The following is a 284,373-nucleotide window of genomic DNA, read 5'->3' as shown; positions in this document are numbered from 1 at the left end:
TAGATGGGTGGGACTCAGTAGACTGTAGGAAAGAGGGAATGGAGTGTTGAGAGAGAATGGCACAGAGCCAGAAATACCCAACAAGCAGTGCTTTTCAGTGTCAGATCAGCAGCATCAGTTTCACCAGAGGGATTGCTTGAAATGCAGATTATGGGACTCTACTCTAGAGCTTCGATATTGGAAATTGAGGTTGGAGCCCAGCAATCTATTTTCACAAGCCTTGCAGGTGATTGTGATGCCTGCTAGAGTTAGAACCACTGCCCTTTGCAGTACTCAAAGAGACTTCATGTGGAGGTTCGCACCATCACTGCCTCTACCCAGCAGGCACTCCTGATTATGTTACTCTTGACAGCTGGGGAAACTGACCACTGTGGGAAGACAGCTACTCTGCTTTTTCTCCTGATGTTTTCTCCACCATTGGTTGACTGACAGCTATGCTGTTATTATAAGAGTTAGTGCCAGGCTGGGTACATGGCTGACACCTGTAATCCCAGCACTTTGGGAGGCCGAGGTGGGGGATCATGAGGTCAGAGGTTGTGAGACTAGCCTAGCCAATATAGTGAAACCCCGTCTCTACTAAAAATACAAAAAAATTAGCTGGGCATGGTGGCAGGCACCTGTAATCCCAGCTACCTGGAAGCTGAGGCAGGAGAATCGCTTGAACCCAGGAGGCAAAGGTTGCAGTGAGCCAAGATTGCGCCACTGCACTCCAGCCTGGGCGACAGAGCAAGACTCAGTCTCAAAAAAGTTGGTGTTGGCCGGGCGCGGTGGCTCACGCCTGTAATCCCAGGACTTTGGGAGACTGAGGCGGGCGGATCACGAGGTCAGGAGATCGAGACCATCCTGGCTAACAGGTTGAAACCCCGTCTCAACTAAAAATACAAAAAGAAATTAGCTGGGTGTAGTGACTGGCACCTGTAGTCCCAGCTACTTGGGAGTCCGCCTCCTGGGTTCACACCACTTTCCTGCCTCAGGCGTGATCTGCCCACTTCGGCCTCCCAAAGTACTGGGATTACAGGCGTGAGCCACCACCAACGGCCAATTCTGTCTTTTAAATATATTTTCTTCCTTTCACAATTGCCATACTCACTAATGAAGCAGGGACTTCAAAAAAAATATGCGGGAACTTCTGTGGTCCCTACCTCTTAGGGCTTGATCGCTTTTACTCCATTAGCAATAAGGCCAAGTGAATAGAGCATATTATTGGACCCTCCATAAAAATTGCTCCAAAATAGAACACCTTGGGCCAAGCGCGGTGGCTCACACCTGTAATTCCAGCACTTTGGGAGGCAGAGGTGGGTGGATTCCGAAGTCGGGAGATCGAGACCATCCTGGCTAATATGTTGAAACCCCGTCTCTACTAAAAATACAAAAAAAAAAAAATTGGCCGGATGTGGTGGCGGGCACCTGTAGTCCCAGCTACTCCGGAGGCTGAGGCAGGCAGGAGAATGGCGTGAACCCTGGAGGCGGAGCTTGCAGTGAGCGGAGATCGCGCCACTGCACTCCAGCCTGGGCGACAGAGCGAGACTCCGTCTCAGAAAAGAAATAAATTAATTAAATAAAATAAATCTGAATTTGGTCTTTAGCACATTTTAATGATATTGAGCCATAACATAGTGTCATCTACCACAGTGGTAAGGCATGTTTGTGATAACAGAACCGGGCCTGTTACTTGGCATTATTCCCCTGGGGCTAAAGTTGCTTCTGAGCTCCCTCCAAAATACTAAGAGGTGGCTGAGATTTGAAATTTTCTTAGTCTCTAAAAATTATCCCCCACTTGCTTTAATCTTCAGTCCTATTGCCCATGCTCCCCCAGAGCAGTGAACAATGATGGGTTTTAGCAGCTAGTCCGTTGAGAGGCCTCATAAATGCGATAGGTGGCTGGATAAAGTTCCGATCTGCTTATGCTGTGATGATAGGGAAAAAAACTTTCCACTCCTTGCTCTGGGAAGCTAGAAGATAACTTGCATGGTAGTTTAATGAGTAGGGGTTGCACTAATCCTTTAATCCCTGCATTGGTTTCAGAGGAGGAGTGGTTTGGTGTTTACCCAGTTACAGGATGACAGGTAAGTACCTCCTACCCTGAACTTGGGCACTTGTGAAATCTCTTACCTGTATAGTGAAGTGCCTCTGACAGTCCTGCTCCCATCATAGTTTAAGGATCTCGTAATCTAGTGCTCTGGAATCAGGTACCCCTTTAAAATTGGGACTCTGTTGAGTAATTTTGACATTGTACTTTCAAGTTTTCAGAATTGCACCCAGTACAAAATAAGAGTTTGTATGTTAAGTGAGAATGCTAAGGAATAATCACTCACTGTATACTAACGAGGTTAAGGAATAGTGTTTATATAGGTAACCGAAGGGAAAAGAAAATGTTGGAACTTCCACTATGTGTCAGCTACCTTACATATACAATTTTTACTTAGTCAAAAAAATCTGGATTCCATCATGATCTTGGTACCTTATTTAACATAAACCCTTGTTTCCCCTGTGAAATAAGGATAATGGGGCTGGGCGTGGTAGCTCACGCCTGTAATCCCAGCACTCTGAGAGGCCGAGGCAAGCGGATCACAAGGTCATGAGATCGAGACCATCCTGGCTAACACAGTGAAACCCTGTTGCTACTAAAAATACAAAAAATTAGCTGAGCGTGGTGGCAGACACCTGTAGTCCCAGCTACTCAGGAGTCTGAGACAGGAGAACGGCTTGAACCCAGGAGGTGGAGGTTGCATTGAGCCGAGATCATGCCACTGCACTCCAGCCTGGGTGACAGAGCGAGACTCCGTCTGAAAAAAAAAAAAATAATAATAATAAGGATAATGGTATCTATAGTTTTTGTTTTGTTTTTATTTATTTTTTATTTTTTTATTTTTTTTTGAGACGGAGTTCCGCTCTTATTGCCCAGGCTGGAGTGCAATGGTGTGATCTCAGCTCACAGCAACCTCCGCCTCCTGGGTTCAAGTGATTCTCCTGCCTCAGCCTCCTGAGTAGCTGGGATTAACAGGCATGTGCCACCATGCCCGGCTAATTGTGTATTTTTGGTAGAGATGGGGTTTCTCGATGTTGATTAGGCTGGTCTTGAACTCCCAACCTCAAGTGATCCACCTGCCCTGACCTCCCAAAGTGCTGAGATTACAGTCATGAGCCACCTCACCAGGCCAGTATCTATAGGTTTTTTAATAAGCATGAAATAATGGAATGCATATCAAGTACTTAGCACAAGTCTGGCACACAGAACACAATGGATGTGAGCAATTAATCATAGTCCCCTAGTTGTGCCAGCCAGACACCTGATTTTTTTTTTTTTCTTTTTTTTTTTAGACAGCATTTCACTCCCGTCACCCAGGCTGGAGTGTAATGGCTTGATCTTGGCTCACTGCAACCTCTGCCTGCCAGGCTCAAGTGATTCTCCTGCCTCAGCCTCCCAGGTAGCTGGGACTACAGTCGTACACCACTGGACCTGGCTAATTTTTGTATTTTTTGTAGAGATGGGGTTTCACCATGTTGCCCAGGCTGGTCTCAAACTCCTAGGTTCTAGTGATCTGCCTGCCTCGGCCTCCCAAAGTGCTGTGATTACAGGCGTGAGCCACGCCCAGCCTAGATACCTGATCCTTGATTCTTCCTCCCCATTCAGCCATGACTAGCATGTGTTTAATCCCTTCTGGCTGTCTCTATGATTAAATGCCACGACCCTACTCCCAGCTACCATCATGACTCTTCTGTATTACTACAACAGCTATTTGACTATCGGCTTACCTTAGTGTTGTCTGGCTTCAATCTATTCACACTTTGGCCAGTGATTGTTCTAAAATGCAACCCTGATCTTTTCACTTTCCTGCTTAAACTGGCCATTGGTTCCCATTGCTTTCAAAACAAAATCTAAACCACTTTAAACCACTTAGCATGGCATTTAAGACTCTTCATGATTGAACCCTGCTTTTCTCTCTACCCATTTTTCCCCTCAAATGCACATCTGGATCACAGCACATGCTGTTTTCTCTCCTCCCTAGTCCACCGGCTCTCAGTTGGAATTTTTTTTTCTCTTTTTGAGACAGGATCTTACTCTGTTGGTTAGGTTGGAGTGCAGTACTATGATCATGGCTCACTGCAGCCTTGACCTCCTGGGCTCATGTGATTCTCCCACCTCAGCCTCCCCAAGTAGCTGGGACTATAGGCGCATGCCAACACACACAGCTAATTTTCATATTTTTTGTAGAGATGAGGTTTTGCTATTTTACCCAAGCTGGTCTTGAACTCCTGGGCTTAAGTGATCCACCCACCTCCGTCTCCCAAAGTGTTGAGATTACAGATGTGAGCCACCACACTTGACCCTGGAATGTTTTCTAACATGCCTTCCTTGATCCCTTTACCAACTTTGTATTATCTTTTTAATGTCTTAAGTTTAATGTCTTTATAAGTTTACTTCTATAATAACACAGCTTCTTTCTTTTTTCTTTTTTTTTTGAGATGGAGTCTTGCTCTGTTGCTGAGGCTGGAGATCTCAGCCCACTGCAGCCTCTGCCTCCCAGGTTCCAGCAGTTATTCTGCCTCAGCCTCCCAGGTAGCTGGGATTACAGGCATGTGCCACCAGGCCCGGCTAATTTTTCTATTTTTAGTAGAGACAGGGTTTTACCATGTTGACCAGACTGGTCTCAAACTCCTAACCTCACAGTGCTGGGATTACAGGCATGAGCCACCATGCCTGGCCTTTTTTACCACTGTATTCCCAGTGCCTTGTATAATGCCCAACATTTAAATGCTCAGTAAATATCTATTGAAGGAATCTATGACAACAGATACGATCTACTGAGTCTTAATATGTGCCAGGCCCTGTCCTAAATATGTTTTGTTTTATTGTGATAAAATATACATACACGAAATTTCCATTTTAATAATTTTAAGTATGCAATTCAGTATCATTAAGTAAATATTGTATAATTATCACCACTGTTTCCAAAACTTTTCATCACCCAAAACAGGAACTCTATACCCATTAGGCGTTAACTCCCCACTCACCTCTCTCCAGCCCCTGATGGCCTCTATTCTACTTTCTGTCTCTATTTGGCTATTCTGGTTACTTCATGAAAGTGGAATCATACAATATTTGCCCTTTTTGTCTAGCTTATTTCACTTAGCATATGATGTTCAAGGTTCATCTGTGTTGTAGCATGTATCAGTACTTCATTTGTTTTTATGGCTGAATAATATTCCATTGTATGTATATGCCATATTTTGTTTATCTACTCATCTGTTGATGGACACTTGGGTTGTGTCCATCATTTGGCTATTGTGAATAATGCTACTATTAACACAGGGGTACAGATATCTCTTTGAGACCTTGTTTGCATTTCTTTGGGGTATATACCCAGAAGTAGAATGGCTGGGTCATCTGAAAATTCTATTTTTAATTTTTTGAGGAACTACTATACTGTTTTACATAGCAGCTGTGCCATTTTATATTACTACCAATAGGGCACAAGGGTTCCAACTTGTTTCCTTCCTTCCTTCCTCCCTCTGGATCTTTCCTCCTTCCTTTTTTGTCACCCAGGCTGGAGTGCGGTGGCATGATCACAGTTCACTGCCACCTTGATCTCTCAGGCTCAAGCTATACACCCGCCTCGGCCTCCCAAAGTGCTGGGATTATAAGCATGAGCCACTGCACCTGACCTCTTTTATTTTATTTTATTTTATTTTTATTTTTATAGTAGCCATCCTACTGGATGTGAAGTGGTATTTCCTTGTGGTTTTACTTTGCATTTCCCTAATAACTCAGGCTGTGGAGCATCTTTCCATGTGCTTATTTGCCATTTTTTGTCTTCTTTGAATATACATATATTCAAGTGTTTTGCCTGTTTTTGAATTAGGCTGTTTTGACCAGGCACGATGGCTTACCCCTGTAATCCCAGCAGTTTTGGAGGCTGAGGCCGGCAGATCACTTGAGGCCAGGAGTTCGAGACCAGCCTGGCCAACATGGCAAAACTCTGTCTCTACTAAATATACAGAAATTAGCCAGGCCTGGTGGCATGTGCCTGTAATTTCAGCTACTCGGGAGGCTGAGGCAGGAGAATTGCTTGAACCTGGGAGGCAGAGGTTACAGTGAGCCAAGATTGTGCTACTGCACTCCAGCCTGGGTGACTGAGCAGACTCTGTCTCAAAAAAAAAAAAAAAAAAAATTAGGCTGTTTCATTGTTGAGTTGTAAGTGTTCTTAATATATTCTGGATATTAATCTCTTGCAAATATTCTCTCACATTCTGTGGGCTGCCTTTTCATTCTGTTGATAGTGTCATTTAATGCACAAAACTTTAAATTTTGATGAAGTCCAATTCATCTGTTTTTCCTTTGTTTGACTGCATGTTTGGCATCACATCCAAGAAATTATCACCAAATCCAATGTCATAAAGATACTCTCTTGTTCTCCTGTATTTTCCTCTAAGAGTTTAACAGTTATTGCTCTTTAGTTTTAGGTGTTTTTTGAGACAAGAGTCTCACCCTAGGCCGGGCGCAGTGGCTCACATCTGTAATCCCAGCAGTTTGGGAGGCCAAGGCAGGCGGATCCCTTGAGGCCAGATGTTGCAGACCAGCCTGACCAACATGGCGAAACCCGTCTCTACTAAAAATACACAAATTAGCCGGGCATGATGGCAGGTGCCTGTAATTCCAGCTACTCGGGAGGCTGAGGCATGAGAATTGCTTGAAACTGGGAGGCAGAGGTTGCAGTGAGCCAAGATCGCACCAGTGTATTCCAGCCTGGGGCATACAGCGATACTGTGTCTCCAAAAAAAAAAAAAAAAAAAAAGAATCTCACTCTGTGGCCCAGACTGGAGTGCAGTGGGACGATCTTGAGTCACTGCAACCTCTGCCTCCCAGGTTCAAGAGATTCTAGTGCCTCAGCCTTCTGAGTAGCTGGGATTACAGGCATGCACCACCATGCCCAACTAATTTTTGTATTTTTAGTAGAGATGGGATTTCACCATGTTGGGCAGGCCGGTCTAGAGCTCCTGGCCCCAAGTGATCTATCTGCCTCAGCCTCCCAAAGTGCTGGGTTACAGATGCGAGCCACTGCACCCACCCCTACATTTATTTATTTATTTATTTGAGATAAAATCTCCCTCTGTCATCCAGGCTGGAGTGCAGTCGCATGGGATTATTGATGTGAGCCACTGCACCTAGCCCTACTTTTATGTATGCATTTATTTATTTGAGACAGGGTCTCCCTCTGTCATCCAGGCTGGAGTGCAGTTGCGTGATCCCAGCTCACTGCAACCTCTGCCTCCTGAGTTCAAGTGATTCTCCTGCCTCAGCTTCCCAAGTTGTTGGGACTACATGAGTGTGCCACCACACCTGGTGAATTTTTCTGTTTTCAGTAGAGACGGGAATTGATTCATCATGTTGACCAGGCTGGTCTTAAACTCCTGACCTGACCTCAAGTCATCTTCCAGCCTCAGTCTCCCAAAATGCTGAAATTATAGGGGTGAGCCACTGTGCCTAACCCCTAGTTTTTGTATATTTCTTTTTTTTTTTTTTTTTTTTTTTGAGACGGAGTCTTGCTCTGTCGCCCAGGCTGGAGTACAGTGGCATGATCTCGGCTCACTGCAAGCTCCACCTCCCGGGTTCACACCATTCTCCTGCCTCAGCCTCCTGAGTAGCTGGGACTACAGGCACCCACCACCGCGCCTGGCTAATTTTTTGTATTTTTAGTACAGACAGGGTTTCACCATGTTAGCCAGGATGGTCTCGATCTCCTGACCTTGTGATCCGCCCGCCTCGGCCTCCCAAAGTGCTAGAATCACAGGCGTGAGCCACTGCGCCCGGCTGTATATTTCTTATATTCAGGTCTTAGATCCATTTTGAATTCATTTTTGTATATGGTATGAGGTAGGGGGTCCAACTTAACTCTTATGTATATGGATATCTGCTTTTCCCAGCATCATTTGTTAAACAGACTGTCCTTTTCCCATTGAATAGTCTTGGCACCTTTGTCAAAAATCAGCTGACCATGGCCAGTCGCAGGGGCTCATGCCTGTAATCCCAGCACTTTGGGAGGCTGAGGCGGGCAGATCACGATGTCAGGAGTTCAAGACCAGCCTGGCCAATATGGTGAAACCCCTAATAAAAATGCAAAAAAAAAAAAAAAAAAAATTAGCCGGGCGTGGTGCCATGTGCCTGTAGTTCCAGCTGAGGCAGGAGAATTGGCTGAACCCAGGAGGCAGAGGTTGCAGTGAGCCAAGATTGTGCCACTGCACTCCAGCCTGGGCAACAGAGGGAGACTCCGTTTGGAAAAAAAAAAAAAAAAAAAAGGGCCGGGCACAGTGGCTCATGCCTGTAATCCCAGCACTTTGGGAGGCTGAGGCAGGTGGATCACCTGAGGTCGAGAGTTCCAGACCAGCCTGACCAACATGGTGAAACCCCATCTCTACTAAAAATACAAAATGAGGCCAGGCGCGGTGGCTCACGCGTGTAATCCCAGCGCTTTGGGAGGCCGAGGCGGGCAGATCACGAGGTCAGGAGATCGAGACCATCCTGGCTAACACGGTGAAACCCCATCTCTACTAAAACTACAAGAAATTAGCCCAGTGTGGTGGCGCGCGCCTGTAGTTCCAGCTACTCGGGAGGCTGAGGCAGGAGAATCGCTTGAACCCAGGAGGTGGAGATTACAGGGAATTGAGATTGTGCCATTGCAATCCAGCCTGGGCGACAGAGCAAGACTCCGTCTCAAAAAGAAGAAGAAGAAGAAGAAGAAGAAGAAGAAGAAGAAGAAGAAAATACAAAACGAGCCTGGCTTGATGGCGCTTGCCTGTAATCTCAGCTACTCCAGAGGCTGAGGCAGGAGAATTGCTTGAACCTGGGAGGCGGAGGTTGCGGTGAGCCAAGATTGCGCCATTGTACTCCAGCCTGGCCAACAAGAGCGAAACGCCATTTCAAGAAAAGAAAAAAAAAAAAAAAAAATCAGCTGACCACATATGTGAGTGTTTATTCTGGGCTCTCTATTCTTTTTTTTTTTTTGAGACGGAGTCTCGCTCTGTCGCCAGACTGGAATGCAGTGGTGCAATCTTGGCTCGCTGCAACCTCCACCTCCTGCGTTCAAGCGATTCTTCTGCCTCAGCCTCCCCAGGAGCTGGGACTACAGGCACCTGCCACCACGCCCGGCTAATTTTTGTATTTTTAGGAGAGACGGGGTTTCACCATGTTGGCCAGCATGGTCTCGATCTCTTGGCCTTGTGATCCACCCGCCTCGGCCTCCCGAAATGCTGGGATTACAGGCTTGAGCCACTCCGCCCAGCCCCCCATTCTCTTTGGTTGGTTTATGTGCCTGTTCTTATGCCAGTACCACACTAACTGTGTCTTACACATTACATTTAATCCTCACGATACCTTTTTGAAGTAGAGATTCTTATTCTATAATTGAGGAAACAATCTCAGAAAAAATTACGTGAAGGAAACACAGCTAGTAACTGGAAGGCTACAGTTTAAATGTATCCAATTCTAAAAATTGGAAATAAAATCAGTTTTGTTTTGTTGAAACGGAGTCTCCCTCTGTTGCCCAGGCTGCAGTGCAGTGTTGTGATCTTGGCTCACTGCAACCTCCACCTCCAGAGTTCAAGCAACTCTCTTGCCTAGGCCTCCTGAGTAGCTGGGATTACAGGTGCCCACTGCCACTCCCAGCTAATTTTTGCATTTTTTTAGGAGAGATAGATTTTCACCATATTGGGCAGACTGGTCTCACCTCAAGTGATCCACCTGCCTCGACCTCCCAAAGTGTTGGGATTACAGGCGTAAGCCACCACACCTGGCCTAAAATCAGTTTCTAGAAACACATTTCTCCATAGGGAATTGAACTCAGACTGTTAGAAGCACTAAAACAAAATAAATTTACAACAACCCTGCAACGTTGAAACTCATTAACCCATTCAACAAACTTTTTTGAGTGAATATTTTGTGAGACATTGGTGTTAGAAGCTGTAAGTGGAGAAACTGATTTGTGAATAAGTTGAGCAGCAAGTTGAAGCTCCCCCAACTGGTTCCTTCAGAGCCAGGCTTTATCCTTTTAGGTCATGCTGCCCCATCAGGGATGGTGGGGCTTGGTATGTACATTGTATCTTTAGATACAAAAATCTCCTACTATCTGGGGAATTTGAATAACCTCCCTGAAGAGCAACTGCATCTTCTAGTGAGCCTACCACCAAGAAGACATTTTGGAATTTTAGTTTGGATAGTTTATAATATAAAAATAATGGAATTTTTTCCATTTCTCACATAAAGAAATTGTGTCATAATACTGGACATCCTTTTTCCAAACTATCTTTGCCCACACACGTTGTTATGATTTAAAGGGTCAGTAGGGGCCAGGCGTGCTGGTTCAAGCCTGAAATCCCAGCACTTTGGGAGGCCGAGGTGGGCGGATCACGAGGTCAAAAAATCGAGACCATCCTGGCCAACATGGTGAAACCTCGTCTCTACTAAAAATACAAAAGCTAGCTGGGCGTGGTGGTGCGCGCCTGTAGTCCCACCTACTTGGGAGGCGGAAGTTTCAGTGAGCCGGGATAGCGCCAGTGCACTCCAGCCTGACGACAGAGTGAGGCTCCGTCTCAAAAAATAAAAAAATAAAAATAAAAAAAGGAAGGGTCAGTAGGTTAGAGCCTCATTTTGGAGAAAAGGAAATATATAGACCTATTGATAGAATGGAGAAAGCAATACTGGTAGGTCTCACTTGTCATTTATTGAGCCCAAAGTGCTGGGATTACAGGCGTGAGCCACGGCGCCCGGCCTGACACCACTGTTAAATTAGGGAGAAAGGTTAAGGATGGGTGGCTAATTCTAGTGATCACGACTGTGAAAGGGTTTACTTTCCACCAGAAAGACTGTGTTTGAACACAAACGCAGAAGCCTCGCTCTTCATTCTATCCGAAGTTTACCTTTGCGCACTTATTCTCCATATGAAGAAAACTGCAAGTAGCCCAATTTCCGCTTCAGGAAGTTAAAAACATTAACTTGGCAGAAATCTAGTTAATAGGTTTAGCCCGGGAAATAGAAAGCAAGAAACTTGCTCAGGGAAACTTTTCGGTTCTACGACGCATGCGTTCAGCCTCCAAGAAAGTGGCAAATACGGCTGCGCGAATTGCCGGCCCAGCCCTCCTTGGTCACGTGTTGGGAGACAGCGGCGTGGCGGCGGCCGTGGCGGTAGCGACGGCAGGCCGTAGGGCGGTCAGAAGGTTTCCGGTTCCGGTGTAACGTTCGGGCTCCGTCTCAGGGGCTGAAGTTTGTGAGGTGAGTAGTGGCCCCGGGCCCAGAGAGGGTAACTCCAGTCCGCGCGACTGTGGCCGGGGGCTTAGTCCAAGGGGAGGATCGAAGCGGGAGGGTTCAGCGGGAAGGAGTGTGAAAGGAGTACCTGGTTTGGTGGAAGAAGAGATTGGAATGAGATTGTTGAGAGGAAAAGGGCGGGGGCGGGAAGCAGACCGGGTGGGGAGACCAGCTCTGAGGTGAGGAGTTTGGGTAGAACAAGGTAGAGTAAGAGACTGGTTGGAGTGACGGAGAGTAAAAACAGAAGATTTGGGGCTGCAGAGGGAAACTCAGGTTCTAGCAAACAAGAGCACGGAGTAAGGAATTCCTTCAGAAGACTGGATTTGGATTCTGCTGCCTGCTCATTGAGAGATCATTGTACCTCGCTCTCCTTCCGCACCCCCATTCCCCCTGCACCTCACAGTTATTGTTGAGCATTTGATTAGTGACAAAGCTAATTACCGTTTGAAACTTTTCTGTCCATGGCTGTTTAGTTTGCACATCATCTTATGGAAGTAACAGTGGCACCTCATTTATTGCTTTGGGCTTTCAAATTGCTTATACTTTGTAGCCTATCATTCAATTCTAGTGGAATATGAGACCCGTTAAGGTGAGGACTCTTGTTAGTTTTGCTCACTGTTTTGTGTATCCACTGCACTTAGTACTTTGCTTGACACTTGGTAGTTAATAAATATTTATTGAATGAATTAAGATGTAAATATGGCAGTCCTCATTTTGTAAGATGAGTAAACTGTGGCTCCAAATAATTAGTTAACTTGCCTAAGGGCCTGTAAATGGTGGAACTCAGTGTCCTAACTGTTCTGTGTGAACTCTTGTTTTCACTTTCTAAGTCGTCTGGATATGCTGCTTTTGTGCAATACGTGTGTAATATGTAGAAATTGGTAGGCTGTATGTCTACTCATTATGGGGTAATAGAGTCACCATAGAATTACTCACGTAACTTGTCACTGAGGCAGAAAATCTTTCAGTCTTAGTTTCATCACTTCAGTCTGCTAGCTTCCTTTGGATATACCAAAAGTGAGTCTACTATTTGGCAGCAAGTCTTTTTTTTTTTTTTTTTTTTGGAGACGGAGTTTGGCTCTGTCGCCCAGGCTGGAGTACAGTGGCGTGATCTTGGCTCACTGCAAGCTCCACCTCCCAGGTTCACTCCATTCTCCTGCCTCAGCCTCCCGAGTAGCTGGAACTACAGGCGCCTACCACCACGCCTGGCTAATTTTTTGTATTTTTAGTAGAGACATGGTTTCACCGTGTTAGCCAGGATGGTCTCGATCTCCTGACCTTGTGATCCGCCCACCTCGGCCTCCCGAAGTGCTGGGATTACAGGCGTGAGCCACCATGCCTGGCCAGCAGCAAGTCTTGTAGACTCTAGTATAGAAGCTAAACCTACCAAGAATGTAGAAGTTAATCAGACTGGATTTTTTTGGAGAAAAGATGTCTTAAAACATCTTGAAAAACTGATTCCCAGATCTCTGATAAGTGGCACTGCTGGGAATAGCTGAGCTTAGAAATTGAGGTCAGTGCAATTTATTGACTCTCATTTAGGCACTTTTTTTTCCCCCGAGGCGGAGTCTTGCTCTGTCGCCCAGGCTGGAGTGCAGTGGCGCGATCTTGGCTCACTGCAACCTCCGCCTTCCAGGTTCAAGGGATTCTCCTGTCTCAGCCTCCGGAGTAACTGGGATTACAGGTGCAGGTCACCACGCCCAGCTAATACTTGTGTTTTTAATAGAGATGGGGTTTCACCATGTTGGCCAGGCTGGTCTCGAACTCCTGACGTCAGGTAATCCACCCGCCTCAGCCTCCCAAAGTGCTGGGATTACAGGCGTGAGCCACTGCACCTGGCTTTCTTTTTTTTTTTTTTGGCGATACAGTTTAACTCTGTCGCCCAGGCTGGAATGCAGTGGCGTGATTTTGGCTCACCGCAACCTCCGCCTCCTAGGTTCAAGCGATTTTTCTGCCTCTGCCTCATGAGTAGCTGGGATTACAGGTGCCCACCACCTCGCCCGTCTAATTTTTGTATTTTTAGTAGAGACGGGTGCAGTGGGTCATGCCTGTAATCCCAGCACTTTGGGAGGCCAAGGTGCGCAGATCACTTTAGGTAAGGAGTTACCTGGCTGATACGGTGAAACCGTGTCTTTACTAAAACTGCAAAATTGGCCAGGCGTGGTGGTGCATGCCTGTAGTCCCAGCTACTTGGGAGGCTGAGGCAGGAGAATTGCTTGAACTCAGGAGATGGAGGTTGCAGTGAACCAAGGTTACGCCACTGCACTCCAGCCTTGGCGACAGAGTGAGACTCTGTCTCAAAAGAAAAATGAGCGTATTCTTTTCTGAGCTGAAGGATCATCAAGTCAGCTGATGGAGACCCTGTAGATTGAACATGATAATTATCTGTATGCAGAATTCCCACTGGGATGAATATGACCACAGAAAAATGTGAGAGAACATTCTTAAGGATCATGAAATTTAATTTAATATCCAGGATGACTGACCTGGATAAACCTGTTTTACTTGCATATCTTAAAAGAAGGGAATCCTACATAAGTCAGGGTTGGATTAGGGAATGCCTGCCTGGAAGTAGGAAGAATGGAGAAGCTGGCCTCTGGATGGGCTTTTTTAGTTTTGTTCTAGTGTTGCTAGGTTTGCAAGTCCTTGTTGATATGACAGGATCAAGAAAGAAGCTAGAATTAATCTCTCAGACGTAGCTTATTCACAGAGTTTATTTATTCCACAGATTTCATTGATCAACTTAAGAGTTAAAAATCAAATGGGATCTCTTTCTGCTTTGAGATAAGGTTCTTGGGGAAAATACTTGCCTTCAAATGAGTTGGAAGAACTTGTCTAGGGATTGAGAATAGGGGTGGGGAATGCATTCCTGATGCACTAACCATTTCCCTGGATCACTTTAGTCTTCTTTTTTTTTTTTTTTTTTTTGAGCCAGAGTCTCACTGTCACCCATGCTGGAGTGCAGTGGTGTGATTTTGGCTCATTGCAAGCTCCACCTCCCTGGTTATTCCCCTGCCTAAGCCTCCGGAGTAGCTGGGATTACAGGCTCATGCTACCACGCCCAGCTAATTTTTTTGTATTTTTAGTAGAGACAGGATTTCACTCTGTTGGCCAGACTGGTCTCTGACTCCTGACCTCAAGCAGTCCACCCACCTTGGCCTCTCAAAGTGCTGGGATTACAGGCATGAGCCACTGCACCCAACCCACTTTAGTTTTTTCTTATTCTCTAACTTGTCTCTTTTTGTTTTTAGGTGTAGTATTGAGTCCAGTTTGAGCTATTGTTCTCTTTTTCCTGCAAAATGGCACTGTCTAAGAGGGAGCTGGATGAGCTGAAACCATGGATAGAGAAGACAGTGAAGAGGGTCCTGGGTTTCTCAGAGCCTACAGTGGTCACAGCAGCATTGAACTGTGTGGGGAAGGGCATGGACAAGAAGAAGGCAGCCGGTATGTACCTTTCTGCAGCTTTTGTCTTAACATATAGGGTGACCCCAAACACTGAACTTCCCTAAAATTCTCTCTGTTGGGAACATCTAAAAAAAGGGCAGGCCATATTTTGTTTTCATCTGTATTATAATGAAAATAGGCTAAATCATAATTTGCTTTTTCTCTTATTGTTTATTTTTTATGTTATTTATGATAGATTTTAAATCTTTGGCTACCATACCGAGTCACCTAAGTTAGATTTACTTAGGAAGTATGCTTAAGTCAGATAGGCATATTCACATTCAGATTGACATCTCAACATATAAAAGTCTTTATGAAATACATAAAAAAGCTTGAAGGAGGTAGATTTTGTTAATGGTAGTCTCCTGCAACTTGCTATTTGGGAAAGGTTAGGGTGGTTATTCATCTTAAACTTGATGTTCAACGTAAACAGGTTGCTCTGACTGTACGACTTCCCACTCCAAAAAATTATAACTATTTTCACCTCATAGGGCAAGGTCATTCAATGTAAGAGAGATGGGAATCGTAGAAAAAAACTTAAAATTTGTTTCACTCCTGGGAATAAAATTCCAGTGTTGGTACCTGTTATAGGCCTAGTATTAGACTATGTAGTCTTACCTTTCCAATCCTACCACTGCCTTTCTTCCTGTCAGATCATCTGAAACCTTTTCTTGATGATTCTACTCTCCGATTTGTGGACAAACTCTTTGAGGCTGTGGAGGAAGGCCGAAGCTCTAGGCATTCCAAGTCTAGCAGTGACAGGAGCAGAAAACGAGAGCTAAAGGTAGGTTACAATTTACTGTCTAATGAGCTCAGGACTGTTTTGAATGGTAACAGAGTTGCTGAGCTTACCAGTTCACACGTTGATATCCTCTATTTAGAGCAGCAAATGTTCAAGAGAGGTACTTAGACATTAAAGTAGGAGAGGTGAATTTGTGTCATCACCATCTGAACTACCTAAGTTCATGGGTTTAGATATCCAAATAAATAATTGGTAGCTTTGTCTTTTTTTAAATAACAGGAGTTTTGGTTCTCATGTTTCTCCATATTTCCTTTTTTTCCTTCTTACCTATAAACTGATTGCTCTAAGATTTTATGTTTGATTTATTTGAGGCCTAATAAGTTGTTTTAGAATGTGACTCCACTGGTACCTGAGCTGTAGACCTCCTTGTTGCCTCTTTGTAGAGGTTTCTCTGCAATGCACTTGTAGATAGGATACCAAAAAAGTAACTATTATTTATTATATTCTTGAGAGCTTACCATTTGCTTTATGGCATATTGCTGGTCCTCTGGTGCCAGAAGTGAAACACTTGGAGGAGTTGTCAGTACCCCCTTAACTACTACACTTTTTATTCTGTAGTTGCTGACTGATCCTGGCCTTTTTCAGTATTAGCAGTATCAAGTAGTCTGTCTTTCTACTCATTTCCCAGTATCTCTCTTTAGAAAAAAAAAATTCTGCGACTCCTATCAAACCTTCCGAAGTTCTTTTGATACCTTGGCTATCCCATTGCTTTTCCTGAGGGAAAAGAGTGAATATAATGTCTGCTTGGTTCCCTGGCCAGGCTATGGAACTAAAAAAAAAACAGAGAGATTTGTGCCCTTTGTGTTTAGAGCATTGTAGGGTGATCAGAGAAGGAGAGATAGTGCTGGCCTTAAAACAGTTTGTAATTTGCCAGGCACTATGGCATGTGCCTGTAATCCCAGCTACTTGGGAAGCTGAGGCAAGAGGATCTCTTGAGCCGAGGAGTTGCAATTTAGAAGAGGCAGGAGTATCACAAAATATATATTTACGTATTATAAAATCTAAGTAGCAGTTTCATGTAAATTTTAGGGTTGGCTATAGAATTTCAGACTTATGTTGAATTTTGTTATATTTAAGGGGGAATGATTGAGCCACAGTATACACAGATCTGTACAGTGAAGATTATGTCACGATAGGGCATACTGCTTTGCTTTTTTTTTTTTTTTTTTTTTTTTTTGAGGCTGAGTCTCACTCTGTTGCCCAGGCTGGAGTGCAGTAGCACAATCTCGGCTCACTGCAACCTCCACCTTCCAGGTTCAAGTGATTCTCCTGCCTCAGCCTCCTGAGTAGCTGGGATTACAGGCACATGCCACCATGCCCGGTTAATTTTTGTATTTTTAGTAGAGACGGGGTTTCACCATGTTGATCAGGTTGACCTCGAACTCCTGACCTCATGATCCGCCCGCCTCGGCCTCCCAAAGTGCTACAATTACAGACATGAGCCTCTGCATCTGACCAGTAGGGCATACTTCTGTATGAGTGCTGAGGGCATGCTGTGAATGAAGTGACTACATTGGGTGGGATTAATAAAAATGGCTTCTTGAAGGAGGTGTCTAGATAGCTTTGGGATACGGGTCCCATTTTTGGTCCATTCAAGTCCCCACCCCACACAATATATTATGGGAGAGTCCTTTTTCTTGAACTGTAGGAGTTCCAGGAAGCGCTCGCCCCTGGCCGAGGATATGTCCTTGCAAAACACGAGCCCTCCTAGTGAAGAGGGGATGTCACCCAAAGCCTACCACCGGTGTGTACATTTGCTTTTTCCCATTGTCCCTTCCAGTTGGCCACTCTCGGTCCTGTTAAATTCACCTTGCAAATTAGTCATCATATTTGAGTTTCCATTGTTTGATGAAAACAAAGTGTTAATGGGGATTACTGAAGAAGAAAGAGAAAGCCCGTGTCCTGGAAGAGCTTAGACTTAGTTGGGAAAATTATACTAACATTGAAATACTTAACACTTGGCAAACAGAATATCAACAGTGTAATTTAACCTAATATGAACCAAGCTCTTACATGATAAGAGAATGTGAAACAAAAAGTTTAATCAGAGTGGGATAAGGTTGTAATGAGGAAAACTTCTTGGAGGAGGTGAGTTTTAGGCAGGATTTGGAACAGGGGTTGTGGAAAAGTTGAGAGAAATCATAAATGTGGGCAGTAGCATTTGCAAAGACCTTAAGATGGGAACATTTATAAGAACATAGGAATGAAATTTGTTTGACTGGATTAGGAGAATGTTGAAGTTGGGTGAGATGGTCCACTTGATGGAGAGTCTAGTAGACCCTGCTTCTGGCAGGTGGCTATTTGCAAGGTTATATCATATTCCCCTGGGAATAGCCAGAAACTGCTGGTAGGGGCTAGGATAATTCTTCTCTTCTCCCCACGGGGAAGGATACAGCTTTTCTTTCATCTTGGGTTCCCTCAGGAGGTGTTTGGTGATGACTCTGAGATCTCTAAAGAATCATCAGGAGTAAAGAAGCGACGAATACCCCGTTTTGAGGAGGTGGAAGAAGAGCCAGAGGTGATCCCTGGGCCTCCATCAGAGAGCCCTGGCATGCTGACTAAGCTCCAGGTTAGTAATTAGGGACTGGAAGCAAAGTGGTTTTGTGAGTTGAAGAAGCAAAAGGTGCATGGGTCTGTATTTATTGTGATTTTTTTTTTTTTTTTTTCGAGATGGAGTTTTGCTGTTATCACCCGGGCTGGAGTGCAGTGGTGCGATCTCAGCTCACTGCAACCTCTGCCTCCCGGGTTTAAGCGATTGTCCTGTCTCAGCTTCCCAAGTAGCTGGGATTACAGGTACCCGCCACCAAGCCCGGCTAATTTTTGTATTTTTAGTAGAGACGGGGTTTCACCATCTTGGCCAGGCTGGTCTTGAACTCATGATCTCAGGTGATGCGCTCGCCTCGGCCTCTCAAAGTGCTAGGTTTACAGGAGTGAGCCACCGTGCCTGACTTCTTTTTTGTATTTCTTTTAGTAGAGACGGGGTTTCACCATGTTGGGTAGGCTGGTTTCGAACTTCTGACCTTAGGTCATCTGCCCACCTCGGCCTCCCAGGTGCTGGGATTACAGGCGGGAGCCAGCGTGCCTCACCTTATTGTGATCTTGATTTAAATTAGTGTTTAGCATTTGGGGAAGTTTTTTGTTTTTTTTTTTTAAGATGGAGTTTCACTCTGTTGCCCATGCTGGAGTGTAGTGGTGTGATCTCAGCTCACGGCAACCTCCACCTCCCAGGTTTAAGTGATTCTCCTGCCTCAGCCTCCGGAGTAGCTGGGACTACGTGCACACACCACTACGCCTGGCTCATTTTTGTATTTTTAGTAGAAGCAGTGTTTTGCCATGTTGGCCAGGCTGGTCTGGAACTCCTGGCCTCAAGTGATCTGCCACCTTAGCCACCCAAACGGCTGGGATTACAGGTGTGAGCCACTGCACCAGGCCAGCATTTGGGAAAATTTTATTTCTTGCTTTATGTTTTAGCATTCTTTTATTTGACCAGGAGTATTCCAGGTAAGGGTATTGAAATTGCCATTTACTGTGGCCAGCAAGGTGTGTTATGTACATTATTTGCCTAATTACCTACGTCACTGAGTCATTGAGAAAATTAAATGAAATGATCAGAACTCATCTTGATGACAGAGGAGAATTTCCAAACATAATGCAAAGAAGATATAATCCACTAATAAATAATTTTAAGTTGACTTTGTATTTTTTTTTAACAGGAAGTATTTGTGTTTTTTCAATTGGTAGTGTTAAATAATTTTGATACCACATGAACAATAAGTGTTTACCATTTAATATTTGAGGGGGGTAATAGAACATACACAGAAATATAGATGGGTGGATTTGCATATATGTGATATTTACAGAAGGAAAGAAATGGGTGATTTTTTTTTTTTTTGGAGATGTCTCTCTCTGTCACTCAGGCTGGAGCACGCTGGTGCGATCTCGGTTCACTGCAGCCTCCGCCTCCCAGGTTCAAGTGATTCTCCTATCTCAGCCCCCCAAGTAGCTGGGACTATAGGCATGTGCCACCATGCATGGCTAATTTTGTATTTTTAGTAGAGATGGGGTTTCACCATATTAACCAGACTGGTCTGGAACTCCTGACCTCAAGTGATCTGCCTCCCAAAGTGCTGGGATTACAGGCGTGAGCCACCATGTCTAGCCTGTTTTTGTTTTTCAGGCAAGGTCTCACTCTGTCCTCTAGCCTGGAGTTCAGTGGCGAGATCTTGGCTTACTGCAACCTCTGCCTCCCGGGCTTGAGTGATCCTCCCACCTTGGCTTCCCAAGTAGCTGGGACTACAGGCCACCATGCCTGGCTGATTTTTGTATTTTTTGTAAAGATGGAGTTTTGCCACGTTGCCCAGGCTGGTCTTGAACTCCTGGGCTGAAACGATCCTCCTGCCTCAGCCTCCCAAAGTGCTGGACTTACAGGAGTGAACTACCACGCCCAGCTGATTCTTTTCTTTTCTTTTCTTTTTGAGATGGAGTCTCGCTCTGTCACTTAGGCTGGAGTATGGTGGCGTGATCTCAACTCACTGCAACCTCTGCCTCCTGGGTTCACACCATTCTCCTGCCTCAGTCTTCTGAGTAGCTGGGACTACAGGCACGTACCACCACGCCCAACTAATTTTTTGTATTTTTAGTAGAGACAGGGTTTCACCATGTTAGGATGGTCTTGATCTCCTGACCTTGTGATCCCCCCGCCTCGGCCTCCCAAAGTGCTGGGATTACAGGCATGAGCCACTGTGCCTGGCCCGATGATGTTTTTTATGGAGAATAGGGATGGATGTATTCACAATATATCCTTTTGCAATTTTTCTTTTTTTTTTGAGACAGAGTCTTGCTCTGTCACCCAGGCTGGAGTGCAATGGCGTGATCTCAGCTTACTGCAACCTCCGCCTTTGGGGTTCAAGCTATTCTTCTGCCTCAGCCACCCAGGTAGCTGGGATTACAGGCGCACACCACCACGCCTGGCTAATTTTTTTGTATTTTTAGTAGAGACGGGGTTTCACCATGTTGGTCAGGCTGGTCTTGAACTCCTGACCTCGCGATCCGCCTGCCTTGGCCTCCCACAGTGCTGGTATTACAGACGTGAGCCACCGACCCAGCCTGTAATTTTTCATTTTATTATTTTATTTTATTTTATTTTATTTTTTGAGATGGAGTCTCGCTCTTGCACTGTTGCCCAGGCTGGAGTGCAGTGGTGCAATCTCAGCTCACTGCAGCCTCCGCCTCTTGGATTCAAGCAGTTCTCCTGTCTCAGCCTCCTGAGTAGCTGGGATTACAGGTGTGCATCACCATGCCCAGCTAATTTTGTATTTTTAGTAGAGACTAAATTTAGTTTCACCATGTTGGGCAGGCTGGTCTCAAACAACTGACCTCGTGATCTACCTACCTCGACCTCCCAAAGTGCTAGGATTACAGGCGTGAGCCACTGCGCCCAGCACTGTAATTTTTTATTTTCTTATTTATTTATTTAGAGATGGAGTCTCCCTCTCTTGCCCAGGCGGGAGTGCAGTGGCATGATCTTGGCTAACAATAACCTCCGCCTTCTGGGTTCAAGCAATTCTCCTGCCTCAGCCTCCTGAGTAGCTGGCATTACAGGCGCCCACCACCACACCTGGCTAATTTTTGTATTTTTACTAGAGATGGTGTTTCACCATATTAGCCAGGCTGGTCTTCAGCTCCTGACCTCAAGTGATTCACCCACTTCAGCCTCTCAAAGTGCTACAGGCGTGAGCCACCATGCCTGACCCTTCTGTAATTTTTGAATTTTGAATATCACCTATTCAAGAAAAAATGTTAAAGACAAATTTTTAAAAATATCTGGAAGCTCTTTTTGCAAAATGCAAGAGGAGTTGTTTGACTATACCCTCAAAGCTTATCATTCTGAACTTCTTTAGGACAGAAGGGGTTTATAGAGACTAGGGAGCAGGTCTTTGCACCATCGTCTCTTGTTTCTCAAACTAGTAGTTCAAGTACTAATATCATGATTTTTTTAAAAAAATTAAGTATAGGCTGGGAGCAGTGGCTCACGCCTTTCATCCCAATACTTTGGGAGGCCAAGGCAGGCGGATAAGGAGATTGAGACCATCCTGGCTAACAGAGTGAAACCCTGTCTCTACTAAAAATACAAAATCCATCCTGGCTAACAGGGTGAAACCCCATCTCTACTAAAAATACAAAAAATTAGCCGAGTGTAGTGGTGGGTGCCTGTAGTCCCATCTACTTGGGAGGCTGAGGCAGGAGAATGGCGTGAACCCGGGAGGCAGAGCTTGCAGTGAGCCAAGATTGCGCCACTGCACTCCAGCCTGGGCCACAGAGTGAGACTCCGTCTCAAAAATTTAAAAAAAAAAAATTAAGCATAATATTTTGTGTAGGTTCTGTTAGGTTTGCATGCATTATTTAAGTGGTTACAATAGACCTATAAGGTAGGTACTGTTTTTTTCCTCCCTTTTAGACGCTTAGGAGGTTTAGAGACTAAGTTCCTTATCCAAGATAACAAAGGCATTAAGTGTCAGAGTTAAGATTCAAACTCGGGCCGGGCGCGGTGGCTCAAGCCTGTAATCCCAGCACTTTGGGAGGCCGAGGTGGGTGGATCACGAGGTCAGGAGATCGAGACCATCCTGGCTAACATGGTGAAACCCTGTCTCTACTAAAAATACAAAAAACTAGCCGGGCGTGGTGGCGGGTGCCTGTAGTCCCAGCTACTTGGAGGCTGAGGCAGGAGAATGGCGTAAACCTGGGAGGCGGAGCTTGCAGTAAGCCGAGATCGCACCACTGCACTCCAGCCTGGGCGACACAGCGAGACTCCGTCTCAAAAAAAAAAAAAAAGATTCAAACTCAGGTTTCTCTGACTCCAGAGTCTCAGTCATCACATTGTATTGCTACCTAATATGCCAATCTTGCCTTAGGAACTTGGGTTGAAAAATTCCAGTGCACACTTTAATCTTGACTAAATTTTTTGCACTATGGTAGACAGTATGTGGTATATTCAAAAATTTTAAGTGTCTAGACCTGAGAGCCTTGTGAGTTTAAAAACCTGAATGGGAGTAGTAAAGAGGAGAAATTAACAGTTTTTCAATTTTTTTCCTGGAGAGCAGATTAAACAGATGATGGAGGCAGCAACACGACAAATCGAGGAGAGGAAAAAACAGTTGAGCTTCATTAGCCCCCCTACACCTCAGGTATTGTGTCTAGATTACTCTGAAGACAATAGTCTTTGGCACAGAATTTCTTGCCATCCACTCAAAATGAGAGACCAGAAGAGGTGACTGCATGTTTACTTCATAATCATCTACTACAGTCTACCATGATGTGTATGTGTGTATCTGTGTGTATGCATACGTGTATTTGTCTGCCTGTCTTAATGCCTCTGATTTCTTTTACTCTATCTCACAGCCAAAGACTCCTTCTTCTTCCCAACCAGAGCGACTTCCAATTGGCAACACTATTCAGCCCTCCCAGGCTGCCACTTTCATGAATGATGCCATTGAGAAGGCAAGGAAAGCAGCTGAACTACAAGCTCGAATCCAAGCCCAGCTGGCACTGAAGCCAGGACTCATCGGCAATGCCAACATGGTGGGCCTGGCTAATCTCCATGCCATGGGCATTGCTCCCCCGTGAGTGTCTATTTCATGGAATACCTTTTCATTTCTGAAGTTTGAGAAGCAATAAATACCTTTGAATGTTACTGATCTGGCTGGGCGCAGTGCCTCAGGCCTATAATCCTAGCACTTCGGGAGGCCGAGGTAGGTGGATCACCTGAGGTCAGGAGTCAGGAGTTTGAGACTAGCCTGACCAATATGATGAAACCCCGTCTCCACTAAAAATACAAAAATTAGCTGGATGTGGTGGTGCATGTCTGTTATCCCAGCTACTCGGGAGGCTGAGGCAGGAGAATCACTTGAATCCAGGAGGCAGAGTTTGCAGTGAGCTGAGATCGTGCCACTGCACTCCAGCCTGGGTGACAGAGGGAGACTCTGGCTCAAAAACAACAACAACAAAAAAAATTACTGATCCTCTTTTTCCACAGAACCTAGATCATTTCTCACAGTTCCATATTTCTTATGTGTGATTGATTAACCAGTTGAATTTTTTCTCTTGGCTTCCCTGTTGTTGCAGGGTTTATTATCTTCTTATGATTGATATAACTGAGATTAAGGTTATTCATCTGATATTGGAGCTCTGAATAGAGCCAGGTTTCCTTCCTGGTTTCAAACTCAGATTTATCCATTAAAGCACATTATGTGAGATCAGATCTGAGGTTCCTCTGCAACTGGTCAAAGATGTTACACTTTTTTTTTTTTTTTAGCATCTACAGTTGGTCTGGCATCCCATGACTGACGTAAGAATTCAGGGATAAAGAAAGATAGGATTGTAAATTCATATAATTTATAAACTCATTTCTTTCGGTGGTCTTGTATGCTGAAATATCTACTTTGATATTTTTAATCAAGATGTTATTGGCAGGTCGTGGTGACTCACACTTGTAATCCCAGCACTTTGGGAGGCCGAGACTGGCAGATTGCTTGAGCTCAGGAGTTCAAGACCAGCCTAGGCAACATGGCAAAACCCCATCTCTCTAAAAAATACAACAATTAGCCAGGCATGGTAGAGCATGCCTGTAATTCTAGCTACTTAGGAGACTGAGGTGGGAGAATTTCTTTGAGCCTGGGAGGTTGAGGTTGCAATGAGCTGTGATTATGGCACTGTACTTTAGCCTGGGCAACAGAGTGAGACCATGTCTCAAAAGAAAGATGGTATTACTCACTGATGAGATTGTTCCCTAGAATTATTTTATCATCTTTTTTTTCTTTTTGAGACGGAGTCTCGCTCTGTCGCCCAGGCTGGAGTGCAGTGGCCTGATCTCAGCTCACTGCAAGCTCCGCCTCCTGGGTTCACACCATTCTCCTGCCTCAGCCTCCCGAGTAGCTGGGACTACAGGCGCCCGCCACCTCGCCCGGCTAGTTTTTTGTAGTTTTAGTAGAGATGGGGTTTCACTGTGTTCACCAGGATGGTCTCGATCTCCTGACCTCGTGATCCACCCGTCTCGGCCTCCCAAAGTGCTGGGATTACAGGCTTGAGCCACTGCACCCGGCCCGTCTTTTTTTTTTTTTTGAGAGGGAGTCTCACTCTGTTGCCCAGGCTGGAGTGCAGTGGCGTGATCTCGGCTCCCTGCAACCTCCACTTCTTGGGTTCAAGGAATTCTGCCTTAGCCTCCAAAGTAGCTGGGACTACAGGTGCCCATCTAAATTTTGTATTTTTTGTAGAGATGGGGTTGCACTATGTTGCCAAGGCTGGTCTCGAACTCCTGGGCTCAAGCGATCCACCTGCCTCAGCCTCCCAAAGTGCTGGGATTACAGTGTGAGCCACCACGCCCGTCCATCCAATAACTCTTATGGAGAAGGCACTGCACCCTCAACTTCTGGGCTCAAGTGACCCTTCTCAACCTCCTGAGTAGCTGGGACCAAAAGTATATGCCACCACACCCAGCTAATTTTAAATTTTTTGTTGAGATGGGATCGCCTTGTGTTGCCCAGATTGGTCTCTAACTCCTGGGCTCAAGTGATCCCTCTGCCTTGGCCTCCCAAAATGCTGTGGTTCTAGTCTTGAGCCACCACACCTGGCTTTATTTTGTTTGTTTTTTTGTTTGCCTTAATGTTCCATACAGGATTTATTTCTTTGCGGGCTATTTTTCAGGAAGGTGGAGTTAAAAGACCAAACGAAACCTACACCACTGATCCTGGATGAGCAAGGGCGCACTGTAGATGCAACAGGCAAGGAGATTGAGCTGACACACCGCATGCCTACTCTGAAAGCCAATATTCGTGCTGTGAAGAGGGAACAATTCAAGCAGCAACTAAAAGAAAAGCCATCAGAAGACATGGAATCCAATACCTTTTTTGACCCCCGAGTCTCCATTGCCCCTTCCCAGCGCCAGAGACGCACTTTTAAATTCCACGACAAGGGCAAATTTGAGAAGATTGCTCAGCGATTACGGACAAAGGTATCTGGCTTATAGTATAACACAGAATTTAGAAAAAGTTAAGAAGCTGAAAGGAAAACATTGTAAAATCTCTATGTTCTAGGAAATTAGATAAATAGGTCATTTAAAGCAGCAGTCCTCAACCTTTTTGGCATCAAGGACTCATTTCATGGAAGACAATTTTTCCCCTGGAGTAAGGATGGTTTTGTGATGGTTTAAGAACATTACCTTTATTGTGTACTTTATCATTATTATTATTTTTGAGATGGAGTTTTGCTCTTGTTGCCCAGGCTGGAGTGCAATGGTATGATCTCGGCTTACTGCAACCTCCACCTCTCAGGTTCAAGTGATTCTCCTCGAGTAGCTGGAATTACAGGCATGCACAACCACGCCTGACTAATTGTGTATTTTTGGTAGAGATGGGATTTCTCCATGTTAGTCAGGCTGGTCTTGAACTCCTGACGTCAGGTGATCTGCCCACCTTGTCCTCCCAAAGTGCTGGGATTACAGGCGTGAGCCACCACACCCGCCTTTTTTTGGCAGGGGAGCGGGGACAGAGTCTTGCACTGTTACCTGGGCTGGAGTGCAGTGGTGCAATCTCAGCTCACTGCAGCCTCCACTTCCTGGGTTCAAGCCATTCTCCTGCTTCAGCCTCCTGAGTAGCTGGGACTACAGGCGTGCGCCACCATGCCTGACTAATTTTTTGTATTTTTAGTAGAGACAGGGTTTCACTGTGTTGGCCCGGCTGGTCTTAAACTCCTGACCTTGTAGTCTGCCTGCCTTGACCTCCCAAAGTGCTGGGATTACAGGCGTGAGCCACTGTGCTGACTTCTATTATTATTTTATTTTAATATATGATGAAATAATTATATAACTCACCATAGTCTAAAATCATTGGGAGCCTTGAGTTTGTTTTCCTGCCGAGACGGTCCCATCTGGGTGTGATAGGAGACAGTGACAGATCATCAGGCATTAGATTCTCATAAGGAATGTGCAACACAGCCCCCTGGCATGTGCAGTTCACAATAGGGTTCACTCTCCTATGAGAATCTAATGCCACCGCGGATCTGACAGGAGGTGGAGCTCAGACCATAATGCAGGTAATAGGGAGCAATTGTAAGTACAGATGAAACTTTGTTGGTTTGCCTCCTGCTCACCTCCTGCTGTACAGCCCAGTTCCTAAAAGGCCACAGACTGGTGGGTTGGGGACCCCTGATTTAAAGCAATGAATAATTTGAAAATATGCAGGACGAGGTGGCTCAAGCCTATAATCCCAGCGCTTTGGGAGGCCGAGGTGGGTGTATCACAAGGTCAGGTGTTTGAGACCAGCCTGCCCGACATGGTGAAACCCCATCTCTACTAAAAATACAAAAATTAGCCGAGCGTGGTGGCGGGCACCTGTAATCCTAACTACTTAGGAGGCTGAGGCAGGAGAATCACTTGCAATTGGAAGGTGGAGGTTGCAGTGAGCCGAGATCGCGCTACTACACTCCTGCCTGAGCGAAAGAGCGAAACTCCGTCTCAAAAAAAAAGTTTTAAACAGATTTTACTTCCTAATTAGTTTCTACATAAGTGGAAATACTCAATTGAGTTTGAAAATTCTCCACATACAACTAAGTGGAGGGAAACAATTTGAAACACTCTGACTGACTGAGGAAGACTTGCCTGGAGTTAAAATTTCCTGCAGAAAGTACACCTGGAGAGTTGAATTGATTGTATATTGAATGACCTTTGCCTTCTTTTTATCCTCTCAGTGAGGTTTTCATAAAATTCTATTTCTGTGTATTTACTGCAGGCATATACTGTGGAGTGAAGGGAGAGGGTGAAGGTGAGGATCTATGTAAATGAACTAAATAAAGGATAAAATAAAGCAGAACAACTCCTTTCTAAACTTTCAGAATGAATTTGTTGCTTTAGGTGTAAAGAGTTCAAAGGGGAAATGTTTTAAAATTTGGGATTATTGGCCAGGCGTCATGACTCATGCCTATAATCCCAGCACTTTGGGAGGCCGAGGTGGGCGGATCACGAGGTCAGGAAATTGAGACCATCCTGGCTAACACGGTGAAACTCCTACTCTACTAAAAATACAAAATAATTAGCCAGGCCTGATGGCAGATGCCTGTAGTCCCAGCTACTCGGGAGGCTGAGGCAGGAGAATGGCGTGAACCTGGGAGGTGGAGCTTACAGTGAGCCAAGATGGCGCCACTGCACTCCAGCCTGTGTGACAGAGCGAGACTCCGTCTCAAAAAAAAAAAAAAAAAATTGGGAATCTGGCCCCGCACAGTGGCTCATGCCTGTAATCCCAGCACTTTGGGAGGCCGAGGCAGGCAGATCACCTGAGGTCGGGAGTTTGAGACCAGGCTGACCAACATGGAGAAACCCCATCTCTACTAAAAATACAAAATTAGCTGGAGTTGGGGGCGCATGCCTGTAATCCCAGCTACTCCAGAGGCTTAGGCAGGAGAATGGCTTGAACCTGGGAGGCAGAGGTTGCTGTTAGCCAAGACCATGCCATTGTACTCCAGCCTGGGCAACAGAACGAAACTCCATCTCAAAGAAAAAAAAAAAAATTGAGATTCTACAAATTCTGTTTTCTATGATTCCAATTTATCTTTCTGTCTTGGATTATCTTGTTTTTAGGCTCAACTGGAGAAGCTACAGGCAGAGATTTCACAAGCAGCTCGAAAAACAGGCATCCATACTTCGACTAGGCTTGCCCTCATAGCTCCTAAGAAGGAGCTAAAGGAAGGAGATATTCCTGAAATTGAGTGGTGGGACTCTTACATAATTCCCAATGGCTTTGATCTGTGAGTTTGTTTTAGTACCTTTTTAAAAAAACAGTTTTTAATCAGCCGAGTTTAAGATTCAAGTTAATACCTTTTAGTAAAGCTAGTGGGAAGGATGGTACTCATTCATTAATTAAAATTTTAAAATCCAAGAAAGATAAGTAACTGTACACAAGCTCCTGTGTTTTTTGTTTTGTTTTGTTTTGTTTTGTTTTGAGAGGGAGTCTCACTCTGTCACCTAGGCTAGAGTGCAGTGGCACGATCTCAGCTCACTGCAACCTCCACCTCCCGGGTTCAAGAGATTCTCCTTGAATTCTCCTTGAACCTCAGCCTCCCGAGTAGCTGGGACTACAGGTGTGCACCACCACGCCTGTCTGCTTTTTGTATTTTTGGTAGAGAGAGGGTTTTGCCATGTTGGCCAGGCGGGTCTCGAACTCCTGACCTCAGGTGATCTGCCCGCCTTAGCCTCCCAAAGTGTTGGGATTACAGGCATGAGCCACTGCACCAGGCCAAGCTCCTGCATTTGTGATGTATCATATAGGTTGTTTTTAGCTTTTGGGGTTAATGTAGGATAACTAGGGACACAAATAATCTACAAAAGCAAAGTCTGTAATTAATTTTGCTGTGTTACACATTGTTGCCTGTTTTTAGCATTATTTTCCTTAATTACATTCTTTTGCTACATATTATAGGTGTTTACATTTCCTAAAGATCTCATTGTGATAGAGCAAGGATTATTAGTTGGTAGGTGAGATAATTGTAAATATATCTTATAAGGCTGGGCTTGGTGGCTGACACCTGTTATTTCCAGCACTTTTGGAGGCTGAGGGCTGAAGGATTGCTTGAGCCCAGGAGTTAAAGACCAGCTTGGGCAATATGGTGAGACCTCATTTCTATAAAAATTAAAAAAGAAAAAAAAAGTAGCTGGGCATGGTGGGTTGGCTACCCAGGAGGCTGATGTGAGAGAATCACTCAAGCCCAGGAGTGTCTGTGCTGCAGTTAGCTATGACCATGACCCCTGCACTCTAGCCTGGACAACAGAGTGAAACTCTGTCTCAAAAAAAAAAAAAAAAAAAAAAAAAAAAAGGATATAAGACACATTTGAGGAGCTTTAAATATATCTGCTCCATCATTCTTTTTTTTTTTTTCTTCTGTCTGAGACAGAGTTTCGCTCTTGTTGCCCAGGCTGGAGTGCAATGGCGCGATCTGGGCTCATTGCAACCTCCGCCTGACAGGTTCAAGTGATTCTCCTGCCTCAGCCTCCCAAGTAGCTGAGATTACAGGCATGCGCCACCACGCCTGGCTAATTTTTTGTGTTTTTAGTGGAGACGGGTTTCTCCATGTTGGTCAGACTGGTCTTGAACTCCCGACCTCAGGTGATCCACCTGCCTCAGCCTCCCAAAAGTGCTGGGATTACAGGCATGAGTCACTACGCCCACTGTTTTTTGTTTTGTTTTGTTTTTTGTTTTTTAAAGACAGAGTCTCACTCTGTTGTCTGAGCTGGGAGTGCAGTGACATGATCTCGGCTCACTGCAACCTCTGTCTCCTGGGTTGAAGCGATTCTCCTAGCTCAGCCTCCTGAGTATCCAGTACTACAGGCAAATACCACCACACCTGGTCAGTTTTTATATTTTTAGTAGAGAAGGGTTTCACTGTTTGGCAAGCTGGTCTCAGACTCCTGACCTTAGGTGATCCACCTGCCTCGGTGTCCCAAAGTGCTGGGATTATAGGCATAAGCCACTGCGCCTGGCCCTGTTCCATCATTCTGATACATGGCTTTAGTAGATTTTATCTTAGCCTTTCCTTGCCCATTCTTTGTCAGCCACTGTTCCAGGGACTTATTGTCACTAATGAGAGAACATAGCATCTATCAGCTGTGGCATGGTAGAAAAAAGGTTGGGAATGACTGCTGTGGAGAGTGTGTTCAACCATAGAGGGACTCAGTTCTCTCATCATAAAAATTATATGTAATTTAATTATATATTTTAGGTACGTAAATGCTATTTTAGGTATATCAAGCGCAAGAACCCATTATGGAGAATGGATTTTTTCATTGTATTTCTGAGACTCCTCTCTTAGAATCATCTCTACCCACATATCGCGTTTTCTTTCCTTCCTACAATTTTAGTACAGAGGAAAATCCCAAGAGAGAAGATTATTTTGGAATCACAAATCTTGTTGAACATCCAGCCCAGCTCAATCCTCCAGGTAATGTATAGATTCCTGAATCAAGTCTCTAGAGCAGCATTATCCACTGGAAATTTATACAGCGATGAACATGTTCTGTATCTGTGCTGTTCAGTACAGTAGCCACTATCCATGTGTAATTCTTTTTTTTTAGTTCAGTTTTTTTCCTAACAATAGTTTGTAGTTTGACCAGTGAACATACATTTTAAGTGCATATTCCTGTGCTTAGAATTTCATGAGACAGCCAAGCATGGTGGCTCATGCCTCTAATCCAAACACTTTGGGAGGCCACGGCAGGAGGATCGCTTGAGGCCAAGAATTCAAGACCAGTCTGGGCAACACAGTGAGACCCATCTCAAGGAAAAATAATTTGGCTGGATATGGTGGCTCATGCCTATAATCACTGTACTTTGGGAGGCTGAAGTAGGCAGATTACTTGAGCTCAGGAGTTCCAGATCTGGGCAGCATAGCAAAACCCCATCTCTACAAAAAATAAAATCAGCCGGACATGGTGGCGTGCATCTATAGTCCCAGCCTCTTGGGAGGCTGAGGTGTGGAGGATGGCTTGAGCCTGGGAGGTAGAAGTTGCAGTGAGCTGAGATGGCGCTGCTGCACTCCAGCCTGGGTGATACTGCCAGACCTTGTCTCTTAAAAAAAAAAGAACCCCAAAAATTTCATGAAGCTTTACATTTACAGTTCCCTGGTTGTTCCTAGGAAGCAGCCCTCAGCTTGCTCCTTTTATAGAACCACATGTTGTCATGGCATCCATAGCTAAATGCAAATGCAAGAGCTAAACTCTTGGTTTGGTGTGTTATTAGATGCGATATGCTCCACTACCCACTGTGAGGGATGCTAACTCCAAAGGACTTTTTGTTAGTTTCCCAAAGTTGAAACTGGGAAACAAAGTCGCTTTTTTTTTTTTTGAGATGGAGTTTCACTTTTGTCACCTAGGCTGGAGTGCAATAGCGCGATCTTCATTCACTCATTCACTACAACTTTCACTCCCCGGCCAGGTTTAAGCGATTCTCCTGCCTCAGCCTCCCAAGTAGCTGGGATTATAGGTCCCCACCACCACACCTGGCTAGTTTTTGTACTTTTAGTAGAGACAGGGTTTTGTCATGTTGATCATGCTGGTCTTGAACTCCTGACCTCAAGTGATCCTCCTACCTCAGCCTCCTAAAGTGCTGGGTTTACAGGTGTGAGCCACCGCACCTGGCCCTAATTTTGTTTTCTGCATTTGCCAGGGATCATTGAATGAGGGAGTTTAACAGCTTAAAGGAAAACAACTAAGAACACTACTTAAGAAAGAGGCTGGGTGCAGTGGCTCACGCCTGTAATCCCAGCACTTTGGGAGGCTGAGGCAGGTGGATTATGAGGTCAGGAGTTCGAGACCAGCCTGGCCAATATGGTGAAACCCTGTCTCTACTAAAAATATAAAAATTATTGGGGAGGGGGTGGTGCGTGCCTGAAGTCTCAGCTGCTCGGGAGGCTGAGGCAGGAGAATCGCCTGAATCCGGGAGGCAGAGGTTTCAGTGAGCCGAGATCGTGCCACTGCACTCAAGCCTGGGTGACAGAGCGAGAAATGACCGGGCGCGGTGGCTCACGCCTGTAATCCCAGCACTTTGGGAGGCCAAGGCAGGCGGATCATGAGGTCAGGAAATTGAGACCTCTGGCTAACAAGGTGAAACCCGGTCTCTACTAAAAATACAAAAATTAACCAGGCCTGGTGGTGGGTGTCTGTAGTCCCAGCTACTCGGGAGGCTGAGGCAGGAGAATGGTGTGAACCTGGGAGGCAGAGCGTGCAGTGATCCGAGATTGTGCCGCTGTACCCCAGTCTGGGCAACAGAGCGAGACTCCAGGCCGGGCGCGGTGGCTCAAGCCTGTAATCCCAGCACTTTGGGAGGCCGAGACGGGTGGATCACGAGGTCAGGAGATCGAGACCATCCTGGCTAACACGGTGAAACCCCGTCTCTACTAAAAAAATACAAAAAACTAGCCGGGCGAGGTGGCAGGCGCCTGTAGTCCCAGCTACTCAGGAGGCTGAGACAGGAGAATGGCCCGAACCCAGGAGGCGGAGCTTGCAGTGAGCTGAGATCCGGCCACTGCACTCCAGCCTGGGCGACAGAGCGAGACTCTGTCTCAAAGAAAAAAAAAAAAAAAAAAACAGAGCGAGACTCCATCTCAAAAAAAAAAAAAAAAAAAAAAAAGATAAGAATGTTTTTTAAAAATATACTGCTGGGCACCAGGCCTGAACTGATTTTAATCTTACTGATCCCTTAACAAGTTTTTTCCGTTTTCTATTTAAAGTTTATATATATATATACACACACACACAGACACACACACATATTTTTTTTTTTAGATGGAGTCTCACTCTATCGCCAGGCTAGAGTGCAGTGGCACAATCTCAGCTCACTACAACCTCCGCCTCCTGGATTCAAGTGATTCTGCTGCCTCAGCCTCCCGAGTAGCTGGGACTACAGGCGTGTGCCACCATGCCCAGCTAATATTTGTACTTTTAGTGGAGTCGATCTCTTGACCTTGTGATCTGCCTGTCCCTGCCTCCCAAAGTGCTGGTATTACAGGCATGAGCCACTGCACCTGGCCTCAATATATTTTTTACATAAAATGTTTATAATAGAGTTGAGTCTCACTTGGTTGTCCAGGCTGGTCTGGAACTCTTGGGCTCAAGCAATCCTCCCACCTTGGCCTACCAAAGTGCTTTAGGCATAAGCCACTGCGTCCAGCCTAAAGTTTCTTTTAATGATATTGATATTTACCTAGGTCTCTTTAATATTCTTATTGCTGTCCAGGCATGGTGGCTCATGCCTGGCCAACATGGTGAAACCCCGTCTCTACTAAAAATACAAACATTAGCCAGGCATGGTGACATGTGCCTGTAATCCTAGCTACTCGGGAGGCTGAGGCAGGAGAATTACTTGAGGCTGCAGTGAGCTGAGATCGGGCCATTGCACTCCAGCCTGGGTGACAGAGTGGGGGGGAAAATATATATATATATATATATAATTTTCTTATTGCGGCCGGGCGCGGTGGCTCAAGCCTGTAATCCCAGCACTTTGGGAGGCCGAGGTGGGCGGATCACGAGGTCAGGAGATCGAGACCATCCTGGCTAACACGGTGAAACCCCGTCTCTACTAAAAATACAAAAAGAAATTAGCCGGGCGTGGTGGCAGGCGCCTGTAGTCCCAGCTACTCCGGAGGCTGAGGCAGGAGAATGGCGTGAACCCGGGAGGCGGAGCTTGCAGTGAGCCGAGATCACGCCACTGCACTCCAGTCTGGGCGACAGAGCGAGACTCCGTCTCAAAAAAAAAAAAAAAAAAAAAAAAAAAAAAAAAAAAAATTTTCTTATTGCTTTGGTATACTAATCTCTGCCCTGACAGTTGACAATGACACACCAGTTACTCTGGGAGTATATCTTACCAAGAAGGAACAGAAAAAACTTCGGAGACAAACAAGGAGGGAAGCACAGAAGGAACTACAAGAAAAAGTCAGGCTGGGCCTGATGCCTCCTCCAGAACCCAAAGGTACATCTCTTAGTGGCCTCTGCTGTTAAAAAGAGTGGCAAGTTTATGTCTTTAATTCTGGAGGAACTTTAACATCTCTCTATGTCTGAGTGATTTCTGTTTCTAAGAATCATTCTTGGGGTCTTTTTTCTCCAAGTGTTCTACCATCTTTTCATATTAAGATAGGTCAACACATTCATTATAGAGGCCATTTAAGGCTTATTTTTAAGCATACTGATCATACAACACTCTGGTTTTCCTGGAAGAATACAGGTCTTGAAATTCATGGAGATAGTAGTTGCAGTATTTGGGTAGACTTTTTATGTACATAATTCTTAATGTTTTAATTTTTACAATGAAAGTGCAGGATAAAGAAATTGCCCCTGTAGTTACATTCTCGTTCAGCAATATTTTGACTGAGGACTGTTATTTATAAACTCTTTCACTAGATGCTGTGATAAGTACCAATCTTCAACTTAATTGTGTGAACTTCTGCAAATGCTGAAGTGATTGGGTTAGATTTTCAAGGTAGTAGTTATTGGAGAAAGTGAGTTTAGAAGCAGAGATTTGAAATAGGTAAATAATATGAATTGGTGTAGAAGAGATAGCAAGTTACTCCAGCTGGAGAAGTGACTTCAAAGATTGACTGCTGTCCTCTCTTCACTGCAGTGAGAATTTCTAATCTGATGCGAGTATTAGGAACAGAAGCTGTTCAAGACCCCACGAAGGTAGAAGCCCATGTCAGAGCTCAGATGGCAAAAAGACAGAAGTAAGTGCCATGGGATTGGGTGGAAACCCCGGGCAAGGACCCTTCCCAAACTCTTCTGGGGGATCCATATTTGGAGGGAGGGGAGAGTTCTCCGTTGCTCTCTCTTTCCCTCAGCCCTGCCTCTGATCTTCAATGCCTTTCTCACTTGTGGATGTCCTTCCTGTCACGACAGAGCGCATGAAGAGGCCAACGCTGCCCGAAAACTCACAGCAGAACAGAGAAAGGTCAAGAAAATTAAAAAGCTTAAAGAAGACATTTCACAGGGGGTACACATATCTGTATATAGGTAGGTGTCCATACTGGGCCGACCTTCCCCTTAGAATTACTAAAACATTTTCCAAGTGCTTGAGGCAGAATCATTGTGGCCTAAAAGCATACCTGACACCAGTTCCTACTCTCTTTTAATGACCCTAGTGTGGATCAAGAGCTAGTAAATCTTGTAAAATAGCGAGGGTTAATGACTTATGTTTATGGTTATCCAAGTCTTCCCTCTGAAGTCTTCTTTTTTTACCAGACTATTAGTTCTGAAAAAATGAACAAATCAATATACTTGTTCAGGCCAAGATATGAACTAAAGATTGTATGTCCTTTGAGGACTATAAAATATCATCCTATTTCTTTTTTTTTTTCATCTTTTTTTTTAAATGGTCTGAGTTTGCTTCCAACATCCATGGAAGCATTACAAATTTTCTTTCCTCGGTAGTCATATCCTTACCCTGATGTATTGCTGTGTTTCATCCTCACTCCAAAATGCGTTTTATATGTTGTAAATATTTTTCTTCCTTTGTGTTGATTTAATGTTTTTATTTTTTTATGTTGAGTACATGTTTATATTCTATTTTTAAAATGTGCTTATTTCTATTAACTAGTTCTTTATTATAAAAGTACATTATTACAAAAGTAGTGAATGTTTATTAAGATTTAAAAAATTGTCTAACAATACAGAAGAACACTTACTCAGAATGTCTCCTTTCTATTCTGTGATCCCTTAGAACCACTCTCTTTAGGTAATTGCTATTAACAGTTTTTCACATCTCCTAGAAAATTTTCATGCCTATATAGTGATCCTATATAGATTTCATTTGTTTATTTATTTATTTATTTATTTGAGACGGAGTTTCAGTCTTGTTGCCCAGGCTGGAGTGCAGTGGCACAATCTCGGCACACTGCAGCCTCTGCCTCCCAGGTTCAAGCGATTCTCCTGCCTCAGCCTCCTGAGTAGCTAGGATTACAGGCATGCACCCCCATGCCTGGCTAATTTTTGTGTTTTTAGTAGAGATGGGATTTCACCATGTTGGCCAGGCTGGTCTCGAACTCCCGACCTCGTGATCTGCCCACTTTGGCCTCCCAAAGTGCTGGGATTACAGGTGTGAGCCACTGCGCCAAGCCGAGTAATCCTATATTATGAGGGTCTAAGGGTCTAGAGGACAAAAAGTCTGTAGGTCTTTACATTGTCAAGAACAATGAGATTATAAGCATTTTTGGATAATAGTAAATACCTCTCCCTGATTCTTAGAGTAAACTTTGGTTACCTGCTATTGTGTAATGTAAAGTGCTAGACTTTGAAAAAATATGAGAGTGTGGAAATATTTCTAGACTCATCAACTCTACCTTTTAAGCATTCATCTATTTGTTTACTCCAGAGGCCTTTGTTTATAGAGAGGAAACCATTTGGGATTCATCTCTACTTGCCACTCCATTCAGGCAGCTGCTGATGCTAAAATGGAAGACATAACTAAACTTTCCCTTCTCCAGAGTTCGAAATTTGAGCAACCCAGCCAAGAAGTTCAAGATTGAAGCCAATGCTGGGCAACTGTACCTGACAGGGGTGGTGGTACTGCACAAGGATGTCAACGTGGTAGTAGTGGAAGGGGGTGAGTCTGAAAAACTTGAGGGAGACTGTCCTCAGACAACCCTGGGCTTAGAGTGATTAGCATTGTGGGGAGAAAGTAGAAAAAGATAGTATTTTAGTGTCATACCTGATATAATATGCTAGGTCATTGCTTCTGTGTTTATTGGAATAGAAGGCCCTAAGATGTGGTCCTGGGATTGCTTCAACTACTACATTAATGTCTGAGCTCAGAGGTTCTTTCTAACCCATCATCTTCCACAGTTCTGGCAAAATTCTTCTTCTCTGTTTCCAGGCCCCAAGGCCCAGAAGAAATTTAAGCGTCTTATGCTGCATCGGATAAAGTGGGATGAACAGACATCTAACACGAAGGGAGATGGTGAATGGGGGTTAGAGGGGATTAAGTGGGAGAGCTGTGGGAGGTGGGGATGGTGCATCTGTCCATTCATTTTATTCCCTCCCTGTGACACTCTTGCTAACACTAGATAGTGTTCAGGAATTTTAGAAAGACCCATTTAGACTTTGAGCCTCCTAGACATTCATATAATATTTACTATATAATTATATGCATGAATGGTAAAGCTTTTTTTTTTTTTTTTGCCTATCATTTAAGGCTTTTCTACCCACTGGTTTCTGTGTCTGTCCTGGATCTGAGTACTGGTTATATGAATTTATTCAGTATTTGAAAATTCAGCAAGCAGCTAGGCATGGTGGCTCCTGCCTGTAATCCTAGCACTTTGGGAGACTGAGGCGGGCAGATTGCCTGAGGCCAGGAGTTCGAGACCAGCCTGGGCAAACAACGTGGTGAAACCCCATCTCTACAAAAAGTACAAAAATTTGCTGGGTGTGGTGGCACACACCTGTATTCCCAGCTACTCAGGAAGCTGAGGTGGGAGGATCACTTGAGCTTGGGGAGGTCAAGGCTGTAGTAAGCTGTGATTGTGCCACTGCAATCCAGCCTGGGTGACAGAATGAGACCCTGTCTCAAAAAGAAAAAGCAAATCCAGTAAGCTATACATTCATGTGTACAGTGTCTATATTATATTATTATTTGATTTTTTTTTTTTAAGGATTGAAGGCAAAAATATTTTCAGGTCAAAAAAGCTCTGCTTTGATCAAACTACTTTTTCTTTTGCCTGTTTTTTTTATATATATATATACATACACATATATGTATACATGTACATGCTCACACATATGCTCCTCAACTTATAATGGGGTTAGTTCCAATAAACCTAAGATAAGTTGAAAATATCGTTAAGTCAAAGATGCATTTAAGGCCAGGCGCAGTGGCTCACACATATAATCCCAGCACTTTCGGAGGCCCAGGAAAGCAGATCATTTGAGGTCTGGAGTTCATAACCAGCCTGGCCAACATGGTGAAACCCCATCTCTACTAAAAACACAAAAATTCGGGGCATGGTGGTGGGCCTCTGTAATCCCAGCTACTCGGGAGGCTGAGGCAGGAGAATCGCTTGAACCTGGGAGGCGGAGGTTGCAGTAAGCTGTGATTGTACCACTGCACTCCAGCTTGGGTGACAGAGCGAGACTCCATCTCAAAAAAAAAAAAAAAAAAAAATGCATTTAATACATCTGACCTTTAGGACATCATAACTTAGCCTAGCCTTCCTTAAACTTTCTCAGAATACTTAGATTAGCCTACAGCTGGGCAAAATCATCTTATACAAAGCCTATTTTTTATCTCACGTAAGAGTATTTTACTGCATATTGCTAGCCCAGGAAAATCTCAAAATTTAAAATTTGAAGTACATTTTCTACTAAATATTTATCACTTTCACACTGTACTCAAGGCAAAAAATTCTAAGTCAAGGACTGTCTGTATCTGACATGCTTCTGGCCATCATACTTCCATTAGTGTTCATTCTCATCTTTGAAGACCTGGATTAGCATTTAAAATCTGCAGAGAGGCTGGGCGTGGTGGTTCATGCCTGTAATCCCAGCACTTTGGGAGGCTGAGGCGGGTGGATCACCTGAGATCAGGAGTTTGAGACCAGCCTGACATGGTGAAACCTCATCTCTACTAAAAAATACAAAAATGAGCTGGGCATGGCAGTGTGTGCCTGTAACCCCAGCTACTCGGGAGGCCTAGGCAGGAGAAGCATTTGGAACGGGGGAAGCAGAGGTTGCAGTGAGCCAAGATTGTACCACTGCACTCCAGCCTGAGTGAGAGAGTGAGACTCTGTCTCAAAAAAATAAAAATATGAATAAAATCTGCAGAGAGTTCATCTTAAGAGACCCAAGAATAAAAAATAAAATCTACAGAGAGCCTTTTCTTAACTTTACCTAACTAGCCTTCCTGACTTTTTGTCCTTGAAGTATTTAAAGTACATTTTTGTAATATAATTGGTGTATATTTTATTTTGTTTTACACGTGCATTTTTTTTTTTTTTTTTGAGATGGAGTTTTTGCTCTGTTGCCCAGGCTGGAGTGCAGTGGCACCATCTTGGCTCACAGCAACCTCCACCTCCCAGGTTCAAGTGATTCTCCTGCCTCGGCCTCCTGAGAAGCTGGGATTACAGGCACCCGCCACCACGCCTGGCTAATTTTTGTGTTTTTAGTAGAGATGAGGTTTCACCATGTTGGCTAGGCTGGTCTGAAACTCTTGACTTCAAGTGATCCACTCACCTCAGCCTCCCAAAGTGCTAGGATTACAGGCGTGAGCCACCACACTGGCCGATAATTTTGATTTGGTATATCTGCCTTCCTCCATTGGGCGAAAGTTTTTTGAGAGTAATAAATGATGTTGACATCTGAAGCCTGCTTCCCAGAGTACCTAGGACAAGTTTTTATTCTTGACTGCTTGTCTTTTATTTCCTTATTCCCAGTACCTGTTACAGCTCTTGATTCATAACAAGTGCTAAGTAAATGCTAATTGTATTAATTAATATTCCTTTTTACTTGGAGCTTCAAGTCTAATTTGGGGAAAATAAAGAGCAACAGAAAATAAAACATTTGGTCCAACACATAAAAAGGGTGACAATATTTAAGAGTTTGGTTAGACTTGAATATTGTTTCTTTAGAACCTGAATCTCAAGTCTAAGTCTATAACAAGATTTCTCTTCCAGATGATGAGGAATCTGATGAGGAAGCTGTGAAGAAAACCAACAAATGTGTACTAGTCTGGGAGGTAGGTGATCCTTTGTAAAACATTGTAAAACTTTAGCCAACTCCTGATTATTTATACTATTTAAGTAGAGCAATGGAATGTAAGATCTAATCAGTGAATAATCCCTTAAATAATTTATGTTTCTTTTTGGAATCCATTTTTAAATGGTTGGCAATAAATTCTTCCTGATCATCTGTTTAGTTAAATTGATGAGTATTTAGTATATGCTATCTGGGGAAGTGTGTGGACAGTGCTGCTGGTAGCAGGAATACAAATTCTCTACCAAAAATTGTTTATTTCACAGTCATGAATATGAGACTTGGAAAGAGGGGAATGAATTGCTGTGGGATTTACCTTTGGATATAGTGAAGGAAGTATGATACTTAAGAATATAAAGTTAGGAGGCTGGGCAGTGCTGCTTATTAGCTGTGTAATCTGGGCAAGACACTTAATGTCAAATTCTGTTGCCTTAGCTATAAAATGTGGATACTGTTTGCTATCTATATTGTCAATTTTTTGAGAATGAAATTAGATAATTGTGTGATAGTACTTCATAAAATGTGACTAAATCACTCTTCAAGTGGAATATTTTTTATGGTTATCTAGTTCTTTAATCCTTGAAGGCTTCTTAGAGAACCAGTATTAAAACCAGTATTAATGTTTTCATGTTTGTTTTTAGGTATAGTACATGTATATCTTTTTTGGGGGTGGGTGGAGGGTACGGAGTTTTGCTCTTGTTGCTCTGTCGCCCAGGGTGGAGTGCAATAGTGTGATCTTGGCTTACCGCAACCTTTACCTCCCGGGTTCAAGCAATTCTTCTGCCTCAGCCTCCCAAGTAGCTCGGATTACAGGCATATGCCGCCATGCCCAACTAAGTTTTGTATTTTTAGTAGAGACGGGGTTTCTTCATGTTGCTCAGGCTGGTCTCAAACTCCCGACCTCAGGTGATACACCTGCCTTGGCCTCCCAGAGTGCTGGGATTACAGGCATGAGCCACTGTGCCCAGCACCCGCATTTTTTTTTTTTTTTTTTGAGACAGAGTTTTGCCCTTGTTGCCCAGACTGAAGTGCAATGGTGCAATCTCAGCTCACCGCAACCACTGCCTCTTGGGTTCAAGCGATTCTCCTGCCTCAACCTCCCGAGTAGCTGGGATTACAGGCATGAGCCACCATGCCTGGCTAATTTTGTATTTTTAGTAGAGATGGGGTTTCATCATGTTGGTCAAGCTGGTCTTGAACTCCTGACCTCAGGTGATCCGACCACCTTGGCCTCCCAAAGTGCTGGGATTACAGGCATGAGTCACCACGCCTGGCTATATATCTTCTATTTTGAAAATGTACTTATTTCTAGTATATGTGCTGCTGAAGCAAGCACTAAAATGTGCTTGTTTCTGTTAATGAATTCTTTATTATAAAAGCAGTATGTTATTACAAAAGTAGTAAATGTTTATTAAGATGAAAAAAAAAATTCTAGGCCTGGCGTGGTGGCTCAAGCCTGTAATCCTAGCACTTTGGGAGGCCGAGACGGGCAGATCACGAGGTCAGGAGATCGAGACCATCCTGACTGACACGGTGAAACCCCCGTCTCTACTAAAAAAAAAAAAAAAATACAAAAAACTAGCCGGGCGAGGTGGCGGACACCTGTAGTCCCAACTACTCGGGAGGCTGAGGCAGGAGAATGGCATAAACCCGGGAGGCGGAGCTTGCAGTGAGCTGAGATGCGGCCAACTGCACTCCAGCCTGGGTGACAGAGCCAGACTCCGTCTCAAAAAAAAAAAAAAAAAATTCTAATTATACAGAAGAGTACTTACTGAGACCCAGCACAGTGGCTTACGCCTATAATCCCAGCACTTTGAGAGGATGAAGTGGTTGGATCACTTGAGCTCAGGAGTTCAAGACCAGCCTGGGCAACATGGGGAAACCTCGTCTCTACAAAAAATACAAAAATTAGCCAGGCCTGGTGGTGTCTGCTTGTAGTCCCAGCTACTTGAGAAGCTGAGGTGGGAGGATTGCTTCAGCTTGGGAGTTTGAAGCTGCAGTGAGCTGTGATTGTGCCACTGGACTCCAGCCTGGGCACCAGAGTGAGACCCTGTCTTAACAAAAAAAGAAAAAGTCTCAGGCCGGGCATGGTGGTTCACGCCTGTAATCCAGCACTTTGGGAGGCCAAGGCGGGCGGATCACGAGGTCAGGAATTTGAGACCAACCTGGCCAACATGGTGAAACCCCGTCTCTACTAAAAATACAAAAATTAGCTGGCCGTGGTGGCCGGTGCCTGTAATTGCAGCTACTTGGGAGGCTGAGGCAGGAGAATCGCTTGAATCCGGGAGGCGGAGGTTACAGTGAGCCGAGGTCACACCATTGCACTCCAGCCTGGGCGACAGTGCGAGACTGTTTCTCAAAAACAAAAGGTCTCTTCCTATTCTCTCTGATCTCTTCAGACCAGTCTTTATAGGTAATTGCTATTAATAGTTTTTCTTCTGAAGGAGCAATAAAAAAAAAAAAATTAAAAAAAAGGTTTTCATGTATCCTTCTGCCTTATCCCAGATTCTTCAATTTATGCATACAAATTAGATGATAATAACCATAGTATTTGTTTCTCTGTTTAATAAGTTCCCACCTGCATATTATCTTTTTTTTAAATCAATTTTTTTTTTTTTTGAGACGGAGTCTCGCTGTGTCTCCCAGGCTGGAGTGCAGTGGTGTGATCTCGGCTCACTGCAAGCTCCGCCTCCCGGGTTCATGCCATTCTCCCGCCTCAGCCTCCGAGTAGCTGGGACTACAGGCACCCGCCACAACGCCCGGCTAGTTTTTTGTATTTTTAGTAGAGACGGGGTTTCACCATGTTAGCCAGGATGGTCTCGATCTCCTGACCTCGTGATCCACCCGCCTCGGCCTCCCAAGTGCTGGGATTACAGGCTTGAGCCACTGTGCCCGGCCAATTTTTTTTTTTTTTTTTAGAGACAGGGTCTTGCTCTGTTGCCCAGGCTGGCGTGCAGCGGTGCAGTCATAGCTCACTGCAGCCTTGAACTCCTAGGGACAAGCAATTCTCCAGTCTCAGCTTCTCAAGTATCTGAGACCTCAGGTCCACACCACTGTGCCTGGCTAATTTTTAGAAATGCAGTCTCACTATGTTGCCTAGGCTTGTCTCGAACTCTTAGCCTTGACTGATCCTCCCATCTCAGCCTCCCAGAGTGCTGGGATTATAGGCATGAGCTACTGCGCCCATATCTTCACATATCTCAGCCCCCTCATCTCTTTTCAATTTTCTTCTATTTATCTCCGAAGAGTACTTACTGAAAAAGTCGCGGCTTCTTAGAGAACCAGTATTAATGTTGTAGGAATTTAGTTTTCAGGAATTGTCTTTCATATTCAGAAATAAGCCAAGTTCTGCTCCAGCCTCCTTATTGGAGTCTACTCCCTGAAAGCCTCTTGAGGTAGTGCTTTATGACTGCCATTGCTGCTGGTGCCTTTGGCAAGAATGCCGTTCTACCCAGTACTGTCTTTTTTTGTTGTAATTCTCTGCTGGTACCTGCTCTTCTTCTGTTCCCCACCCGGAGTTGTTCTTTGTTGCTGGGCCCCAAAGCCTTCTGCTTGTATAAATAGTTTTTTGGGCCTTTTTGAAGGCCCAAATTTAGTCCTGAAGGCCTGGTGGGAGATAAGTTTATCTCATTCCACCTTCCATAGTTCTTCCTGACTTGCTGTTCCACCCAGGCACCAGAGCAAAGAATTCCTCATCCTCATTTCAAAAATCTAAAAACCTTATACATATGAATTCATAAAAACTCATACAAATATCCAAGGAAATGGAGGTCACAGTTTTTTTTTTTTAACCATAAAATCACGTTCAGCTGGGCACATGTCTCACAAATGTTACTAGGTCTTTTTTTTTTTTTTTTTTTTTGAGACGGAGTCTCGCTCTGTCGCCCAGGCTGGAGTGCAGTGGCCGGATCTCAGCTCACTGCAAGCTCCGCCTCCCGGGTTCACGCCATTCTCTTGCCTCAGCCCCCCGAGTAGCTGGGACTACAGGCGCCCGCCACCTCGCCCGGCTAGTTTTTTTTGTATTTTTTAGTAGAGACGGAGTTTCACCGGGTTAGCCAGGATGGTCTCGATCTCCTGACCTCATGATCCACCCGTGTCGGCCTCCCAAAGTGCTGGGATTACAGGCTTGAGCCACCACGCCCGGCCTACTAGGTCTTATAAAAGAATATTATATCTGATTTAAATAAGAAATTGAAGTGTTTTTATTACATATCTCTTTCCTAGGGTACAGCCAAAGACCGGAGCTTTGGAGAGATGAAGTTTAAACAGTGTCCTACAGAGAACATGGCTCGTGAGCATTTCAAAAAGCATGGGGCTGAACACTACTGGGACCTTGCGCTGAGTGAATCTGTGTTAGAGTCCACTGATTGAGACTACTGCAAGCCCTTGCCTCTCCCCCCCTTGCCTTTGTCTCTTCAGTCCTCTCACTTATTCTATTTCCCAACCCACTCCCACTTGTTGTGTGATCTCAGAACTGTGCCAAGCAGACACTGGGACAAAGGGAGAATATCTTGCTCCCCTCCCGAGTCAGCCTGGTGTTGCCCTTTATTCCCCTTATGTGCATATGATTAAAGAGTTATTTTTAAACTTGGTGTGATATTTTTCACACATTCCTAAGTACTAGAGTTTGGGTCTCCAGGTGATCTTTTTTCCAGACTTTTAGCAATTGCTGTAGAAAAAAAATTTTTTGTCATTGACATTTATTTATATATATAAATGGATGAATGGATGGATGGATAGATGGATGTGTATTTTTGAAGTCTAGTGGAAATGTCTGATCTCATCCTGGAGCTAGAATGAGAAATACTGTTTTCCTGGAGCAGAATGAAGCAGGGAGATGTGTAAAGTGGTAAGGGAGAGAGGAGGGACAAATGAGTATCCATCCCTTAACTGAGAGAATCACCAGGTCAGACAGATTACCTCAGGACTTGGCTAAGTAGTCTTTCCAGGAAATCAGTTCCTCTAAGGGGTGCATATGTGGGAATGTGTGTTGTGGGTAAAAAGGACACAGGGAGAGTCCAAGGAGGATGCTATGGGTCAGTTTGTAAAGTGGAATAGGATTTAAGAATTTAGCCCATTTTGTCTCTTTTACTAGTTTAAAAATTCACTTCTAGTAGAAATTGTGTAATTTTTTTTTTCTATCTATGAATCCGACTACCTGTGGTTGGTTTTATTTCAGCATTTAATGTTTCTGGTTTGATTTTAGGAGTATATGAGTCAGCATAAGTTATCTATTGAAGTCCAAAATTTTTACCATACCTATCCTTCTGTTTCATATTGCCTGTGTTGGGAATGGATTAAACAAGTCAATAGAGCTCCCATACCTTCTTGCTAGGTGGAGCATGCTATGAATTGGTATTTGAGAATGGATGTCTGACAAGAAGTTAAAACATTCTGTGTTATAAAATTCCCTTTAAAAAAAAAATCTGTATTTCAGGTACTGGTCAGAGTTCCAGCTTTAAGGTAGTATTAGGGAGCACTACGGTCAAGGAGGTGGGAAGAGATAGGGGACCACACAGGTTTGCACTACTTTGAGGAAGAACTAGTGCAACTTCTCTCCTTCTTAATTTTAATTTTAATTTTTTTTTTTTTTTTTTTTTTTTTAGACCGAGTCTTGCTCTGTCACCTAGGCTGGAGTGCAGTGGCGCAATCCCGGCTCACGGCAACCTCCACCTCCCAGGTTCCAGCAATTCTTCTGCCTCAGCCTCCTGAGTAGCTGGGACTACAGACACATGCCACCATACCTGGCTAATTTTTGTATTTTTTAGTAGAGACCAGGTTTCACCATATTGGCCAGGCTGGTCTCGAACTCCTGACCTCGTGATCCGCCCACCTCGGCCTCCCAGAGTGCTGGGATTACAGGCGTGAGCCACCACGTCTGGCCTGATTTTAAGTTTTTTAAGTTCCAGCTCAAAGGATTCTCCTTTTTTAGAGAGAAACAAGCTGAGCTTGGTGGCTCACGCCTGTAATCCCAGTACTCTGGGAGGTCGAGGTGGGCAGATCATCTGAGGTCAGGAATTTGAGACCAGCCTGCCCAAGATGGCGAAACTCCATCTCTACTAAAAATACAAACAATTAGTGGGGTGTGTTGGTGGATGCTTGTAATCCCAGCTACCCAGGAGGCTGAGGCAGGAGAATCGCTTGAACCCGAGAGGCGGAGGTTGCAGTGAATCAAGATTTCATCACTGGCCGGGCGCGGTGGCTCAAGCCTGTAATCCCAGCACTTTGGGAGGCCGAGGCGGGCGGATCACAAGGTCAGGAGATCGAGACCACAGTGAAACCCCGTCTCTACTAAAAATACAAAAAATTAGCCGGGCGCGGTGGCGGGCGCCTGTAGTCCCAGCTACTCAGGAGGCTGAGGCAGGAGAATGGCGTGAACCCAGGAGGCGGAGCTTGCAGTGAGCCGAGATCGCGCCACTGCACTCCAGCCTGGGCAATAGCGTGAGACTCCGTCTCAAAAAAAAAAAAAAAAAAAAGATTTCATCACTGCACTCCAACCTGGGCGACGAGAGCAAACCTCTTTCTCAAAAAAAAAAAAAAAAAAAAGGCCAAACAAAGATATAAGCACTGTTGGGCGCAGTGGCTCACGCCTATAATCCCAGCAGTTTGGGAGGCCGAGGTGGGTGGATCACCTGATATCGGGAGTTTGAGACCAGCTTGACCAACATGGATGAACCCCGTCTGTACTAAAAATACAAAACTAGCCGAGTGTGGTGGTGCATGCTTGTAATCCCAGCTACTCAGGAGGCTGAGGCAGGAGAATTGCTTGAACCCGGGAGGCGGAGGTTGCTGTGAGCTGCGATCGCGCCACTGCTCTCCAGCCTGGGCAACACGAGCAAAACTCTGTCTCAAAAAAAAAAAGAGATAAGCAAACTAACCCAGATGAGTGAGGTTCATCATCTGAAGGATGGTGCAGGTAGAAATCTTTGAAATAACTCTAGCTTGCCAGAACACAGCAATGAAGATTTTGAGTGCTTACTAGTAATTATATCTGTGAAATTTGGGAGCTAGAGAGTTGAACTAGCTATTTTAGTATTTCTTGATTTAAGCAAATGCAGGGGAAAAATTCATTGTCATAAAAATAAGTGTTCTGTTAAAGGATTTGTTACAAGTATGTGTGTAGCCGGGCGCGGTGGCTCAAGCCTGTAATCCCAGCACTTTGGGAGGCCAAGACGGGCGGATCACAAGGTCAGGAGATCAAGACCATCCTGGCTAACACGGTGAAACCCCGTCTCTACTAAAAAATACAAAAACTAGCCGGGCGAGGTGGCGGACGCCTGTAGTCCCAGCTACTCGGGAGGCTGAGGCAGGAGAATGGCGTGAACCCGGGAGGCGGAGCTTGCAGTGAGCTGAGATCCGGCCACTGCACTCCAGTCTGGGCGACACAGGGAGACTCTGTCTCAACAAAAAAAAACAAAAAAAAACAAAAAAAAACAAGTATGTGTGTAAATTATACACTACTTCAAAAATGAATTGGTTGCATAAGATCTAAAAGAAATATTTATATTACAATATGCTATAGTTTATTGTAATGTACCCATAATGAGACTCAAAACTTGTCTTGAGTATATCACTTGTCTCTCTGTGCCTCCAGGTTTTAATTGTTAAATTTTCTCAAGCATTACCTCCTTATTTCTCCTTACAAACTTAGGAGAAATATGCATTTTAGAGGTGAAGAATCTGAGGCTTAGAGTAAATAATTTGCCCAAGTTTATGACTTAGTAAGTTGTAGAACTTAATTTGAACCCAGATTTGTTTGACTACAGACCAAACTCAGCCACTAAGTATATATTGCCTCATTTGTACAATAAAGGGGTAGGGACAGATATGTTCTTTGAAATGAGTGTTATTCTCAGGATAGTTCTTACCTGAGGATGCTGTTATCACTTGAAATACTTTGTGAATTTTGGTAATTTCATCTATTTCCAGTCCTTTTTGAATACCTTTAGTTAATGGCAGTTATTAGTTTTGGAAAGAGTTTTTTCTTTATTTTTATTGGAAGAGTTTTAGAAACCCTTTGGCTGGAATTAATAAATGATTATAGTAAGGTTGCAGGATATAAGGTTACAATAGAAAAATCAGTTGCTCTCCTGTATACCAGTAAAGAACAAGTAGAATTTGAAATTAAAAGCAATTCCATTTATATTAGCACCAAAAGGAAGTGGAATACTTCAGGATAAATCCAAATATGTGTAAGATCTATATGAAGAAAACTACAAAACTCGAATGAAAAAAAAAAACTAAACTAAATAAATGCAATGGTATTTCACATTCAAGGTAGGAAGATAGTATTGTAAAGATATCAATTCTGGTTGGGTGTGGTGACTCATGCCTGTAATCTCAGCACCTTAGGAGACCGAAGCTGGAAGATCATTGAGACCAGCGTGGACAACATAGGAAGACCCCATGTCTGCAACCTTTTTTTTTTTTTTGAGACAAGGTCTCCCTTTGTTGCCCAGGTTTGGAGTGCAGTGGCATGATCTCGACTCACTGCTGCCTTGACATCCCTAGCTCAAGCAATCCTCCCACCTCATAGCCTCCCAAGTAGCTGAGTCTACAGGCACATGCCACCACACCTGGCTAGTTTTTTAATTTTTTTGTAGAGATGAGGTATTGCTTTGTTGCCCAGGCTGGTCTCCAACTTCAGAGCTCAAGTCATCTTCTTGCCTTGGCCTCCCAAAGTGCTGGGATTACAGATGAGTCACTGTACCTGGTCTACAAAAAATTTAAAGATAAAATTAGCCGGGCATGCTGGCATGTGCCTGTGGTTCCAGCTACCTGGGAGGCTGGGAGGATCACTTAGACCTGGGAAGTACCATTGCACTCCAGCCTGGGTGACAGAGTGAGACCCTGTCTCAAGGAAAAAAAAAAAAATCCAATAGAGAGTTGAAGGACTGACATTACCCAACTTTGAGAATTACTGTAAAGCTACAGTAATGAAGGTGGTATTTTTGTTGTTGTTGTTTTGAGACGCAGCCTTGCTCTATTGCCCAGGCTGGAGTGCAGTGGCACAATCTCAGCTCACTGCACCCTCCGTCTCCTGGGCTCAAGCAGTTCTCCTACCTCAGCATCCCAAGTAGCTGGGATTACAGGTGCCTGCCACCATGCCCAGCTAAATTTTGCATATTTTTAGTAGAGGCAGGGTTTCACCACGTTGGCCATGCTGGTCTTGAACTCCTGACCTCAGGTGATCCACCCACCTCGGCCTCCCAAAGTACTGGGATTACAGCGTAAGCCACCCTGGCTGGCTGTTTTTTTGTTTGTTTTTTTTGGGGGGGTTTTTTTGTTTTTTGTTTTTTGTTTGAGACGGCGTTTCGTTCTTGTTGCCCAGGCTGGAGTGCAATGGTGCAATCTCAGCTCGCTGCAAACTCTGCCTCATGGGTTGAAGTGATTCTCCTGCCTCAGCCTCCCAAGTAGCTGAGATTACAGGTATGTGCCAGCACGCCCAGCTAATTTTGTATTTTTAGTAGAGATGAGGTTTCACCATGTTGGTCATGCTGGTCTTGAACTCCCGACCTCAGGTGATCCCCTGGCCTCTGCCTCCAAAGTGCTGGGATTACAGGCATGAGCCACCATGCCCAGCTGGTAGTATAGTATTGGTGAAAGAATAGATCAGTGGAACAGAATAGAGAGCCCAGAGATAGACTCACATAAATACAGTCAACTGCTCTTTGACAAAGGAGCAAAAGCAATAGAATAGAGGAGAGAGAGAATCTTTTTTAAAAAATGGTGTCGGAACAACTGGACATTCACATGCAAAAAAGTGAATCTAGACACAGAAATTAACTCCAAGTAGGTAACAGACCTAAATGTAAAATGCAAAGCTGTAAAGCACCTAGTAGATAACAGAAAATTTACCTGACCTCGGGGTTGGCCTTGACTTTTTTTGTTTTTTTGAGACAGAGTCTCACTCTGTCACGCAGGCTGGAGTGCAGTGGCTTGGCCTCTGCTCACTGCAACCTCCACCTCCCAGGTTCAAGTGATTCTCCTGCCTCAGCCTCTCGAGTAGCTGGGACTACAGGCGTGTGCACCACACCCGGCTAATTAGTGTATTTTTAGTAGGGATGGGGTTTCAGTATGTTGTCCAGGCTGATCTCGAACTCCTGACCTGATCTGCCCACCTCGGCCTCCCAAAGTGCTGGGATTATAGGCGTGAGCCACCGTGCCCAGCCAGCTTTAACTTTTTAGAAACAACACCAAAGGCATGATCTATAAAAGAAAAAATTGTAAACTGGACTTAATTAAAATGAAAAATTCTGCTGTGCAAAAGACACTGTCAAGAAAATGAAAAGAAGGGCTGGGTGTGGTGGCTCACATGTGTAATCCCAGCACTTTGGGAGGCTAAGGCAGGTGGATCACTTGAAGTCAGGAGTTCAAGACCAGCCTGGCCCACATGGTGAAACCCCGTCTCTACCAAAAATACAAAAAATTAACTGGGCATCATAGTGGGCGCTTGTAATCCCAGCTACTCAGGAGACTGAGGCAGGAGAATTGCTCAAACCTGAGAGGCGGAGGTTGCAGTGAGCCGAGATCACAGTACTGCACTTCAGCCTGGGTGATGGAGCGAGACTCAATCACAAAAAAAAAAGAAGCCACATACTGGAAGAAAATATTTGCAAAAGATCTATCTGATAAAGGACTTATCCAAAATATACAAAGAATTCCTAAAACTCAACACTAAGAAAATGAACAACTCAGTTAAAAAGTGGTGCTGGTACTGTGGCTCATGCCTGTAATCCCAGCACTTTAGGAGGCCAAGGTGGGCAGATCATGTGAGGTCGGGAGTTCCAGACCAGCCTGGCCAACATGGCGAAACCCTATCCCCACTAAAAATACAAAAATTAGCCGGGCATGGTGGCATATGTCTTTAATCCCAGCTCCATGAGATGCTGTGGCAGGAGAATTGTTGGAACCCAGGAGGTAGAGTTTGCAGTGACCTGAGATCCTGCCACTGCACTCCAGCCTGGTCAACAGACAGACTCTGTTTAAAAAAAAAAAAAAAAAGCTGGGTGCGGTGGCTCATGCCTGTAATCCCAGCACTTTGGGAGACCAAGGCAGGCGGATCACGAGGTCAGGAGATTGAGATCATCCTGGGTAATGGTGAAACCCCGTCTCTACTAAAAATACAAAAAATTAGCTGGGCGTGGTGGCGGGCACCTGTAGTCCCAGCTACTCGGGAGGCTGAGGCAGGAGAATGGCGTGAACCCGGGAGGCAGAGCTTGCAATGAGACGAGATCACGCCACTGCACTCCAGCCTGGGCGACAGCGTGAGACTCCGTTTCAAAATAAAAAAATAGTGGCCGAAGACCTTAATGGACACATCATCAAAAAAAGATACAGAGATGGGAAATAAACATATGAAAAGATGCTCTACATCAGGCCGGGCGCAGTGGCTCACACCTGTAATCCCAGCACTTTGGGAAGCCAAGGCGAGCACATTACTTGAGGTCGGGCATTCAAGACCAGCCTGACCAACATGGAGAAACCCTGTCTCTACTAAAAGTACAAAATTAGCCAAGCATGGTGGCGCATGCCTGTAATCCCAGCTACTTGGGAGGCTGAGGCAGAAGAATCGCTTGAACCTGGGAGGCGGAGGCTGCAGTGAGCCGAGATCGTGCCACTGCACTCTAGCCTGGGCAACAACAGCAAAACTCCATCTCAAAAATTAAAAAAGGTCAGGCACGGTAGCTCATGCCTGTAATTCCCGCTCTTGGGGAGGCGGAGGCGGGTGGATCACTTGAGGTCGGGAGTTCGAGATGAGCCTGACCAACATAGAGAAACCCCATCTCTGCTAAAAATACATAATTAGCTGGGCGTGGTGGCACATGCCTGTAATCCCAGCTACTCAGGAGGCTGAGACAGGAGATTCGCTTGAACCCAGGAGGCAGAGGTTGCGGTCAGCCAAGATCACTCCATTGCACTCCAGCCTGGGCAACAAGAGGAAAACTCCATCTCAAACACATTAAAAAAAAATGCTCCACATCATATGTCATTAGGGAAATGGAAATTAGAACAACAAATACTGCTACGCACCTATTAGAGTGGCCAAAATCCAAAAGACTAACAACATTAAATACTGGTGAGGATGTGGAACTGATGGAAATACAAAATGGTAAATCCACATTGGTAAACAGGTTGATGATTTTTTTTTTTTTTTTTTTTTTGAGTAGCTGGGATTACAGGCAAGTGCCAACATACCCAGCTAATACAGTATTTTTAGTAAAGATGGGGTTTCTCTATGTTCGTCAAGTTGGCCTTGAACTCACAACCTCAGGTGATAAGCCCATCTCGATTTCCCAAAGTGCTGGGATTATAGGCATGAGCCACTGTGCCCGGCCGATTTTTTTCTTCCTTTTTTTTTTTTTGTTTGAGAGGAAGTTTCACTCTTGCTGCCCAGGCTGTAGTACAATTGCCTGATCTTGGCTCATTGCAACATCTGCCTCCCAGGTCCAAGTGATTCTCCCGCCTCAGCCTCCCAAGTAGCTGGGATTACAGGTGCCTGCCACCATGCCCAGCTAATTTTGTTTTGTTTTATTTTATTTTATTTATGTATGTATGTATATATTTATTTTGAGACACAGAGTCTCAGTTTGTCACCCAGGGTGGAGTGCAGTGGCGTGACCTTGGCTCACTACAACTTCTGCTGCCCAGGTTCAAGCAATTCTCCTGCCTCAGCCTCCCGAGTAGCTGGGATTACAGGCACCTGCCACAGCGCCCAGCTAATTTTTTGTAATTTTAGTAGAGAGGGAGTTTTACCATATTGGTCAGTCTGGTCTTGAACTCCTGACTTTGTGATCCACCCCGCTTGGCCTCCCAAAGTGCTGGGATTACAGGCATGAGCCACCGCTCCTGTCCCTGTATTTTTAGTAGAGATGTGGTTTCTCCATGTTGGTCAGGCTGGCCAGTTTCTAACTCCTGACCTCAGGTGATCCACCAGCCTCGGCCTCCCAAAGTGCTGGTATTACAGGCATGAGCCACCGCGCCCAGCCTCAGGTTGATGATTTCTTACAAAAGTAAACATATTCTTACCATATGAGCTAACAATTGTGCTCCTTCGTATTTACCCAAGGAGTTGAAAATATATTCACCCCAAAAGCTGTACAGAGATGTTTATAACAGCTTTATTCATAATTGCCAAAATGTGGAAGCAAGATGTCCTTCAGGTGAATGGATAAATAAAACTGGCACATCTGGACAGTGAAATATTATTCAGCACTAAAAAGAAATGAGCTATCAAGCCATGAAAAAGCATGGAGGAAACTGAAATGCATTTTTTTTTTTTTTTGAAGTGAAGTCTTGCTCTGTTGCCCAGGCTGGGATCTCGGCTTACTGCAACCTCCGCCTCCCGGGTTCAAGCGATTCTTCTGCATCAGCCTCTTGAGTAGCTGGGAGTACAGGCGTGCGCCACCATGCCCGGCTAATTTTTGTATTTTTAGTAGCGACGAGGGTTTCACTATGTTGGCCAGGCTGGTCTCGAACTCCCGACCTCATGATCTGCCTGCCTCGGCCTCCCAAAGTGCTGGGATTACAGGCATGAGCCACCGCGCCCAGCCTGAAATGCATATTATTGAGTGAAAAAAGCCAGTCTGAAAAGGCTACATACTGAATGATTTCAACTATATGACATTCTGGAAAAGGCAAAACTATGAAGACAGTAAAAAGATTAGTAGTCGCCAGGGGATTAAGGGGGAGGGAAGGATGAATAGGTGGAACATAGAGGTTTTTAGAGCAGTTTCATTGCTCTGTATGATACTATAATGGTGGATACATGCCATTATACATTTTTCCAGACTCAGAAGGTATAACACCAAGAGCGAACCCTAATGTAAACTATGGGCTTTGGGTGATAATGTGTCAGTGTAGGTTTGTCAGTTGTAGCAGATGTATCGTTCTGGTGCGTGACATTGATAATGGGGGAGGGTATTCATGTGTAGGGGCAGGAGGTATACGGATTTCTCTGTGCTTTCCACACAATTGCTGTGAATCTAAAACTCCTCTAAAAAATAGTCTATAAAAAAGTGGGTCTTTGGCTAGAGTTACAGAAAAAGGGAAAAAAAATGTGGGGTCAGGACCAGGCATGGTGGCTCACGCTTTTAATCCCAGCACTTCGGGATGCTGAAACCAGGAGGACTGCTTGAGGCCAGGACTGAGACCTGCCTGGGCACCATAGGGAGACTCCCCCTCTCAAAAAAATTTTTTGTTTTGTTTTGTTTTAGCTAGGTGTGGTGGTGTAGGCCTGTAGTCCCAGCTACTTGAGCTGCTGAGGCAGGAGGATCACTTGAGTCTGGAGGATTGAGGCTGCTGTGTGCTATGATAGTGCCACTGCACTCTAGCCTGGGCAGGGACAGAGCGAGGCTGTGTTTTAGGGCCTTTGCACTTGCTATTCCTAATGCCAGCATGTTCCGCTCCCCGTCTCGCATATCTGCTTGGTTGCTTTTTTCTCAATGTTCAGATAGAGTTATTTCCTTCGAGAAGACTTCCTGGTTCACCATACCACCATTCTCATACTGGCGCGTGCGTGCCGTGCGCGCACACACACACACCCCTTTTTGCCTTACCCTGCTTCACCTTTTTACAGAATTTAATACTGTCTGAAATGTACTTGTTTGTGGTGTCCTGCCACTAAATCCTGGAGGGAAGGGATTTTTGTCCGTTTTGCTCCCCATCATCTAAAACAGTACTTGGCACAAGAGGTTCAGCAACTCGTCTAATTAATGAACAGTGGACATGAACTTGACAAAGCAGGTTCCCTGTCTCAAGAGGCGTGGTCACAGTGGGGAGACGTTGAAGGAATTATAATAAAATTGTATATTTTTAGTGAGAACACAGGAGCCTTTAAATTAGCTCAGAGGATTTACATAGGTACATGCGATAAAATGGTTCCTATAAGGTTCATATAATAGTTACGTAAAGACTCTTGCAAACTATAATGTATTATGCAATTTTAAGATTGTGTCATAGCTGGCGAAAATGAGGTCACATCTTCCCATTCTGTTTTCGCTTCGAAAAATTTTATGAGGAAAATTTCCTTTCACTTCTTCATTTATTTCCTTTTCCTCTAACCTAAATGGTCAAGCGGCTGTGAATGTTATCTTCCAAGGGAAGCGAGAAATACGGTTTGGTCTCGGAGTCTGCGTAGTGAATGGCTCACTGGAGCTGGCGCATGCGCATCTTTTGTGGTGCTGCAAGATGGCTGCCAGCCATTTTGTCGCGCGTTGCTTCCCCGAGGAGTTGGGGGCGATGGCTGCAGCCGCCAAAGACTAACAGTGGGCTCAGTGGTGGGAATTTTCTGTCTCTCTTGTGTGAGCTGAACACACCCAAGAGAGCGACCAAAGCAGCAAAAAGCGGGGCGGAGCGGTGGAACCCCCCCACCCCCCGTCTAACCTTAGACCAGCTTCCTCACCCATCCCTCTTAGTTTTTCCTTCCATCCAGCTACACGCTCATCTTCTGCGCAGGCGCACAAATAATCGTAGCGCCTCCTGGGTCCTGGGGGCTTCAGAGCTCCTGCGCGCGCTTCTGGTTCTGCACTCCTGATTGGTCAGATTGCCGCGCCATCACACCTCCCTCTGCTTTCAAGGTTGAGAAGGAAGCAGGGATGGGGGGGTGGGGCTAAGCGGCGCGTGCGCGATACTGTTGCTGCCCCTGTGCTGCTATTGCGTTGCAAAAAAAAATCCTGACTAGGTAGCCTTGGACCTTTTCTGTGCTAGCCAGTCTAAAGGAGAGAAAGATTTCTGCAACTGAAGGGGCAGTCGGGTAGTATTAAATTTAAGATATTAACCCCTGACCTGGCTCACAGGAGTGTGGGGATAGGGGCGGGGAAGGGCCTTAGCACTGAGAGCCGAAAAGTATAAAACCATTAGTTTCGGCGTCAGGCGGTTTGAAAGGTTCTGCAGGTCCTGTTTTCTGCGTAATTTTTCCGTGATTACTGACTGGTTTAAACACGACCCCTTGAACAATATTGATAAAAACCTCTGAGACCCGCAGCCCCTCCTTGCAGCGTGTAGGAGCTGCCAGCGTGCCCAGCAGCTGGTGTTCCCGTCCGTACCTCCAGAAGAGCCCAGCGCGTGCACCATCCCCACCCCCTAGCCTCCCTCCCCACCTACGGCTTTCACGCACTCGCAGTGATTGTTTTGCCCGCTCCCGCCGCCGCCGCCGCCGCCGCCGCCGCCGCCAGAGGAGCAGCAGCGCTTGTGCAAACCGGGAAGATGGCGGCCGGCGGCGGCGGAGGCAGCAGTAAGGCCTCCTCCTCGTCGGCCTCTTCGGCAGGGGCTCTGGAGTCCTCGTTGGATCGAAAATTCCAGTCGGTAACCAACACCATGGAATCCATTCAAGGCTTGTCGTCTTGGTGTATAGAGAACAAAAAACACCACAGTACTATCGTCTACCACTGGATGAAGTGGCTCCGGAGATGTGAGTGTTGGGGGTGACTAGGGAAGGGAAGACTGGGGAAATGGAAGGAAGTGTGGCCCGAAACGCCTGGGGTTTTCCCACGGAGCCTCAGCGTTTGGTTGGGATTGTTCACATTAAAGGTTTGACCCTAGTGTTCCCAAACCCAGACTCCATTCCTAGCCAGGATTGTCTTGAATTGCAGGAGACTCATTTCTTGGGTTTTTTAGCTATTGAATTGTTGTGACCTTGGGCCGTTGGGCCCAGATCCATAGAGATTTACGTATATATATTTTTAATATTTCAGAACCTTGTAAGGTGTATTGATTTTTCCGAACCTTCGCGGAAATTGTAGCGTCTGTTTATTTCTTACAGGCCTTGACGTGTTAGTGATTTCTGGCTTTCCTGATGGTAGGCAAGCTGTGGTTTTAAGCAGTAGTAAATCCAGTGATGTTTAATACGGAGTGCCTTGTCTGGATGAATGTATCTAAAACTTGTGATGTGTAGTAAGGAGAGCCTTACCTGGATGAATGTTAAGAAGCAGCATGAGCTCTGCATAGATCTGAGGCACCACCGGGTTTTACCTGTACCTGTGTTTGCTGCAATATAATACAGGTTTCTTGTATACTGACCAGAAACAACTGCGATACTGTAGTCATAGTCAGTATCATCATTAATACCTTAAAATATAAATCGTGTCCAGTTATTATTATTTTTTTTTTTGAGACGGAGTTTTGCTCTTGTCGCCCAGTCTGGAGTGCAGTGGCGCGATCTCGGCTCACTGCAACCTCCGCCTCCCGGGTTCAAGCGATTCTCCTGTCTCGGCCTCGCGAGTAGCCGGGATTACAGGCGCCCGCCACCATGTCCGGCTAATTTTTTGTATTTTTAGTAGAGACAGGGTTTCATGTTGGCTAGGCTGTTCTCGAACTCCCGACCTCAGGTGATCCACCTGCCTCGGCCTCCCAAAGTGCGGGGATTACAGGCGTGAGCTCCCCCGTGCCCGGCCCCGTTACTTTTTAATTACCTGAAATACCTTTTTATACAATTGAGTTGATCTCATGGGTAATCACAAAAGGAAATGTGCTTTTTGAATATGTAGTACCTTTTTCTTCAGTTATGCCTTTTTTGTCTTTATCCTGGAGATTTTTCCATTTTGCTGCTTTACTACAGAAATGAGCTCTGTTAAAGCATGGATTGTTTGCAGAAGGTTTCAAATCTTACAGGAGGAAGTGTGGAGAAGTCACTGTTTCCTGCTGAGAAGAGAGGGTTAACTCTTACTCCATATATATCTATTAGAATTTTTCTTTGCTTCCTGCCTGCGGCATTTCACCAGTGAGACCCATCATCCAGTTATTCTGCCTTATTTCACTTTTGCCATTGCTCCTGTAGTGTTTTGATTTGTTTACCTTTTAGAGAACAGATAGATAAAGTTTGCAAAATTATAGGCCCCATGCTTCAAACTATTTGTGTTTAAAGTTTTGAGAGGGATGTTTTGTGGTTCTTTGAATAATAATGCAGAGAAATTAGTAGATACAAGACAGAATTACCTGTGTTTACCAATAACAGATCAAATAGTTTTCTTGCCCAGAGATAAAATTATAACGTGCAAAAACATCAAATATGCTAACAGTCATCATCGAAGACTCACATGTTAAGTATCTGCTATGTGCCCAGCCATCTCATTGTACCTTAAAATCGTCTGAGAAGTAGATTTTTTAATCACTGATTTACAAACGAGGAAACTAAGACTCAGAAATTAAGTTGCTTAAGGTTACTCAGTAAAATGGTGGGGTTAGGGTTTGACTTCAGCATTAACTTTGTAAAATAATGTTTAATGTACTTGGTACACCAGTGATATATTGCAAGCAGTTCTAATGTGAGTGAGAGAACCTATTCTCCACCCTATTTTAAAACATTTTTACTAAACTATACAAGCATTTTACATTTCCTCACCTTGGGCTCTGGGGCTTTAACTGTATGGTTACATCATTTGCAAGAATAAGTTGGTCCCCGTCCTGTCTCTGCTGTGTGGGATCACCAGTGACAATTACAGTTTTTTTTCTAGTCAGCAATAATGAGATATAATGAAGCCAGAATTTTTTACCTCAGCTGTTGTTGCTATTGTGCCTGAGCTTATTTCCTTTGTTGATATCTTAAGAGTGAAAAAATGAATGCTCCAGGAGGGCAGTGTGTCAGTTGAAGTGCATTGTGTGTAGTTTATATAGTTAAGTGCTTTTGGCTAAAACAACATCATACATTGATGTTGTTTTTCTAGCGGAATGGAATTTAACTTTCTAAAATGATTAAGGGTAATTTTAGTCATTTTGTATTTACATTTAATGAACTTCATTGATCTCACTGTAAATAAAGTGTTTTGAGAGAAATATTCAGCAGAATGGTGTGGGGCGCAATGAAAACAGTTTATGCATGGGCCTTGTTTTCATTTAAGTTATTTCTTTACAGTTATACTTAGTTTAGTTTGAGTTTGGTTTCTAAGTCAGCTTTAGGAAAAATTGTGAAGTAGGTATCTTTGTCATTCCCAGCCTTTCTGTTCATTTTCCTGATGCCACTTTGCTTATCTTTTTTCTTCTGACATCCATTATTTAGTAACATATTTATATTTAGACCTCAGTATAAATTTAAGTAACTGTTAGATTCCAGAGATATTTTTATTTTATCCTTTATTTCATAATGTGTAATTAGACTTTTGTTCATATAAAAGGAAATAATTTAGAGAAATAGGCTACCTGAGGATATGTTCCAGATATATTTTTATTTTATCCTTTTTTTTTTTTTGAGACGGAGTCTCGCTCTGTCGCCCAGGCTGTAGTGCAGTGGCGCGATCTCAGCTCACTGCGACCTCCGCTTCCCAGGTTCAAGCAATTCTCCTGCCTCAGCCTCCTGTGTAGCTGGGACTACAGGTGCCGGCCACCACACACGGCTAATTTTTGTATTTTTTTTTAGTAGAGATGGGGTTTCACCATGTTGGTCAGGCTGGTTTCAATCTCCCAACCTCCGGTGATCCACCCGGCTTAGCCTCCCAAAATGCTGGGATTACAGGCATGAGCCACTGCGTCCTTCTTTTCTTTTCTTTCCTTTTTTTTTTGAGATGGACTCTGACTCTTGTCGCCCAGGCTGGAATGCACGATGTCGGCTCTCTGCAACCTCCGCCTCCCGGGTTCCTGTGATTCTCCTGCCTCAGCCCCCTGAGTAGCTGGGATTACTGGCGCACATCACTAAGCCCCGCTAATTTTTGTATTTTTAGTAAAGACGAGGTTTCACCATGTTGGTCAGGCTGGTCTCGAACTCCTGACCTCTTGATCCGCCCACCTCAGCGTCCCAAAGTGCTGGGATTACAGGCGTGAGCCACTGTGCCTGGCCTATCCTTTATTTCATAATGTGTAATGAGACTTTTGTTTGTATTAAAGGAAATAATTTAGAGAAATAGGCTACCTGAGTATATGTTTCATAGATGATGAGTTCTTTTAATTTGCTTGACAATAGCGTTCATTACCATCTTTTTTTCTTTTTCTTTTTTTTGAGACGGAATTTTTGTGCTCTTGTCGCCCAGACTGGAGTGCAATGGCACTATCTCAGCTCATTGCAACCTCCACCTCCAGGGTTCAAGCAGTTCTCCTGCCGCAGCCTCCCGAGCAGCTGGGATTACAGGCACACGCCACCACGCCCAGCTAATTTTTGTATTTTTAGTAGAGACGTGGTTTCACCATGTTGGCCAGGGTGGTCTCGAACTCCCGACCTCAGACCATCATTTTCTCAAGTGATCTTTCTGTAGCATAAACAAATGTCATTCCTCTGCTTTAAAACCCTGCAGTGATATCTCATTGCAACAACGTGAACATCTGAATTTCTTTTACGTTGATCTATAAGTCCTATACAATCGGCTCTGCCTACCTTGGGCTTCTTCACATCCTGCCTCATTCTCATTGTTTAGATCAAAGCTCAAATATTACCTCCTCAGAAAGACCTTCTTTGATCACCTTCTTTTTTTTTTTTTTTTTTGAGATGGAGTCTTAATAGATTTTTAAAGTTACGTGTATCTGTTTAATTTAATTTAATTTAATTTAATTTTTTTGAGACAGAGTCTCACTTTGTCTTCCAGTCTGGAGTGCAGTGGCATGATCTCAGCTCACTGCAACCTCTTCCTCCCAGGTTCGAGTGATTCTCTTGCCTCAGCCTCCTGAGTAGCTGGGATTGCAGGCATGCACCACTAAGCCCAGCTAATTTTTTTTTTTTTTTTTGAGACAGAGTTTCACTCTTGTCACCTAGGCTAGAGTGTAGTGGCATGATCTCGGCTCCCTGCAGCCTTCGCCTCCCGGGTTCAAGTGATTCTCCTGCTTCAGTCTCCCAAGTAGCTGGAATTACAGGTGTGTGCCACCATGCCCGGCTAATTTTTGTATTTTTAGTAGAGGCGGGGTTTCACCATGTTGACCAGGCTGGTCTTGAACCCCGGACCTCAGGTAATCCACCTGCCTCAGCCTCCCAAAGTGCAGGGATTACAGGTGTGAGCCACCGTACCCAGTGCCTGGCTAATTTTTGTACTTTTTGTGGAGACAGGGTTTCACCATGTTGGCCAGGGTGGTCGTGGACTCCTGATCTCAGGTGATCTACCCGCCTCAGCTTCCCAAATTGCTGGAATTACAGGCGTGAGCCACTGCGCCCGGCCTCACCTTATTTCAAGTAGTGCCTTCAATTGCTGTCGTATCATATTATTTTCAGTATATATTACCTTGTTTGTTACGTTTATTGTCTGGCTTCCCTCCACCAGATGACAGGGCTGTCTTGTTTGCTGCTCTGTCCCCAAACAACTAGAATAGTGCTGGCATACAGTTAGCAATCAGTAAATATTTGCCAACATAATGTTGTGAAATAGCTAATCAAGAACTTAAGGAGCAGAATTGCTTTAATTTCTGTTTATCAGAAGGAAGCATTTATAATTTAGTGAAAGAAATTACAGGTACAGTAGTTGGAGACATGGATTTGATGTGCAGTTTACCCAGATTATAATTTCTATACTTCTTTCTTTCTTTCTTTTCTGTGGGGAGGTGGGGGAGGGACAGAGTCTGGCTCTGTTGCCCAGGCTGGAGTACAGTGGCATGATCTCCACTCACTGCAACCTCCACCTCCTGGGCTCAAGCGATCCTGCCACCTCAGCCTCCTGAGTAGCTGGAACTGCAGGTGCATGCCACCACACCTGGCTAATTTTTATGTTTGGGTTTTTTTTTTTTTTTTTTTTTGATACAGAGTCTCGCTCTGTCGCCCAGGCTGGAGTACAGTGGCGGGATCTCGGCTCACTGCAACCTCCATCTCCTGGGCTCAAGTGATTTTCATGCCTCAGCTTCCTGAGTAGCTGGGATTACAGGCACATGCCACCATGCCCAGCTAATTTTTGTATTTTTTAGTAGGGACGGGGTTTCGCCATGTTGGCCAGACTGGTCTCAAACTCCTGACTTCAAGTGATCCGCCCACCTCAGCCTCCCAAAGTGCTGGGATTACAGGCGTGAGCCACCACGCCCGGCCAAATTTTTATGTGTTTTGTAGAGACGAGGTATTGCCATGTTGCCCAGGCTAAACTCTTGGGCTCAAGCTGTCTGCCTGCCTTGGCCTCCCAAAGTGGTAGGATTACAGGCATAAACCACCAGGCCCAGCCCTTCTTTCCCATTTTTAATGTAAAATGTGAATCAATATGGAAAAGTATAAAAGAGTTAGGCCTGTGTTAACATGTTAACTCCAGTCACTTAATACTGGATGACACTTTGCAAAGTACTTAAACTGTGAGCCTCTGTTTTTCATAGTAGTTCTGTACCTGTAGATGAAAATTCTACAATCTACAAGTAGAGATAATTCTGTCTACTTGTAGAGGAATCGTATGATCTCTCAGGGTTTTTGGCTAGATTTAAGAAGATAATGCATGTATTTCATCATTGGGCCCTAGCACATAGAAAACATTCAAATTGTTTATTATTTATGATGATGATAGTTATGCAGATAAAGTTTTAAGATCCAGAGTATTAAAAATAATTGCATCAGAATTTTGTTTTGGGCACCTTGGCACAGTGCTGGAAATTACATTCCCAGTTTGTAAGAGACGAATTGGACCAGCCTCTCTAGTAAATTAGCGTATTCTTTGAAGAACTAGTAGGACAAAATGGAAAATACTGTGTTCATGACATCCATTTAGTCTTTTTTTTTTTTTTTTTGAGACATATTCTTGTTCTGTTGCCCAGGCTGGAATGCGGTGGCACAATCTCGACTCACTGCAACCTCCACCTCCTGGGTTCAAGTGATTCTCCTGTCTCAGCCTCCCAAGTAATTGGGATTATAGGTGCACACACCACACCCAGCTAATTTTTTGTATTTTTTGTAGAGAGGGGGTTTTGCCATGTTTGCCAGTCTGCTCTCAACCTCCTAAGCTCAAGCAGCCCACCCTCCTTGGCTTCCCAAAGTGCTAGGATTACAGGCATGAGCCACCACACTCTTCTTAGCTGTTTTTCATAGAAACTTTAAATATGTATAAAAACAGAAGGGTAATGACACACCACCTTTCTATGATCTCCCCACTTCAGTAGTTACCACGTAACAGTCTTTTTTCACCTATCTCCTTAACTTTACCTCCTCTCCCTTAGTACTTTGAAGTAAATCTCAATGCAAGCTGGTATGTTTTTTACAAATGAAACATATAAACGTGGACTAGAAAAAAATATCTTCATACAGGATTTTTTTTTTGCAGCGGATTTACAAAGCACAGTTATCTATGCCAATGGTTTCTCAGTTTGGATCCTTAGATCCTTAGATGGACCATGAAGCTGGTAATAATTTTATAGCTTAACTTTTGTTAAGTGCTTACTATATGCCAGGCACTGTTCTAAGCATTTTACACATATTAATTCATTCAGTTCTCACAACTCTTGTAAGTAGGTATTATGATCACCATTTTGCAGATTAGAAAACAGAGACCCCAAGAGGTTAAGTAACTTGCCCATGGTTACAGAGCTAATAGATGGTGGAGATGGAGACAGAATTCAAACCCAGGCATTCTTAATCTGCGGTGTACACTCTTACCCACCATCCTACACAGCCTTTCCTATTCATAAAATATTTTCTTTTTGTTTTTGTTTTTTTTTTTTTTTTTTTTGAGATGGGGTCTGGCTCTGTCGCCCAGGCTGGAGTGCAGTGGCCGGATCTCAGCTCACTGCAAGCTCCGCCTCCCGGGTTTACGCCATTCTCCTGCCTCAGCCTCCCGAGTAGCTGGGACTACAGGCGCCCGCCACCTCGCCCGGCTAGTTTTTTTGTATTTTTTAGTAGAAACGGGGTTTCACCGTGTTCGCCAGGATGGTCTCGATCTCCTGACCTCGTGATCCACCTGTCTCGGCCTCCCAAAGTGCTGGGATTACAGGCTTGAGCCACCGCGCCCGGCCCATAAAATATTTTCTACAGTGCAAGAAAATTTTGATAGCTTCCTTATTTATTCAAGATTTAGACTGTATAGATTAATTAGAATGTCAAGATTTTAAATTCTTGTGTTTTTTGTTTTTTTCCCCTCTGTGGCAAAACTATCTTTTAGTGATTTGAAGTTCTGATAGGCATTTATTTATGTTTTTGATTAAAAAAGGGAAAACAAATGGAACGTAATTATTAAGCTATCGTCTAGGTAAAAACCTTTCTAAATATGAGGTTCATTTAGATTGATGACATATAGAGTGTAACAGTATTGCCATAGGCATATAGCTTTTTGCCCACATATGATACATAAACAAATTAGTAATACAGGTGGGTAGATACAGACCCTAACTTTGAGTTATAAGATGAAATTTTTTTTTTTTTGAGACGGAGTCTCGCTCTGTCGCCCAGGCTGGAGTGCAGTGGCCGGATCTCAGCTCACTGCAAGCTCCGCTTCCCAGGTTTATGCCATTCTCCTGCCTCAGCCTCCCGAGTAGCTGGGACTACAGGCGCCCGCCACCTCGCCCGGCTAGTTTTTTGTATTTTTTAGTAGAGATGGGGTTTCACCGTGCTAGCCAGGATGGTCTCGATCTCCTGACCTCGTGATCCGCCCGTCTCGGCCTCCCAAAGTGCTGGGATTACAGGCGTGAGCCACCGCGCCCGGCCGATGAAATTTGTTTATAAATCCCTACCTTGCATTCAGTTTTTTCAGTATTTATCGAACACCTACTGTGCCAGGCATTGTTTAGGCACAGGGGATACAGCGGGAGAACAAAATGAACAAAAATTTTTGCCTTCACAGAGCTTAAAATTTAGCCAGGCGTGGTGGCGCACACCTGTGGTCCCAGCTACTGAGGAGGCTGAGGCAGGAGAATTGCTTGAACCCGGGAGGTGGAGGTTGCATTGATCTCCAGCCTGGGCAACAGAGTGAGACTGTGTCTCAAAAAAGAAGCACACACAAACACACACACAAAGACAGCGTATACTCTAGTAAGGGGAGACAGACAACAAACAAATAAGTAAAATATTAAACATAATAGAAGGTGATAAATGCTCTAGAGAAATAGAAAGCAGGGAAGCGGGAAACAGAAGAGTTTGCAGTTTTACATTAAATGGTAAGGGAAGGCCTCACTGAGAAGGTGACATTTGAGTAGGGAGGTATGATATTAAGCAATATAGACATGAGGATATGAGGTGGGAATGTGCAAGACTAAGTGAACAGAAAAAACAAAAGTCCTGAGGTTAGAGTGTACCTGGTGAGTTTCGGGAGCAGCAAGAAAGCTTCTGTGGCTGGAAAGGAGTAGTTAAAATGAAGATTAGTGGATGAGTTCAAAGAGATTATGGTGGATGGTGTTGGGGAGGGGAGAAATGGGATTCACCAAGGGTTTTATAGGCATTGTATTTGGCCGGGCGCGGTGGCTCAAGCCTGTAATCCCAGCACTTTGGGAGGCCGAGGCGGGTGGATCACGAGGTCAGGAGATCGAGACCATCCTGGCTAACATGGTGAAACCCCGTCTCTACTAAAAATACAAAAAACTAGCCGGGCGTGGTGGCGGGCGCCTGTAGTCTCAGCTACTTGGGAGGCTGAGGCGGGAGAATGGCGTGAACCCGGGAGGCGGAGCTTGCAGTGAGCCGAGATCACGCCATTGCACTCCAGCCTGGGAGACACAGCGAGACTCCGTCTCAAAAAAAAAAAAAAAAAAAAAAAAAAGATTTCAGTTTTTATTCAGAGTGAGATGGCAAGCCATTTAAGCAGAAGGAGATGAACTCTTTTTTTTTTTTTTTTTTTGATTGAGACGGAGTTTTGCTCCTGTTGTTCAGGCTGGAGTGCAATGGCACCGTCTCGGCTCACTGCAACCTCTGCTTCCCAGGTTCAAGCGGTTCTCCTGTCTCAGCCTTCCGAGTAGCTGGGATTACAGGTGCATGCCACCATGCCCAGCTAATTTTTGTATTTTTAGTAGAGACAGGGTTTCATCATATTGGTCACACTGGTCTTGAACTCCTGACCTCGGGTGATCCGCCCGCCTCAGCCTCCCAGGCTGTTGTAATCCAGTGTAAAATATTGATGGCTTGGACCAGGTTTTGGCCAGTGGAAGTGATAAGTAATTTAATTCTAGATCTATTTTGAAAGTAGGTCCAACCAGATTTCTAGATGGATTAAATGTGGGGTGAGAGAGGAGAATAATCAAGAATGACTTTTTTTTTTTGCCTGAGCAACTAGAAAGATAAGAGTTACATTTATTGATATGGGGAAGGCTGTGAGTGGAGCAGATTTTGGGAAGGAGATGAGAAATTTAGTTTTGGATGTGTTAGGTTTGGGATGTCTATTTTAAGAAATCTTTTTAAAGATATAATTCACAAAAAAATACTCATTTAAAGTGTACAATTCAATTGTTTTAGTATATTCATAGAGTTGTTCAGCAGTCACCATAGAGTGTCTAGTATATGGATTGTTTTTAGAGCCAGGAAGCTGGAAGAGATCAACTAGAGAGAGAGTGTAGATAGGGAAGTAAGTCTAGTAAGATAGAGTGGCAAGTACAGATAGAGAAGAGGTCCAGAGAGAGGGCTATGGTATTGTGAAATCTATATTTGGTCTCTATCCCGTTTCCTGGCATACTACTTCAAAAATCCTTGGGTCTTCAAAGTGATAAGTGTCATTTTGTATGCTAATGAGTTGACTGATGGTTAGCATCCCCTGGGTAGCCTAAGGATAGGGGCTGGTCACTGGAAAGAATAAGGCAGGACTAGAGGTTGTGACTTTCTGCCCTACCCTCTAACCTCTGGGGAACGGAGAAGGGCTGAAGGCGTAAACTGAACACCAGTGGCCAATGATCAATTATGCCTTCATAACGAAACTTCCATAAAAATCCAAGAGGACCGGTTTCAGGAAGCTTCTGGACAACCGAACATATGGAGGTTCCTGGAGGTTGGCATGCCCAGAGAGAACGTGGAAGCTCTGCACTCTGAGCCCTACTTTGCCCCCTCCATCTCTTCATCTGGTGTTCATTGGTGTCCTTTGTTATGTCCTTTATAATCAACCCGTAAACGTGTTTCCCTGAGTTCTGTGAGCTGCTCAAGCAAATTAATGGAATCCAAGAAGGGGGTTGTGTGAACCCCGATTTATGGTGGTTGGGTCAGAGCAAATGTTAAAACAACCTGAGATTCGTGCTTGGCATGGGAAGTGAGGCTCAGTCTTGTGAGACTGAGCACTCAGTCTGTGGGATCTGATGCTCTCTTCCAGTGTCAGAATTGAATTGGAGGGTACCTAGCTGGTGTTCATTGCAGAATTGCTTGCTTGGTGTGTATGGGGAAATCCCTCATACATTTGGTCAAAGAAGTCTTTGTTGATTGTCGAATAAGAATATAGGAAAAGCACTTTAAGTTTGTTTATTACTCTATTCTCAGAAGGCCGTTGGGGCATTCTAGTATTTTAGATGACTCTTTCTACTTAGTCTAGTGTGTTATTGACTTAGGTTCTTTTTGAGGTTCAAGGTAAACTTTGTTTCAGCCCCCCAAAGAAATAATAAATCTATTTTGGTCTCTTGCATATTTTTACTCTTGGTTTAGGCTTAATGGCATTTCTGGATTCATTGAGCAGGAGCTCTGTTATAATTGCATTATTATCCATCCTCTCCCTCCCCTTTAGATGCCTAAGTCACCTTTTTTTTTTTCATTCCATTGCTCTAGGTTCATAGAGTTATAGGTGGTATTTTTCCAGGTTTCTGGCAATGTTTCAAAACATAGAACTGTCTTAATTATAAGTTATAATTACTGTAATGGTATATATTAAGGCTTTTTGTCTGTATTGTGAGACTTTCCAAGCCGTTGTTGTCTTCTTCGTTTCAGCTGCTTTGTCTCTCACAGCAGAAGGGTGATTTCATCCATGGCCTTAGGTGGGTTTGAAGAAATATGTGAAACATAATTTTGCTATACCAAATTCCATAGTAAGCTAAAGGGTAAATTTTGCAGCAAATAAACATTCCCATAACTCAAAGTGTGAAACACTACTGACAAAACTTCACATGGTTCTGTGGCATGGAGATATCTTGAAAATTACAATGGCAATGGAAAAACGCTAATATTAAAATTTGCCCCCACAGGCCATTCCAGAATTACTTTCATGTTAGTTTTGTCTGTAGAGGAGGGATGAGTGTATGTATGTGCGTAATTTTTTAGGGAGTAGAGGCTTACTGATTTTATTCTTTTTTGTTGTTGTTATCAGCTTCCTTGGGTTGAATGATTTTACTCTTAATGATTTGGCTTCCTGCCTTTCATAAACTAATAAATAATAGTTGCATCAAAATTCTTTCTTCCGCCTAGGCCTTTGTCAGTTATGGTCTCTGTTTTCCTCCCACTTTTTCCAAGTGTTTACTGTTTTATAGCAGTACTTTTAAAAGTCAAAAGGGGAGATTTTGGTCAGCTGTTTTAAAATTTCAACTGAGAATTAAGGATATATGAGGTTTAATTTGTTGAAGGAACTCAGAGACCCTAATAAAAATTACCCAAGAACGGAACAATTTACAAACCAGCTTGACTGACTTTCTCATCTATTTGTCAAGGAAACAAAAAGTAGTTGTGTTTTGTAGTGATTTCAAATTCCACTGCCCCCACAGATATTAATTATAGAACACTGGAGGAATGTACGTCTTAGGGAGAAAGTAGTAGAACTTAGTTATTCCTTTTGAGAAAAGGCAACAATTCCATCTGCGCTTTGAAATATTAAAGCTTTTCTGGCTAAGATAAAGATAGTTTTTAAAAATGCTTCATTCTTATTCTCTTATTTTTAGAGAAATATTGAAATAGAGGCCCTTTGAAGAAAGAAATGAAATGTTTGGTTTGCTGGGTTTAAATTTTACTAGTGTTTGAGGCCTTGATCTCTCCCTCATCTCTCTTTCTTCACTTCTTTGTCTTATAATTAATTTCACTTACTTGCACTTTCTAGTTCTTTGGAATCCATTAGCAGAGAGATAGGGTGATTCTTTATTACCCTTTAGTAAAAGTTGCACTGTGAAAGGAAAAAAGGATCTTTTAATGTTTGGAATTATAACTTAACATTTTTTGTTTTAAAAAACCTAGAATGGATCCTGAGCTGTTTTTGGTTTCCTTTACTATTATCATAGTTTTAGAGCGTAGCATGATACAGTCTTTTAAAATGATGATCTTTGTGTCTAGGAGGCAGTGTTACTTGAAAGATTAAAATTCTCTTACAATATGTTATGCCTAAAGATACAGAAGGAGAAAATGAACTTAGAAATATTGAGTGCTGGCTGGGCGCAGTGGCTCATGCCTGTAATCCCAGCACTTTGGAAGGCCAAGGTGGGCGGATCACCTGACGTCAGGAGTTTGAGACCAGCCTGGCCAACATGGTGAAACCCTGTCTGTACTAAAAATACAAAAATTAGCTGAGCGTGGTGGCATGTGCCTGTAGTCCCAGCTGCTCAGGAGGCTGAGGCAGGAGAATCGCTTGAACCCAGGAGGCAGTGGTTGAAGTGAGCCGAGATTGCGCCACTACACTCCATCCTGGCAACAGAGCGAGACTCTGTCTCAAAAAAAAAAAAAAGAGAAGGAAAAAAAAAAGGAAATATTGAGTGCTTCCTCTGTGTAAACCCCTGTACTGGGTGGTGAAAGAGATGGAATTATAAGGAACTTAACATTTAGTAACTAAGATAGGAATTGAACAAATATAAGTGGTTCTGGGAAGTATGATAATATGAGTTTTATATGCTTTAACAGTTTAGAATAGGTATCACTTTGGTTGTATTGCCGGATCCTTATTGTTTACTGAGGATCCTCACTAGCTGTCAAACATGTATTACCTATAATCTTGATGTCAGCTCTGCAAAACAGGAATTTGTAAGTTTATTAAAAATATGAATTTATAAAAGATAAATGTATAACAGATGAATTTATAAATTTATTAAAAATCTATAAATTGAGTCTCAGATAAGTAAATTGATTATTTTGGGGAAACTGTCAGAACATTTATAGCGTAGGAAAAGGAAACCATGCCTGGTTTCAGGGTGGTTAAGCATAATTTTAGTTTCCTTTTTGTTTTATATAAGCAGAAGGTGAAGGTAAGTGGGAGAAAGAAAAGAAATACAGTGGATTCAAAGCCCAAGTTACTTACAAGAATGTTGTTATTACTTAATAATGTTCTTAAATTTCCAGTCATTAATGTAGTTAATTTTACAAACATAACACTAATAGTTTAGTAAGAAAATAACATTTACTGAGTTCTTATGTGATTGCATTTAATATGACAATTCATTAGTTAATATATCATTACTGAGTAAATCTATTAGTGATGTATATGTAAATTACACTGGTGACAGGTAAAATAATAAACCCTATAAATGATAATAAATTAAGTACTTGAGGGCTCAGTGAGGTTAAAATAACTTGTTCAAGGTACACAACTAATGAACAATATATTGAGCCAGGTTGCAAACTTAGCCAGTCTTGACTCCAAGGCTTCCACTTTACCGTTATGGTAGACAGCTTCCTGCTTCTTTAAAAGTGTATTGGTATTTTATAGTGTTCCATGGACAGTGTGGTATGTACAGGATAAAAGTTCCCAAACAGCCTTGCACCTGTCCATTCTCATATAGAAGCAAGTAGGAGAACCCACTTCTCTCCTTTTAAGCCAGACCATTAAACAGATTTGCAAAAATGTAAAGCAATTTACTCCCACTAAATTTTTGTTTTACAAAATACAGTTATTTTTAATTAAGAAATAATTTATTGGCTAGACAGGGTAGCTCCCTGAGCGCCTGTAATCCCAGCAACTTGAGAGGCCAAGGTGGGTGGATCACTTGAGGTCAGGAGTTCGAGACCAGCCTGGCCAACATGGAGAAACCCCGTCTGTATTAAAACTACAAAAATTAGCCAGGCATAGTGGTGCACGCCTGTAATCCCAACTACTTGGGAGGCTGAGGCAGGAGAATCACTTGGACCCAGAGGTGGAAGTTGCAGTGAGCCAAGATGGTGCCACTGCACATCAGCCTGGGCATCAGAGCGAGACTTCATTTAAAAAAAAAAAGAAAGCGGCCAGCGAGTTGGCTCATGCCTGTAATCCCAGTACTTTGGGAGGCCCAAGCTGGCGGATCAGAAGGTGAGGAGTTCGAGACCAGCCTAGCCAATATGGTGAAACCCTGTCTCTACTAAAAAGTGCAAAAATTAGACCATCATGGTGGCGTGCGCCTGTAATCCCAGCTGCTTGGGAGACTGAGGCAGGAGAATTGCTTGAACTTGGAAGGCAGAGGTTGCAGTGAGCCGAGATCACGCCATTGCACTCCAGCCTGGTTGACAGAGCAAGACTCCATCTCAAAAAAAAAAAAAAAGAAAAAAAATAATTTATTAATTGTAATGGATTTATTGTTTTTTATGAGTTAATGGAAGTTTTTAAATTCTTAGGTTTAGTTTCTTTCTATTTATTTTATTTTTATTTATTTATTTTTTTGAGATGGAATTTTGCTTTTGTTACCCAGGCTGGAGTGCAATGGCGCAGTCTCGGCTCACTACAACTTCCGCCTCCTAGGTTCAAGCGATTCACCTGCCTCAGCCTCCTGAGTAGCTGGGATTACAGGCACATGCCACCATGCCCGGCTAATTTTGTATTTTTACTAGAGATGGAGTTTTTCCCTGTTGGTCAGGCTGGTTTCGAACTCCCGACCTCAGGTGATCTGCCCACCTCGGCCTCCCAAAGTGCTGGGATTACAGGTGTGAGCCACTGTGCCCGGCCCCTATTTTGTTTTATTTTTATTTTTTTGGGACGGAGTCTTGTGTGCAATAGCGTGATCTCGGCTCACTGCAACCTCCGCCTCCTGGGTTCAAGCGATTCTCCTGCCTCAGACTCCTGGGTAGCTGGGATTACAGGCGCTCTCTACCACATCCGGCTAATTTTTTTGTATTTTTAGTAGAGACAAGGTTTCACCATATTGACCAGGATGGTCTCTATCTCTTGACCTTGTGATCTGCCCGTCTTGGCCTCCCAAAGTGCTGGGATTACAGGCGTGAACCACCACACCTGGCCTTTATTTTCTTCATAGTTTTTCTCATTATAAGATACTGCCTTGTTTATTCATTTATTTGCTTATTTGTTGAGACACATGGCCCCCCTCACCCCCAAAAAGAATGTAAACCGCTAACAACAGATCATTTGTTTTGTTCACCACTGCATCCTCAGCACCTAGAAGAAGGCATGGAACGTAGAAAGTGCTGTAATTGGCAGGGTGTGCTGGCTTATGCCTGTAATCCCAGCACTGTGGTAGGCCAAGGTGGGAAGATTGCTTGAGCCCAGGAGTTGGAGACCAGCCTGGGCAACATAGTGAGACCCCCATCCGTACAAAAAAAAAAGGTAGACGTGGCGGCGCATACCTGGCTACTCAGTCCTGGCTACTCAGGAGCCTGAGGTGGGAGAATTGCTTGAGCCTCAGAGGTTGAGGCTACACTGAATTGTGATTGTGCCTCTGCACTCCAGCCTGGACAGCAGCAAGACCCTGGCTCCAAAAACATAAAAGTGCTTAATCAATGAATCTTTCTTAAGTGTGACCCCAGACCACACGTTGAGAACTGCTGCAATAGGACACAATTTTTTGTTAGATTTATGTATATAGGGAGACATACTGTATTGTACTGTTGTATGGTGGTTAGTTGGTAAAGAACATGGACTTTGATCTCAAATAGACATTATGGTTGCTACTCACCTCTTAAAACTTTTAAATAGAGATAATAATTGTATAGTTCACCTTATATGATTGTTGGTGGAATTAAATAAGATGCTTCATATGAAGTGTTTTGCAAACTACCTGACGTTTAGAAAATTCAGCAAATGATAAGTTATTTAAAATGCAATTATGATATACAGTTATTATAGCATGTTTTATGCAGGCCTGTCTGCATAAGCTTTAAATTCTTCCAATTAATCCCGCATACTCTATGTGAAATGTTAAGGTTAATAATCTAATAATCTAAGGCTAATAATCTAAAGGTTAATAATCTAATAATCATGGATTTTTTAAGCCCTTTCTTATTAATACTGGCGAATAGCAAAAGAACATATAATTTGGAAACTGTTTCCTATTTTGATTATTTCAAGGACCTATTCATATAGCAACATCTTGTAGTTCCAGAAATTCATTGGTAACTTAAGAATGTTTCATGTTTTTATAGCATGTTTGTTTGTTTGTTTCTTTTGAGACAGAGTCTGGCTCTGTCGCCCAGGCTGGAGTGCAGTGGCGATCTCGGCTCTGCCTCCCGGATTCAAGTGATCCTCTTGAATAGCTGGGATTACAGGCGCCCATCACCATGCCCGGCTAATTTTTGTATTTTTAGTAGAATCGGGGTTTCACCATGTTGGCCATGTTGGTCTTGAACTCCTGACCTCAGGCAGTCTGCCCACCTCAGGCGATTTGCCCGCCTCAGTCACCCAAAGTGCTGGGATTACAGGTGTGAGCCACTGCACCTGGCCTATAGCTATTGTGCTGTAATATAAAATGCATCTTATTGGGTGCGGTGGTACTTGCCTGTAGTCCCAGCTACTTGGGAGACTGAAATGGGAAGATCACTTAAGGCCAGGAGTTTGAGGCCACAGTGCACCCTGATCATGCCTGTTGATAGCCACTGAACTCCAGCCTGGTCAACATAGCAAGACATCTTTCTAGTTTTTAAAAATAAATGAATAAGAGATGAGACAAGGTTTCACCACGTTGCCAAGGCTGGTCTCGAACTGCTGGGCTCAAGCAGTCTGCCCACGTCAGCCTCCAAAAATGCCAAGATTATAGGAGTGAGGTACACTGTGCCCGGCTGGGATTTTTAATTTTTTATTTTTTGAAACAGAGTCTCACTGTGTTACCCAGTCTGGAGTGCAGTGGTGTGATCATGGATAACTGCAGCCTTGACCTCCCAGACTCAGGTGATCTTTCCCATCTCAGCCTCCTGAGTTGCTAGGACTATAGGCCACCATGGCCAGCTGACTATTAAAACTTTCTTAGAGATGATGTCTTGCTATGTTGCCCAGGCTGGTCTTGAACTCTTGGACTCAAGCTATCGTCTTGCCTTGACCTCCCAAAGTGCTAGGATTATAGGTGTGAGCCATGAGACCTGGCCTCAAAGAAGATATATATATATATATATTTTTTTTTTTTTTTTTTTTTGAGATGAGTCTTGCCGTCGCCTAGGCTGGAATGCAGTGGCGCAATCTTGGCTCACTGCAACCTCCACCTCTCGGCTTCAAGTGATTCTCCTGCCTCAGCCTGCCGAGTAGCTGGGATTACAGATGCGCACCACCACGCCCAGCTAATTTTTGTATTTTTAGTACAGACGGGGTTTTGCCGTGTTGGCCAGGCTGGTCTTGAACTCCTGACCTCAGGTTATCCACCTGCCTCGGCCTCCCAACTTGCTGGGATTACAAGCGTGAGCCACCGTGCCCGGCCAAAGAAGGTATTTTAAAAGGACATCAATATTCTTGGTGTCACTGGATTTTTAAAAATAAATAATAGAAACAAGGGGTATAAAAAAATCTACATTAGATCAACAAAGACCAAATATTATCATATTTTCGTGTTTTTTTTTTTTTAAGAGATAGGATCTTGCTGTGTTGCTCAGGCGGGCCTCAAACTCCTGGGCTCAAGCTATCCTCCCACCTTAGCCTTCTGATAAATATTTTAAATTTAAGACATTTCCAGAAGAAAATTTTATATTAAAATACACATTTTTGGACGATCAATTTCACTTTAAAAAGACTTAAAAAGCCTGATAATAGAAAAGTGAAGAGCTTTTGAAATTCATTCATAGGACATCCCCACACATGCATACTATTTTTAGTATCAACTAGGATAAGAATTCACTTCTGTCCTCTTAAGCTTCTCAGATTGCCATATGTAGCACATATGCATCAACTGACAAATGTGATGAGATACGGAGAAAATATACCATACTATAGTAGTGAACAGAAATAACAGTACAAATTTGTACTTTGTACAACGGAATTTCCCAAAAACTGGTGATAGTTTAGGGTTTCACTGTCAAAGTTTAGGAACTACCAAATTAAAGTTAAACCTGCTTTCATGCTACTGGACTTTAGTACCCTTAATAAAAAGACCCATGAGTTTCTGGAGGGGGTGGGTAGGATATTCAGCATTTTCCAAACTTATTTGACCATGGAATCCCTTTCTTTTTTAGCCGTCTCATGTGATTAATGTTTCCTGGAACATGCTTAGGGAAAACTTTGGTAATGTAAGTGTTTCTAGGAAAATCCTAGTTGCAGAGCAGAGAGTACCAATTTATATTTGTGTACAGTGAGAAAGGCTTCATGGAAGAAACGGTTTTTCTTTTTTTTTTTGTTTTTTGTTTTTTGAGACGGAGTCTCGCTCTGTCGCCCAGGCTGGAGTGCAGTGGCGCGATCTCGGCTCACTGCAAGCTCCGCCTCCTGGGTTTACGCCATTCTCCTGCCTCAGCCTCCTGAGTAGCTGGGACTACAGGCGCCGGCCACCGCGCCCGGCTAATTTTTTGTATTTTTAGTAGAGATGGGGTTTCACCGTGGTCTCGATCTCCTGACCTTGTGATCCGCCCGCCTCGGCCTCCCAAAGTGCTGGGATTACAGGCGTGAGCCACCGCCCCGGCCGAAACGGTTTTTCAAAAACTGTGTGGAACAGGTGAAAGAAGACATCCGACATGTAAGTAAAAGTGTGAAAGAATCAGAGAGGAGTCATAACCAGAAGGCACACATGCATAGCTAAGTGAGAATGGAAAAGACGAAGAGAAGGAATAAAAGGCATGATTGTTGTTGTTGTTGTTGTTGTTATTATTATTATTATCATCATTATTATTTGAGACGGAGTTTCGCTCTTGTTGCCTAGGCTGGGGTGCAATGGCACGATCGCTGCTCACTGCAACCTTCGTCTCCTGGGTTCAAGCAGTTCTCCTGCCTCAGCCTCCAAGTAGTTGGGATTACAGGCGCCTGCCACCACGCCCAGCTAATTTTTTTTTTTTTTTTTTTTTTTTTTTAATTTTTAGTAGAGACCGGGTTTCACCCTCTTGGCCAGGCTGGTCTTGAACTCCTGACCTCAGGTGACCCACCTGCCTTGGCCTCCCAAAGTGTTGGGATTACAGGCGTGAGCCACTGCACCCAGCCAAAAGGCATGATTTTTAAGACATAAGAGTTGTGGTAGGGGAATATATTTAAAAGAAGGTAACTAGCTGAGTGTGGTGGTGGCGTGTGAAGTCCCAGCTAGTTGGGAGACTAAGGCAGAAAGATCATTCAGCCCAGGAGTTAAAGGCTATAAGGCATGGTGATTCTGGCTGTGGATAGCCACTGCACTCCAGCCTGGGCAACATAGCAAGACCCCATCTCTTAAAACAAGTAATTACATGTACGCATAAAAGCTACACTAAATAGTGATTGTAACACTGAACTAAGATTACTTTTTGTAGTACTAGTATTAATATAACATTTGGGTTTTATTCAAAGCTTTTGAAATTCATAAAACTGAAATCAAATCAGTGAAGTGGCTGGATATGCGGTGGCTCATGCCTGTAATCCCAGCACTTTGGGAGGTTGAGTTGGGAGGATTGCATGAGCCTGGGAGTTTGAGATCAGCTGGGGCAACATAGTAAGAGTCCATATCTAACCCCCACCCCTGCCCCCACCAAAAAAAAATTAGTTGGGCATGGTGGTGTGTGCCTGCAGTCCCAAGTACTTGGGAGGCTGAGACAGAATTACTTGAACCCAGGAGGTCAAGGCTGCAGTGAGCCATGATTGTGCCACTGCACTCTAGCCTGGGCAGCAAAGCAAGATCCTGCCTTTAAATAAATAAATAGGTAATATATTTAATATTTTAAGAATTATTCTAGAATATCAAATAAAAATATAAATTTACTAAACTGTAAATATTAAGTATGGGTTATCATAATACAAATCATTAGCTCCTACTGGCTTTGCCATGTCCTTTGACTTTGGTCTTTTTGTTAGAGGTACCCTCAGTGTTGTCATGTGTGATGTAGCTTGTTAGGTTGGACTTCAGTTTCGTCTTGCCATGCTTAACTACCTCGAGTAGTGCTTTCAGAACTGTCTCTGTTTAGTGGTTCAGAATTGCTGAACTTTTAATTTTTCTCTTGGCCAACTTGGCTAAGATGCCCTAATAGAAGTCTGAATTCTTTCTTTCCCCAAAGAGAAGTCCTTTATTATGGAGGGTTTTTTTCCCCCTTGGGTGCATATTCTCAAACTTTTAAGTAGGTGGCAACAAGCGTAGAGGGGATTGAGTTAGGGGAGTTTCCTGAGTTGAGTAATAAATTGTAGATAAGTAGGGTATAGTTTGTATTGAAAAGTGAGAGGGGTGTGCTGTATGATTAGATAGAGAGAAGACATTAAGATAAGAAAGATAAATAAAGCCGATTTTGTATTATGCCAACAAAAATACTATATTTTGGTTCTTATTTATTTTTATTTATTTATTTATTTTACTTTTTTTGAGATGGTAGGGGGATCTCACTATGTTGCCCAGGCTGGTCTCGAACTCCTGGGTTCTAGTGATCCTCCCACCTTGGCCTCCCAACATGTTGGGATTACAGGCATGAACCACTGCACCCGGCCTGTATTTTGGTATTTGAAATAGCACAGTTGGCCAGGCGTCGTAGCTCACGCCTGTAATGCCAGCATTTTGGGAGGCCGAGGCAGGTGGATCGCTTGAGCCCAGGAGTTTGAAACTAGTCTGGGCAACATGGCAAAACCCCATCTCTACCAAAAATACAAAAAAAATTAGCTGGGCTTGGTGGTGCTGCATTTATCAATACCATAAGTTTATGTCACTTTTTACAAAATGAACCGTCTAAAATGGTGGGCACCTGCGGCTGGACACCTCAATCTGTGATACATATCAAGTAGTCCAACTTGTTTTGGTAATGTCATGACTTTTTGTTGCTCCTTTGGAGCACTTCTGACATCACTAGTGGCACTTCGTGTGGGTCCCATGTTGTTTACTTAAGGTTTACAATATTGCACTAAACCTGAAAAATATGAGAACCACAAGAGATCACTTTTTACTGACATACGCAATTTTCTGGAGAGATGAACTGCTTACATAGAGATAATTAGCATCACAGGGTGTTTTAAGTGGATATCACAATGCTTGAGCTCACTGCAGTAGCAACAGGAGATGGCTACAAAATTATTACAGTACAGTATGTACAGTAGTGAATTTTATGCAGTTATGATTTAATACTGAATTTTCATGATTGTTTACATTACTCTCAACTGTGGATGGCTGCACATATGTCTTTAAGTGTGTGCATAAGTTTTGATAAATTTTAACTTTTTAAAATAGGTTTGTTTATATTTAATGGTAGTAAATGAGAAAATAGCGTGTACATAGTTTTTATGCGTTCATGACATACCTAATTTTCTCAACTTTTTAAATAGTTTTAGACTACATGGTTCATCTGTGAGTTTTTTCAAATTGTTGTAAATCTCCTAAAATTTTGAAAATGTGTTTATTGAAAAATCCACGTATAAGTGGGACCCGTGCAGTTCAAACCTGTGTTGTTAAAGGGTCATCTGTCTAAGCATATGTTTACTAGTTAATGGATAAGCACTTCAGAGTACAGTGAGTTAAGTGAGAAGACAATAGGGCCAATGAAAGAACCTTGGGAACACCAGAGTTTCAAGAGTTAGTGCAAAAACAGGTGTCTTAGGGAGAGGAGAGAGGATCAGAACAAAATGGTTTCTCAGAAACTAAGGGAAGAGAAAGTTTGCCAGAGGGAAGGAGCTTGATTGTACTGGGTTGAATCTGTACAGGTGAAACTGTACTGCTTCTAGTCATGTGACAGGCTAGATATTTTGCAGGATCCTTCCACCAGAAATACAGCTAAATCTTGCAGAAGTTGCAACAGACTTTTTTTTTTTTTTTTTTTTTTTTTTTTTTTTCCCATTTCACTCTTGTCGCCTAGGCTGGAGTGCAATGGCATGATCTCGGCTTGCTGCAACCTCTGCCTCCTGGGTTCAAGTGGTTCTCTTGCCTCAGCCTCCCCAGTAGCTGGGATTGCAGGCAGGTGCCATGACACCCAGCTAATTTTTGCATTTTTAGTAGAGACAGGGTTTCGCCATGTTGGCCAGGATGGTCTTGAACTCCTGACCTCAGGTGATCTGCTGCCTCAGCCTCCCAAAGTGCTGGGGTTACAGACGTGAGCCACTGTGCCTGGCCATTTTTAAATTTTTTTCTTTTTGAGACAGGGTCTCTCACTCTGTCATCCAGGCTGGAGTGCAGTGGTGTGATCTCAGCTCACTGTAACCTCTGCCTCCTAGGCTTAAGCCATCCTACCACCTCAGCCTCCTAAGTAGCTGGGACTACGGGGGTGCACCAGCACACCCGGCTAATTTTTGTATTTTTTTGTAGAGACGGGGTCTCACTATGTTGCCTAGGCTGGTCTTAAACTCCTGAGCTCAAGCAGACCACCCACCTTGGCCTCATATACTGCTGGGATTATAGACATGAGCCACTGCACCTGGCCCAGACATAATTTTTAAGTAAAATTTTAGCTTCGCAGTAGTTTTGGATTTACAGAAAAGTTGTGAAGATAGTACAGAAAGCTCTTATGTGTGTGTGTGTGTGTGTGTGTGTGTGTGTGTGTGTGTATGTGTATATACGTGTGTGCATATATATGCGCATATACATACATGTATATATACATATATATGAATATATACATATAATATATGTGTATAATATATGCGTGTATATTCATATATACATATATACATATAATAGATATATACATGTATACATATATACACATATATACACACATATACACATATATACACATATACACACACACATATATATATACATACACACCCTGCATCCTGTTGCCCTTGTCATTAACATCTTACATTGGTGTGGTATGTTTATTAAAACCAGTGAATCAATATTAATATGTAATTTTTTTTTTTGAGATGAAGTCTCGCTCTGTCGTCCAGGCTGGAGTGCAGTGGTGCGATCTTGCAACCTCCGCCTCCTGGGTTCAAGCGATTCTTCTGCCTCAGCCTCTCGAGTAGCTGGGACTACAAGCACACACCACCACACCTGGCTAATTTTTGTATTTCTAGTAGAGACGGGGTTTCACCATATTGGCCAGGCTGGTCTTGAACCCCTGACCTCGTGATCTGCCTGCCTCAGCCCCTCAAAGTGCTGGGATTACAGGCGTGAACCACTGCACTCGGCCTAATATGTAATTATTAAGAGTCCCTATTTTATGAATTGCCTTAGTTTTTATCTACTGTCATTTTCTCCATAACTCCACATTTTATTGTTATATCTCTTTAGTCTCCTCTAGATTTTGACAGTTTTGTTTTGTTTTTCCCTCCAGACAGAGTCTTGCTCTGTTGCCCAGGCTGGTGTGCAAAACTGTCAAAATCACAGCTCACTGCAGCCTCGACCTCTCGGGTTTCAGCAATCCTCCCCCCTCAGACTCCCGAGTAGCTGGGGCTATAGGTGTGCGCCACTACGCCTGGCTAAATTTTTGTAATTTCTATAGCGATGGGGTTTCACCATGTTGCCCAGGCTTGTCTTGAACTCCTGAGCTCAAGCGATCTGCCTGCCTCGGCCTTGCAATGTGCTGGGATTACAGGTGTGAGCCACTGTGCCCACAGTTTTCTTTTAAGCTTCTCTAGATTTGGTCAGATATTTTGTAGAATCTCCCTCAGTATGGGTTTGTCTGTTTTTGTTGTTGTTGTTGTTGTTTGTTTTAATGATTAGCTGGAGTTATTGGTTCTTTGGAGGAAGAACACAGAGGTAAAGTTCCATTTTCATCACATGATATCAAGAGTGTCCATCTATCAACATGGCTTACTGCTAATGATACTAACCTTGGTCACCTGGCTGAGACAGTTTTTTTTTCAGATTTCTTCTTTTTTGAAGCCTCTTACCACATTGTACTCTTTGGGAAGAAGTCACTGCACAGCCCACAATTAAGGGGAGTTAATGCTGTCTACCTCCTTGAGGAGGCAGCATCTATGTAAAATTTTCAGAATTCTGTGTAGACATTTATAAGCACACATTTTAATGCATTACTGGGTATACTAAAAAAGCAAGGGAGGTTTCCAAGGGTCTATTCCCTCACAAAAGTAAAGAGTCAGCTGAAACAGGAGCAGTCAATAAGTTTGTGAGCAAACAGGACTGGCAAAGTTTTCCTGAAGGCAAACGCTCACATCAGCACTGATGGGATACTAAGCCTTGGACCCCCAGGAAAGTTGAAAAGCCCCTTGAGAAAGATGCTGAATTGAACCTAGGTCAGTATTGCCCCTAACTCTCTGCCAGAGTAAACGCAAATACATTTTTAGAAAAAGCTGTCTCTGATTAGGCTTTCAGAATTCCCATAGATAAAATTCAACAAAATATAAACTTACAATAAAAGAATTGCCAAACACAAGGAAATAAACTACTGTGGGTGAGATTTAATAGAAACAAACCTCGAAGACTTAAACTATTGAAATAATAAGAGATGAAATATAAAATAACTGACCGGGCACGGTGGCTCATGCCTGTAATCCCAGAACTTTGGGAGGCCGAGAGGGGCAGATCACCTGAGATCAGGAGTTGGAGACCAGTCTGGCCAACATGGTAAAACACCATCTCTACTAAAAATATTAAAAAATTATCCATGCGTGGTGGCACATGCCTGTAGTCTCCCAGCTACTCGGGAGGCTGAGGCAGGAGAATCACTTGAACCTGGGGGGCAGAAGTTGCAGTGAGCTGAGATCACGGCATTGCACTCCACCCTGGGTGACAAAAGTGAGATTCCCTCTCAAAAAAAAAGAACCATGTATAAAATATTTAAATTAATAAAAGAATGTAAAATGTTAGAAACAAAAAGTATAACTGTTGAAACTGAACACTTAGTGGATAATTTGAACAACAGATGAGGCCATTGGCAAAGGGAGAATTCAGGAACTGAAAGATCTGAAGTAATTTCCCAGAATGTAATGTCAAGAAATAAGTTATAAAAGGAAGAGCATAATGAGTCTGACATGTGTGATTGAAGTCTTATAAGGTGAGAATTAAGAACAGGCAATATTTTAAAGGAATAATGGTGGAGAAAATGGAATAATTGATGAAAGATACGAATATATAAATACAGGGACCATAATGCATATGAAGGAAGGGGGTTAAATAAAAAGAAATCTACTTGTACATACTTTATAGATAACTGAAGAATATCAAAGTCAAAGGGAAGCTCTTAAAAACAGTAGGAGAGGATGGGTATTCTATCAGTATACAGTATTCTTACGATATGAAAATATCACTGCACAGATCATGAAATGCAAATTGATAATTATAGATTATTAATTACTTACAAAGGAATGACAAGTTGATAACTGTGGAAGCAAGAGGACATTGGAGTAAAATATTCAAAGTGCAGAGAGAAAACAGCCATCATATTAGAATTGTCTACCTAGCAAAACTAATTTTTAAGAACAAGAGCAAAATGAAGACATTTCCATAAAGATAAAAGCTAGAAACCAACAGATCTTCACCTAATGACCTTTATTTTATTTAATTCATTTATTTATTTTTGTAGAGATAAGGGTCTCACTGTGTTGCCCAGGCTTATCTCCAACTCCTGGGCTCTAGTGATCCTCCTGCTTTGATCTCACAAAGTGCTGGGATTATAGGTGTGAGCCACCACACCTGGCCCATTAATAACCTCTGAAAGGGCATATACTTCAGAGAAAGGAAAGTAATCCCAGAAGAAAATCTAAGAGATAAAAATGCAATGCTAAGCAAGTAAATTGGTAACCATAAGAGTAAATCTGAATGAACATTTCCTGTATGAGATATTTAATTAGTATAGTTTAAAAAGCCAGGACAGGTCGGCCTCAGTGGCTGACGCCTGTAATCCCAAAACTCTGGGAGGCTGAGGCAGGCGGATCACCTAAGGTCAGGAGTTTGAGACCAGCCTGGCCAACATGGCGAAACACTGTCTCTACTAAAAATACAAAAATTAGCCAGGCCTGGTGGTGGGCACCTGTAATCCCAGCTACTCAGGAGGCTGAGGCAGGAGAATCGCTTGAACCTGGGAGGCAGAGGTTGCAGTGAGCCGAGATCATGCCACTGCACTCCACCCTGGGCAACAGTGAGACTGCATCTCAAAAAATAAAAATAAAAAAAGGACAAAACTATTTCTGTTCAATATTGTAGTTCAAGAAGAGAGTGGGCCGGGCATGGTGGCATGCTCTTAAGAAATGTTTGTGTGTTGCTCAAGGCCCATCTCTACTAAAAATAGAAAAAAAATTAGCCAGGCATGGTGGCGTGCACCTGTAATCCCAGCTACTCGGGAAGCTGAGGCAAGAGAATCGCTTGAACCAGGAGGCAGAGGTTGCAGTGAGCCAGGATTGTGCCACTACAGCCTGGGCAACAGAGCAAGACTCCATCTCAAAAAAAAAAAAAAAGAGTGATTTATGACTGGGTGCGGTGGCTCACGCCTGTAATGCTAGCACTTGGAAGGCCAAGGTGGGTGGATCACCTGAGGTCAGGAGTTCCAGCCAGTCTGGCTAACATGGTGAAACCCCATCTCTACTAAAAATACAGAAATTAGCTGGGCGTGGTGGCACATGCCTGTAATCCCAGTTATCTGGTAGGCTGAGGCAGAAGAATTTCTGGAACCCAGGAGGCGGAGGCTGCAGTGAGCCGAGATCGCGCCACTGCACTCCAGCCTAGGTGACAGAGTGAGACTCCAAAAAAATCGGGTAAAAATAGAATATATAACTTTCAGCCACTAGAAGGGGGAGAACAATTTAAAAAATAAATTTTTCTGCCGTGGCTCATTCCTGTAGTCTCAGCGCTTTGGAGGGCTGAGACCAGAGTATCGTGTGAAGCCAGGAATTCAAGACTAGCCCGGGCAACATACATAGCAAGACTTAGTCTCTACTAAAGATAAAAAATAACTGGGCCTGGTGACAAGTACCCGTAGTCCCAGTTACTGGAAATGCTGAGGAGAGAGGATTGCTTGATCCCAGGAGTTGCAGATTTCTGTGAGCTATGATTTTGCCACGCACTCCAGCCTGGGCAGTAGAGCAAGACCCTGTCTAAAAAAAAAAAACAAAAAAAGAAAAGAAAATGTCCCCAAAAGGCAAAGAGTATGAAGGGAATAAAGAAGTGTGAAGCATAGAAAAAGCAGGGCAAATAAAAGCACAGCATAAAATGATAAAAACAAATTCAAATATATCAATCACAGTTAAACATAAAAGAATAATCTTAGCAGTTAAAAGGGATGATCAGTTTAGATTTTTTTAAATGTAGCTATGTAGAGAGACATATCTAAAATAGAAAAGTTAAAAGGCAGTTACTAACCAAAAACAATAAAAAAACATACCACTGTAGTAGCTGCGTGAATAAAGACGTTAACACCCAAACCAAAACATTATTAAAGAGGGCTGGGTGTGGTGGCTCACACATGTAATCCCAGCGCTTTGGGAGGGTTAGGCGGGCAAATCGCTTGAGCCCAGAAGTTCAAGACCAATCTGGGCAACATGGCGAAATCTCATCTACAAAAACATTAGCTGGGCATGGTGCACACCTGCAGTCCCAGCTACTTAGGAGGCTGAGGTGGATGGATCGATTGAGCCCAGGAGGTTGAGGCTGCAGTGAGGTGTGATCCTGCTGCTGCACTCCAGCCTGGGCAATACAGAGAGACCCTGTCTCAAAAAAACAAAACAAAAAAATGAAAAAACATTGGGTAAAAGACTGTTGAGGAGCAGTATATAGTATTTCCACAGTGTGAGTGTATCACCCCATAGATTATGAATTACAAATTGATAATTATAGATTATTACTTTATTATAGAGGGAAAATATGCATTTATAATGCAGAGAATTTGGCATCAGTAGTAGTGGGATGGCGTGAAAATTATATGTCTCTTGATGGAACATAGTGGGTGGTATACAATGCCAGCAAAGTTGTATTCTTGCCAAAAATGTTTAACCTGAATCTACTTTTGAGAAAATGAATGAATCCTGAAATGTGGGATGTTCTGCAGGACATCTGGCTTGGATCATTGAAGTCATGAAGAATAGGGAGAGGTGAAGGGACTCTCCTACATTGAGAGATATTAAAGAGATAATGAAAATCAAAGCTAAGAACTTTGGTTCTTGGAGTGATAAAAACAAAGGTAAAATAATAGTATTTTTTAAAAACCCAACTATAAACAGTCTGGCGATTGTTGGGAAAATTTGATGATGAGCTTTATGTTGGCTGGTGTTGCTGAATTAATGTTTTGTTTTGTTTTGTTTCGTTTCATTTCGTTTCGTTTCTTTTCTTTTGTGACGGAATTTCACTCTTAAAAGTTGCCCAGGCTGGAGTGCAATGGCGTGGTCTCGGCTCACTGAAACCTCCGCCTCCCGGGTTCAAACGATTCTCCTGACTCAGCCTCCTTAGTAGCTGGCATTACAGGCATGCACCACCACGCCTGGCTAATTTTGTATTTTTGGTAGGGACAGGGTTTCTTCGTGTTAGGCTGGTCTTGAACTCCCTACCTCAGGTGATTCGCCCGCCTCAGCCTCCCAAAGTGCTAGGTTTACAGGCGTAAGCTACCGCACCCGGCCTGAATTAAGTTTTTTAAAGATATAATGGTACTATGATTGTATGAGAGAATGTTCCTTCTGACATATTTAGGGATAAATTATATTTCTCTCTACAATCTTCTTTAAGATGGTTGGGCAAAAGAGAACTAAGTGTTGTGTATATATAGAGAGAGCGAGCTGATATATATATAGAGAGGGAGGTGGCAAGATATTAACAGTTGCTAAATATAAGTAAAATGTAAGAATGTTTAGTGAACTTTAAACTTTTTTGTGGAGTTTTTTTTTTTTTGAGACAAAGTCTTGCTCTGTCGCCCAGGCTGGAGTGCAGTGGCATGATTTCGGCTCACTGCAACCTAAGCCTCCTGGGTTCAAGCAATTCTCCTACCTCAGCCTCCCAAGTAGCTGGGATTACAGGCACCTGCCACCACGCCTGGCTAATTTTTGTATTTTTAGTAGAGATGAGGTTTCACTGTGTTGGCCAGGCTGGTCTCGAACTCCTGACTTCTGGTGATCCACCTGCCTCAGCCTCCCAAAGTGCTGGGATTGCAAGCATGAGCCACTGCGCCTGGCCTTTTGTGGAGTTTTAAAATAAGTGAATGAGGCCAGGCATGGTGACTCATGCCTGTAATCCCATGCTTTGGGGGGCAAGGTGGGCAGATCACTTGAGCTCAGGAGTTTGAGACCAACCTGGGCAACATTGTGAAAGCCCATCTCTACAAAAAATACAAAAATTAGCAGGGCGTGGTGGTGTGCACCTGTAGTCCCAGCTGCTTGGGAGGTTTAAGTGGGAGGATTGCTTGAGCCTGGGAGGCAGAGGTTGCAGTGAGCCAAGATCACACCACTGCACTCCAGCCTGACTTGACAGAGTGAGACCCTGCCTCTGAATGAATGATTGGCTGAATGAATGAATGAATGAATGAATGGATTAAAAAAAAGAAGAGAAATTAAGGTGAGGAAACACCAAGCACAGAGTTCTATTGAACTTTCAAGAAACAAATTCTAATTATATAACAGACTGTTTCAGAGAACACTAGTTTGTTCCACGAGACCAGAATAACCTGGATACCGCGCGGTGGCTTATGCCTGTAATCCCAGCACTTTGAGAGGCCGAGGCAGGCGGATCACGAGGTCAGGAGTTCGAGACCAGCTTGACCAATACGGTGAAACCCTGTCTGTACTAAAAAATACAAAAATTAAGGCCAGGTGCGGTGGCTCAAGCCTGTAATCCCAGCACTTTGGGAGGCCGAGAAGGGCGGATCACAAGGTCAGGAGATCGAGACCATCCTGGCTAACATGGTGAAACCCCATATCTACTAAAAAATACAAAAAACTAGCTGGGCGAGGTGGCGGGCGCCTGTAGTCCCAACTACACGGGAGGCTGAGGCAGGAGAATGGCGTAAACCTGGGAGGCGGAGCTTGCAGTGAGCTGAGATCCGGCCACTGCACTCCAGCCCGGGCGACAGAGCAAGGCTCCGTCTCAAAAAAAAACCAAAAAACAAAAATTAGCCAGGCGTGATGGTATTTCCAGCTACTCGGGAGGCTGAGGCAGGAGAATCGCTTGAACCTGGGAGGTGGAGGTTGCGGTGAGCCAAGATCATGCCACTGACTCCAGCCTGGGTGACAGAGCGAGACTATCTAAAAATAAATAAATAAAATAATCTGGATACCAAATCTGGAGAAGAAGAGTAAGGGCAAAGAAGATTACAGGCCAATATTATTTATAAATGTAGATACAAAAATCCTGAATACAGTATTAGCAAACTGAATCCAGTATCGTATAGAGATATTTTATTTATCCCAAGAAAGCAAGGGTAGCTTTACTTGAGACCGTCTATAAATTTCATTTGCTGTATTTACAGAAAAATACATTGATAAAATTCATTGTCCATGTAAACAGATAAAAGGGAACTTCAGAACCTGATAAAAAAGCCTTGAATACAAAGAGTAGGGGCCGGGCATGGTGGCAGGCACCTGTAATCCCAGCTACTCAGGAAGCTGAGGCAGGAGAATCACTTGAACCCCGGAGGCGGAGGTTGCAGTGAGCCGAGATCATGCCACTGCACTCCAGCCTGGGCGACAGAGGGAGACTTTCTCAAAAATAAATAAATAAAATGAAATAAAATAAAAAACAAAGTTAGATACTATAATGGGAAGACTATCATAAAGTTGTTCTTCTAAATTGCTCTCTAGATTCAATGCACTTCCAGTCAAAATCCTAATAGAATATATTAAGGAATTTGACAAGGTGTTCTGCATTTTATGTGGAAGTGTAAAGGCTTGAGAATATCAAAGATACAAAGTGGAGGGATTTGGCCTAGCCAGATAACAGAACATAATAAAACAGGGAGTATGAGGCTGGGTGTGGTGGCTCAAGCCTGTAATCCCAGCACTTTGGGAGACCGAGGTGGGTAGATCACCTGAGGTCAGGAGTTTAAGACCAGCCTGGCCAACTTGGTGAAACCTCGTCTCTACTAAAAAATACAAAAAATTACCCGGGCGTGGTGGTGGGCACCTTAATCCCAGCGACTTGGGAAGTTGAGGCAGAAAAATTGCTTGAACACAGGAAGTGGAGGTTGCAGTGAGCTGAGATGGCTCCATTGCACTCCAGCCTGGGCAACAGAGAGAGACTCTGTCTCAGAGAAACAAACAAACAAACAAAAAACAGAGTATGGAATTTGTAGAGGGATAGCCAAATTGACCAGTGGAACAGAATGTAGAGCCCACAAACAGACCTATGTATTTAAACTGACATTTCTGAAAGGGGTAGCAATGTAGATCACTGGGGAAAAGGAGAAAACTATTCATTAGACAGGGACAGTTCCATTGTAATATAGGGGAAAAAAAGGAAAATGAACTGTATCATGCTGTATACAAAATGTCCTTTTTTAAAATTTTATTTTAAATTTTTGTTGTTGTTGTTGTTTGTTTTTTGAGACAGGGTCTCTTCTGTCGCCCAGGCTGGATGGAGTGCAGTGATGCAATTTTGGCTCACTGCAACCTTTGCCTCCTGGGCGCAAGCCATCCACCCACCTCAGCCTCCCAAGTAGCTGGGACTACAGAAACACACCACCATGCCCAGCTAATTTTTGTATTTTTTGTAGAGACCAGATATCGCCATGTTGCCCAGGCTGGTCTCAAACTCCAGAGCTCAAGCGATCTGCCACCTCAGCCTCCCAAAGTGTTGGGATTACAGGCGTGAGCCACTGTGCCTGGCCACAAAAATTACTTCAGCATAGGATAAAGGCAAATACAAAAGGCTAACTAAACAAAGGTTTTATCAGAAAATAAAGATATGACCATAGTATAGGGAAATAATTCTTTTTTTGAATGTTTTTATTTCCATAGGTTATTGGGGAACAGGTGGTATTTGGTTATATGAGTAAGTTCTTTAGTGGTGATTTGTGAGATTTTGGTGCACCCATCCCCTGAGCAGCATACACTGAACTCAATTTGTGATCTTTTATCCCTCACCCCCTTCCCACTCTTTCCCCTTGAGTCCCCAAAGTCCGTTGTGTCTTCCTTACGCCTTTGCAATCTCATAGCGTAGCTCCCACATATGACTGAGAACATATGATGTTTGTTTTTCCATTCCTGAATTACTTCACTTAGAAAGTAGCCTCCAATCTCATCCAGGTCGCTGCTAATGCAATTAATTCATTCCTTTTCATGGCTCAGTAGTATTCCATTGTGTACATATATATATATATATACACACACACACACACACCACAGTTTGTTTATTTACTCATTGATTGATGGGCATTTGGGTTGACTCCACATTTTTGCAATTGCAAATTCTGCTGCTATAGACATGCATATGCAAATATCTTGGTGGGTTTTTTTTGTTGTTGTTGTTTTTGAGACAGAGTCTTGCTGTATGGCCTAGGCTGGAGTGCAGTGGTACCATCTTGGCTCACTGCAACCACCGCCTCCGTGTTCAAGCAGTTCTCCTGCCTCAGCCTCCCAGGTAGCTGGGATTACTGGCACATGCCACCATGCCCGGCTAATTTTTGTATTTTTAGTAGAGACAGAGTTTCACCATGTTGGCCAGGCTGGTGTCAAACTCCTGACCTCGTGATCTGCCTGCCTCAGCCTCCCAAAGTGCTGGGATTACAGGCATGAGCCACCGCGTCTGGCCGCAAGTGTCTTTTTCATATAATGACTTATTTTCGTCTGGGTAAATACCCAGTAGTGGGATTGCTGGATCACATGGTAGTTCTACTTCTAGTTCCTTAAGGAATCTCCACACTGTTTTCCTAGTGGTTGTACTAATTTACATTCCCACCAGCAGTGTAGAAGTGTTCCCTTTTAACTGCATCCATGCCAACATCTGTTAATTTTTGATTTATTGATTATGGCCATTCTTGCAAGAGTCAGATGGTATCGCATTGTGGTTTTGATTTGCATTTCCCTGATCATTAGGGATGTTGAGCTTTTTTTCATACATTTGTTTGACAATTTATACTTTTTTTTTTTTTTTTTTTTTGAGACGGAGTCTCGCTCTGTTGCCCATGCTGGGGTGCAGTGGCTGGATCTCAGCTCACTGCAAGCTCCGCCTCCCGGGTTTACACCATTCTCCTGCCTCAGCCTCTTGAGTAGCTGGGACTACAGGCGCCCGCCACCTCGCCTGGCTAGCTTTTTGTGTTTTTTAGTAGAGACAGGGTTTCACCGTGTTAGCCAGGATGGTCTCGATCTCCTGACCTTGTAATCCGCCCGTCTCGGCCTCCGAAAGTGCTGGGATTACAGGCTTGAGCCACCGCGCCCGGCCGACATTTGTATACATTTTGAAAATTGTGTATTCATGTCCTTAACTCACTTTTTGATGGGTTCGTCTGTGTTTTTTTGTTTTGCTAGTTTGTTTGAGTTTATTTTAGATTCTGGATATTGATCCGTTGTTAGATGTATAGATCGTGAAAATTTTCTCCCACTCTGTGGATTGTCTCTTTGCTCTTGCTGACTGTTCCTTTTGCTCTGCAAAAGCTCTTTAGTTTAATTAAGTTTCAGCTTTATATCTTTGTTTTTATTACATTTGCCTTTGGGTTCTTGGTCATGAAATAGTTGCCTAAGCCAATGTTTAGAAACGTTTTTCCAATGTTATTCTCTAAAATTTTATAGTTTGAGGTCTTAGATTTATGTCCTTTATCCTTAATTTATTTTGTATAAGGTGAGAGATGAGGATCCAGTTTCATTCTTCTACATGTGGTTTGCCAATTATCCCAGCATCATTTGTTGAATACGGTGTCCTTTCCCCACTTTATCTTTTTGTTTGCTTTGTCAAAGATCAATTGGTACCACCATTATCCTTCACAGAATTAGAAAAGACAACCCTAAAATTCATATGGAACCAAAAAGAACCCACATTTTCAATGCAAGACTAAGCAAAAATAACAAATCTGAAGGTATCACATTACCTGATTTCAAACTATACTCTAAGGTCATAGTCACTAAAGCAGCATGGTACTGGCATAAAAATAGGCACATAGACCAATAGAACAGAATAGTATAGGGAAAGAATTCTTAAACGAGACACACTATGCTAGCCGTAGTAAAAATCATGTTTACCACAATAAATATATAAATTCAGCATTATTTAAATTAAAATTTTCTTTCTTTTTTTATTTTTATTTTTGAGACAGAGTCTCACTCTGTCGCCCAGGCTGGAGTGCAGTGGCACGATCTCGGCTCACTTCAACCTCCACCTCCCAGGTTCAAGCAATTCTCCTGCCTCAGTCTCCCGAGTAGCTGGGATCACAGGCACCCGCCACCACCTTCGGTTAATTTTTGTATTTTTAGTAGAGATGGGGTTTCACCATGTTGGTTAGGCTGATCTCGAACTCCTGACCTCAAGCGATTCGCCTGCCTCGGCCTCCCAAAGTGCTGGAATTACAGGCATGAGCCACTGCACCTGGCTGAAACAACAAGTCTTACTGATTCTGTTGGTGTTTTGCTTTTTTTGGGTGGTGGGGAAGTCAGGTTTATTGTGTTATGATTTACATGCACCGAAGTTTACCCTTTAAATGTACCATTCTATAAATTTTGATGAATTTATAATTGTGTATCCACCACAGTTATGATAAAGAGCTTATATAAGTTCTGTTACTCCCCAAATTCTTCCCCATTTTTACTGAACTGCTTTCCTCTTTGACTCACTATTTGACCTTATAGTTTTGACTCTTCCAGAATGTCATATAAATGGAGTGGTGTAACTTTTTGAGTCTGACTTCTGTCATTTGGCATGATGCAATTGTAGTAAAATATACATAGCAAATTTTTTTTTTTTTTTTTTTTTTTTTTTTTAATGAGACGGAGTCTCGCTCTGTCGCTCAGGCTGGAGTGCACTGGCGCGATCTCGGCTTACTGCAAGCTCCATCTCCTTGGGTTCACGCCATTCTCCTGCCTCAGCCTCCCGAGTAGCTGGGACTACAGGCTCCCGCCACTGCGCCCGGCTAATTTTTTCTGTTTTTTAGTAGAGACGGGGTTTCACCATGTTAGCCAGGGTGGTCTCGATCTCCTGACCTTGTGATTCACCCTCCTTGGCCTCTCAGAGTGCTGGGATTACAAGAGTCAGCCAACGCACCTGGCCAATTTTCTTTTTGTTGTTATTGGTGTTCCATTTTAAGGATGTTTTACAGTTGTTGAAGGACATTTGGGTTGTTTTGTTCTTGGTAATTATGAATAAAGTCACCATAAGCATTTCTTATTTATTTATTTATTTATTTATTTATTTATTTATTTATTGAGACAGAGTCTCGCTCTGTCACCCAGGCTGGGTGCCATCTCCGCTCACTGCAACTTCTGCCTCCCGGGTTCAAGCGATTCTCCTGCCTCAGCCTCCAGAGTAGCTGGGATTACAGGCATCTGCCACCAAGCCCAGCTAATTTTTTTCTGTTTTTAGTAGAGATGGGCCTTGAGCAACACACAAGCATTTCTTAATAGCATCTTTATTTATTTATTTATTTTGAGACAGAGTTTCACTGCGTTGCCCAGGCTGGAGTGCAGTGGCATGATCTTGACTCACTGCAACCTCTGTCTCCCAGGTTCAAGCCATTTTCCTGCCTTAGCACCCCGCCTCCTGACCCCCGCCCCGCAGTAGCTGAAATTACAGGCACCTGCCACTATGCCTGGCTAATTTTTGTGTTTTTATATTTATTTTATTTTATTTTATTTTTTCCTCCCTTTCCCTTTCCCTTTTCTGACAGTCTCACTTTGTTGCCTAGGCTGTAGTACAGTGGTGTGATCTCCGTTCACTGCAATCTCCGCCTCCTGGGTTTAAGCCATTCTCCTCCCTCAGCCTCCGGAGTAGCTGGGATTACAGATGTGCACCACTATGCCTAGCTAATTTTTGCATTTTTGTAGTGACTGGGTTTCACCATGTTGGCCAGGCTGGTCTCGAACTCCTGACCTCAAGGGATCCACCCTCCTCAGCCTCCCAAAGTGCCGGGATTACAGGCGTGAGCTATTGCACCTGTCTAATTTTTGTATTTTTAGTAGAAACAGGGTTTTGTCATGTTGGCCAGGCTGATCTCAAACTCCTGACCTCAAGGAATTGACCTGCCTCAGCCTCCCAAAGTGCTGTGGTTACAGGCATGAGATACCACACCCGGCCTTAACAGCATTTTAAAAAAACAGTAATTTCTTAATTTTGATGAAGTCCAGTTTATTTTTAAAATTTTAATGGATTATATTTTCGTTATATATAAGAAATCCTCTCCTAATTCAGTCATAAAGAATTTCTCCTGTATTTTCTTCCAGAAGTTTTATTTATTTTAATTAGTTTATTTTTTGAGAAAGGGTCCCAGTTGGTTACCCAGGCTGGAATGCAGTGGTGCCATATAACTCACTGCAGCCTCAACCACCTACGCTCTAGGGATCCTCCCACCCCATCCTTTGCAGTAGCTGGAATCACAGATGCAAGCCTCCTCAGGCCTGGCTAATCTTTTAATTTTTTTATAGAGAAAGGTCGTCCTATGTTGCCCAGGCTGCTCTCAAACTCTTGGGCTCAAGCAATCCTCCCACCTTGGCTTCCCAAAGTGCTGGGATTACAGGCATGAGCCACTATGTCTGGCATAGAAGTTTTATAGTTAGGTTTTACCTTAGGTCTATAATGCATTTTGAATTAATTTTTGCAAATAGCATGAGGTATGGATCAATTTTTTAAAATGGGTATCCAATTGTTCGAGCACCATTTATCGAGAGGCCAGTCCTTTCATCATTAAATTGTCTATGCACCTTACACCTTTGTAAAAAATCGATTGCTGGCTGGGCATGGTGACTTACGCCTGTAATCCCAGCACTTTGGGAGGCCGAGGTGGGTGGATCACCTGAGGTCAGGAGTTCGAGACCAGCCTGGCCAACATGGTGAGACCTCGTCTCTACTGAAAATACAAAAATTAGCTGGACTTGATGGCGGGCGTCTGTAATCCCAGCTACTTGGGAGGCTGAGACAGGAGAATTGCTTGAACCTGGGAGGCGGAGGTTGCAGTGAGCTGAGATCGCGCCACTGCACTCCAGCCTGGGTGATAGAGTAAGACTCCGTCTTAAAAAAAAAAAAAAAAATTGATTGCCCGCATATATATATATGCTGCCTTGATTATTGTAGTTTATATGGAAATCAGGTAGTGTACGTCTTCTAACACAGTTTTCAAAACTATGTTGTCTATTCTAGGTCTTTTGTTTTTTCTTATAAAGTTTAGAATCAGCTTGTTGATTTCTACAAATAATCCTGCTGGGATTTTGATTAGGACTAAATTGAATGTGTACATTAATTTGGGGGCCGAATTGTTAAATATATTTAGTTGTCCATAAATACGGTATATCTCTCCATTTATTTAGGTCATCTTTGATTTCTTTTATCAGTGTTTTACACGTTTTTCAGCATAGCGATCTTGCATATATTTTGCTAAATGATAATCTAAGTCTTTCATGCTTATAAATGGTACTGCTTTTTTTAAAGAAAAATTTAATTTCCCTGTTTGTTGCTATGTAAGAATATAATTGACTTTGGTATCCTGTGAATATAATTGACTTTGGTATCCTGCAACCTTACTAAACTTATTATTAGTTCAAGTACCTATTTTGTAGGGTCTCTGATTTTTCTGTATGGATAAATCATGTCTACATAGAGACGGTTTAGTTTCTTCCTTTCTAATCTATATACCTTTTCTTTCTTTCCCTTGCCTTATTGCATTGGCTGAAACTTCTAGGATGATGGTAGCAGCAGTCCCCAACTGGAAGAGACCGGGATGGGGTTGGTTTTGGGATGAAACTGTTCTACCTCAGATCATCAGGCATTGTTCTCATAAGGTGTGCACAGCCTACATCCCTGGCATGCGCAGTTAACAGTAGAGTTTGTGCTCCTGTGAGAATCTAATGATGCCACTGATCTGACAGAATTTGGGGCTCGGGGGTAATGCTTGCTCACCCACCACTCACCTCCTACCATGTGGCCCAGTTCCTAACAGGCCGCTGGGGTTGGGAAACCCTGTGTAGAGAAAGGGTGAGGGTGAACATTCTTCTTTTTCCCCTGTTCTTGGGGGGATAGCTTTTGGTTTTCCACCATTATATATGATGTTATCTGTAAGTTTTTAATAAATGTCCTTTGAGGAAGTTCCCTTATATTTCTAGTTTTCGGAAACTTTTTTTTTTTTAATTATTATTATACTTTAAGGTCTAGGGTACATGTGCATAACTTGCAGGTTTATTACATATGGATACTTGTGCCATGTTGGTGTGCTGCACCCATCAACTCGTCAGCACCCTTCAACCAGTCATTTACATCAGGTATAACTCCCAATGCAATCCCTTCCCCTTCCCCCCTCCCCATAATAGGTCCCGGTGTGTGATGTTCCCCTTCCCGAGTCCAAGAGTTTTTGGAGACTTTTTATCATAAATGAATGTTAAATTTTATTGATCCTTTCATAGTACTTTAAAAAAAAAAAATTAAAGAGGGCCGGGCGCGGTGACTCATGCCTGTAATCCCAGCATTTTGGGAGGCCGAGGCGGGTGGATCACGAGGTCAGGAGATCGAGACCATCCTGGCTAACACAGTGAAACCCCGTCTCTACTAAAACTACAAAAAATTAGCTGGTTGTGGTGGTGGGCACCTGTAGTCCCAGCTCCTTGGGAGGCTGAGGCAGGAGAGTGGCGTGAACCCGGGAGGCAGAGCTTGCAGTGAGCCGAGATCATGCATTCCAGCCTGGGCGACAGAGCGAGACATTGTCTCATAAAAATAAAAAAAAAGAGAGACACCGTCTTGGCTGGGCATGGTGACTCACACCTGTAAGCCCAGCACTTTGGGAGGCTCAGGTGGGTGGATCACCTGAGGTCAGGAGTTTGAGAACAGCCTGGCCAGCATGGTGAAACCCCTTCTCTACTAAACATACAAAAATTAGCTGGGCATGGTGGTGCAAGCCTGTAGTTCCAGCTACTCGGGACGCTGAGGCAGGAGAATTGCTTGAACCTGTGAGATGGAGGTTGCAGCGAGCTGAGATCGTGCCACTGCACTCCAGCCTGGGTGACAGAACAAGACTCCAACTCAAAAAAGAAAGGCAGAGTCTTACTTTGTTGCCCAGCTTGGATCGTAGCTCACTGCAGCCTCGATCTCCTGCACTCAAGCAATCCACCCACCTGGGCCTCCCAACATGTGAGGATTACCCCTTTCATAGTACTTTTGATGGGTTTTTTTGTTTGTTTGTTTTTTTGAGACGGGGTGTCACTCTGTCACCCAGGCTGGAGTGCAGTGGCGTGATCTCAGCTCACCGCAAGCTCCGCCTCCCGGATTCACACCATTCTTCTGCCTCAGCCTCCCAGGTAGCTGGGACTACAGGCACCCGCCACCATGCCTGGCTAATTTTTTGTGTTTTTAGTAGAGACGGGGTTTCACTGTGTTAGCCAGGATGGTCTCTATCTCCTGACCTCGTGATCCGCCCGCCTCAGCCTCCCGAAGTGCTGGGATTACAGGCGTGAGCCACCGCGTACAGCGGGGTTTTATTATTACTATTTTTTTATTTTTTGAGACAGAGTCTCACTGTCACCCAGGCTGGAGTGCAGTGGCGCGATCTCGGCTCACTGCAATCTCTGCCTCCCAAGTTCAAGCAGTTCTCTGCCTCAGCCTCCCAAGTGGCTGGGGTTACAGACTCCCACCACCACGCCCAGCTAATTTTTTGTATTTTTAGTAGAGATGGGGTTTCACCATCTTGGCCAGGCTGGTCTTGAACTCCTGACCTTGTGATCCACCAGTCTTGGCCTCCGAAAGTGCTGGGATTACAGGCATGAGCCACTGTGCCCGGCCTTGATGGGGTTTTAAATGGAAATAATGGCAGTTGTAAAGTCAAACATTTGCATACCTATCTTCAATTCAGCAGTTCTACTCTTGCACATGTGCCCCAGAATACAGATATAAAAAGATTCATATCAGCTTTATTTATCATATAAAAATGTAGAGAACACGCCAAGTGTGGTGGCTCACGCCTGTAATCCAAGCATTTTGTAATGTCAAGACGGGAGGATCGCTTGAGCCCAGGAGTTTTGAGATCAGCCTGGGTAGCATAGTGAGATCTTGTCTCTACAAAAGAATGAAAACAGCCACACGTGGTGGCACATGCCTGTGGTCCCAGCTACTCAGGTGACTGAGATGGAAGGATCACTTAAGCCCAAGAGGTTGAGGCTGCAGTGAACTGTGATTGCACCACTACACTCTAGCCTAGGCAACAATGTGACAAATCAAGATCCCCGTCTCAGAAAAGAAAATGTGGAAACAACCTGAATGTCCATCAGCAGCTCAATGGATAAAACTGGTATATTCACAGTGAAACCTTTTACTGCAGTGAAATAAATGTAGATATATGTTATAAAATGAAAAGCTCCGCTTCACCTTCTTTCTCTACGTACCCAGTTCCATTTTGAGTAATATCTTCTATATTCTTACAGCGTGATTTAATGCTTGCATACATATATATTATCAGTTTTTTTTAAACTTTGGTAAAGTACACATAACATAAAATTGACCATTTTAACCAATTTTTAGTGTAGGTACAGTGGCATGAAGAACATTAACATTGTTATGCAGCCATCAGCACCGTCTCTCTTCAGAACTCCATCTCACTTTCCAGACTGAAAGCGTATACCCATTAAACAATAACTCTCCATTCCCCAGCCCCTAGCAACCACCATTCTAATTTTTTTTCTCTGAATTTTACTACTCCTAGGTACGTCATGGTATTGGAATCATATAGTATCTGTTCATTTGTGACTGGGTTATTTCCATAACATAATGACTTTGCAAGGTTCATCCATATTATGGCATATGTCAGAATTTTCTCCTTCTTATGGGTAGATAATATTCCATTGTATATGACCACATTCTTTTACCATATATATATATATATATATTTTTTTTTTTTTCTTTTTTTTTTTGAGACAGAGTCTTGCTCTGGCCCAGGCTGCAGTGCAGTGTCATGATCCCATGTCACTGCAACCTCTGCCTCCCAGGTTCAAGCAATTCTCGTGCCTTAGCCTTCTGAGTAGCTGGCACCACTGGTGTGCTAATTTTTGTTTTTTTTTTAGTAGAGATGGGATTTCACCCTGTTGCCCAAGCTGGCCTGAAACTCTTGAACTCAGGCATTCCACCCACCTCGGCCTCCCAAAGTGCTGGGATTACAGGCATGAGCCACTGCTGCACCTGGCCTCTTTTACCCAATGTTTTCTTAAAAGAAAGCTTCCTGTAGGTCTAGAGATTTTTAAAATTATAGACAAATAAATGTTCACTTTACACTAATAAATTGAAAGCCTGGAGGAAATGGAGAAAATGTCTATAAAAATACTAACCCTATTGACTCCAGAAGTAGAAAACCTGAAAAAAAACCTAAGACCCAGCTGATTTAGCAGCCACACTTGTGTGATTATGTGTTTGTGTTTGCTTTTTTTTTTTATTTTTTTTATTTTTTATTTTTGAGACGGAATCTGGCTCTGTCACCCAGGCTGGAGTGCAGTGGCGCGATCTCGGCTCACTGCAAGCTCCGCCTCCCGGGTTTACGCCGTTCTCCTGCCTCAGCCTCCCGAGTAGCTGGGACTACAGGTGCCCGCCACCTCGCCTGGCTAGTTTTTTGTATTTTTTAGTAGAGACGGGGTTTCACCGTGTTAGCCAGGATGGTCTCGATCTCCTGACCTCGTGATCCGCCCGTCTTGGCCTCCCAAAGTGCTGGGATTACAGGCTTGAGCCACCGCGCCCGGCCTGTGTTTGCTTTTATTAACGCATGTTTTGTGGTTAAATATTAGTTTGAAATAATTTTTTAGGTTCAAAATTTTGAACAAGGCTGTTTTGTTTTTGTTTTTGTTTTTTGAGATGGGGTCTCACTCTGTCATCCAAGTTGGAGTGCAGTGGTGCAGTCTTGGCTCACTGCAACCTCTGCCTCCTAGGCTCAAGTGATCCTCCCACCTCAGCATCCCGAGTAGCTGGGACCACAGGTGCTTCCCACCACATCCAGCTGATTTTTTGTATTTTTGGTAGACAGGGTTTCACCATGTTGCCCAGGCTGGTCTCAAACTTCTGAGCTCAGGCATTCCTCCTGCCTTGGCTTCCCAAAGTGCTAGGATTACAGGTGTGAGCCACCACACCCGGCCTAAGGAGTCTGTTTCTTATAGCTAAAGTGGATGTCTTTGCTAGGCTGTATCAGATCTCATCCAAATAAAATAAAATTTTTTTGAAGTGGGATCTGCCTATGTTGCCCATGCTAGTCTCAAACTTCAAACTTTGAACTCTGAACTCCTAGGCTCAAGCAGTACTCTTTCCCCAGCCTCTTGAGTTGCTGAGATTACAGGTGTGTGCCACTGTGCCCAGCCTCATCACATATTTTTTAAAAATCTGTATAACTTACATTCAAGAGATCCTATCCAGAATTCAGTCTGGTTTTAGACCTCATTTTAATGTTTACTGCACCTTTAGTGCATGTCTCTCCATTATTACATATTGTCCTTTCAGTGCTTATTAGTCAGTCCCTTGAATTCAGACTACCATATCTTACCTATTCTTACCTATTATAGCATGTGCTTTGCATGAAGCAGGTAGTTTATGAAAATTTGTTGAATCTGTACCAACATTTCACGGACTTTGCCAAGTATTGCTGAGGTTGTCTGCAGGACAGAGAAAAGAAATTGATGCTTGGAGTTTTTCCTTTGGAGGATTTGGTATTGTTTGTTACAGATTGTTGTGATTCGCAGGTCCTGGGTGAAAATGAGAACAACTGACAAGGGAAGAATGTGGATTCTTGTAAAAAACAAAACCAATGCCTGGAACAAATGCAGAACTAATTATGATGAGAGACATCTGAAAGTAAAAGACCATCTGAAAACAGGGAAATAGTGATTATCTCCTAGCTTAGGTCTTTAGCCCTTAGTTCACAACTTAACATTAACATCGTCTTAGCCTCTTATTTGCTTATCGGCCTGCTTTCTTACCTGTGATTAGAAGGATTATGATTTATAGGCTGGGCATGGTGGCTCACCCCTGTAATCCCAGCATTTTGGGAGGCTGAGGCGGGCGGATCACCTGAGGTCAGAAGTTGAGACCAGCCTGGCCAACATGGTGAAACCCTGTCTCATTAAAAATACAAAAATTAGCTGAGTGTGTGGCAGGCACCTGTAATCCCAGCTACTCGGGAGGCTGAGATAGGAGAATCGCTTGAACCCAGGAGGCAGAGTTTGCAGTGAGCTGAGATCGTGCCACTGCATTCTAGCCTGGGCAACAGAGGGAGATGCCATCTCACAGAAAAATAAAGGATTACGATTTATACAGTCCAGTTCTATCTATATAACTACCATCCCCTACAGAGACAATGGGAAGCTTATTTACTATAAACTCCAGGACTGCATAAAATAACCACTAAAGTCCAAAGAACAAGTATAGCTTTTGGTAAAATGTGAAGGTTTTTTTGTTGTTTTGGTTTTTTTTTGACACGGAGTCTCGCTCTGTCACTAGGCTGGAGTGCAGTGGTGCTATCTCTGCTCACTGCAACCTCCGCCTCCCTGGTTCAAGCGATTCTCCTGCCTCAGCCTCCCAAGTAGCTGGGACTAACAGGTGCGTGCTGCCACGCCCAGCTAATTTTTGTATTTTTAGTAGAGATGGAGTTTCACCATGTTGGCCAGGATGGTCTAAATCTCTTGACCTCATGATCTGCCTGCCTTGGCCTCCCAAAGTGCTGGGATTATAGGCGTGACGTGAAATTTTAAGTGTCTTACTAAAATTACTATACTGCAAAATATTTTATCACATAAACTCTTTGCTGCGGTGTGCTATTTTTAGCTGCTTTTTGCATTTTTGTGATCTGGAGAGTATGGTCCATATAATCTCAAGAAAATATTCCAGCAAAGTTAAAACACAAGGCTAATTATCAATTATAAAAAGCAGACTAAGTAAATGAAATATTTAAGCATGCATTAACTTTGGTAGCTCACAGTAAGAGGCAAAGAACCACCTCTGGATTAGGAGACATGAGCCAATCAATTTAAGAAAATGAAAACTATGGGTGCTGATATAGGATTGTTTATATTGCTAATTAAGGACATTAAAATTGCTAACATCATGTCAGAAAGACATTTTACTAGAAATATAAGAAGATAATAAGTAACAGTCTTTTAATTTGGATATATTTTGCTTTAGAATAAACAAACTATGTCCTCATTTTTCTAATTTGTCTGCAAACCAGTGGAAATCTCATCACAGTCTAAAGCTAGAATTTGGGAACTGTTGTACCAGGCCATGCTGTTTCTTGGAAACTTTTCTTTGCATATTAGATAAATGGAGAAAAGAGTTAAGGCACAGTATCTGACTGAAAACTCATTAGCTGACATTGTATTATAAAGGTTTTATGGAAAAATCTCCCAAGTTTTTTTGGTTTTTGGTGTTTTCTTTTTTTGACAGGGTCTCTGTCATCCAGGGTGGAGTGCAGTGGTGTAATCATGGCTCACTGTAGCCTCAACCTCCTGGGCTCAAGTGATCCTCCCACCTCAGCCTCCTGAGTATCTGGGACTACAGGTGCATGCTAGTGGGCTCAGCTACAGTCTCCCTGTCGCCCAGGCTGGAGTGCAGTGTTGTGATCTCAGTTCGCTGCAACCTCCGCCTCCCAGGTTCAAGTGATTCTCCTGCCTCAGCCTCCCAAGTACTTGAGATTACAGGTGCCTGCCACCATGCCCGGCTAATTTTTTTTTTTTTTTTTTGGTAATATTAGTAGAGACAGGGTTTCACTGTGTTGGCCAGGCTGGTCTCGAACTCCTGACCTCATGATCTGCCCTCCTCAGCCTCCCAAAGTGCTGGGATTACAGGCGTGAGCCACTGCACCCAGCCTTTTTTTTTTTTTTTTTTTTTTTTTTAAATTGAGATGGAGTCTCACTCTGTCACCCAGGCCGGAGTGCAGTAGCACCATCTTGGCTCACTGCAACCTCCACTGCCTGGATTCAAGAGATTCTTGTGCCTCAGCCTCCCAAGTAGTTGGGACTACAGGCGCGCACCCCCACGCCTGGCTAATTTTTTTGTATTTTTAGTAGAGCCGGGGTTTCATCATGTTGGCCAGGCTAGTCTTGAATTCCTAATCTCAGGTGATATGCCTGCCTCGACCTCCCAAAGTTCAGGGATTACAGGCATGAGCCATCGCGCCCAGCCAGCTCAGCTACTTTTTAAATTTTTGTAGAGAAAGGGTCTCCTGTATTGCCTAGCCTGGTCTGCAACTCTGCGGCTCAAGTGATCCTCTCACCTTAGCCTCCCAAAGTGCTGGGATTACAGGTGTGAGCCACTGAACCCAGCTTCTTCCAAGTTTTTTTGCAAATGTGTAATTTTACAACTCCTGGTCTCAGATATGCTCTGTTATTGGTGATGGTAATGTTGGCATTAAAATGTTAAACAATATCCTGGTTAATACATTGTTTTCTCAATATACTATTTGATTTAGTAGACTTCTAGATAATCGTCTATAACAATGTTTAACAAATACTCTGAATAGTAAATTAAGTAACTGGTGGATTGATACCTTATGAATGTTAACAGACTACTTTGAGATTTTTATTTTAGATACGGCTCTTTCAGTGTATATTGAAGTTATTTTACTCAGGACTTGGGTTCTAAAGTCAGTACATAAAATGAAATTAGGCTTGAAAATACTGGAAATTTTTAGTAATGACAAAATTTTTGATTTTTTTTGTAAACAGCCTTGTACAGAAATATATATATGCATGATTTGTGCTATATTTGGTAGCATATAATTCCGTAGGGTGAATCATATTAAGAGATTGAATCAGCTGAATGTTTTGATGCTTGGAACATGAAGCGGATTTAGGGAGAGTCAAACTTCCTGGTTTTTCTCTCATCATCTTTATGAAGATAATATTTCTTCTGGTTCTTCATCAGTGAGTATTTCTGTGTGGCCTCAAATGTCTTTCTGACTCTTACAGTTTAACTTTCCTAGGTTAACCATGCCTAAAATATTAAGTGGAAAATTGCAGAAATAAACAGTTCATAAGTTTTAAATTGTGCACCATTCTGAGTAGTATAATGAAATCTCATGCCATCTTGCCCAGGACAGGAATCCTCTCTTTGTCCTTTGTATCCATGCTGTTGATGCTTCCCACCCATTAGTGCCCCTGTTACATTGACTGCCAAGGTATTGCAGTGTTTGTGTTCAAGTAACCCTTAGTTTACTTAATAATGGTCCCAAAGCACAAGAATAGTGATGCTTTTAATTTGGATGTGCCAAAGAAAAGCCATTAAGTGCTTCCTTTACGTGAAAAAGGTTAAAATTCTTAATAAGAAAATAAATCATATGCTGAAGTTGCTAAGATCTGTGATAAGAATGAATCTCCTATCTGTGAAATGATGAAGAAGGAAAAAGAAATTTGTGCTAGTTTTGCTGTTGCACCTCATACTGCAAAAGTTATGGCCACAGTGCTTGATTAACTGCTTGGTTAAGATGAAAAGAGCATTAAGTTTTTGGTGGAACATATGAACAGAAATGTGTTTCAGTTGACAGCAGTCAGTTTCTGTACTGTCTGGTTTCAGGAATCCACTAGGGGTCTTAGAACATATGCCCCGAGGTTAAGGAGGGACTACTGTAATTGCCTTTACCCCTGAACATTTGTTGAAGGTTCTTGTTAATTGTTTTCTCTCTCACGCTCTGGCTTAGTACTTACATGTAAATTTTTTTTTTTTTTTTTTTTTTTTTTTTTGAGACAGAGTCTCTCTCTGTTGCCCAGGCTGGAGTACAGTGGCACAATCTCAGCTCACTGCAACCTCTGCCTCCCAGGTTCAGGTGATTCTCCTGCCTCAGCCTCTCGAGTAGCTGAGATTACAGGCGATTGCCACCACACCTGGCTAATTTTTACTATAGATGGGGTTTCACCATGTTAGTCAGGCTTTTCTTGAACTCCTGACTTCAAATGATCCTCCCGCCTAGGCCTCCAAAAGTGCTAGGATTATAGGAATGTGCCACCATGCCCGGCCAAGTACTTACAAGTAAATTCTTTTTTTTTTTTTTTTTTTGAGACGGAGTTTCGTTTTTGTTGCCCAGACTGGAGTGCAATGGCGTGATCTTGGCTCGTTGCAACCTCCTGGGTTCAAGTGATTCTCCTGGCTCACCCCCTGAGTAGCTGGGATTACAAGCATGCGCCACCACGCCTGGCTAATTTTGTATTTTTAGTAAGAGACAGAGTTTCTCCATGTTGGTCAGGCTGGTCTCAAACTCCTGACCTCAGGTAATCCACCCACCTCAGCCTCCCAAAGTGTTGGGATTACAGGCATGAGCCACCATGCCCAGCCTGTAAATTCATGTAAGTGCGAATATGATATGACCTATAGTAATGTACATTTCTTATTAGCTCTGATTTCTGTATTAGTATATTCTTTGTACTTCATTCTGTAAAGCATATGGTATTCACATAATACTTTTGGTTATAGGGTATGGCACATACAGTGCTAGGGTTCTCATTGTTTCTCAGTCCCAACAAGAACATCTTATCAGAGGAGTTTAAGGTACATTTTAAGGTCATTCATTAATATCTCCCCAGATAAACTTAATTGTAAATCTGAACCCCCAAGCAAGAAATTAAGGTACTCCTTTAAAAAATATATTATTTAGTAAACATAGCATCTCTGACTTCTATACATATAGCACCATTTGTTCAGTATTTTCAGTTCTTAAAAAAGAAATAAAATTATGACATTTAGATCCAAAAGGGGCCTTAGAAACTTTTTGAGTACATTCATTTTACATAGACTTAGGCTAGTTGCATCTTAGCTCAGCCTAACATATGTGAGCACCTGTCCTGATGTGATGCCCTTTCACTCTCAAAATGTAACAGTTTGAATGATAATGTGATCATCCTCACATAGTGGTGGAGGAGTATGGCACTCAGATTCTCTACATAGTTCAGTGTTCTTTCTGCTACCTTGATACTTTTACAGATAATTTTTTCTTGTTAACCCTCAACAAAGCAACTAAGTGATTTTAAGGAAGTTGGAGGATTTATCTTTTTAAAGAGAAGATGTAGATTATTTGAAAAAAGGTGTTGTTTTCTTCTATTTAAGTATTCAAGTGACACTGCCATTATTTGTACTGAGTGTCCTTACAGTTAAATATTTATTTAATCATAGGATATTGAAGCCAGAGGGTATGTTATGGATGATCTAATCTAAATTAGTTATTTTATATGGTTTGTGTGTGTGTGTGTGTGTGTGTGTGTGTGTGGAGACAGGGCCTTGCCCTGTCGTTCAGCCTGGAGTGTAGTGGCACAACTATGGCTCACTGCAGCCTTGACCCCCCTGGGCTCAACCCAGCCTTACATCTTGTCCTCCCAAAGTGTTGGGATTATGGGAGTGAGCCACCACACCTGGCCTATGCTTTTATTTTTTATATAAAGGTATTATAATTGTAGCATAGAAAGTTTAGAAGATAACATTTATTTAAAAATATTCATATAATTTTTTTTTTCGGAGACAGTCTCACTCTTCGCCCAAGCTGGAGTGCAATGGCGCAATCTCAGTTCACTGCAACACCTGCCTCCCAGGTTCAAGCAATTATCCTGCCTCAGCCTCCCAAGTATCTGGGATTACAGGCACCCACCACCACGGCCAGCTAATTTTGGTATTTTTGTATTTTTAGTTTAACCATGTTGGTCATGCTGGGCTCAAACTTCTGACCTCAGGTGATCTACCCACCTCGGCCTCCCAAAGTGCTGGGATTATAGGCAAGGGCCACCGTGCCCGGCCCGCATATACATTTAGATAGTGTATTTACATAGTTTACATAATGGTATATGTACATTCTTCTTTCCTGTGTTTTTACTAACTCTCATGCAAGCATCTTCATGTTATTTACAGACATGTACTTATCCATATAATATGGATGTACCTTTACATATACATTTGAATAGTGTATTACATAATTTACATAATGGTATATGTACATTTTTCTTTCCTGTGTTTTCACTCTCATGCAAGCATCTTCATGTTATTTATAGACCTATACTTATTATCCACATAATATGGATGCACCTTTACTTAGCTATTCCCCTGTTACTATTCTTTAGGTTGCTTCTAGTTTTTTCTACAACTATAAATAACATTTTTTTCCATGTGGCTTTTTCTTCTTTTTGTTTTTCCTTTCTGCAGCCTGTTTTACAAATGAAGACAGACCTAAGCTAATGAAAATGAATGTTTTTCAAGGGTTACAACTCAGATCTGGACTCTCGTGCTGATGCCCTTTCCATTATACTATAATGGTTGTTTTCTATAATTGAAAGACTACATTGATTGAAAACACTATGTATCAGCTATCTTAGCCCATTGTTGGAACAAGGCAAGGTAGACATAAAATATAAATTCAAGTTAAAAATTATCTAACCCGTCTCCTACCAAGTTAACGGTTTTATTTTGTAGGTACTTAGACTCAAATCAGTAACCTTCCAGTTTCCTGTTGTTAATTCTTTTCCCCTTCTGCATAATAATTAAAAGAAGGCTGAATGCTTAGCTTGTAGATAGTTGAGGAATTGATGTTGTGAGAACACTGACTATATCTAGATTAACTTCTGCAACAGCCCCTAGAATACTTCATTGTACCTAGTCCCTACCTATGCTGTGCATTTACAGAGAAGCCTTATGGATTGTTAGCCAAACTGAATAGAGAACTACTCTTTTTTCCCCTTTTCTTTTTTTCCTTCTCTTTTTTTTTCTAATTTATTTATTCAAGAAATAGTTACTGAACACCGACTAAGTGTTAAGCACTATTCTAAGTGCTGAGAGTTCAGCAGTAAATAAAACTGACAAAAATCCTTGCTCTTATGAGGCTTATATTCTCGTGGAGGAGATAGGCAAAAAATAAATTGTATAGTATATTGGAAAATTATGTGTTATTTGGGAGAATAAAGCAAAGAAGGGTTGTAGGAGTGTTGTTGGCTTGATGTTGCTTTTTTTTTTTTTTTTTGAGTCGGAGTCTTGCTCTTTCGCCCAGGCTGAAGTGCAGTGGCACAGTCTTGGCTCACTGTAACCTCCGCCTCTGGGTTCAAGCAATTCTCCTGCCTCAGCCTCCTCAGTAGCTGGGATTACAGATGCATGCCACCACACCCGGCTAATTTTTGTATTTTTAATAGAGATGGGGTTTCACCATGTTGGTCAAGCTGGTCTTGAACTCCTGACCTCAGGTGATCCACCCATCTTGGCCCCCCAAAGTGCTGGGATTACAGGCGTGAGCTACCACACCTGGCCTGATGTTGCAGTTTTAAGTGAAGTAGTCAGGAACATACTCACTGAAGGCTAAGCATTCAACCTTCTTTTAATTATTATGCAGAAGGAGAAAGGAACATTTGAGCAAGATTTAAAGGCAGTGGTTGAATGAGCCATGAGAAATACGGGGGAAGAAAGTTCCAGAACAGTGAGCTTAACAGACCGTGAGGCAAAGACTCAGCCAGGTGTGTTGGAGGCCTTGTAAAGACAGCAAGGTGGCCACTGTGGCTACAGTGGAATCAGTGGTGATGAAGAAATTAGGTCAGGAAGATAAGACAGTGCCAGATTGTTTAGGATTTATAGGCCATTTTAAGGACTTTGAACTTTACTCGTATTAAAGAGGGGACCATTATGGGAGTAATTTAAGAAATGGAATAATACAATCAGTTTATATTTTTAAAGGATCACTCTCTCTTCTGAGTTGAGATTAGACTGAAGCCAGGCAAAGGTAGAAGCAGGGAGACTAGGTAGGAGGCTGCTGCAATAATTCAAGCAAAAGATGATAGTGACTTAGACCACAGGCAGTGGTGGAGGTACTAAGTAGTGGTTGGATTCTGTGTATTTTTTTAAAACTTGTTATTTTTGAATAATTTCAAATGTTAAAAAGTTACAAGAGTATTACAAAAACCTTCTGTGTACTTTTCACTCAGATTCCCCAGTTATTAACATTTTAACATATTTGCTTTATCTCACTTACTGCTTTCTCTACAGGCACTCACACTTTTTATTTCTGAACTGTTTGAGCATATGTTACAGACATGCTGCCCTATGTGGTACTTTGGTGTTCATTTCCTAAAAACAAAGATAGTCTCCTTATACAGTTGCATTAGTCAGCTTGGCTGCCATAACAAAATACCACAGACTGGGTGGCTTAAACAAAGAAATTGATTTTCTCACACTTCTAGAGGTTGCAGAGTTCAAGATCAAGGTCCAGTTTGGTCTCTGGTGAGGGCTCAGGGCTCCTTCCTGGCTTTGGTCTGTCACACAGACCAGAGTACAGTGGGGCGATTGTGGCTCACTGCACCTTCAGCCTCCCAGGCTCAAGTGATCCTCCCACCTCAGCCTCTGAGTAACCAGACTACAGTTGTGCAGTTATGCCTGGCTAACTTAAAAAGTTTTTTTGGAGAGATAGCATCTTACTGTGTTGCCCAGGCTGGTACCAACCTCATAGAGTTGTGGTGAGGATGTAAGTTAATATCTGTATCCTCTTTAAAATAGTCCCTGGCATATATAAAGTATTAAATAAATTAAAAATTATAGGCTGGGTACGGTGGCTAACCCCTGTAATCCTGGCAGTTTGGGAGGCCCAAGGCAGGTGGATCACCTGAGGTCAGGAGTTGTAGACTAGCCTGACTAACATGATGAAACCCCATCTCTACTAAAAATATAAAAATTAGCCAGATGTGGTGATGCGCACCTGTAATCCCAGCTACTCAGGAGGCTGAGGCAGGAGAATTGCTTGAACCTGGGAGGCGGAGGTTGCAGTGAGCCGAGATCGCGCCACTGTACTCCAGCCTGGGCGACTACCTCAACCACTTTTTTAAGACTCTGTCTTAAAAAAAAAAAAGGAAACCAAACAAAAGAAAAGGCAGTAGGCTGGGCATGGTGGCTCATGCCTGTAATCCTAGCACTTTGGGAGGCTAAGGTGGGTGGCTCACTTGAGGTTAGGAGTTCGAGACCTGCCTGGCCAACATGGTGAAACCCTGTCTACTAAAAATACAAAAATTAGCCAGGCATGGTGGCCGGCACCTGTAATCCCAGCTACTTGGGAGGCTGAGGCACAAGAATCGCTTGAACCTGGGAGGCAGAGGTTGCAGTGAGCTGAAATTGTACCACCGTACTCTAGCCTGGGTGACAGAGTGAGACTCAGTCTCCAAAAAAAAGAATAAGGCAGTGAACAAGAGAAATTCAGTCTTCTGGGTGCTTATAATCCAGTGGGGATACAGACAAGTACACTACAGGGTGATAAATGCCATAGTAGGTAAAGTGTAGGGTACTTAAAGACCACAGACTTTAAGCATCTTCCCAGACTACCTCAACCACTTTTTTTCATTCCTCCAGAATTTCCAAAGTACTCTGACTAGAGTGGAGAGTTTACATTGAGGAAAAGTAGTAATAAAATAGTTTGGGGTGGTTTGCAGGAAGAAGGAGAGATTTAACATGGGGGTGGTCAGAAACTGACATGAGTTAAATTTAAAATTTTGGACGTTTTCCTATGGATGAGTAGAAAACCACGGAAAACTGTTTAGGATGAGTTATAGAAAAGGAAAATTCTGACTAAAAAGAGAAAACACAAGGTAGCAGGGTTTTTGGCAATTGTGAGTAATTCATTAAAGATGGAACTTTGAATTTGAGGGGGAAGAAATGAGACTGGAAGAGAAGGCAGGATGCAGATCATAAAGGAAGCTGAAGTGTTTCCGCTTTTTCCATTGAGCAGTGTGAAATCATTGACAGATTTGATATGAGAAATAATTAGATAATTTTGCATATTTGAAAATGAATTTGACTCCCACTTCCCTACCTTGCTCCCCTGTTAAAATAGAAACGGGGATTAATTTATATCCTGCTCCTGAATGCATATAAAATTTATACAAAAATATCTTCTATAAAAATGATTTGTAATCCGTAGACTTAATACCTGGAGATGTCTTGAGATATAAAATCGCATCCTTTGGGCTGTGGGTTTTTTGTTTTCTCCAAACAAATCTGATCTTTTCTAAAAAAAAAAAAAAAAGGAAGAGAAAAAAAAGAAAAGAAATAAATTTGGCAACAATATAGGGAGGAAATTTAAGGGGAGCAAGTCTAGGGGCAGATGCCTAGGAGGCTGTTGCAGGAGTGGCCAGGTCAACGGTAATGAAACCTGGAAAACAGCAATAGTAGGAAGGGAAAGACAAGAGGGGATAAAGTTGAGAAATATTATTGGAGACAAAATTGGCTAGAGTTTGGAGATTTATTAATGGGTGTAGGGGGGTAAGGAGGAGGAGGAGTCAGAAAGAATTGCTAAAATTCTGACTAAAGAGTAGTAACAGACAGAAAAAGAGGAAGGTGATTAATAGAATAATAAGGCCGGGTACAGTGGCTCATGCCTGTAATCCCAACACTTTTGGAGGCTGAGGCAGGCGGATCACCCGAGGTCGCGAGTTTGAGACTAGGCTGGCCAACATGAAGAAACCCCGTCTCTACTAAAAATACAAAAAAAATTAGCTGGGTGTGACGGCGCATGTCTGTAATCCCAGCTACTCGGGAGGCTGGGGCAGGAGAATCGCCTGAACCTGGGAGGCAGAGGTTGTGGTGAGCCAAGATCGCGCCATTGCACTCTAGCCTAGGCAACAAGAGTGAAACTCCATCTCAATAAATAAATAAATTACAATAAAATAAAATATTAAAATCAGCCGGGTGCAGTGGCTCATGTTTGTAATCTCAGCACTTTGGGAGGCTGAGGCTGGTGGATTCCTTGAGGCCAGGAGTTCAAGACCAGCCTGACCAACATGGAGAAACCCCGTCTCTACTAAAACTACAAAATTAGCCAGGCATGGTGGCGCATGCCTGTAATCCCAGCTACTTGGGAGGCTGAGGCAGGAGAATCGCTTGAACCCAGGAGGCAGAGGTTGCAGTGAGCCGAGATCGTGCCATTGCACTCCAGCCTGGTCAACAAGAGCGAAACTCCATCTCAAAAAGAAAAAAAAAAAAAAACATTAGCCAGACATGGTGGCATGTGCCTGTAGTCCCAGCTACTTGGGAGGCTGAGGTGGGAGGATCACTTGAACCCAGGAGGCAGAGGTTTCAGTGAGCCAAGATTGTGACTGCATTCCAGCCTGGGTGACAGAAAAAAAAAATTAAAATCAAGCTCAGGGTGCCTCGGAGACTTTGAAGTGGATGTGTACATTGACTGGTAAAGGGAAATCCAGGCTTGATATCTACAAACATGGGAGTCATTGATACATTGGTTGAAGTAGTTAAAGCAACTAGAAAGAGGTGATTATGCTGATAGCATTCCATTTGCTGTGCATTAAGCCCTATCTTAATTGTTTTACATATATTGTTTTATTTAGTTCTTCTAACAATCCTGTGAGGTTGTCATTTTACAAAGGAAAGCAACATAGAGAAGAGTTAAGTAATGTAAAAGACTCCAAAGCTAACAAGTGACAGAGCCAGAAATGGAAAAGATTGACTTAAAGCCTGAAATCTTAAAACACTATGCTATGAGTAGAGAAGAGTGCTCAGGAGAGAATCCTGGAGAACATCAACATTTAAATAAGGATGATCACAGCCAGACTGGCTACCTGTACATGATTCTAGAGGAGGACCCGGAGAGGTAGGATGAAAACCAGGAGAGTGGTTAAGACAGAAGCCAAAGGAGAAAGTACTGTGACAGATTATTCTGTGTGCCAAAGCTACAAAGAAATAACATTAAAAAAAAAAAAAAAAACTCCATTGGGTTTAGTAAATTTAATTTATTAGTAACCTTGAAAATTGGCGTTTGAGTGAACTATTGGCAACATAAATGAGATAACATAATTTATAAAAAGCTCTTAGCATGGTAGATTGCATATTTTTTAAGTGCAATAAAAGAGTGGCTCCTATAATTATGGAGTTAATGGGAGTTAAAAATGTAGACAGTGAGCATACAAAACTCTTTCAGACTCTTCACACTAAAAGGTCTTTTTTTTTTTTTTTTTTTTTTTTTTGAAACGGAGTCTCGCTCTGTCGCCCAGGCTGGAGTGCAGTGGCCGGATCTCAGCTCACTGCAAGCTCCGCCTCCCGGGTTCACGCCATTCTCCTGCCTCAGCCTCCGGAGTAGCTGGGACTACAGGCGCCCGCCACCTCGCCCGGCTAGTTTTTTGTATTTTTAGTAGAGACGGGGTTTCACCATGTTAGCCAGGATGGTCTCGATCTCCTGACCTTGTGATCCGCCCGTCTCGGCCTCCCGAAGTGCTGGGATTACAGGCTTGAGCCACCGCGCCCGGCCTAAAAGGTCTTAACTAACATTAGGCAAGGAAGGAAAGGCTAGGGGTAACCTAAGGTGGTCGCAAGAAAACTTTAAGATAGGAGAGACGTGTATATACCTATGTTGAGAGACAGCCTGAAGGAATACAATGTAAATATATAAATATAAATAAGAGGTCGGGTGCGGTGGCTCATGCCTGTAATTCCAGCACTTTGGGAGGCCAAGGTGGGTGGATTACCTGAGGTCAGGATTTCAAGACCAGCCTGCCAACATAGTGAAACTCCATCTCTACTAAAAATACAAAAAAATTAGCTGGGCATGGTGGCAGGCGCCTGTAATCCCACTTACTTCAGGAGGCTAAGGCAGGAGAATAGCTTGAACCCACGAGGTGGAGGTTGCAGTGAGCCAAGATTGTGCCATTGCACTCTAGCCTGGGCGACAAGAGTGAAACTCTGTCTCAAAAATAATAATAATAATAATTAATAAATATAAATAAGAATCAAACTAAAATACAAGAAGCAAGGATAAGCCAGGCGCAGTAGTTCATGCCTGTAATCCCAGCAATTTGGGAGGCTGAGGTGGGCAGATTGCTTGAGCTCAGGAGTACAGGACCGGCCTGGGCAACATGACAAACCCTTGTCTCTACTAAAAATACAAAAGAAATTAGCCAGGCATGGTGGCATGCCTTAAGTCCCAGCTTCTCGAGTGACTTGAGGTGGGAGAATCACCTGAGCCCGGGGAGGCTGCAGTGAACTGTGATCGCACCACTGCACCCCAGCCTAGGTGGCAGGAGTGAGACCCTGTCTCCAAATAAACAAAAAACACAAAAAAAGAAACAAGCATAGTTAATGTAGTATAATGTGCTCAAGGTGTGAATAGAGTCTAGGAAACAGTACGTAGTGGAAGGATTACTCTTTAATAGGAGTAATGCTTTTTACTAGGTAAATTGATCTAGGTAAGTTTAAATGTGGATACATTTTTTTTTTGACAAGATAATTTCCAACTAATGACTTTTGCCTTCTCTGTGAAACACCATATAAGCTTATCTCCTGAGAGTGAGAAGTGATGTGGTAAAGATTCGGGCCTGACAAGTGGTTAAAATTCGAAATACTTCTTTGAGAGGGGATGCTGACTAAGCACATGTGGAGGGTCCAGGTGAAGAAGGAGACTTTTAATTTGTATGATTTAAATTTTTTTTTGTTCGATTTTTCTTCAGCAGAATCCAGCAGCAGAAATAAAGGTGCAGTAAATGCAGTTAGATTGATCCAAATTTGGATTTGATTAAGTACATGAGATAGAAGGCTAAATTAGAGAGGAGAAGGACAAGAGTATGAGGGTTTTAATAAAATATTGGTTTAAATAATGGACAAAGACTCTGGAATTGGTGAAGAATTGAGTACTAAGAAGAGAATGTAGAATTAGAGAAAATAAAAAGCTGAGATCTTGATGAAATTAAAGAACAAGTATAATAGGAGTGGGAGATTGTGATCAGAGGAGGAGATTTTTAAATGTGCAAAGGAGTGGTTCTTGAAGGTCACTGAATATGAGGTCAAGGAACCGAGAGACAAGAAAACATGGTAGATCATCCATTTAGACATTGAAATTACCCAGCATAATAATGAAACTTAAGGTGACTTTGCTCAGGGTTCCAGATAGTACATTGATTGGGCCTTGTGAGCCGTTGACAAACTTAACCAACTGGGCCCGGTCGCTCACACCTGTAATCCCAGCACTTTGGGAAGGCCAAAGCGGGCAGATCACCTGAAGTCAGGAGTTTGAGATCAGCCTGGCCAACATGGTAAAACCCCATCTCTACTAAAAATACAAAAAAATTAGCTGGGCATGGTGGCACACACCTGTAGTCCTAGGCACTTGGGAGGATGAGACAGGAGAATTGCTTGAGCCCAGGAGGCAGAGGTTGCAGTGAGCTGAGATTGCACCACTTCACTCCAGCCTGGACGACAGAGTGAGACTCCATCTCAAAAAAAAAAAAAAAAAGAAAGAAAGAAAAAGAAAAGCTTAACCTAGATGCGTACATAGGATCGTATTATTTTGCAGGACATTCGTCTAGTGATGAAGGCAGCAGCAGAGCCTCCCTCCAGTAGATGGGAAGACTAAGATGTATCTGAGTAGTATCTGGATTGGTTGATGGGGAGGAGGGTCTATCTATAATAAATGTTAAGCAATTTGCTTAAGGTCACAAGAATTTGATTACAAAGCCCATGCTCTTTCTACTAACCTTGGTATTTCCGCAACAAGTTGAGCATGTTCAGCTCATTTTTTTTTTTTTTTTTTTTGTCTTCCCAGATGTTTGAGACTATAATTTTGTTTTATTTTAGCTTCTCCAGAGTTACTGGGTCTTTTTTTTAGTGCCAAACATCTACAAAGTGAGGGAGAAATCTCCTTGAGGAGTACCTTGAACAGAATCTTAACCTGAAGTAGTCAGGGTTTTTAGTATGTTTGGTAAACTGATCCCTTAGTTCATTTGCTAGTTTATCCATCCATCCTTCCTCCCTTCCATCCATTAGTTCATTTGTCAGTTTATCCATCCATCCTTCCTCCCTTCCATCCATGCAATTACATTTATCTTTTTATATCCATGTAAGAAAAAAAATACCAGTTATAGTTTGAGAACACTGTATTTGGAATAAGTTGAAATAACTGTAAATTGACTCATTTGGTTTTATTTATTGTCTTTTGTCATCTCTAGCTGCATATCCCCACCGTTTGAATCTCTTTTACCTTGCCAATGATGTCATACAGAACTGTAAAAGGAAAAATGCAATCATATTCCGTGAATCATTTGCTGATGTACTTCCTGAAGCAGCTGCTCTAGTGAAGTAAGTAAATCTTTGTTGCTCTATGGGATCTAAACTTAGACAATTTAGAATTTTAGTTTCTTTACCCATTAAGAACTGTAATAGTTGAACATGCTTGAAGATTGAAGGATAATTTGCCTAAATGGTTGATTATTACTTTCTTGTTAACACACGTCTTTCTTTCTCTTTCTCTTTCTTTCTCTTTCTTTCTCTTTCTCTCTCCTCTCCTCTCCTCTCCTCTTTTTCTCTTTTCTCTTTTCTCTTTTCTCTTTTGTTTTTGAAACAGTCTTGCTTTGTCACCCAGGCTGGAGTGCAGTGGTGCAATCTCAGCTCACTGCAGCCTCCGCCTCCTGGGTTCAAGCAATTCTCCTGCCTCAGCCTCCCAAGTAGCTGGGACTACAGGTGCGTGCTACCATGCCCAGCTAATTTTTTGTATTTTTAGTAGAGATGGGGTTTCACCATGTTAGCCAGGATGGTCTTAATCTCCTGACCTCGTGATCCACCCGCTTCGGCCTCCCAAAGTGCTGGGATTACAGGCATGAGCCACCGTGCCCAGCCATATTTTTCTTTTAAAAACTCTTTCTTCTGTTTTCAAAAGCTGGTCTCCTGTTTATCCTTACTTGACCATGTATGTCTCCTGGTGATAATCTGTGAATGTGCTTCCTTCTAACTACTGTGTCTGTTTTGTTTAACACATTTCATGTCTTCTGAGTCTTACTGAAATTTTTTTCCCTCCATGAAATCTGTAAAGAGAAATGGAAATTATTTCCCAACGTCATACTCGCAACTCAATATTGATTTAACTTCATTTTTAGCGGTAGTTGGATCCAGCACTTCCCACAGTGTATTCCTATGAAATGATCAGAGGAAGAAGGGTTCTGTGCTCAAATAAGTTTAGAAAATGATCCATACTACTTTTCCTTTCCTGAAGATTCAAAGTTCACATTACCATATCAATAATTTGATTTCTTTTTGGGGCTTTACAATGCTAATTTCAAAACAGCATTTCCTGGCTGAGCACGGTGGCTCACGCCTGTAATCCCAGCACTTTGGGAGGCCAAGATGGGCAGATCACAAGGTCAGAAGATCAAGACCATCCTGGCTAACACGGTGAAACCCCGTCTCTACTAAAAAATACAAAAAAATTAGCCGGGCATGGTGGTGGGCACCTGTAGTCCCAGCTACTTGGGAGACTGAGGCAGGAGAATGGCATGAACCTGAGAGGCAGAGCTTGCAGTGAGCCCAGATTGTGCCACTGCACTCCAGCCTGGGCGACAGAGTGAGACTCCATCTCAAAAACAAAACAAAACAAAAACACAGCATTTCCTAAACTCTGACCATGGGCCCTTCTTTTTGAATGCCTATTGAACATCCCCACATTCGGGGAGAAGTCTGGTGTATATACAGTACAAGCTTATATCTCATCTTATTTTTGCCCTGTATTAATAGTGTGTTCTTTGTGTTGCATCCGTATTTGTAAATTGTTTTCTACAAGAGACACACATAGTTACAGGATAAACAATATATGTAACAATATATAAACAATTATATGGAACAACCATAATAGCTAAATGCTTCCTCAGATTATGTATTTATTATCATTGACCCATTTGTTAGTATTAACCCGGTTAGAACTGAGTGATCTTGTGAAACTATGGAATATATTGAAAATAAGAAATAAAACAAAAGAACTGACTGATCCCTCTTCTTTCCTTAGGATTGTTAACTTGAAATGTCTACCTTGCTGTTAGAAAAGATTAAAATATGGTACTACTTGAATGTACTAAGTAAACAAGTACATAAAATAATAACATCTACCATTTGTTGGATATTTATAATTGACTAAATATTATACAGAGTGCTTTATCATTTAATTTTGAGAACAACTATACCGTGGGCACTATTGTTACACTAATTTTTTCTTTTTTTGAGATGGAGTTTCCCTCTTGTTGTCCAGGCTGGAATGCTATGGCACAATCTCGGCTTACTGCAACCTCCGCCTCCTAGGTTCAAGCAGTTAGGCAATTCTCCTGCCTCAGCCTCCCGAGTAGCTGGGATTACAGGCATGCGCCACCATGCCCAACTAATTTTGTATTTTTAGTAGAGATGGGGTTTCTCCATGTTGCTCAGACTGGTCTCGAACTCCTGACCTCAGATGATTTGCCTGCCTCAGCCTTCCAAAGTGCTGGGATTACAGGAGTGAGCCACCGCATCTGGTCTTGTTACTCTAATTTTAAAGAAGAAGAAACTGTGACTTCGAGATGTTAGGTAAATTGCCTAATCTCTAAGAGCTACCTGGAGGCAGAGAGCCAGATTCCCACTTCAGGCTATCTAAATCCAAAGCCCATGTTCTTTGCCACTTAACCACTAATCCATGCTGCCTCTTTATATATAAAACCCAGTATAATTGTGAATAAGAACAACAATACACTAGAGTTTCTGCTATAAATATCACTGTAATATCTGTAACTTAGCCTAGTGTTTCCTAGACTTGAATTTCATGACCTATTTCATGGATTAATATATAGTCGTCAACCTTTTTTTTTTTTTTTTTTTACCATGTAAAGATATGTTTAAAAACAACTACATTGTGTGTTACTACCATTATTTCATGGAAAAAAGTGAGAAGGACATAATCTCAGAATAAAGTACGGTTCTTAAATTAAAACCTTAAGCCCCCAAGAATGTTTTAACTCAATGAAACATGTCTTCAGAAACCTGTAGTAAATATCATATGTAATGATGAAACAAAGCATTCCAAGACAGAAGTCCTCCATTATCATTACTGTTGATCATTATGCTGGAGGTTCCATTTATTTAGAAATGAGTAAATGAATAAATAGGTCAAGTGCAGTGACTCATGCCTATAACCCCAGCACTTTGGGAGGTCGAGGCAGGCAGATCACTTGAGGTCAGGAGTTCAAGACCAGCCTGGCTAACACAGTGAAACCCCATCTGTAGTAAAAGTACAAAAAGTAGCTGGGTGTGGTGGTGCATACCTGTAATCCTAGCTACTCGGGAGGCTGAGGCACAAGAATTGCTTGAACCTGGGAGGCGGAGGTTGCAGTGAGTTGAGATCGTGCCTCTGCCCTCTAGCTTGGGCGACAGAGCAAGACCCCATCTCAAGAAAAAGAGAAAAGGAGTGAATGAATAAAAATGCATTTAGAAGAGACAGAATTGTCATTACTTGCAGGTAATATAATTATCTACATCAGGTGGGCTGGGCAACCCTTTTCTATAAAGGGTCGATAGTTAAGTAGTTTAGGCTTTTTGAGCCATAGTATCTCTGTCACAGCTCCTTAACAATGCCATTCTAGCATGAAAGCACCAAACAATACAGAAACAAATGGGTATGGCTATGTTCCAATAAGAATAGGCAGCAGGCCAGATTTGGTCTGAGGTCCATCATTTGCCAACCCTTAGCCTACACAGAAAGTCATGATGATCAACTAATAACTCAGCTAAATAGCCAGATTCAAGTTGAACATACAAAATCAGTAGCTTTCCTATGTATGCCAGCAGCAACTTATTTTAAACTGTAATTAGGAAGAAAGATTTATTTTGCAAGACAAAAAATAAAAGAAAAACCCCACCCAAGAATAAATACAAGAAGTATGTAAGGCTTTTATAAAGAAAATTTTAAAAATTTAAAGGATATTAAAGAAGATCTGGACAAATGAAGATATATATATATATGTATGTGTGTATATATATGTATATATACATATATATGGGGTTTTTTGAAGGAAAAGATTTGGTATTGTTAAAAATACATTTCTTTCCTAATATGTAATTTATACTCTGTAATCCCAATCAAAATCTCAATAGGATTTCCTGTGGAAGGATAAATATCCAAGGTAATTTTTTTTAAAGAATAGTAAGGTTAAAATTCCCTACCAGTTATAAAATATATCTTAAAACAATAAACAGGAATGGAAGATTGTATTAGTGAAACAGAATACACTCTTGCTTATAAATAAGTTAATTATAAATTATATGGTAAATCAGAGGATATTAAAATAAGAACTTAATGCCAGGTATGATGGTTCTCATACCTGTAATCCTTGCACTTTTAGGAGGCTGAGGTGGGAGGATCACTTGAGGCCAGGAGTTTGAGACCAGCCTGGGCAACATAGCGAGACCCTGTCTCTACAAAAAAATTAAAAATTAGCCAGGTATGTTGGCATGTGCCTGTAGTCCTAGCTACCAGGAGGCCAAGGCAAGAGGATCTCTTGAGTCCAGGAGTTCAAGACTGAAGTGAATTATAGTCATACCATGGCACTCCACACTCTGGCCTGGGTGACAGAGCAAGACGCTCTCTCTGAAATAAACAAATAAAGGACTTAAGTATTCCTTAAACAGCCCCATCCTGACCACCACTTCCCCTTTTAAAACTCACGCCTGTAATCCCAGCACTTTGGGAGGCCAGGGAGGGTAGATCACAAGGTCAGGAGATCGAGACCATCATTCCTGGCTAACACGGTGAAACCCTGTCTCTACTAAAAATACAAAAAAAAAAAAAAAATTAACCGGGCGTGGTGGCGGGTACCTGTAGTCCTAGCTAGCTGGGAGGCTGAGGCAGGAGAATGGCATGAACTCGGGAAGCGGAGCTTGCAGTGAGCCGAGATCACGCCACTACACTCCAGCCTGGGTGACAGAGCGAGACTCTGTCTCAAAAAATAATAATAATGAATAAATAAAATAAAATAAAATAAAGCTCTTATTCACAATTCTACTATAAACTGATTTCTGAATTTTTTTGTCTTAACTTAAGGCTGTTTTGAGTCCTTTAATTCAAGGAGGGCAAATGTCTAGAAGTTCCTGGCAGGTAATACAGATGAGTAAAGTAGGTTGAGTATGAGAAAAAATCCACTTAAGAGGGACAGCAGTTACTCAGTCCTTGGCTAATGGCCATGAAGAAATGTGAGCCCAACATTAACATACGCTGCCAAACTTTTCTCACTTTTAAACTAGGACAGAAATTTGGATTTTTATATGTGTGACATTGTCAGATTTAAAAAATAATATTGCTGACAAAACACATTTGGTGATCATATTGCACCATGGGCAACTTAATTAGGGACATTAATTTTATTCCTTGAGTCCCTTTAAGGTGTTTATTGATTTCACTTGATTAAAAGTTGGTATGGGGTGGACTCACGGCCACATGTTAAAAGAGATGCCCAAAGAAGGGAAAGTAGGACTTTCAGATAAGTTGGGAAACTATTTTCTCTAGTACTTATCTAATTATTTCAGTTCTTTTTATTAAATTTCAGTTTATCTTTTCTATCACTGGTTGGAAATTCCATGGGCTGGAAACCTGGAGATTGTATTTTAGATATACTAGTTATTATTGTAAGAAAATATGTATGTGAGAGGGAGGGGTAAAAATGAAAGTTAAACCAACCTGATATTTGCCATTTGTGTCCTAGAGGTCCTAGCTAAAGGACAGAAATGCCAGTTTATCTGAATATACATCACCGTGAGACCAGAATAGTTGAAACTTTAATTTGAAGCACAGGGAAAGTGTTTATGAATGTCAGAGTTGATTTACACTTGGGAAACTGTGGACTACTCTGCAACCAGCAATGACTTCAATAAGTTATATATAGATTATGGAAGAATCCCTTTAAGAACTGAGGGTTTGCTTGTATTGTGTCAGGATGGTGTAAGAGTAGGTATATCTTTGATGTGGGTGGAGCTTTCCAAAATCCTGTCCCTATCCCAGGTGTTCGTAAAAGGCAATTATTTGTGCTTATACATTTTCATCTTTAATTGAACTGAAAAATGAATTTATGCTACTTGTTGTATAAGAGCTTAATGTGATTTTATTGACTCTCAAGGGTGTATAGAGAATTATATGCATGATCTTTTTTGGGAAAAGGTGTCATGACAGATTTTGAGGAAATAATGAGCTTGGTACCGGTTAAATACCCGTAATCTGAAAATTTGAAATCCAAAATGCTCCAAAATCTGGAGCTTTTTGAGCACCAACATGACGCTCACAGAAAATGCTCATTGGAGCATTTTGGATTTCAAATTAGAGATGCTCAACCAGTAAGGATAATGCAAATATTCCAAAATCTGAAAACAAACTCTTTTTTTTTCTTTTCTTTTCTTTTTTCTTTCTTTCTTTCTTTTTTTTTTTTTTTTTTTTTGAGACAGAGTCTCGCTCTTGTTGCCCAGGCTGGAGTGCAGTAGCGCAATCTCTGCTCACGGCAACCTCCGCCTCCCAGGTTCAAGCAATTCTCCTGCCTCAGCCTCCCAAGTAGTTGCCACAGCACCCAGCCAGTTGAGAATTTCTACTTAAATGTTATATGTCCATATTCAGTTCAGAATGCCTGAAACAGTAACACGCCTTACTTTGTGTAAAGTCCTACTCCTACAGTTTCAATTTATGTGAAAATATGTTCAATATAAATTGAAAATTGCTATATAAATGGTAACTAACTTGCAGATAAGCAGATTGGATTTTATTATTTCTTCTTTTTTTTTCTTTGAGATAGAGTCTTACTCTGTCACCCAGGCTGGAGTGTAGTGGCACGATATCGGCTCACTGCAACCTCCGCTTCCCGGGTTCAAGCGATTCTCCTGCTTCAGCCTTGAGTGGCTGGGATTACAGGCACGCGCCACCACGCCCAGCTAATTTTCGTATTTTTAGTAAAGACAGAGTTTCTCCATATTGGTTAGGCTGGTCTCGAACTCCTGACCTCATGATCCGCCTGCCTTGGCCTCCCAAAGTGCTAGGATTACAGGCATAAGCTACCGCACCTGGCCCAGATTTTATTATTTCTTTCTACAAAATGAGAAAAACTGAAGTCCAGAGCAGTTAAGATACCGCCCAGAGGAAAATGACAATTTAGTGTAAGTCCTGGGACTAGAACCCAGATTTTTCTGACTCTTAGCCCTTTATTGTTTCTGTTCTGCCAAATAGCTCTCCTAAATCTAACTTACAGTTTTTCATTTTATAACAGCCCCTTAGTAATCTTAAGTTTTTCTTTCTTATTTCTTAGTCAGTTACCAGGGACTGATTCTTCTGTTAAAGTTTCTTCCTCCTTTTCTCTCTGCCTTTTGATTTTCTGTTATTGTCACTGTCACTCTGTTTGATATATTAATATTATATCCTGCTAACTAGTTTCCCAGTTTGTCACCTTTTTCATTCACTTCAAACTACATACACATAGATGTCCAGAGATACAATGGTTTAAGACCACAGTCTCTGGAACCCAGTGTGCCTAGATTTGAATTCTGGCTCTGCCATTTGGTAACTCTATAACTTTACGTAAATTAAAAAAAAATTAGTTTCTCATCAGTATAATGAATCCAATAATAGTACCTACTTCATAAAGCGTGGAAACTAAATGAGTTAATAATATATATAAAGGGCTTAGAACAGTGACTGACGTTTAATAAACAACAAATGTTAGCTGTTGCTATGATGAGGAAGATGACTGTGCCTACTACTGCTATTATTATAATTAACAAATTAGTATTAGCAAGGCATACTCTGAAATCCTTTAAAATATATTTTTACATTGCTTTATGATTTAAGAAATTTCTGGCCGGGTGTGGTAGCTCACACCTGTAATCCCAGCACTTTGGGAGGCCGAGGCAAGTGGATCACCTGAGGTCAGAAGTTTGAAATCAGCCTGACCAACATGGAGAAACCCTGTCTCTACTAAAAATACAAAATTAGCCAGGCATGGTAGCGTGTGCCTATAATTCCAGCTACTCAGGAGGCTGAGGCAGGAGAATTGCTTGAACCTGGGAAGCAGAAGTTGCAGTGAGCCAAGATCACACCATTGCACTCCAGCCTGGGCAAAAGAACAACACTCCATCTCAAAAAAAAAAAAAAGAAATTTCCTTCCATCTTTATTATTTTCTTTGATTCTCAAATCAAATATATGATATAATTAGGGGCAAAGATTATTATCCTCATTTTACAGGTGAGGATACTGATGATAAAATAAGTCATATAAAACGACTTGAAGATAGGAAACTGAACATTAAAAAATAAGAGAGGGCTGGGTGCAGTGGCTCACGCCTATAATCCCAGCACTTTGGGAGGCCAAGGCAGCAGTATCACCTGAGCCCAGGAGTTCCAGACCACCCTGGGCAACATAGGGAGACCTCATCTCTACTAAATTAACTGGGTGTGGTGGCATGTGCTTGTGGTCCAAGCTACTTGGAAGGCTGAAGCAGGAGGATCACTTGAGCCTGAGAGGTGGAGGCTACAGTGAGCTGTGATGGTGTCACTGTACTCTGCCCTGAGCAACAGAATAAGACCCTGTGTCAAACAAACAAACAAAAAGGGATGCCACTTAAAGACTTCTACAGTCAAATCTCAGTCTTCCCATCCTTACCACCAACTCTCCTAAATCCCAGTAATGAGCCATTGCTCTAGCCAGACGCTCATACTGTATATCTTAATATAAGGGCTTATGAGTTTTTCTTCATGGAGTAGCTCTTCCTCCTTGGGAAGCAGCAGAGCTTAGAGGTTAAAAATGCAAGGTTTGGAGTCAAACTTGCAAGGTTGCATGGGTTTCAATCCTGGATCTCTTACTTGGTAGAGGAATTTATTTAACTTTCTCATCCTTTAGTTTTCCCATCTATAAAATGAGAATAATAGTACAGTTTGTCTCTTAGGGATGCTGTGAGGATTAAATAGGCTAATATATGTAAAGCATTATAAAGGAACATGAAAGTACTCTAAAAATCAGTGAACTAAGTATTCATCTCAAGAAGTTTTAAAAGAAGAGCAAAATAGCCCAAGAAAGGAAGGATATAATAAAATAAGAACAGAAACTAATGAAAAAAAAAAAAAACAAATACACAGTGAGGTACTTTCACTGTCAAATTCACAGAAAAATAGAATAGTGTTTGTCGGGGACTGGGATAGGGGGCAGGGAATGGGGAGTTATTGTTCAATGGGTATAGAATTTCAGTTTTGCAAGATGAAAAGACTTCTGGAGATATGGATGGTAGTGATGGTTGCACAGTATGAATGTACTTAATGCCATTGAATTGTACACTTGAAAATGGTTAACATAGGCTGGGTACTATGGCTCACACCTGTAATCCCAGCACTTTGGGAGGACAAGGCGAGCAGATGATGAGGTCAGGAGTTCGAGACCAGCCTGGCCAACATAGTGAAACCCCATCTCTACTAAAAATACAAAAATTAGCCAGGCATGGTGGCATGCGCCTGTAGTTCTAGCTACTTGGGAGGCTGAGGCAGGAGAATCACTTGAACCTGGGAACTGGAGGTTGCAGTGACCCGAGGTTATGCCACTGCACTCTAGCCTGGGTGATACAGTGAAACTGTGTCTCAGTAAATAAATAAATAAATAAATAAATAAATAAATAAATAAATAAATAAAAAGTTTGCCAAAAAAAAGAAAGGGCGGGCACTGTGATTCACGCCTGTAATCCCAGCACTTTGGGAGTCCGAGGCGGGTGGATCGCTTGGGGTCTGGATATTGAGACCATCCTGGCCAACATGGTGAAACCCCATCTCTACTAAAAATGCAAAAATTAGCTGGGCGTGGTAGCGCACGCCTGTAGTCCTAGCTACTCGGGAGGCTAAGGCAGGAGAATCACTTGAACCCGGGAGGCAGAGGTTGCAGTGAGCTGAGATCACCCTACTGCACTCCAGCCTGGGCGACAGAGTGAGACTCTGTCTCAAAAAAAAGAAAAGAAAAGAAAATCGTTAAGATATCTGGGTGTGATGTGGTGGCTCACACTTGTAATCCCAAACTCCCAATGTGGGAAGCCAGGGTGGGTGGATTGCTTGAACCCAGGAGTTTGACACCAACTTAAGCAACATGGTAAGACCCCATCCCTACAATAAATACAAAAATTAGCTGGATATGGGGGCGTGTGCCTATGTTTCCAGCTACTCAGGAGGCTGAGGCAGGAGGATCTCGAGGTCAAGGCTGCACTCTAGTCTGGGTAACATAGTGAGACTCTGTCTCAAATATGAGCTCTTTAATAACGGATTCTAGGGTATAACACTTTCTGTATAGAAAAAATAAAGTTAAATGATTTCCTACACTCTACACAGAAATATATTACAAGTGAATTACTTTGGTGTGTAAAACAAACTTTAAAATTATTTGAAGAAAATATAAATATTTTTATGATTATAGGGGATAAAGGCGCTTAAGACACAAAAAACAGTAGTAAAAATATTTGAGTTTGATTACATAGAAATTAAACTTCTGCATTACAAAGATAACATAAAATTAAAGTGATACATTAGGGAAGATATTTGTCATAGACTAAGTTATATGAATTAAGTTAGGAGATACGGAGTGGCAAATTTGAATTTTTAGAATGAAAATCTATCCTCATACCCTGTTTTTCAGCTTCAAGATTTTTTGACTAAGTGTTGACTGTCTCTCTCTTGAAGTGATCCTTCCTCCCTCCCTTTCCCTGTCTCGAGCTGTTCTCCTGCCTCAGCCTCCCAAGTAGCTGGCACTATAGGTGTATGCTCCCTGGCCTGAGTCAACCCATTACTTAGTCTTTTATTCAGACATTTAGCAGATGTTACTAAGGACCTGTAAGATAGCACATTATTCTGATGACTTCCCAGTAATGAGGTATTGGTAAAGGAAAGAGACTCCTCTGAGTGAGATACAAGATTATGGTGTTTAGTTTTACGTAACTGTGACATCTGGACACCTCCTCTTGTACTTTATCAACTTTATCCTTTGAAATAATTTGCTAGTACCTTCCTGTTATAAGAGTAAGGGGGGTGTCACTAGCAAAGAAAGCATCTGTTGAACATCCTAGCAATTCTGTAAGGTCGCTGTTGAACATCCTAGCAATTCTACAAAGTCAGCCAAAAATTTTTTTTAACTTAAAAATCAAAGAACAAAAGGTTATGTAACTAAGCATGTTACATGGTTTGTGGTGATTATAAATTCTGTGAAAATTGACATTGTGGTCAGTAGTGGCTTTTTTTTTTTAACTGGAGTTTTGCTCTTGTGGCCCAGGCTGGAGTGCAATGGTGCGATCTCTGCTCACCACAACCTTTGCCTCCCGGGTTCAAGCAATTCTCCTGCCTCAATCTCCTGAGTAGCCGGGATTATAGGCATGCGCCACAACACCCGGCTAATTTTGTATTTTTAGTAGAGACGGGGTTTCTCCAAGTTGGTCAGGCTGGTCTCGAACTCCCAACCTCAGGTAATCCACCTGCCTCAGCCTCCTGAAGTGTTGGGATTACAGGCGTGAGCCACCACGCCCAGCCAGTAGTGGCTTTTTAACCTCCCAGGCTGGAGTACGGTGGCACGATCATGGCTCACTGCAGCCTTGACCTCCGGGTTTCAAGTAGTCCTCCTACCTCAGCTCCCCAGAAAGCTGAGACTACAGGTGCATGCAACCATACCTGGCTAATTTTTGTATTTTTTGTAAAGGCAGGATTTCACCATGTTGCCCATGCTGGTCTCGAACTCCTGTCCTCCCACCTCGACCTCCCAAAGTGTAAGACCTGTCTCAAAAAGGAAAAAAAAAAGAAAACGATAATATCCTGTTGTCATTCATTCAGCTACTATTTAGTAACAGCAAAGAAACAACAATGAATAAGTTGTAATCATTGTTTTGAAGAAGTTCTGTAGTCGAGTTGAAGAAACAGACGTTTATATATAATTATGACTTGACTTCTGGCAGAAGAGTCAACCATCTATTCCAAGGAGTCATTTTGTTACAAAATACCTATGTCCTTGACAAAACTTAAGCAGAACCAAAAACAGTGGATGTATTAGAATGGCAAAGCCAACATTAACCAACATGCTGATAACATTAATATTTTGTGATCTTGGCACTTAAACTAGGCTCTGGAGAAGGGCAAATGTGCTCTTGGGTAATTAGCTCCCCCTGGCTTCTGAGATATATTTTCTCTATATGAACATATTTTCTATTTAGGCCACAAGGAATCCCATAGGTTAAGATCAGACAAACGTGCTCACAGTGAAAGATCTCTGAACACACAGAAAAACAAACCACCACAATTGAGAATCTGTCGATTTAGTTCCTCTGAAAATGAGTTTCAGAGATTGGAATTATCAGACAGAATGTATAAAGCAATGTATATGAAATGTTAGAGAAGGATTAAATGGAATAACAAAATGAACAACAGGTAAGATATTGGACAGATTGAAAAAAATAATCTATAGGAACTCTTGAAAGAAAAGAGAATACGGAAGAATGTAGTTCTGAAGAAATCAGAATGCAACAGGAGAAATAAGGAGTGGAGAAAATGAAGAATGAAGGCCAGGTGTGGTGGCTCACACCTGTAATCCCAGCACTTTGTGAGACCAAGGTGGGAGAATCACTTGAGCCCAGGAGTTTGAGACCAGCCTGGGCAACATAGTGGGACCTCATTTCCACAAAAAAATACAAATTAGGCAGGTGTGGTGGTGTGTACTTATAGTCCCAGCTACTCAGGAGGCTGAGGTGGGTGGATCACTTGAGCCTGGGAGATTCTGTACAAAAGGAGAGAACTTTTGAGTGATTTAGAAGATAACACTGTTTGGCCGAGCATGGTGGCTCATGCCTGTCATCCCAACACTTTGGGAGGCTGGGGCAGGCAGATCACCTGATGTCGGGAGTTCGAGACTAGCCTGACCAACATGGAGAAACCCCGTCTGTACTAAAAATGCAAAATTAGCGGACCTGGTGGTGCATGCCTGTAATCCAGCCAGTTGGGAGGCTGAGGTGGGAGAGTCACTTGAACCGGGAGGTGGAGGTTGCGGTGAGCCAAGATCATGCCATTGTACTCCAGGCTGGGCAACAAGAGCGAAACTCCGTCTCAAAAAAAAAAGATAACACTGGCTGAGAACACCTTAAAAGTGATAAAAAATATGAATCTAAGATATAGGAAGCAATAACATACACTAAATAGCATAAATAAAAATTTTATACCTAGTTATTGTAATGAAATTATAAAACAAGCAGTTTTAAAAACATCCAAAGTTTACATCTACTGGGGTAATTATAATTCAAAACAAACAAAAAACTAGAAAATGACAGGGCTGAGAGAGGATGTGGAAAAATTGGAACCCATTTACATTTCTCGCAGTAATGTATAATGGTGCAGTTGCTGTGGAAAACAGTTTGGTGGTTCCTCAAAAATTAAACATAGAATTACCACATGATCCAGCAGTTCTACCTCTAGATATATACCCCAAAAGAAATGGAAACGGAGACTTAAAACAGATAGTTATATAGGCATGTTCATAGCAGCATTATTGACAGTAGCCAAAAGGAAGAACAACCCACATGTTCGTCAGTGGATGAATGGATAAACAAAGTGTGATGTATACAAACATGGAATATTATTCAGTCTTAAAAAGGAAAGAAATTTTTTTTTTTTTGAGACGGGGTTTTGTTCTTGTTGCCCTGGCTGGAGTTCAATGGCGCAATCTTGGCTCACTACAACCTCCGCTTCCCAGGTTCAAGCAATTCTCCGGCCTCAGCCTTCTGAGTAGCTGGGATTACAGGCGCACGCCACCATACCCGGCTAATTTTTGTATTTTTAGTAGAGATAGGGTTTCACCATGTTGGTCAGGCTAGTCTTGAACTCCTGACCTTAGGTGATCCGCCCACCTCAGCCTCTCAAAGTGCTGGGATTACAGGCGTGAGCCACTGCACCCGGCCAAAAAGGAAGGAAATTCTAATACATGCTGCAACATGGGTGAACTTTGATGACATTATGCTAAGTGAAACATGTCTGTCACAAAAGGACAAGTATTATATGATACCACTTACATCAGTCACCTTCAGTAGTTAAATTCAGAGACGAAGTAGAATCGTGGTTGCTGGGGAAAGGGGAGAATTGGAAGTTATTGTTTAGTGGATATAGTATATCAATTTGGGAAAATAAAGTTTTGGAGTTTGGTTGCACAACAATGTGAATGTACTTGACTGTTGAACCGTACACTAAAAAATTGGTTAAGATGGTAAATTTTGGCCGGGCGCGGTGGCTCAAGCCTGTAATCCCAGCACTTTGGGAGGCCGAGACGGGTGGATCACGAGGTCAGGAGATCGAGACCATCCTGGCTAACACGGTGAAACCCCGTCTCTACTAAGAAATACAAAAAAAAACTAGCCGGGCGAGGTGGCGGGCGCCTGTAGTCCCAGCTACCTGGGAGGCTGAGGCCGGAGAATGGCGTGAACCCGGGAGGCGGAGCTTGCAGTGAGCTGAGATCCGGCCTGCACTCCAGCCTGGGCTACAGAGTGAGACTCCGTCTCAAAAAAAAAAAAAAAAAAAAAGATGGTAAATTTTACGTGTATTTTACCACAATTTTTTTTAAAAAAAGGAATGACATTACACTTTCTTCTGGGTGATGGAACAAGACCCTAAATCTTAAAAAAAAAAAGAAAATTCTGATAAATGCTACGAAATGGTTGAAACCATGAAAACATGCTGAAATAAGCCAGACACAAAAGGACAAATAAGCCAGACACAGAAGGACAAATATTTATCAAAATACCTAGAATTGGCAGATCCATAGAGAGAGAAGATTAAAGGTTATCAGGAGCTGGGAAAAAGAGGCCAGGGGGAGTTACTGGTACAGAGTACTGTGGTCTGAATGTTTATGTCCCCCTAAAATTCATATGTTGAAACCTAGTCCTTAACGTGGTGGTATTAAGAGGTGGAGCCTTTGGGAGGTGATGAGGTCTGAGGGAGGTAGTGACAAATTTTGGAAATAGTAGTGAAAATTGCACAACATTGCGAATGTAGTTACTGCCACTGAATTGTACATTTAATGGCTGAAATGGCACACTTTATGTTACATATATTTAATCACAATAAAAAAATGATTTAAAAAACAGCAGCCAAAAAAAGATCAGTATAAAAGGACTACAATTAAAGAGTAATAATTGGAGCTGGGCACGGTGGCTCACACGTGTAATCTTGACACTTTGGGAGGCCGAGGTGGGAGGACTGCCTGAGCCAAGGAGTCTGCGACCAGCCTGGGCAACATGGTGAGATTCTGTCTCTAAAAAAACACAAAATTTAGCCAGGTGTGGTAGCATGTGCTTGTAGTCCCAGCTACTCAGGAGGCTGAGGTGGGAGGATCACCTAAGCCTGAGCAATCCAGGCTGCAGTGAGCCGAGATTGCACCACTGTACCCCAGCCTGGGGGACCAGAGTGAGACCCTGTCTCAAGGTGAGGTGGTTGGGGGAGAAGTATAATTGGAATGATTGTAACCCAAAGAAATGATAAATGTTTGAGGTGATGGGTACCCTATTATATACTCCAATGTGATTATTACACATTATATCAACATATCTCATGTACCCCAAAAAGATACACATCTATGTACCCATAAAAAAATTTTTTTTAAAAAAAAGACCACAATTAAACTGATGACAGACTTCTCAGCGGCAATGGAAGCCAGAGGCAGTTGTGAAAAAATATTTTTATAGCATTGATAGAAAGTAGCTGTCAGTGTAGATTAGCATACAAAGCAAAACTACTTTCAAGAAGTAGGAAAACATAAAAACAGAGAAACAAAAACAGATAATTCACCATCAACAAACAGACCCTCTCTTTTTCTGTATATATATAATATAATATATATACACTATATATATACACACACACACACATAATTTTTTTTTTTTTCTCTGAGACGGAGTCTTGCTCCGTCTGGAGTGCAGTGGTATGATCTCGGTTCACTGCAAGCTCCTCCTCCTGGGTTCACGCTGTTCTCCTGCCCCAGCCTCCCAAGTAGCTGGGACTACAGGCGTCCGCCACAATGCCCAGCTAATTTTTTGTATTTTTAGTAGAGACGGGGTTTCAGCATGTTAGCCAGGATGGTCTCGATCTCCTGACTTCGCGATCTGCCCGCCTCGGCCTCCCAAAGTGCTGGGATTACCGTAATTTTTTTTTTAACCAAGAAGAATCACTGAACCATCACCAAACTTCTAAATGAGTTTTACACTGGGAGGTTAGCAATATATATAATATTATATGTATAATATATGTAATATAATATACATAATATGACACACACACACACAGAGGCATATAATTTTTTTTTAACCAATCAAGAAGCAGCACTGAACCATCAACAGACTTAATAAGTGAGTTTACTCTGGGAAGTTAGCAGTAAGGATGGTGAGTCACGCTAGCAATAAAATATATGAAATATCTGGCCAGGCACGGTGGCTCATGCCTATAATCCCAGCACTTTGGGAGGCTGAGGGAAGCAGATCACTTGAGGCCAGGAGTTCGAGACCAGCCTGGCCAACATGGCAAAACCTGTCTCTACCAAAAAATACAAAAATTAGCTGGGCATGATGGCGCATGCCTTATAATCCCAGCTACTGGGGAGGCTGAGGCAGGAAAATTGCTTGAGCCTGGGAGGTGAAGGTTGCAATGAGTTGAGATTGTGCAACTGCCTCCAGCCTGGGCAACAGAGCGATACTGTCTATATATATATGTAAACAGTTTTTAAGAACAGTTAAAGCTGTTCTTAGATATTTAAGAACAGCCTTGGCCGGGCGCGGTGGCTCAAGCCTGTAATCCCAGCACTTTGGGAGGCCGAGACGGGCGGATCACAAGGTCAGGAGATCGAGACCATCCTGGCTAACACGGTGAAACCCCGTCTCTACTAAAAATACAAAAAACTAGCCGGGCGAGGTGGCGGGCGCCTGTAGTCCCAGCTACTTGGGAGGCTGAGGCAGGAGAATGGCGTAAACCCGGGAGGCGGAGCTTGCAGTGAGCTGAGATCCGGCCACTGCACTCCAGCCTGGGCGACAGAGCGAGACTCTGTCTCAAAAAAAAAAAAAAAAAAAAGAACAGCCTTAACAGAAAATATGAGAAACCCTTATGAATAAAGTTTGGAAATGTTAAATATACATTTATAAATACTAATGGAGTATTGTGTAGTCATTAAAAGTAATGTTTAGGGCTGGGCACCGTGGCTCACGCCTGTAATCCCAACACTTTGGGAGGCTGAGGCGGGTGGATTATTTGAGGTCAGGAGTTCAAGACCAGCCTGGCCAACACGGTGAAACCATGACCTGTCTGTACCAAAAATATAAAAATTAGCCAGGTGGTAGTGGCGCACATCTGTAATCCTAGCTACTTGGGAGGCTGTGGCAGAAGAATCGCTTGAGCCTGGGAGGTGGAGGTTGCAGTGAGTCGAGATCATGCCACTGCACTCCAGTCTGGGTGACAGAGTGAGACCCTATCTCCAAAAAATAAGAAAGAAAGGAATGTTTATAAAGAGTTGATTGGAAGATGGGGAAATGTTTGTTAAGTGAAAATAATAGAATAGAATTTTTTGAGTGTGAAGAGAGTTAGGGCATACTTTGTTTTATTGTGCATTTCAGGTAATGTGGTTGTTTTTAGAAATTGAAGGTTTGTAGCAACCCTGTGCCTATTGGTGCTGTTTTTCCAACAACATATGCTCATTTATGTCTCTGTGTCACATTTTGGTAATATTTGCAACATTTCACATTTTTATGGTATCTGTTACGATGATCTGTGATCAGTGATGTTACTATTATAATTGTTTTTATGTATTCCTAACTTCGTCCATGTAAGACAGTGAACTTAATTGGTAAGTGTTGTGTGTTTTCTGATTGCACTAACCCACCATTCCCCATCTCTTTCTGTCTCCTGGGACCTCCTTATTCCCTGAGACACCACAATATTGAAATTAGAACAATTATTAGCCCTACAGTGGCCTCTCAGTGTTCAAGTGAAAGGAAGAGTCACACATCTTTCACTTTAAATAAAAAGCTAGAAAAGATTAAGCTAAGTGAGTAAGGCGTGTTGAAAGCCAAGACAGGCTGAAAGCTAGGCCTCTTGCACCAGTTAACCAGGTTGTGAATGCAAAGTTCTTGTAGGAAATTAAAAATGCTATTGTAGTGAACATATGAATGATAAGAAAGCAAAAGAGCTTTATTGCTGATATGGAGAAGGTTAGTGGCCTGGATAGAAGATCAAGCCAGATAGAACATAAAGCCAAAGCCTAATACAGAGCAAGGCCCTAACTCTTTTCAATTCGATGAAGGTTGAGAGAATGAGATTTAAGAAAAGAAGTCATCTCTATAACACAAAAGTGTAAGATGAAGCAGCAAGTGCTGATGTAGAAGCAGCAGCAAGTTGTCCAGAACTTCAGCTCGGATCACTCATGAAGGTGACTCCATTAAACAGCAGATTTTCGAGGTAGATGAAACAGCCTTCTGTTGGAAGATGCCATGTAGGACTTTCATAGCTAGAAAGAAGTCAGTCCTTGCTTCAAAGCACAGGCTGACTCTCTTGTTAGGAGCTAATTCAGCTGGCTGGAAACTTTAAGTTGAAGCCAGTGTTCATGTACAATTCTGAAAATCCTAGGGCTGTTAAAAATTATGCTAAATCTACTCTGTCTGTGCTCTGTAGATGGAACAACAAAGCCTGGATGACAGCACATCTGTTTACAACATGGTTTGCTGAATATTTTAAGCCCAATGTTGAGACCTGCTCTTGTTCAGGGGAAAAAAAAAAAAACACACGCGGATTCTTTACAAAATATTATTATTCATTGACAATGCACCTGGTCACCCAAGAGCTCTGATGTATGAGGAGATTAATGTTATTTTCTTGCTTGCTAACACAACATTTATTCTGCCCATGGATAAACGAGTGATTTGACCTTTCAATTCTTGTTATTTAAGAAATACGGGGCTAGGCATGGTGGCTCATGCCTGTAATCCCAGCACTTTGGGAGGCCAGGACTAGTGGATCACTTAGGTCAAGAGTTCGAGACCAGCCTGGCCAACATGGTGAAATCCCGTCTCTACTAAAAATATAAAATCAGGCATGGTAGCACACACCTGTAATCCCAGCCACTCAGGAAGCTGAGGCAGGACAATTGCTTGAACCCAGGAGGCAGAGGTTGCAGTGAGCCGAGATGATACCATTGCACTCTAGCGTGGGCAACAAGAGCAAAACTCTGTCTCAAATAAAAAGAAAAAATACAGGCTGGGCATGGTGGCGCACATCTGTAATCCCAGCACTTTGGGAGTCCGAGATGGGAAGATCTCTAGAGCTCAGGAGTTCGAGATCAGCCTGGGCAACATTGCAAGACCTAGTCTCTATTATTAAAAAAAGAAAGAAAGACATTATAAGGCTATGTCTTATAATGTTGCCACTAATAGTGATTCCTTTTATGGATCTGGGCAAAGGGAATTGAAAACCTTCTGGAAAGGATTCACCATTCTAGATGGCATGAAGAACATTTGTGATTCATGGGGAGAGATCAAAATATCAGTATTAGGCCTAGGCATGGTGGTTTACGCCTGTAATCCCAACACTTTGGAGGCCGAGGTGGGCAGATCATGAGGTCAAGAGATCGAGACCATCCTGGCCAGCATGGTGAAACCTCGTCTCTACTAAAAATACAAATATTAGCCAGGTGTGGTGGTGCACGCCTGCAGTTCCAGCTACTCAGGAGGCTGAGGCAGGAGAATCCCTTGAACCCGGGGGCAGAGGTTGCAGTGAGCCGAAATCGCACCACTGCCCTCCAGCCTGGCCACAGAACGACACTCGCTCTGTCTCCAAAAAATATATATATGTATATTATATATACATTTATAATGTACCTACATTATATATACATTTTATATATATAAAATATATAAATAATATATATTTATAAAAACGTAAAACAGGAGTTTGGAAGAAGTTGATCCCATCACTCATGGATGTCTTTGAGGGGGTTCAAAACTTCAGTGGAGGAAGTAACTAAAGGTGTGGTGGAAATAGCAAGAGAACTAGAATTGGAAATAGAACCCAAAGATGGGACTGAATTGCTATAATCTCATGAATAAAGCTTGAACAAATGAAGAGTTGCTTCTTATGGATGAGCAAAGAAAGTGGTTTTGCTGGGCACAGTAGCTCACGCCTGTAATCCTAGCACTTTGGGAGGCAGAGGCAGGTGGATTGCCTGAGCTCAGGAATTCAAGACCAGCCTGGGCAACATGGTGAAACCTCATCGCTACTAAATATACAAAAAATTAGCTGGGTATGGTGGTGGGTGCCTGTAGTCCCAGCTTCTCAGGAGGCTGAGGCAGGAGAATTGCTTGAACCCAGGAGGCAGAGGTTGCAGTGAGCTGAATTCGTGCCACTACACTCCAGCCTGGGCAGCAGAGTGAGACTCTGTCTCAAAGAAAAAAAAAAAGAGTTTCTTGAGATGGAATCTACTGATGAACATGCTGTGGACATTGTTCAAATGACAACAAAGGATTTTAGAATATTGCATTAATGGAGCAGCAGCAGAATTTGAGAGGACTGACTCCAGTTTTGAAAGAAACTTATGGGCAAAATGCTATCAAGCTATATTGCATGCTACAAAAAAAATCTTTGTGAAAGGAAGAGTCAATTTATGTAGCAAACCTCATTATCTTAAGAAATTGCCAGAGCCACCTCAGCCTTCAGCAGTCACTACCATGATCAGTCAGCAGCCATCAACATCAAGGCAAGACCCTCCACCAGCAAAAAGAATATGATTTGCTGGAGATTCAGATGATTGTTAAGGTTTTTTGAGCTACAAAGTATTTTTTTAACTAACATGTATATTATTTTTAACACATAATGCTATTACACACTTAATTGACGTATAGTGTAAATGTAACTTTTTAAAAATTTATTTGTTTGTTTTTTAGAGACAGAGTCTTACTCTGTCACCCAAGCTGGAGTGCAGTGGCTTGATCAGGGCTCACTGCAGACTCGAACCGCTGGTCTCAAGCAATCCTCCCACCTCAGCCCTCCAAGTGGCCAGGACTACAGGTGTACCCCACTACGTCTGGCTAGTTTTTGTATTTTTTTCCTGAGACAGGGTTTTGCCATGTTGCCCAGACTGGTCTCAAACTCCTGGACTCAAGTAATCTGCCAGCTTCAGCCTTCCAATGTGCTGGAACTGCAGGCATGAGCCACTGTGCCCAGCCTAAACCTTACAATTTTCTAGAGGTTTATTAACCAGAAAGAACAGACTCTACTGTCATTTCTTATATTTTTTTTTTTGCTGAGATTCTTTCTCTCATTATAAAAAAAAAAAACCAGAAAAGTCGAGCCGCGCATCGTGGCTCACATCTGTAACCCCAGCACTTTGGGAGGCCGAGGCGGGCAGATCATGAGGTCGGGAGTTCGAGACCAGCCTAGCCAATACGGTGAAACCCCGTCTCAACTAAAAAAAAAAAAATACAAAATTTAGCCGGGCATGGTGTCACGGGCCTGTAGTCCCAGCTACTTGGGAAGCTGAGGCGGAAGAATCACTTGAACTCGGGAGGCGGAGGTTGCAGTGAGCGGAGATTGCACCACTGCACTCCGGTCTGGGTGACAGAGCAAGACTCATCTCAAGAAAAAAAAAAAAGTCATGTGTTGCTTAACATCAATATATTCTGAGGCCAGGTGCGGTGGCTCACGCCTATAATTCCAGCACTTCGGGAGGCCAAGGTGGGCAGATCACTTGAGGTCGGGAGTTCAAGACCAGCCTGGCCAACATGGTGAAACCCTGTCCCTACGGAAAAAAAAAAAAAAAAATTAGCTGGGCATGGTGGCAGGCACCTGTAATCCCAGCTACCCGGGAGGCGGAGGCAGGACAATCTCTTGAACCCAGGAGGCAGAAGTTGCAGTGAGCTGAGATCACACCATTGCACTCCAGCTTCAGTGACAGAGCAAGACTCAATCTCTAAAACAAAAAAAGAATATGTTCTGAGAAATGCGTCATTAGGGAATTTTATCCTGTGAACATCATGGAGTGTACTTACATAAACGTAGATGGTATAGCCTACTAAAAACCGAAGCTATATTGTGTAGCCTGTTGCTCTTCGGCTGTAAACCTGCACTGCATGTCACTGTATTGAATACTATAGGCAACTGTAACACAATGGTAAGTACTTACATATCTAAACTTTTTTTTTTTTTTAAACGGAGTCTCGCTCTCTCTCCAGGCTGGAGTGCAGTGGCGCAGTCTCAGCTCACTGCAACCTTCGACTCCCTGGTTCAAGCAATTCTCCTGCCTCAGCATCCCGAGTAGCTGGGATTACAGACATGCACCACCATGCCCAGCTAATTTTTGTATTTTTAGTAGAGACGGCGTTTCACCATGTTGGCCAGGATGGTCTTGATCTCCTGACCTCTTGATCCGCCGGACTCGGCCTCCCAAAGTGCTGGGATTAACAGGCGTGAGCCACCGTGCCCGGTCATATCTAAACATTATAGAACACAGAAAATTGTGAAAAGTATAAAGAAAAATTCACTCACTTTCACCAAATGGAGATTTACAAAATAACAATTTCCTTTTTTTTTTTTTTTAAGATAACAATTTCAGTATTACTATCTTCCAGTCTTTTTCTTCTATAAATGTTAGCATTGTATTTGAAACCAGTCACACGCATAGTCAGGCATACCTTGGAGATATTGAGGTTTCACTTCCAATCCACCACAATAAAGCAAATATTGCAGTAAAGCATGTTACATGCAGGTGGATCACTTGAGCCCAGGAGGTTGAGGCTGCTGTGAGCCAAGATCACGCCACCATAGTTCAGCCTGGACAACTGAGTGAGACCCTGTCTCAAAAAAAAAAAGAAAATTATAAGGTTTAATACAATTTTCTCTGTTTCTTACATAAGCCATTCTTAGGCAAGAAAAAAAATTCTTTGTGAATACATGATGATATGGATTCATAGACTCTCATCCTTGAAAGAGGCCTTAAATTTGACATAGCTTTTTTTTTTTTTTTTTTTGAATCATATACTTCAATCTCCACATGGTTTGGTGGATTCACTTAGGGAGAGGTTAAATTCCTGTTTTGTCTTTTGACAGATCTATTAAATTATTAGAATGGTTTCTGTTCTTTGGCAGATCTGTTAGAATAAAATTTCTTTTCCCTATGGCTTCATACTTTTGTCCTTGTTTTGCTTCCTGAGATCACACCAGTTTGATTCCTCTTCCTGACAACGGTTATGCCCTTCCTGCATTGTTTTTTTTATATTTCTTCTACATTTCACAAAGCATAATTAAAATCTTAAATTATTAATTTTATTGGTAATTATTTATCATTCACTTCTACTTTAACTTTTTTTTTTTTTTTTTTTGAGACAGGGTCTTGCTTTGTGGCCCAGGCTGGGTTGCAGTGTTATGATCACCGGTCACTACAGCCTGGATCTCCTGGGCTCAAGCGATTCTCTTGCCTCAGGCTCCCATGTAGGAGATACTACAAATGTGTGCCACCACATGTGGCTAATTTTTTCATTTTTAGTAGAGATGAGGTCTCTCTCTGTATACCAGGCTGGTCTTAAGCTTCCAAGCTCAAGTGGTTTTCCCAGCTCGGCCTTTCAAAGTTGGCCAGACTGGTCTCGAACTCCTGACCTTAGGCAGTCCATCCACCTCGGCCTCCCAAAGTGCTGGGGTGGCAGGCGTGAGCCACTGTGCCCGGCCAACATTTTTTTAAAGTTAGATAGCCAACTTGAACCAGAAGCTCATCTGTGATCCAGCCAGAATAAACCAATACCCTTTACTTCCCTAATTCTTATTGTGTATTCTCATAGTATTATGTAATAGTCTTTTAGAAAACATGTTACAGTATGTGATTGATTCAAGATTTTTTTTCTAAACCTTTAAAAAATGAAAAAATACAGCATTGCTAAACCTTGTCTTCTTATTCAGTACTACTATAATTGTGTTTTAGACCAGGTTTTTCAATCTCTTTTAGAATTCCCGTTGTGTCCACACATTCCCAGCCCTCTCAAGTTCATATCCATCAAAAAGCTCTCAGTATGTCATCTGTAGTTTCATCTATGTCATTTATAAAAGTGTTGAATGGTAATTTAAGATTCTTAAAATCCTTAAAGTTTAAGATTTCTTTAGTCCTGGATATTATAGAAAAAAGTTTTGAAATAAACATCAGAAGAAATTTGGAAAATAATTTTATTGATAACTTTATTTTCAGATTTCTAGTTTGGAATAGAAGTCAAGGTTTTTATAGTCTGTATTACTTTTTCTTTGTTTTCAGGGATCCATCTGTCTCTAAGTCTGTAGAACGAATCTTTAAAATCTGGGAAGATAGAAATGTATACCCAGAAGAGATGATTGTGGCATTGAGAGAAGCTTTGAGTAAGTGTCTTTTTTCTCTCCTAAAAGAAAATTTTGAGTCAGTCTTTACAATTACATAATTTTATAGATATGGTCATGTTGTATAATAGTGAAAAATTAAGTTTTGAATCTAGCCCTATTTGTTTAAAATTAAATACTTTTGAGAAACCTAGATCTGTTTGAATTAAAATGTAAATAGAATTGGTTTTAGGGATGGGGTTGGATTTTGTTTTTTAGTGATAACAAAAGTCAAGCATATTAAGTGGTGATAGCCATCTGGTTATTTTCCTGCATTTGCATTGAGTGTTTCAAATGGTTCATTGTTTGTGTTAATAAATACTGCCCTGTGCCCTTACTGTTGGAGAATTTTTCACAGGGTGTCAATTCTCACTAAGCTGTTTGGTAGTAAGCATATATCGGCAGTCTTTAGACTGTCTTTTGATTTAGATTTACAGTAAGTTGTGTACTGTTTTGTTAAAAGGAATTTAATTCTTATGTATTTTATGCTTGTAATTAAGTTATTGAGTAGAAGTTGGTGATAATCTGCTACCATGACCGTCATTTGACTAGAAATTTGCTTTAAAAATGGCATCTTCTAAGAAGCTGTTAAATTCTTCATTTTAATTTGTTAATTGGTATTTTTAAGCCTCCTTCCCTATTTTTTTCAGAATTGGTAATTTCACTGATGATAAAAATCATGTTTATTTGACAGCTTCTTAGATCGGGTAGGAATTTCTATTTTTTCATAAAAATGAAAGAAAAGGAAAGAAAGAAACAACACACAGTCTCGGATTGCCTTTTTTCATGCTGCAACTTTGGCACTGAAGTGGACAGACAGAACAGCTTCCCATAATGCCAGATTGCAAAAACTGAAATGTTTTCCAGGTACCACTTTCAAAACTCAGAAGCAGCTGAAAGAAAATCTGAACAAACAACCGAATAAGCAGTGGAAGAAATCACAAAGTAAGGAACAAAATCTCAACTAATATAAAATTACCTCCTCTTTTTGGAGCAGAAGAAAATGTAGACCATTTGACATCGTACCTGGCATAAACCATGGGCAAGCCTGTTTTCCAGGCCTGGGAGGCTCCCAGTGACCTATGATAAACAAGCCATCATGGAGTTACTTCTTAAAAAAAAAAAGCAAACAAAAACTACACTTTAAAACAAAGGAAATGCAGAAAAGGGTTTAATTGAGTGAAGATTCAAGAGTAGTTGGGGGATTGAAAGAAGAAAAAAATACTTGATAGTGTCCAGGCTAATTTTCAGGTTCAAGGATATATGATGTTAGAGGCAGCTGGCATTAAACAACAGATCTGAAGAGGAGACTAGGCATTAAGAAGCATTTCTGTGGGAACCATGAAATCTCCAGATTTGGGGGATATACTCTACCAAATTAGACGTGGGCCTCAGATCCTGGCCAGAAGCTCATTCTGTAATGGGAGCTCCTGTTATATTTATCATATTTACCCAGCATGAGATCAAGGGAATGGAATACTGCATGTGATAGGCTGCTGTGGGCAAACTGAGGAATATTGAGAGAGACTTGAAGGTATGGAGGGAACAAAGTAAAAGAGAGTGAGAATTGGGAGGTAAAACAAGACACTTGGGATGGTTTTGCTCCAGCGAGCATATGATATCCATCATGATTAAGGGAGTCCTCAGACATCCTTTTGGTCATAAGTTGCATGCTTAGGAACAACAAGAGTCGTCATTTCAGCCAAAGTTCAACCACAGTGTTAATATACCTAGAAGTTTCCTTGCCTATTTTTGCTATGAATTGAGTCAGCAGAAAAAGAAATTCAAAGGATAAATATATAGGAATAGAGTTATTTGTCACTAATTTTCTTCAGCCAGTGCTCAGGATTAATTGGATGTCCTGTTCCTGAACACTCTTAATTTGAGGTATTTAGATCCTCTTGCACCCACACTAGGAAAAAAAGGTACTTGATGTATCTCGGTGTCTCCAAATCAATAATTCTAGGACTTTATGACTTCAAGGGTCTGTTGGAGGTAAGTAGATTAGGTCTGTCTAAATAGCATATTTTTACATTGACCATGTTTAGGAGTGTTCAAATTTCCTAGTCCATTATTTATTTTAGGAATTATGACTTAAATGTGCATGTTGCCATATGTTCAGAGTATATCCTTAACTATAGAGCTAAAATTTTTCCTATTAGTCAACTTTTTGTGTCTGTACTCTTAATGACCTTTTGTTTAATTCCAACAGCATCTACAAATCCAAAAGCTGCTCTCAAGTCTAAGATAGTTGCGGAATTTCGAGTAAGTTACAGAATTTGTTTAATACAGCAAAGTATTATTCACCCCTTTTGTATTATAGTTTCCTGTATAGTCCAATAAGATTTATTTGTATTCAGTTACACCTGTCATGTTTTAAACATGCGGGAACTGTTCTAAAGGAACCCAGATTGGGATTAGATTGCTTGGCATTTTATCTGTTCCCCTAATGGTAGAAATAACCTTCTTCCAGTATATCTATTATCAGCTGAGTTCTGTATTCAATTTATGCCAGCAAGAGAGTTTATTTTCCTGTGAAACTCTTTCTAAATTAGAATTTGCTTACAGAAGGCTATGTTTATGTAATTAAAATTTAAAGAGGCTTTGTAAGTGGACCTTTGTCTGTTTTAGTCTTAATTCTGTATCCATAAATTAGCTTTGTATAATTAAGGAAAAGGATCTTTTAAAGTCTATAACTAAACATGATTTTGACATGAGAATTGATCATTAATATCTGTGACTGTGAGAAAAAGTGAAAAGTTTTTTCCTCCCAGGGTTTTGTTAAACTTTAGGGTTTTGTTTTTGTTTTTGTTTTGTTTTGTTTTGTTTTATAAAACAGGGAGAGATAGAATGAGAATAATTGAATGATCTTGTAAATGAAATATGACTCTGGTCTGTGTTTAGTCTCAGGCCCTAATTGAAGAGCTGTTGCTATACAAGCGCTCAGAAGATCAGATAGAACTGAAGGAAAAGCAGTTGTCAACTATGAGGGTGGATGTGTGCAGCACAGAAACTCTCAAATGCTTAAAAGGTAATGCTTACATCCTTTTAGAATAAGTCAGATTTTCTTTCCATATCTGTCATTTTTCCGGTAATCATACTGGTTTACCTCATAAGGAGAGCCTTGGGTAGAAAATAGTTGTGGCACCTCTGGTTTCCCAGGTAGTTGTTTCATGCATATAAATTTCGTAAGTAAATTCTATCTTTCTCATTTCTAGTACTTTCTTGGTGTATTGGGTTATATATATAGACAGTTGTATTTCACATGTGTGGTTACTTGGTATGGGTATGCTCTTCAATGAAGTTACTCTAATGCCTCATAAAATCTAGTTAGACTATCTCTTTTCCTTGCATTGTAAATTGTAAATCATACTAATAATTTATTATAATGTAAGCCTCATGAAGGCAGAAATTATATTGATTTGTTCATTGCTATACGCTGGCACCTAGAGCTATACTTGGCACATAATAGATATTTGATGAATATTTTTGAAATAATAAGTAAATGACTACTGGCTATTAATTTTGGCACCAATTTTATTCCTGTACCATACTTTAAATTTAACAGACCAGGCACAGTGCCTATAATCTGAACTCTTTGGGAAGCCAGGGCAGGAGGATTGCTTGAGACCAGGAGTTTGAGACTAGCCTGGGCAACATAATGAGACCCTGCCTCTACAAAAAAATTTAAAAATTAATGTACTTGGTGGCACACACCTGTAGTCCTAGCTGCCCGGGAGGCTGAGGCAAGCAGATTGTTTGACCCCAGGAGGTCGAGGCTATAGTGAACTGTGATCATGCCACTGCACTCCGGCCTGGGTGACAGAAGAGACCGTCTCTAAAAAAAACATTTTTTTAAACAAATAATTAATTTAACGTATATTATCTAATTCAATCATCATAACAGAAAACATCCTAAAAATCTCTATTTTATCACATGAGAAATCTGAGGTCTTGTAAGGAGATTAGTAGCTTGCCCAAGTTACACAGCTGGTAAGAGGCAAAGCCAAAATTTATACTCACATCCAAAGCCGTATTCTGCCAGTCACTGGGAAAGAAGTAGATGTACTGAATTATCACGAATCTTTTTCAGATAGGAAAGAATAACTTTTATTGTGTGCATACAGAGGTCACTTTATTTTTACTTTTCTGAACGTTACTTTGCTTGTTTAAGAGATAACATCTTACTGCCTTCTGTAATGCAAAAGTTATGGTATAAGTGAATAGAATTGAGCTTCATTCTGTTATTCCTAAGTAAGTAGCAGTGTAGAATCCAATTTGTGAAGAAAATAAGTAATCACCAAACTCTTTTAGTTGAACTTTCTTTTCTTTACCTTAGTTACAAGTGCCTTCACTCTGGCAGGTTCACATGAGTCTGTTTTGTAAAGAATTTTAATAATCTGTTTTGTGGTTTTGTAATTTGGAGAAGCTTCTTTAAGATAAAATTGTTAGGCCGGGTGCAGTGGCTCATGCCTGTAATCCCAGCAACTTTGGGAGGCCAAGGCAGGCAGATCACGAGGTCAGGAGATCGAGACCATTCTGGCTTACACAGTGAAACCCCGTCTCCACTAAAAATACAAAAAATTAGCCGGGCATGGTGGCGGGCGCCTGTAGTCCCAGCTACAGGCTGAGGCAGGAGAATGGCGTGAACCTGGGAGGCAGAGCTTGCAGTGAGCCGAGACCGCGCCACTGCACTCTAGCCTAGGTGACAGAGCAAGACTCCATCTCAAAAAAAAAAAAAAAGGGCCGGACGCGGTGGCTCAAGCCTGTAATCCCAGCACTTTGGGAGGCCGAGACGGGCGGATCACGAGGTCAGGAGATCGAGACCATCCTGGCTAACACAATGAAACCCCGTCTCCACTAAAAATACAAAAAAAAAAATTAGCCGGGCGTGGTGGCGGCGCCTGTAGTCCCAGCTACTCGGGAGGCTGAGGCAGGAGAATGGCGGGAACCTGGGAGGCGGAGCTTGCAGTGAGCCGAGATCGCGCCACTGCACTCCAGCCTGGGCGACAGAGCCAGACTCCGCCTCAAAAAAAAAAAAAAAAAAAAAAGACAAAACTATGAAACTAAGAGTATTGCACAGTAAGGCAGCAAGAGTATGTTCACAAAGAGAGGTTTTCTTCAAAAGTCAAAAGACTACATTTTTTTTTTTTTTTTACCCTGAAATGAATACTTCCCATGTCATTTTAGATAAAACAGGTGGGAAGAAGTTCTCCAAAGAATTTGAAGAGGCAAGCTCCAAGCTGGAAGAATTTGTGAATGGATTAGATAAGCAGGTGAAAAATGGACCCTCATTAACAGAAGCACTGGAAAATGCTGGAATTTTCTATGAAGCACAATACAAAGAAGTAAAAGTGGTGGCCAATGTAAGTAATAATTAAAGCTGTCTTATGCTGAATGCTTGTTACTATGTTTCAGAGATTATTAACATGCATTATCTAACTGTTAGGATAAGCATTTTTTATCTCATCGTAGATGAAGAAATTACTTTTGGGATAGATGTTGTAATCCCAGCACTTTGGGAGGCTGAGGCAGGAGGATTGCTTGAGCCCAGGACTTTGAGACCAGCCTGGGCAACATAGTGAAACCCTGTGTCTAGCAAAAAAGTACAGAAATTATCTCGGTGTGATCTCAGGCTGCAGTGAGCTGTGATCATGTCACTGTACCCCAGCCTGGCCAACAAGAGTGAGACCCATCTCAAAAAAAAAAAAAAAAAAGAAGAAGAAGAAATTACAAGGATTAGTAACGTTGTATAAGGTAATATAGCTAGTGAGTGGTGGTGGTAGAATAAGACACCTGGGTCTTTTTTTTTTATTTTTTTGAAACAGAGTTTCGCTCTTGTTGCGCAGGCTGGAGTGCAGTGGTATGATCTCAGCCCACCTCAACCTCTGCTTCCCAGGTTCAAGCAGTTCTCCTGCCTTAGCCCTGCTGAGTAGCTGGGATTACAGGCATGCACCACCGTGCCCGGCTAATTTTGTATTCTTAGTAGAGATGGGGTTTCTCCATGTTGGTCAGGCTGGCTTCAAACTCCCGACCTCAAGTGATCCTCCTGCCTCAGTCCCACAAAGTGCTGGGATTATAGGCATGAGCCACCGCGCCTGGCCCAATTTTTGTATTTTTAGTAGAGGTGGGGTTTCTGCATATTGGTCAGACTGGTCTTGAACTCCTGCCCACTTCGGCCTCCCAAAGTGCTAGGATTACAGGTGTGAGCCACCGTGCCTGGCCTTACTTTTTTTCTTAATCAGAAAACTGGACGGAAACATCCTGTTACCAAATTTCATGTAAATTGACTGAATTAAGGAACTTTTTTTTTTTGAGATGGAGTTTCGCTTTTATTGCCTAGGCCGCAGTGCAATGGTGCGATCTCAGCTCCAACCTCTGCCTCCCGGGTTCAAGTGATTCTCCTGCCTCAGCCTTCCGAATAGCTGGGATTACAGGCATGTGCCACCACGCCTAGTTAATTTCATATTTTTAGTAGAGACAGGGTCTCCTGCTTTAGCCCTGCTGAGCCCAGCCTCCCAAATAGCTGGGATTACAGGCATGCACCACCATGCCCGGCTAATTTTGTATTTTTAGTAGAGATGGGGTTTCTCCATGTTGCTCAGGCTGGTCTCAAACTCCTGACCTCAGGTGATCCGCCCGCCTCAGCTTCCCAAAGTGCTGGGATTACAGGCGTGAGCCACCGCGCCCAGCCAGGGAACTTCTTTTTATTCCCCCAAGAAAGGGAGAGAGAGAATAAGTGGGCATGTGTCTAATGACCTCTGAAAGAAACTGTTTCATAATGAATTTTCTTTTTCAGTTTTAATCACTGTGTATGGTCATGAAAGTATATGGTACTGTAGGTCCCACCAATCCTACTTCCTAGAAGCGATCCCTTTTAACGCATTTTGCTATTTTTTTTTCTGGCATTTGCTTCCATACATATAAATGATTTGCCTATATTGTTCTTTCTTGATTTATCCTATTTTAGAAATAGCTGTTAACTTCCTGATACGACAGATGTGGATTTAGCTTATACTCACCCACCTTTCTCCTTCTCCCAATTTTGTTGTATGACTGTTTTAAATCTGTTATCTATAAATTAAAGGACTGTATTTACTACTTTTTGACCATTAACCCTAGACTCCCTACTTCGTAAAATTTGCTTAGTAGCATCCCTATTTGCTCCCATTAGTTTTCATCTATCTACCCTTCAATTTTCCATCTTCAAGCAACTATATTTACTTTTTTTTTGGAGATGGAGTCTCGCTCTGTCACCCAGGCTGGAGTGCAGTGGCACTCTCTTGGCCTCACTGCAACCTCCACCTCCTGGGTTCAAGTGATTCTCCTGCCTCAGCCTCCCGAGTAGCTGGAATTACAGGCGCATGCCATCATGCCTGACTAATTTTTGGTTTTTTAGTAGAGACAGGGTTTCACCGTGTTTGACAGGCTCGTCTCGAACTCCTGGCCTGAAATGATCCACCTGCCTCGGCCTCTCAAAGGGACAGGACCATAGGCATCAGCCACCGTGCCCAGCCAACTATATTTACTTCTGTATTGTCAAAGTTGGTAATATTTACATTCTATTCTGTAATCATACTTAATTCTTCTTTGCTACTCTAAAGATTCGAAAACAATTTTTTTAAAAGCTTACATTATAACCCTGTAAACATTGTTCATTGCAAGGTTTTGTGGTAACTATAGTCATACTAGAAGTTTTGGTTTTTTCCTAGAATTTTGTTTTCTCTTTGTTTGCCCTTGCATAGCCTTTTTAAATTCTCTGTCACACCAACTATTCTGAATTCCCTTTTCCCCTGGGACCTCCCTACCTGAATTTTCATTCCCTGTCCCCAGTTTAGGTTATTCTCTAAGTCTCAGGCTGAAATAGCTCTTAACTGTTGTCCTGAGTTGAGTCCTCTGTTTTCCAGATTCCATGTCTATTTTTCTTAGTTTCTCTCATTGTACTGGAGCATTCTCAACTAATTTCCCAAAAAATGTGTTTGTGAGAGAGAAATTTTGTCTGTCCTTATGTTTAGAAACGTCTTAGGCTGGGCACAGTGGCTCATGCTTGTAATTCCAACACTTTGGGAGGCTGAGGTAGGAAGATCACTTGAGGCCAGGAGTTCAAGATTAGTCTGGGCAACATAGTGAGACCCTTCTGTACATTAAAAGAAGAGAGAAAAGGAAAAATAAATTAAAATGTCTTAGATCATTTATTTTCTACCCCCACGCAACCCTGAATTGACTAATGGATAAGCAGGTTGATTTTCAGCTTTTAGGACAGGTATACATTTAATACAGTAAATTTCCTTCTAAGTTGCATCTCATAGATTTTATATTTAAGTATATCTTTTGCAAACAGCATATAATTGGATCTTGTTTTAGTTTTATTTATTTATTTTTTTATCTAGTCTGAAAATCTTTGACTTTGCGGTGTTTAGTCTGCTTATTGATATGCTTGGGTTTAAGTCTACCATCTTTCTATTTGTCCTGTGTGTCCTTTTCTTTGTTACTCCTTTTCTGCTTTTTTTTATTAATCAAATAATTTTTAGATTCTGTTTTATCTCCAGTTTTTGCTTGCATGTACTCTCTCTTCCTCTCTTCCTTTCTCCTTCCCTTTTCCTCCCTCCTTTCCTCTCCCTCCCTCCTTCTTTCTCCCTCCTTCCATCTCCCAGATTTCACCTTTTTATAAGGATACCAGTCAGATTAGATTAGGGCCCATCCTGATAACCTCACTTAACTTGATTACCTCTGTAGAAATCCTGTCTTCAAATAATTCTGGGGTTCTAGGGGTGAAGACTTCAACATATGAGTCAGGGAGTGCAGAGAGAGATAATTCACCCATAACATGGCTTCATGTTTTTTATAAATTTTCAAAAATTCTCAGCTGTTGATCTCAATTATTGTTTCTGTTTCATCTCCCTCCTCTCCTCTTGGAACTCAGATTAGTATGTATATTAGATCTCATTGTTGTGTTCCAAATGCCTTTTTTTTAGTCCTTTCTGAATTTTCCATCTTTTATTTCTCTCTCTGCTTCCTTCTAGCTATTCTACTAACTAGTCTTGTAATTCATTAATATTTTATTCTGTTAGGCTGGGCACAGTGGCTCACGCCTGTAATCCCACCACTTTGGGAGGCCTAGGCGGGCAGATCACGAGGTCAGGAGATTGAGACCATCCTGGCTAACACGGTGAAACCCTGTCTCTACTAAAAAATACAAAAAAATTAGCCGGGCATGGTGGCGGGGTCCTGTGGTCCCAGCTACTCGGGAGGCTGAGGCAGGAGAATGGCGTGAACCCAGGAGGCGGAGCTTGCAGTGAGCCAAGATTGCACCACTGCACTCCAGCCTGGGAGACAGAGTGAGAGTCCGTCTCAAAAAAAAAAAAAAAAAAAAAAAAAAAAAAAAAAATATATATATATATATATATATAGTTTCTGTTGAATCTTATCTATGGTTAAACCCATCTATTCTTAGTTGGTTTACTTTTTGGTTCTAGAATTGCCACTTCAATTTAGAGACGAGTCTCACTGTGTCACCCAGGCTAGAGTGCAGTGGCGCGATCTCAGCTCACTGCAACCCCCGCCTCCTGGGTTCAAGCGATTCTCCTGCCTCAGCCTCCCGAGTAGGTGGAACTACAGGCGCCCACCACCACGACGGCCAATTTTTGTATTTTTAGTAGAGACGGGATTTCGCCGTATTGGCCAGACTGATCTCAAACTCCTGACCTCAGGTAATCCACCTGCCTCAGCCTCTTAAAGTGCTGGGATTACAGGCATGAGCCACTGTGCCCCTCCAGTTGTAGTTATATAATCAGGAAATTAATTGATACTTTGACACACTTATAATCTAATCCTCAGAATCTATTCAGATTGGCCAGTTTTTATAGGAAAAATGCTATCCAGAATCACAAGTTGCATTTGGTTGTCATCTCTTTATTTTCCTTTGATCTGAAACAGTTTCTTAGCTTTCTCCTTGATTTTCATGACCTAAATGTGTTTGAAGATTACAAGTCAAATATTTTGTATAATGTTTCCCAGTTTGAGTTTATTTGATATTTCTTTGTGATCAGATTGAGATTATGCATCTTTAGAAGGAATATCACTAAAGTGATTCTGTGTTCTTCATGTTTCGTCTCGTCAGATGGCATACAAGTTTGGTTTATCTCACTACCGGGAATGTTCCCCTTGATATTCTGATTAATGTGGCATCTTCCAGGTTTGTCCATTATAAAGTTTTCCCTTGGTAATTGTTATGAGTTAAATTATGCATCCCAAAAAGATGTGTTGAAGCCCTAACCTCCAGTACATGTGCATGTGACCTTATTTGGAGATAGGGTCTTTGCTGATATAATCAAGTTAAAATGAGTTCACTGGGGTTGGCCTTAATCATCCAATATAACTGGTGTCTATATAAGAAGAGGGAAACTGGCTGGGTACAGTGGCTCACACCTGTAATCCCAGCACTTTGGGAGTCCGAGGCAGACAGATCCCTTGAGGTCAGGAGTTCAAGATGAACCTGGTCAATATGGTAAAACCCTGTCTATACTAAAAATAGTAAAAATTAGCCAGGCATGGTGGTGGGCACCTGTAATCCCAGCTACTTGGGAGTCTGAGGCAGGAGAATCACCTGAACCCAGGATCACACCATTGCACTCCAACCTGGGCAAGACAGCAAGACTCTGTCTCCAAAAAAAAAAAAAAGAGAGAAACTGGAAAACTGGAGAGAAGCATAGGGAGAACATCATGTGACAACATAGGCAGATATTGGAGCGATGCAGCTACAAGCCAAGAACATCAAGGATTGATGGGCACCACCAGAAACCAGGAAATGGCAGGGAAGAATTCTGCCCAGTGTCAGAGCGCGCAGCCTGCTGACATCTTAATTTTGAACCACTAGCCTTCAGAGACAATAAATTTCTATTGTTTTAAGCCACTCATTTTGTAGTACTTAATTAACCACTGCCCTAAGAAACTAATATACCAATTAATGAGTGTTTGTGAGGAAGTATTTTGAAACTATGTAAATATCTTGTTCCTTACCAGACTTTCGATGTATTCATTTATTTATATGAATGGACTTGAATCCTATTTACTCACTGTTTTAATTCATTACTACTAATATTTACGTTGATGCTCAGATTGACAAAGATTTGGTCAATGTGAGCTCCTTTCTGTGTTCTTTTGACATACCCTTTTTTTTTTTTTTTTTTTGAGACGGAGTCTCGCTCTGCTGCCCAGGCTGGAGTGCAGTGGCCGGATCTCAGCTCACTGCAGGCTCCGCCTCCCGGGTTCACGCCATTCTCCTGCCTCAGCCTCCCGAGTAGTTGGGACTACAGGCGCCCGCCACCGCGCCCGGCTAGTTTTTTGTATTTTTTAGTAGAAACGGGGTTTCACCGTGTTAGCCAGTATGGTCTCGATCTCCTGACCTCGTGATCCGCCCGTCTCGGCCTCCCAAAGTGCTGGGATTACAGGCTTGAGCCACCGCGCCCGGCCTTTTTTTTTTTTTTTTTTTTTTTTTTTTTTTTTTTTGGTAAGACGAACTTTCGCTCTTGTTCCTCAGTCTAGGCTCACTGCAACCTCTGCCTCCCAGGTTTAAGCAATTCTCCTACTTTCAGCCTCCCAAGTAGCTGGGATTACAGGCATTCGCCACCATGCCTGGCTAATTTTGTATTTTTAACAGTGATGGGGTTTCACCATGTTGGCCAGGCTGGTCTTGAACTCCTGACCTCAGGTGATCCACCTGCCTCTACCTCCCAAAGTGCTGAGATTACAGGCATGAGCCACTGTCCCCGCTTTTTTACACTTCTAATTGCTTTTCTAACAGTGTAAAGCCTCGCTCCCTGTCTTCAATATATTTACTTTGTTTTTCTTTTTCTTCGAGATGGAGCCTCATGCTGTCACCCTGGCTGGAGTGCGGTGGCACAATCTTGGCTCACTGCAACCTCCGCCTCCCAGGTTCAAGCGATTCTCCTGCCTCAGCCTCCTGAGTAGCTGGGACTACAGGCGCATGCCACCATGCCCAGCTAATTTTTGTATTTTTAGTAGAGTCGAGGTTTCACCATATTGGTCAGGCTGGTCTTGAACTCCTGACCTCATGATCTGCCTGCCTTGGCCTCCAAAGTGCTGGGATTACAGGCGTGAGCCACCGCACCTGGCCTCAATATTTTTACTTAATCAGTTGTGGCCAGTCTCCCAGCACTTCCATCTCTCTCTAGCCACCTTTATGGATTTTCTTTTTATCCTGCTTATACTCCAACATCCTTTGCAATTCCTCCCTCCCACGCAGACATTTTTCTCATTTTTGGGTCCATTCTCTCTAAGCCACTGAGTTTTTTCCCTCAGCTCCAGCTAATGGGTTTAGGACTGAATTGTTCACAAAGGAAGGGAAAGAAATTTTTCACTATTTTCATGAGCATATTAATCATAGCTGTTTGGGTTTTGTCATATAGTTGCAATATTGGCTTCACCTGTTATGGGTATGTTCGTGGTGTTTGGTGTTTTTGTTTTGTTTTGTTTAGTGCCCAGAGATAGTTGCTAATGTAGTGTCTGCATTTTCTTTTTAGCTATTTAGACCTATCTCTTAGCATGTCTGCTAATTTTTTATTGAATGCTGAACATTAAAAGATTATGGAGTCTCTGGATGATTTTTCTCCCTCCAGAGACAGTTCACCCTTCTTTTCCTAGGCAGATGTTGGGGCTGATCATATTAATTAAATCTGAAACCTAACTGACTTGAGGCTGAATTGCAGTTTGAGCAAGCCCTGCTTCTGGAATGTAGATTTTTCCCACAGAGAGCTGGAATGACCACTAAGCCCCCTTCTCCATGGCATGATTTAAACTCTCTAGTCCTTGTTTCCTCATCACCATGAGACCACTGCTTTTTCGAAGGTTTTCTGCTTGGCTTCTTCCCTCTCAAGCAGCTCAGAATTCAGCAAATATCTTGAAGGAAAAATTGTTGAGCCAGTTCTCTCTTTCATTGTTCATCAGAATCTTGGCCTTTCAGGTCTCTAATTTTTGCCTGTTAAGATCAGCAAGACTGTTAAAAACTCTGCTTTTTTCTCTTTGTTTAATAGTGGCCCTCTCTTGTCCTTTTTGCCTTAATTCTCAGCTTCTTGCCTAGCTCCCCAGAATCAGCAGAACTCTAAGAGAAAATAATGTCAGCATAGGTCTCCATGCTTTCCCTCTGATAGTATTTGCCACTTAGTTTTTGGTAGCCTTAGCACTCTCCAGTACATTCAAACAAGTGTGTCTGTGTATCTGGCTTTTCTACTTGTTCTTCATGAGAGCATTAGTCTACTATAAGCTACTCAGTTATATCAAAACCAAAAAGCTAGATTCTAATGTGTTCGTATCTTTTTAAAAATAATGCTTCTTGGCTGGGCACAGTGGCTCACAGATGTAATCCCAGCACTTTGGGAGGCTGGGGCAGGCAGATCACCTGAGGTTAGGAGTTCGAGATCAACCTAGCCAACATGGTGAAATCTTGTCTTTACAAAAAATACAAAAATTAGCCAGGAGTCGTGGTGTGTGCCTGTAGTCCCAGCTACTTGGAGGACTGAGGTAGGAGGATCACTTGAACCGGGGAGGCGGAGGTTGCAGTGAGCTATGATCGTGCCATTACACTCCAGCCTGTGTGATAGAGCGAGACCTTGTCTGAAGTAAAATAAAATAAAATAAAGGTTCTTGAATTTATAAAACAAAATGATAACAATCTAATGGTCATCGACTCTCAAAAAATGAAAAATTCAAAAGATAACTTTAAAACATTAGCAATTAAGACCATCAGGACATCTACAGGAATTAAGTCAAGTGGTCAGTATTAACATCAACAGTGGAAAGTCATATTGATTGTATGTGCCCTTGATATGGTGTGATCACAGTAGCAATTTACCTCTGTGGCCTTCTGCCGAAAAACTTATTACCCCAGTCTAGCCATGAGAAAAGTATCAGTCAAATCTCATTTGACAATCTACAAAATACCTGACCAGTACTGTTGAAAACTGTCAAGATCATCAAAACCAATGAAAGTCCAGGCCGGGCACGGTGGCTCATGCCTGTAATCCCAGCACTTTGGGAAGCCGAGGCGGGCAGATCACGTGGTCAGCAGTTCAATACCAGCCTGGCCAACGTGGTGAAACCCCATCTCTACTAAAAATACAAAAATTAGCCAGGCGTGGGGGCGCACGCCTGTAATCCCAGCTACTCAGGAGGCTGAGGCAGGGGAATCGCTTGAACCCGGGAGGCAGAGGTTGCAGTGAGTCAAGACCGCGCCACTGCGCTCCAGCCTGGGTGACAGAGCGAGACTCTATCTCAAAAAAAAAAAAGAAAATCCAGCAGAGTGTCACAAACAAGAGGAGTCTAAGGAGAAAGGAGACATGACTACTAAATGTTCTGTGGTATCTTAGATGGGATCCTAGGTTAGAAAAGGACATTAGGTAAAAAAAAAAAAAAACCTGAGGAAATCTAAAGTATGGACTTCTCATAATTATCAATATTGGTTCATTAATGTGACAAATGTATCATACTAATATTAGATGTTAGTAATAGGGAAAATTGGATATAGGGTATATGGGAACTATCTTTGCAATGATTTTCTAACACCTAAAACTTCTTTTACAATAAACTGTACTTTTGTTTTGAGATAGGGTCTCACTTTGTCACCCAAGCTGGAGTGCAGTGGTGTGATCACTGCTCACTGCAGCCCTGACCTCCTGGGCTCAAGCAGTCCTCCCACCTCAGCTGCCTGAGTAGCTGGCACTACAGGCAGCTGGGACTACAGGCGCATGCTACCATGCACAGCCAATTTTTTTTATTTTTTTGTAGAGACAGGATCTCACTATGTTGCCCAGGCTGGTCTTGAAATCCTGGCTTCAAGTGATCCTCCTTGCCTCAGCCTCCCAAAGTGCTGAGATTACAGACATGAACCACCAGACCCAGCCCCTGTTTTTTAAAACAATAGCCTTTGACCTCCCAGGCTTTGTTTTATTTTTGGATTTTATTATTATTATTATTTTGTCTGTCTCATTTCTTGCTGTATCTCCAGTACCTAGAAGATACATTTAGGTTTTCAATAAATATTGGTTGGTTGGATAGATAAACAGGAGCAAGGGAATAGAAAATACAGATAACTGCTAGGTTTCTAACTCAGGCAACTGTGCGGACGGTAATATTCACTTAGGGAGTATAAAAAGCAGAAACTAGAAACTCCTGCATGCTTGACAGATGATATATTATCTTGTTTTGTGCCAGCAATGTACGTGGTTAATAATAATCAGAAAATCTAATCAGAGTCAAAATGGGTGGCCAGAGATGGTGGTGTATGCCTGCAATCCTAGCATTTTGGGAGGCTGAGGTGGGAGGATCACTTGAGCCCTGGAGTTCAAGACTAGCCTGGATAACATAGCAGGACCTCATCTCTCATTTAAGAAAATAAAATTTTATTAAAAAAAAAAAGGGGGGGGGCAGCCGAGCATGGTGGCTTAAGCCTATAATCCCAGCACTTTGGGAGGCTGAGGCATGTGGATCACTTGAGGCCAGGAGTTCGAGACCAGCCTGGCCAACATGGTGAAACCCCATCTCTACTAAAAATACAAAAATTAGCCAGGCATGGTGATGTGTTCCTGTGGATCCAGCTACTTGGAAGGATTACTTCAGCCCAGGGGGCGGAGGTTGCAGTGAACCGAGATCATGCCACTACACTCTAGCCTGGGTGACAAAGTGAGACTAACTTTTTGGTCTTTTTCCAAGGAGTAAACTCCTTTTTTCTCTTTTAGGCATATAAAACCTTTGCTAACCGAGTAAACAATTTAAAGAAGAAGTTGGATCAATTGAAGTCAACCCTTCCAGATCCTGAAGAATCACCAGTTCCTTCCCCAAGCATGGATGCTCCCTCCCCGACTGGTTCTGAGTCTCCTTTTCAGGGAATGGGAGGTGAGGAATCCCGGTCACCAACCATGGAGAGTGAGAAATCTGCCACACCTGAACCCGTGACAGATAATCGTGATGTGGAAGACATGGAACTCTCAGATGTGGAAGATGATGCGTCAAAAATCATTGGTATGTCCTTATGTGATTAATAGACAACTTATTCCTTATCTGTTTTGCCTTCCCAGCAATGAATACGTCACAGGCAGGTATTAAAAGATACTTCATTTCTTAAAAGATAGACCACCAAGGTAGCATTATAATCTCTAGAGCAGTTGTTGAGGATTTGATATGCCAAATGTGTTAAGAATCATTGCTCGTTATCTGCATTGTTAAAATGGTAGCTACTAGGCCATGGGCGGTGGCTCATGCCTGTAATCCCAGCACTTTGGGAGGCCAAGGCAGGCGGATCACCTGAGGTCAGGAGTTCAAGACCACCCTAGCCAACATGGTGTAACCCTGTCTCTCCTAAAAATACAAAAATTATCCGGGTGTGGTGGCAGGTACCTGTAATTCCAGCTACAAGGGAAGCTGAGGCAAGAGAATCGCTTGAACCTGAGAGGCAGAGGTTGCAGTGAGCTGAAATCATGCCATTGCACTCCAGGCAGGTGACAGAGCGAGACTCCGTCTTGGGGAGATGGTGTGGGGAAAGTAGCTACTAGCTACCTGTGGCTAAGCATTTGAAATGAAGATTGTCCAACTTGAGATGTGCTGTAAATATAAAATACATATTGAGGCCGGGTATAATGGCTCATGCCTGTAATCTCAGCACTTTGTGAGAGTGAGGTGGGCAGATTGCTCGAGTCCAGGAGTTTGAGACCAGCCTGGGCAACATAGCGAAACCCCGTCTCTACAAAAAATATAAAAATTAGTCAAGCGTGGTGGCATGTGTCTGTAGTCCCAGCTGCTGGAAAGGTTGAGGCAGGAGAATCACTTGAGCCTGGGAGGCAGAGGTTGCAGTGAGCCAAGATCATGTCACTGCACTCAGCCCGGATGACAGAGAGAGACCCTGTCTCCAAAAAAAAAAAAAAAAAAAAAACACCAGACACATTGGAGTCCAGAAACTAGGCCAAGCACGGTGGCAAAAACTTAATACTCTCCCAAAGAGTTAAAATATCTCTTTTTTTTTTTCTTTTTTTTTTTTTTTTGAGACGGAGTTTCGCTCTTGTTGCCCAGGCTGGAGTGCAGTGGTGCGATCTCCGGCTCACTGCAACCTCCGCCTCCTGGGTTCAAGCAATTCTCCTGCCTCAGCCTCCCGAGCACCTGGGATTACAGGCATGTGCCACCACACCGGGCTAATTTTGTATTTTTAGTAGAGACGGGGTTTCTCCATGTTGGTCAGGGTGGTCTTGAACTCCCAACCTCAGGTGATCCGCCTGCCTCAGCCTCCCAAAGTGCTGGGATTACAAGCGTGAGCCATCGTGCCTGGCTTAAAATATCTCATTAATAATTTTTATATTTATAACACTGAAATGAAAATATTTGGGATATATTAGGATGGATAAAATAGATTTTTTAATTGCATGTTTCTTTTTATTTGTTTGTTTTTAAGAGAGAGAGAGTCTCCCTCTGTTACCCAGGCTGGAGTGCAGTTGCACAATCTCAGTTCACTGCAACCTCCATCTCCCGGGTTCAAACGATTCTCCTGCCACAGCCTCCCGAGTAGCTAGGACTGATTTTAGGTGCATACCACCACACCTGGCTATTTTTTGTATGTTTAGTAGAGACGGATTTTCTCCATGTTGGGCAGGCTGGTCTCAAACTCCTGACCTCAAGTGATCTGCCCGCCTCAGCTTCTCAAAGTGCTGGGAGGTGGACTTGAGCCACCATGCCTGGCCCTGGTTCTTTTTTTTTAAATTTGGGTGCTGGAAAATTTAAACTTACATATGTGGCATATGTGACTTAAATTGTATTCATGTTAAATAGCACTGTTTTGGGATGAGGGGTCGCTTATACTGGAATTCCTTATTCTCTGTCACTTTTGACCATCAAGAATTCCAAAGTCAGTTTGTTAATCACACTTTCAGAAACAACCTGAATTGGTGAATTGTTTCTCTTATATCCCCAGCCTTTATAAATCTTACTAGATAATTTGACTCCTGTTGAATTTAATGCATTATTGATACAGCCTTTAAAACATTAAAAAGAATTATTCAAGGGGATCAAGAGTTAAAACGTTGTAGTTTCAAATTAGTTAGTGCTTGATTGCACCCCCCAATAGGGCAATTTCAGGAAGCCAGAGGAAAAGACAGTGAACACTATAGAGGTTCTTTTCTAAGAACAGAAGTTCTTGGAAGGTTCTCAGGTTAATGGAAAAGAAAAAAACAGGACAATTTATGACAAATGTCATTTCCAAAAGACAGAACACAAATATGTACCAAATAATAACATGCTTCTTCAGTTGTACAAATTTAATACACAAATACTAAGAAAATGCAAAGGAATCATTGAAAAGTAAGATACAAGATAAATCCTGGAAATTGCTTTTTTTGTTGTCTTTTGTTTTCTTTTTTGAAACGGGAGTCTCACTTTGTTGCCCAGGCTAGAGTGCAGTGGTGCAATCTCGGCTCGTTGCAACCTCTGCCTCCTGGGTTCAAGCGATTCTTGTGTTGCAGCCTCTGTAGTAGCTGGGATTATAGATGCCTGCCACCACAACCAGCTAATTTTTTGTATTTTCTATGGAGGCAGGGTTTCACCATATTGACCAGGCTGGTCTCGAAATCCTGACCTCGTGTAAGCCATTGTCCCCAGCTGGAAATTGCTTTTAAGCAGATATTAAAGGTGGGAATTATCATAAATTACAAAGAGTATGACTTTTTCAGAAAAGCATGAAGTGAGTCGTTGTTTTCTCTAAAGTAGTGCCTTTTCCCCCAAATCCGGAAATATTAGGACATGTTATTTCATATAGGAAGCAAAGTCTGGAAAGTAATAGGATGTAATATATCTTTTCTTTGTTGAAACAGTCGAGGACAGGAAGGAAAAACCTGCAGAGAAGTCAGCTGTATCCACTTCTGTACCTACAAAGCCAACAGAAAATATCTCAAAGGCCTCTTCATGTACCCCAGTGCCTGTGACCGTGACGGCAACTCCACCTCTTCCAAAGCCTGTGAATACTTCTCTTTCCCCTTCCCCAGCATTGGCTTTGCCAAACCTGGCTAATGTGGATCTGGCAAAGATCAGTTCCATCCTTAGCAGTTTGACGTCAGTCATGAAAAATACTGGTAAGTAAGCCCAGTAAAGAGGATAAAAAATTAGTTTCCATCTTTTTAAATTGAATCATAATCTGTTTTGGGGAGGGGTGGTGGTTGTTGTTGCTGTTGTTGTTGTTTAGACAGAGTCTCGCTCTGTCTCCCAGGCAAGAGGACAGTGGTGCAATCTTGGCTCACTGCAACCTCTGCCTCCTGGGTTTAAGTGATGCTCCTGCCTCAGCCTCCCAGGTAGCTGGGATTACAGGCACCTGCCACCACACCCGGCTAATTTTTGTATTTTCAATAGAGACAGGGTTTCACCAAGTTGGCCAGGCTGGTCTCGAACTCCTGACCTCAGGTGATACACCCACCCTTGGCCTCCCAAAGTGCTGGGATTACAGGCATGAGTCACAGTGCCCGGTCTGTCATTTATTTTTTTTTAATTAATTAATTTTTTTTTTCTTTTTTTTTTTGAGATAAGAGTTTCAGTCGTGTTACCCAGGCTGGAGTGCAATGGTGCAAACTCGGCTCACTGCAGCCTCCATCTCCCAGGTTCAAGCAGTTCTGCCTCAGCCTCCCAGATAGCTAGGACAACAGGCATGTGCCACCATGCCCGGCTAATTTTGTATTTTTGGTAGAAATGGGATTTCACCATGTTAGCTAGACTGGTCTCGAACTCCTGACCTCAGGTGATCCACCCATCTTGGCCTCTCAAAGTGCTGGGATTAGAGGCGTGAGCTAGCGCACCCAGCTAAATTAGTTGTTAAATTAAAAAATAAAACAATCCAATAATGGGTCATTATAGAAAAATTAGAAAATAAGCAAAGAGAATGAAGTAAATATCTAGGCCAGGTGTGGTGGCTCATGCCTGTAATCCCAGCACGTTGGGACGCTGAGATGGTAGATTATCTAAGGCCAGGAGCTCGAGACCAGCCTTGGCAATATAGTGAGACCCTATCTCTAAATAAAAAAATGAAAAAAAAATTTAATAAGTATCTATAATCCCGTTACCCCAAAGGAACCACTTGTGTTTACCCTTAAGAGTATATGTGTATATGAATATTTTGGAGAATTAAGTATTTGTAACAATTTTTTAAAAAGTAATTTAAGTATGTTGCATATACTGTTTCAAAACTAGCTATTTAAAAGTTAATTACATATCTTGACTTTTTATGAATCATTAAATATTTATCTACATCATTTTTAATAGCTGCATAGCATTTGGTAACTTATCTAATCCTTTATTATTAGGCACTTAGTATGTTTCCAGTTTTTTACTGTTACGAAGAATACTGTAGGGCCAGGTGTGGTGGCTCACGCCTGCAATCCCACCACTTTGGGAGGTGGAGGCGGGTGGATCACTTGAGGCCAGGAGTTCAAGACCAACCTGGACAACATGGCGAAACCCCATCTCTACTAAAAAAAACAAAAATTAGACCAGGCGTGGTGGTTCACGCCTGTAATCCCAGCACTTTGGGAGGCCAAGGCAGGCGGATCACCTGAAGTCAGGAGTTCGAGACCAGCCTGGCCAACTTGGTGAAACCCTGTCTACTAAAAATATAAAATTTAGCCAGGCATGGTGGCATGCGCTTGTAGTCCCAGCTACCTGGGAGGCTGAGCCTGGACAATCACTTGAACCTGGGAGGTGGAGGTTGCAGTGAGCCAAGATCACACCACTGCACTTCAGCCTGGGCGACTGAGCAAGACTGCGTCTCAAAAAAAAGAAAAAATTAGCCAGCTGTGGTGGCACGTACCTGTAATCCCAGCTACTCAGAAGGCTGAGGCATGAGTATCATTTGAACCCAGAAGGCAGAGGTTGCAGTGAGCCAGGATCGAGCCACTGCACTCCAGCCTGGGCGACAGAGCAAGACTCTGTCTCAAAAAAAAAAAAAAAGAATACTGTAAATGATAAAATTTTTATGAATAACCCTTTGAAAGAGCTAAGTATATAAAACTTTTTAATGTAATTTTATTAATTAATTATTTTTATTTATTTATTTTTTATTTTTTTTATTTTTTGAGAAAGAGTCTCGCTCTGTGCCCCAGACTGCTGGAGTTCAGTGGCATGATCTCAGCTCACTGCAAGCTCCGCCTCCCGGGTGCACGCCCTTCTCCTGCCTCAGCCTCCAGAGTAGCTGGGACTACAGGTGCCCACCACCACGCCCAGCTAATTTTTTTGTATTTTTAGTAGAGACGAGGTTTCACTGTGTTAGCCAGGATGGTCTTGATTTCCTGACCTCATGATCCGCCTGCCTCAGCCTCCTACAGTGCTGGGATTACAGGCGTGAGCCACCATGCCCGGCCGTTTATTTATTTATTTTGTTTCACTCCATCACCCAGGCTGGAGTGCAGTGGTGCAATCATGGCTCACTGTAACCTCAAACTTACGGGTTCAAGTGATCCTCTCACCTGAGCCTTTGAGTAGCTGAGACCACAGGTGTACGCCACCACATCTGGCTAAGTTTTGTGGGTTTTTTGATAGAGACAGCATCTTACTACGTTATCCAGGCTGATCTTGAACTCTTGGGCTCAAGCGTTCCTCCCATCTTGGCCTCCTAAAATGTTGGGATTACAATCTTGAGCCACTGCACCCAGCCTGAAATTTTTTAAATAAATTTTGCCAGGCATGGTGGGATACCGTGTAGTCCCAGCTACTCAGGAGGCAAAGGCAGGAAGATCATTTGAAGCCAGGAATTCCAGGCTGTGTAGTTCACTGTAACCACGCCTGTGAATAGCCACTGCACTCCAGCCTGAGCAACACAGTGAAACCATGTCTCAAAAACTAAATAAAAATAAATAAAGTCTTTTAATATATTATGACTAAATTGATATCCAAAAAAGTGCTATTTTATATGACTAATATATGAAAGTTTCTGTAATTCCTTACCTTCTCCAGTTACTTGCCTTGTGGAGTCTACAAATCCAACCTTAAAAAGTTGTTTAATTTCCATTTCTTCTATGAAAGATGTTAAAAATTTTTTCCTTTGCTTATCACTTATATTTCTTTGTGAAATATCTGTTCATATTTTTTATCTTTTTTTATTTTATTTATTTATTTATTTATTTATTTATTTATTTTTTTTTTTTATTTTTTTTTTTTGAGATGGAGTCTCGCTGTGTCACCCAGGCTGGAGTGCAGTGGCGCGATCTCGGCTCACTGCAAGCTCCGCCTCCCGGGTTTACGCCATTCTCCTGCCTCAGCCTCCGAGTAGCTGGGACTACAGGCACCCGCCACCACGCCCAGCTAGTTTTTTGTATTTTTAATAGAGACGGGGTTTCACCATGTTAGCCAGGATGGTCTCGATCTCCTGACTTCGTGATCCACCCGCCTCGGCCTCCCAAAGTACTGGGATTACAGGCTTGAGCCACCGCGCCCAGCCTTATCTTTTTTTAAATATCAAATGTTTTTCTCTTTATATATTTTAGTTCCAGTTAAAGATCAACCCAGTGTTTTAAAATGTAAAAATATAAAGGAAATTTCTTAAATAATCTCATTTTAAAAGCTGTTTCAAAAGCACATAACTACCGGGCGCAGTGACTCACGCCTGTAATCCCAGCACTTTGGGAGGCCGAGGTGGGCGGATCACGAGGTCAGGAGATCGAGACCACCCTGGCTAACACAGTGAAACCCCGTCTCTACTAAAAATACAAAAAACTAGCCGGGCCTGGTGGCGGGCGCCTGTAGTCCCAACTGCTCGGGAGGCTGAGGCAGGAGAATGGCGTGAACCCAGGAGGTGGAGCTTGCAGTGAGCCAAGATTACGCCACTGCACTCCAGTCTGGGTGACAGAGCCAGACTCTGTCCCCCCCGCAAAAAAAAAAAAAAAAAGCACATAATTTACCAGTCACATAAAATTATGCAGTGACTGAGTTATACAACTGTAGTGGCTCTCAGCGTCCAGTCAGCCAGCAGTATTTATTGAGCACCTACAGTGCTCTAAGCTGTAGGTGCCATTTGGTGGAGAAAAAAGAAATATTGTCCAGGTGTGGCGGCACATGCCTGTAATTGCCAGCACTTTGGAAAGCCAAGGTGGGAGGATCACTTGAGGTCAAGAGTTCAAGACCACGCTGGGCAACATAGCAAGACCCTGTTTCTATTTTTTAAAAATAAATAAGAAATATTGGGGCTCTCAAAACTATGCAGGTCACTTAATACTTGTTTGTTTTTTTGAGATGGAGTCTCACTCTGTCTCAACTCTTGTCTCACCACAACCTCCACCTCCTGGGTTCACCTCCTGCCTCAGCCTTCCAAGTAGCTGGGATTATAGGCGCCTGCCACCACACCGGCTAATTTTTTATTTTTAGTAGAGATGAGGTTTCCCCATGTTGGTCAGGCTGGTCTCGAACTCCTGACCTCAGGTGATCCGACTGCCTTGGCTTTCCAAAGTGCTGAGATTACAAGTGTGAGCCACCTCGCCTGGCTGATACTTGTTTGTTTTAATGGTGTTCCAAGTAAAAGGAGATAATCTTAATCTTTTCAGATTTTTTTTTTTTTTTTGTACATGTCATGTTATGATGGACCATTTGTGGATCAACCACAGAAGAATTCCTGTTAATTATGTCAAACTCATTGAAGTGAGTGGAAATTATCGGGAATTGAAGTCATTTTGAATTGCATTTTCTTGAGTTCATCTTTCTGCCACCAGGGGTCAGTCCTGCATCAAGACCTTCTCCAGGAACTCCCACCAGCCCCAGCAATCTCACCAGTGGCCTGAAAACACCTGCACCTGCCACGACAACATCTCACAACTCTCTGGCAAATATCCTCTCCAAGGTGGAGATCACCCCAGAGAGCATTCTGTCTGCACTTTCCAAAACCCAGACACAGTCAGCCCCTGCACTGCAAGGTAACTGACATGTGCCAGAGGGACTCGAATTGTGAATGTTTGTCTCTGGCTTAAATTAATCCTGGATTCCATTTCTGAGGAATCCAGAGCCATAAAATGTATAACACAGTTAATTCATTATTATTTTTATTTATTTATTTATTTATTTATTTTTTATTTTTGAGATGGAGTCTCACTCTGTTACCCAGCTGGTGTGCAGTGGAGCGATCGCAGCTCACTGCAACCTTCACCTCCTGGTTCAAGTGATTCTCCTGCCTCAGCCTCCCTAGCAGCTGGGATTACAGGCCTGCACCACCATGCCTGGCTAATTTTTATATTTTTAGTAGAGATGGGGTTTCTCCATGTTGGCCAGGCTGGTCTCCAACTCCTGACCTCAAGTGATCTACCCACCCCAGCATCCCAAAGTGCTGGGATTATAGGCGTGAGCCACCCTGCCTGGTAGTCATTCTTTTTTTTGTTTTGTTTTTTGTTTTTTGTTTTTTTTTTTGAGACGAAATTTCACTCTTGTCACCTATGCTGGAAAGCAATGGCCCACTCTCGGCTCACTGCAACCTCAGCCTCCCAAGTAGCTAGGATTACAGGCACCCGCCACCACATCTAGCTAATTTTTGTATTTTTAGTAGAGACGGGCTTTCACTATGTTGGGCCAGGCTGGCCTCGAACTCCTGACCTCAGGCAGTCCGCCCACCTCAGCCTCCCAAAGTGCTAGGATTGCAGGCGTGAGCCACTGCGCCCATCCTATTATTTTTATATTTATCATCTATGAGCTAACATCTGAAGAATTATAAAATGTCAAAGCTGAAAGAGACAAAGTATTATCTAGTCTAATCCCTTACTTTTCAGGTAAAGAAACTAGGCTCAGTAAGGTGGTAAGACCTGCTTATGGTCACATACCTTTCTATTCAATATGAACCGAGACTGAAAGCCAGATTTCTTGACTGGAGTTCAGTATTATTTCACCTACACCATGACACCCTAGGGGCTGCATTAGTCCCAGCTTTTAATACAGGTTTATATATGTTGAGTTTTATTAATTTTAATGTTAACCAAAGCTAAAGACAATAGGAAAGGTCCATCTATTATCAAAAAATTTGGCCAGGCACGGTCGTTCACACCTGTAATCACAACACTTTGGGAGGCTCCTCGCCTAAGGTCAGCAGTTCAAGACCAGCCTGGCCAACATGGTGAAATGCCATCTCTACTGAAAATATGAAAATTAGCCGGGTGTGGTGACGCACACGTGTAGTGTGCTGAGATTACAGTGAGCCGGGATTACAACACTGCACTCCAGCATGGGCGACAGAGAAAGACTCAGTCTCCCAAAAAAAAAAAAATTTTTTTATGACGCTTCGGGAACATAGTGAAACCCCGTCTCTACAACAGAATTAAACATTAGCGCCAGGTGCAGTGGCTCATGTCTGTAATCCCAGCACTTTGGGAGGCCGAGGTGGGCAGATGACGAGGTCAGGAGATCAAGACCATCCTGGCTAACACAGTGAAACCCTGACTCTACTAAAAATACAAAAAATTAGACGGTATGGTTGCGGACACCTGTAGTCCCAGCTACTTGGGAGGCTGAGGCAGGAGAGTAGTGTAAACCCGGGAGGTGGAGGTTGCAGTGAGCAGAGATCATGCCAATGCACTCCAGCCTGGGCGAAAGAACAACTCTGTCTCAAAAAAAATAATAATAATAAGCTGGGCATAGTGGTGCATGCCTGTAGTTCCAGCTACTCAGGGGGCTAGGGCAGGAGGATCACTAGAGTCTTAGATGTAGTATTTTTGTTTTCAACTACCTATAATCTCTCTCATTTGACCCTTTCTGTTCAAGTGTACTAATTATGTTTTGTGCATGACACTGCCTGTTTCTAAACTTTTTTCATAAATCTTTCCTACTCTCTACTCTCTTACACTCCAGATACCAACGAAACCCTTTTTAAGTACCATAATATAATTACAAAATGAATTACAAATACCAGGACAGTATATTTAGTGTAGTGATTTACTCCGTATCAGTAGTCTCAACCAAAGGCCTCCAGGGAGGACACTTGGCAATATCTGGAGACCTTTTTAGTTGTCTCAACTGGGGTAATGGTAGGGCTGCTACTTAGGAGGATGCCTTTAGGAGGATGCTCCTAAATATCCTACAATGTGTGAGACAGCCCCCAACAATAAAGAATTATCTAGCCCAAAGTGTCTAGTGCTGAGGTTGAGAAACCCTGCTCTCTATGAAAGGAATGGTGTAAAACAGTTTCCTAAACTGTTATGTAAGTGGATCATTCAAGCATATTATAGTGAGCTTTCTCTTGAGATACAGAAGAATTTTGTTACACAGAACTAAGTATTATTAATAATCCACAGCCCCTATCTATTGGCATCAGCAATAAAGAATTGATGATGACTGCAGCACATGTTGTACTACTAATATCAGGGACAATTTGAGAGTTTGACATGTTCATGCTTTCTCCCTTTTTATTTATTTATTTGTTTGTTTGTTTGTTTTTGAGACAGGGGCTTGCCCTCTTGCCCAGGCTGGAGTGCAGTGGTGTGATCTCGGCTCACTGCAACCTTCCAAAGTGCTGGGATTACAGGTGTGAACCACCGCGCCTGGCCTATGTGGATTTTCTGATGAGACAAAATTTGAACAGAACTCGGTTCCTTATGGAATGTGGAATTCTCTTTGACTTTTAAAAGGATTGTATCTAGCAACTTAAATAGATGTATTTCCTCAAAGACTGTTAACGAAATCCCAGAACTTTGTTCTGATTGTGTCATCCACAGCCCTAGATATTGACGGATTTACAACACAAAAGAGAGAGACTTCAGGCCCAGTGTGGTGGGTCATGCCTGTAATTCCAGCACTTTGGGAGGGGTGGATCACCTGAGGTCAGGAGTTCAAGACCAGCCTGGCCAACTGGGTAAACCTGTCTTTCAAAAAAAAACAAAATACAAAAAATTAGCTGGGCGTGGTGGCTTGCGCCTGTAACCCCAATTACTTGGGAGGCTGAGGCAGGAGAATCGCTTGAACCCAGAAGGCAGAGGTTGCAGTGAGCCAGCCTGGGCAACAAGAGCAAAACTCCATTTCAAAAAAAAAGAGAGACTTCAGTGGGCAAAGGAGCAGAGTATGACTTGTTATGATTAAAGAGAAAACTTTTGGCTGGGCACAGTGGCTCATGCCTGTAATCCTAACACTTTGGGAGGCCACGATGGGAGAATCACTTGAGGCCATGAGTTTGAGACCAGCCTGATCAATATAGCAAAATCCCCATCTCTTATAAGACTTTTTAAAAATAATTTAAAAAAAAAAAAAAAAGATTGGAGAATTGGAGAAAAGTAATATTTAGTGGTGAGAGACAATTTTATCTATTACCAGAAATTTGAGTAGTATATCTATCTGTAAAAGATGTTCTTTTGAAGAAGTTATCCCAAAATATCTGAAAAATATGCTGAAATATCTTCTAAAAATCATATTACATTATCATATATCACATTCTAGTGTTTGAGGACTTCTGGATTTTGTGAGAACAATGATTACTAAGAATTAAATCAGGCTGGGCATGGTGGCTCATGCCTGTAATCTTAGCACTTTGGGAGGCTGAAGTGGGACAATCACTTGAGCCCAAGATTTTGAGACCAGCCTGGGCAACATAGTGAGACCTTATCTCTACCAATAATAAAAAAGTTAGCTAGGCATAGTGACACACACCTGTGGTCCCAGCTACTTGGGAGGCTAAGACAGGAAAATCTTTTGAGCCCAAGAGGTTGAGGTTACAGTGAGCTATGATCGCACCACTCTACTCCAGCCTGGGTGACAGAGCAAGAGCCTGTCTCTTAAAAAAAGAAAAAAGAAAAAAAAAAGGAAACTATTAGGAGGGATTAATTATGTGGCTAGGGAACTCTTTGGAATGAAACATGGATTTTTTTTTTTTCTTCAGGAGGATCATAACTAAACATTATTTCAGTTTTTTGGATATTGTTGAATATTAGATAATAATAAAGACCATACAACATTATTTAGAAATGGCTTTAAAATGTTACAAGGATGGAGGGGACTTGAAATTCTTTAGACCTTAACTCTGTTAGAATATGGGTTAAAATTGAAATTTTGAGGAAACATTAATTGAAGTATCACATGAAGTATTTTCTTTAATCATATAATTACTAAGGAAAAATTTTAGTGTATTCAGTGACTAAAAGCTATAAATTTGGGTGAAATGTATATTAAAATTTTTTAAATTTATTTTTAAATACAGAGACTCATTTTGTCCCCCAGGCTGGAGTGCAGTGGCACAGTCATAGTTTACTGTAACCTTGAACTGGGCACAAGTGATCCTCCAGCCTCATCCTCCTGAGTAGCTAGGACTACAGGCATGCGCCATGATGCCCAGCTGATTTTTAAAATTTTTTTAGAGACAGATTCTCACTATGTTGCCCAGTCTGGTCTCAAACTCCTGGCCTCAAGCCGTCCTCCTGCCTCTGCCGCCCAGAATGCTAGGATTACAGGCAGCCACCATGCCCAGCCAAAAGTTTTCATTTGTGACAAGAAATTGGGTAAATTTTTAAAAAATATGATTGAAGGCCGGGCGTGGTGGCTCACGCCTGTAGTCCCAGCACTTTGGGAGGCCGATGCAGGCGGATCACGAGGTCAGGAGATTGAGAACATCCTGGCTAACACGTTGAAACCCATCTCTACTTAAAAAAAAATACAAAAAATTAGCCAGGCGTAGTGGCGGGCGCCTAAAGTCCCAGCTACTCGGGAGGCTGAGGCAGGAGAATGGCGTGAACCTGGGAGGTGAAGCTTGCAGTGAGCCAAGATCGTGCCACTGCACTCCAGCCTGGGTGACAGAGCAAGACTCTGTCTCAAAAAAAAAAAAAAAAAAAAAAAAAGATTGAATTTATAGAACCTTCTGTTATCTTTTTGTCAAATATTTTTCTAAAAAATTTTCTACAGGAGCAGTTTGCTTTATTGAACTTCAGTCTTTACCCCGAAGAATTCTTTCTCAGTGCTTCTGAGAAAGTTTTGACTGCCAGTGAACACAGTTGAATTTCATCCTTGTCAATCTGGACTAAATAATCCTTGGATTTTCCATGCTATAAAATGGGGATTGTGTGTTTTCTTGTGAAAGGACCAGTGTCCCTGGTGGTCTGTCTTTGTAAGTCTTTGTGGTATATGTTTATTATAGATACATTTTACAACCAAAACGGATGGTTGAAAGCATTGTTTTCCAAAAAGTAACAACAGTCTACCAAGAGATGCTTCTTGAAAAAGATGTTTCCTGTTCAGATAAATTTCTGATATTTGCATTTCCCTGTCTCCCTCTTGAAAATAACAATGTATATTATTAGAGATAACTGTGGTTTGAAGGTTGGACAGGAAAGGTAGAACAGATCTTTAGAGAAACATTTCCACAGATCAAACATTAAGAAATACTGGCTTAAAGTGTTGTTTGAAGAATAATTTTGCCTCCTTTCTTTTCCTGCTTTGCCTAACTTAAACTATGAATGATTCTGACACTAAAATTTCCCCTTCCTGTTGCCTTTTATTGTGCCATGTTGGGCTTATTTCTGGACTGTACTGGAAACATTTCAGTGATTTGCTCTTTATTGATAAATAGACCCAGTATTTTCTGTGACATTTAGCCATTGCTTGTTTGGTCTGGATTCCTTTTGGCCTTACACTTTGTCTATCTGGTTCTCACCAAAATGAATGAGAATATCTGATTAGCCTACATTGTTTGCATTGCATGGTAGGGAGTTATTCTTTTTAACTCCTCTAATCTTTGTTTCTACAGGCCTGTCATCTTTACTTCAGAGTGTTACTGGGAACCCAGTTCCAGCCAGTGAAGCTGCCTCACAGAGCACTTCAGCCTCCCCTGCCAACACCACAGTCTCTACCATAAAGGGAAGAAATCTGCCCTCCAATGCCCAACCTTTTATTTCCAAAAGCTTCAACTATTCTCCTAACTCATCAACTTCTGAAGTCTCTTCAACCTCAGCCAGCAAGGCCTCAATTGGGCAAAGCCCAGGGCTCCCAAGCACTACTTTTAAACTACCGTCCAACTCTTTGGGGTTTACAGCTACCCACAATACTAGCCCTGCTGCCCCACCTACTGAAGTTACCATGTGCCAATCTTCAGAGGTCTCCAAGCCAAAGCTGGAGTCAGAGTCCACCTCCCCAAGCCTGGAAATGAAGATCCACAACTTCTTAAAAGGTAATCCTGGTTTCAGTGGCTTAAACTTAAACATCCCAATCCTGAGCAGTTTGGGGTCCAGCGCCCCATCAGAGAGTCATCCCTCAGACTTCCAGCGTGGCCCTACTAGCACCTCAATCGACAACATTGATGGAACCCCTGTACGGGATGAACGGAGTGGGACACCCACCCAGGATGAGATGATGGACAAGCCCACATCCAGCAGTGTAGATACTATGTCCCTGCTTTCTAAGATCATTAGCCCTGGTTCCTCAACACCCAGCAGTACAAGATCACCACCCCCTGGGAGAGATGAAAGCTACCCCCGAGAGCTCTCCAATTCTGTATCTACATATCGACCCTTTGGTCTGGGCAGTGAATCTCCCTATAAGCAGCCTCCTGATGGAATGGAGAGACCATCTTCCCTGATGGACTCTTCACAGGAAAAGTTCTACCCAGATACTTCTTTCCAAGAAGATGAGGATTACAGAGATTTTGAGTATTCAGGGCCTCCACCCTCTGCCATGATGAACCTAGAGAAGAAACCAGCCAAATCTATCCTGAAATCAAGCAAGCTGTCTGATACCACCGAGTACCAGCCAATTCTGTCCAGTTATAGCCACAGAGCCCAAGAATTTGGGGTAAAGTCTGCCTTCCCTCCATCTGTAAGGGCCCTCCTGGACTCTAGTGAGAACTGTGACCGTCTCTCATCTTCCCCTGGTCTATTTGGTGCCTTCAGCGTAAGAGGGAATGAACCTGGGTCTGACCGGTCACCATCACCGAGTAAGAATGATTCATTTTTCACCCCTGACTCCAACCACAATAGCTTGTCTCAATCTACCACTGGGCATCTCAGTTTGCCACAGAAGCAGTACCCAGACTCTCCTCACCCAGTCCCACATCGTTCCCTTTTCTCTCCGCAGAACACCCTTGCCGCTCCCACGGGTCACCCACCCACATCAGGCGTGGAGAAAGTTCTGGCCTCCACCATTTCCACCACGTCGACGATTGAATTTAAGAATATGCTTAAAAACGCCTCACGTAAGCCCTCAGATGATAAGCATTTTGGCCAGGCCCCCAGCAAGGGCACTCCAGGTGATGGTGTCAGTCTCCCAAACCTCACCCAGCCCACCTTGACCACCACTGATCAGCAGCAACAAGAAGAGCACTACCGCATAGAAACGCGCGTCTCCTCCTCCTGCTTAGACTTGCCTGATAGCACAGAAGAAAAGGGGGCCCCTATAGAAACCTTGGGTTATCACAATGCATCCAATAGGAGGATGTCAGGGGAGCCAATCCAGACCGTAGAGTCCATCCGAGTTCCTGGGAAGGGAAATAGAGGACATGGGCGTGAGGCTTCAAGGGTGGGTTGGTTTGATCTGAGCACATCAGGTAGCTCTTTTGACAATGGCCCTTCAAGTGCCTCTGAGTTGGCATCCCTTGGGGGTGGGGGCAGCGGAGGCCTCACTGGCTTTAAAACAGCACCATACAAGGAACGGGCACCCCAATTTCAGGAGAGTGTCGGCAGCTTTCGTTCCAACAGTTTCAATTCAACATTTGAGCATCATCTTCCCCCATCCCCCTTGGAACATGGGACACCCTTCCAGAGAGAGCCAGTGGGGCCATCATCTGCCCCACCTGTCCCTCCTAAGGATCATGGTGGTATCTTCTCTCGAGATGCACCCACTCATCTACCCTCTGTGGATCTTTCGAACCCCTTCACAAAGGAGGCAGCCCTGGCCCATGCTGCCCCACCCCCTCCTCCCGGAGAGCACAGTGGAATTCCTTTCCCTACCCCACCTCCTCCTCCCCCTCCTGGGGAACATAGCAGCAGTGGTGGGAGTGGTGTCCCCTTTTCTACTCCACCCCCTCCTCCACCCCCTGTTGACCACTCTGGAGTTGTACCCTTCCCAACCCCACCACTGGCAGAGCATGGAGTGGCTGGGGCTGTGGCAGTATTTCCCAAGGACCACAGTTCCCTCCTTCAAGGGACCCTGGCTGAGCATTTTGGGGTACTCCCAGGACCCAGGGACCACGGGGGCCCCACCCAACGGGACCTCAACGGCCCTGGCCTTAGCCGTGTACGAGAGAGCCTGACCCTACCCTCCCATTCTCTGGAACACCTGGGCCCACCCCATGGAGGAGGAGGTGGGGGAGGCAGCAACAGCAGCGGTGGGCCCCCCTTGGGTCCCTCACACAGAGACACCATCAGCCGGAGTGGTATGATCTTACGGAGTCCCCGGCCAGACTTTCGGCCTAGGGAACCTTTTCTCAGCAGAGACCCGTTTCACAGTTTAAAGAGACCCAGGCCACCTTTTGCTAGGGGCCCTCCGTTCTTTGCACCAAAACGCCCATTCTTCCCTCCCAGGTACTGATGGAAACCAAGGGAAAGGCATTTTGAACAGTCTAGAGAACATTGGAAGTAGGAGTTTGGTTTATTGTTGTTGTTTTTATTTGTTTTCTCTTTCTCGATTTTTTTTTAATTATAACAAAGGGCCTCTCTTCCAAAGTAAGAAATCACATATGCTTACGTTTTACTATTCAATTCAATCCTCCCTCCCATTGCACTTATCTACCTTCCCCAAGTTGTTTGTATTAAAAAAGAAAAAAAAAAAGTAAAGAAACACAACCAAAGCCACTTCATTTGGCTGGGGGGTTGGGGAGTGGGGAGGAAAACAATCTTTATTTTACCCCATCTATTGAAGAGTATTATTACATTTGAAATAAAACTTCCATCAGTACAGATAACCACATGTGCAATGTTGGGATGTTATTTTGGGCTTGGCTTATCGAGTAGTCAATGGAAGGATTCCTGTTCCCTCTCTTTGCAGCTTAGAATGTGCTGTAGCCAGCTCGGCTCCCTTCCCTGTGTATCTGTGTCCTGCTAACAGCCAAGAGATGTTGCAAGGGAGGAAATGTGGGAGATCTTGAACCTGTCAAGTTTATTTGTTTTGTTTCTAAAGGCATGTTGAAGTTTTCTTTACCCTTCTCCTAAAATCTTTTTTTAATCAGCCTCAAGGTTAAAATAAGGAGTGACTACAGTATATAAAATTAGGAAAGGAAGCATTAATGGTGTGACGTGACCTGCCTGTTTTTTGTAAACAAGATAATAGGAAATGTTTTCAAGGTAGTTTCACATGTCTTGCACCAAGCTCATGCCTCTTGCTTTTCTTTTTTGACTTTCTTTATCTCCCTCAGTTTTTCTTCTGCTGTGGCCAGAAAGACAGTCACTACAGTTGACTATTGATACAAAGGTGCAACAGAAATATTATCCCTGCATTTTTAAATATAAGAAGTAGACATTAATTTTACCACGGTGCTTCCCTAATGTAAGTGATTATTTATTGGTGGTTTTCAAAAAGGTTAACTATTAGAGAAATATTTGTCTTTATCTTCCTTTTCCCCTTGCTTCAGTTGTGTTATTCACCCCTATTCTTGATATTTTAAAGGAGGAGACTCAGTAGCATTTTCCTTTATATTATACACACGTGTCTATCCCATTTCAAGGCTCAAGTCTCACCCTCACCTCTCGCTCCCAATAGGAAATAAAGACCATTTCTGCCCTTAGTTGTTTTACATGCGAGATAAGTGCTTTCCTTCTCCCTGGACTGAAAGATTTGTTTGTATTTCTACATCTAGTACTTGGGAAATAGACAATCATCGTACTTTGAGTGTTTATATCTTTATATCTAGGGACACTGAAAAGTAAATGTTGCTTTACTCCAATTTTTTTTTTAATTTAGTATCTTACCCCAAGGCATACACACTGATCATCTCCAGTTAGATGAGTAAAACAGTATGTGTTTAGTTTTTCAGAGAATTCTAGCAAGTTTCATATTTTCTTCCAAGTTAGTATAGAACTAACGATAGGAAGTATGGGGTTGCTTTTTCCTCCAGTGGAATATTACAGATGGGGGAGGGTGGGCAATGTAGTGACAGAAAATGATTCTCAGAATGAACTTACTTTTCAGAGAAAGAGCAGCATAAACCAGATGCACATCATGATTTGGGAGTTTTTGTGTAATTTATTCTATTATTTATTTGGGCTCGCCATGTGTTCTGGGGTTAGGATGCTGCAGGTCATTCATCTTCCTAATGCCTGTCTGGTCTTAAAGCCAGCTGTTCTTTCTTTCCTCGACCCTCTCTGCCCTGTAGCTCTCCCCACAAAAATGCATGATACCACGATCTTATGTGTAGGATGGGGTATGTAGTGTAGCAAAGAAAAGAAAGTATAGTTATATTGAGTCCTAAGACATTTGTTAGGGAAAAGCATAAGAGAAAATGGGGTGGGGGTGGGGAAATTATATTTTACTTTCAAAATTGAAATAGGGTTTTTTTTTTCTCAGAAATTAAATGGGATGTTTTTCATTCTAGAATAAAAGAATGTGAATTCTCTCTGCTGCTCTCGTTTAAGCTAAAAGTAGTGTTTACTTGAAAAGGCTCTCTCACCATTTAATTCTATCAGAAAATGTGGGGATGTCAGGCAAGTGGCTTCCTGAACGTTGGGGCAGGATAATTGTCCTCAAAAGTTCAATGATGGTTAATACATGAAAGGAAGACTGTTGTACAGTTTCAAAGATGAGCTTTTAAGGAGTTGGGTTTTTGTGGGGTACTTTTTTGTTTTTTAAGCCACAAAATCCTCAATATGTTTGTTTTAGGATGGAAGTGAGGATTTGTATGAGACTGTCAGCTATTAATTTTAAGGAAATCTTAAAATTTACATTTACATCAGTTAATGAAGATGACAATGTGTATATATGTGATATAGTGAAACAAAAAAGACAGTTCTGGTATTCATAACATGAAAGAAAGGGGTTTTATTCTTTCTGTGTCTGTGATTTAAAACTCTGTGACCATGCTCTGACTTTTGTATTTCAACCTGAGTTCAAACAAATAAACAAGATATTTTTTAAAGAAAGCATAACATAGTGTGTCTTGGCAAGGACATGATTCATATGGCAGCAGAATGTGAGAAGTTGTAAGGTCCTTGGTACTCACTGTAAAATCACAGACAGAGAATTGGTAGGGGTTGTGAATACACTAGTACCACTTAAAGTTCAGTGATACAGTATCAGAAATAGGGTCCTTAAGTATTTTGAAAGAGTTTACTCTTCAGTCAGCTTAGATGAGAGCTCTCTCCCTGCTCCCCTCTTCCCTCTCAAAAGTTGAGAGTAAACAGAATTTGGTTTGATTCCAGGGAGGGGAAAATGAGCAGAGAATAGGACTTTTATACTTTCCAATACCAGGAATAAAATGTTTGTGATATATATGGGGTACAGCAAATCTATCTAGATAATGTGAATACGATAAACTTCCTAATCGCAGGATATTCACTCTCAATCCTGAAGTTACCGGTTCCTGCCGAATTGAGCTTCAGCTGTTACTGTTTTGAAGCCGCTGTAAATTACTGCTTTCCCCAGATCCCCCACTATTTTTTTAAATGGGCGGGGGCGCCTGTTCAGATTTAAAATAGATATGTTGGATTGATATTCTCACGTGTTCAGTGTGAAAACAAAACAAGTACATGCTTTAGAAGCAACAACAATGAAATCCTTTTGAAATGTGTATTGATATCATTTAATAAAATAACTAGTTCGAAAGGTTTGACATTTTTCTTTGAGATGGGCTTGGACCAAGGGCCCCTGGCTTCCTGGTGAGTGCAAATAGGAGGGAACTTCTCAGGAGCTGAAACTGCTGCTTTGTGGAGTAGGCCTATGGTTGGAAAAACCTAAGTTTTCTCCAGCAAAGACCCAACATGACTGTCCAGGGCCGAAGGTGAAACCAACTAGAGAATGCAGAAGGAAAAGCCTGGATATATCTCAGAAGATACGGTTGTATTGGCTTCTGGTCCAAGGGTATGTGGGTGGGAGTAGTGGTGTGTGTGCCCACACATTTCTCAGGCACATACAGAGATACCACAGACCACCCACTTCGTGACCACTTGCACTTTACTCTCTTCCAGACATTCCTTTTTTTAAAAAATCTCTTTGTCCCCAATATTTTGTTTTCCAGTTTAATAAAGTATGGCTTCCTTTGTTGTGTGGTTGACTTTTCCCCTGATGTTGATCTTTTCCAGATGTCCCCTTTGACTTCTGCACTTAACGTCACTGAAGGCAATCTGAGCCTCTAAGATCTTTATGGCCTTGTGGGTTTTCTGTTTGATCCTTTGTGTAATTGAATTTTGGAAAGGGACAATGGATGGGTTCTAGATGTTCAGGGAGTGGTTGGTGAAGTGGGATATACTGTATTAATAATTTTTTGTGCATGTCTTCAAAAGACTGCAACTGTGAGCCAAGAAGCATTTTTAAAGCAAGCGTAGAATTGCGGATTTGGGGTGGTGGTGGGGATCCTTCTGGCCAATTCTTTGCCCACATCTGTCCTTCTTACTGCATATTGGCAATCTGTCGTGCAGAAGCCACACTTAACCCTTCTGTCTTACCCCATCCCTTGTTCATAACCCAATGAGGCTGGGTTGGAATGCTGGCTTTAAGGGGTAAAGAGGAATAGTCACTGCATCTTCTGGGCCAGGCCTGGGTCACTGGCAGGGTAGAAGGCTCTAAATAGCTTTGCTTACGTGAAGGTACATGCATGTATCACCAGACACTTAACTAGCAGTGGCCTGGGAACACACCCAGCATGTAGGGTGTACGACTGTACTGGAATCTGGCTCACCCTTTTTTCCTTGTCTCTTGGGACCTTGACTTGCCCACCTGATTACCCCTAAAGAAGCAACAGCTTTGAGACTTCCTCATTAGGTTTTCTGGGCACGTTATTCATAATTTCCTCTGCCTACTTTTTTTTTATGTAAGCCAATCTTGTATAGCAGGGATGAGTTATGTATGTAGACATAGCAATGCAGACACCATCAGAGTGGGTTTTGGAGTATTGGGGCGTTTCTCATACTTGTTTATGAGTAACTGTATGGACAAGTCCGGTCAGCTGCTGTTCACAATTGCTGAGTAATAATTCATTGAGACTGCATAGGCAAGGCTATGAGAGGGTCATCGGTAAGAGAGAGATTGGCCCTTAAGTAAATGTCCTATCTTCCCCGTGTGGAAGGAAATAGAAGCACTCTAAAGCAAAGAAGCAAGTGCACTGTAAAACAGTATCAGTTACTTTTGACTAATTGCTGGGGAAAGAAAGGAGAAGCCTTTGCTTAGTTACAAGTTGGAGGGGAAGAAGATAAGAAGGCCAACATCTATGTAAAAGTTGATAATTGCAGTTACAGTCAACCCCAAGGGACTGTAAGCTTAAGTCCCTTACATACAGTGGCATAGTATTTGCATATAACCTACACACATCGTCCAGTAAATTTTAAATCATCTCTAGATTACTAATACCTAATACGATGTAAGTGCTATGTACATAGTTGTATACAGTATCGGTTTTGAAATTTGTGTTACTTTTTAATTATTTTTATTACCTTTCCCCCGAATACTTTTGTTCTGTGGTTGGTTGAATCCACAGATGCAGAATCCCCAGACAGAGCCAACCGTATATTTTCTTTTTTAAATTTTATGTTTTTCTATCCTTTGTTCACACCTAGGGAAGAATCAAAAATTGAGAATACAGATATGGGTGGAGGGGCTAGTGAGTTCTTCAATGTCAAGTGAGGAAACACAAATACAGGCTGGGCATCCTGGCTCACGCTTGTAATCACAGCACTTAGGGAGGCTGAGGCGGGCAGATCACTTGAGATAGGAGTTCGAGTCCAACCTGGACAATATGACAAAGCCTTGTCTACTAAAAATACAAAAATTAGAGCTAGGCGCCGTGACTCACGCTTGTAATCCCAGCACTTTGGGAGGCCGAGGCGGGTGGATCATGAGGTCAGGAGTTCGAGACCAGCCTGGCCAATATGGTGAAACCCCATCTCTACTAAAAATACAAAAATTAGCTGGGCGTGGTGGTGCGTGCCTGTAATCCCAGCTACTCAGAAGACTGAGGCAGAAGAATTGCTTAAACGTGGGAGGCGGAGGTTGCAGTGAGCCATGATCGCACCACTGCATTCCAGCCTGGGTGACAGAGCAAGACTCTGTCTCCGGGGAGGGGGGCGGGAAATTAGCCAGGTGTGGTGGCATGCACCTGTGATCCCAGCTACTTGGGAGGCTGAGAAAGGAGAATCACTTGAACCCGGGAAGCAGAGGTTGCAGTGAGCCAAGATCGTGCCACTGCATTCCAGCCTGGGTGACAGAGCGAGACTCCGTCTCAAAAGGAAAACACAAATGCAGGTTGCAGGTTTTTATGTTTGACTTGGCTAAACCAGTCTACCCTGGACATGTTCAGGGTCATGGTAAATTGGATTGTTCCAGCAATGTTCCTTCCTCATCCCCATTGTGCCCCCTTATTTTTGAGAATTACTCAAATCCTTTGCCACATGATTTGTGGGAGATGAGAGAAAAAGACTTGAAACTTGCTACATTTTTCTTTGGGTGTTTCAGTTGGAATGGTAGAAAGGAGACGGACAGCATCCCTTTCCTCTGTTTCTCCCTCCTCCCTGGCTAACAGTCCTTTGCACCTACAAGAGACAACACTTAAAATAGTCATTGCCAAGGGCAAAAGTGATTAGGAAATGATTTGAAATCTTGATTACTTAGAAGTGGGCCTCAGTTGTATGCAGGTTGAGCATGCCAAATCCAAAGTCCAAAATCTGACACCAACATGACATTCAAAGGAAATGCTCATTGGAGGATTTCAGATTTTTACATTAGGGATGCTCAACCAGTAACTATAATGCAAATATTCCAAAATCTGAAAAGATTCAAAATCAGACACTTCTGGTCTCAAATATTTCAAATAAGGATACTCAACCTGTATTTTCTTCTACAGATGTTATCTAGGACCTTCTTTTAGAGTACTTTGTCCTTCCCTTTTTTTACTTTAGCATGGAACCTAAATGGACACATCCCTACCTAGACTGGCTCCTGTGTTTGGCAGATCTCCTCTTTTGCCCTGACAAATCAGTTGTGTAAGAGCTGGGGTGGGAGTGTCTGCTTGTTTTTCTACAGCCCTAAGAGATGTCCTGGGAAGGGAAAACTTAGTAGAGATTTTAGGTGAGCCCAAAGTTTTGTTTTCAAAGTCAAAGTTCAATTTATCCATGCTCTTGACAGAAAGCTTTCACCTCTTTGCTCATTGAGCAAATGTGGCTGAACATTCTCTCCCATTGTGGCTTTTTTTTAATAGAGACAGGATCATGCTATGTTGCCCAGGTTGGTCTCAAACTCCTGGGCTCAAGCAGTCCTCCTGCCTCAGCCTCCCAAAATCCTGGGATTACAGACATGAGGCACCGTTCCTGGCCACATTGTGGCATTTTATTTTATTGATTTTATTTTCATTTATTTTTTGAGACGGAGTACCACCCTTTTTTGCCCAGGCTGGAGTGCAATGGCGAAATCTCAGCTCACTGCAACCTCTGCCTCCCAGGTTCAAACAATTCTTCTGCCTCAGTCTCCCAAGTAGCTGGGATTATAGGCATGTGCCACCACGCCTGGCTAATTTTTTTTTTTTTTTGTATTTAGTAGAGACAGGGTTTCACCATGTTGGTCACGCTGGTCTCAAACTCCTGACCTCAGGTGATCCACCCACCTCGGCCTCCCAAACTACTGGGATTACAGGCGTGAGCCATTGCGCCTGGCCTGATTTTTTTTATGTATGTATGTATGTATGTATGTATGTATGTATGTATGTATGTATGTATTTATTTATTTTGAGATGGAGTTTTGCTCTTGTCGCCCAGGCTGGAGTGCAATGGCGCGATCTCGGCTCACTGCAACCTCCACCTCCTGGTTCAAGCAATTCTGCCTCAGCCTCCCCCGTAGCTGGGATTACAGGCACCCGCCACCACACCCGGCTAATTTTTGCATTTTTAGTAGAGACGGAGTTTCGCCATGTTGGCCAGGCTAGCCTCAAACTCCTGGCCTCGGTGATCTGCCCGCCTTGGCTTCCCAAGGTGCTGGGATTACAGGCATGAGCCACCAGGGCCAGCCTTTTTATTTTTTAGAGACGGGGGTCTCACTCTGTTGTACATGCTGGAGTGCAGTGTCACAATCATAGCTCACTGTCACCCAACTCCTGGGCTGCAGCAACTCTCACCTCAGCCTTCTGAGTGGCTGGGACTACAGGCATGCACCACCACGCCCAGCTAATTTTTTTACTTCTTTAAGGATCATTTTCCTGTTTTAAAGGGAGTATACTTGACATAGTTGTTTTAGGAATTAAGTGTATAGTGAAGGCATAGCACTGGGTGTTCAGTAGTATTCTAGCGTGGAGGGGCAACAACCCAGGTTTTTGTTTTTGTTTCTGTTTTTTTGTTTGAGACGGAGTCTCGCTCTGTCGCCCAGGCTGGAGTGCAGTGGCGCGATCTCGGCTCACTGCAAGCTCCGCCTCCCGGGTTTACGCCATTCTCCTGCCTCAGCCTCCCGAGTAGCTGGGACTACAGGCGCCCGCCACCTCGCCCGGCTATTTTTTTGTATTTTTTAGTAAAGACGGGGTTTCACTGTGTTAGCCAGGATGGTCTCCATCTCCTGACCTGGTGATCCGCCCGTCTCGGCCTCCCAAAGTGCTGGGATTACAGGCTTGAGCCACCGCGCCCGGCCAACAACCCAAGTTTTAAGAATAGATGTTTCAAGCCAGGCATGGTGGCTCACACCTGTAATCCCAGCACTTTGAGAGGCCGAGGTGGGTGGATCACCTGAGGTCAGGAGTTCAAGACCAGCCTGGCCAACATGGTGAAACCCCATTTCTACTAAAAATACAAAAAATCAGCCAGGTATGGTGGCGGGCACCTGTAATCCCAGCTACTCGGGAGGCTGAGGCAGGAGAATCACTTGAACCTGGGAGTCGGAGGTTGCAGTGAGCCAAGATCGTGCCATTGCACTCCAGCCTGGGCAACAAGAGTGAAACTCCGTCTCAAAAAACAAAACACAGGCTGGGTGCAGTGGTTCATGCCTGTAATCCCAGCACTTTGGGAGGCTGAGGTGGTCAGATCACGAGGTAAGGAGTTTGAGACCACCCTGACATGGTGAAACCCTGTCTACTAAAAATACAAAAATTAACTGAGCATGGTGGTGGGCGCCTGTAATCCCAACTACTCAGCAGGCTGAGGCAGGAGAATCACTTGAACCCGGGAGGCAGAAGTTGCAGTGAGCCAAGATAGCGCCATTGCACTCAAGCCTTGGTGACAGAGCAAGACTCTGATTCAAAAAAAAAGTTAGCTGGGTGTGGTGGCAAGCTACTGGGGAGGCTGAGACAGGAGGATCACTTGATCCCAGGAGGAGGAGGTTGCAGTGAGCCGAGATCATGCCACTGCACTCCAGCCTGGGCAACAGAGCAAGACTCCACCTCAAGAAAAAAAAAGAAAAAAAAAAAGAATAGCTGTTTCCTAGGCTGACTAACGGATTAAAATTTCCCAATACTAAGGCATATGCTAGTCACAAGTCCGAAGTTGTAGAAGAACCAGTAACTCATGAATTGGCCTTAGCTTGCTCTTGCACTTGCTTACTTGCTTGCTTGCTTCTTACAGAGGGCGGATGGAATAACTCAGCATTCCTTCCTTCCTCCACTGCAATACAAGTTACATAGGTGATGATGTGGTAGTTGATTGATCGGCATCCCCTCAGCACCCAGCTCACTGCATTGCACACAGTAAGCAGTCAGTAAATGATGGATGAGTATAAGGAGTTACCGTCTCAGGGTAGCCTGGTTATTTTACCATCCCTTTACTATTCTAACAAAAGAGGACAAGGTAGAATGATTAAAGGGACGATGTCAGTGTCTGTTTCCTTTGGAGCATCAACTCAATACCGTGATTGGTACACAGTTGATTCAATACTTTTTGAGCACCTACCATTTTGTTGCCTGCAATACACCTTCCCTTTTGGTGCAGAGGCATGAGAAGAATTCTGCCTGTTGACACCCTTTCTGAATGCCATTTTAAAATTCTTAACTACCTTCTCCCAACCACACACACACAAGTTATCTTCCTCTCCCACACTCTTGTCTCTTTCTCTTTGTATTTCAGGGTGTCTAACATATCAGAAGATGGACCCAAGATCCATAGAGGTGCTTGTGACTCAGATCAGCTGCCCTCCCCAGGAAACCTGGTCTCTCTGGAAACCTTGATTAAACTGCTTTTTCTGACACCTCTTCCTCTACAACCCTTGATTGTATCACCACTGAAACTTCAGAACCAACTCTAACCATCCTCACCTCCAGGACTAATGGGAATTACTGACAGCCTGATGGCTACCCCCAAGTCAGTTTCCCTGCATACTTTACTAAAAATCTGACCGTGTTCCCATATTTACTGAGTAAACTTGATGAAATTTACCTAGTCCTGTGTCCTAGATGTATCAGGGAGAGGGAAGAGAAAGAATAAAGGGAGTTGAGAGCTGGGATAGGAATTAGAGGCAAAGGGCTTATGTAGGGAGCAGAGAGCTAAAATTCTAGTCAAGCACCTCTTTCTGAGGTGATGGGGGAGTACACCAGGAGTGAACTCTACTAGAGAAAGCACGGTGTGGTAAAAGAGAACCAGGCTTGGATTCAGAAATCACCATCAGCACTTGCTGTTTGACCTTAAATTCCTCATCTGTAAGATTAAAAGGTCTCCGCCGGGCGTGGTGGCTCACGCCTATAATCCCAGCACTTTGGGAGCCTGAGGCAGGTGGATCACCTGATGTCGGGAATTCGAGACCAGCCTGATCAACATGGAGAAACCCTGTCTCTACTAAAAATACAAAATTAGCTGGGCCTGGGGTGGCACATGTCTGTAATCCCAGCTACTCGGGAGGCTGAGGCAGGAGAATCGCTTGAACCTGGGAGCCAGAGGTTGCGGTTAGCTGAGATTGCGCCATTGCACTCCAGCCTGGGCAACAAGAGCGAAGCTCTGTCTCAAAAAAAAAAAAAAAAAGAAAGAAAGAAAGAAAAAAGATTAAAAGGTCTGTAAAGTCCCTATTAAGCACCACGAGTATAAAGGAACTCAAACTGACCTCTGCAGATTCTTGGTTCCAGCTTTTTTGGTTTTTTTTGTTTTTGTTTTTTTTGTTTTTTTTAGATGAAGTCTCCCTCTTGTCCCCCATGCTGGAGTGCATGGTGCGATCTCGGTTCACTGCAACCTCCACCTCCCGGGTTCAAGCGATTCTTCTGCCTCAGCCTCCCTAGTTGGCTGGGATTACAGGCACCTGCCACCATGCCTGGCTAATTTTTGTATTTTTAGTAGAGACGGGGTTTCACCATGTTGGCCAGGCTGATCTAGAACTCCTGACCTCAGGTGATCCACCCGCCTCAGCCTCCCAAAGTGCTGGGATTACAGCGTGAGCCACCGCGCGGCCATCTTTGCTCCAGCTTTAAAGTGGTTACATTTACCTGTAGTCCCAGCTACTCCCTAGGCTGAGGTGGTCAGTTGAGCCCAGGAGGTCGAGACTGCAGTGAGCCATGATTGTACCCGTGCACTCCAGCCTGGGCAACGGTGAGACCTTGTCTCAAAAATAAAAAATAAAACTGTTACACTCATTTATCATAATAGCTTCTTGTTGCTTTTGCCCGTTACCAAAAACCACGGGCCACACTAGACGATTTACATAAAATTTAACTCAACAATTGGGAGTAACGCTATTCTCATTTTATAGTTGAGAAAATTGAGGCTTAGAGAAATTAAGTAGGTCGGGCAAGGTGGCTCACGCCTGTAATTCCACAACTTTGGGAGGCCGGGAGTGGGTGGCGAAGGGCGGGGGTTGCTTGAGCCCAGGAGTTCGAGACTACCCTGGCCAACGTAGTGAGACCCCCCACCCCCATCCCCGGTCTCTATTAAATAAATATGAGAAGTTAAATAATCTTCCCAAAATTACATAGTTAATGGCAGATCCAGAATTTACACAAGGTCTGATTCCCCAGTCTATGCTCTTAAGTTTTGTTACTTGCTGTAAGGACCATGCAAAATAAAATGTATAGTTAAAGGGAACTTACTAACTGCCATTTCCTGTCTGTTTTTCTCCCACTCTCGCCCTCAAAAGTTCACCTACCCTTGTCCTCAAAGCCACAGGACGCATAATTGCTATTTTTGGGTTTCAGCTGAAACGCCACGGGTCTGGGGGGAGAGCGAGGGTGTGTTACACTTTCGGTCTTCCGGTCAGCCGGAACCACTCACACCGCTGCTTGTGCTGTGTGGGGTGTACCTCTTCGGAGTTCCTGGAGGTGGTGCCAGACTAGAGTGGCAGCTGTAGTAACCAATAGACACGGACTTTGTTGGACCAGAAACCAATGAAGAATTATGTGTAGGAGAAGCGGCGATAATCTGAGGATGTAGGCACGGGTGTGAAAGAACATGGGACTGTATCAGAGGTGGCGGCGGCTCCGGCTCCAAGGTTTACAGGCTTGCAGGCTACACACGGTGCGTGAGGCACCCCCAAAGTTCCGATCCTCATCAGACCCAGCCCAGCCGAAGTCCCCAGATTTTTATGTTAACCCAGCCTCATGCCACTCCTACTCTCCCTGGTCCTCCGAGTCCCCAGAAAAGGTCTCATATCTAGACTCGTTATCTAATTCTCGAGTTAGCGGTCTGGGGAGCGCAGAGCTTGAAGGGCCCCCAGCGTAGGGTCCTGTATCACCCAGTCCCCTTAAAGAGTAGGAATTCGGACGAAGTCCACTTTACCATCCCAAAGTGCCATCATCCCCAATTCTAAGAAAGAATGATGGGACGTGTGTTACCTGCTAATATATCTTTCCCTCCAGGCAGTTGTGTCGACCCCTCCACGCTGGTTGGCAGAGCGGCTTGGCCTTTTTGAGGAGCTGTGGTCTGCTCAGGTAAAGAGATTAGCAAGCATAGCACAGAAGGAACCTCGGACTATTAAGATATCACTTCCTGGAGGCCAGAAAATTGATGCTGTGGCATGGAACACAACCCCCTACCAACTAGCCCGGCAGATCAGGTAACAGGCCCATCCTGTAACTACCAGGATTATCCTTCTGCCCTTTTACTTTCTCTTCACTTGAGCAGGGGAAGAAAACTTGGTCTGCTTGTTTCTGTTCCATGCCCATCAAGATAACCTTTCTCGAAGATTTTGTTTTTGTTTTTTGTTGTTGTTTTATAGAGACGGGGTCTCTCCTATGGGGAAAAGAAAGACAGATCAGCCTGTTACTGTGTCTATATAGGAAGAAGTAGACATAAGAGACCTCATTTGGTTCTGTATTTGAGATGCTGTTAATCTGTGACCCTACCCCCAACCTTGTCCTTGCAAGAGACATGTGCTGTGGTGACTCAAGGTTTAATGGATTTTGGGCTGCGCAGGATGTGTCTTTGTTAAACAAGTGCCTGAAGGCAGCTTGCTGGTTAAAAATCCTGCCCGTCCCTGGGCAATGGAACATCTCGGTGTAAAGCCCGATTGTACGCTCTGTTTACTGAGATAGGAGAAAACCGCCTTACGGCATAAGGTGGGACTTGCTGGCGGGACTTGCTGGAGCAATGCTGCTAAAAGGTTTATGGAGATGTTTGCATATGCATATCAAGGCACAGCATTTTCCTTTGAACTTACTCATGTCACAGAGATCTTTATCCATATGTCTTACTGCTAATTTTCTCCCTAAAATGATCCTACTGTCCTTCCACTCCCTTATCTTTAAGATGGTAAAGATAATTATCAATAAATACTAAGGGAACTCAGAGACCAGTGCAGGCGTGGGTCCTCTGTAAGCTGAGTGCCGGTCCCCTGGGCCCACCTTTTCTTTCTCTATACTTTGTCTCTGTGTCTCATTTCTTTTCTCAAGTCTCTCCTTCCACCTAACGAGAAACGCCCACTGGTGTGGAGGGGCAGGCCACCCCTTCACTCTCCATGTTACCCAGGCTAGTCTTGAACTCCGGGGCACAAGCAGTCCTTCCATCTCAGCCTTCCAAAATGCTGGGATTACAGGCATGACCCACCAAACCCGGTCTCAGATTTGTTTTATCTGTTTTAGTTTCTGCATCAAGAGTCTCTGTCCTTTCATTGGGGAAAGAAATGAAAGCTTCTGTTGCTCTGGTAACTCATTTCACCTTTGCAAGTTTACAGTTGCTGAGAGATGAGCAACTTTCTCCCCACTGTGGATTGTAACCCTGTCTTTTTTAAATCATTAATTTACTTTTTAATAATTGATACATAATAATTGAACATATGAACGGGGTGTATGTGATGTTTTGATACATGCATACAATATGTAATGATCAAATCAGGGTGTTCAGGATATCTGTTACCCCAAACGTTTATCAGTTCTTTGTATTGGGACCATTTCAAATCTTCTAGCTATTTTGAAACATACAACAAATTATTATTAACTGTATTCACCCTACTCTGCTGTGGAACATTAGAGCATATTCCTTCTGTCTACCTCTATTTTTGTACCCATTAGCTAACCTCTTCATCTTCCCTCCCCCATCCTTCCCAGCCTCTGGTAACTATCACTCTATTCTCTACCACTGTGAGATCAACTTTTTAAACTCCCATATAGGAATCAGAACATGTGGTATTTTCCTTTTTGTGCCTTGTAACCCTGTCTTTTTCTTCATTCCCACCTCCTACTGCTGAAGTTCAACACTGGCAGATACTGCAGTGGCTGCTCAAGTGAACGGAGAACCTTATGATCTGGAGCGGCCCTTGGAGACAGATTCTGACCTCAGATTTCTGACATTTGATTCCCCAGAGGGGAAAGCAGTAAGTTTCTTTCTTATCAGGAATGCAGTGACTACTAAACCAAGAGATGTTATAGCAGGAAATTCTAACATTTTATTCTTTTGCCTCAGTTTCTCCATTTGCAGTTGGGAAAAAGTCTATCACAGACTATCTTGACTGACTGTTTCTGGTTAGGAAACTTATGGTGAAAGTTTTTAACTTAGCTTCGATCTATTAAGCAAACATTAGTGCTAGTGAAAGGGAAAGAGATGATTTGTTGAAAAACAAAAGGATAAATATGTAAATTCAGCCTCCTCAACTTCTGAGCACGTACATTATAAGTCATCTGTAGGGTATATTCAATTCTCACATGGCTTATACAGCTGAGCACACAACCTGGTCACCTCCCCACCTTGTCTTCTTCATGTCAGCTCAGGTAACGCAGACCTCGCCTATTAGGATCCAGAAAAACAGAGTTCTCCTGCCATCTATGTGTAAATAGTGACCAAATCCAAGAGGAATAGTTGTATCGCACTAGATTCATGGGACAGAAAAAGAGACCTAAGTAACCACTGTCTTAAGAACATAGCATATTCTGACCAAGCACCGTGGCTCATGCTGTAATCCCAGCACTTTGGGAGGCCAGGCGGGTGGATCATCTGAGGTCAGTAGTTCAAGACCAGCCTGGCCAACATGGTGAACCCCCGTCTCTACTAAAAATATAAAAATTAGCTGGGTGTGGTGGTGAGCATTTGTCATCCCAGCTAATTGAGAGGCTGAGGCACGAGAATTGCTTGAACCTGGGAGGCGGAGGTTGCAGTGAGCTGAGATCGCGTCATTGTACTCCAGCCTGGGCGACAGAGCAAGACTCCGTCTCAAAAAAAAAACAAAAAATTATTCTGAAGCCCTAAAAGCTTACAGGAGCAGCAGAAGACTGACTGGCCTCCAGCTTCTATACTTTGCAACTGGAAAGCACCAAGGATTAAGGGGTGGGGCTGGAGCTTCTATACACTGAAAGAAGAAAAGATACTGGCCTTCTTTCTTTTCTATTCAGTCTTTTTTTTTTTTTTTTTTTCTTGAGATGGAGTCTCACTCTGTCACCCAGGGTGGAGTGCAGTGGCATGATCTCGGTTCACTGCAACATCCACCTCCCAGGTTCGAGTGATTCTCCTGCCTCAGCCTTCTGAGTAGCTGGGATTACAGGCGCACGCCACTACACCTGGCTAGTTTTGTATGTTTTAGCAGAGACGATTTCACCATGTTGGCCAGACTGGTCTCGAACTCCTGACCTCAGATGATCCACCCACCTCGACCTCCTGAAGTGTTGGGGTTACAGGCATGAGCCACTGCGCCCAGCCCTTTTTTTTTAAGCTTGTTACTTTTTAGTAGATCCCCAGAATCTAGGATCCCCATTTTGTGGTAGTTACTCCTAAAAGAACCATACCAGTTTTCCTATCAGCTTTTGTGAAGAAGAGCTAAGAGATCTAGAGGTTAGGGACAAGTTTATGAACTTGTGAACCCCTTTTTTGTCAACCCAGGTGTTCTGGCACTCCAGCACCCATGTCCTGGGGGCAGCAGCTGAACAATTCCTAGGTGCTGTTCTCTGCAGAGGTCCAAGTACAGAATATGGCTTTTACCATGATTTCTTCCTGGGAAACGGGAGGTGAGTAATGAAAGGAAGGAGGAGAATGATTCTGGGATGGTTTCTGAGGCTCTTTTCAGGGGCCTTGGGCTTGCTCCATTTGGAGGAGGAATCTGGAGGAGGAGGGTTTCTCTAGGTCTCAACTATGACAGTACCTCCTTCTGTGCTAGTCCATGTCCCTCTTCTAACTCTGCTTGAAATTTACCTTCTTGGCTGGTGCACGTGTAGTCCCAGCTACTTGGGAGGCTGAGGTGGAAGGATCACTTGAGCCTGGGAGGTTGAGGCTGTGGTGAGCCATGATCTTAACCACTGCACCCAGCTTATGTGACAAAGCAAGACACTCTCAAAAAAAAAAAAAAAAGAAAAAGAAGAAACAACTTACCTTGTTACTTGTTAGCTTTCATAAATTCAAGTTTTACTTAATCTCCCTCATTACTATTGTTCTAACTTTGTCCATCCAGATTTCCTGCATTCAACTTTTAACTTCATGCATAGAGCTTTTTCTCCAGCTGTAATATCTGTTACCTGATTTTCTATTTATATTTTCTCTGAGTTTGTCTGTTTTTGCCTATAACTCTAGATTTATCCTGAAGGACGGGACCTTGCCCCCTAGCCAACAGGTTTGTCACCCAGGTGATTGATGTACCTCATAGGATGCAACCCAACCAATTCTCCTCTTTCCAGGACAGTCCGGGGCTCAGAGCTGCCTGTTTTGGAGCGGATTTGCCAGGAACTTACAGCTGCTGCTCAACCCTTCCGGAGGCTAGAGGCTTCACGGGATCAGCTTCGCCAGCTGTTCAAGGTGGGGTGGAGGGAAGAGGTGGCTCTTCCAGGACATCTTTGTGGGAATAAAGACTTTTCTTCAATCTCCCTTCTATCTTTTTCCAGGATAACCCCTTTAAGCTTCACTTGATCGAGGAGAGAGTGACAGGTCCAACAGCAACAGTATATGGGTAAGAGTTGTCAAGATTAAAGCAAATGGAGAGGTGGGGAAGCATTGAAGAAGGCCAGAAATGTGATAAGGGAAGAAAGAAGATAATTTATGTTGATCCAGAAAAAGAAATGGGAATGGGAATTGATTTTTTTTTTCTTTTTTTTTTTTTTTGAGATGGAGTCTTGCTCTGTCTCCCAGGCTGGAGTGTGGTAGCGCAATCTCAGTTCACTGCAACCTCCGCCTCCCGGGTTCAAGTGATTCTCCTGCCTTAGCCTCCAGAGTGGCTGGGATTATAGGCATGTGCCACCATGCCTGGCTAATTTTTTTTGGGGGGGGGGACAGAGTCTCGTTCTGTCGCCCAGGCTGGAATGCAGTGGCACGATCTCGACTCACTGCATCCTCTGCCTCCCGGGTTCAAACAATTCTTCTGCCTCAGCCTCCTGAGTAACTGAAACCACAGGCATGCACCACCATGCCTGGCTAATTTTTATATTTTTAGTAGAGACGGTGTTTCACCATATTGGCCTGGCTGGTCTTGAACTCCTGACCTCGTGATCTGCCCACCTCGGCCTCCCAAAGTGCTGGGATTATAGACATGAGCCACTGCGCCCTGCCGGAGAATTGATTTTTAGCTGCCATTGCCCTCTCTCAGTAGGACAGTTCCTTTCTGTTCACCTCTTTCTGTCAGCTAAAGACCATGAGAGGGAGAAAGCTAGAAGCTAAAGATTCTGAAAATCACTAACTGGCCTCTTCTTTCTCTCAGGTGTGGCACATTGGTTGACCTTTGCCAGGGCCCCCACCTTCGGCATACTGGACAGATTGGAGGACTGAAGCTGCTATCGGTCAGTTGTGGAACAGAGTTAGGTTAAGATTCCTATTTTCATCCGGGCATGGTGGCTCACAACTGTAATCCTAGCACTTTAGGAGGCCAAGGCAGGTGGATCATGAGATCAGGAGTTTGAGACCAGCCTGGCCAATATGGCGAAACCCCATCTCTACTAAAAATACAAAAATTAGCTGGGCGTGGTGGTGGGCACCTGTAGTCCTAGCTGCTCAGGAGGCTGAGACAGGAGAATCGCCTGAACCTGGGAGGTGGAGGTTGTAGTGAGCTGAGATTGCGCTACTGCACTCCAGCCTGGGCAACAGAGTGAGACTCCATCTCAAACAAAACAAACATTCCTGTTTTCACTGGGATGAGCAGGAGAATCTGAAGGTGATCCTTTCTGTCGGCCCTTTTTTAAAATTTTTTTTTTTGAGACTGAGTCTCTCTCTGTTGCCCAGGCTGGAGTGCAGTGGCATGATCTCGGCTCACTGGAAGTTCCACCTCCCAGATTCAAGCGATTCTCCTGCCTCAGCCTCCCGAGTAGCTGGGATAACAGGTGCGCACTACCATGCCCGGCTACTTTTTGTATTTTTAGTAGAGACAGGGTTTCACCATGTTGGCCAGGGTGATCTCAAGTAATCTTCTCTCCTCAGCCTCCCAAAGTGCTGGGATTACAGGCATGAGCCACTGCGCCTGGCCCTGTGAGCCCTTTCTTTACTCTCATAAGCTAAGCAGAGAATACAGGAGAAAGAAACTTTGTCCCCACATTCTAAAAACCCCAGTTTGATGGCACATACTGGACAGCCTACTAGGGCCCAGAAGCCAATTCAGATGCCCTAATATGACGTCATTATTAAGGGGGGTGGAGAAGGAGGGTATGAGCAAGCTGGATGGGTCATACAGAGAAGGGTCGTAGAGAGAGGGGGCGTGGTCCAGGAGGAAGATGAACACCATTTGACAGGCACAGGGAGAATACCTTTAGTGAAGGGCATGCTTTTTATGAGAATACTGTTCTGCATGGTGGCTCACAACTGTAATCCCAGCACTTTGGGAAGCCGAGGTGGGTGGACCACCTGAGGTCGGGAGTTCAAGACCAGGCTGACCAACATGGAGAAACCCTGTCTCTGCTAAAAATACAAAATTAGGCCGGGCGCGGTGGCTCAAGCCTGTAATCCCAGCACTTTGGGAGGCCGAGACGGGCGGATCACGACGTCAGGAGTTCGAGACCATCCTGGCTAACACGGTGAAACCCCGTCTCTACTAAAAAATACAAAAAACTAGCCGGGTGAGGTGGTGGGCGCCTGTAGTCCCAGCTACTCGGGAGGCTGAGGCAGGAGAATGGCGTAAAAACCCGGGAGGCGGAGCTTGCAATGAGCTGAGATCCGGCCACTGCACTCCAGCCTGGGTGACACAGCAAGACTCCGTCTCAAAAAAAAAAATTAACTGGGCGTGGTGGCACATGCCTGTAATCCCAGCTACTCGCAAGGCTGAGTCAGGAGAATCACTTAACCCCGGGAGGTGGAGGTTGTGGTGATCCAAGATCATGCCATTGCACTCCAGCCTGGGCAACAAGAGCAAAACTCCATCTCAAAAAAAAAAAAAAAAGAAAGAAAGGAAAATACCGTTCTGGACAAGATGAGTTATTAGATGGAATGGGATGAGTTGCAAGGGAGCAAGGGGAAATGCAGAAGTGTACAGCAAAAAGCTCTGAACTTAGGCTGGGCATGGTGGCTCATGCCTGTAATCCCAGCACTTTGGGAGGCCAAGGTGGGTGGATCACTTGAGATCAGCCTGGCCAACATGGCGAAACCCTATGGCGCAGTGGCCTTGGGTAAATCTTACTTATTTTCCCCATCTATAAAATGAGCCTATTAATTCCTTTTTGTCCTACCAGTAAATTCACCTCGTAAAGATAATGAAAACCAGGCCAAGCGTGGTGACTCACACCTGTAATCGCAGCACTTTGGGGTGACTGAGGCAGGCGGATCACTTGAGGTCAGGAGTTCGAGAGCAGCCTGGCCAACATGTTGAAACCCCGTCTCTACTAAAAATACACAAATTAGCTGGGTGCGCTGGCCTACGCCTATAATCCCAGCTACCAAGAAGGCTGAGGCAGGAGAGTCACTTGAACTCTGCCAGGAGGCAGAGGTTAGAGTGAGCTGAGATTGTGCCACTGCATTCCAGCCTGGGCCACAAAGCGAGACAACGTCTCAAAAATAAATAAATAAATAAAAGATAATGAAAACCAACTAATGCAGGAGAAAGGAAAAGTTTAAAAGTGCTATAAAACATAGACTGTTGGCCAGGTGCAGTGGTTCACACGTGTAATCCCAACACTTTGGGAGGCCAAGTTGGGCGGATAACTTGAGCTTAGGAGTTCAAGACCAGCCTGGCCAACATGATGAAACCCCATCACTACTAAAAATAAAAAATTAGCTGGGCGCGGTGGCGTGCACCTGTAGTCCCAGCTACTCAGGAGGCTGAGACAGGAGAATCACTTGAACTGGAAGGCAGAGGTTGCACTGAGCCAAGATCACACCACTGCACTCTAGCCTAGGCAGCAGAGTAAGACTCTGGTTCAAAAAATACACATATAGGGGCCAGGCGCAGTGGCTCACGCCTGTAATCCCAACACTTTGGGAGGCTGAGGTGGGTGAATCACAAGGTCAGGAGATCGAGACCATCCTGGCTAACACAGTGAAACCCCATCTCTACTAAAAATACAAAAAATTAGTTGGGTGTGGTGGCAGTGGCCTGTAGTCCCAGCTACTCAGGAGGCTGAGGCAGGAGAATGGCGTGAACCCGGGAGGCGGAGCTTGGAGTGAGCTGAGATCGCGCCACTGTGCCCCAGCCTGGGTGACAGATAGATACACACACACACACACACACACACACACACATATATAGGCTGTTTCTCATTAGTACTGTTTAACAGTTTTACTTTATTTTATTTTTATTTTTTTGAGACAGAGTCTCGCTCTGTTGCCCAGGCTGGAGTGCAGTGGCCTAATCTCAGCTCACTGCAACCTCCACCTGCCAGGTTCAAACGACTCTCCTGCCTCAGCCTCCTGAATAGCTGGGATTACAGACGCGCACCACCACGCCTGGCTAATTTTTGTATTTTTAGTACAGACAAGGTTTCACCGTGTTGGTCAGGCTGGTCTCGAACTCCTGACCTTGTGATCCACCCGTCTCAGCCTCCCAAAGTGCTGGGAATACAGGTGTGAGCCACCGTGCCCGGCCTTTCATTAGTATTGTTAAAGGAGACAGCAGGCACAGGCTTTTGGATTTCATGTGGCCAGGAATGGGATATGGTATAGAAGGCTGACTTTTCTAGCAGCTGTATAGGATATTGATAAATGGAGGAATAAAGTGACATTTGACCAGAGCTTATGGTTACTCCTCTAAGCAGTCATTGATTAGAATGGGAAGGAACTAAGTAAAGGGGTAGTGAGAATGGGGAGAAAAAGAGATGGCAAGGTAAGGTTAGGCTTGACCAGGTTGTATGTAGGAATCAAGAGTCAGGCAATTTCAACACTGTAATCTAGAAGAAGGGTGTCTAGAGGATGGAGGTGTTCATCCTACTGGTGGGATTGTTGTCAAGAGGCATACCTGTGACACTTAACACTGAGAGTATCATATGAGTCTTGAAAAAGGTTGGGGGCCTTCAGTCCTCATCTTTCCTTTGATCCCCTATGTCCTCACACAGAACTCATCATCCTTATGGAGGTCTTCAGGGGCTCCAGAGACACTGCAGAGAGTGTCAGGGATTTCCTTCCCCACAACAGAATTGCTGAGGGCCTGGGAAGCATGGAGGGAGGAAGCAGAATTGCGGGACCACCGGCGCATTGGGAAGGTACAGAGATTGGGAAGATAGGGAGGGATGGTGATAAGGGTTGGAGAGAGATGACGCAACCTGATTATGAAATCGGGAGCAGATTCAGTCACATAGACTGAGCAGCTCCGTCAGTTGTTCTGAGTTCCAAAGCCACCTCCTTGCCCTTGAAGTGACCCAATATTGCTATTCCTGACCCCAGGAACAGGAGCTCTTCTTCTTCCATGAACTGAGCCCTGGGAGCTGCTTCTTCCTGCCACGAGGGACAAGGGTGTATAATGCACTAGTGGCGTTTATCAGGGTAAGGGGACCCAGGTCTAGAGGAAAGAAGACCAGGGTGCGGCTGAGGGCCTAGAAGAAGCTAAGGTGTTTGTGTTAAAAGATGGGGGTTGGGGCCGGGCACAGTGGCTCACTCCTGTAATCCTAGCACTTTCGGAGGCCAAGCCGGGAAGATGACCTGAGGTCAGGAGTTAGAGACCAGCCTGGCCAGCATGGCAAAACCCCGTCTCTACTAAAACAAATAGAAAAAATTAGCTGGGTGTGATGGCAGCACCTGTAGCCCCAGCTACTGGGGAGTCTGAGGCAGGAGAATCCCTTGAACCCAGGAGGGGGAGGTTGCAGTGAACTGAGATCGAGCCACTGCACTCCAGCCTGGGTGATACAGTGAGACTCTGTCTTGAAGAGAGAAAAAAAAAAGAGGGGGGTGGTTTGGAATCATAACCATAAATATTGAAAGTGCTGGTGACCTTTAATACTACAATTGTGTGGTCTGCAGTTGGGGAGCATAGAGATGGACATGGTATTTAATAGGTTGTGGTTGCAATCAGCATGGCCTGAGGGCCCAGGAAGATCACACAGCTGACACCCTACCTGGTTTCCTTCCAGTTACTCTGACCTTCCATTTCTGTACCCACCTCTCCAGGCTGAGTATGCCCGTCGTGGTTTCTCTGAGGTGAAAACTCCCACACTGTTTTCTACTAAACTCTGGGAACAGTCAGGGCACTGGGAGCATTATCAGGAAGACATGTTTGCTGTGCAGCCCTCAGGCTCTGACAGGCCTGCCAGCTCCCAGAGTGATGATTCTACCAGGCATACCACAGATATACTCGCCCTCAAGCCCATGAACTGCCCTGCACACTGGTAAGCTGGGAGCTAGGGTTACAATCAAGTTGCTAAATATTAAATAATAGAAAGCACCTTGGGGCCGGTCGCGGTGGCTCATGCCTATAATCCCAACACTTTGGGAGGCTGAGGCGGGCAGATCACCTGAGGTCAGGAGTTCGAGACCAGCCTGATCAACATGGAGAAACCCTGTCTCTACTAAAAACACAAAATTAGCCGGGCGTGGTGGCTGTAATCCCAGCTACTTGGTAGGCTGTGGCAGGAGAATCGCTGGAACCCGGGAGGCAGAGGTTGCGGTGAGCTGAGATCGTGCCGTTGCCCTCCAGCCTGGGCAATAAGAGCTAAACTCCGTCTCAAAAAAAAAAAAAAAAAAAGAGGCCGGGCGTAGTGGCTCACATCTGTAATCCCAGCACTTTGGGAGGCTGAGGTGGGCAGATCGTGAGGTCAGGAGATAGATACCACAGTGAAACCCGTCTCTACTAAAAATACAAAAAATTAGCTGGGCGTGGTGGCCGGTGCCTGTAATCCCAGCTACTCGGGAGGCTGAGGCGGGACAATGGCGTGAGCCAGGGAGGCAGAGCTTGCAGTGAGCCGAGATTGCGCCACTGCATTCCAGCCTGGGCAACAGAGCGAGACTCCGTCTCAAAAAAAAAAAAAAAGACAGTACCTTGGAAAGAGTATTGGGACACCTGATTTGAGCCTAGAATCTTCCCTCTAGCTAACCATGTGAATTTGGGAAACTCATTTTACCTCTTTGGGTCTCAGTCTCCTTAAAGTTGCTATCTAAGGCTCCTCCTTCAGCTCAGTGACCATCACAGAACAGGGAAACAGTAAATGATGTCTGTTATTGTGTTACTGAGAAATCTTTTGAACCGCAGGGCTCAGACTGTGATGAGTGGGATTGACAGGACTCAGTGGGAGGATGTGGTGAGGTTGGAGAGGGCTATAGCAGATGGTGCAGAGAAGGTAGGCAAGCAGATTGGGTGGAGGAGCAGTCTTCGGGGGCTAGTCCTCCCTATGGCCCTGACCCCTCTGCACCCCAACCTCAGCCTGATGTTCGCCCACCGGCCCAGATCCTGGCGGGAACTGCCCCTGCGACTAGCCGACTTTGGGGCCCTACACCGGGCTGAAGCCTCTGGTGGTCTGGGGGGACTGACCCGACTGCGGTGCTTCCAGCAGGATGACGCTCACATCTTCTGTACAACAGATCAGGTGGCCTTTCCCTGTCTCCACCAAAGCTTTTCTAAACCACCTTTCCCTCTATGAACCTGCAAACCCCTGATTTTTATTTGCCCCCTGTATGTACTATAATTCAGCTACATTCTACCCCTAGCTTGCTTCTGCTTCCTCTCTGTTTTTGCCCTTTGTTTTCCTCAAACTGCCAGCATCCCTGATCTCTAGCTGGCTCACAGCTCACTGACCCTTATTTCCTGCCCCCAGCTGGAAGCAGAGATCCAAAGCTGTCTTGATTTCCTCCGTTCCGTCTATGCCGTTCTTGGCTTCTCCTTCCGCCTGGCACTGTCCACCCGGCCATCTGGCTTCCTGGGGGACCCTTGCCTTTGGGACCAGGCCGAACAGGTGAGTAGGAGGTACAGAAATAGAGGCAGATAAACCACTCTCTGGTGGGAAGGAGTGGAGAATACAGTAACCAAGGTTCTCAGAGGCATCTGGTGAGTGGGTCATTTGTTGGGGATTGACCAGATGTGTTGCTTTTGAAGTCTAAGATGATGTATTCTATTCCACTCTTGTCTCATTCCTTCAAAGGTCCTTCAACGGGCCCTGAAGGAATTTGGAGAACCCTGGGACCTCAACTCTGGAGATGGTGCCTTCTATGGACCTAAGGTAAGCTTGGGACCCTGGTTATTGTTGTATTTATTTATTTTTTGCTTTGTTTTAGTAAATATTTAATAGATACAAATAATTTTTTTTTTTGAGACAGTCTCACTCTGTCACCCAGGCTAGAATGCAGTGGCGTGATCTCAGCTCACTGCAACCTCCAGCTCCCTGGTTCAAGCAATTCCCCTCCCTCAGCCTCCCGAGTAGCTGGGATTACAGGTGCACACCACCACACCTGGCTAATTTTTTTGTATTTTTAATGGAGACAGGGTTTCACCATGTTGGCCAGACTGGTCTCGATCTCCTGACCTCAGGCAATCCACCCGCCTCAGCCTCCCAAAGTGCTGGGATTACAGGCATGAGCCACTGCACCCAGCCACAAAGAGATTTTTTTTTAAGTTATGTAGGATATAAAGAAAAACAAGATATTTTCTGCCTTCTTGGCATTTGCAATCTAGTGAGGGCTATTGGAGTTAAATAGGCCATGTCAGTGCTGCGAGATCCATGCAAGAGAGCACGTTAGCTGGGGTTAGCGTTACTCCGGGAGGTTACAAAAAGTTTCCTGCAGGAATCACTTTCCAATCTGAAAGGTGAGTGTTGGCCAAGTAAAGATGTGTTTCAGGAGGGAACAGTGTAGGCAGAGGGGATAGGGATAAAAACACACGGCAGACCAGTCTGGGCAACATAGGGAGACCCTGTGTCTACCAAAAAAAAAAAATTAGCGGGTGCAGTGGCTTGTGCCTGTGGTCCCAGCTACCCAGCAGGCTGAGATGGGAGGATCACCTGAGCCCAGGAGGTAGAGGCTGCAGTGAGCTGAGATCGCGCCCCACTGTACTCCAGCCTGGGTGACAGAGTGAGACCCTGTCTCAAAAAAAAAGAAGTCAAGGGAAAAAAAGGACTGAAAAGTGTCCACTGGATTTAGTAAAAAGGGTGATGGATTTTAAAGGACCATTTTCAGTAAAGTAGGGCCTGAGGGTGGGGTTAGAAGGTGAATAAATGAGGCCTGTGTGGTGGCTCATGCCTGTAATCCCAGCACTTTGGGAGGCTGAGGTGGTTGGATCACTTGAGGTCAGGAGTTCGAGACCAGCCTGGCCAACTTGGCAAAACCCCATCCCTACTAAAAATACAAAAATTGGCTGGGTGAGGTGTTACACACCAGTAGTCCCAGCTCATCGGTAGCCTGAGGCAAGAGAATCGCTGAACCTGGGAGGCGGAGGTAGCAGTGAGCCAAGGTCACGCCATTGTACCGTAGCCTAGGTGACAGAGCAAGACTCCGTCCCAAAAAATAAAAATAAAACAGGCCGAGTGCAGTGGCTCATGCCTGTAATCCCAGCACTTTGGGAGGCTGAGGCAGGTGGATCACCTGAGGTCAGGGGTTTGAGACCAGCCTGACCAACATGGTGAAACCCTGTCTCTACTGAAAATACAAAAATTAGCCCAGTGTGGTGACAGGCACATGTAAACCCAGCAGGTGGAGGTTGCAGTGAGCCGAGATCGCACCATTGCACTCCAGCCTGGGCGACAGAGTGAGACTCCATCTCAAAAAAATAATAACAAAATGAAAAATAAAATAAATGCTATGATGAGAGGAAGTCTATTTGGAGGGAGAGGTTGAATTTATAAAAGAAGTTGTAGTAAAGGGAAGTTCCTGGAGAGGTTTAAGGTGGGATTGAGAAACCTTCATAGAAGGGATCACCATTGCCATTATATCCAGGGTGGAAGGAAAGACTGAAGGTAGATGCAAGGAAGTTTATAGGCATGGTGACAGGAAGTTGAGGCTTTTCCCATCCCATGGTATCAATTATCTGAATTCTTCCTGAGGCAGGATCATTTGCTGAAATGAGAGTGGAGAAGAGGAGAGTTGTCAGTGAGGGGGCTGAAGATATGAAGAAAAGGCTGGGCGTGGTGGCCCCCTCTTGTAATCCCAGCAGTTTGGGAGGCTGAGCTGAGAGGATCACTTGAATCCAGTAGTTTGAGACCAGCCTGGGCGACAGAGTAAGACCTCGTCTCTACAAAAAAAAAAATTTTTTTTTTTGAGACAGAGTCTTGCTCTGTCGCCCAGGCTGGAGTGTAATGGCTCAATCTTGGCGGCTCACTGCAAGCTCCACCTCCCAGGTTCATGCCATTCTCCTGCCTCAGCCTCCTGAGTAGGTGGGACTACAGGCGCCCACCACCATGCCCAGCTAATGTTTTTGTATTTTTTTTTTTTTAGTAGAGACGGTGTTTCACCGTGTTAGCCAGGATGGTCTCGATCTCCTGACCTTGTGATCTGCCCGCCTCAGCCTCCCAAAGTGCTGGGATTACAGGCGTGAGCCACCAGGCCCGGCTGTCTCTACAAAAAATTTAAAACAAATTTTAAAATTAGCTTGGTGTGATGGTGGGCACCTGTGGTCCCAGCTACTCAGGAGGCTTAGGTGGGAGGATCACTTGAGCCCAGGATTTTGAGGCTGCATGAGCTATGATCAAGCCACTGCACTCCAGCTTGGATAACAGAACAAAACCCTGTCTCAATAAAATAAGTAAATAAAAAGATACAGAGAGAAAGGAAATTACTCAAAAACAGTTATATAGCTAAAATCTTTTTTTTGTTTTGTTTTATTTATTTTTATATATATTTTTTTGAGACCTAGTTTTGCTGTCACCCAGGCTGAAGTGCAGTGGCACAATCTCAGCTTACTGCAATATCCGCCTCCCGGGTTCAAGCGATTCTCCTGCCTCAGCCTCCTGAGTAGCTGAGATTATAGGCATGTACCACCATGCCCAGCTAATTTTTGTATTTTTAGTAAAGGTGGGGTTTCACCATGTTGGCCAGGCTGGTCTTGAACTCCCAACCTCAGATGATCCACCCACCTTGGCTTCCCAAAGTGGTGGGATTATTACAGGCGTGAGCCACCTTGCCTGGCCTTTTTTGGTTTTTTTGAGACAGACTCTTGCTCTGTTGCCAGACTGGAGTGTAGTAGCGGATCTTGGCTTACTGCAACCTCCACCTCCCAGGTTAAAGCGATTCTTTTGCCTCAGCCTCCCGAGTAGCTGGGACTACAGGTGTGCCCCACCACACCCAGCTAATTTTTTTTTTTTGAGGCGGAGTTTCACTCTGTCGCCCAGGCTGGAGTGGAGTGGCACAATCTTGGCTCACCGCAACCTCTGCCTCCTGGGTTCAAGCATTTCTCCTGCCTCAGCCTCCCCAGTAGCTGGGATTACAGGCACCCACTACCACACCAGCTAATTTTTGTATTCCTATTTTTAGTAGACGGGGTTTCACCGTGTTGGCCAGGCTGGTCTCGAACTCCTGACCTCAGGTGGTCCGCCTACCTCGGCCTCCCAAAGTGCTAGGATTACAGGAGTGAGCCATGTGCCTTGCCTGGCTAAAATCTTTTGAGTACTCAAAGTTGCTGTTTACTGTGCTGGGGTCTTTTATTCAGGTAACATGTGTATTACTCATTTTTATGTCCCAAGTGTCTATTCCAGTATATGGTATTTATTTAGCTGCTTCAGTAAGTAGTTAGTAAATTAAAATATTAACAGTAATGAAAATGTGTCTTCTGATTTATTTCAGCAATAATAGTAGGCAAATAAAATATCTTTATTACTAAGGAAAAAATTGAGAGAGGTTAAACATTGTGCTTAAGGTTACAGAGATAACAGTCATAAAGTGCATAAAGTGTGTATTATGTTGAATCAGTCTAATAAGTTGCTGGTTAAGATACTGCTATAAAAAGAGAGAGCAAAAAGCTAGAAAACCCCTGAGGAGAACAGAGCATAGAGCTTATTAGGGCAACCCAAAGGATTGCTGGCAGCAGCCAGGGACCAGCTGAATCTCGAAATACTGACTTCCATGGTGGCATCAATCTCTGCATTTGCATCTGTGTGGTTTGTGACATATTGGGCAGCACTGAGCAGTTCTGTTGCAGGGCCAAATATGTAGGAGGCTAAGGTGCAGAAGAACAACGAATGGTACAAGGGAACTAGGGAAAATGGTACAGCTTCATGGGGAAAGAAACAAAGGTGGAAGGGGCCTGAGGATGGGAGAGAAAAAGAGGAGTTAAAGAACCTGTGAGTTGAAGTGCCATTAATAGGAATAGTTGTCATGGCCGGATGTGGTGGCTTACATCTGTAATCCCAGCACTTTGGGAGGCCAAAGTGGGCAGATCACTTGAGATCAGGAGTTTGAGACCAGCCTGGTGAAATCCCATCTCTACTGAAAAAAAAAAATACACACACACACACACATATATATATATGTTAGCTGGGCGTGGTGGCATGTACCTGTAGTCCCAGCTACTCAGGAGGCTGAGGCAGGAGAATTGCTTGAAACCAGGAGGTGGAGGCTGCAGTGAGCTGAAATTGTGCTACTGCACTCCTGCCAGGGTGACAGAGCGAGACTCTGTCTCAAAAAAAAAAAGGAATAATTGTCAGAGCTAGCTGACCAAGAGACAGTAATCAGAGTAGGGTGTCTGATGGACTGTTTCAGAGGTACAGCCATTGAGGGAGAGGACAAGATAAAGGGTGTAGCCATAAATGGGTGCTGGTGAAGATCTCTGAGCTCATCTCAAGGAATTGAGAGGCCAGGGTGTGGACGTCTGGTAATATTATAACATCATTATTAAGTGGAGAGAGCTGCTGAGAACTACTGCCAGAGTGAGATGAGTAGAGTGAAGTGGAGGGGTAGCGTATGATAGAGCTGGGTGTCATGATGAGGGTAGTAGTAGCCCGGGATGAGGGTAGGTTAAAGGATGGGATGGCACAGTGGTTCTGGATAATGCTTCTGGCTTATTTCATGCCTTCCCATCTGTTTCCTGTAGATTGATGTGCACCTCCACGATGCCCTGGGCCGGCCACATCAGTGTGGAACAATTCAGCTTGACTTCCAACTGCCCCTGAGATTTGACCTCCAGTATAAGGGGTATAAAGCCTTGCCCTATCCTCTTTTCCCTTGACAGTGCATGGAATAGGTCCTTCTGCCTTTGGCCCTAAAAACCAAATTCTCTACACCCTCTCCTGCCAGACCTGAATATTTCTTAAAAACTGGAAGGTGATCTTGGGTACACAATTTGTGATACTTCCACCATTCCATCTACTCCCCTTTTTCCTTTCAAGGAAGGCGGGTGCCCTGGAGCGTCCAGTCCTCATTCACCGAGCAGTGCTCGGTTCTGTGGAAAGACTGTTGGGAGTGCTGGCAGAAAGCTGCGGGGGGAAATGGTGAGACCTCTGACCCTGGATTTCTGTTCTGGCCCCAAACCAGATAGTTCATGCTCCAGATCCTGTCACCCTTCATATGCCAGCCTTTTTCCTTCTCAAGTCTGCTCTGTATAACCACACTACTGGCAAGAGCCAGAGTGACTAATTTGCCATCATCTGTTCTTTCCCTACCAGGCCACTGTGGCTGTCCCCGTTCCAGGTGGTGGTTATCCCTGTGGGGACTGAGCAAGAGGAGTATGCCAGGGAGGTAAGGAGTTGAGGCAAGGGAGGGGGCAGAAGCAGGTCCAGTAGAGTCTGGTGCCCTGCAGTGGGCAGGAAGAGGCCGCACGGGTGGTGGAGGAAGGAGCACAGCCCTTGGAGCCACAAGACTGGGCTCGAGTGGCTGCTGTCCTAGATGCTGGAAATCCTGTATCTAAAAAATGTGATTAATCCCTACCTTGTAGAGATGTATGAAAATTAAACAAATTAGGCCAGGCGCGGTGGCTCAAGCCTGTAATCCCAGCACTTTGGGAGGCCGAGACGGGCGGATCACGAGGTCAGGAGATCGAGACCATCCTGGTTAACACGGTGAAACCCCGTCTCTACTAAAAATACAAAAAACTAGCCGGGCGAAGTGGCGGGTGCCTGTAGTCCCAGCTACTCGGGAGGCTGAGGCAGGAGAATGGCGTGAACCCGAGAGGAGGAGCTTGCAGTGAGCTGAGATCCGGCCACTGCATTCCAGCCTGGGTGACAGAGCAAGACTCCATCTCAAAAAAAAAAAAAAAAAAGAAAATTAAACAAATTAACAAATGTTGAAAGCCGCCAAAAGGGCACTTGGCACAAAAGTGGGATTGAGTACACAGTTTTTCCTTTCTAGAGAGAATTGAGGATATGGATGGTACTAGAGTTGAACAGCTGGTTGGGTAGAGCAGTGGCTAGGAGGCAAAGCCCAGGGAATAATTGGGGGGCATCTCCAGTAGGAGGCAGACGGAAAGGTTGTGGGGCTGGGGATGAATGGGGAGGAGGCCTCAATGTGGAGATGAAATGAGGAGAGGTTGCTGGTGAGAAGTGGAGAGCCCCGAGGCAGGGAAAGGAGGAACAGATGGGAGAATTGAGGGAAAAGAGCATCAGACTGTTCTAGCTCCTCAACTTTTCAGTAAATTAACTTCCTGTCACCAAACCTCTGATGCAGGCACAGCAGAGCCTGCGGGCTGCAGGACTGGTCAGTGACCTGGATGCAGACTCTGGACTGACCCTCAGCCGGAGAATCCGCCGGGCCCAGCTTGCCCACTACAATTTTCAGTTTGGTAAGCTGAACCTCAGAGCCGATGTTCTCCCACCTGCTGTCTGCATTCTTGCTGTTAAGTTTACCAAGTCTGGTAATGCATATTTGGGTTAATTGGGGCTCATTACCTGAGCAGGTAGGAGCCAGGATTCAGGACATCTGACTCATTTGGGCCCTGTGTTCCTTCACATTGCCCTGCCCTCCCCATAACCACTTCTGACCTTAAAAATAGTTTTCCTCTTTTTAACTCCACTCTAGCTGTTGGTGTCTGTTAGGTTAATTAACCAAGGGAGCATCAGAGAGAAAGGGACAGGAGGGTTAATATGATGTTAATTACCCTTGTTTATTCTAGACCTAGATGGAATCAGCCCTAAGGGATGAGGAGAAGGGCCTTAGGGATAAAATTCTGGCACTGCCATGCTCCCTTTTTCATTTTCCAGGGTTCAGAGCTCTATCTCAAAGGCAAGGAGCAGAAACTCCTCAGCCAGATTACCTGATTCTTGAGTTTTGCACACCCCACTTGCCCCACAAGCACCCACAGCAAGCTGTGCCACAATCCCATGGACCTGCACATGGCCCCTCTCCCTCCCTTACCGCCCAGTCAGCCCCTGCATATATCCTCCTCAGCAGAGGTGCCTCACTCTGTGAATCCAGCCCTAACAGACACCAAGAGCCAGAGTGGGACTGATGAGAGGAAACTGTTCTAAGGGTCAGAAGTGATTGCGGGGAGGTTGGACAGCGTGAAGGCCACACCACTCCTGCCACCTTCCCCTTCCTCTAATACCCCCTTCAGATACACACACACACACACACACACACACACACACACACACACAGTTTCACACACACACACACACACACACACAGTTTCTCTCTGTGGGGTTCTCAGTGTTTGTCTTTCTCTGCTTGACTCTAATGTCTCTGACCCTGGAGCTCCTGACCAGAAGCGATAAGGCCCATGGGGACTGAAGCATTTCCTTGTCTCCTCAGGGTGAGCAAGACTGGTCATTTAGTATTTAGCAGGCACAGCTGAATACTTCCTTTCTGTGAACCATATCTGGGCTCTGCTCCCACCCTTCCTAAAGATTTAGGTCTCTCAAGTTTCTGCAGAGCAAAAGAAACTATCCCATGTGGATGAATTTGCCCTGAGGTTCCCAAACTTCCTCTACCTGCAGTGGTTGGCCAGAAAGAGCAAAGTAAGAGAACAGTGAACATTCGGACTCGAGATAATCGTCGCCTTGGGGAGTGGGACTTGCCTGAAGCTGTGCAGCGACTGGTGGAGCTACAGAATATGCGGGTCCCAAATGCCGAAGAAATTTTCTGAGCCTTTGTACATAGATGAGGCAAAAACCTGCAAGAGCCATCAGCCTCCCTCACATGGGAGACCCCAGAACCTCAGAACTGCGTGGAGGCACATGTCTGCTCTCCTGAAAAGAGACTTGGTTTGGCGACCCCACAAAGGGAGGGAAGCTGTAGCTGTTTGGATGTGAGGAGAACGAAACTAAAAAAAAAATACACTGGGCCAGGCGCAGTGGCTCGTGCCTGTAATCCCAGCACTTTGGGAGGCCAAGGCGGATGGATCATGAGGTCTGGAGATCAAGACCACCCTGGCTAACACAGTGAAACCGTGTCTCTACTAAAAATACAAAAAATTAGCCGGGCGTGGCGGCACACGCCTGTAGTCCCAGCTACTCAGGAGGCTGAGGCAGGAGAATTGCTTGAACCCGGGAGGTGGAGGTTGCAGTGAGCTGAGATCGCGCCACTGCACTCCAGCCTGGGCGACAGAGCGAGACTCCGTTTCTAAATAAATAAATAAACAAATAAATAAATACTGGAAGCTGCTGGTCATATGTCTTCATCTCTGACTCTGGAGAGGTGGGATAAAAGGATGTTCCACTTTGTCTCCCTCTTTTTTGTCCCAGAGAGTTAGGGAAATTGAAAAGGGACAGTCCAGACCTCACACTGGTAGGGGAGATCCCTTGGATAGGTGTCCTGCTCCCCCCTGTAAATTCCTTTGTGCCCTGTTTCCCCAACCCCAGTTCATGATTTGGCAGATCCCCTCTCCACAGAAGGTAGCATGTAGATGGAGAAACTGAGGCACAAACTAGGGGCTCAAACACCTCTTGCTCTTTGATTCTCTGAATCAGTTTCTCTTGAGGGTCATAAGAATGTTCTCCTCTGGTCAGTCCCATTCTTCTCAGTTCTCTGATGAGGCTTCAGGGTGACTTTTGGAGGAGTGGCTTCCCGAGGAGGAGCAGCTGGGACTGAGTCATGGCAGGAAGCTGAGGAGGGCGGGAGATCACACCAGACAATTATAAAAGAAGAGCCGGTCCTGAAGCTCACGACAGTAACAGCCACCAGACAAGCTCCAGCAGCTGGCCCTTCACATTCAGACTTGCCTGAGAGGACCCACCCCTGGGTGTCCGGTGGTCAGTCGCCCCAGGATGGGGACTACAGTCAGAGCAGCCTTGGTCTTGGCCTATTTGGCCATTGCTTCTGCTGCCTCTGAGGGAGGTGAGTTGGAGGGTCAGCACTTGGGAGGGGGTCTGGGCTTGCATGGCAGGGGTTTGGGTCCAGGCATCCCAGATGGCTCATCACTAGCAGAGTGATTCTCCATTTGACTTGCCTTTTCTGAGCAGGCCCAAAGTGGGCCCGGGCCACTGCAGCCTTTAACCAAGGAGGCAGAGAGCAGGGGCACAGAAGGAGAGGGGCTCCTAGAAACTGCTGCCAAGAAACACAGAATCCCAGTCAAAGGGACAACTGAGTGGGGGTGGGTTCACAGAGTGAGGGTCTCCTGCTGAGGAGGATGTAGGGAGGGGGCTGGTGGGACAGGCAAGGGAGGGAAAAGGGGCCCCCAGGCTGCTCAAAACCGGATTGCTGACCCAGCAAGCCTTGACGGGCTCCCTGTCTGATTAGAGGAGTTGAGGGGTGTCCATCCACAGAGCCACCCTCCATCCAGCACAAACACATTCTTTATCTGCTTTCATGCCTGAACAAAACAGGAACCCCTCAATGCTATGGGTGGAAACTAAGAAAAAAAGGAAAAGAAAAGGAAAAAAAACCAGCCAGGGCACTCCTGCGGGAAGTTGCTGAGGATGTCAGCAGATCTGTCTGCTTCTCTGTGAAGCCTCATGTCATCATTCTTCCCAGCTCCTGGTCTTTTGTGTCTGCAGATCACCTACAAGTGACTCCCTTCCCTGTGCCTGTCCCAGTCCCCCAGGCCCTAAATTGAGACCTAAACTAAGGAGGAGCTGAGACTGGCTGAAGGGGAAGTACTCAACCTTCAGGAAGCCTCCTTAGCCAAAGGCCTAAAGATGTTTCAAGGGCCTGGAGTAGGAGGGTGGGTGGAGGAGGTGGATAGGGTAGGCTCCAACCAGCTCAAGGTCTAGACTTTTTCCTCTGAAAGCTAGAGACTCATCCCAGCAGAGACTGGGGAGGACAACCCACAGCCCTGAGGGAAAGACGCTGGCAGAGGAAATGAGGGCCTCCCTCCCCAATCCCATATGCCATACTCCCTTTAGGCCGAGACTCTGAGCCAGTAGAGGTGGAGCTATCAGAACGCCACAGGCTTTCTCAGAACCCAGCTGGTTATGTCTAGGTGTGTTGGGGCTGGGAGAGGATTAAGGGACACAGGGCAGGTGAATACAGAGGGGCATCTCGTGTCTTGCTTGTCTCTCCTACACTCTTGATCTCCACAGCCTCCCCATCCCTTGCTGAAGTCCAGGGAAGGCCCTCCCAGCGGCCCCTGACTTGCCCTTCTTCCTTCCAGGCTTCAAGGCTACAGGGCAGAGGCAGCTGAGGCCAGAGCACTTTCAAGAAGGTAAGAGTTTGGGGGAGCAGCATGGGGTTGGGACTCCAGGAGGCATCGTAGGCTCTGATGTCTCCCCTCTTGCCTCTAGTTGGCTACGCAGCTCCCCCCTCCCCACCCCTATCCCGAAGCCTCCTCATGGATCACCCTGACAGCTCTCAGCATGGCCCTCCCTTTGAGGGACAGAGTCAAGGTAAGGTCACCCCATGCCCTCCTCAGTGATCCTCCAGGTTTCTAATCTGCCCTACGTGCCACTTTTCAGATGGAAAGGAGGGAAGAGGCCCTCGCCCCCTCTCCCAGCCCTGGCTAGGAGAAAGGATGGGCTGCTCACACATTCCCCCTTCTATAGTGCAGCCTCCTCCCTCTCAGGAGGCCACCCCTATCCAACAGGAAGAGCTGCTGCCTGCCCAACTGCCTGCTGAAAAGGAAGGTAAGCACTTGCCCACCCTCTCTCACCTCTGTCCCACTATCGATCCTGTTGGCACCAGGCTGATCCCTGCTCCTTGGTGCCCTCACCCCTATCTTGCAGTGGGTCCCCCTCTATCTCAGGAAGCTGTCCCCCTCCAAAAAGAGCTGCCCTCTCTCCAGCAGCCCAGTGAACAGAAAGAAGGTAAGCAGCCCCCTCTCTTCTTTACCCACCTTTACCCCATGGCCTTCCCCAAGAGCATGGGCTTGGGGGCAGACAAGATGGTGGGCTCTGCCACTCACCAGTTATATAACCTTGGGTAAGTTACATACTTCTCCAAGCCTTTGTTTCTTCATCTGTAAAACTGAGGATATACCTCTTTTAGAAACTTATGTGATTAAATACGCAAAAAAAGCATCTATTTTCACTTGCTTCTCTGCTGAGTTCTTCTTTGTGTATGTAAACTAGCCAGGCTTTCTCTGCTAGAAATGGCCATCCCAACATGGCTTTTGCTTACTCCTTCCACGCCAGTAGACCCACCTCTTCCATATCAGGAGGAGATAATCATACGATCCATGCCGAGAGAGGGTGAGTGACAGCTTTGGTCTGTCCATCCCCCTAACTTAGTGCTCAGGACCCTGGGGAGAGGAGCAGGAAGCCCGAGCCCTGAGAAGCAGGAGGAGGTGGGGGCAGGCTGTGAGCTGACACCTTTCACACCTTGCTTCTCTTTTCCTTTCAGTTATTTTAAAAGGAAGAGCCACAAATTGTTCTTTCTCATTTCCCTTATATCCTCCCAACACTTTCTCCTCCATCCTGGATTCTTTCAATCCTCTCAGCTCATCCAGCCTTTGTGGGTTCCTCCACATGTCCCCGCTTCCCACTGTTTTCCCCATTCCAGGAACGCCAGCTCCGTTTGGGGACCAGAGCCATTCAGAACCTGAGTCCTGGAATGCAGCCCAGCACTGCCAACAGGGCCGGTCCCAAGGGGGCTGGGGCCACCGGCTGGATGGCTTCCCACCTGGGCGGCCTTCTCCAGAAAATCTGAACCAAATCTGCCTTCCTGACCGTCAGCATGTGGTATATGGTCCCTGGAACCTACCACAGTCCGGCTACTCCCACCTCACTCGCCAGGGTGAGACCCTCAATTTCCTGGAGATTGGATATTCCCGCTGCTGCCACTGCCGCAGCCACACAAACCGCCTAGAGTGTGCCAAACTTGTGGTAAGGTTGGGTTCTTGATGCCGGGGGGTGTCCTTGAACTCCCAGACAGTATGTGTGTTTTAAGGGTTAGAGCACTAGGCCTGGGTCTGGAGGAACCTCAGGTCCCATTCACTGGCCCTACCCTGGGCCTCCCCAGTGTGCCAGGGGAGCAGAGGACAACCACTGTTTCCTTTTTATCTGCCTGCCCAGGATCCTTTCCTGGAACCTGGGAGCAAGGCAGGAATGTGGAAAGTGGGCTGATCCTCCCCTCTTGCTCTAGTGGGAGGAAGCAATGAGCCGATTCTGTGAGGCCGAGTTCTCGGTCAAGACCCGACCCCACTGGTGCTGCACGCAGCAGGGGGAGGCTCGGTTCTCCTGCTTCCAGGAGGAAGCTCCCCAGCCACACTACCAGCTCCGGGCCTGCCCCAGCCATCAGCCTGATATTTCCTCGGGTCTTGAGCTGCCTTTCCCCCCTGGGGCGCCCACATTGGACAATATCAAGAACATCTGCCACCTGAGGCGCTTCCGCTCTGTGCCACGCAACCTGCCAGCTACTGACCCCCTCCAAAGGGAGCTGCTGGCACTGATCCGGCTGGAGAGGGAGTTCCAGCGCTGCTGCCGCCAGGGGAACAATCACACCTGTACATGGAAAGCCGTAAGTGGGCGTCCCAGCCTCCCCGAGAGCCTGTTTGCCTGCCTGCCCATCTTCGACCTCTGATCCTGCCGGTCCGTCCATCCATGTAACCCTGCTGTGAGTGCGTCCACCCGTTCATCTGCTTGTGGCTGTCCGTCCATCCATTGTGTTCGTCACCTGAATCTGTTCATCTCGAGCTTCGTACTACACTTCTGGCCTCCTCCACTCATGACCCACACATGCACCTGTCTACCATCCATCCATCTGTCCAGCTCTGGCCTCACCTGACCTTCTCCAACCACTGTTCCAGCTCATCTCCCGGCGCCAGCTTGGAACCTCATCCAGGCTTCCACCCATCCACCTTCCCAAGCCCACACATCAACAGTTGCCTCCTAACCCTCTACTTCTTTGCCATCTCCTTTGGGCCCCTGGGGCTGGGAGCCCCTCATCTAGTTGCCAGGGGCAATAAGAGAAGTCAATGGTCAGGAGAGAAAGGGCCAAGTGTCCAGCTTCTGACTTTCCTGTCTCTGGCCCACAGTGGGAGGATACCCTTGACAAATACTGTGACCGGGAGTATGCCGTGAAGACCCACCACCACTCATGTTGCCGCCACCCTCCCAGCCCTATTCGGGATGAGTGCTTTGCCCGTCGGGCTCCGTACCCCAACTATGACCGGGACATCTTGGCCATCGACATCAGCCGAGTCACCCCCAACCTCATGGGCCACCTCTGTGGAAACCAAAGAGTTCTCACCAAGCAGTAAGTCTTGCCTAGTCCTTCCCCACTCTCTTCCTTTCCCGAAAACTTCCCTTGGGGACACCTTTGGGAAAAGCAAAATCATGATATCCCAACCCCATCTGATGCCAGAAGATGCCCAAAGACCCTAACCCCTGCCCCTTTCACACCAACATAGTAAACATATTCCTGGGCTGATTCACAACATGACCGCCCGCTGCTGTGACCTGCCATTTCCAGAGCAGGCCTGCTGTGCAGAGGAGGAGGTGAGTGTGTGGAGTCTAGTCTCCAGAGGAATGCAGGGGAGGGAAGGGAAAGAGCTAGAACTGCAGGCCACCCCTTCTCTTTAGTACCTCAAACCAGCCCTCAGTTATAATGACTAGTGGGGGAGGTGTTTTTTTCTTGGTTCCAGAAAAGTCTTCACTCTGACCTGGCCTGCTCCCCATCTCTAAGTTCCTATTTATGCCTTCTCTGGGCCTCAAACTTCTGGCATTTCCAGATGTACACATCTGTCAGTCACAAGGAATCCAGCTGTGCAAGGCAGGCTTGTACTCTCTCTGGGCCCCAGGAGGGGAGCCAGGGAGAGAGCAGTAGAAGCTGATGAAAGGGGGACTTTGGGCACCCAGGTATCTACATCTGTCCTTGGACCACCTCCCCACCCCATCATCTGTTTTACTTTTCTCCTTCATCAGAAATTAACCTTCATCAATGATCTGTGTGGTCCCCGACGTAAATTCTGGCAAGACCCTGCCCTCTGCTGTTACCTGAGTCCTGGGGATGAACAGGTCAACTGCTTCAACATCAATTATCTGAGGAATGTGGCTCTAGTGGCTGGAGACACTGAGAACACCAAGGGCCAGGGGGAGCAGGGCTCAATTGGAGGAACAAATATCAGCTCCACCTCTGAGCCCAAGGAAGAATGAGTCACCCCAGAGCCCTGGAGGGTCAAATGGGGGGAACCCCACCCTACCCCGCCCCTTTGAACACTCATTACAGTAAACACCTCTTGGATTTGGTATCCTCGTTGTCTGTCTAATGCCTCGCCCACAGTGTTTTAAGTGAATCTTGGTGTCCTAGCCCAGGAGGGCACTGGCGTTTTCAGACACACCACACACACAAACACACCCTCCTAAGCCTGCCTGTATTTCCTTCAGTGCCTGGCCCCTGAGGCCCACTGCCCTGTCCCCTTCACTGAGCAGATGTTCCACAGGCTGTGTGATGGGACCATAACTAAACAGCTTGACATCACTTTGCCATCTTGAATTTATTCACACATTTTGAAAGGAGCGCCATCTTGTTAGCTAGCTATCAGGACTCAAAGAAGATACGGTTCTTGGCCTTGGTGAGCCCCCAAAATGCCACAGCCCAGCCTAACATTTATAAAGCTTCACTTTTGATCCTTAAAATCCATGCCTTCCTTCATTCAATATCCTTTTTGTTTCTTTTCTTGAGACGCAGTCTCGCTCTGTTGCCCAGGCTGAAGTGCAGTGGCACAATCTTGGCTCACTGCAACTTGCAAACTCCACCTCCTGGGTTCAAGTGATTCTCCTGCCTCAGCCTCCCGAGTAGCTGGGGTTACAGGTGTGCAACAGCACACCCAGCTAATTTTTGTATTTTTAGTAGAGACGGGTTTTCGCCATGTTGGCCAGGCTCCCAAAGTGTGGGGATTATAGGTATGAGCCACTGTGCCTGGCCGATATCCATTTATTGAACCCCTGTCTATGCACACTCCACAAGACTTGGGTATACACATCCAGAACACACACAGTCCCTGCCCTGAGGTTGTTCACTCTCCCTGAGCCTAGCAGGTGTCACAAGTGTTGTGGTACAGGGCCCCCAGTGTGCTCTGAGCATGACAGGAATGTCCCGAGGTGGGAGTGGGGCTGGGCGCAGCACAGGTTCACAGGAGGGGCATCGAGGTCAGAGCTTCTCCAGTAGAGTAGAGGGTGTGAGCGGGCAGAGTGTGCACAAGCATCAAGGCTGAAAGGGCCTGACTCTTTGTTGGCTTTCCTCTCAGATATGGCTGGAATGATAAGCAGGAGCTCATCAATAATGCCTCACCCACAGGGTTTTAAGTGGATCTTGGCACCCTGGCCTAGGGGGCACTGGCATTTTCAAGCAGAGGATGTGTCCGATTTGCCTTTTTAAAATGTCTAGGCCGGGTGCAGTGGCTCAGGCTGTAATCCCAGCACTTTGGAAGGCCGAGGCGCGTGGATCACTTGAGGTTAGGAGTTCGAGATCAGCCTGACCAACATGGTGAAACCCCATCTCTACTAAATTACCCAGGCGTGGTGGTGCCCGCCTGTAATCCAAACTACTCTGGAGGCTGAAGCACAAGAATCACTTGAACCTGGGAGGTGGAGGTTGCAGTGAGCCAATATCGTACCACTGCACTCAGCCTGGCCGACAGAGCAAGACTCTGTCTCAAAAAAAAAAAAAAAAAAAAAAAAGAATGTCTAGTCGGAGAGCTGGGGAGGTGGCGTGCGCCTGTAATCCCAGCCACCTTCGGCTACTAGGGAGGCTGAGGAGGGAGCATCACTTGAGGTTAGGAGTTCCAATGAGCTATGGTCTCGGTACTGCACTTCAACCTGCGAGATCCAGTCTCAAAAGCAAAAAAAAAAAAGTTTAGTCGACAGCCAGCCAGGCGGGACGGTGGGAGGCCAGTTCAGAGAGTGTCATCCCAGTGCCAGAGGGAAGGAACTGTAGTCCCCATCCTGAGCTGGACCCAGGGGCGACGATGACTAGGAGTCTCAAACCCTACAAAACTGCTCCCAGGAACCTGGGGCCTCAAGGCTGGATCTGAAAGAATCGGAATGAAGAGTCCCAGGGGGATGAGTCCTCTGTGACTCCACCTCCAGGACAACCTTCCAGAAAGCGGACTTCTCCGGCCCCAGTTCTGGCGGAGACGGGAGAGAGTGAACCAAGAACCACCATCCTGGCTGGGCGCAGTGGCTCACGCCTGTAATCCCAGCACTTCGGGAGGCCGAGGCGGGCGGATCACGAGGTCAGGAGATCGAGATCATCCTGGCTAACACGGTGAAACCCCCCGTCTCTACTAAAAATACAAAAAATTAGCCGGGCGTGGTGGCAGGCGCCTGTAGTCCCAGCTACTCGGGAGGCTGAGGCAGGAGAATGGCGGGAACCTGGGAGGTGGAGCTTGCAGTGAGCCTGGGCGACAGAGCGAGACTCCGTCTCAAAAAAAAAAAAAAAGAACCACCATCCTGCGCTAGCCAGGGGCAAGCGGAGTGTCAGTTGCTCCCAAACCCACGCCCACCTCTCCTTCCTCTCCTCCTCCACAGACTTTCATTTATTTACTTAGGTATTTTTAGCCAAGTAGCTGTTTCCAGCCCAGCGGCTCCTTAGATCTTTCGCCGGCTGTCCGCCCCACCTGTCCGTCAGCACACTGGCCAGTGAGCGGGCGAGGGCAGCGCTGTGCCCCGCCCCTGAGCCGGCAGCCCAGTCTCCCGAGTCTTGTGCCGCCGGGGTCTCCTGCCCGCAGCGCTGGAGTCTGGAGCTCGAGAGTGACGCTGCGCATGTGCGGGCGTCCCGCGCAGCTCCTGCGGCCTCCAGCACAGAGGAACCCGGGAGGCAGGGTGAAAAAGGCCGTCCCAGCTCTTCGCCTACACCCCGGCCCCACGTGTACCTCCTGGCCTGGGTCGCCCCAACCCACGGGGAGCGGGCGGAGTCCTGGCCCGCGAAGCTTTGTCACCTGGCGGGCGAATCCGCCAGCGGAGACATGTCTTTAAAGGGCTTTGGGCCGGGCGTGGTGGCTCATGCCTGTAATCCCAGCACTTTGGGAGGCCGAGGCGGGTGGATCATGAGGTCAGGAGTTCAAGACCAGCCTGGCCAAGATGGGGAAACACCATCTCCACTAAAAATACAAAAAATTAGCCGGGCGTGGTGGCAGGCGCCTGTAGTCCCAGCTACTCGGGAGGCTGAGGCAGAGAATCGCTTGAACCCGGGAGGCGGAGGTTGCAGTGAGTCGAGATCGCGCCACCGCACTCCAGCCTGGGCGAGAGAGGACACTGTCTCAAAAAAAAAAAAAAAAGGGGGGGGGTGGGGAGGGGGCCTTGATCTGTGCAGGAGCTTCCCGGAGATGCTTTAGAGCTGCGTTTGCAAAGTACAGCGCCAAATGCTGCAAAGAGAGGGGGGAGTCAGGCGAGGAGGACCGCGGTCCCAAACCCTAGCAGTTTAGTCTATCCGGGAGGAGACGAAGGGAACCCCGAGAGCACTTGTAAGCTACAATGCTGAAAGAGGAGGAGGTACTGAATTGAGCATCAAGTGCAGAGAGTTAAAGAATTCTCCCTAGGGACCAGCCAGCTATTAACTGGAAGCAATGAGTTTGGATAGAGCCCGGAAGCACGGGTAGCATTGCTGTTAGCAATAAAAGGTGAACGTGTTAACATTCACTGCAATTCGTTGTATACACTATTAAAATATAACTTGCTCAATTCAGGGGTGGTGAGTAAAGTAAGGAGTCAGAGCTCCTAACTATTGGAGAGGCCGGGGAAAGCTTCACAGAATTCAAACTTGAGTAGGGTTTTGTTGGAAGGGAAGGAGATACAAAGCATTGAATGTGTGCACAATTCAGCTAAAGTAAACAGTCCTTTATGTGTTAGGCAGAGTGCTAAAAGTACTCTGGCTACAACGAAGACTACAACACCACCTTCAAGGACTTTAGTGTCTGTGGAGACTTGACCATCTAATGATAGAAATATTCTCAGAATTCTGAGACAGCCTCCTAGACTGGCCTTCAGGGAGATCTTCCAGGAAGAGGAAATAACACAGGAAGTGTGGTATATTTAAATATACCTAGCCAGGCGCGAGGCTCACACCTGTAATCCCAGCACTTTGGGAGGTCAAGGCCCGTGGATCACCCGAGGTCAGGAGTTCGAGACCAGCCTGACCAACATGGTGAAAGCTGTCCCTACTGAAAATACAAAATTAGCGAGGCGTGGTGGCACATGCCTATAATCCCAGCTACTTGGGAGGCTGAGGCAGGAGAATTGCTTGAACCCAGGAGGCAAAGGTTGCAGTGAGCCGAGATTGTGCCATTGCACTCCAGCCTGCATGACACAGCCCGACTCCGTCTCAAAAAAAAAAAAAAAAAAAAAGGTTGAGAGCATAGTGAGGAAGGGGACATTTTTTAAAAGCTCTTTAGGAGACAGGGTTGAGAGAACCTGTTTGCTGGTGTCAGGGTTGAGAGAACCTGTTTGCTGGTGTCTAGGGTGACTGCCAAGTTTGAGGCTCTGGTAACTAAGGTGTTACAGACTGAATGTTTGTGTACCCCCAAATGCATTTGTTGAAATCCTAACCCCTAATGTGATGGTATTAGGAGGTGGGGACTTTGGGAGGTAATTAGGTCATGAGGATGGAGCCCTCATAAATGGGATTAGTGGTCTTATAAAAGGGACCTCAGAGAACTCTCTAGCCCCCTCTGCCATGTGAGATACAAGAAGCTGGCAGGCTGCAGCCTGGTAGAGGGCCCTCACCTGAACCTGACCATGCTGGCACATGATCTAGGACTTCTAGCCTCCAGAACTGTGACAAATACGTTTCTGCTGTTTAGCCCACCCTGTCTGTGGTACTTCACAGCTCATACTGACTAAGGCAGCAGGACATACAGGGGGAAGAGGAGCAGGTTTCACAGAGGGAAGACATGAGTTTGATTTTGGACTTCTCAGTAGTCGGTGTCCTCAGTGGTAGCATCTTTAAAAGGAAGGTGTCAAAAGTCAAAATCTGGAGAGCTGAGTGTGAATGGGAGGTGAAGAAAAGGAGGCAGCACTTGTAGCCTGCTCTTAATGTATTTCTGCCCTCTACACTAGCGGCCTATTACACAGGACACTTGGATGTCTCCTAGATTTCACAAATTCAGCTTGTTCAAAAATGAATTCTTCTAGGTATATGGAAAGATGTGAAGAAGAAAATATAGCAATAAGTTAGGTGGTAGGTATATGGGTGTTTACTGTACAATCTGTCAGTTTTTCTGTGTTTTTGAAATTTTTAATGATTAAAAAATGTAGTAGGCGCATCCTCTTTACCCTCCACCTATTCTTCCCATGGGCCCTATCTCAATAAATAGAACAACTGTATAGTCAGTTGCTTAGGCCAGAAAATATCAGAGTTGTTAGGCCTGGGAATATCATTCTTTAATTTCTCTCCTTTTCCCTTGTAGTCCAATCAGTCACCAGGTCTCTTAAGTAGCTCTCAAATCCATCAGCAATGGAGTTACACCTTACACTAAAGTTAGGTTACAGGCCGGGCGCGGTGGCTCAAGCCTGTAATCCCAGCACTTTGGGAGGCCGAGACGGGCGGATCACGACGTCAGGAGTTCGAGACCATCCTGGCTAACACGGTGAAACCCCGTCTCTACTAAAAAATACAAAAAAAAACTAGCCGGGCGAGGTGGTGGGCGCCTGTAGTCCCAGCTACTCGGGAGGCTGAGGCAGGAGAATGGCGTAAAAACCCGGGAGGCGGAGCTTGCAATGAGCTGAGATCCGGCCACTGCACTCCAGCCTGGGTGACACAGCAAGACTCCGTCTAAAAAAAAAAAAAAAAAAAAAAAAAAAGTTAGGTTACAAGTCAGTACATAAGGCCAAAGTTACATAGTTAACATAACCTTTGAAAATCCCTAGCCCAGGCCGGGCGCGGTGGCTCAAGCCTGTAATCCCAGCACTTTGGGAGGCCGAGACGGGCGGATCATGAGGTCAGGAGATCGAGACCACCCTGGCTAACACAGTGAAACCCCGTCTCTACTAAAAATACAAAAACTTAGCCGGGCGAGGTGGCAGACGCCTGTAGTCCCAGCTACTCGGGAGGCTGAGGCAGGAGAATGGCGTAAACCCGGGAGGCGGAGCTTGCAGTGAGCTGAGATCCGGCCACTGCACTCCAGCCTGGGTGACAGAGCGAGACTCCGTCTCAAAAAAAAAAAAAAAAAAAAAAAAAGAAAATCCCTAGCCCAGGTGCTGTGACCCACGCCTATAATCCTGGCACTTTGGGAGGCCGAGGCGGGTGGATCACCTGAGGTCAGGAGTTCGAGACCAGCCTGGCCAACATGGTGAAACCACGTCTCTACCAAAAATACAAAATTAGCTGGGCATGGTGGCGTGCATCTGTAGTCCCAGCTATTCGGGAGGTTGAGGCAGGAGAATCACCTGAACCCAGGAGGCAGAGGTTGCAGTGAGCTAAGATCATGCCACTGCACTCCAGCCTGGGCGACAAGAGGGAAACACCGTCTCAAAAAATAATAATAATAACAAAATAGGTCGGCACAGTGGCTCACGCCTGTTATCCCAGCACTTTGGGAGGCCAAGGCGGGCAGGTCATCTGAGGTCAGGAGTTCGAGACCAGCCTGACCAACATGGAGAAACCCCGTCTCTACTAAAAATACAAAATTAGCCGGATGTGGTATCGCATGACTGTAATCCCAGCTATTCAGGAGGCTGAGGCAAGAGAATTGCTTGAACCCAGGAGGCAGAGGTTGTGGTGAGCCAGTAACACACCATTGCGCTCCAGCCTGGGCAACAAAAGCGAAACTCCGTCTCAAAAATAAATAAATAAATAAATAAATAAATAAATGTATGACAAAATTTGCCATTTTAACCTTTTTTTTTTTTCTTTTTTCTTTGAGACGGAGTCTTGCTCTGTCGCCCAGGCTGGAGTGCAGTGGCGCGATCTCAACTCACTGTAAGCTCCGCCTCCTGGGTTCACGCCATTCTCCTGCCTCAGTCTCCCGAGTAGCTGGGACTACAGGCGCCCACCACCATGCCCGGCTAATTTTTTGCATTTTTAGTAGAGACGGGGTTTCACAGTGTTAGCCAGGATGGTCTCGATCTCCTGACCTCATGATCCGCCCGCGTTGGCCTCCCAAAGTGCTGGGATTACAGGTATGAGCCACCGTGCCCAGCCGATTTTAACCATTTTTAAGTGTAAAACTCAGTGGCATTAATCATATTCACAGTATTGTACAACCATCACCACTATCTATTCCAAAACTTTTCCATCACCCCAAACAGAAGCTCTGTAACCATAAAGCAATAACTGGCATTCCCCCTCCCTTTAGCCCCTGACTCCTGATAGAGTGTCTTTATGAATTTGCCTATTCTGGGTGCCTCATATAAATTGCCTATAATATTTGTCATTTTGCATCTGGCTGATTTCACTTAGCATAATGTTTTCAAGGCTCATCCATGTTACAGCATGTATCAGAACTTCATTCCCTTTTATGGCTGAATCATATTCCATTGTATGTGTATACACACAATGTGTGTATACGCCACATTTTGCTTATCCATTCATCTGTTGATGGACATTTGGGTTGTTTTCATCTTTTGACTATTGTGAATAATGCACAATTATTTCATTTTGCCAATTTTTGAACTTTATAAGAATGGAATCAGAATAATTGGCCGGGCGCGGTGGCTCAAGCCTGTAATCCCAGCACTTTGGGAGGCCGAGGCGGGTGGATCACGAGGTCAGGAGATCGAGACTATCCTGGCTAACATGGTGAAACCCCGTCTCTACTAAAAATACAAAAAACTAGCCGGGCGTGGTGGCGGGCGCCTGTAGTCTCAGCTACTTGGGAGGCTGAGGCGGGAGAATGGCGTGAACCCGGGAGGCGGAGCTTGCAGTGAGCCGAGATCACGCCACTGCACTCCAGCCTGGGAGACACAGCGAGACTCCGTCTCAAAAAAAAAAAAAAAAAAAAAAAAACAAAAAAACAGAATAATTACAATATTTTGTGTGTGTGTGTCTGACTTTTTAAGTATGCATTCATGTTATTTTATATACCTGTAGTTCATTCATTTTCTTTTTTTTTTTTTTTTTTTTTTTTTTGAGACGGAGTTTTGCTCTTGTTGCCCAGGCTGGAGTGCAATGGCGCGATCTCAGCTCATCGCAACCTCTGCCTCCTGGGTTCAAGCAATTCTCCTGCCTCAGCCTCCCGAGTAGCTGGGATTACAGGCATGCGCCACCACACCCGGCTAATTTTGAATTTTTAGTAGACACAGAGTTTCTCCATGTTAGTCAGGGTGGTCTCGAACTCCCGACCTCAGGTGATCCACCCGCCTCGGCCTCCCAAAGTGCTGGGATTACAGGCATGAGCCACCGTGCCCGGCTTCATTTTCTTTTCTTTTTCTTTTTCCTTTTTTTTTTTTTTTTTTGAGACGGGGTTTCACTCTTGTTGCCCAGGCTGGAGTGCAGTGGCACAATCTTGGCTCAGCGCAATCTCAGCTTACCACAACCTCCATCTCCCGGGATTCTCCTGCTTCAGCCTCGCGTGTAGCTGGGATTACAGGCACCCACCCCTATGCCTGGCTAATTTTGTATTTTTAGTAGAGACAGGGTTTCTCCATGTTGGTCAGGCTGGTCTCAAACTCCCAACCTCAGGTGATCTGCCTGCCTCAGCCTCCCAAAGTGCTGGGATTACAGGCATGAGCCACCGTGCCTGGCCTCATTTTCATGTGGAATTCTATTTCAGAAATATGCCACAATTTATCCATTCTACTGTTGATAGATATGTGGATTGTTTCCAGTTTTAAGCCATTTCAAATATGCCATTATAAAAATGGTAGATATTGCATAAATTTCTGTCAGGTATACAGCTAGGAGTTGAATGGCTGGGTCAGAGTTTATTCGGCTTAACTAGAGAATGCCAAAGTGGTTGTACTAATTTTTCTTCCCACAGGCAGTGTATGAGAGTTCCAGTTGTTCTCACCCTCTCCAGTTCTTGAGGTTGTCAATGTGGTTGGCCATTCTGGTGAGTTTGTGGTGCAATGGTACCTCAGTATGGGTTTAACTTGCATTTCTGTATTTATAAATGAGGTTAAACACCTTGTGATATGTCAACCGATCATTTGGATATCTTCTGTGAGATGCCTGCTCAAGCCCCTTGCCTATCTTCTGAAAGTGTTATTGTCTTATTTGCTCATTTAAGATTGGTAACCACCTGGAGTTGATTTTGACATTTATTGGGAGGTAGAGGGTCATGATTCACATTATTCCATTTGGAGATTCAGTTATTCCAGCACCATGTGTTGAAAGACTGTTGTTACCCCTCTGCAGGCCATGTTTGTCATAAATCAAGTGTCCATATTTGCATGGGTCTATTTATGGACCTTCCGTTCTAATACCTGTTCCTTCTTGCGCAATACTGCACAGTTGATAGCTTTATATTAAAGTTTGATATTTATAGGCCAAGCATTCCCTCCCACTTTGTTCTTCAGGAATGTCTTGGCTATTGTTTAACGATTGGACACAAATTGTAGGAACAGTATATACAAATTCTTTTTTTTTTTTTTTTTTTTTTTTTTTTTTGAGACGGAGTCTCGCTCTGTTGCCCAAGCTGGAGTGCAGTGGCGCGATCCTGGCTCACTGCAAGCTCTGCCTCCTGGTTCACGCCATTCTCCTGCCTCAGCCTCCCGAGTAGCTGGGACTACAGGCGCCCACCACCGCGCCCGGCTCATTTTTTGTATTTTTAGTAGAGACGGGGTTTCACTGTGGTCTCGATCTCCTGACCTTGTGATCCGCCCGCCTCGGCCTCCCAAAGTGCTGGGATTACAGGCGTGAGCCACCGCGCCCGGCCACAAATTCTGTAAGTAAGTCTTAAAAGTGGAAAAGCCGCCCAGGTGCGGTGGCTGACTCCTGTAATCCCAGCACTTTGGGAGGCCAAGGTGGGTGGATCACCTGAGGGCAGGAGCTCGAGATCAGCCTGGCCAACATGGTGAAACCCTGTCTCTACTAAAAATACAAAAAAATTAGCTGGGCGTGGTGTCATGTGCCTGTAATCCCAGCTACTCTGGAGGCGGAGGCAGGAGAATCGGGTGCACCCAGGAGATGGAGGTAGCAGTGAGCCGAGATTACACCACTGCACTCCAGCCTGGGTGACAGAGTAAGACTGCGTCTCAAAAAAAAAAACAAAAATGGAAAAGCCATATTGTAATCCTTTTCTGAACAGTCATTCCAGTGACTTTCCAGCTTAGAAGTTGGCAGTGGTTGGCCGGGAGTGGTGGCTTATACCTGTAATCCCAGCACTTTGGGAGGCCAAGGCAGGAGGATCACCCGAGGTCAGGAGTTCAAGACCAGCCTCGGCAACGTGGTGAAACCCTGTCTCTACTAAAAATACAAAAATTAGCTGGGCATGGTGGCGCATGCCTGTAGTCCCAGCTACTCAGGAGGCTGAGGCAGAAGAATCGCTTGATCCCAGGACGGGGAGGTTGCCATGAGCTGAGATAATGCCACTGTACTCCAGTCTGGGCAACAGAGCGAGACTCTGTCAAAAACAAGCAGTTGGCAGTGCTGTCCAATACAGTAGCCACCAGCCACTTGTGACTACTGAGCACTTGAAATGTGACTGGTCTGAATTGCAGTACACTATAAGTGTAAAATACACAACGGATTTCTTCAATAAAGGATGCAAGATATCTCATTAATATTTTTCCTATTGTTTACATATTGACATGAAAACTCGAGGGTATATTGGATTAATGAACTCTCTCCCCCCCCCATATATATATATATATATATATTTTTTTTTAGACAGAGTCTCACTCTGTCACCCAGGCTGGATGAAGTGCAGTGGCATGATTTCGGCTTGCTGCAACCTCTGCCTCCTGGGTTCAAGCAATAGTGCCTCAGCCTCCTGAGTGGCTGGGACTACAGGCATGCACCACCACACCTAGCTAACTTAATTTTTGTGTTTTTAGTAGAGATGGGGTTTTGCATTGTTGATCAGGCTGGTCTCAAACTCCTCACCTTAAGTGATCTGCCCACCTCAGCCTCCCAAAGTGCTGGGATTACAGGTGTGAGCCACTGCGCCTGGCATATATTATTAAAATTAATTTCATCTGTCTCATTTTACTTTTTTAATGTTACTAAAAAAAATTTAAATTACTTATGTGGCGACCAGGCACAGTGGCTCATGCCTGTAATCCCAGCACTTTGGGAGGCCAAGGCAGGAGGATCACCTGAGGTCAGGAGTTCGAGACCAGCCTAGCCAACATGGTGAAACCCTATCTCTACTAAAAATACAAAAATTAGCCAGGCATGGTGGTGCATGCCTGTAGTCCCAGCCTCTCAGGAGGCTGAGGCAGGAGAATGGCATGAACTCGGGAGGCAGAAGTTGTAGGGAGCCGAGACTGTGCCACTGCACTCCAGCCTAGGTGACAGAGCGAGACTCCGTCTCAAAAAAAAAAAAATTACATATGTGGCTTACATTGGTGACTGAAATTATATTTCTGCTGGACAGTGTGGTGGGCTGAATAATGTCCCCAAAGATTTCCAGGTTATACTCCCTGGAAACCATGAATGTTATTTTACAAGGCAGAAGGAACTTTGCAGATACAGCCAAGGGTATGGATCTTGAGATGGGAGCTTATCCAGAATTATCTGCGCAGACCCTGAATGTCATCACAAAGTAGGCAGAATGAGATTTGACAACAGAGGAGAAGGAATTTGACTGTGGAAGCAGAGATCAAGGTGATCGATGTGGGTAGCCACCATAAACGGGAAGAAACAAGCAAAAAGAATCTTTCTCCCCCAGAGCCTCTGGAAGGAACCAGTCCTGCTGACACCTTGATTTTAGCCCCACTCTTAACTCATTTTGGACATTTGGCCTTCTGGAATTATAAGAGAATAAATGACTGTTGTTTTATGCTGCTAAATTTGTTTTTAAATTTTTTTATTTTTAATTTTTTTTGGAGATGGTATCTTATTTTGCCGCCTAGGCTGGAATGCAGTAGTGCGATTCGATCTTACTGCAGCCTTGAACTCATGGCTTCAAGAGACACTCTCACCTTAGCCAACCAAAGCACTGGGATTACAGGTGTGGTGCACAACTGTGCCCGGCCAAACTTCTTTAAATTTAAATATTATATACACCAGAGACTCAAAAAAATCTCAGGCTTTCACAGCATGATAAGTTATTAAGAATAACTAGACTACCACTACAAAGATGTCAAAAAAAAGTCACATCATCCTGATAGTGAAATCCAAAACCAGAGTGTAGTTGAGTTTAAGACATAATTCTACTGAAAAACAACGTGGGTGTATATGCAGCAAAGAATATCCAGAACTCATGCCTCAATGATAAGGCAAGTCAATCAAAAGATGGGCGAAAGATTTGAATAGACATTTCATCTAAGAAGATATACAGATTGCTAATAAGCAATGAAAAAATGCTCAACATCTTTAGTGATTAGAGACACGCAAATTAGAACCACAAGAAGGTACCATTTCACATCCACTAAAATGGCTGTAATGAAAAAAAGCAACCAGGTACGCATGCCTATAATCCCAGCTCTTGGGAGGCCTAGGCAGGAGGATGACTTGAGGCCAGTTTACAAGACTCTGTCTTTACAAAAAATAAAAATAAATTAGAGTGGTGTGGTGGCACTTGCCTATAGTCTCAGCTACTCAGGAGACTGAACTGAGGGGATCTCTTGAGCCCAGGAGTTTGAAGGTACAGTGAATCATGATCACACCACTGCACTCCAGCCTGAACAACAGAATGACACCCTATCTCCAAAAAAAAAAAAAAAAAAAAAAAAAAAAGGCCTCGTGCAGTGGCTCATGCCTGTAATTCCAGCACTTTGGGAGGCGAGGCAGGCAGATCACGAGGCCAGGAGTTCAAGACCGGCCTGAACAACATGGTGAAACCCCATCTCTACTAAAAATACAAAAATTAGCCAGGCATGGTGGCACACACCTGTAATCCCAGCTACTCAGGAGGCTGAGGCAAGAGAATCGCTTGAACCCGGGAGGCGGAGCTTGCAGTGAGCTGAGATGGCACCACTGAGCTCCAGCCTGGGCGACAGAGCGAGACTCCATCTCAAAAACAAAAAACAAAAAAACCCCAAAACATTAGCCAGGTGTGGTGCCATGCGCCTGTGGTCCCAGCTACTCTGGAGGCTGAGGTGGGAGGATCACTTGAACCTGGGAGATCAAGGCTGCAGTCAGCCATGACTGCACCAGCCTGGGTCACAGAGTGAGACCATGTCTTTAAAAAAAAAAAAAAAAAAAAAAGCATACAGTTCAATTGGAAAAAAAAAATCTAGTCTGCAACCACTGCCTTTTAAATGAAACATTTGGCCCATTTACACTTAATACAAATCTTGATTTTTAAAAATTTGAATCTGTTTTGGTTGGTCCCACCTGTTCTATGTTTTGTTTTTTTGTTTTTTTTGTTTTTTTTGTTTTTTGTTTTGTTTTTTTTTTGAGGCGGAGTCTTCACTCTGTCGCCCAGGCTGGAGTGCAGTGGCACCATCTCAGCTCACTGCAAGCTCCGCCTCCCGGGTTCGCGCCATTCTCCTGCCTCAGCCTCCGGAGTAGCTGGGACTACAGGCGCCCGCCACTGCGCCCGGCTAATTTTTTGTATTTTAGTAGAGACGGGGTTTCACCGTGTTAGCCAGGATGGTCTCGATCTACTGACCTCGTGATCCGCCCGCCTCGGCCTCCCAAAGTGCAGGGATTACAGGCGTGAGCCACCGCGCCCGGCCTGTTTTTTTGTTTTCATAAAGATGGTGTCTTCCTCTGTCACCCAGGCACTAATGCAGTGGTGCAGTTATAGCTCATTTTGCTTAGCTTATTTAAGGCTAGTAACCACCTGGAGTTGATTTTACAACCTCAAATTGCTGGGCTCAAGTGATCCTCCTGCCTCAGGCTCCCAAGTAACTGGAACTATAGGCACACGCCACCACACCTGGCTAATTTTGTAGAGACAGAGGTCTTACTGTATTGCCCAGGCTGGTGTCAAACTCCTGGCTTCAAGCAATTCTCCCTCTTCAGCCTCCCAAAGTGCTGAGACTATAGGCGTGAGCCACAGTGCCCGGACCTATGCATTTCATGTAAATGAAGTCATTCCATATGTGGTTATTTTGTCTTCTTTCACTTAATATAATATTTTCAAGGTTCATTCATGTTGAGCATGCATCAGTACTTCGTTCCTTTTTTTTTTTTTTTTTTTTTGAGATAGAGTTTCACTCTTATTGCCCAGGCTGGAGTGCAATGGCACGATCTTGGCTCACTGCAACCTCCGCCTCCCAGGTTCCAGTGATTCTCCTGCCTCAGCCTCCCGAGTAGGTGGGATTACAGGCATGCACTACCACACCCGGCAAATTTTTTGGTTTTTGTTAGTAGAGATGGGGTTTCTCCATGTTGGTCAGGCTGGTCTCAAACTCCCGACTTCAGGTGATCCACCCACCTCAGCCTCCCAAAGTGCTGGGATTACAGGCGTGAGCCACCGTGACCAGCCTCATTCCTTTTTTAAAGTTTTTTTTTGGCTGGGCATGGTGGCTCACGCCTGTAATGCCAACACTTTGGGAGGCTGAGGTGGGCAGATCATGAGGTCAGTAGTTCAAGACCAGCCTGGCCAGTATGGTGAAACCCCATCTCTACTAAAAATACAAAAATTAGCTGGGTGTGATGGTGTGCACCTGTAGTCCCAGCTACTCGGGAGGCTGAGGCAGAAGAATCATTTGAACCTGGGAGGCGGAGATTGCAGTAAGCCGGATCATGCCACTGCACTCTAGCCTCTAGCCTGGGTGACAGAGCGAGACTCTATCTTTAAAAAAAAAAAAAAAAAAAAAAAAAAAAAAAGTTTTTTTTGGCCAGGTGCAGTGGCTCAGGTCTGTAATTCCTGCACTTTGGTAGGCTGAGGCGGGCGGATCACCTGAGGTTAGGAGTTCGAGACCACCCTGACCAACACAGAGAAACCCCGTTTCTACTAAAAATACAGAAGTAGCCAGGCATGGTGGCACGTGCCTATAATCCCAGCTACTTGGGAGGCTTAGGCAGGAGAATCGCTTGAACCCAGGAGGCGGAGGTTGCAGTGAGCCGAGATCCCACCACTGCACTCCAGCCTGGGTGATTGATAGAGCGAGACTCCATTTCAAAAGAAAAGAAAAATTGTTTGTAGCTGGGCTTGGTGGCTCATACCTGTCATCCCAGCACTGGGAGGCCAAGCTGGAAGGATTGCTTGAATCCAGGAGCTTGAGACATGGATTCAGGAGTTCAACTGGGCAACATGGTGAGGCCCCATCACTGCCAAAAAACGATTTAAAAATTAACCAGGCATGGTAAGGCTGGGCGCGGTGGTTTACGCCTGTAATCCCTGCACTTTGGGAGGCCGAGGCAGGTTCTTCATGAGGTCAGGAGTTCAAGACTGGCCTGGCCAGCATGGTGAAACCTTGTCTCTACTATAAAAAAAATAAAGTACAAAAATTAGCCGGGCATGGTGGTGCGTGCCTGTAATACCAGCTACCAGGAACCTGAGGTCGGAAAATTGCTTGATCCTGGAGGCAGGGGTTGCAGTGAGCTGAGATTGTGCTACTGCACTCCAGCCTGGGCAAGAGAGTGAGACTCTGTCTTAAAAAAAAAAAAAACAAAACATTAGCCAGGCATGGTGGTGTGCACCTGTGGTCCCAGCTACTCAGGAGGCTGAGGCTGGAGGATCGCTTGAGCCCAGGAGGCAGAGTTTTCGGTGAGCTGAGATTATACCACTGCACTCCAACCTGGGCAACAGAGCAAGACCCTGTCTCAAAAAAAAAAAAAAAAAGAAAGAAAAAAGAAATATTGTTAATAGAAATATTTTGATATGAAAGCAGAAAGTGATAAAAGAAAAGAAAAATACTTTGAGGCCTGGGATAAATATTGTCTTCCTTTAAAGAGAACTTTTTATTATGTTGCCAGGCTCTTTAGGGCAGTAGCACTTCAAAATCACCTTAAGTCAAGCTCATGGCTTGAGATTTTCTGGGTCAGTTTGTACCCAGCAAGCATCCCTTAAGCATCACACCCAAGGCAGAGCGATGTTTACCAGAATCCCTATTCTTCACAGGACTCTGAACTCTGAATTTTTCACCCTAGCCTGCAAGGCTGCCAGAATTGCAGCTCAGCCTCTTCCAGAACAAAACCCCAAGGTTATTCAGCCTTCAGCGGAGGCTTCACTCCTCGACTTTTCCATCCTCTTCAGTATTTCAGCATCTCAATTCAGTAATTCTTCAAATCTTGTTAATTATCTGATGTTTTTTGTTCGTTTGTTTTGTTTTTTGAAACAGAGACTTGCTCTGTCACCCACGCTGGAGTGCAGTGGTGTGATCTCGGCTCACTGCAACCTCCACCTCTTGGGTTCAAGCGATGCTCCTGCCTCAGCCTCCTGAGTAGCTGGAATTACAAGCGCCCACCACGACACCCGGCTAATTTTTTGCATTTTTGGTAGAGACCAGATCTCATCATGTTGGTCAGGCTGGTCTCAAGCTCCTGGCTCTCGCCTCAGCTTACCAAAGTGCTGGAATTACAGGCATGAGTCGCTATCGCTGGCCAAACTAGCAGAGTTTTGTTTTTGTTTTTGTTTTTAAGTTACACATACATTTACCATATAAGCCAGCAGTTCTACAGTTTAGTATTTATCCAAGATAAATGGAAACATAGCTGGGTATGGTGCCACACACTTATTGTCCCAGCTACTCAGGAGGCTGAGGCAGGAGGATTACTTGAGGCCGGGAGGTTCAGATTGCATTATACCATGATCATACCTGTGAATAGCCACTGACTGTAGCCTGAGCAACATAGCGAGACCACATCTCTAAAAATAAGAAAAACAAATTTAGGACCGGCACAGTGGCTCACACCTGTAATCCCAGCAATTTGGGAGGCTGAGGCGGGAGGATTGCTTGAGTCCAGGAATTCAAGATCAGCCTGGGCAACATGGCAAAAATCCCATCTCTACAAAACATTAAAAAATTAGCCATGTGTCTGGGTGCAGTACCTCACACTTGTAATTGCAGCACTTTGGGAGGCTGTGGGTGGATCACCTGAGGTAAGGAGTTTGAGACCAGGCTGGCCAACATGGTGAAACCCATCTCTACTAAAAATACAAAAATTAGCTGGGTGTGGTGGTGGGCACCTGCAGTCCTAGCTACTGGGAAGGCTGAGGCAGGAGAATCATGTGAACCCAGGAGGCAGAGGTTGCAGTGAGCCGAGATCGCACCACTGCGCTCCACCCTTGGCAACAGAGCAAGACTCCATTAAAAAAAAAAAATTAGCCAGGTGTGGTAGCATGTGCCTGTGGTCTCAGCTACTTGGGAGGCTGAGGTGGGAGGATCGCTTGAACCTGGGAGATCAAGGCTGCAGTGAGCCATGATTGCACCAGCCTGGATCACAGAGTGAGACCGTGTCTTTAAAAAAGAAAAAACATATAGTTAGATTGAAAAAAAAAATCTAGTCTGCAACCACTGCCTTTTAAATGAAACATTTTGTCCATTTACACTTAATACAAATCCTGATTTTTAAAAATTTAAATCTGTTGGTTTTGGTTGGTCCCACCTGTTCTATGTTTGTTTTTTGTTTTTTTTTTATAAAGATAGGGTCTTCCTCTGTCACCCAGGCAGGAATGCAGTTATAGCTCATTTTGCCTAGCTCATTTAAGACTAGTAACCACCTGGAGTTGATTTTGCAATCTCAGATTGCTGGGCTCAAGTGATCCTCCTGCCTCAGGCTCCCGAGTCACTGGAACTACAGGCACACACCACCACACCTGGCTAATTTTTTAAAAATTTTTTCACAGAGACAGAGGTCTTGCTGTATTGCCCAGGCTGGTGTCAAACTCCTGGCTTCAAGCAATTCTTCCATTTCAGCCTCCCAAAGTGCCAGCAACCATGCCCAACCCTGTATGTTTTATGTAAATGGAATTATTCCATATGTGGTCTTTTTTTGTTTGGCTTCTTTCACTCAGCATAATGTTTTCAAGGTTCATTCATGTTAAGCATGCATCAGTACTTCATTGCTATTTTTAAAAGTTTTTTTTTTTTTTTTTGTAGAGACAGGGTCTTGCTATGTTGCCCAGGCTGTTCTCAAACTCCTGGGCTCAAGTGATCCACCCACCTCATCTTCCCAAGTTGCTGGGATTATATGCATGAGCTACTGCACATGGAGAGTATGTCTCTGTTATCTATTGAACCTAATGTTCTTTTTTTGAGTCTGAGTCTCTTGCTCTGTCACCCAGCCTCAGCCTCCCGAGTAGCGGGAACTACAGGCACATGCCACCACGCTCAGCTAATTTTTGTATTTTTATTTCTATTTTTATGTATTTATTTATTCATTGAGAGAGTCTCGCTCTGTTGCCCAGGCTGGAGTGCAGTGGCACGATCTTGGCTCACTGCAACCTCCACCTCCTGGGTTCAAGCAATTCTCCTATCTCAGCCTCCCGAGAAGTTGGGACTACAGACACCCACCGCCACACCCAGCTAATTTTTTATTTTTAGTAAAGACAGTGTTTCACCATATTGCTTGGGCTGGTCTCGAACTCCTGACCTCAGGTGATCAGCCTACCTCGGCCTCCCAAAGTGCTGGGATTTCAGGTGTGAGCCACCATGCCTGGCCTATTTTTATTTTTTATTTATTTACTTATTTATTTTTGAGATGGAGTCTTGCTCTGTCACCCAGGCTGGAGTGCAGTGGTACGATCTTGACTCGCTGCAATCTCTGCCTCCTGGGTTCAAGCGATTCTCCTGCCTCGGCCTCCTGAGTAGCTGGGATTACAGGTGCCCACCACCATGACTGGCTAATTTGTGTATTTTTAGTAGAGACGAGGTTTCACCCTGTTAGCTAGACTGGTCTTGAACTCCTGACCTCAGGTGATCCGCCCACCTGAGCCTCCCAAAGAGATGGGATTACAGGTGTGGGCCACTGTGCCTGGCCAAAAACTTTAAAAGCTTGAAAAACTCATTTTAAAAGCATGTGGTGGCCGGTCTCGAACCTGGAATTTGAGACCAGCCTGGCCAACATGGGGCCAACATGGCAAAACCCCACCTCTACTAAAAATACAAAAGTTAGCTGGGCATGGTGGTAGGCGCCTGTAATACCAGCTACTTGGGAGGCTGAGGCAGGAGAAACGCTTGAACTCCAGAGGCGGAGGTTTCAGTGAGCCAAGATCATGCGCCTGAACTCCATCCTGGGCAACAGAGTGAGACTCCGTCTCAAAAAATATATAAGTAAGTAAGTAAGTAAATAAGTAAATAAATAAATAAAAGTTTTCATTGGTAGGAGGACTTGCCTGAATTATCTAGCATACATATGCAGAATTGGTGGTCCCATTGACCCTCAAGTGAGGCATCCAATAGGCAGCAAATATTTGCAGGGAAGGTGGGGTCCTCACTGTATTACGGAAGAAATCATGATTGCTCTAAGTCAATCATGGTAACCCTCTTCCTCTTCGCCTATCTGGGGTGGGCATTTGACCCAGGTTTGACCGAAAAGACACAAGAGGAAGACTCCAGGGAACTTAGTGGATGAAGTTTTGTGCCCAGGCAGGAGTGCAGTGGCACAATCTTGGCTCACTGCAAGCTCCGCCTCTCGCGTTCACACCATTCTCCTGCCTCAGCCTCCCGAGTAGTAGCTGGGACTACAGGCGACCGCCACCACGCCCCGCTAATTTTCTTTCGTATTTTTAGTAGAGACGGGGTTTCACCATGTTAGCCAGGATAGTCTTGATCTCCTGACCTCGTGATCCGCCTGCCTCGGCCTCCCAAAGTGCTGGGATTACAGGCGTGAGCCACCGCGCCCGGCCTTGTAATTATTAATATGTATTGAACGATGGTCTTTGTCTTGGGGCTATTTGCTCCACGAGAGCAGAGACTCTGACAGGCATCCCAGAGCCTAGCCCAATGACAGGCACAGGAGCCAGTACATAAATAGCAAAAAAAAAAAAACAAAAACAAAAACAAACAAACGAAGGATCTAGAGCACAGGTGGAGGGAGAAACGGGATAAATCTGTGGAAGGTGTGAATTGAAATACGTGCAAGGCCGGGCGCGGTGGCTCACGCCTGTAATCCCAGCACTTTGGGAGGCCGAGGCGGGCGGATCACAAGGTCAGGAGATCGAGACCACGGTGAAACCCCGTCTCTACTAAAAATACAAAAAATTAGCCGGGCGCGGTTGTGGGCGCCTGTAGTCCCAGCTACTCGGGAGGCTGAGGCAGGAGAATGGCGTGAACCCGGGAGGCGGAGCTTGCAGTGAGCCGAGATCGCGCCACTGCACTCCAGCCTGGGCTGGGCGACAGAGCGAGACTCCGTCTCAAAAAAAAAAAAAAAAAAAAAAAGAAATACGTGCAGTTGGGCTTCTACTATCGCATGAAAACTTTAAAGCTTAATTAATCATTAAAGAAGGGTTGGAATGACCATTGTGGGAACGGGGTGTGAGTGTTTATCTGGTACAGTAAGAGCTGCCAAGTAGTGTTAAAGCCCAGCTGGGATTAGAAACCATACGTGTGCATTGGCAGAAACCAGCAGAATTAGAAGATTTTCTCCAGCAGCGTTCAGCCCTCTGGGTGTGGGAGAGAAGCTGGGTAATTAGGTCAGCCCCAAGATGGGGGCTTGGTGGGCAGGCTGCTGCTTTTTGTTCCTTTCTCAGATGAAGTAAATGAAAATAGAATGGGGCCGGGCGCGGTGGCTCAAGCCTGTAATCACAGCACTTTGGGAGGCCAAGACGGGCAGATCACGAGTTCAGGAGATCGAGACCACCCTGGCTAACACAGTGAAACCCCGTCTCTACTAAAAAATACAAAAAAAATAGCCAGGCGAGGTGGCGGGCGCCTGTAGTCCCAGCTACTCGGGAGGCTGAGGCAGGAGAATGGCGTAAACCCGGGAGGCAGAGCTTGCAGTGAGCTGAGATCCAGCCACTGCACTCCAGCCTGGGCGACAGCGCGAGACTCCGTCTCAAAAAAAAAAAAAAAGAAAAAGAAAATAGAATGGAATTGTGGAATTGTGTTTTCCTTGTCCCCAGAATGAAACCTTGCAGAACTCAAAGGCTTGCCCTTTGGCCCCAGACTGGAGCCAAAAAGGTGAAGCATTTACCCCAAACGTCTTCCCCTATGGCCCACTTGCCTAGTGAGGCCCATGGAAAGATTTGTAGGGATCTGTGAATTTCCTAAAGTATGCAAAATGCTGTGTGTCTGTGTGTGTGTGCATTTTTCTGGGGAGAGTATCTGTAGCTTCCATCAAATTCTTGAAAGGGTGACCCAGAAAGACAAGAGCCCCTGACTCGGGTCAGCTCGTAGCCCAGGCCCTGGATTCACTGCTGCGGATCAAGCACTGACTGATGGGCAGTTACCTTCCTGCCTATTGACAAGGGGCAGCGTGGCACAGAGTTAGATGCGCAGGGGCTGGACTGTACCACCTCAGGGAAGCTACTTAGCTCCTCAGTTTTCTCTTCTGTAAAATGGGAATGATAATCCCAGTTCCTTATTTCAGAAGGCTGTGAAGATTAAGTGAGATAATACGTGCAAATGCTTAGGCCATGCTGGGTACTTAGTAATGGCTGGGTACTTACTAATAGGGCACACATTCAAGAACAAAGACTTTGAATCGGGAGGCAGCATCTGGGGGAGCACAGTTACAGATAATTTTTGTGCAAAGCACAACATCTGATCATTCTCTCCCCTCTGATACTGTGTGGTCCTGTGCAGGTTCCTTAATCACTGCCTCAGTTTCCTCATCTGTAAAATGGAGATGATAACAGTAACTGCCTCCTGGTTTGCAGGGACTCTCTGAGGCCGGTGCTCACTAAGTGCAGGTTATTACTGCGATTTTTACTGCCCAGGACCCAAATTCAGGCTCCTCATCTTGATAAGAAAGGCTCTTCCCACCAGGCCTTGCCCCGCACTGAAGCCTTCACAACCCAGCAGGCATCTTCACACGGTCTCCAGTGTCCAGTGGCTCTACGGGCCGAAGCACCGAGCACAGAAGAGAGTGAGTGACCAGAGGGAGGCCTGCAACACCCGTGCCCTTCCTCAGAGTATTCCCTTCCAAGAGCGCCCTCGCCCTTCTCTTCCCAATTTCCATCTATAGATATCCCGCTTTTAGTTCAAAGCGGAACTCCAGAAACCACACTGTCCATAATGCTTTCCTAATTCCTCTCATCAGAACCCCCTGTTCTCGGCCGGGCGCGGTGGCTCAAGCCTGTAATCCCAGCACTTTGGGAGGCCGAGACGGGCGGATCACGAGGTCAGGAGATCGAGACCATCCTGGCTAACACGGTGAAACCCTGTCTCTACTAAAAATACAAAAAACTAGCCGGGCGAGGTGGCGGGCGCCTGTAGTCCCAGCTACTCGGGAGGCTGAGGCAGAGAATGGCGTAAACCCGGGAGGCGGAGCTTGCAGTGAGCTGAGATCTGGCCACTGCACTCCAGCTCGGGCGACAGAGCCAGACTCCGTCTCAAAAAAACAAAAACAAAACAAAACAAAAGAACCCCCTGTTCTGAGCCATTCATGTGGCATATGCAGTTAGCAGGAACAACACGCCTCAGTTCCCTAACTGCCCTGCAGCCTCTGGGGACAGGCCTGGCCCTGTCCTGTTCTTTTTACCGCATCTGTCACCATCTTTGCACAGAGAATGCCTTTGGTAGAGAGCTCCTGAACAAAGGAAATGAAATACTCAATGATTCTACTATTCCAAGGCAGTCACACGTCTAAGGTAAGGGAGAAAGAATCCCCAAATGACTGATCTGCTGTGTAGACTAAGAAACGGATTATACAAATGGACAATGGCCAGACCATATATAAAAATACAACTCTCGGCCGGGCACGGTGGCTCACGCCTGTAATCCCAGCAATTTGGGAGGCTGAGGTGGGCGGATCACCTGAGGTCAGGAGTTCGAGACCAGCCTCACCAACATGAAGAAACCCTGTCTCTACTAAAAATACAAAATTAGCCAGGCATGGTGGTGGGCGCCTATAATCTCAGCTATTCAGGAGGCTGAGGCAGGAGAATCGCTTGAACCTGGGAGGCGGAGGTTGCAGTGAGCCGAGATCGCACCACTGCACTCCAGCCTGGGCAACAAGAGCAAAACTCCATCTCAAGAAGAAAAAAAAAATACAACTCTCACCCACAGTCTGCAGTCACTTGCCAGGGAAACTAACATTATCTGCAACAATTAACCTGGGAGGTCTTCCTGCTCAAAGTCAGGCTTGCAAGAAGCCAGATTGCTATCTCTGGCGACAATCCAGGAAGTTAAACAATAACCAATAATGTCTGTAACTGTCAGCCCCAAATGGCCAGAACTTGATTAGTAACCGACAGTTTCCTTCATTTTGTTCTCACTTGCAATTTAGGACCAACCAGGGAAAGCAATTTAGGACCAACCAGGGAAAGCACCCCTAACCAAGCACACAGGATACCCTGCTTCTAGTTAGCCCACGCACAGGCAGCTTCCCCACACCAACAGCCTCCAATCAGGGCACACCTGAAGCCTTCCCTTTCCTCAGCTATAAAGCTGTCCTACTCCTCTGCCTGCCTTCGAAGCTCCGTCAAAATGCAAGTGCAGATGGCTGACGCCCTTGCTCTGTCGCCCAGGCTGGCGTGCAGTGGCACAATCTTGGCTCACTGCAAGCTCCGCCTCCCGGGTTCATGCCATTCCCCTGCCTCAGGCTCCCCAGTAGCTGGGACGATAGGTGCCCACCACCACACCTAGCTAATATTTTTGTATTTTAAGTAGAGATGGGGTTTCACCATGTTAGCCAGTATGGTCTCAATTTCCTGACCTCGTGATCCACCCGCCTCCACCTCCCAAAGTGCTGGGATTACAGGTGTGAGCCGCTGTGCCCGGCCAGCTTTGCTTTTTTAAAGTTGGTTTTCCTTTATTTCCACAAGACCCGGGAATGCAAGGGCAGGGAGCAGAGGCTGGACCGTCCTCTGTCAGTTCCCTCGTTCCCCTGGAGTGGAGCTCTGAGCCCTGGGATCACAGAGTTGGCTTTTATACTGGAAATACTGATCAGACCTTTGGACTCAGCTGAGCTAAGGCTGGAGAAGCCAATTGACTCAGATGAAATACCCCAGGTATAAAATCACAAAAGAGTTTTTGTTAGATACTGGTTGGGAGGGCGTGGCTCTAGAGATCTGGGAAAAGAGCAGGCCGGCAGGCAATAGAGACATGAGGGAAAGGCAGGAACTTTGCCTAGAATGGGAGCCAGGGGTTGCCAGGACCCGCCTTGGTGGGACAGAGAATTGAGTCAAGATTCTTATCTCACCTCCACTATGATCCTTTTTTCATTCCACAGATATTCACTGAGTGCATAGCGTGTGCGCCAGGCCCTGTTCTGGGAGATGACAGTCAAGGCCACTGACTTCGTGGAGCTCGCCCCCTAATGGTGAAGACAAACAGTGAATGACTAAGGAAAAAAAAAAAAGGTAATTTCAGAAGTGGCAAGTGCCCTGAGCAAAATAAACTAAGATGGTGCAACAGAGAGAAAGGGTGCTGGGGATGGGTGAGGACACACGCCCCTTTCTAATGCTGCTTCTTGGAGGAAGGTAACTGTGCTGACACCCTAGTAGCCAGGAGCCAGCAGTGCAACTAGAGAGCAAGAGCTTTTCCAGGCAGGGGGAACAGCTTCAGCAAAGACCCTGAGGTGGCCCGGGATTGACATGTCCAATAAACAACGGAGAGGCCAGTGTGGCCGGAGTAGCAGTAATAGCACTGGGATGAGGCCAGGGAGGAGGCTCAGGCCTGGTCAGGCGTGAAGGGCCTTCTTGGCCATGTCAAGAGTTTAGATTTCATTTTATTCAACAAGGAACTGAATGGCTAGCCTGCCTCAGCCGTTTTCCAGGGCCTTAGAAGAGCTGCTTTGCCAGGCTCCTGTCGGGATTGCAGCAGAGGGCAGCCGTGGGTGTTGGGAGACGGCCTTGAGAGGATGGAGTATAGATCAGCCTCACTGACGTAAGCCACAACCGAACCCCTTGCTGAGTAGGGCAGATGGGCCACATGGTGTGTGGAAACCCTGAAACTCTATCCTAAATGTTTTTTGTGTATACCTATCTTAGGAAGAGAACCAGAGCTTTTTTTTTTTTTTTTTTTTTTTTTTGAGATGGAGTCTCACTCTGTCACCTAGGCAGGAGTGCAGTGGCGCAATCTCGGCTCACTACAACCTCCTCCTCCCAGGTTCAAGTGATTCTCCTCTCAAGTAGCTGGGACTACAGGTGGCGTGCCACAACACCTGGCTAATTTTTGTATTTTTAATAGAGATGAGATTTCACCACGTTGGCCAGGCTGGTCTCAAACTTCTGACCTCAGGTGATCCACCCGCCTCCTCTTCCCAAAGTGTTGGGATTACAGGCATTAGCCACCACGCCCCGCCTTTTTTTTCAGATTCTAACTCTTAAGCACTAAGAACCCAGAGCTTTTATCAGCCTCTCAGGAGAGTCTCTGTGACCAAAAATGATAGAAAAAGGAGAATATTGATACATGTGCTTCCATATGCTTGGGGTATTTTAATAAGGATGTATAGATATGGCCTTGGAGGAGGAGAGAGGGAGGCTGGAAGAAGGAGACGTGTCCTGGATCCTGTGTGTGCTTTACCTGTTTTTAAACTATGGCGTAAAGGACTAACACCGTGGACAAGGATGGCGTGGGGGGAAAGGTGCTGAAGTCTCGGCACGGCAGGAACCTCCTGGGAGGCCCTTCCCACTCTTAACTCAGCCTTCTTGGCAGGGTGGGGCAGTGACAAACCCACAGTCAGATCCTAACCCAGGTGGCCCCACCTCATGCCTAACCTGTGCTCACAAGCCTCAACTCTGAGGAGCTGATCCCGGAGAGGCAGGGCACAGGAGGGCGGCACCTCCCTTGAGCCCGAGGAGGCTGCAGCTGCCCTGCAGGTGTGGGCTGCACTGCTCTGCAAGAGCCTCCCTGGAGAGGGATGCCCTTTGTCCGGGCCACTGAAGCCACTGTCGTCCTCTGCGCAAGCCCCAGGCTCTTCTGAGCCCTGCACCTTCACGGAAAGAGGCACCTGGCCGGCCCCAACAGGATCGCTTTGCTCGGACCTGAGTTCTTATGAAGGGCTCAGTCCCAATGTCTTGGTTGGTCATTTTGCTTTCAGTCAAAGTTCACCTCACTCTGCCTGGTATCTGTGCCCAGCCCCACTCAGGAGATGGAGGCTGAGATAGAAATGTCCTCTCTAGCCGGGCACAGTGGCTCAAGCCTCTAATCCCAGCACTTTGGGAGGCCGAGGTGGGCGGATCATGAGGTCAAGAGATCGAGACCATCCTGGCCAACGTGGTGAAACCCCGTCTGTCCTAAAAATACAAAAATTAGCTGGGCGTGGTGGCGCGTGACTATAATCCCAGCTACTCAGGAGGCTGAGGCAGGAGAATCGCTTGAACCAGGGAGTTGGAGGTTGCAGCGAGCTGAGATCGCGCCACTGCACTCCAGCCTGGCAACAGAGTGAGACTCTGTCTCAAAAAAAAAGAAAAGAAAAAAATCCTCTCTACCTCTCTCCAGAATCTTGGCTGGAATTGACTTTGCCTCTCCACAAATAGGCTCTGGCCTGGCCTTCAGGACCCACCTGTTTTCAGCAATCAGCCAGGCCCTCCTGGTGTTCAGATCCCCAGTAATCTGGGGCCACGAGCCGGGGAACAGAGTTGGCTGGTGGTGACAGGTCCCTGGCAGGACGCAAAGTAGCTGAGGGCCTCCTGGGCCAGCACTTGGGTAAACCAAAGCGCCACCCTCCTCTGCTTGAGAACAATTAGGACTGCTGCACAGCTTCCTCCTGAGGCCTTCGAAATGTCCTCCTCTGACAGATAAGAGCACAGTCACCCATACTTATGTTGACAAACAGTATTTTAATGCCAAATCTTCTAACTTGATTTTCTTTTCTTTTTGAGACCGAGTCTCACTCTGTTACCCAGGCTGGAGTGCAGTGGTGCAAACTCGGCTCACTGCAACCTCCGCCTCCCAGGTTCAAGCGATTCTCCTGCCTCAGCCTCCCAAGTAGCTGGGATTACAGGCACCCACCACCATACCTGGCTAATTTTTGTATTTTCAGTAGAGACGGCCTTTCACAATGTTGGTCAGGCTGATGTCGACCTCAAGCGATCTGCCCGCCTTGGCCTCCCAAATTGCTGGGATTACAGGCGTGAGCCACCACACCCAGGCTCAAATCTTCTAACTCTAAGTTAAATAGTAATACAAATAGCCAATATGTGTGGGGGACCTATGGGGGCCAGGCACTGTTTAGTTACGGGCTTTATGTGTATCTTTTCATTTAAACTCCACAGAACCCTGCAGCTTGGCATGATCCACGGCCCCCGCCACACAGCCAGTTGGCCAGGGAGCCGGGGCAGCCTGTAAACACTCTGCCTGGAGCTGCTCATAAACAAAAACAGAGTGATCCACAAAAGGGTCCCACAGTCTGGCACGGAATGGAATCCCACCTTCGGTCCAGCAACTGGAGAACAAAAGTCCACATCCTGATGACTGGTTCTGCACCTGGGGCTTAGAGCACGTAGCAAGGGGCTGAGAAGCAGCCACCACATAATCAGTGACTGAAATTTCATCACACAGTCCTCTGTGCCAGGCCCTGTGGGGAAACCAAGACATGTAAGGCAAGCCCTGCTCTTAGGAATTTCTAATCTCAGTACTGAAAAGTTAATAACATAAAGACGCAGCCTGTCTGTGGTCACACCATGGCATGAGCCATGTGGATTCCAAGTGCTGAATGAAGCTGGAATGGCAGAGGTCACATTGGGCCAGTATGTGCTTCTTGGAAGAGGTGGCATTTCAGTCACTTGAAGAATGAGCAGGAGATGAGGGATGGGAAGGGTCAGGCATTCCTGGGATGCCATGAGCAAAGTGTCACAGTTTTGCATTGATCACTGTCATCCATGTAAGAGCAAGAACAGCTCAGGCAGGTGGTGGCCACAGAACGGAGGTGGACACATAAATATGTGGAGAGGGAAGGAAGCCTTTGGGTTAAAAGACCAAGACTTGACACCTGTGAGGACATGGAATCTAACTCTGTGTTTGTCTCTAAACCCAAGGCAAGTGACACTTCTGAGGCACAGCTTCTTCACCTGTAAAATGAAGGGACCGGGCAAGACGGTCTCTAAAGTTCCTATGGCCAGGTGCAGTGGCTCACGCCTATCTTCGCAATACTTTGGGAGGCCGATGCAGAAGGATCACTGGAGCTCCCTCAAGACCAGCCTGGGGAACACAGGGAGAACCTCGTCTCTACAAAAAATTAAAAATATTAGCTGGACATGGTGGCAGGACCTGTGATTCCAGCTACTCAGGAGGCTGAGCGGGGAGGATCGTTTGGACCTGGGAGGTCGAGGCTGCAGTGAGCTGTGATCACAACACTGCACTTCAGCCTGGGCAATAAATAAACAAACAAGCAAGTACTAAAGTTCCTTACTACTTTAGAATCAGGGTAGAAAGGAGTGAAGATGACTTTAGGATTTTGAAGAACAGTCCCAGCAGCAGGAGGTGAGGAGTCTGGAGAAGAGCAGGTCTGAGGAGAGGCCTTCAGCTTCAGATCAACTGCGTGGACCCCTTCGCAACCATTCCTTCTGCTGGGGTCCACCAGCACTGCCACAGGCTGACCTGTTCTCAGACTTGCATGGGACATGTGTTGCCTCCCTACGTCTCTCCCTGAGATGTGAACCTGGCTACGTCAAGGCCAGAGCAGTGAGAGGCAGCAGCCCTTGCCCCAGCTTTTCCCCAGTGAGGAAGCACCATCATCACCAACACCATCTTGCCACAATAGCACTGGAGAGCGTGCAGGTGAAGGTGGGAGTCCCCCACATTCACAATTAAGTTCCTTTGCCCCAGGGAAATGGGCACTGGAAACAGAAATCAGGTCGTTACTGAGAAATCAATTAACTTATGGTCCCTGCATACTTCTGTTTGAGGGCCCCAATTAGCTCATACCTGGTTGACAGGCAAACTTTCCAACAGGCGGTGCAGATCTCATGCTTGGGTGTGTATAAGGGGCCCTGTGGAGGCCGGGGGCAGCGACTCACAACTGTAATGCAAGCACTTCGGGAGGCCAAGGCGGGAGGATCGCCTGAGCCCAGGAGATCCAGGCTGCAGTGAGCTAAGATCACGCCACCACACTCCAGCCTGGGTGACAGACACCCTGTCCCAAAAACTAAAGAAGAACCCCTGTGGAGCTCATGAACAGAACCACCCAAAGGAGGGGACTGGGCACCTTTATTTTCATAACCTCCGAGGCAATTGTTAGGCGCACTAAAGTGAGAGACTCTTTGGGGTGGATAGAGCTGCCCAGGGGGTTTGGGCTGGGAGAGCGGCGGGGCGGGGGCCCTCCCTGGAGGTAACGGGCTCCTCAGAGTGAGACTGAGCTGTTTCTCCACAGAGGGCAAGGGAGAGAGGCTGGCCCTGGGCGGAGGGGGTGAAGCTGGAGAGGCAGTGGAGGCCAGAGGGCACAGGTTTTGCAGCTGAGCAAGGGGCCAGGGCCAGATCCTGAAGCTACCGGGACGGGGGTGTGGGGCTGTGAGCAGGGACAGGAGGCCTTTCTGAGGCAGGAGAATCACTTGAACCCGGGAGGCGGAGGTTGCAGTGAGCTGAGATCATGCCACCACACTCCAGCCCGGGCAACAGAGCGAGACTCTATCTCAAAAAAAAAAAAGCAGACACGCACCTTCCTGTCCACCCTTTGTCCACTGAGATGAGCTGGGCCCGTGGTGGGAGGGGTGAGCACCTCCTGCCTCAACTTGCGTTTCCTTCCCAGCAGGCCCCGGCTATCCTGCATCTGACTTCAAGTCCTTGGTATGTATGAAATTCCTGCCTCTCCTCTGGCCGCCCTGCCCGCCTCCCTGGCTGCAGTTACAGTTTTGTCCCTTGTTCCTACCCTTTTATGTCTGCCTTTCTCAGGCCTTCAGCCCAATGTGTCAAGACTAATTTGACACCAAATTGGCTTTCTCTAGAAATTCAAGGAAACTTCTAGGCACAAGAGCAAGATTCGTTTGGGGAAAATGCTCACGGCCCCTTCCTCAAGGCAGTCCTGGGGTTGGAGTCCTTGACCCGACCTAGGCCGGGATAGCACCCTGGAGCGGGAGGCCCCGTCTGGAGGGAAACAGCTCGCTCAGGGTCTTCTACCCACCCGGCCCCCTCAACCAACCCCCTGCCCTGCTCCTGACAGAGAGAGACAGGTCCCCCTGAAGGCATGACTAGGGCCCTTCTCACCCCCAGAGCTCACCTCTCTGTAAGCCTTTGCTCTGCTTGAAAAAAATTCATTTGCTTTTGGACTGGGGCGACAGGTTGCAATTTGAGGCCATCATGGTGTGGACGTTTATGTTCTCGGAGGAGCCTCTTTGGGGAAGGAAACTGGGTTTCTCTCACCTTCCTTACTTGAGACAAAATGTACTATTTCCTGCTCTTAATTCAGCATCTACAATTGTCCTGGGAATTGGTCACAGTGCCATGGGGTCAGGACAGTAGTGTGATTCCAGACTCCAGAACAAAACAATAGGTTGCTCTGTTTCCTCAAAATGCTTTGAGTCCTCAGGCCTGGCCCCCCAACCACTAGGCAGTGCCCATCCTTCCTCTGTGGTCTCGCCCCTCTTCCCAGAGCATCTGCCCTCACAGCCACCTCACATTCTGTCCAGAACCCCCAAGCACAAGGAGCCTGCCAAGCTGGGAAGTCATCACGGAACTCAGTTCCCCTGGCGTATCTGCCGCCAGAATTCGTGGTAAAGAGGACGGTTCTGGTTGGGTGCATGGCTCATGCCTGTTATCCCAACACTTTGGGAGGCCAAGGTGAGAGGATCATTTGCGCCCAGTTCAAGACCAGCCTGCACAACATAGTAAGACTCCGTCTCTACAAAAAACCTTTTTAATTAGCCAGACGTGGTGGTACATACTTTATAGTCCCAGCTACTCAAAATTAGCTGGACGTAGTGGTGCAGGCCTGTAATCCCAACTACTCGAGAGGCTGAGGCAGGATAATCGCTTGAATCTGGGAGGCAGAGGTTGCAGTGAGCCGAGATAACGCCATTGCATTCCAGCCTGGGCAACAAGAGTGAAACTCCATCTCAAAAAAAAAAAAAAAGAAAGAAAGAAAGAAAAGAAAAGGTCGGGTGCGATGGCTCACGCCTGTAATCCTAGCACTTTGGGAGGCCGAGGCGGGTGGATCACCTGAGGTCAGGAGTTCAAGACCAGCCTGGCTAATACGGTGAAACTCCGTTTCTACTAAAAATACAAAAAATTAGCCAGGAGTGGTGGTGCACACCTGTAATCCCAGCTACTTGGGAGGCTGAGGGAGGAGAATCACTTGAACTTGGGACGCAGAGGTTGCAGTGAGCCGAGATTGCACCACTGTACCCAGCTTGGGCAACAAGAGTGAAACTCTGTCTCAAAAAAAAAAAAAAAAAAGGAAAAGGAAGAAGGGAAGGGAAGGGGAGGGGAGGGGAGGGAAAAGAAAAGAAAGGTTCTGTACAGATGGCAGCATCATTTTTTTCCCCAATTCCTGGCACAGAGGCTGAACCATTATTGTCAACCTACTGTGAAAAGACATTATGTCCTCTCTGTCACTGGCAAATCCTGACCAGAGTCTTGTTGGACTCTGAGAGCATCCCCAGCAAAGAACTGAGCATCACAGCAGGGCAGCTTGAAGTCTTCCTCTAATGTAGTCTTGATCTACCTAGAACATCAGCTACAAAATAATTTTGCACAGCATCATTAACAATAGCACTGCCTTCATGTTGTACATGACTCCGCAGCTTTCATACATATTCCATCAGTTGTATTTGGGGTTTTATGAAAACCTATGAAGTTGGCTGGGCACAGTGGCTCACACCTGTAATCCCAGCACTTTGGGAGGCCGATGAGGGTGGATCACCTGAGGTCAGGGGTTCGAGACTAGCCTGGCCAACATGGTGAAACCTCGTCTCTACTAAAAATACAAAAATTAGCTGGTGGTGACACACGCTTGTAATCCCAGCTACTTGGGAGGCTGAGGTGGGAGAATTGCTTGAATCTGGGAGGCAGAGGTTGCAGTGAGCTGAGATCATGCCATTATACTCCAGCCTGGACGACAGAGCAAGACTCCATCTCAAAAAAGAAAAAAGAAAAAATATAGGAGTATTTTTTGTTTTTGTTTTTGTTTTTTGTTTTGAGACGGAGTCTCGCTCTGTCACCCAGGCTGGAGTGTAGTGGCCCGATCTTGGCTCACTGCAACCTCTGCCTCCCAGGTTCAAGCAATTCTCCTGCCTCAGCCTCCCAAGTAGCTGGGACTATAGACGCTCTCCACCATGCCCGGCTAATGTTTGTATTTTTAGTAGAGATGAGGTTTCACCATGTTGGTCAGGCTGGTCTCGAATTCCGGACCTCGTGATCCTCCTGCCTTGGCCTCCCAAAGTGCTAGGATTACAGGTGTGAGCCACCGCGCCTGACCAAGTATATCTTTTTTTAAAAAAGAAAATAAATAAAGAAATAAAATCTACATAGCAGTGACTGGGAGACCAGAATATCCCATTCATGTCTTGATCCTCATCTTACCGAGTGGATCACATCCTGTTTCTTCATCATTTCATCAGCTGCAAGGCAGTTGGGCTGTGATGGGACAGGACAACAGCCAGAAAATGCTGGAATGTGGCCAGAGCTGAGGCAGTGCTCACCCCACGTGTTCATTAAATGCCTACTGTGTGCAGAGTGAGGTGGTGAATACAAAGGTAAACACAGCAAGGTGGTCTCACCCTCCAGTCCCTGGAAGAGCACAGGTCACCACTGGCTGCTGTCATAGCAGCTGTCGAGTATGGGCAGCTGGGCCAAGCCAAAGCAGAATGGTCAGAAGAACGGCATCAGTGAGACAAAACAGTGGAGACAGCGTGACAGGACACGGACTCAACGGCTGGAGGCCAGCCTGGCACGCAGCAATTGGGAATGGGGTGTCTGTTCTGGAACAAAGGAGTTCAGCAACCATGATTTGGAGAGGCAGAAAAGCAAACACCAGGCTTTCCGAAAATGGTTGCTATGACCACAAACCCAAAGAAAGCTGCATGGTCATTTCTGGGCCCCACCTGTGCTTATTATTGGTGTTAGCATCAGCATTATCTTGGAATAGGGACAACATCTTATATGAGGCATTCATTCAAAATGTTATTTAATTTGTAAAACTTCCTTATGCTACTGCCACGGGAAAAAATTATTAAGTAAACTCAGCTAAATTTCTGGAAATTTTATTTGCATACAATGTATACAAATAATAGCGCCTAATTTAGAATCCTGGCTCTCTCACTTTCTAGCTGAGAGATTAGAGACAAACTAGTGGATTTGTCTTTGTGTCTTTGTTTGCAGATCTGTAAATGGTGTAACAGTCTCCACCTCACAGGGTTACAGTGAGGACAGAGTGACGTAATGTGTGTAAAGCTCTTCTAACAGCCCAGTCAGGGGCACAAAGTAAGTGCTATATACATGTTAGTTATATTATTATTATTAAATCAGTATGTTGAGCTCAAAGTCAGACCAATGTCAGCCTGTCCCCTCTTTTTTTCCTTATTTTCCTATCTTTAGAGATAATTTTGGATGAACATCTACTTTTCTTTTTTCTGAGACGGAGTCTCGTCCTGTCACCCAGGCTGGAGTACAATGGCACGATCTTGGCTCACTGCAACCTCCGCCCCCCGGGCTCAAGCAATTTTCCTGCCTCAGCCTCCCCAGTAGCTGGGACTACAGACGCTTGCCACCATGCCTGGCTAATTTTTGTATTTTTAGTAGAAGTGGGGTTTCACTGTGTTGACCAGACTGGTCTCGAACTTCTGACCTCAGGTGATCCGCCTGCCTCAGCCTCCAAAAGTGGTTGGGTTACAGGTGTGGGTCACCGAGCCCGCCCTATTTTTTTTTTGCTCTGTCACCCAGTGCAGTAGTGTGATCTCAGCTCACTGCAACCTCTGCCACCTGGGTTTAAGCAATCCTCCTGCTTCAGCCTCTGAGGTAGCTGAGATTACAGGTGTGCGCCGCCATGTCTGGCTAATTTTTGTATTTTTAGTAGAGACGGGATTTCACCATGTTGGCCAGACTGGTCTCAAACTTCTGACCTCAAGCAATCTGCCCGCTTCGGCCTCCTAAAGTGCTAGGATTACAGGCTGGATGAACATCTACTTATTACATAATCTTCTTTTTTTTTTTTTTTTTTTTTTTTGAGACGGAGTCTCGCTGTGTCTCCCAGGCTGGAGTGCAGTGGTGCGATCTCGGCTCACTGCAAGCTCCGCCTCCCGGGTTCACGCCATTCTCCCGCCTCAGCCTCCCAAGTAGCTGGGACTACAGGCGCCCGCCACCACGCCCGGCTAGTTTTTTGTATTTTTAGTAGAGACGGGGTTTCACCATGTTAGCCAGGATAGTCTCGATCTCCTGACCTCGTGATCCACCCGCCTCGGCCTCCCAAAGTGCTGGGATTACAGGCTTGAGCCACCGCGCCCGGCCTACATAATCTTCTTAAAAACTTTTTTTTTTTTTGAGACGGAGTTTCGCCCTTGTTGCCCAGGCTGGAGTGCAATGGTGCAATCTCAGCTCACCGCAACCTCTGCCTCCCAGGTTCAAGCGATTCTCCTGCCTCAGCCTCCCAAGTAGCTGGGATTACAGGCATGCACCATCATGCCCGGCTAATTTTCTATTTTTAGTAGAGACAGGGTTTCTCCATGTTGGTCAGGCTGGTCTCGAACTCCCAACCTCAGGTAATCCGCCCACCTCGGCCTCCCAAAGTGCTGGGATTACAGGCGTGAGCCACCGTGCCCGGCCTTAAAAACTTCTTTTAAAAAATTATTTATGTATTTGTTTATTTTTGAGACAGGGTCTTGCTATGCTGCCCAGGCTGGTGTCAAATTCCTAGGCTTAAGCAATCCACCCACCTCAGCCTCCCAAAGTGCTGGGATTAGAGGCGTGAGACACCCCACCCAGCCTAAAAACTTTTTATCCTGGAGACAGTGTCCACAAACTTAATCTGATATTTCACAAGTTGCTGAGGCATAGGAAACTCTTTTCTTTATACAATATTTTCAGACCACCAAGCCATGAGAGGTGACAGCAATAGGAAATCTCATGAGCTATTTGGTCAGCAGCCATTTCTTAGTGGAAAGAACTATTTCTGACCTTCAATTCTCAGCAGTTACAAATGTCAAAGGCAGAACTTTCCTCTCCTCCCACACTCCTGTGCTGCAGCTTCCCTCCCTGTAGATAAGTGAATGCCGATGGGGTGTGACTGGGCCAGGACTGAAGGGTCCCTGGCCTAAAATATCTTACTCTGCCTGGAAGGCTGGGCTTCACATAATCTGTATCATACTCTGAGGTCTGGGCAAAGGGGCTTCCCCTTCAAAGCTAGCACTATAAATATGCCTCGAGGTTGTCACCAGGAGTCCCTAGATAAACCAGCCCTCTGGGAGGGGCATTAAGCTTTTATCTTCTTAACCCATGTAGGAACTCAGGACCTGGATGGAGGATGAGGAGAGGCACCTCCTGGAGGCACAGGACGATCCGACCTGCGCCATGTTTCGTGGTGTACTTCGTGTTTTCAAGTTGTTGTTTTCAGTGACTTATCAAAAAAACAAAACTCTAATATAAAATAGGAAAAAGTATAGATGATATAAAGTAGCACAAATAATCCTTTATCCTGGAAGAACTTAGGGATTTACCAAGAAAAAATATGCATGTTAAATTTCAAATAATGATACAATTCTTTTTCTCCTTCCTTTCTTTTTTCTTCTTTTTTTTTTAGAGATGGGGTCTTGCTATGTTGCCCAGGCTGGATTTGAACTCTTGGCTTCAAGTGATCCTCCCACTTCAGCCTCCCGAATCACTGGGACTACAGGTGCCTGCAATTGTACCCAGCTCGGGACACCATTCTTACATTTTATTTACTTTATTTTATTTTATTTTATTTTTTTGAATCAGAGTCTCACTCTGTCACCTAAGCCGGAGTGCAGTGGCATCATCTCAGCTCAATGCAAACTCCACCTGCTGGGTTCAAGCAATTCTCCCTTTCTCAGCCTCCCCAGTAGCTGGGATTACAGGCGCCCACCACCACACCCAGCTAATTTTTGTATTTTTAGTAGAGATGGGGTTTCACCATGTTGGCCAGATTGGTCTTGAACTCTGACCTCAGGTGATCTGCCCACCTTGGCCTCCCAAAATGCTGGGATTGCAGGCATGAGCCACCGCACTCGGCCCAATTCTTACATTTTGAAAGCATTTTATGTTTTCATATCCATCATCTTCTTAGAGATAACATCTCCTTCAGCTGAGCCCAGTATTAACCTTCCCATGACCCCATTACCTGCAGTGTCTGTGCCTGATCAGACCAACTCCTTGAGGCTAGAGACTGTCCTCTTGCTGCTTCCTCAACATAAAGTGCAAAAGGTGCCCAAGAAATGACAGGTAGGGGAACCAAAGACCTCCGATATTTTGTGAGGATGCACGACAATGTTGTTAGAGCTTCTATTTTTGTGTTTTAGTTTTTCAAGGGAAATTTTAAAATATCCAGGTTTTAAAATAGGTATTGACAAGTTATTAAAAAAAAAAAATACACCTTTAGGTTGGGCCCAGTGGCTCATGCGTGTAATCCTGGCACTTTAGGAGCCCAAGGAAGGAGGATTTCTTGAGCCCAGGAGTTTGAAACTAGCCTGTCTTAAAAACAAAAAACAAACAAACAAAAACCTTTAAAACACTGAGTAGACCCAACAAAACACAACGCGTCAGTAAATAGAAAGTAAAAATATAGGCCGGGCGCAGTGGCTCACATATGTAATCCCAGCACTTTGGGAGACTGAGGCGGGAGGATCATGAGGTCAGGAGTTCAAGACCGGCCTGGCCAACACGGTAAAACCCCATCTCTACTAAAGATACAAAAAATTAGCCAGGTGTGGTGGCTCGCGCCTGTGATCCCAGCTAGGCAGGAGGCTGAGGCAGGAGAATCGCTTGAACCCAGGAGGCAGAGGTTGCAGTGAGCAGAGATGGCACCACTGCACTCCAGCCTGGGTGACAGGACAAGACTCCATCTCAAAAAAAAAAAAAAACAGTAAAAATATAAAAATAGCAGTGACCATTTATTGTCTACTCTATGCCAGTCATTTTACGTATTTTATTTATGTATTTATTTTTTGAGAAAGGTCTCTCTCTGTCGCAGGGGCTGGAGTGCAGTGGCACAGTCATAGTTCATAGTTCACTGCAGCCTCAAACTCCTGGGCTCAAGCGATCCTCCCCCATCAGTCTCCTGAGTAGCTAGGACTATAGGTTTTCACCACCACGCCCAGCTGACATACATTATTTATTTTTAAGAAATAATAGCTGGGCGTGGTGGCTCACGCTTGTAATCCCAGCACTTTGGGAGGCCAAGGCGGGAGGATCACTTGAGGTTGGGAGTTTGACACTAGCCTGACCAACATGGAGAAACCCCGTCTCTACTAAAAAATATAAAATATATAAAATGAGCCAGGCGTGGTGGTGCACACCTCTAATACCAGCTACTCGGGAGGCCGAGGCAGGAGAATCACTTGAACCTGGGAGGGAGAGGTTGCAGTGAGCCGAGATCATGCCATTGCACTCCAGCCTGGGCAACAAGTGTGAAATTCCGTCTCAAAAAAAAAAAGATAAAACTAATAGATGGATTACTCTTGTGGTTAAAAAATTCACAAAAATAACATAACACGGCTAGGCGCGGTGGCTCACGCCTGTAATCCCAGCACTTGGATCACCTGAGGTCAGGAGTTCAAGGTCAGCCTGGCCAAGATGGTGAAACCCTGTTTCTACTAAAAATACAAAAAAAAAAAAAAAAGGCCGGGCGCGGTGGCTCAAGCCTGTAATCCCAGCACTTTGGGAGGCCGAGACGGGCGGATCACGAGGTCAGCAGATCGAGACCATCCTGGCTAACACGGTGAAAACCCGTCTCTACTAAAAAATACAAAAAACTAGCCGGGCGCGGTGGCGGGCGCCTGTAGTCCCAACTACTCGGGAGGCTGAGGCAGGAGAATGGCGTGAACCCGGGAGGCGGAGCTTGCAGTGAGCTGAGATCCGGCCACTGCACTCCAGCCTGGGCGGCAGAGCGAGACTCCGTCTCAAAAAAAAAAAAAAAAAAAATTCGCCGGGCGTCTGTAATCCCAGCTACTCAGGAGGCTGAGGCAGGAGAATCGCTTGAACCCGGGAGGTGGAGGTTGCAGTGAGCCGAGATCGTGCCATTGCCCTCCAGCCTGGGCGACAAGAATGAGACTCCGTCTCAATAATAATAATATTAATAACAAGAGGCCGGGCACGGTGGCTCACGCCTGTAATCCCAACACTTTGGGAGGCTGAGACGGGCGGATCACGAGGTCAGGAGATCGAGACCATCCTGGCTAACACGGTGAAACGTCTCTACTAAAAATACAAAATACTATAAATATATTTTGTATATAAAATTTGTATAAAATTTTTGTAAAAATATTTGTATAAAAAATAGTATAAATATATACTATAAATATATTTTATAAAAATATAAAAATACAAAAATACAAAATACTAAAAATACAAAAAATTAGCCGGGCGTGGTGGTGGGCGCCTGTAGACCCGGCTACGGGGGAGGCTGGGGCAGGAGAATGGCGTGAACCCGGGAGGCGGAGCTTGCAGTGAGTCAAGATCGTGCCACTGCACTCCAGCCTGGGCGAAAGAGAGAGACTCCGTCTCGAATAATAATAATAAACATAACACAGAGTAAAAAGCAAAAGCCTTTTTCAGTTCTCCTCCAACCCTGAACCCCTCCCCAGATGTCACCAATACTACTGAGTTTGGGGTGCATTCTTCCATATATAAATAAAGAGACATATCCAAGTCCATCCCATATATTAGATTAGTCCCATTTTGCAGATGAGCAAACTGCACCACACAGAGGTGGAAGTATTTGTGGAAGACCACACAGCCGGCAAGTGCTGGAGCTGAGATTCAAAACCAGGTCACTCTGACTCAGAAGTCAGCACGTTGTCCTTCCGCTGAGTCCCGAGTGTAAAACCTTACTGAGGGAAAAACCGAAGCTCATAGAAGTCCCAGCAATCAGAACCACAGGGTTCACTGCCCAACACGGGAGAGCTAGGAGTGACTGAGCTTGCAGGTGAGGCTGCGTGGAGGAGAGAGCCTGGACCCACGCGGATCCGGGGCCGCGGGCACCTCCGTCCAGGGCGCCGCCCTCCCGGACCAGCGGCTCTCCCAGGCCGCCTAGCTCCAGGCGCCCCTGGAGGCCGCCCGCGCCGCGCCGCTCTCGCACCGCTCACCCGAGCCACTCGGAGGCCCGGGCTGCTTAAGTCCCTAATCCCAGCCGGACACGAGGACAGCGCCCGGGAGCGACCGCAGCCTCCGACCCCGGCTGGGCCCGCCCGGGCTTCTGCTCACGCAGCCGACCGGGGGCGCCCGGCGCGCAGCCCGGGGTGGGTGGTCCTGGCGAGCGGGACTGCGAGGCCGACCGTCCCCACCCCGGGACCGCCAAGGGGCGCGGGCTGGGGCGCGTGGCGGGCGGGGCGGGGGCGGGCGCGAGGGCGGAGTCGCGGCCGAGGCGGCGGTGTCCGGAGAGCGGCTCAGGGGCCGCAGTGGCCGCCGCGGAGCGAGGCTGCCTGTAGAGAGCGTCCGGGTGCAGAAGGGTTAACGGGCCACCGGGGCGCGCAGAGCAGGTAGAGACCTCCCCGAGACCCCGGCCCCGGCCGCCCCTCTCCCGGGTCCCGTTAGACCACCAGCCCCGCGCGCCCGCGTCGTCCCCTCTCCCTGCGCTGTGCGGTCGGTCGCGCCCCCGCCACGACCCCGGCCCCAGCTCCGGTGGCCTCGGACGATCTTCCAGCCCCTGGGGTCGAATTCCTGGGGAGGGGGTCTGATCCCGTGGAACTCTGGCCCCATCACCCGGGCGAGGAGTGAGCCAAAATTCCTCCTAAGTCACACAGCGAAGTTGGAAAACAGACCCACGACCTCCCCGCGCGGGCAGCGCCTCCTGCCCTCTCCCTAGGAGGGTGCTCTCGGACGGTGTGCCTCCCGCCCCCCTACTGCAACTCCTGGAGTTGGAGGACAGGGTCGCCGCGAGGGACGCAGGTGGGTGCCCTTGATCCAGTTCAGTCCGATGACAGAAGAGGTTGACAAAAAAGAAAGACACCTGTTGGGGTGGCCTGCCAGACCCAGGAGTGGAGGGCTCCATGAGGGCCAGGGAATTCGGACTCAGGACAGGGATTCTCTGTGGCTATTCCAGAAACATAGGGTCGAGCCACACTCTCCAGCAGGGAGACCTGGGGGTGAAGGGGTGAGCCCTGCTCAGGTCTCTGTTCCTTGGTTTTCACTGGGCAGTGTGGAGAGGTGTGGTCCGGAGGAGCCCACATTTGTCCAGACCAGGGTCTATTCTGGCACCAACCTCTGACCTCTCCTTTCCCCGTCCTGGGCCGTGAACGACACCAAATGAGGCACATGGAAAGGGGTGAGAAGCACAAATGTGCGTGTGTTTCTGCAGAGGAGGGGGCATGGGCCCCTGCCGGGCTGCGCAGGGGAGGGTGGGGTGGGACTTTTCCAGAGAGGGAGCCAGGCCTGGCCCGGGCCCCAGGAGCTCACGTCACCCCCACCCCTCACTTCTCCAGGGAACTGCCAAGGCCAAACCCAGCTCGGGACGGGATTATGTGTACTGGGTAGACCCGTGGAGAGGGGCGGTGAGATCTGGGTGGCAGAGAGAAACAGAGGCAGAGAGGGCATGGAGAGGGGTCGGCATCAGAGAAGGGGCCGGCAGTGACCATCACCCCCTTTCTTCTTCCCTCAGCTAGAGTAACAGAGTCAGGCAGAGCCTGAACACTTGGGTGGAACATGGGCCCTTCTCTGGAGACCCTGGCCTCCCCCGTTCAGTCAGGGCGGAGTTGCTGACCTCAGTGGCCGGCCCAGCCAGGGGAAGGAGTGGCCATCGGCAACCCCCTCCCCAACCCTAAACCGTGAGGCACGCCCGCTCTGGCTCAGCCACTCTGACCCCTCCCTCAAATTATGAGCCCTAGGTCTCAGGGAGGGCAGTGGGGCGCAGTGTCTGCCCCCAGGCACATTCCTTCCCTTCTCTTGGTCATTTTCTGCCCCAGAGCTGGCCCACCTCAGCAATTTGAGGGCTCCCTGGATTCCTTTCCCGGGTGCCTTTCAGATCCAACAGAAACATTTTTTTTTTTCCTGGAAAGCAGACCCAAGAGTGGGATGAGGAGCAGGGGTGGGAAGGCCTCTAAGTGAGAAGGGGGCAAGGAGAGTCAGGCTTTGTGGCTCGGGAGGGTTCCAAGCCTCACTTCTCCAGTGTTCAAAGCTGAACTTCAGATGGACTTCCTGCCTCTTGAGAATGAGAGGCCTGTGGCTGGGGCAAGAGGCAGCCCTGGCTGCACCTCTCCTTCCCGCTTCCCCAGCTGGTAGAGCCGCACAGGAAACAAGCCCTCACTGAACCAGTGCTGGATGCTGGCACCCAGAGTGGGTGTTACATTGCGGGCTTCTTCTCTAGAGATTAAACCGTCAACCCATTTAGCTTATCCCTTGGCCAAAAGTGTCTGAGATGTGCCTGGATGTTCCCGCACATCTCTTCCACAGAAGGGAAGAGAAAGCCAGGAGGCAAGTAGGACAGAGAGATGTCTGGGGAAGGTCTCGTTTCTGGAAGACCCGAGGAAGGGGCTTCTGGTGGATCCTCAGAGAGAGTGTCTGGCACATCCTCAGTGGAGCCTTCCTCCTCTACTTTCTAGGCACCTCTGGGAGGGCAGGAGTGGGAGCAGATGACAACCATTTTAGAAGGAGCCCTCTGGCTGGGTGCGGTGGCTCACACTTGTCATCCCAGCACTTTGGGAGGCCAAGGCAGGAGAAGCGCTTGAGGCCAGGAGTTTGAGACCAGCCTGTGCAATTTAGCTGGATCCCGTCTCTACCAAAAAATACAAAAATTAGCTGGGTGTGGTGGTGCACGCATGTAGTCCCACCTACTCAGGAGGCTGAGGAGGAAGGAGAGCCTGTGAGTTTGAGGCTACAATGAGCTTTGGTGGCACCATTGCACTCCAGCCTGGATGACAGAGTGAGATCTCCATCTCAAAAAAAAAAAAAAAAAAAAAAGCCGTTTGTGTGTGCCTGAGCCGGCCTAGAAACAGTCTCTAGGTAGGATTTGGGGAGGAGCTAAGAAGCCCCTACAGGGCCCAGGGGTGGGGACTGAGCCTTAGTTGGAAGGCTGAGGTCAGCCCCCGACCATGTAGCCTCTACAGATGGACAAGGCAGTGATCCTCCCTGCTCCCACCCTGAGGATCCTAAAGGGGTGGGCCAGTCTCACCACCTCCTCCACTCTGATCTGTCCTCCCAGCCCCAAGCTCTCTGGACACTGGAGAGGTAACCACCAGGCTTCTGTCCCTGCAGAGAGCACCCTCCACACCCAGATGCCTACCCAGATGCCTGCCCAGATGGCTGTGTAGTTTTTGTGACCAGTCCGCTCCTCCCTTGCCCTGGGGCAGTAGAGGGGGGAGTGATGGAGAACTGGGCAGGCAGGTGAGAGAAGGGGCCATGGTGGGGAGGGAAGGGGGGGTTGCTGGGACGGCTGCATGTCTGGAAGTGAGGGAAAGAGGACCACTGGGAGGGGCAGGGGAAGTGATGAGTAACTTCTGCTTTCTGAGAAGTTGGTAGTCAGGATATGGGGAGCCGGCTGGGGGCGGAGGGTGGTGTTGCAACACCCCCTCTGGCTCCAGTCTGACGTCCCTCCCATGGCCTTTGGTTTGCAGGCCCTGGCTGTATCTGCTGCTGCTGCTGCTTCTGTCCCTCCCTCAGCTCTGCCTGGATCAGGAGGTGAGCTTTGGACAAGTGAGCAGCTGCAGCCTGCCTGCCACCCTTTCATCTCCCCCTGGGCTCCCACCCCATCTCTCCAGGCCACGCCTCCTTTCCCCACAGCCCATCCACCTCCCCTGCCAACTCCACAGTTACTTGCCTCACAACACCAAGAGGCCGAGGTGTAGTTCTCCCTCTGCTGCTGAATGTGACCCTGGACTGGCAGCGACTCTGTGAGCCCCAGCGGTGGTCTAGATGGACGCTCTGGACAGTTCCCTCTAATCCTTCCAATTCTGTCTGACCTTTTTCTCTATATAGGTGTTGTCCGGACACTCTCTTCAGACACCTACAGAGGAGGGCCAGGGCCTCGAAGGTGTCTGGGGACCTTGGGTCCAGTGGGCCTCTTGCTCCCAGCCCTGCGGGGTGGGGGTGCAGCGCAGGAGCCGGACATGTCAGCTCCCTACAGTGCAGCTCCGCCCGAGTCTGCCCCTCCCTCCCCGGCCCCCAAGACATCCAGAAGCCCTCCTCCCCCGGGGCCAGGGTCCCAGACCCCAGACTTCTCCAGAAACCCTCCCCTTGTACAGGACACAGTCTCGGGGAAGGGGTGGCCCACTTCGAGGTCCTGCTTCCCACCTAGGGAGAGAGGAGACCCAGGAGATTCAAGCGGCCAGGAGGTGAGAGGCCTGGGTGGAAGAGGTGGGCCTTGGGCAAGGTGGGGGCTTAGCAAGAAGGAAAGGGGAGCACGGGTGACTTCAGAGGGCTTGTCTTTGGTGCCAGGAAGTAAACTGGGGAAACAGGGTCAGAGGTGGTCAGAGCTGTGCCCCCACATCTGAAACACCTTCTCAGGTCCCGGCTTCGAGACCCCATCAAGCCAGGAATGTTCGGTTATGGGAGAGTGCCCTTTGCATTGCCACTGCACCGGAACCGCAGGCACCCTCGGAGGCCACCCAGATCTGAGCTGTCCCTGATTTCTTCTAGAGGGGAAGAGCCCATTCCATCCCCTACTCCAAGAGCAGAGCCATTCTCCACAAACGGCAGCCCCAAGACTGAGCTCCCTCCCACAGAACTGTCTGTCCACACCCCATCCCCCCAAGCAGAACCTCTAAGCCCTGAAACTGCTCAGACAGAGGTGGCTCCCAGAACCAGGCCTGCCCCTCCACAGCACCACCCCAGAGCCCAGGCCGCTGACACAGAGGCCCCCTCACCCACGCGCTCCTTAGGAGAAGGTGGCTTCTTCCGTGCATCCCCTCAGCCACGAAGGCCAAGTTCCCAGGGTTGGGCCAGTCCCCAGGTAGCAGGGAGACGCCCTGATCCTTTCCCTTCAGTCCCTCGGGGCCGAGGCCAGCAGGGCCAGGGGCCCTGGGGAATGGGGGGGACTCCTCACGGGCACCGCCTGGAGCCTGACCCTCAGCACCCGGACGGCTGGCTGCCCCTGCTGAGCAACGGCCCCCATGCCAGCTCCCTCTGGAGCCTCTTTGCTCCCAGTAGCCCTATTCCAAGATGTTCTGGGGAGAGTGAGCAGCTAAGAGCCTGCAGCCAAGCGGTGAGTCTCCTCGGGTCTCCCCTCCCAACCCCAACCTCCAGTGTGGCCTCCCCGCCCTGAAGCTGGGCCCTCAGCTTCTTCTCGGCCCCTGAGGGAGAAGGGCCTTGGCATCTGACCACCTCAGGGCAGGGGTCTTGGAGCTCTTCCGCTGACCTGATCCTCCCGCCTGCTCCCCAGGTTCAGCCCTGACCTTACCCTCATTTTGCTCCCCAGCTCTGACTCCTTTGTACCCCTCACCGCAGCCCTGCCCCCCCGAGCAGCCAGACCCCCGGGCCCTGCAGTGCGCGGCCTTTAACTCCCAGGAATTCATGGGCCAGCTGTACCAGTGGGAGCCCTTCACCGAAGGTGAGGTTTCTTGCCCACCCCTGGGCAGTGATGACTTGGAATTGGGGATGAAGGGGAGAGGAGACACCTGCTTACTCCCAGCCCTGAATGACTTCCAGCCCCTCTGCTTCCCCTGCGCCGTGCCTTCTTTCTTCTCCCTGGGGCTGGGTCAGGAGACAGCACAGGTGGCGGCGAGTGGTCTGCAGAGGGGTCGGGGTGGGAGGAGGAGGTGCGGGAGACACGCTTTGTCCGGACTCCTCTGGGAAGGCCATCACTGGGGGTCGGGTGGCTGTGACACAAGAGGGCCACAGTGGGAGAGATCCTGTCCAGCCGTGACAGCTGGGTGGGGGTGTGCCACGTATCCTGGGCACTACCGTATCGGTTGCTCCCAAGTTACCATCCGCTTCATTTTAGGCCTGTGTTGACACCAAGACAAGCACTCAAGAGCTCTGAACACACAGAATCATGGGCGTCAGGGATTGCTCCTCTCTCGGTTCAGAGTCCCCTTGATGGTCTCAGTGACCTCGACTGACCTGACCACCTTCCTTTTTTTTTTTTTTTTTCTGAGACAGAGTCTCGCTCTGTCACCCAGGCTGGAGTGCAGATCTCGGCTCACTGCAACCTCTGCCTCCTGGGTTCAAGCAATTCTCCTGCCTCAGCCTCCCAAGTAGCTGGGACTACAGGCATGTGCCACCACGCCCGGTTAATTTTTGTATTTGTAGTAGAGATGGGGTTTCACCATATTGGCCAGGCTGGTCTTGAACTCCTGACCTAATGATCTACCGGCCTCGGCCTCCTAAAGTGCTGGGATTATAGGCATGAGCCACTGTGCCGGCCCTGACCACCTTCTCAGCTTGTGCTGTTGTCACATTTCCTTCATCCACAGTGACCTGGGCAACCTCAAGGTGCCCCCCCGGGGCCTCTCTCAGCTAACCTCCCACCAGGGAGCCCCTAACCACCCTTCTACTCTGTCCCTTAGTCCAGGGCTCCCAGCGCTGTGAACTGAACTGCCGGCCCCGTGGCTTCCGCTTCTATGTCCGTCACACCGAAAAGGTCCAGGATGGGACCCTATGTCAGCCTGGAGCCCCTGACATCTGTGTGGCTGGACGCTGTCTGGTGAGGGAAGACGGGGTGCACACACACACACACGCATATGCGCACAGATACACACCCCTGTACACATACACATGTACACACACATATGCATGAACATATGCACACATGCAAGCATGTACACACACGTATGCAGACACACATGCATATGCACACATATGGACACAGACACATGTGTGCATACACATGTGCACTTGTGCATGAACACATGCACATATGCATATGCACACAGACACACACGGACACACATGCACACACGCATATGTGCACACACACCCGTACACATACACATGTAGACACATGCATGAACACATGCACACATGCACACACACGTATTTGCACAGTCTCATTAATTTTTTTTTTTTTTGAGACGGAGTCTCGCTATGTCGCCCAGGGTGGAGTGCAGTGGCCGGATCTCAGCTCACTGCAAGCTCCGCCTCCCGGGTTTACGCCATTCTCCTGCCTCAGCCTCCCGAGTAGCCGGGACTACAGGCGCCCACCACCTCGCCCGGCTAGTTTTTTGTATTTTTTAGTAGAGACGGGGTTTCACCGTGTTAGCCAGTATGGTCTCGAACTCCTGACCTCGTGATCCGCCCGTCTTGGCCTCCCAAAGTGCTGGGATTACAGGCTTGAGCCACCGGGCCCGGCCTACAGTCTCATTAATTAATTCAACAACAAAACACTATACTGAGATAACCAAGGGAGAATTCTAACCTGCCAAGCTGGGCTGAGCAGAGCCTGAAGGATCTGATCGGGCACCTGTCCGTGTCCCTGGGTCTGACTGGGGACGGTGGGGCTGCTTTTGTGCTCTCACTTGTAGCACAAAAAGCAGGGTAGTGAGCTGAGGCTCCCGAGGGGACAGGGGTGGGGTTGAGGTGGTGTCTGGCATTCTGTGGCCGCTGCCTCACCTCACTCTCTCCAGAGCCCCGGCTGTGATGGGATCCTTGGCTCTGGCAGGCGTCCTGATGGCTGTGGAGTCTGTGGGGGTGATGATTCTACCTGTCGCCTTGTTTCGGGGAACCTCACTGACCGAGGGGGCCCCCTGGGCTATCAGAAGATCTTGTGGATTCCAGCGGGAGCCTCGCGGCTCCAGATTGCCCAGCTCCGGCCTAGCTCCAACTACCTGGGTGAGCACCCAGCTGCCTCCCTTTCACTTCCATGTCTGTTCAGCCCTCCATACCCCCACTCAGTGCAGTGAGCAAGCCAAACGGGGAAGTCCAGGGTCTGGCCCCTCCCCTTGTGGAAGGTGTGAGGAAGCTGAGAGGGCTTGGGGGGCTCTTAGGTTCTGGTGGGAGCTTCTATAGGCTGAGGACACAGTGTGGGAGGAGGAAAGTATTATCACCCTGGAATTTCCCAATCTCTCACCTCTGACCTGCAGCACTTCGTGGCCCTGGGGGCCGGTCCATCATCAATGGGAACTGGGCTGTGGATCCCCCTGGGTCCTACAGGGCCGGCGGGACCGTCTTTCGATATAACCGTCCTCCCAGGGAGGAGGGCAAAGGGGAGAGTCTGTCGGCTGAAGGCCCCACCACCCAGCCTGTGGATGTCTATGTGAGCCTGGGGCCAGGGGCAGCTGGATCCTGGGGAGGGAGGCTGTTCTCTCTAAGGGCAGAGCTGTGGTTGTCAAGATGGGAGATAGAGCTGGTGGCATCCCCCTCTGGCCACCCCCAAACATTCATTATCTTCTCTTCTCCCCAGATGATCTTTCAGGAGGAAAACCCAGGCGTATTTTATCAGTATGTCATCTCTTCATCTCCTCCAATCCTTGAGAACCCCACCTCAGAGCCCGCTGTCCCCCAGCTTCAGCCAGGTAAGACTCTGACCCCTGCACTTGGAAGGAGGAGGGAGAAGCTGCAGGGGTGGCTCTGGGGCAGTGGGGTGGCATCTGATTCACCTGCTCCCCTGCACAGAGATTCTGAGGGTGGAGCCCCCACTCGCTGTAGTGCCCCGCCCAGCCCGGACCCCAGGCACTCTCCAGCGCCAGGTGCGGATCCCCCAGATGCCCGCCCCGCCCCATCCCAGGACACCCCTGGGGTCTCCAGCTGCGTACTGGAAACGAGTGGGACACTCCGCATGCTCAGCGTCCTGTGGGAAAGGTGAGACATTGCACCTTGGACCAGCACCTCAGTCCAAGCCCCCCAACTGACACTCCTGATCCTGCATCCGGGATAGTGGGGCCACGCCCGACCCTGCATCTGGGACACCACTGAGCTTGGGCTCCAGCCTCCTGCCTCCCTGGCTGCCTTCTCACCCACTCAGGTGTCTGGCGCCCCATTTTCCTCTGCATCTCTCGTGAGTCGGGAGAGGAACTGGATGAACGCAGCTGTGCCGCGGGTGCCAGGCCCCCAGCCTCCCCTGAACCCTGCCACGGCGCCCCGTGCCCCCCATAGTGAGTATGGCCCACGGGGAGGGTTAGGGTACTGGAAACACAGCAGTTGCCCCCAGAATCTTACCTGAATTCTGCACTCAACGCGACATCTCCTGGCTGCAGAGAGACAACATTAGATTAGAAAGGCGGACATTCGGTAGGCAGCAAGAAAGCCATGGCAGGCTGAGCCCCCCAGGAACCCAGACTCCAAATGCCAAACGTGCCCACTCTCCTCTGAGGCCCCCATGTCCAATGTGTCTTCCATCTCCCCTGCCATGGCAGCCCCACATATCTCATCTGTGTCTCCATCTCTTCCGTGCCCTGCTGGTGCCTGCAGCTGGGAGGCTGGTGAGTGGACATCCTGCAGCCGCTCCTGTGGCCCTGGCACCCAGCACCGCCAGCTGCAATGCCGGCAGGAGTTTGGGGGGGGTGGCTCCTCGGTGCCCCCCGAGCGCTGTGGACATCTCCCCCGGCCCAACATCACCCAGTCTTGCCAGCTGCGCCTCTGTGGCCATTGGGAAGTTGGCTCTCCTTGGAGCCAGGTGAGTGCGCCCGGGCAAGGTGCCGGGGAGGGGATGGGCACCGGTGAACAAGAGCAGCGGTTTTTCAACTTCTTTTTCATCAGCAGAAACTATTTACAAACAGGGTTTCATATGGACCCCCAATATAGAAGTCAGATAAGGGACTGAATCAGGGATTGGGGGCCCGGGGCCCTAGGGCTCAGCCTCCTCCTCAGCCCATGAAACCATGTGACTGCTGGGCTGGGGATCGAAGGCAGAGCCTGGTTCTGAAGCCCTAGAGCTGGAGGCTGGCTGAGAAGCCCAGCTCCCTGGATTCCCCTCGCCCCCTCAGTGCTCCGTGCGGTGCGGCCGGGGCCAGAGAAGCCGGCAGGTTCGCTGTGTTGGGAACAATGGTGATGAAGTGAGTGAGCAGGAGTGCGCGTCAGGCCCCCCGCAGCCCCCCAGCAGAGAGGCCTGTGACATGGGGCCCTGTACTACCGCCTGGTTCCACAGCGACTGGAACTCCAAGGTGAGCCCCGAACCCCCAGCCATGTCCTGCATCCTGGGTGACCATGCCCAGGACACCTCAGCCTTTCCAGCACAGCTCAATAAACTTGTATTGATCAAGTGCCTGCTATATGCTTGACGCTGGGAACTCAGAGGTAAGTGAGAACAACTTCCATGAGGGGCCCAGTTAGGATTCCCCGTCCAGGCCTGGTACCTGGGGACGTTCCCTACCGCCCAGGATTCGGACCCAGGATGCATCCCTCCCTGCCCCCTCTCCTGTCCCTTGTGCCAGTCACCAGCAGGCCCCTCACGCAGGCCGCTCTCCTCCTCCGCAGTGCTCAGCCGAGTGTGGGACGGGAATCCAGCGGCGCTCTGTGGTCTGCCTTGGGAGTGGGGCAGCCCTCGGGCCAGGACAGGGAGAAGCAGGAGCAGGAACTGGGCAGAGCTGTCCACCAGGAAGCCGGCCCCCTGACATGCGTGCCTGCAGCCTGGGGCCCTGTGAGAGGACTTGGCGCTGGTACACAGGGCCCTGGGGTGAGGTAAGCTGAGCACCTGCTGAGGGCAGGGAGGGGGTGCCAGTCCCAGTGGGATTCCTTGTGGGCACTTGGGGCACTCTCTGTCCTCCCCTCCCCTCATCACCCTGCCCTCCCCCTACACTAGTGTTCCTCCGAATGTGGCTCCGGCACACAGCGTAGAGACATCATCTGTGTCTCCAAACTGGGGATGGAATTCAACGTGACTTCTCCAAGCAACTGTTCTCACCTCCCCAGGCCCCCTGCCCTGCAGCCCTGTCAAGGGCAGGCCTGCCAGGACCGATGGTTTTCCACACCCTGGAGCCCGGTGAGTGCCTGGCTGCCCTGCCCTGCTCAGCCTGGGCCCCCAGGGGAGGTCCTCTCACTGTACCGCCTCCAGGCCTCTCTGTGCCCCAGAATAAGCCCAGCCAAGTATTACCACTGTCCTACTTCTTATAGACTTGGAGGACAGATGGGCCCCCTCCACTTGGGATTTCACAATGTCCTAGGAGGGTCCCCACCACCACCTTTTGGGGAGAGAGGTGGCAGCCGGGGGTTAAGGAGGATCCCAGGCCTGGCAAAGGTCTGATATGATGGCCGGGGTTGCCCCAGTGTTCTCGCTCCTGTCAAGGGGGAACGCAGACACGGGAGGTCCAGTGCCTGAGCGCCAACCAGACCCTCAGCACCCGATGCCCTCCTCAACTGCGGCCCTCCAGGAAGCGCCCCTGTAACAGCCAACCCTGCAGCCAGCGCCCTGGTAAAGAGCCCCCTCTCCCCAGTCCCCAATAGAGTGGATTAGCTGAAGTATGGGAGGAGATGAGAAGGGACCAGTGGGAATGGGCAGCACACCCATTCCCAGACAGGTGGGTCCTGGTGACTGTCTTGTGCCCACTGGCCTCCTCTGTCCCTAGATGATCAATGCAAGGACAGCTCTCCACATTGCCCCCTGGTGGTACAGGCCCGGCTCTGCGTCTACCCCTACTACACAGCCACCTGTTGCCGCTCTTGCGCACATGTCCTGGAGCGGTCTCCCCAGGATCCCTCCTGAAAGGGGTCTGGGGCACCCTCATGGTTTTCTATGCCACCATCGGTCACCCATTGATCAGCCCACTCTGAACCCCCTGGCTCTCCAGCCTGTCCCAGTCTCAGCAGGGATGTCCTCCAGGTGACAGAGGGTGGCAAGGTGACAGAAAGTGACTTTCAGGGCTATGGTTGGGCCCATGTGGTGGTGTGATGGGTGTGTGCACATATGCCTCAGGTGTGCTTTTGGGACTGCATGGATGTGAGTGTGCTCAAACGTGTATCATTTTTCAAAAAGAAGTTACACAGACTGAGAAGGACAAGACCTGTTTCCCTGAGATTTTCCTAGGTGGAGAGGAAAGCAAGTCTGCAGTTCCTTGCTAATTTGAGCTACTTAGAGTGTGGTCTCCCCACCAATTCCAGTTTTGTGGCCTAGGCCTCATTTCTCATGTTCAGGCCTCTCATCTTCTAAGCCGCCCTGTGTCTCTGACCCCTTCTCATTTGCCTAGTATCTCTACCCCTGCCTCCCTAATTAGCTAGGGCTGGGGTCAGCCAGTGCCAATCCTGCCTTACCCAGGAAGGCAGGAGGAGAGAGACTGCCTCTTCAGAGCAAGGCCCAGCTGGGCAGAGTAAAAAAGAGAAATGTGAGCATGAGACGCCCCCAGCCCCTAGCCCCACTCCCTGCCTCCTGAAATGGTTCCCACCCAGAACTAATTTATTTTTTATTAAAGATGGTCATGACAAATGAGAAGCGGGCTCTTCCTTGTCGGCTACGGGCCCCTCAGCAGTGTGAAGGCAGAAGGTAGGGTGCGCAGGGGAACAGCATTAGAGCCCAGGAGGAGAGTTTGGGCCAGAGGATCCCTGCCAGCCCCAGGCCCTGCAGGCTGGTCATGGGCCACTAGAGGTCACCAGTTCTCCCAGTTGAGGTGTGGTGTGGGGCGCTGGGCTCCAGAGCTGAGGGAAGGGCTGCGCGGCCGCGGTGCCCTTTATTTTGGGCCGAGTCTCTCCGGGAAGTCTCCCGGAATCTGCGCCTTTCCTCTGGGGCCTGAGCGAAGGGCAACTGGCTTGTCGAAGCTCTTTTTTCCTGTTTCCTTTCTCTAGCCCTGCCTTCTGTCCCCCTTTCTGCCGTACGCGTTGGCCTACGCTCTGGGGCTTCTCCTGGGGTGGGGAAAGGGAAGGGATTCCTGCCCCGAGCCCTTCCCCTGGAGAGGGAGGAGCCCGGCCCGGCTCCGGGGCCCTGGGCGGGGCTGAGGGAGGAGCGGGGCGGCACTGGATGTCCTGCCAAAGCCACATTCCTCAGAGATGGCTCAGCCTGGCCTCCTCCTTCCTCCTCCCACTCGCTTCTCCCAAGGTGGAGAACTTGCTAGAGGCGACCTAAGAGGGGCAGACCTCTGCCGTTCGGAGCCTGGGGCCAAGTCTCTCCTGGAAGCCGGGCTGCCTGGGAGGGGCGGTGCCACAGGAGCGCCCCCGCTCGCGGCTCCACAAGCCCAGCTGAGCACGGCGGGGAATACGGGGCCTGCGGAAACAGTGAACTCAGTGACTGCTGTTTTCTGAGCACCTGGACCCTGCGGGGGACGACAGAGTTGCCCCAGGCGGCAGGATCTCCCCACACTCGCGGCCCCCCGCACATCTTCCTGTTGCTTTGGGACTCGGGCTTTCTCTGAGTTGAAAGTGGCTGAGAAGGAAGAATTTGGACACCTTAAGAGGAGAGCGAGTGGGGAAGGAGGCAAAAGGGAATGGAGAAGGAAGACAAAACTGACGTCAGCCCAGGGCAGGCAGCGAGGAAAGGGGGCCACAAGGGAAGCCCAGTTCCAACGTCTCCGCTGAGCCTAAAGAGGCGTCAGCAGGGAGTCACAGATGTGGGGGGGCCAGGGAAATGGGACCCGAGCCCGCCCAGTAGGTATAGAAGGCCGAAAGCAGAGTCCTGAGACCCAGGGAGGGGTGGGGTGGAGGCTGGGGCCCTCCCAGCGATTCCTGGAAGCCCCGAGCTGGGCGGCGCCGGCTCAGCTGACTTCCCCGAAGCTCCCCTCCCTCTGCTCAGGGCTGTTGCTGGGCAGGTTTGGCGTTTGCCCTGAGCCTGAGAACCAATCGCAGGTGGAGGTGCGGTCGCAGCCCCTCGCAGGGCTCCCCGGTTTCAGCACCCGTTTTCTCTTTCTGCCCGCCCCTGAGCTCCCTCTCGGCCTCCAGCCTCTGACCTCTCAGGAGGTGGGCTCTTATCTGGGGGTCTGCCCCCCTTCCCCTCTTATTTTAGAGATAGGACTCAGCGCAGCCCCTAAGGATTCCTTCCTCTGGTCACTGACGTCATTATGGGGTCAATGTGGAAGTTCTCAGGAAGGGGAACCTGACCCAAGCAACCCCTTTTCCTGGCCCCGTAGAGGGGAGTAGTGTGGCCAGACACCGCTGACCTCTGAAACCCTCTGGAGGGACTGGGGAGAGCAGAAGCTGCAGCCTGAGGGCAGAGGAATGTGGGGAGGGCCCCTGGGTTTGGTGCACTGGTGGGAATTTAGGGAAGGACTCAGAGGAACTGGACCCCTGAGAAGTGAGATGAGGGTGGGGTAGTGATAGGAACAAACTTGATATGCACAAGAGAGATCAAGCATGCAAAAGGCCTGCAAATTGTTGAGGATGCCTCCTTTCTGTGGGTGTGCTGGGTGGGGGAGGGGGTTGTGGTTTGAGTATCATTGACACTAGGGGTGATCTGTGCTCTCACGAGTTCAGCTGGGTCAGGATTCCTCTCCCCTCCCCCTCCCAGCTTCCCCAGGGTAAATACCCACCCAATTTAAGTTGCAGCTTTTGGACTAAATTTAGCTCCTGGACTTCCCCAACCCCCAGGCCTCCCTGTAAGCAGGTGCTCACAGCTGCAGCGTGGGTCTGGTGGAGAGTTTGAACCTTCTCCTCACCTCCACTCATCCAGATTCCACCCTTCTGGTAACGAGGAATGAAGCAGAGCACAGGAACCCAGTGGCTGGCCCAGGGCATAAGTGTCTCAGCCTCAAGCCACCTTCTCCCAGGAAACCTGTAAGAGAAGAGCTCTGGTGGGAGGCTCTAGATGGACATGGAGGGTGGTGGGATAGAGAGAGAACAAGATGCTAGGAGAGCCTCCCTCCAGATTCTCTCCAGCCAGACCCTCTCTCATTCCTTGCTCTCCCCTTGTCCCCAGGTTTACAAATAAAGACTTCATGTTAGCATCCTCCCCACCAGAGTAAACTGACCCAGGAAGCTCTCTCCTCTCTTTGAACCATGGAGAATCATGCTATGGTAGAAATTATGGTTTGGGGAGGTATGTGTTTCAAGTAGAGGTGGTTTATTTGCCACAGGTAGGTGATGAAGAGGTGTCAGCTTTAAAGGGCAGAGACACCGTCTAAAGGAAGTAGAAAGCCTCAGGAAAGTACCTAAGTCTAAGTCTGTCAACAAGAGACAGAAAAAGTTTGGGTTAACCTCAAAGTAGCCAGCATAAACCTGACTTTTGGGCTACTTGACTTAGGAGACTGGGAAAACTCCAGAAGAGGGTGTTTCAGGGCTGAGTCTGAAGGAAGAAAGGATTTGAGGGAGGAATGTAAAAGATTAATCCAAAACAAGGTATGCATGAGATATGGCAGTCAGATGCCAGGGAGCCATCAGCTCTGCCAGCTGAAGGGGAGGTACAGAGCTGGCTGGAAGGTGGCCAGAGCGGAGCATTTCTCCTGTGAGCGCTGGAGAACTGTGCTGAGAGGCCTGGGAAGAGCCCCGGGCTGTGGGAGGAAGGCTAGGTTGGGTCGGCATGTTTGTGTGCTGTGCTCTTCTGAGCCTTACCTGAATCTCTTGAGATAGCTCCACTGAATTTTGAGTGAAGAGTAAAAGAAACTGGGGGAAAGAGGGTGGGATTATAAAAAAAGGAGCAGACTGTACCCCTGGGATCCCTAGGCCAAAAGGCCCTCCCCTTGATGGACAGGCAGAGATCATCTCCCATGGAACAAGGTTACCCTTCCTGTCTCCCATCGCTACAGTCCTCTCCTCCTTACTGTTGACTATTGGTTGCCTGCCTCTTTCATCACAAAATGAGACTCCTCTTTAGCTCTAGTAGAGGGTTGGGCAAACTTTTTCTCTACAGGAGAGATGATAAATATGTTACGCTTTGCAGGCCCTATCATCTCTATTGCAGCTTCTCTACTGTAGCAGCACAAAGCAGCCATAGACGATAAATAAACAAATGGGCGTAGCTGTGTTCCAATCAGACTTGTGACACTGAAGTTTTAATTTTTTTTTTTTTAAGACAGGATCTTGCTTTGTTGCCCAGGGTAGAGTGCGGGGGTGGGGCGCAATCATAGCTCACAACAGCTTTGACCTCCAGGGCTCAAGCCATCCATCCTCCTGCTTCAGCCTCCCAAGTAGCTGGGACCACAGGTGCAGGTCACCACACCCAGCTAATTAAAAACAATTTTTTTTGTAGAGACTGGGTCTCATTGTGTTGCCCAGGCTGGTCCTGAACTACTGGGCTCCAGCAGTTCTCCCACTTCAGTCTCCCAAAGTGCTGGAATTACAGGCATGAGCCACTGTGCCTGGCCCATTTTTTTCAACCATTTAAAAATACCAAAATGATTCTTAGCTTGTGGGCCATACAAAAACAGGCAGCAGGGCAAATTTGGCAGGGAGGTGGTTTCTGACCCTGGGGATTTTTCCTAACTGGTGACTCCTGCTCTGCCTAGCCATAGAAAGTCCTGTTTATGTCTCTTCTGGGCCTCAAAATACAGCTGTAGAACCTTTTAATTCAACATACTGTACTGATGCCTGGTTCTTAATTGCTTCTCCTAGGGCATTTAAGGATTTGAAAATGGTTAATAGAGTAAACCCTTAAGGGACAGTCCTGAAACTCCTTCTGTTTGTATAGTGCTTTAAGGTAAAAGCACAAAGCACGTATATCAATAAACTCTCTTTAAATCTTGCAGTAATAAGATAGCTGACAGTATTGTTAAGTCCTGTTTATAGGGGAGAAAATTGAGGCTTCCGATCTAGTTTCTTCACTTTTTTTTTTTTTTTTAAAGGCAGAGTTTTGCTTTTGTTGCCCAGGCTGCAGTGCAGTGGCGTGATCTCAGCTCACTGCAACCTCCATCTCCCGGGTTCAAGCGATTCTCCTGACTCAGCCCCCCAAGCAGCTGGGACTACAGGCACACGCTACCACGTGCAGCTAATGTATTTTTTTGTTGTTGTTGAGACGGAGTCTGGCTCTGTTGCCCAGGCTGGAGTGCAGTGGCCGGATCTCAGCTCACTGCAAGCTCCGCCTCCCGGGTTTACGCCATTCTCCTGCCTCAGCCTCCCGAGTAGCTGGGACTACAGGCGCCCGCCACCTCGCCCGGCTAGTTTTTTGTATTTTTTTTTTAGTAGAGACGGGGTTTCACTGTGTTAGCCAGGACGGTCTTGATCTCCTGACCTCGTGATCCGCCCGTCTTGGCCTCCCAAAGTGCTGGGATTACAGGTTTGAGCCACCGCGCCCGGCCTAGCTAATGTATTTTTAATAGAGACGGGGTTTCACCATGTTGGTCAGGGTGGTCTCGAACTCTTGACCTCAGGTGATCCACCTGACTCGGCCTCCCAAAGTGTTGGGATTACAGGCACCACGCCTGACCAAAATCACTTTTAAAAATGTATTTTTGGCTAGACATGGTGGCTTACGCCTGTAATCCCAGCACTATGAGAGGCCAAGGCAGGGGGATCACCTAAGTCCAGGAGTTGAAGACCATCCTGGGCAACTTAGTGAGACCCTGTTTCTATTTATGTAAAAATAAAAGAATTTTTAAAAATTATATATAGAGAGAGAGATTTATTTTTTATTTTGTATTTATTTATTTATTTTTGAGATGGAGTCTTGCTCTATTGCCCATGCTGGAGGGCAGTGGCTGGCTATTCACAGGTGCAATTCTACTACTGATGAGCGCAGGAGTTTTGACCAGCTCTATTTCCAACCTGGGCAGGTTCACCCCTCCTTAGGCAACCTGGTGGTCCCCCACTCTCAGGAAGTCACCATATTGATGCAGAACTTCACGTGAACACCAGATCAACATAGCACACTATAGCCCTGAACTCCGGGGCTCAAGTGATTCTTCTGCCTTAGCCTCCAGAATATCTGGGACTACAGGTGCATGCAACTGCGCCTGGCCAATTTTCCTGGGTCCAGGAAATGACAGTTTTCCTGGTCTTTGTTGGTTAGGTACACTGTCTTACAAACATAGGCTTATGTATAATGGTAAGCCACAAGCATTTACTCTTTTTTTTTTTTTTTTTTTTTTGAGACATAGTCTTGCTGGCCCAGGCTAGAGTGCAGCAGCATGCTAGGCTCACTGCAACCTCTGCATCCCAGGTTCAAGCAATTCTCAGGCCTCAGCCTCCCGAGTAGCTGGGACCACAGGTGCACAGTACCACACCCATTTTTAGTAGAGACAGGGTTTTGCCATGTTGGTCGGGCTGGTCTCAAACTCCTGACCTCAGGTGATCCACCCGCCTCGGCCTTTCAAAGTGCTGGGATTACAGACATGAGCCACCGTGACTGGTCAAATTTTTCTTTCATACAGTAGCACTGATATACCTTTCACTGTTCATGATGGGGAAGGGAAGATACAGAGACTTCCATCCTGTTTCACACCTGACCCCAACCACCCAGCTTTGAAGTGGGGCAAGGGGCAAGGAAGCAGGTAGCCCAGCACTCCTCCCCGCCATCACCAGGCTCCTCTGCAGAGCTGTTGTTCCTTAAAGCTGACAACAAGCCACCTCATTTCAAAACACACACACACAACCTCATTTTGACACAAAGTTGTTTCCCTCTTTCTGTTTCTCTGCTTTGCCTCATGAGGGATTTCTGAGAAATGAAAAAAAGTCACCTCCCACAGCCACAGCCTGCAGTTTTGTTTTTTGGTTTTGTTTTTACAGATGAAGAAGAGGGGGGTGGAGGAAAGGAGTATACCGCTTAAGCATTTAGTATTAATCCAAAACTCTGCAAAGTAAGAGAAATGCTCTTCCCACAGCCCTTCACCTGAGGTGTGCTCCACTTTCCTTAGATCTGGGCTCTCATGCAAAAGGAAATAAACAAGGTATCCTCCCCTCAGGAAAGTTCAGTAACAAAGCAGTGAAACGGAACAGCTGCTCCCTTGCAGCAGGCCAGCTGTCTCCCCTCCCCCCATTTCCACCAAGGGCCAGAGACGGTGGGAATTGCTCCAGGCAACCTAAAGGATGGTGGTGTGAGCTGAGAAAGGCAGACCTGATAGATGTGGGCATAGGAGCTTCAGGAATAAAATGCATGTGAATGCGGTGTTTCCCAGGGAGAATTAACTGCATTCTCCCCTTCAAATATGAATACCTGAGAGTCATAACCAGCCCAGTAGGGTAGACTATGAAATGTATAGCAAAATTTTCAAAACCAGCTCCTCCTACCAGACAAGAAAATTATCATATTTTAGGGCACAGAACTGAAAGCATATTTACTGAAATCTAATCCAGGATGAAACCTAACAGTTAAACATTCTTTTCCTTCTCTGCTTCCTTGGCTGTCTATCCCAGCACACCTTGTCCCAGGCTAACTTGAGTAAACATACACATGTGACCACATGAGGGCGGGAAGCACACCAAGTGGGGGTGGTGAAATTCTGAATGGAATGCAGCCCCAGCTAGTTAGGGGGCCCCGGGCTGAGACCTCTGGCACTGGCAGTAGATTTATACAGGCAAAGAAGCCAAAACAATGAGCTCATGGGCAAGAATGCAGCCTGTGGGGAAGTCTGGGCAGCTAGAGCAAACTGGTTTTTTGAATTAGGATGGGAATAGCAATAGTTGAGTCTCCCACGGGAACAGGATCAGGGAGAGTGGAAGCCACCATTCAGTATCTTGGGGTTCCAGTTAAGTAACTTTTGGGAGCTCTTATTAAAATTCTGTTCTGCAGACAGCATAGTGCTCTTAGGCAAAACCTTGGTTCCTTTCCCTGACTATGTAAAACCTAGAGGGTGAAGGAACAGTGAGGCTCCAGTGACCTATCTTAGGTGATGCTCTTAAAAGGGCAACTTTATTCAAACCAGGCCTGCCAATGCCAGCTCCTTCAGTCTAGATTCAAAGATGGCTGTGACCCTGATATTGTGTGCTTAGGGTCACCACTTTAACATGATATAGGAAGCAATTGAGTCTTTTCTACTTCCTAAATAAACACAATCCATCCAGTTGTGTGTCATGTATACCCAATGCAGACTTATTTAGACCAAAGAGCCTTTTTTTCCCTACCAGTGTTTTCCAATTTTTATCTTAAGAGGCAGGGTCTTGCTATGTTGCCCATGCTGGAGGGCGGTGGCTGGCTATTCACAGGTGCAATTCTACTACTGATGAGCGCAGGAGTTTTGACCAGCTCTATTTCCAACCTGGGCAGGTTCACCCCTCCTTAGGCAACCTGGTGGTCCCCCACTCCCAGGAAGTCACCATGTTGATGCAGAACTTCGCGTGAACACCAGATCAACATAGCACACTATAGCCCTGAACTCTGGGGCTCAGGTGATTCTTCTGCCTTAGCCTCCAGAATATCTGGGACTATAGGTGCGTACAACTGTGCCTGGCCAATTTTTTTTTTTTTTGAGATGGAGTCTCGCTCTGTCGCCCAGGCTGGAGTGCAGTGCAGTGGTGTGATCTTGGCTCACTGCAAGCTCTGCCTCCCGGGTTCTGGTGATTCTGGAGCCTCAGCCTCCCGAGTAGCTGGGCCTACAGCCATGAGCCACCATGCCCAGCTAATTTTTTTGTATTTTTAGTAGAGATGGGGTTTCACCATGTTGCCCAGGCTGGTCTCAAACTCCTGGGTTTAAGCAATCTGCCTGCCTTGGCCTCCCAAAGTGCTGGGGTTACAGGCATGAACCACTGCGCCCAGCTAGATCGCAAACTTTAACATCTAGCCACATTTGCCTTCTCATTATGGGATTCGTTATGCATAAATTCCTTAGCACACATCTCCTAAAAACAAGGTATAATACTCAAGAAATTTAACATCGGCTGGGCGCGGTGGCTCAAGCCTGTAATCCCAGCACTTTGGGAGGCCGAGGCGGGTGGATCACGAGGTCAGGAGATCGAGACTATCCTGGCTAACATGGTGAAACCCCGTCTCTACTAAAAATACAAAAAACTAGCCGGGCGTGGTGGCGGGTGCCTGTAGTCTCAGCTACTTGGGAGGCTGAGGCGGGAGAATGGCGTGAACCCGGGAGGCGGAGCTTGCAGTGAGCCGAGATCACGCCACTGTACTCCAGCCTGGGAGACACAGCGAGACTCCGTCTCAAAAAAAAAAAAAAAAAGAAAAAAGAAATTTAACATCAATACAATATTAACATACAATCCATAAATTTCTGCAAATGTCCCCACGTCCTTTATAGCTTTTTGACGTGTAGTTGTCATGTTTATTTTGAACTATTCCCCAGTCTTCTTTTGAGTTTTTTTTTTCTTTTTTTTTTTTGAGACATTGTCTCGCTCTGTCCCAGGCTGGAGGCAGTGGCCCAATCTCAGCTCACTGCAACCTCCGCCTCCCAGGTTCAAGCAATTCTCCTGCCTCAGCCTCCTGAGTAGCTGGGACTACAAGTGTCTACCACCACGCCTGGCTAATTTTTGTATTTTTAGTAGAGATGGGGTTTCACCTTATTGGCCAGGGGGGTCTCGAACTCCTGACCTTGTGATCTGCCCGCCTCCACCTCCCAAAGTGTTGGGATTACAGGCGTGAGCCACCGTGCCCAGCCTCTTTTTGTGAGTTTTTTTTTTGAGACGGAGTCTCGCTCTGTTGCCCAGGCTGGAGTGCAGTGGCGCAATCTCGTCTCACTGCAAGCTCCACCTCCCAGGTTCATGCCACCCTCCTGCCTCAGCCTCCTAAGTAGCTGGGACTACAAGCGCCCGCCACCACGTCTGGCTAATTTTTTGTATTTTTTGTAGAGATGGGGTTTCACTGTGTTAGCCAGGATGGTCTCGATCTCCTGACCTCGTGTTCCGCCCACCTCAGCCTCCCAAAGTGCTGGGATTACAGGCGTGAGACATCGCACCTGGCTTTTTTTTAGTTTCTTTTTTTTTGTTTGTTTGTTTTTTTGAGACGGAGTCTCGATCTGTCGCCCAGGCTGGAGTGCAGTGGCCGGATCTCGGCTCACTGCAAGCTCCGCCTCCTGAGTTTACGCCACTCTCCTGCCTCAGCCTCCCGAGTAGCTGGGACTACAGGTGCCCGCCACCTCACCTGGCTAGTTTTTTTGTATTTTTTTAGTAGAGACGGGGTTTCACCATGTTAGCCAGGATGGTCTCGATCTGCTGACCTTGTGATCCGCCCGTCTCAGCCTCCCAAAGTGCTGGGATTACAGGCTTGAGCCACTGCGCCCAGTCTTTTTGAGTTTCTTAAGGGTAAGAATGATCTCTTTATAATTCCAGCATCTAACAGTTCATGATACATAGTAAGCAGTCTACTGTCATGTAATAGAAAAATGAAGACTCTCAACATCTGGCTGTCTAGAGCTCCTGCTAAATAGACAAGCCTGGGCAATATAGAAAGACCCCATCTCTGTGAACAAAACAAAACACAAGGCATGGTGGGGTACCTGTAGTCCCAGCTACTTTGGAGGCTGAGGTGGGAGGATTGCTTGAGCATGGGAGTTCAAGGCTGCAGTGAACTGTGAGTCCCACTGCACTCCAGCCTGGGCAAGAGTGAGACCCCACCTCTTAAAAAAAAAAAATCCCAGTATACCTCAATGTTGAGGATTTATCATTTACCAATGGAAAAGAACTATTATTCTATGCAAGTCAAGAAGGGATCTGCCAATTAGAAACCAGGTATAGTATGGGAACAAAAGCTTGCTACATATATCCTTTTTCTACTTCCCAAGAATTATTAGTAAAGGACACCACATTTTCAGGTTTTTTTTTTTTTGAGATGGAGTCTCCCTGTGTCTCCAGGTTGGAGCGCAGTGGCGTGATTGCGGCTCACTGCAATCTGGTACTACAGGTACGCGCCCCCATGCCTGGCTAATTTTTGTATTTTTAGTAGAGATGGGGTTTCACCATGTTGGCCAAGCTGGTCTCGAAATCCTGACCTTGGGTGATCTGCCTGCCTCGGCCTCCCAAAGTGCTGCGATTACAGGCATGAGCCACTGCACCTGGCCTCTTCTGTTTTTGGAGGAAGTCTCGCTCTGTCACCCAGGCTAGAGGGCTAGAGTGCAGTGGCATGATCTTGGCTCACTGCAATCTCCACCTCCTGGATTCAAGCGATTCTCTGGCCTCAACCTCCTGAATAGCTGGGAATACTGGTGCCCGCCACCACGGCTAATATTTCTTTTTTTTTTTTTTTTTTTTGAGACGGAGTCTCGCTGTGTCTCCCAGGCTGGAGTGCAGTGGCGTGATCTCGGCTCACTGCAAGCTCCACCTCCTGGGTTCACGCCATTCTCCCGCCTCAGCCTCCCAAGTAGCTGAGACTACAGTCGCCCGCCACCACGCCCGGCTAGTTTTTTGTATTTTTAGTAGAGACGGGGTTTCACCATGTTAGCTAGGATAGTCTCGATCTCCTGACCTCGTGATCCACCCGCCTCGGCCTCCCAAAGTGCTGGGATTACAGGCTTGAGCCACCGCGCCCGGCCACGGCTAATATTTCTGTATATTTAGTAGAGATGGGGTTTCACTGTGTTGGCCAGGCTGGTCTCAAAATTCTCACCTCAAGTGATCAGCCCACCTTGGCCTCCCAAGGTGCTGGGATTACAGGTGTGAGACACTGCACCAGAAATGTATTTATTTTTTTTTGAGACAGTCTTACACTGTCACCCAGGCTGAAGTGCAGTGGCACAATCTCAGCTCACTGCAACCTCCGCCTCCGGGGTTCCTCCCGGGTTCACGTGGTTCTCCTGCCTCAGCCTCCCAAGTAGCTGGGATTACAGGCACCCGCCACCATGCCCAGCTAATTTTTTTGTATTTTTAGTAGAGATGGGTTTTCACTATGTTGGCCAGACTGGCCTCGAACTCCTGACCTCGTGATCTCTCCACCTTGGCCTCCTAAAGTGCTGGGATTACAGGCATGAGCCACGGAGCCCAGACCAGAGAGCAGTTTCTTAATCCACCTGGAGGAAAATCCCCAGCCCCCAACTTTCCACATACTTCACATAGGTAAGATAACACTGTAACAACTTTGAAACTAAGAAGAAGAGAATTAAGCTTTCGATTTTGAAATTGAGAAGCCTTTGAAGAGTGGCAGCGTTCTAGAAACAAAGTTCCATAATGATTGAACAAGTGAAGTAAAAACTAGGATAGAGGCCGGGCGCGGTGGCTCAAGCCTGTAATCCCAGCACTTTGGGAGGCCGAGACGGGCGGATCACGAGGTCAGGAGATCAAGACCATCCGGGCTAACACGGTGAAACCCCGTCTCTACTAAAAAAATACAAAAAATTAGCCGGGCGTGGTGGCGGGCGCCTGTAGTCCCAGCTACTCGGGAGGCTGAGGCAGGAGAATGGTGTAAACCCGGGAGGCGGAGCTTGCAGTGAGCTGAGATCCGGCCACTGTACTCCAGCCTGGGTGACAGAGCGAGACTCAGTCTCAAAAAAAAAAAAAAAAAAAAAAAAAAAACTAGGATAGAGACTCAACTGATCATCTGAACTCCAGTAATTAATGGCTAGTGCTCTGGGCATCTGGCTGGAGCCATGCTACACACCAGTTGTACAAGTTATTTCACTTTAATTTTGTAAAATGCTTCAGCTGTCACAACTGTTTTAAATAAAAATTTTGTGAACGAAAATAGTATGAAGACCTTGCTCTAGACACAAAACAGGAACTGAGAAAGTCTGGTTATGTCAAATAAAGCGAAGTGTTGATTATTCTGACTAGTGATTAAGGTTACCCAGTTACTATTAAATCCAAGTTTTTAAGGTGCTGAGCAAAGAACACTGCACCAGAAACGGCTTCACATCATAGCACATCAACGGGAGCAATAGCACTAACTTAACTCAGGCCAAGGCTTGGGCTTGGGAGTGCACTTACACAGCTTTCTTTGTAATGATACAAAAAGCTGCTGCCTTTTGGTAGTTAGGCTCCAGAAAGGGGCTTCCAAACCAAAACGTGCTTTTAAATAGAAATCCAACTGAATGCAGGAAGGCACAGAATCCTGACTGCCTGATTAGCATCTGGTGCTCAAGGCTTAAAACCAAGTATGCAAACCTCACATTTGCACATTTCCATGGTGATTTAGCTTGCTTTCAAGGTACCCGAAAATAAAGGGCAGGATAGGGGTTTTTGAAATTGATTGGCTTTTTACCTCCTTTTGGAAAATGGAAGGGGAAAAGCACTGCTCCCAAGAACTTCATCAAAACTCTTTTAACTTTAGGTATTATTTAGGTGTTATGATAGAGTAAATGCTGTACAGTACCCTCTTACCTCAAGATCAAGGCCAGGCGCGGTGGCTCAGGCCTGTAATCCCAGCGCTTAGGCTGAGGCAGGTGGATCATTGAGATCAGGAGTTCAAGACCAGCCTGACCAACATGCCAAACCCCACCTCTACTAAAAAATACAAAAATTAGCCAGGCAGGCCGGGCGCGGTGGCTCACGCCTGTAATCCCAGCACTTTGGGAGGCCAAGGCGGGCGGATCATGAGGTCAGGAGATCAAGACCATCCTGGCAAACATGGTGAAACCCCGTGTCTACTAAAAATACAAAAAAAAAATTAGCCAGGCGTGGTGGCAGGCGCCTGTAGTCCCAGCTTCTCGGGAGGCTGAGGCAGGAGAATGGTGTGAAGCTGGGAGGCGGCAGAGCTTGCACTAAGCCGAGATCGCGCCTCTGTACTCTAGCCTGGGCGACAGAGCGTGACTCCATCTCAAAAAAAAAATTAGCCGGGCATGGTGGCAGGCACCTGTGATCCCAGCTACTCGGGAGGCTGAGGTTACAGTGAGCCGGGATTGTGCCACTGCACTCTAGCCTGGGCGACAGAGTGAGACTCTGCCTCAAAACAAAACAAACAAACCAACACCTGGTGATTCAAAAAACCGAGACACAGGTTGAGCACGGTGGTTCACGCCTGCAATCCCAGCACTTTGGGAGGCAAAGGTGGGCGGATCACCTGAGGTCGGGAGTTCGAGACCAGCCCGACCAACACAGAGAAACCCTAAAAATACAAAATTAGCCGCGTGTGGTGGCGCATGTTTGTAATCCCAGCTACTTGGGAGGCTGAGGCAGGAGAACTGCTTGAACCCAGGAGGCAGAGGTTGTGGTGAGCCGAGATCACACCATTGCACTCCAGCCTGGGCAACAAGAGCGAAACCTCGTCTCAAAAAAATAAATAAATCAAGACAGAGATTTTGATTTTTTTTTCAGAAGGTTTTTAATTTTTTTACTTGGAGGTTTAGGAACTCCTCCAAGTACAGCAGTAATATATTTAATTAAAAACCCAACACCTCTAATTTGAATTGAAGAAAGGAACTGTCCTTTGCTCTAAGGCAAATCAGCTTTGTGAGGCTTTTGCTTTGAATGCACCTATACATATTTGCTCAGCTGACTTCTCTAAAAGGTTTGCCTAAGAGGGGGAAGGAAAAGAGGCGTCGATGAGAAAAGACCCATATCACACCCTGTATTTGAATAAAAGATTTATTTTCTTTCTCAGGAAAAACAGGAAGTTAGGGAAACACACTACATTTTACAACCAACATTAATTTGTAGTTGGTCCTTTTCCTGGCACAGCTATCAAAAGTACTAGCTGTTTAGCCAGAACCAAGGTGTTCACCCCCACAGAATGCACATGAACACTAGAGGACTGCATGTTTTTCCCTGAGAGAAGCATAAGACAAACAGAAGTCAAAAAGTAGTCACTGAGAGCGCCATCCTTCTAAGCAGCCCCTCCCTTTCCCTTTTGGAGGATTTGCCTGAACTATGTAGCTGACAGTCAGCACTCAGACCACCTGCCTCGTCCTCTCCCTATAAACCCACCACTCCCCTCCTCCTTTCCCAAACCACTTGGGGTGCCCTAAGCCCAAAATATCAACTAAGATCCTTGTCTGTATTTCCAGTCATACCTAATGAATTGGGAAGTGGGGCACCTAAAAACCAATTCACATCTATGCACTTGTTTCCACTGGATTTGGGAGACAGGCTGTTTTAGTTACCGTAACTAGATCTTAAGATTAATATTAAAAACTACATAAAGTGCTTTTAGGTCCTTAGAGATACATGATATAAATAAGTGGCTTATGATCAAGAACGATAAATAGATAGGTAAAAATAGCTCTAGCAAAGTTGACATTATGGCTCTGGGATGGGCAGGCAGGGCAATTCTTCCCCATTACATTCTTAGTCATCTTATTCATGCCTATTTTTAAATGGAGTCCACAGACTAAAGGTCATGCTCAGAGACTGAAGCTTTCAAATGACCCTAGTTCCAATATAGACACTTTCTTCAGTTTATCAGTAGCTTTTAAACTCTGAGGTTTAACACAGCTCACCTCATTCTGTAAATTTAAGTGAGCATACTCATATACATAGGAAACTTTAGAGAAAGCCTCGTAAGATGTTCCCTCCTCTGAAAATTCCTGAGGGGACTTTTGACACATTTCCCCCCAAAACAGGATAAAACAATAGTTGAAAAGATACCAGTCTAAGGAAAAGGGACTTCCTCCCACCCCTCAATGACTGTTAGTGTCACAGCACCCATGGTATTACCACCTGCTAAGAGGATAAAGTTCATGAGAGATGAAAGGTCTGTGGACTCTTGGCGGGGAGGGAGGGTCACTCAGGTTCCCAGCAGGGTTTCACAGTGCCAAAATCTAAAAGGGCTAGAAAGGGATGGCAGGGGAAAGCTGTAGACTTGATATAAATATCTGTTGAGGGAGCAGAACAAGCAGCAATTTCAAGGAAGGACAGGAAATAAAAGGTAAGTCTGATAGAACAAACATCAAGACTGAAATCCAAAGATGCCAATGCAAAAATTTGAAACAAAGTTTGGGAATCATTAATAGAAACAAAACAGTATTTGTTTTATTGACATACTAGGCTTAGACCTGTGTGTGTAACAAGCCTAATAATAGCACCATGGTTAGACTTGCTTGCTTTTCCAAGCCATCATTTTACAATTTATTAAGCAAACAAGGGATCAAATGTCTCTCCATCCACCTGATGTGATCTTTTTATATGCACACGGCTAACGAGTTCCATTCAGAACAGCTGAAAATCTTTTAGTAAAAGCTTTAAAGATGCGCTCATGAATTCAGTTTAAATTTCACCAGTTAAATTAGGTCAAATGGAAGGAACTCAAATGAGTATTGCCCAATCAGAGCCCATTATTTGTAAGTCATCAGTAACTTTAAAACTCCACTTAGACCTAATTATTGAAAACTTGCATATAATGAAGTGAAAGAATTTCCATTCATCAACCTCTCAATCCCAGGTTTTCAAAGAAAAACCTATCTAAGGAATACTTACCAAAATCAGATAAGAAAATTTAAACCTGCATAGTTTATCAATCAGATTGGTTCCACTACAACCAGTTTGCGTACAGTTACACATCAATTCGTTCTGTATACACTCTAGAACTGAACAGAACAAAGTTTAGCATAGAAAAGCTGTAAGAAACAGGTTCCTAATTACCGAAGTTGCAAAGTTCAAAAGGGTATGAAAAAAACTAATGTAAATTCGATACTCTCATTGTTGCAAAGAAATAGACTTTCTGTAAAAATATATACAATTTTTACAAATACATTTACAAATTGTTTGTCTTAAGAATTGAGGATATCCATATTCATAACTAATTACTGAGTCTTCCCCATCAAGTATTATTGGCCATAAACTAGGCTAATGAAGTAAGAATCATGGAAACCAAGCCAAAGTATAACAGGTATAAAAGTCCTGAACACTTGGACTTTCTATTTCAAGAAGTATACTGGGAAAGCTAATTATAGAGAGGAAAAGCTTCCCTTGTACAGTACTGAGGCTTACAGTCATAGTTCTATTCCTTGTAGCTTTTACACAGGTCACTGGCATTGTTAGTGCTTCTCTTAACACTACAGGAAATTAATGAATTCGGCGGGTAATCAATTCTATGACTTGCCTGACTACTGGCCACTTTCCTGTTCTCAACAAGGAAATTAAGTCTTTCCACCCTACCATCTTCACTAAATCTAAAAGTCCTCCTCCATAGCTTCCCAAACAAAGTTTGTTTGTTGCTGAAACTGAGCTTTGCTTCTTTCAGACAGTGACTCTTCTATCAATGGGCAGCACTTTTCCCATGTATTTATTCTCGTTAGCCATAATCCTCTTGCCACTTGCTTTTCTGGCTAGGTTGCTAGGGTGCACCTCTTGGAAGTTACAGCTTGCAGTCCAACTGCATAAACTGGTTTTGGTGGTTGGTGGTGGTGGTTGGTTAAAAGTCAACTATTGCACTTACAGTAAGGCTATCTTATTAGATATGCCAAACCAGCTCCTACTCCAGCAACACCTGCAAAAGCCAGCAGCACATTTCTGATGCCACCTTCTAGGTCCTCTACATGGAAGAACTCCACAAACCCATCCTACAAAACAAAAAAGACAAGCACATTTTCAAGTATGGGTTTCTGCTCTCTTAACAACACTACTATCCAGAAAAAAGGTAAATTAAAATATCTAAGGATCCCCCCTAAAACAACAGTAAACCAATTATTATTCACCCTGGGGCAAAAAAAAAAAAAAAAAAAAGACATTTCTAAGTTCTTCAGTTTCTTAAGTGGGCACCCATGATAGTTAAACTTCATTTTACAGTACTATCTTGGTCATATTAGGATTTATCCAAACCAAGGGACTTCCAGAGTTCCCATGAAGTAAAAGACTAAAACACTTATTCTCAAATCTCCACCACCTAATATTTCAGTAACACCTCAACTGCGAAGATCAGTTTTTCTCAACGTGGTTAAGTACATCCTGCATCAGATCTGGGTTTCTGTTTAAAACGCAAGGTCCACCCCGTATCTTCTCAATTAAAACAGGGAGCGCCTTAGGAATGTATTTCAGCTATCCTCCCCTGGTGACTTATTTCTTCATGGTTTGAATCCACTGAAGAGTATTCAACTGAACTGGAACAAAAAATAGCCTAGAGAAAACCAAGATTTTTGATACAATTCAAGACCGCCATACCACTATCTCTAAGGATCCACTAAATCATTATCAAATAAACAATGGTCCTTTAGTTAGAGCCTGCAAAAAACCTTTAGATATCCCCACCTCTCTAAATAAATCCTTCATTCTACTTCCACTCCAAGTCCCCTTTCATCCTTAAGGAAAACTTACCCAGCCTCTTTGTTTAACTAGCCAGTCCCGTTTTGTCCTTACGAGAACGTCTGTGATACTTTCTGCTAATGGTTCGATGCAGCTTTCTTGGTTTATGGTCTTCAAGTGTTTCGCCACAAAGGCACCAAAAGAAATGAGAGTCACAATCCTGCCCCAGTTTGTTACGCCGTCGCTGAAAACATGGACCATCACTCGAGACAAAGATTTGACATCGTCTTCGTTTTTGATGTCCAGTTTCCGAAGCATGCCTGGGGAAGAAAAGCATGCAGGTCCTCACGGCCTCCTTTGTCTAAACCGGCGCAAGATTCGCCTGCCCACCCACGGCGGGAAAGTGGCTACTGGGATTTATAGAACTCAGGTCGACCCCACTTGGAATTGACATCCCACCCTTTCCGGTCTTTGAACACGAGCTGCCATTTCCAAAAGAATCAAGATGGGCGGAAACAATGACTCAAGGCCAGAATATTCTGGTTTCAGGAATAGGATGAGACACGTTTCAACACTGACTCGTTTCGGTTTCCACCCACCCTCGGCGGGTGAGTCCAGGGAGAGATGGAAAAAAGGGAGTGAGGCCTTGGCGATTAATGAACCCCCTTACCTTGGAAGGCCGTCTCGTGGTTGCGCTGCACGCCATCCCCAACCCGTCGTAAGGTCTCCAGAGCCTTCCTGCTGGTGGCCCCAGACCTGCCCATTGGCTTTGTGTCCTTGGCGCCGGTGGCCTGCTCCCGAAGGTACCGAGAGATAATCTCCAGCGACTGCCGGTACAACTCGTCCTCCTCCTCCTCTGCTGGCGGCGGCGTCGAGGGTAGTGACCCATCCGTACTGGGGCTATTACCAGATTCCCCGACCAACTCCAGCAGGGGCAGGACAGCCGGCCGCTTCCCGAGAGGCTCCGGCTCGTACCCGTCCAGCTCCTCTTCGGGCGACATGATGGCGTCGGCGGCCGGGGCTTCCATCTCCTCAAGCGGCCCCGCGCGGCGGGTGGGCGCAAAGAAAAGCAGCCTCGCGGGGCTCGCGGTGACGTCGGGGACCTCCGCGCCAATGGGCGGCGGCCGCGCGACCCTCCGGGCGTCTGGCGTGAGGGCGGCCGGGGGGCTTGCGCCGGCGCTTCCGCCAATCACCGTGCCGGCCTCCCCTCCCCCTATCTCTCGCCGGGCCGAGGCCTCCTTCTCCGTAGCCAAAAGCCGCCCTCCCGGAGGGGTGGCGCCGCCGCTGCCGGCCCCCAAGCCGGCCCCCCCACAGTAGAGGTTGAGTCCGATTACCGCGTTTCTTTTGAGGCCAAACATCGCCAGTCGCCGCCGCCGCCGCCGCCGCCTGGCAAGAAAACTGGGGAAGACCCCGACTCCTTACTGGAAGGAAGCGGAAGTGAGAAGTGGCGAGGAGCTCCTTGATCACGGTTATAGGGCGGCCAGTCCTACTGGGTGGCGTCAGCGAACTTTAATTTTTTTTAAAAAGTATTCCCATAAAAGGGGAAAGGGGCGGCAGCTTCCGGAGGGTTGCGCACGGCACCTACCGGCTGCCGGGCCGGGGCGGGGTCGGGGCCTGAGCGGGGCCTTCCGGTCTTCGGAGGCTCTGGGTGCCGGTTACGTAACGGCGGCTCCGAGCTCCTGGGCTCGAGCTCTTTCCATGAGCACCTCGGGCCTTCTAGTGGCTACCTCTGTGCTTCCCTGAGACCTGATTCGCGAGCCCCTTTTACTGGTTTTTGCCAGAGCTTTTTTACCAAATCAAAATTTCAACCATTGACTAACAGGGGTTGAAGGAAGAGGACGAGGAAGTTCAGTGATGGATAGGAACAACAGTCTTAGATGATAGGGATAATTAAGGGGGCATAGTTGGGAACTTGGAGTTATTTTGCACAGCTCTCAGTTCGATGTTTGGAAATGAGGATGCTCCATGTACTACCCTAAAGAACCATTTATATAAGTGGACTAAGCTAAAACTGCCACGGCTAAACTATTCCTGCCTCCCTGCTTGCTTCTTCCATCTCTGTTGCATAGTCTTTGGTGCTATTTACATATAGGCCTTACTCCATTAGCAACTCGTCTGAGAGTCTTGACAACATTTTTGTTTGTTTTGAGACAGAGTCTAGCTCTGTTGCCCAGGCTGGAGTGCAGTGGCGTGATCTCGGCTTACTACAAGCTCCACCTCCCACGTTCAGACGACTCTTATACCTCAGCCTCCCGTGTAGCTGGGATTACAGGCGTGCGCCACCACAGCCGGCTAGGTTTTGTATTTTTAGTAGAGATTGGGTTTCACCATGTTGGCCAGGCTGGTCTCGAACTCGTGGCCTCAAGTGACCCGCCAGTCTCGGCCTCCCAAGGTGCTGGGACTACAGTTGGGAGCCACCTCGCCCGACTGATTATTGTATTTTTAGTAGAGACGTGGTTTCACCATGTTGGCCAGGCTGGTCTTGAACTCCTGGCCTCAGGTCATTCGCCTGCCTCAGCCTCTTAAAGTGCTGGGATTACAGGCGTGAGTCACTGCACCCGGTTGACACCATTTATTTTGGTGCTGATAGTAAGGCACATTTGACTCTAGAGGTTTGTAAAGCCCTTGGGAAAAAGGATCCTGTTATATGCCACGTATGTTAACATTAATTAAAGCAGCCTTTTTGTTAAAAGATCTGTAAAAATAATAGCTAAAATTCGAAAGCAAGGTGCTGAGAGACATAGGAAAGGTGAGCAAGCTCACTTTTAAAAAATTGTTTTGAGATGAGGTCTTGCCTTGTCACCCAGGCTGGAGTGCAGTGGCACCATCAGGGCTCATTGCTGCCTCAGCCTTCTGGGTTCCTGGGCTGAAGTGATTCTCCCACCTCAGCCTCGTGAGTAGCTAGGAACACAGGTGCATGCCACCAGGCTTGGCTAATTTTTTTATTTCTTGTAGAGATGGGGTATCGTTATTTTGCCCAGGCTGGTCTTGAACTCCTGGGCTCAGGTGATCCTCCTACCTTGGCCTCCCAAAGTGTTGGGATTACAGGCTGGGCTCTGTGCCTCATGCTAGTAATCCCAGCACTTTGGGAGGCTGAAGTGGGTGGATTGCTTGAGCCCAGGAGTTCAAGACCAGCCTGGGAAACATGGCGAAACCCTGTCTCTACTAAAAACACAAAAATTAGATGGGTGTGGTGGTGCGCACCTGTAATCCCAGCTACTCTGGAGGCTAAGACAGGAGAACTGCTTGAACCTGAGAGACGGAGGTTGCAGTGAGCCGAGATAGTGCCACTGCACTCCAGCCTGGGCAACAGAGTGAGACTCGGTCTCAAAAAAAAAAAAATGAGGCCTGGCGCGGTGGCTGACGCCAACTACAGGTGGGCAACTACCATGCCCGGCTAATTTTTGTATTTTTAGTAGAGACGGGGTTTCACTGTGTTAGCCAGGCCAGTCTCGAACTCATGACCTCGTGATCCGCTGGCCTTGGCCTCCCAAAGTGGTGGGATGACAGATGTGAGCCACTGCGCCTGGCTTTTTTTTTTTTTTTTTTTTTTGAGATGGAGTCTTGCTCTTTCACCCAGGTTGGAGTACTGTGGCGCGATCTCAGATCACTGCAACCTCCGCCTCCCAGGTTCAAGCGATTCTCCTGCCTCAGACTCCTGAGTAGCTGGGATTACAGGGCCGTGCCACTATGCCCAGCTAATTTTATATTTTTAGTAGATACAGGGTTTCACCATATTGGTCAGGCTGGTCTTGAACTCCTGACCTTGTGATCTGCCCGCCTCAGCCTCCCAAAGTGCTGGGATTACAGGCATGAGACACCGTGCCTGGCCCCTTTTATTTTATTTTTAGAGAAAGGCTTTTTGTTTGTTTGTTTTGTTTGTTTGTTTTGAGATGGAGTCTCACTGTGTTGCCCAGGCTGGAGTGCAATGGCGCAGTCTTGGCTCACTGCGACCTCCACCTCCCAGGTTCAAGCAATTCTGCCTCAGCCTCCCGAATAGCTGGGACTACAGGCCCGTGCCATCACACCCAGCTAGTTTTTGTATTTTTAGTAGAGATGGGGTTTCACCATGTTGGCCAGGCTGGTCTTGAACTCCTGACCTCATGATCCACCTGCCTCGGCCTCCCAAAGTGCTGGGATTACAGGCGTGAGCCACCGTGCCCGGCATAGACAGGGTTTTGCTCTGTTCAGGCTGGAGTACAGTGGTGCAATCATGGCTCACTGCAGCACTGAACATCTGAGCACCTCAGCCTCCCAAGTAGCTGGGCCTACAGACATGTACCATCACGTCCAGCTAATTTTTAAAAATTTATTTTTGGCAGAGATGGGGTCTCACTGTTGCCCAGGTTAGTATAAACTCCTGGAGTCAAGCCATCCTCCTGCCTCGGCCTTCCAAAGTGGGATTACAGGCGTGAGCCATTGTGCCCAGCCTGATGTTCCTTTGTATAGCAGCCTCTCACCTCCTTTTCTGTCTTGAACCCACTTCTATGAAGCTATGATTCTCACCACTGAAACTTGTCAAGGTTATCTGTGACCTCTACATTGCCATGTCTCAGTGGTCAATTTGCAGGCCTCCTTATACTTTTCAGCAGTATTTGACTTGGTTTATAATTCTTGTATGGAAACACTTTCTTCCTGTGCTTTTTAGTGTACCACACGCTCCTGATTTTCCTTCTTCTATACTGGCTACTCTTCAATTTTATTACTCTCTCTGGTTGTCCACTTGATGAGAGCACTTAACGTACTTCTCTTCATAACCCCAGCCATACCTGACCCATGGCAGACACTCCATTGTTGAATGGATTAACCTGAATGTTTACCAACATGGGATATATAGAAAAGTGCGATGGGGCCAGGCTGGGCGTGGTGTCTCATGCTTGTAATCCCAGCACTTTTGGGAGGCCGAGGTGGTCGGATCATGAGGTCAGGAGATCATGACTATCCTGGCCAACATGGTGAAACCCCATCTCTACTAAAAATACAGAAATTAACTGGGCACAGGCCGGGCGCAGTGGCTCAAGCCTGTAATCCCAGCACTTTGGGAGGCCGAGACGGGCGGATCACGAGGTCAGGAGATCGAGTCCATCCTGCCTAACCTGGTGAAACCCCGTCTCTACTAAAAAAAAAAAAAAAATACAAAAAACTAGCCGGGTGAGGTGGCGGGTGCCTGTAGTCCTAGCTACACGGGAGGCTGAGGCAGGAGAATGGCGTAAACCTGGGAGGCGGAGCTTGCAATAAGCTGAGATCCGGCCACTGCACTCCAGCCTGGGGGACAGAGCGAGACTCCGTCTCAAAAAAAAAAAAAAATTAACTGGGCATGGTGGTGCGCGCCTGTAGTCCCAGCTACTCGGGAGACTGAGGCAGGAGAATCGCTTGAACCCAGCAGGCAGAGGTTGCAGTGAGCCAAGATCACACCACTGCACTCCAGCCTGGGGACAGAGCGAGACTCTGTCTTAAAAAAAAAAAAAAAAGAAAAAGTGAGATGGGGACATAACATTAAGGCCTTTGAAAGTCAAAGGGTTTTGAACTTTTCTAAGCAATTGGGAACCACTAAGCCCTAGAGTACCATGATGCATGGTCTAATTTAGTTTCATTTACTCTAATGGTGGGCTTTAGAATGGATTACGGGAGAGAGAATTGGAGGCAAAGAAATAAATGTTGAGGCTATTGCAGTATAACAGTCATAAAATAATGTTAGGGCTGGGTGTAGTGGCTCACATTTGTAATCCCAGCACTTGGAGAGGCC

At 45.5% G+C, this 284,373-nt stretch overlaps 7 protein-coding genes and 1 long non-coding RNA gene across 51 annotated transcripts; 6 read left to right on the top strand and 2 right to left on the bottom strand.

Annotated features, from left to right (window-relative positions):
- The first annotated feature begins 11,223 nt into the window (after nucleotides 1-11,223).
- Nucleotides 11,224-44,397, top strand: PRPF3 (pre-mRNA processing factor 3). 6 transcript variants are annotated; one of them, XR_012415289.1, is made up of 16 exons: nucleotides 11,224-11,266; nucleotides 14,551-14,743; nucleotides 15,397-15,527; nucleotides 17,968-18,114; nucleotides 22,646-22,729; nucleotides 22,944-23,164; nucleotides 25,245-25,551; nucleotides 28,171-28,337; nucleotides 30,445-30,524; nucleotides 33,905-34,048; nucleotides 34,697-34,796; nucleotides 34,969-35,082; nucleotides 36,440-36,670; nucleotides 36,941-37,024; nucleotides 39,732-39,793; nucleotides 44,035-44,397. XR_012415289.1 is itself a non-coding variant. In XM_005541998.4 (16 exons), the coding sequence occupies exons 2-16, from the start codon at nucleotides 14,599-14,601 to the stop codon at nucleotides 44,179-44,181; spliced, it is 2,052 nt and encodes a 683-aa protein (XP_005542055.1). In that variant the 5' UTR covers nucleotides 11,224-11,266; nucleotides 14,551-14,598; the 3' UTR covers nucleotides 44,182-44,397. The 6 variants fall into 6 exon arrangements, 2 of the variants coding, with proteins under 2 accessions (XP_005542055.1, XP_005542056.1); XR_012415290.1 differs by having other exon boundaries at nucleotides 34,911-35,082; nucleotides 36,552-36,670; XR_012415291.1 differs by having other exon boundaries at nucleotides 34,911-35,082.
- Nucleotides 44,398-55,983: 11,586 nt separating this feature from the next.
- Nucleotides 55,984-181,326, top strand: RPRD2 (regulation of nuclear pre-mRNA domain containing 2). Of its 18 annotated transcripts, none has more exons than XM_073996527.1 (12): nucleotides 55,984-56,221; nucleotides 114,648-114,777; nucleotides 138,774-138,874; nucleotides 139,739-139,816; nucleotides 141,084-141,136; nucleotides 141,776-141,902; nucleotides 144,062-144,237; nucleotides 154,624-154,906; nucleotides 157,738-157,995; nucleotides 162,607-162,807; nucleotides 168,597-169,016; nucleotides 181,015-181,326. In XM_073996527.1, exons 1-12 carry the CDS (start codon nucleotides 56,017-56,019, stop codon nucleotides 181,113-181,115), a joined length of 2,133 nt encoding a protein of 710 aa, XP_073852628.1. In that variant the 5' UTR covers nucleotides 55,984-56,016; the 3' UTR covers nucleotides 181,116-181,326. The 18 variants fall into 18 exon arrangements, with proteins under 18 accessions (XP_073852628.1, XP_073852606.1, XP_045220391.2 ...); XM_073996505.1 differs by having other exon boundaries at nucleotides 168,597-169,778; XM_045364456.2 differs by lacking the exon at nucleotides 181,015-181,326 and adding an exon at nucleotides 169,919-174,595.
- Nucleotides 181,327-183,279: 1,953 nt separating this feature from the next.
- TARS2 (threonyl-tRNA synthetase 2, mitochondrial) lies at nucleotides 183,280-204,124 on the top strand. Of its 6 annotated transcripts, none has more exons than XR_006690192.3 (18): nucleotides 183,280-183,381; nucleotides 183,723-183,919; nucleotides 185,551-185,674; nucleotides 187,171-187,295; nucleotides 187,959-188,076; nucleotides 188,163-188,227; nucleotides 188,972-189,050; nucleotides 192,741-192,887; nucleotides 193,069-193,167; nucleotides 193,789-194,006; nucleotides 195,038-195,200; nucleotides 195,429-195,566; nucleotides 195,753-195,830; nucleotides 200,627-200,727; nucleotides 200,926-201,023; nucleotides 201,198-201,270; nucleotides 202,195-202,309; nucleotides 203,463-204,124. XR_006690192.3 is itself a non-coding variant. In XM_005541992.4 (18 exons), the coding sequence occupies exons 1-18, from the start codon at nucleotides 183,316-183,318 to the stop codon at nucleotides 203,609-203,611; spliced, it is 2,157 nt and encodes a 718-aa protein (XP_005542049.3). In that variant the 5' UTR covers nucleotides 183,280-183,315; the 3' UTR covers nucleotides 203,612-204,124. The 6 variants fall into 6 exon arrangements, 3 of the variants coding, with proteins under 3 accessions (XP_005542049.3, XP_045220346.2, XP_005542050.3); XM_005541992.4 differs by having other exon boundaries at nucleotides 200,922-201,023; XR_012415282.1 differs by lacking the exon at nucleotides 193,069-193,167.
- A 506-nt stretch (nucleotides 204,125-204,630) lies between these two features.
- ECM1 (extracellular matrix protein 1) lies at nucleotides 204,631-210,088 on the top strand. Of its 2 annotated transcripts, XM_005541990.4 has the most exons (10): nucleotides 204,631-204,801; nucleotides 206,057-206,107; nucleotides 206,187-206,288; nucleotides 206,445-206,525; nucleotides 206,625-206,705; nucleotides 207,400-207,722; nucleotides 207,982-208,356; nucleotides 208,874-209,094; nucleotides 209,249-209,336; nucleotides 209,763-210,088. In XM_005541990.4, the coding sequence occupies exons 1-10, from the start codon at nucleotides 204,732-204,734 to the stop codon at nucleotides 209,991-209,993; spliced, it is 1,623 nt and encodes a 540-aa protein (XP_005542047.1). In that variant the 5' UTR covers nucleotides 204,631-204,731; the 3' UTR covers nucleotides 209,994-210,088. The 2 variants fall into 2 exon arrangements, with proteins under 2 accessions (XP_005542047.1, XP_045220372.1); XM_045364437.2 differs by lacking the exon at nucleotides 207,982-208,356.
- Nucleotides 210,089-215,478: 5,390 nt separating this feature from the next.
- LOC123567262 (uncharacterized) lies at nucleotides 215,479-237,394 on the bottom strand. Its single transcript, XR_006690174.3, has 3 exons — nucleotides 237,260-237,394; nucleotides 234,085-234,198; nucleotides 215,479-215,610 (listed from the first exon to the last, which is right to left on the bottom strand). It is a non-coding gene; the product is annotated as an uncharacterized lncRNA (long non-coding RNA).
- Nucleotides 237,395-249,375: 11,981 nt separating this feature from the next.
- On the top strand, nucleotides 249,376-261,210 carry ADAMTSL4 (ADAMTS like 4). Of its 15 annotated transcripts, none has more exons than XM_073996456.1 (20): nucleotides 249,376-249,466; nucleotides 249,772-249,875; nucleotides 252,177-252,305; nucleotides 252,536-252,599; nucleotides 252,897-252,951; nucleotides 253,163-253,252; nucleotides 253,425-254,121; nucleotides 254,364-254,466; nucleotides 255,425-255,561; nucleotides 256,516-256,685; nucleotides 256,937-257,109; nucleotides 257,257-257,368; nucleotides 257,469-257,654; nucleotides 257,818-257,947; nucleotides 258,264-258,468; nucleotides 258,779-258,955; nucleotides 259,269-259,472; nucleotides 259,594-259,773; nucleotides 260,058-260,202; nucleotides 260,357-261,210. In XM_073996456.1, the coding sequence occupies exons 9-20, from the start codon at nucleotides 255,479-255,481 to the stop codon at nucleotides 260,491-260,493; spliced, it is 1,902 nt and encodes a 633-aa protein (XP_073852557.1). In that variant the 5' UTR covers nucleotides 249,376-249,466; nucleotides 249,772-249,875; nucleotides 252,177-252,305; nucleotides 252,536-252,599; nucleotides 252,897-252,951; nucleotides 253,163-253,252; nucleotides 253,425-254,121; nucleotides 254,364-254,466; nucleotides 255,425-255,478; the 3' UTR covers nucleotides 260,494-261,210. The 15 variants fall into 15 exon arrangements, 13 of the variants coding, with proteins under 13 accessions (XP_073852557.1, XP_073852547.1, XP_073852516.1 ...); XM_073996446.1 differs by having other exon boundaries at nucleotides 256,481-256,685; XM_073996415.1 differs by having other exon boundaries at nucleotides 252,124-252,305; nucleotides 256,481-256,685.
- LOC135971324 (uncharacterized) lies at nucleotides 250,171-251,165 on the top strand. Its single transcript, XM_065546481.2, is given in 5 exon segments — nucleotides 250,171-250,479; nucleotides 250,481-250,590; nucleotides 250,593-250,756; nucleotides 250,759-250,957; nucleotides 250,960-251,165. Coding segments are annotated over 5 exon segments (759 nt in total). The 5' UTR covers nucleotides 250,171-250,264; the 3' UTR covers nucleotides 251,031-251,165.
- A 13,812-nt stretch (nucleotides 261,211-275,022) lies between the features above and the next one.
- On the bottom strand, nucleotides 275,023-280,073 carry MCL1 (MCL1 apoptosis regulator, BCL2 family member). 2 transcript variants are annotated; one of them, XM_045364359.2, is made up of 3 exons: nucleotides 279,298-280,073; nucleotides 278,700-278,947; nucleotides 275,023-277,948 (listed from the first exon to the last, which is right to left on the bottom strand). In XM_045364359.2, the coding sequence occupies exons 1-3, from the start codon at nucleotides 279,983-279,985 to the stop codon at nucleotides 277,832-277,834; spliced, it is 1,053 nt and encodes a 350-aa protein (XP_045220294.2). In that variant the 5' UTR covers nucleotides 279,986-280,073; the 3' UTR covers nucleotides 275,023-277,831. The 2 variants fall into 2 exon arrangements, with proteins under 2 accessions (XP_045220294.2, XP_005542041.3); XM_005541984.4 differs by lacking the exon at nucleotides 278,700-278,947.
- Nucleotides 280,074-284,373: the final 4,300 nt, after the last annotated feature.

The sequence above is a fragment of the Macaca fascicularis genome, chromosome 1 (genome assembly GCF_037993035.2).
Source record: "Macaca fascicularis isolate 582-1 chromosome 1, T2T-MFA8v1.1".
Lineage (NCBI taxonomy): Eukaryota > Metazoa > Chordata > Mammalia > Primates > Cercopithecidae > Macaca > Macaca fascicularis.
This window is presented reverse-complemented; position numbering and strand designations above follow the sequence as displayed.

Excerpts from the sequence above, each read along its gene's own strand:
- ECM1 (XM_005541990.4), top strand. The coding sequence starts at position 204,732 with ATGGGGACTACAGTCAGAGCAGCCTTGGTCTTGGCCTATTTGGCCATT. Across the intron at positions 206,706-207,399 it reads GCCCAGTGAACAGAAAGAAG|GAACGCCAGCTCCGTTTGGG; the intron begins GTAAGCAGCCCC and ends TCCCCATTCCAG. Across the intron at positions 209,337-209,762 it reads CCTGCTGTGCAGAGGAGGAG|AAATTAACCTTCATCAATGA; the intron begins GTGAGTGTGTGG and ends CTCCTTCATCAG.
- ADAMTSL4 (XM_045364405.3), top strand. The coding sequence starts at position 252,286 with ATGGAGAACTGGGCAGGCAG. Across the intron at positions 253,253-253,424 it reads GAGATTCAAGCGGCCAGGAG|GTCCCGGCTTCGAGACCCCA; the intron begins GTGAGAGGCCTG and ends ACACCTTCTCAG. Across the intron at positions 254,467-255,424 it reads GTGGGAGCCCTTCACCGAAG|TCCAGGGCTCCCAGCGCTGT; the intron begins GTGAGGTTTCTT and ends TCTGTCCCTTAG.
- PRPF3 (XM_005541998.4), top strand. The coding sequence starts at position 14,599 with ATGGCACTGTCTAAGAGGGAGCTGGATGAGCTGAAACCATGGATAGAG. Across the intron at positions 28,338-30,444 it reads ATTCCCAATGGCTTTGATCT|TACAGAGGAAAATCCCAAGA; the intron begins GTGAGTTTGTTT and ends CTACAATTTTAG. Across the intron at positions 34,049-34,696 it reads GCCTCCTCCAGAACCCAAAG|TGAGAATTTCTAATCTGATG; the intron begins GTACATCTCTTA and ends TCTTCACTGCAG.
- RPRD2 (XM_005541995.4), top strand. The coding sequence starts at position 56,017 with ATGGCGGCCGGCGGCGGCGGAGGCAGCAGTAAGGCCTCCTCCTCGTCG. Across the intron at positions 139,817-141,083 it reads GCAGTGGAAGAAATCACAAA|CATCTACAAATCCAAAAGCT; the intron begins GTAAGGAACAAA and ends TAATTCCAACAG. Across the intron at positions 157,996-162,606 it reads GTCAGTCATGAAAAATACTG|GGGTCAGTCCTGCATCAAGA; the intron begins GTAAGTAAGCCC and ends TTCTGCCACCAG.
- TARS2 (XM_005541992.4), top strand. The coding sequence starts at position 183,316 with ATGGGACTGTATCAGAGGTGGCGGCGGCTCCGGCTCCAAGGTTTACAG. Across the intron at positions 183,920-185,550 it reads CAACTAGCCCGGCAGATCAG|TTCAACACTGGCAGATACTG; the intron begins GTAACAGGCCCA and ends CTACTGCTGAAG. Across the intron at positions 188,228-188,971 it reads CCAACAGCAACAGTATATGG|GTGTGGCACATTGGTTGACC; the intron begins GTAAGAGTTGTC and ends TCTTTCTCTCAG.
- MCL1 (XM_045364359.2), bottom strand. The coding sequence starts at position 279,985 with ATGTTTGGCCTCAAAAGAAACGCGGTAATCGGACTCAACCTCTACTGT. Across the intron at positions 278,948-279,297 it reads CCACGAGACGGCCTTCCAAG|GCATGCTTCGGAAACTGGAC; the intron begins GTAAGGGGGTTC and ends TTTCTTCCCCAG. Across the intron at positions 277,949-278,699 it reads TAGTTAAACAAAGAGGCTGG|GATGGGTTTGTGGAGTTCTT; the intron begins GTAAGTTTTCCT and ends TTTGTTTTGTAG.